The sequence below is a fragment of the Mixophyes fleayi genome, chromosome 6 (genome assembly GCF_038048845.1).
Source record: "Mixophyes fleayi isolate aMixFle1 chromosome 6, aMixFle1.hap1, whole genome shotgun sequence".
Taxonomy (NCBI): Eukaryota; Metazoa; Chordata; class Amphibia; order Anura; family Limnodynastidae; genus Mixophyes; species Mixophyes fleayi.
The window spans coordinates 85,127,277-85,384,582 of NC_134407.1; the positions used below are offsets into that span (position 1 = coordinate 85,127,277).

Genomic DNA, 257,306 nt, shown 5'->3' on the forward strand with positions numbered 1-257,306 from the left:
TTTACAGGAAAAAGTTGCCTGTTTAACGAATATCGGCGACTTGCAGAATGCGCAGGTTGATCCGTTTACCCCATGGACTACTCTGCTGCTATCAACACAGTTGATCACATTTTGTTTTTCCAGAACTTTCACTCCACTTGCTTTCATGACACAGTTCTTTGCTGGTTCACATCCTACTTATTAAAATGTTTCTTTAGTGTCTATCTATGGCACATCCTCCCCTTCACTCTATCTATTGAGGTCCCACAAGGCTCTGTTCTCGGACCTTTATATTTCTCATTGTACACCTCTGCTCTTGGTGAACCAATTTGGTCTCCAGTACCCCTTTTCGATGATGACACAAATCTACCTCTTCCCTATGTCACCTCATACTTCTGTACTCTCTCATGTAATTAACTGTTTTTCTGCTACCTTCACAAGGAACAATTTTCTCACTATCACATACAAAGCCCTCTTATCTTCTTAGATCTAACTCTGACCAGCATCTTGTCTCGTCTCCGGTAACCACCTGTCATTCCCTGCTCCTCCTCTTCTCAGCTGTCACTTCTTCCAATTAGATTGCAAGCTCTCTCATGAGCAGGGCCCGACCTATCCTTTGTTTTCATGTCTACATTTATTTTGTCTACCTTGTATGTCCCTGTTTTATGCAAGTCCTGTTTTACCCACTGCACGTAACTGCAAAGCACCAAGGCATCATACAAATCGACAACAAAATTTATAATAATAACAACAACAACAACAAACAACAATAGGCACAGATGTTTATTTTGTTACCATTTGCTCATGTATTTTGGGATGCTCCTCTCAGCCATCTTTTATTTAGTGGTCTCATTTCATCACCTCAGTCCTGGCCTCTGATACTCTCCATTCTATACTTCTTTTGGTGGCTACATTGCTTGTAAAACCTTTCTGTGGGGTTTCAGAATTTGTTCTCTTACATTTTCCCAGATATGTCAGTAGACCTCTACTAGCAACAAATTGGACAAATGAAACTAAGCCAGGACTTTAACTGTTATACAGAAAGTGAATTGCATCAAGCGTATGAGGAGCATCTGATGCTACCCAGGCAGGCCCTCTAAGTTTAACACTGAATGGCTGCCTTAGTTTGAATATGGGGGAATACCTGCCTGATGTGTGTTAAATCATTAGTCTCTCTCTTCTGTACTCCTTCCCTTGCACTTTTATCATCCCTATGTCTCCCCTCTTATGTCTGCTAATCTCGGTATAACTCTTGAGCCTGTATCTGATCACATTGTGGGCACTGGCTTTATCTAGGTACTTGAGGGTATAATTCTGTTATCTTCTGTAATCTGCTGATATAAATTATGGATAAGAGTTCTCTGATTGTGGTAAACAAATAGCATTAAAATAGCTACTTTCATGTTAGAAGTGATATTTAATTTTAAACCTCAAAAATCCTTATCGAATCTGTCTTCTATCTTTAATAAACTGTACATATATTATCAGGAGTTGCCAGTGAAAACAAAAAGCCAGAAGATGTAGAAGCAGCTTTTGGTTTACTATTAAGTCAGAAAAAAGTAAACTAAGTTTCATAGGCTATTTCAAGTACTTTCCAAACAGGTATAACAAAGATATTAGCAAAACGTTGTTTTGCAAACAATTTTAAAATAAGTTTTGGTATAATTCGTGTTTATAGAGCCTCATATACAATGATATGTTACTTACTGAATGCCAACTTGTAAAAAATGCAAGATAAAGATGTTGCTGCTGAGAACATAACCCATCTGCACTAATTAGAACTCTTTAATTTATATATGCAGCACAGCACTGCCAAAATATCCATTTTCATAGTTTATTTCTATTAAACAATTTTCTGGCAATGTTTTCAATTTCTCTGAAACGATGTGCCTAAAATAATAAAATGACACATATTCATTATGATAAAAAATAGCGACTACCACAGTAGAGCAAAAAATGTATTTGATTTCATTAACTAAAGGTGCCAAGTCAGGGATCAGGTAAGTGCGAATGAATTTATTTCTTTTAGGATAAACTGATGTTAAGTAACCATGTCTCCTTGTTCAAGGACATTTAGAAATGCCAGGAAATGTATATTGTAGGAACACTTTGCATTCAAACTCTCGACAGCATGGCATGCAACCAAATGAATAAATCAAATATATCGTTAAAATATTGCAGGACTAGGTACTTAAGCTAATTCATCTTTTGAGCCACACAGACTTACTTAAAACATAGTTTTAGAACAGACTACCTGGGATGTGCCATGAAAGCCTGTCTACCAAAAAACTAAAATAAAATGCTCCCTCCAATAATTGCTCCAGCATAACCATAGGATCTGAAAGTAACTTATTCAGGTTTGTGTATTGTACCAGAATTAAACGTAGATATAAGCCGACCCCTACAAAGAAATGTAACAACCACCTCATATACATAAAAAAAAGACTGCATTACCAGTCAACTAAAATGGTGGCAGTTATACAAGCAAAATCAGCAGTGGCACAAAAAAAATGGTCCACACACATCTAAAATGTTTTCTGTCTACCGGTGACCAGACAAACAGTACATGAAGAAAGAAAGGAGGTGTGTATGTAAGGATAAGGCAGAGAGACTGTCTGAATAACCAAAGGTTAGCAGGCCCTCTAATTAATGAACTGAATTCACAGGTAAAGCTCACACTTTCACCAGAAAAGACTGAAGAACTTTGATGCACAGCGCTTGTTTTCCTACAAGTCAGACTTCTGAAGCATCCGGAGTCACAATAATAGTCTACATAGGTTCCTATAACTGGTTTAATGCACTTGACACCTCTATAATAAATAAAATCAATGTTTATTTATAGGGTGCAACAAAACTCAACAACGCCGTACAGAGTGGTAGTACAATCAAGTAGACACAATTCAAGTAACATCACATAGCACGAGTGACAGAGAACAAACAAGGATTAACATTACCCAAGTAGTATTACAAAAGGCAAATGACATAAATAACAATGTGCAGGTAGCATCGTTGGCTACAGAAATAACGGAGGACATGAAAGAGACATTGTACAGCAAGGCTGGATGACAGTAGGGAGAGCTAAACTGCGATGATGCTGCATTAAGAAACAAGAAGGGAGGGAGGAGACATGGGGAAGATGAGTGATTACATTCCAAATGGGAGTAGTTGAAAAAGAACTTGGTAAGGGTGACACGTATGGAAGAAAGTCTGATAGAATGAGGGAGAATGTTCCAAACACGTGGAGCAGCAAAGGAAAAGTCTTAGAGGTGGGAGTGAGATACGATTACCACATGGGAGATGAGGTGGTGGTCGTTGGCTTAATGGAGAGGGTGAAAGGAAGGATGAGGTTAGAGATGTAGGGGAGAGAAAAGGGTAAAAGCTTTGTAGGGGGGTGAAGAGTTTGTATTGGATTGTAAAGGGAGCCAGTGTAAGGATTGGCAGATGGGAAGGCAGTAACAGAGCGGCGAGAGAATAAGACAGGAGGAGGTTACAATAGTTCAGGTGAGAGATGTTTAGTGGAATCATATTTTGGTGGTGTCGAGGGAGAACAAGAGCCTAATCCAATCTAATGTTCATAAAATGGAAATGAGACAGTGACTGGATGTAGGAAATGAAGGAGAAGGAAGAGTCGAGGAAAATGCCCAACAGGGAGATTGTGTTCAGCTTTGAGGACTTTCCCGATATATATAATTATGCAGCCTATGCACCATTTTAGGAGCCCTTCTCTGAATATTGTTCTATTTTATTCATGTATTTTTGGGGTGAGACATTGCTTGCATACCTGCATATCATCTGAAAAACTAAAACTCCAAGATCCCTTTTCTCTGCTGTTAACATGACATCACGATTCTGTACTCTGCTTTTGGAATTTTTGTCCCACATACATTATTTAACATTTGAATGTATATATTCTGTAATATTCTACACTTTAGTACATTTCTCTATTTTCTAAACGCACTGTACTTTTAAATTACACATTCTCAGTAAGTCATCCTATTCTAACTCTTTGCAACATCTGCAGAAAAACCAACCTTACAGCCCTATCTTCTGCCTTTATCCATTCAAATGTATAAATAATCTGGCTAAATCTGCAAACATAATCTGTATGGAAGATCAGAGGATGTCTTATGTCCAAGAAATCCACCTCAGCGACAGCCAGTAATGGTCAGTTCCCCAGGGCCAAGATCATGAAGAAGTTATGAATATACCACTGCAAATGTGAGTTACCACAGATTTAAGATTACAATTTTCTACAGGATCTAACACAAAGTACATCTAACAAAAAGCATCCAGTTTTTACAACTGTTAATGTTATGTTTTTAAAAATAACAGAGAATCTATATCCGTGATGGGCATCGGGCGTCCCTCTGATCCTTCACCTGCGGCCCCCTGCTTTGTCAGATTTGATACACTTGTTTAAAATGCCTGCTGATATGTTATTGCAAATAGGTTCCTGTTTCTTTGATTACATATAATGTTTTAACTTATTCCTGAGAATAAGGGTAATGTGCAGCTCTTTTGAAGGTCAGACAACCATCCTTGTGCCCGTGAAGATTGCCCATCACTGATCTTTAGGTACAACTTGCAGTATGGAAAGTAGGTTTATTTATTTTTTACAAGAGTATGTAATCCTTAAATTCAATAGATTTTGGCATTTGAATACAGTGACGGGCAACAAGTGGCCTTAAGGCTGCATGCGGCCATCCAAGCCTTCACCTATAGTCCCCAGCTGCTTCCTGCTTTAATATCAGAAGTGTTTGCTATAGCTGGCAACACTTGTTCCATCTTACATTAAAATACCTCCCGATGTCATTACAGATGTGTCCCTTTGATTAAATGTAATGTTTTAACTTATTACTAAGATTAAGAGTAATGTGCAGCCCTTTTGAAGGTTAAAGGGTCATGCATGTGAATCCTGAAATGTATCAGATCGCCCATCACCATTCTAATTGCTACTGTGACATACAAATAATGACATGTAAATCTGCTACCCCCCCCCCCCCCCCCCCCAAAATAGCATGGTCATATTTAGCCCAAAATTAGATTCACTTTGTACAAATGCCAAAAAGCCAGCCATAATCTCAATTCCAATCTCAAAGAGGGAGAGACATCATGATTGGATAATTATTATTATTATCATCATCATTTATTTGTTAGGCGCCACAAGGTTTCCGCAGCGCCGCACATAGTACAAACAGTAGACTATACAAGGTATAACAGTACAAAGCAATAAACAAAAGTACCAATACTTCAGAAACTCCAGGCAGGCAGATGCAATAGACACGGAGCAGAAGAACGGGTAAGGAGACAGGAGGGAAGAGGGCCCTGCTCAAGCGAGCTTACATCCTAAGGGAGGGTTAAACAGACCAGGCACAAGAGGAGCCAGTTGAGGGAATGGGAGAGAGGAGAGAATGAGTGGAGGAGATGGGGGTTAAGTGGATGGTTGGTAGGCTTTGAGAAAGAGGTGAGTTAATAATAAATGATAATAAAGTTATATCAATTTCTGTTATATTCTGTACTCTCTGGATTGTATCAGTGCATGTCTGCTAATATGCATCTGGTAATCACATTGACCCTGTATCTAATATTCCAAACTTTCTTTTCAGAATATTAATGCATATTTATTCCAAGAAAGTATGTTTGCATTCCATTTATAGAAGACAGCTATAATTTACAAATTAGATTCCATTGCAAATATTGATTAGAGGTTAAGCATGGATATGGTTAAACATGTCACACACATTCCAACAACACTCTCCAGTAATGCTGAGTCGTCACAGCCTAGCAATCATTTACCTTTGCACAGAAAACCAAATATTAGAAGCGCCCATTTTGGCATTATCAGTGTAGTAACATTAACTGTCAAGTTTCGAAACATAAACCTGCGTAGTCTTTACAAACGCGCATAAAGAGACTTATAGGCGTAACGATGCTACTGTCAGGGTCATTCGGTCGTTTCCAACCCTTTCTGACACCGTTTACATAGTTAAAGCTATAACAAGGGTGCATAAAACGCACATCCTCAGCGCTCGTATCCTGTAATATATTTCACGGGGACATGTTTACCTGCGGTTGGCTCATGTGCTACTGATGCCGCAGGAACGTTCCGTATAGAAGCTTTGTGACGTAACAAAGACGAACGTCTGGCGTAGAGGACTAGAAGGAGGAGTGAGGTGTGGGAGGATCGTAGCTCGATTACATATTGGATAGGTACGGTGCTATCCTTGGTGCTGAAACATTTAGCTATGTGCTGGTGGTGGACGACTATTTAATAGAAACACTAGTAGTAGTAGCTTGAATCCTAACAAAAGTAACATATGGTACACAGCATATACAAGATTCTTAAAACGATCTTAAACTTTGTTGTGTATATACATTGTTTATGTACTAGTTAAAATTGTACATAAATGTATACAGGGGGCAGACTGGCAAATTTTAGCCTGCTGAGGGTGAGTCTCTGCTCAGCAGCCAATTTGGAATATTTTTAAAGGAAAAAAAATGGAGGTAGCTCATTTTTCCAGCCCAAGGTAAGCTACAATATAATCAGTCCGGGGACAGATGCCACCTTGCCCCCCAGCCCAGCCCCAGCCAGCCCCTGAAAGTTTCTCTGTGATGGTGCTTGCTTTAGACACCGTTAGAACATTTTCCTTTTCTCTTATCTGGTGTTATTAAGGCTGATGTGTACCACTTTTCCCAGTACAGTCCTATTTTTTTCCACTGGAATCTACAACAAGTCATGCTTATTTTCTCTGTTGTGAAAAGGTTGCTTTAACAATTTTACTACATTTGGCGTTCAAAAAGTAAGGGTGGCTTTCATGGACTGACTAAACTTCATTTCATGTTAGGTGCCCATTTATAGGTTGCAAACTTATGGCACACTTAGATATTGCATATTTGTAATTTGTCATATTGACTTGATAAGATTTTGAAAATATTTACAGTATTCTTCCACCAGAAACAGAGATTCCTTTCAGTGGCCTCGGTTCCAGACACTTCTACATGCTAGATTGAAGGTTGCACATATGTTAAGACACATGCAAATCAAAATGCTGATGTGGAAATGCGAGTGTGCAGGTGCATCTTTGTTTATCAACAAAGGGCCTGATTCATCTTCTTGCGTGAAATTGCTTTGGACATGCTCAGAAATGGACTTTACGCCTGGAACGCAATTTCATGCAATTCATATCCAAATGCAAGTTACACCTCCGACTGCATATGATGTGAAGGATTCAAGATCTAGGAATCTCTGAGGTACGTTTTTGGGGGTTTTTTGCTGTATAATTTGCACCAGCTACAGGGCAGGTGTAAGTGCTGATTGGCGCATATACATGTCAGAACATGTGTTTGCAAGTAAGAGAAACTGTAAAAATACATTTTATGTACAGTATCCATTAAGAACATCCTGAATTCCTGTAAAAAATAAAATGTTAATGTATTTAACATTTTTTTTCCCATGCCTTCTGATAGGACTATTTTGCACATATGTATTGTGTATATCATGCAGTGTGTTCTGTCTATCTGCATACAGCAAGTTAAGTATAGCCAGAACATACTTGTACCCATATTTAAATGGAAACGTTTCTGAGGTGGACTTGTACTTGAATATGGGTGTACATTACTGCAATTTACATCCGATTTTTAAAAATGCAAATTGCATTTACATTGGGTTCCAAGATGAATCAGGCCCAAACTGAGTATTTTAGACCCTTACTGTACAAACTAACATGCAGTGAATTGATAGCTATGTGTTCCCATATAAAAACAATACAAGCTGAGAGTGAGTGGTCAAATGTAGTTCTAATAACCATTCCATATCAAGACAGAATATTAGCTTGTTGGCTTTCGGTCACTGATTTATCCACATTTATTTGTGGGATAACATAAGTTATAAGAAAGCCTATGCAAGATCTGTAGGCAAACCTATGGTAATTGCAGTGTTTGGCAACTGATATACCAGCAAGTAGGCTTGGCACATTTTCATGACACAGGTAGGCATATGAAATTGCTGCCCTAACCCAATGTCAGAACTGAAGATAATTTTGATATAGCTGTAGTATGAGGAATGCTTTTTCTATACATAGGTTACTGTTTTAGGGAACATAATAAACTTATTTTGCTACTAAAACCTGCTGAATCTGTCTGCTCTCTCACTCAGATACCAGTGGCAACGGAGTTTGAACAGATGGATAAAAATGTAGATGTTGGAGTACAGTACTTTTGAAATGTGCAATCTTGCAGGGCATGACTGAGAGTAAACGAAAGGTCTGAGAATTTAAACTCATGACAACAGTTAAAACACAACAAGTAGAACTCAATCTTGCCCTGGTATACATGGCAAATTAGCAAACATAAAAACTGCACAGCCTGTGATATTTTTAGGCTAAATATCTTCAAGTATGCACCACCTCTCCTATCAGTAACAGCAGACAATCTGACACCTAACACCTTATCTGTTTGTACTACACCATAAAAATCTCTGTTCCTATCACATATGTTCATTCATCAGTATTCTTCTCCTATGTTTGTATTTTTTGTGTTTTATATGGTGTATGCCATAGACTCTGGAGCTTATGTAGGAGTTCCTCATCATCAGCAGCTATTTATATAGCTCCACTAATTCTGCAGCGCTGTACAGAGAACTCACATCAGTTCCTACCCCATTGGAGCTTACAGTCTAAATTTTCTAACTTACTGAGAGACTAAGGTCAATTTATTAGCAGCCAATTAACCTACTAGTATGTTTTTGGTGTGTGGGAGGAAACCGGAGCACCCAGAGGAAACCCACGCAAATACTAGGAGGACATACAAACTCCACACAGATAAGGCCATGGTCAAGAATTGAATCCATGACCCCAGTGCTGTGAGACTGAAGTGTTAACCACTAAGTCACCGTGCTGCCCAGGAGTTAGTCACAAGTCCAAAACAGAGGCACAAAATGTGCTTTTCAGTACTGCTAATGCACAATAAAAAGGAACATATCTGAGTCTTTATGCAGTTCAACTGGCAATAAAACCTCTTTTTCAGACATATCTGCCACTACGTCACAGTCTGAATCCATACGTAATTACTCAAACATGCCCTTACTGTACATTGCCTAAGTTAGAACACCTCTTCCCTTCCGTGACATGACACTTCAGATGTATGTAAGAGCTAAAAATTTGCAGGACTGAGTTAGGATTTGCATGTAATTTGCATGTGATTGCTTTCATCCTTTTCCCAGTTTGATACTTTCATATGCATTTTGCAACAGTGTTCTAATTCACCCTTTCTTGACATCTTGGGGCGATCAGCGTATCAGTCTCTGTTGGATATATGCGCCCTCCCTAATGCTACTGAGGGGCTCTCTGAGGTAGTGTCAGGAATCACACAGAAACTACAGGATTCATACAGTCAAATTGATTTGACTCTGCCTGCAATGGAGGGGCAGAGTTTAAAGAAAGGTAGGTTTTCTCCAGGGACACCTGCAAGGCGATATGAACTTGGCTACTATCCCTCTGCAGGTTTCAGTCCTCTGTGCAGGTATTGGACATGATTGGCAGGTAGACATACTAGGCATGAATGCAGGATAGTGAATAACCCAGAACTCTACTGGTACAATTTTCCTGAAAATTGTGTCTTAAATAGATAAACAGGAACACACTGGAAATGATTAAATTAACCAGGGACCCACTTGAATGGAATATACAGTAGAACACTGGAGTGGAATATCCAGGAGCACATGAAGGAGTCAGGAGCCAACTAAGTAAACCAGAGACTACAATCAACTTACACCATCTTCCTAAAAATGGTGCCTTAAATAGATTGGAGACAATAGGGAGTGGGGAGGAAGGGTCCATTAGAACAGAAGCTGATTTTATGAATGGAACGGGCATGTGAGCTACTATGCATACCCAGGAAATATAAGATGGCGCCCGTCATCTCATCACACCATCGGTGTCACTGGAGGAGATAGCCAGTGCTGCCTGAAGAAAGAAGTTGAGCATGCCGGACACTGGTACCTGCATCAGAGGGTCCGGCGCATGACAGGTAGGTCCTCACCTGTCCAGATTTATATTGCTGTGATAGCATTTACATGCTGGCCTCCTGGTCCTGTACCTTCTGCTCCTGTTTTTTCCTGGCTCCTGATCCCGGCTCTGCGTTACAGTAACTTCTGACTCCTGACCCCTCCCTCTGCATTATGGTAACTTCTAGCTCATGAACCCTGGCTCCTCACTATGGTAACTTCTGACTTACGATTTCAATTGGTACTGGTGCCTGACTCTGGCTTCTGGTGGATTCTGGCACATACTACTCGGATTGGTTTTCGAACACCTCCTTCTGAAGCACGCTACTCTAAGGTAGCTCTACTACAGTTGTAGAGTGAGTACATACTCATGGTACAGCATTTGTTTCAACCACACTGCGGGGCTCTGGGCCTGTCTCAATAGTGCCGTTGTTCTTTCTGAGTTCTCAACTGTTTGTGCCTTTCCACTATGTTACCAACAACCTGTCTTCATACCTGCCTCAAGTGAACATCACTTATACCAGAGACAGTTTGCTATTGTGAATTAGTATCAGAGATACTTCTACATTATGACTTTGTCAGGAACACTTCTGCATTACCAGTGACTGTCTGCTGCCAGAGATTTTCTGCTACACTGTGTATCTCCATATTTGTCTGCTTATTACGGTTTCTTGTTCATCGCTGTGTTACTGTTATGTTCAGCTATTATCCTGTGTATCATTATTGTCAGTGTATTCCTAACCGTCTTAATAGCCTCAGTTGTGTACATTCACTTTCTGAGCATGCACAATGTAAAAAAATGCAAATGGGCATAGATCTCACTCTGATTCAGTCCTGTTATGTCTAGCAAGACTATCACTCTCCTACCCAGCAAACATTATAATACCTAGAAAATATCAAACATTAAAAAATGACAGCATTACCATATTATTATTATTATTATTGTGTTTTGTTTATAAGATGCCACAAAAAATCTGTAGTGCCATATGTGAAAGTAAGAGTAGTATACCATGCACAGACAGCAATGATTGGTAATACATTACATAATGCATTATTAAACTAAAGATAATTGTAGAAAGACCAGACATCAAGTAATAAACAGATTACACACAGATAACTTGGTTATGCATATCAAGTTATTTATGGGACAAAGAGTAAGAGTTATGCTAATGTACAATGTTTACCCATAGGCTCAAGAAAACAGGGCTAGGGAAGCAGGCCTAGAGGTACTGAGGTCGTGCAATAGTAGAAAAAGAATACAAGGAAAGAGAGCCTTACTTGTGAGAACTAGCATCCGAAAGGGAAGGAGAAGACACATATAGGATGACACCGAGTGGGGGAGTAGGACTGATATTGTCACAAATCGGGATCTTAGCCGCACTTACCTCATCCGCCGCTGTCATATCACGGCTACCTGGGTCCCTTCTGGTCATCTGCAGCATTCCCGTTCTCCACACCTTCATTTGTAAACAAACACATACTGTCTGTCCTGCTGCATGGGCGCGGCCATCTTGGATGCAGTCAGGTGATCAGTCCAAACCAACCAGATTCAGAAGCTGTGATCACATGAACTGATCAGCCAATAGTTGTTTGGGACATCCTATTTAAACCTGCTGCTGTGATCTGTTCATTGCCAGAACAACACACTTCTCTCCAGAGGATAGTTCTTGGCTCCAGTGTTCCTGACTGCATTACAAGTGCAGTAATCCTGTCTGCACTCCTGAGTGCAGTGTTCCTGACTGCATTACAAGTGCAGTGTTCCTGACTGCATTACAAGTGCAGTGTTCCTGTCTACATTTCCAGACTGCTAATTCCCCTGCTATATTCTACAATCAGCACGAACATGAGCAAGAAGTTCATCCAGGCTGCTAAGTTCTGTTTCACTCCTGCTCCAGCTAGTCCCAAGGGTCCCGAATCGGATCAAGAAATTCAGACGACCGTGACAGTTTGTTCTGGCCTAATGGATCCGCTAGGGGAACATACCCCGAGGGAGGACTTTGTCCAAATATTAGCTGAACGTATTGAGAGACAAGAAACTAACCAGGGGCAAATTTTGAGATTGCTGCAGGATGTTTCTACACGTATGGATACCTTGCAGTTATTCCGCAGTCAACCATCCCATACTCCGCCTGAGCCAGTAATACCTGCTTCACTACTTACTTCATCCAGACTCCATCTTCCCACGCCAGCTAAATACAATGGCGATCCGAAGAATTGCCGCGGGTTTCTCAACCAGTGTAGTATACACTTTGAATTACAACCCGGAAATTTCCCCACTGCACGTACCAAAACTGCTTATATTGTTTCGCTACTATCAGGGCAAGCTCTGGCATGGGCATCACCGCTCTGGGAAAAATCTGACCCAATTTTATTTGACATTGATAGCTTCCTGTCTACCTTCCGCAGAATATTCGACGAGCCTGGAAGAACAACGTCAGCCGCTTTAGATATTCTGCGCCTTCGGCAAGGGCAGCAGTCTGTGGGCCAATATGCCGTTCAATTTCAAACACTTTCCTCTGAACTATCTTGGAATAACGATGCTCTTGTTGCGGTTTTCTGGCAGGGCCTGTCTGACCACATTAAGGATGTATTAGCGTCTCGGGACTTACCTACAACGCTAGACCAATTGATTACCACCTGCAATCGGGTTGATCTTCGGTTCAGAGAAAGAGCTCTAGAAAAGAGGAAGCTGAAACACCCCAAGTTCCACCCTATTCAACGGGTCCGTGTACCGTCTCCTTTCCCTGAAGGACCCATGCAATTAGGCAAAGCACGTCTTTTACCCACCGAGCGAGAACGGCGAGTTAGAGAGAAACTTTGCTTATACTGTGCCAGTTCCGGACATCTGTTACATCATTGTCCTCGTAAGCCGGGTAAACACAACCTCCTAGCTGACGATGAGGAAGTGAGCCTAGGAGTGGCTCTTCGCTCCCCACAAGGCAAGGACTGTATTATCCCAGTCACTCTGAAACACGCTCAAGGCTCCCAATACATTTCAGCCCTGCTGGATTCTGGAGCAGCTGGGAATTTCATGTCTGCCAGATTAGCTGCTGAACTAGCCATTCCACTAGAGAAAATTCCAGTGACCATCTTTCTCTCTGCGGTTGACGGTAGCCGTATTCCAGGGGGTACCATTACGCATCAGACTTCTCCAGTGACGCTCCAAATAGGAGTTCTGCATTCCGAGTCTCTTACCTTTTTGGTCATCCCAGAAGCCACTAGCCCTGTGGTTCTCGGGTTTCCATGGCTTCAAACGCATAACCCCCATATTGACTGGTCGACTCCACAAATCCTGGCGTGGGCTCCAACTTGTTTCGGGTCCTGTTTACAACGTGTTCTTCCACATTGCTCCACCTCTGATAAGGAAGTTTTGCCAGTTCCTTCTGCCTACCAAGAGTTCACAGACGTTTTCAGTAAGCAGGCCGCTGAAACTCTACCACCTCATCGGGATTGGGACTGTCCCATTGATCTTGTTCCGGGTAAAACCCCACCGCGTGGCAGAGTCTACCCTCTTTCTATCCCTGAGACAAAATCTATGTCCGAATATGTAAAAGAGAACTTGGAAAGGGGCTTTATTCGCCCATCCTCTTCACCGGCAGGAGCCGGGTTCTTTTTTGTAAAAAAAAAAGATGGTGGATTACGTCCCTGCATCGATTACCGAGGTCTCAACGACATTACCATCAAGAACCGGTATCCTCTGCCCCTCATCACAGAGTTATTTGACAGAGTCAAAGGTGCGCAAATATTTACGAAGTTGGATCTCCGCGGGGCCTACAATTTGATCCGTATCAGGCGTGGCGATGAATGGAAAACCGCCTTTAACACCAGGGATGGGCACTACGAATATCTTGTCATGCCATTCGGTCTGAGCAATGCCCCAGCGGTTTTTCAGAATTTCATAAACTAAATCTTTCGGGACTTACTGTACCATACTATTGTTGTATATTTGGACGATATCCTCGTTTTCTCCTCTGATATCCAGTCCCATCGCAGACATGTTAAAGAGGTCCTCAGCCATCTCAGAAGGAATAAACTGTATTGCAAGCTTGAAAAATGCACCTTCGAAGTTGAATCCATTCCATTCTTGGGGTATATCATCTCGGGCCCTGGTCTCCGTATGGACCCAGAGAAGGTGCAAGCTATTCTTAACTGGCCTCAACCATCTACACTAAAGGCAGTACAGCGATTTCTGGGATTTGCTAACTACTATCGAAAATTTATTCGTGGCTACTCTACTGTAGTAGCACCACTCACCGCCCTCAACAAAAAAGGAGCTAATCCTGGCAAGTGGTCGGAAGAAGCCCAATCTGCTCTTCAACTTCTGAAACAAGCATTTATTTCTGCTCCCATACTGAGGCAACCAGATTTAACCTGTCCATTCTACTTGGAAGTTGATGCCTCATCTGTCGGAGTAGGGGCAGTTCTCTCCCAAAAACCAGCTGATGAGCAATGGCATCCCTGCGGGTTCTTCTCCCGAAAATTTTTACCAGCTGAACGAAATTATGCCATAGGGGACAAAGAGCTGCTTGCCATCAAATTGGCGCTTGAAGAGTGGAGACATTTACTTGTTATCCTGTCACAATATACACAGATCACAAGAATCTGCTCTACCTTAAAACTGCACAGTGCATGAATCCACGTCAGGCCCGATGGGCACTATTCTTTTCTCGATTTGATATCCATGTCACCTTCCGTCCCGGTTCCAAAAATCGCAAGGCCGATGCTCTGTCACGTTCTATGGTAAAAGAAGAAGATTCCATCATTGTGGATCCACGGCCTATTATCAGCCCACTCAGCATCGCAGTCAGTAGACCCGACAATACACCTCCCCAGGGGAAAACTTTTGTTCCTGAGAATCTGCGTAAAAAATTGCTCCAATGGGCACATTGTTCCAGATTTGCCGGTCATGCTGGCATCCGCAAAACTCAATCTTTCATATTGAGAAGCTACTGGTGGCCTACGCTTCATCAGGATGTTCAGCAATTTGTTTCCGCATGTGGCAGCTGTGCCCAACATAAAAGTTCAAGACAATCTTCAGCTGGTCAACTTTTGCCTCTGCCTATTCCCACCAAACCCTGGACCCATATTTCTATGGACTTTGTTTCCGATTTGCCCAATTCTAATAATTTCAATACCATCTGGGTCATCGTTGACCGATTCTCTAAAATGGCGCATTTTGTTCCTCTCCGTGGACTCCCATCAGCACCTATCCTGGCTCAGCAATTTATAAAGGAGATCTTCCGTTTGCATGGGTGTCCTGAAGAAATCGTCTCAGATAGAGGAGTTCAGTTTGTGGCGAAATTCTGGAGATCCTTGTGCCAAGCACTACAGATCAAACTAAACTTCTCTTTGGCCTATCATCCCCAATCCAACGGGCAAACGGAAAGAGTTAATCAAGACCTAGAAACATTTCTCCGTTTGTACATATCCTCTTCTCAAGACGACTGGGTAGATCTGCTTCCTTGGTCAGAATTTGCTCATAATAATCATTATCACGAATCCTCTGCTTCCACTCCATTTCATACGGTCTATGGCCTACACCCCAGGGTACCCTTGTTTACTCCACTTCCTACAGCCTCAGTACCTGCCTCTGAAGTTTTCCTAAAGAATTTTTCAGGCCACTGGCGCCAGGTACGGGAATCTCTACTTAAAGCGTCCCAACACTACAAAATTCAGGCCGACAAAAAGCGACGAGCCATTCCAAGCTTGAAACCCGGAGACAGAGTCTGGCTGTCTACTCGCAATCTACGCCTCAGAGTTCCATCTATGAAATTCGCTCCTCGCTTTATTGGACCGTTTAACATCTCCCGAGTCATCAATCCAGTGTCCTACAAATTACATCTACCATCTTACCTCAGGGTACCCAACACCTTCCATATCTCTCTCTTGAAACCACTGGTGCTAAATCGGTTTTATACACCCAAACTGGTTTCTCCTGAAATGCAGACTGAACATGGTGACGAATATGAAATTAAAGAGATCTTGGACTCTCGGTTTCGACATAAAACCTTACAATATCTAGTCGACTGGAAAGGCTATGGTCCAGAAGAGAGGGCCTGGATCAAAGCTTCTGATGTTCACGCTCCATCTCTCATCAAAAAATTTCACCGCAAGTTTCCAACTAAGCCCCAATCTAAGTGTCCAGTGGCCACTCGTAAGGGAGGGGGTACTGTCACAAATCGGGATCTTAGCCGCACTTACCTCATCCGCCGCTGTCATATCACGGCTACCTGGGTCCCTTCTGGTCATCTGCAGCATTCCCGTTCTCCACACCTTCATTTGTAAACAAACACATACTGTCTGTCCTGCTGCATGGGCGCGGCCATCTTGGATGCAGTCAGGTGATTAGTCCAAACCAACCAGATTCAGAAGCTGTGATCACATGAACTGATCAGCCAATAGTTGTTTGGGACATCCTATTTAAACCTGCTGCTGTGATCTGTTCATTGCCAGAACAACACACTTCTCTCCAGAGGATAGTTCTTGGCTCCAGTGTTCCTGACTGCATTACAAGTGCAGTAATCCTGTCTGCACTCCTGAGTGCAGTGTTCCTGACTGCATTACAAGTGCAGTGTTCCTGACTGCATTACAAGTGCAGTGTTCCTGTCTACATTTCCAGACTGCTAATTCCCCTGCTATATTCTACAATCAGCACGAACATGAGCAAGAAGTTCATCCAGGCTGCTAAGTTCTGTTTCACTCCTGCTCCAGCTAGTCCCAAGGGTCCCGAATCGGATCAAGAAATTCAGACGACCGTGACAGATATGCTTGAATAAATAAAGAAATTTCAAGGGCATGCTTAAAGCCTTGGAGAGTAAAGCAGCCTAGTGCAATCTTGGAGGCGTGAGTAGGAAGAGGCAATCAGTATGATAGTGAGGCCACAGTCATTAGCAAAGTGTAGGGGGTTGGAAGGTGTGTGGGTGGAGATGAGGCTGGAAATGGAGGGGGTCTTTGGATGTGAGGATTCAAATTTAATTCTGTAGGCCACATGGATCCAGTGTAGGGACTGGCAGAGTAGGACAGCAGAGGTAGAGAGGCAGGAGATAAAAATAAGGCAGACAGTGGCATTGAGGTTAGACTGAAGTGGAGCAAGATGGTAGTTGGCTAGGCCAGATAGGAGGAGTTTACAGAAATCAAGGCAAGAGACTACAAGGGAGTCAATAAGAGTTTTGGTAGCTTCCATGGTGAGAAAGGGCCAATCATGGATATATTCTGGTGGTGAAAGCAACAGGATTTGGACAGGGAATGAATGTGAAATTTTAAGGAGAGGGAAGAGTTGAGAATGACCCCTAGGCAATGCATTTGAGGGAGAGAGTAGAAGGTAATGTAACATGCAGAAAGAGAGAGGGCAGAGGTGAGGAAGCACCCGAAGAGAGGAAGCCAATGATTTCAGTATTAGAAATGTTAGGTTTCAGAAACCACTGGAACATCCAATATGAGATGGCCAAGAGACAGCAGGAGACCCAAGAGCTGAGAGAAGGGGAAAGGTCTAGGGAGGAAAGATAGATTTGGGGGTCATCAACATACAGGTAGTACTGGAGGCCAAAGGATGAGGTGTAGAGGGAGAAGAGCAGGGGCCAAGAACTGATCCTTGGGGAACTCTTGGGGGGGCGGAGTCATTTGGGGAGACTGAAAAGGAGTAGTGGTTAGGTAAGAAGAAAGTCATGAGAGGGCAGTGTTACAGAGGTCTATAGATTGGAGAGTTTGCAAAAGGAGGGGGTGGTCAATGTTATCAAAGGCAGCAGAGAGGTCAAGGGCTTTATTATATTACCTTACAATTAAAAAAGCACATTATATAGCCTTTTGGATTTGGTTTTGGGAGCTAGTGAGAACGTAATAGAATAACACATTATTTTAAAGACAACATTAAAAAGTAATATAGGGTGTCGCCTTCTTTGACTTATTTTCAAGTATAAAAAAAACGTAATAATTTGCTAAATTATGCCTCCTAATCTTCTTACACAGGCAAGCTAGGATGATGTAAGATTTTAGTTTGGATTGTGTCTATAACCTGTAAATTTTAAAAGAAAGAAAAGAAATTTGGTAGTTTAACCATTCTGGTTGTGACTTCCAATCCAAACTATGTTTTACTTAGAAATATGTGTTACAAACAATTATATTTTGTATGTAAATTACAGGTTAAGAAATGTTCGATAAATACACCAAACAATTCTGCAGGCAGTAAGTATTCTCTGAGATTGTACACATAAATGAGCACATTCCAAACAAAAAACAAAAATATTAAATGGATTCATTTAACGTCTGTTAGATGTTTTATTCACAACTTGCACTATAAATTGCAGACATTGTATTTGTCAATATGTATTTCAAGGTTGCATTTATGGCCAAAATATTGTTGGATAACCTCATCACAAAACAGCTGGCTTTCAGACAGAGGTGAAGGCTCCAGAACAGGGGAAAGAGGGGCAGGGATAGGGGCATTATTTCAAATATTAAAGCAGAATTGTGAACACTGGGACATTGTGGCATTGTGCTCTATGTACATTCATACATACATGAAACGAGTCCTTGTAAAAGATGTATGTTTAAAAAAAGAAAAACTTACCCAATAGCATCCTTGTTCATCTTCCTTCCTCTTTGATGATCTATGCATATCAGGTCAGGTTTTGTGGACAGAACACCAGCTAAGACTGACACAGCCAGAGAGTGGTGGTAAAGAGTTTAAGTTACTACCGGTATTCACCAGACCATGCCACAAGGAGGGATGGATTTAGTTGTGTACAATAACCAGGTTGAAGGTCCACCAAACTGGCCCTTAGGGTGGTGGGCAGAGCACTACAAGTGATAGCACAGAATGCCAAGTGGTCACGTTAGCTAAGGCCTACAAGAACACCAATTCTTTCTATTTTATCTTCCTCCATCTTATTTACAAAAGTATTTATTGCTTTATCAGTTACATTGTTGGAAGATTCAATTTACTACACTTTCAGCGCTCCCTTGATCTCTTTTTGCTTAATTTCATAAACAGGTCATTTTCGAGTTAAGAATCATACAAGAACAACTGCAAACTTTTTTAATTACTATCCAGTATTAACTTTGGTGACAGGAGCACAGTATTTAGGACTTAGGTATGGTGATATCCGTTCTGTAGTGTTTTGCCCGTCAAGGAGAACCTAGAAAATGATTTTGACATTGCCAAAATCATTCTCTATATAACTCATTTGCACATTCTTTAAATTTTCACTTTTTTCCTAGCAGTGCTGAATAATTTGTGTGTTTAATACATTGGCCACAGCAATTGCAATGCATTCATTGTGGTGATTCATTGTAAGTTAAGTACAGCCTTCAAGTCAGCACAGCTATTAAATTCTTTTATATTTTTCATATTAATGTTAAGAATGTGAAACAAATTTGCTTGTCAAAAACACTCAGTAATAATTAGCAGACTTTTATAATGTTATAAATGTTGAGGGTATAAATAAAACCATTTGCTTTCAGTACATGTACATTGTCTAGACAGATAAAGTTTATGAAATGTTTTGTTGATGTGAAATTACATGAAATGTGTAGCAGATATTACCAAAACACTAAGGAAACAAGTAAAAAAAATATTCTAGAATGTCTAGCACCTGACATACCAATAGCTGGAAGTCCAGCTAAGAAAAGCTGTGGGAAGTCTAGTACATTGGTGGAATTGCACTGGGATGCAACTACTACAGAACCTTAGAGAGAAGGGGAGTCTGGCAAAGACGAGTCACACATCCTTTGGGGCCCTGCTGCCTCTGAGGCTCCAGTTTTGCTTTCAGAAGAACAGTATGGAAGCTCCTCTGTAGCCCTGATCACACATGCTCAAAATTGCCCCCCACTCTGCTCTTTTGAGAGCAGAGTGGATGGCATTGGAGGGTAGAGCAGCATCGCCGATCCCCTACCCAAATTTCGCTATGAGGCCCATTAATGCATTATGCATTGCTCAGCCTCTGATGCCTTATCTACCTCTATTAGATAAGCCTCTGATGCCTTATCTAATAGAGGTGGAATCCACATTAAATCATTAAATTTACAAGTATTAGTGGTTTGTGGCACGCTTCAAAAGTAAATTAAAATGTTCCAAGCTATATTTAGCAGGTCCAAGAATAAACAAAATGTAAACAAAAGTCCTAGCCTGTTCGACTTCTAACTAATACAATAAGGAATACCCACTCTAAGGAGGAAGAACCAAATGTCACACACACACACAAAATAACAGAAGTTACTGGTAACAAATTGCAGTGTCTCTCAGCAGGCATCTGACATGTTTCCCAGGTAGTGAGAGATTGAGGGATGTGCCTCACAGTTTTTTAAAAGCACCTTACAGGTACAACTCCTGATTAGCCAGCAACTGGCTAGCAGTTTGGAAGACCAGAAACGGGCCTTATGAATGAAACCTGTCCTTCTCTCTTCATTCATACCCCAGAGACCCCTACCCTTGCTTTTCCTACAGATGACAATAATTTTGGGAAGATTAACGGCAACAGTTTGTATACTGTTCTGCGCCTCCTCTACCGCATGAATGAATAGGCTTTTAATCAAGGTTTCTGGGATACAGGCTGTCATGAACATAGAGAGCTTGCTGTTATTTATAAGGGATAATTCATAACTGCAGTGTAAATAGGTTGTATCAAATGAATCCATTGATAAGTTAGTGTAACAGTTAAAGACGCAGAGTCTGATGTAAATGTGTTTGATGGCTTTGCACACCCCAGTGTGAACAGATAGAAGTGTCACCTGGGGGCAGTTCAAAGGACTCCCGGGGTGAGATCTAGACTATTTGTGACACGTGAATAGACTTTAAAGTACCGCTCAGCATGTGGTCTGGCTCAATGAGGCCATGGGCTAATATAGCCTATATGTAATACTGTATAGACAAAAGGAATTCAGTTTTAAAATATGCCACCCTCTTGAACGGAGAGGTGTCATGTGCAAACTAATTCTTAGGCATAAATCTGCAAATATATGTCTGTGAATTACTTCCTGGAAATAGTGTGACACGGTTCTCTTCAAAGCTGTTAGATCAATGGGTTTTGTGTATGTTAAGCTACCCAGAGGGGGCTGGTAGATAAGGGTAGCACCTTATACCATTTATGGCAGGACGCAAATGTGAAAGCCTTTGAGGATATCTCTTGCAAGACAATGAAATCTAACACATGTTTGGGAGGCCCCAGACATGCCGACTGCAGAGACTGGGTTGTATGTTAATGACAGATTCAAGCTGAATAGGGTCACAGGAAAGGGGGCTGGAGGAAGCCCTGTAGCTTGGTTTTAAAACTGTATTGAAAATGTAACTCGTGGTTCACTCTGAGGGAGTCATTTGATTGAAGAGGTTCCATTTTTTCTGCTTCTCCCAGCACCAGAAACTTGATTCTAAGTGAGGTATCAATTCTGTGTTTTATCCTTGTTATTTTATAAGAAACAATTGCACTATATTTGTATGTCTTTTATTATCTTTTTATCTTAAGCATTGTGGATGTATTTTCCATATTAAATTACACTTAATAAGTGCTAGTCTCTGTGTTCTTACGAATTCACGCGACAGTTTGGTCAAGACGCTACATAATTGAAACAAGGAGAACATTGAGGTTTTATGTGAACACTGATAAAAAGTAAATTGTGTTAGATTAATGTTAGGGAGAACCGAAGGCTTCCTAAATAAGAGTGTCAGGTCTTGTCAGAAAAAACCTTGGTGGTGGTATAATTAGTATCGCAAAGCTAGTGTGTGGCATAGATAGGGAAGAATTTAATCATTTTAAACAGACCAGGTGGTTGTGATTTGGTTAACCCTGTGTCACACCTGCAACACGTAGACTCAGGTGAGTGCTGTTCGTGACACAGGCGTTGATAAGTAATTAATTATTTGGGATTTTCGGTGCCAAAACAGACTGTGTAAGTGTTGTTTGTAACTGTGGCAGCCCTTGATGAAGGTGACTTCCGAGCACAAAAACATCAGTTTGGTATACTGAAGACTACTGCTTAAATAGATCAAATAAATCTTTTTTTTCTGTTTTACTGGGCAGTGAAAGGGTTGTTAAATTAAGTTATTATTAAAAACCAGTTATATAGTAGGTCTCTGGATTTAGTTATGAAAAGGATCCCTGATCCACAGCTCAGTTTGAGCTTCAGGCTAATCAATGCAGATAACAGTCCACAGCTGTGGTAATATACTAAATCGGTGTGGCAGACATTCATCTCACGATGCCTGGGAAGAATCACAATACACTGCCTTATGTATGGGTTTGGAGAAAACTGATGCAGTAATATAGTTGCTGTAGCCATTCTCTATAAATATGTGCTAAATGGATCATATAACAATATTTTAAAAATATTTTTTATTTCAAGTTCCCAGAGAGCGTTACAAGATCTTACATCTCAACCTGTTACCAATAAAGATGAGCGGGCTCGGATTTCGGTAATCCGAGCCCACCCGAACAGTGCGGATCCGACGGGATCCGAGCACTGTTCGGGTACTTCCGGCCGCCAAATCAATCCAAAACGAGGCTATGACATCCAAGTCTCGCGTCAGATCTCGCGAGACCCGGATGTCATAAATTCCCCGCTCACGGCCGCCATCTTCATTCTGCCTGCGATCACTGAAGAGGGAGGTTGTTTGGGAGCCCCTGTCCTGCTTAGTTATTTTCAGTGGTTATTTGGGAGATCCTGTGCTCTGTCCTGCTGATCAGTTTAGTGGTACTTTGTCCAGTGCTCTGTCCTGCTGAGTCCAGTGGTGCTTTGTCCAGTGCTCTGTCCTGCTGAGTCCAGTGGTTCTGTGTCCTGTGCTCTGTCCTGCTGAGTCCAGTGGTGCTGTGTCCTGTGCTCTGTTCTGCTAAGACCATTGTTATTTAAAAATTATTAAAATGTTAAAAAAAATAAAAAATAAATTATAAAAAAAATATACAAAAATAATTTCACATAATGTTCACTGTTGCTGCTGTACCAAAAATTAGGTACTGCTATTTCAAACTACATTCACTGTTGCTGCTGTACCAAAAAATAGGTACTGCTATTTCAAACTACGTTCACTGTTGCTGCTGTACCAAAAAATAGGTACTACTATTTCAAACTACATTCACTGTTGCTGCTGTACCAAAAAATAGGTACTGCAATTTCAAACTACGTTCACTGTTGCTGCTGTACCAAAAAATAGGTACTGCAATTTCAAACTACGTTCACTATTGCTGCTGTACCAAAAAATAGGTACTGCTATTTCAAGCTACGTTCACTGTTGCTGCTGTACCAAAAAATAGGTACTGCTGTTTGAAACTACGTTCACTGTTGCTGCTGTACCAAAAAATAGGTACTGCTATTTCAAACTACGTTGACTGTTGCTGCTGTACCAAAAAATAGGTACCGCTATTTCAAACTACGTTCACTGTTGCTGCTGTACCAAAAATTAGGTACTGCTATTTCAAACTACGTTCACTGTTGCTGCTGTACCAAATAATAGTTACTGCTATTTCAAACTACGTTCACTGTTGCTGCTGTACCAAAAATTAGGTACTGCTATTTCAAACTACGTTCACTGTTGCTGCTGTACCAAAAAATAGGTACTACTATTTCAAACTACATTCACTGTTGCTGCTGTACCAAAAAATAGGTACTGCAATTTCAAACTACGTTCACTGTTGCTGCTGTACCAAAAAATAGGTACTGCAATTTCAAACTACGTTCACTATTGCTGCTGTACCAAAAAATAGGTACTGCTATTTCAAGCTACGTTCACTGTTGCTGCTGTACCAAAAAATAGGTACTGCTATTTGAAACTACGTTCACTGTTGCTGCTGTACCAAAAAATAGGTACTGCTATTTCAAACTACGTTGACTGTTGCTGCTGTACTAAAAAATAGGTACTGCTATTTCAAACTACGTTCACTGTTGCTGCTGTACCAAAAATTAGGTAATGCTATTTCAAACTACGTTCACTGTTGCTGCTGTACCAAAAAATAGGTACTGCTATTTCAAACTACATTCACTGTTGCTGCTGTACCAAAAAATAGGTACTGCTGTATAACTCCAGTCCAGTGGTACTCTCCTGTGCCGCAGATAATTTGGAAAGGCTTTGCCGAGTGTGTGTGGTTTAGGGGTACACTCTCTTGTGCTGCATATAATGGAGTACCAAAATTTGGAGGATAAAGTAGGGAAAGATCAAGAACCACTTCCTCCTAATGCTGAAGCTGGTGCCACTAGTCATGACATAGACAATGAAATGCCATCAACATCGTCTGCCAAGGGCGATGCCCAATCTCCTAGTAGAGGGCATGTAAAATCCAAAAAGCCAAAGTTCACTAAAATTAGCAAAAAAAGAAAATTTAAATCATCTGAGGAGAAATGTAAACTTGCCAATATGCCATTTACGACACGGAGTGGCAAGGAACGACTTAGGCCCTGGCCCGTGTTAATGACTAGTGGTTCAGCTTCACCTAAGGATCTAAGCCCTCCTCCTCCCCCCCTCTAAAAAATTTAAGAGACTTAAGCTGTCATCAACAACACAGCAAAAAACTCTGCCTTCCAAAGAGATGGCATCACAAATCCCCAAGGCGAGACCAAGGGTGTTGGTGTTTGCGAAGCCTGACGTTCCCATCACTGTACGGGAAGAGGTGGCTCCTTCCACCATTTGCAGCATGCCCTCTGCATATGCTGGAAGGATCACCCACAGTCCAGTTACAGATTTGGCTAATGAAGGTGTCAATGTTGTACACCGGGAGGAGGATATTGATGTAGCTGGCGCTGAGGAGGAACTTGACGAGGAGGATGCTGATGTGGTTATCTTAAAGGAGGCACCAGGGGGGGAAACAGTTGTTGTCCACGGGATGAAAAAGCCCATCGTCATACCTGGTCAGAAGACCAAAAAATCCACGTCTTCGGTCTGGAGTTATTTTTATCCCAATCCGGACAACAAATATATGGCCATATGTACCTTGTGTAAAGCTCAAATAAGCAGGGGTAAGGATCTTGGCCACCTAGGGACATCCTCCTTTATACGTCACCTGAAAAACCTTCATAATTCAGTGTTTAGTTCAGGACCTGTGGCTAGGACCGTCAGCAGTCCAGGGACACCTAAATCCCTTGGTCCTGTTGTATACACACCACCAACACCCTCCTCGTCAACTTCCTCCACGATCTCCATCAGAGATAGTCCTGCAGGCCATGTCACCGGCATGACTTGAGTCCTCTTCAATCTGGGATTCTTCTGGAGGATCCTGCAGCGGTACGCCTACTACTGCCGCTGCTGCTGTTGCTGCTGGTTGTCGGTCATCTTCCCAGAGGGGAAGTCATAAGAACGGTACGTCTTTCACCAAACAGTTGACCGTACAACAGTCGTTTGCCATGAGCACAAAGTACGACAGTAGTCACCCTATTGCAAAGTGGATAACTGCAGCTGTAACAGCAATGTTGGTGTTAGACGTGTGTCCGGTGTCCGTCATCAGTGGAGTGGGATTTAGAAGGTTGATGGAGGTATTGTGTCCCCGGTACCAAATCCCGTCGAGATTCCACTTCACTAGGCAGGCGATACCCGGGATGTACAGAGAAGTACGAAAAAGTGTCCTCCGTGCTCTGAATAATGTGGGTGTACCCACTGTCCACTTAACCACGGACATGTGGACAAGTGGTTGAGGGCAAACTAAGGACTAAATGACTGTGACAGCCCACTGGGTAGATGCATCGCCTTCCGCAGCAACAGCAGCAGTTGCATCAGTAGCAGCATTTCCACAACGGCTGCTCGTTCCAAGGCAGGCAACGTTGTGTATCACCGGTTTTAATAAGAGGCACAACGCTGACAACCTCTTAGAGAAACTGAGGGAAATAATCTCGCAGTGGCTTACCCCACTTAGACTGTCCTGGGGATTTGTGGTGTCAGACAACGCCAGTAACATTGTGCTGGCATTACATATGGGCAATTTCCAGCACGTCCCATGTTTTGCCCACACCATAAATTTGGTGGTGCAGCATTACCTGAAGAGTGACAGGGGTGTGCAGGAGATGCTTGCAGTGGCACGCAAAATTGCTGGACACTTTCGGCATTCTGCCAGTGCCTAACGCAGACTTGAGCAACATCATAAAAGGCTGAACCTGCCCTGCCATCACCTCAAACAAGAGGTTGTGACGCACTGGAACTCCACCCTCTCTATGCTGCAGAGGATGGAGGAGCAGCAAAAGGCCATTCAAGCCTACACAGCCACCTACGACATAGGCAAAGCAGTGGGGATGCGCCTGAGTCAAGCGCAGTGGAGACTGATTTCCGTGTTGTTCAGGGTTCTCCAGCCGTTTGAACTTGCCACACGAGAAGTCAGTTCCGACACTGCCAGCTTGAGTCAGGTGATTCCCCTGATCAGGCTGTTGCAGAAGCAGCTGGCGAAGGTGAGGAAGGAGCTGGTAAAGCATTGCGATTCAACAAAGCATGTAGCTCTTGTGGATGAAGCCCTTCGAACGCTTTGCCAGGATCCGAGGGTGGTCACTCTTTTAAAGTCAGAGGAATACATTCTGGCCACCGTGCTGGATCCTCGGTTTAAAGCGTATGTTGTGTCTCTGTTTCCGGTGGACACAAGTCTACAGCGGTGCAAAGACCTGCTGGTCAGGAGATTGTCCTCTGAAGAGGGCCGTGACATGCCAACAGCTCCTCCTTCATTTTCTTCAACACCTGTGGCTGCGAGGAAAAAGCTCAGTTTTCCTAAAAGACCCGCTGGTGGGGATGCTGAGAACATCTGGTCCGGACTGAAGGACCTGCCAACCATTGCAGACATGTCTACTCTCGCTGCATTGGATGCTGTCACTATTGAAAAAATGGTGGAGGATTACTTTGCTGACACCATCCAAGTAGACATGTCAGACAGTCCTTATTTTTACTGGCAGGAAAAAAAGGCAGTTTGGAAGCCCCTGTGTATATTTTACCTAAGTTGTCCCCCCTCCAGTGTGTACTCGGAAAGAGTTTTTAGTGCAGCGGGGAACCTGATCAGTGAGCGGCGAAGGAGGTTGCTTCCGCAAAACGTTGAAAAAATGATGTTCATAAAAATGAATTATCAATTCTTCAATCAAGAACAGCACTGGCCTCCAGAGACTACAGAGGGACCTGTGGTTGTGGAGTCCAGCGGGGACAAATTGATAATGTGTGAGGATGAGGAAGTACACACTGAAGGGGGCGAGGAATCGGAGGATGTGGATGAGGACGACATCTTGCCTCAGTAGAGCCAGTTTAGTTAGTACAGGGAGAGATGAATAGCTTTTTTTGTGTGGGGGCCCAAACAAACCAATCATTTCAGCCACAGTTTTGTAGGCCCTGTCGCTGAAATGATTGGTTTGTTAAAGTGTGCATGTCCTATTTCAACAACATAAAGGTGGGTGGGAGGGCCCAAGGACATTTCCATCTTGCACCTCTTTTTTTTCTTTGCCAGCTTGTTTTGGGGGGTCCAAATAAACCAATCATTTCAGCCACAGTTTGGTAGGCCCTGTCGCTGAAATGATTGGTTTGTTAAAGTGCGCATTTCCTATTTCAATAACATCAGGGTGGGTGGGAGGGCCCAATGACAATTCCATCTTGCAACTCTTTTTTTTGGCATTATGTGCTCTTTGGGGCCTAGTTTTTCAAACTGCCATCCTGTCTGCCACTGCAGTGCCACTCCTAGATGGGACACCTAAATCCCTTGGTCCTGTTGTATCCACACCAGCAACACCCTCCTTGTCAATTTCCTCCACAAACTCGATCAGAGATAGTCCTGAAGTCCAGAAATATTTCGACCAGAGATTAAACTACGTTCACTGTTCCTGCAGTCCAGAAATATTAGTACCAGAGATTAAACTATGTTCACTGTTCCTGCAGTCCAGAAATATTAGTACCAGAGATTAAACTACGTTCACTGTTCCTGATTGGTTTGTTAAAGTGCGAATGTCCTATTTCCTATTTCAACAACATCAGGGTGGGTGCGAGGGCCCAAGGACAATTCCATCTTGCACCTCTAGCAAACTCTTGCAAACTGCCATCCTGTCTGCCACTGCAGTGCCACTCCTAGATGGGCCTCGTGTTTGTGCTGCCCACTTGTGTCGCTTAGCTTAGACATCCAGCTACCTCGGTCCAACCTTTTGGACTAAAAACAATATTGTGAGGTGTGAGGTGTTCAGAATAGACTGGAAATTAGTGGAAATTAATGTTATTGAGGTTAATAATAGTGTAGGAGGGGAAAAAAAAATAATTATATGGATTTTAGCACTTTTTATGCTTTTTTAAAAAAAAATCAGAACCCAAAACCCAAAATCAGAACCAAAACCTTTCGTGGGGTGTTTCGGCAAAACAAATCAGAACCCAAAACCTCAAGCTAATCAGAACCCAAAACCCAAAACACCAAAAGTGGCCGGTGCACACCCCTAGTTACCAAAATTAATTGGGGTTCATTTAGGAAATGTGGAGCTGAAAAAAAGTTGCTGTAACCCATAGTAACCAGACAGACATGTGTGCTCATTTTCTAACCTCTACTACAAAAGTTACAGAATGTAATTGGTTGCATGTTTTAGCAGTGTAGTTACCTGTATACCAAGTTTTATAAATGTTCTCCATGTAAAGTTGCAGTAGCAGATTATATCTCAGTACTGTAGCCTCACAGCTTAAAGGCTGATCCCATCACTAAACACAAACTTGTTTTCTTTAAAAGGAGAGTTACCAGATTATCTATTTAAATTTACACACTAATTAGTATCTCCCAGTATTTAAAATGGAAAAATTAACTTTGTGTTGCATTCAGAGACATACATATGTGCATCTATATACATAGATTTTAGTTCTACCTTTATATAACTACCAAAACTATATCTACATCAGCCCCAAATTTTATAGGATTGTGCTGATTTTTGGTATCTAAAAAGCACATGGTCTGTACCAAAATCGCTATGGTTTGAAACAACTGGTCATGGTTTGGGTGAATCTAAGCTGTGGTTTACTGTGCGGTAATATTTGTAAAAAGGCCACACAGGAGTGACTGAAGTCAAGACAATAATTATGAGACAAATGCAGTTGTTTGCCAATACAGACATATATTTTAGACCCCTAAAAACTAAATTTGAAAGGAAAAGTATATGACATACAAATATGGCTGCTTCAATTACAATATTTAGCATCTGAACTCAATTCAGTACTGCATGTATTTTTAGAAATGTCCTGTTTTAATTGGTTGTTCTGGCAATCATATGTGGTTGTGAGTGAAGAGGGTCACAGAGAGGAATAGATACAAGTACAATAAATAAATACAAATAAATAATTTGGTAGTGCATTGGAAATGGGATGCTTTTTCATTATGTTTTATGCTTCAGTGATTAAACTAGTTCATAGTGAATTGATAGGTTGCAGCCTTATGAAAATTGTCTCAACTAGAAAATCGGCTGCCTTAAATTTGTGTAAACTATGGGTACTCTTTAAAATCTTTTGCTGAGAAGAGAATAGTTTGGAGGTCTATCATCTGAAAAACAAAGTTTTGTTAAGATTTTCTATTAGATTCAGTAACCAACTATGCTGTATGCATAATTTCCTTCCAGAAAAGGATTAACCTGAATATTATCATTTATGCTCTTGGTCCAATTTAAAGTAAAAATAAAAATGATTCAGTGTGGAAAAACAAACACACGTCAAATTGGCTTATTTGCAATTGGAGTATTTCAGAAGGGCTCTTTGGGGGCTCTTATTAGTGAAGCTTTTGAAGTTCTTTCAGTGTCTGATTATAATTACTCAAAGGTAGGCTTTATTCACATGATTCCATCACTAATCAACATCATGCAGTGATTAAAAGCTGATTTTCTCTCCCAGGAAATCCCCCTGACCGGGATGTCTACAATGACTAAGGTTCCACATTTGTTTACTTTCATGTAGTGCGGTATTTATTTTTATACAGTCTTTTAAATATTTTCTATTTCCCCCAAGTACTGTAGTCTAATTATTTGAAAATTGACTAGAAAACTAGAGCAGTCTGAAAAACTATTGGCAAACAATCTGTTTTATGACTTTTCCAGTTATGCTTTACAAGTGTTATAGCTCATTACAAGCACCACTTTGTAAATGTATAACAGAGTTCAAAGATGTGTTAGTTATTTGTGTGATCTGTGATCTCCACAGTGCACGTTTGATCTATGATATTCAATGTGAAACTGACAGACTGCTTTTCTTGCTATAAATATTTAGATTTCTATGTATAATATATAGAATACTAGCTGAAGTACCTGACGTTGCCTGTGTTTAGATCTTCAAGTTGTTAAGTTATCAATGAATTGGATGTAACTGACAACCTTTTAAAAATAATTAGCAGCTTAGCAGCTCTTCCAACAAACCCATGAGGTGGCTGCCCAGTGTAATTTTTTGTTTTTATATTACATGTCATCCAAATCCATCCAGTGGAAGGCGCAAAACAGGCTCTTGGGTCAAAGTTCTGCCCAGCGTACACCAATGGGAGGTCCAACTAGGACCTTAACCCTCCTAAAACCTGTCCAGACCCCAACTGGACCACCTCACATTGGTTTTATCCTAATTGGTGCAAGGGTGTCCGAGTGCATAACCAAGACAGTCAAACAGACCAATGATTTTTATATATAAGAGAGACTATTATTATTAATACTATTATTATCATCATAATAGCATGAACATTTTCCATGGCACTGTGCAATCAGCGAGATAAATAACAATTGTAAACCTGGGACATTTAGTGAAACAGAAGGGGATACAGCTCTATTTGTAAGAGCTTACAATCTCTCACAGTATAGTGAATGAAACCAGCCTCAATTGTTTGTAGAATGGACCAGCCATATCTACAAGGGTGTATTTTATCAAGTAGTCAATAATCCTGTATGGATGGGCAACCTAGCAGGTTTCTGTGCTAACAAATAAAGTACAGTGAGGAACCGAAGCAGTGTTACAAACAGAGAGTAGATATTGTGTCTAGAGAGGCTACTTATGGCATTTTCCAAGTCTCCCTGAGGAGGGACATTTTAAGTGAATGCTTAAATGTTTAAAGGGCAGAGCCTAACTGAGTGTGATTTATGATCAAAGGCTTTCTGTAGCCCAAAATGTAGAATCTGTTACTTGTTATTAATCTCTGTTTTCAAGGAAAATGAAAAATATTTTCTAGAATTGGATTGAAGTGGTGCAAGACTTTGGTTAAGCCTTAATTGTTTTGATGCACAAGTCAGGAAAGGACCGACAGCTATCTGTTTCACATATACCCATTTTACTCACAGAGCTTCCCACTAGCATTTTGGCAATGTATATTCTCCAGTTTATCACCAAATGAATTCACCCAGATCAAACAAGCTTTATACCCCATATAGTAACCTCAGACGGCTGTACACTAAACTGAATATTGTCCATGATAATACTGGATATTATTATATCAGCATTCAATACTGATGGAGTAGTCATATCTCTGTGAAGACCTTGCTGGACTTAGATTCCACAAAAGTATTTGCAATGGGAAAAACAGGTATACAAGACCAGAGCAGCTAGTACATACCAATTTACACATATTGTAACAGGTTTCATTGGCTGTAAACCCAGTATGCTGCTAGAGATTTATGCTGTGAAGATTTGAGGTGTGGAAATGAGTGAGAACTTGCAAGGGGGTGATGAACTTCATCTGGGGAACTCACCACCCATCAGTTGAGGGCTAGAGATCAAGTCCTAGTAGGCAGCAACTGACTATACAGAAATGTGAAGCAGCATTTTTAGTCAATATATAGAGTAAGGTCAGGGCAATCAAAAAAGTTTCAGGTATATCAGGCTTGGGCCAGGGTCACAAGCAATGAATCAGGATCAAGAACTAACCGGGTAAATATCAGAAGGTTAGACAGAAAAATGCACAAGCAAAACAAGTGCTAATATAACCTGTTTCTCATGCATCAGAGAACAGCCAGAGAAACTTTTGACATAACAGATATGTTACTAAATGGGTGCAAATATATAAAATGTGCCTATCCGTGTGTGTGTTGACACATGGAGGAAGACAATAAAGGACACAATACCTAAGGCATTGTGAATTGAGAACAGATTTCTAATAGATATCTGCCCAGTTTCAGCTATGTAAGTGTACATGGATTGGGTGCCCTCGTGCTCCAGGCCTCTTTGCCTTGTCATTGGCAATACTTCTCTTTTTATGTGGGGAGCTTAATATCAATAGGTTGGAAGAGATGGTATTGGTATGCTAACAGCATGTTATATGTTGCTGTTCTTGGAGAATTGTAGTGCTGGAGTAGATTGACAGGTGTGGGCAGTTTTCCAGTTTGCACATAAATAAAATAAATCTTTACTGTTTGCATCCCTATTTGTCTTTGATACCTTCCCCAACTGCCAGTTGCAGTGGATACATCTAGATATCTGGTGAAGATTTATTGTGATATGTCCAAATTTCCTTCTCTAAATCTACAACCCGTTTTATGTCTGACAAGTAGAGATGAGCGGGCTCGGATATCTGAAATCCGAGCTCACCCAAACGTTGCCGATCCGAGCCGGATCCGAGACAGATCCGGGTATTCCCGCCAATTACAAAACTGAAACCGAGGCTCTGAGTCATAATCCCGCTGTCGGATCTCGCGATACTCGTATTCTATAAATTCCCCGCTAGCCGCCGCCATCTTCACTCGGGCATTGATCAAGGTAGAGGGAGGGTGTGTTAGGTGGTCCTCTGTCCTGCTATATCTCGTGCTGTGCTGTGCTGTGCTGTGCTTTATTTTTCAAAATAAATCCAAACCCTTAAATCCGAACCAAAACCTTTCGTCAGGTATTTTGCCAAACAAATCCGAACCCAAAACCTCAAGCAAATCCGAATCCAAAACACGAGACACCAAAAGTGGCCGGTGCACATCCCTACTGACAAGTTAGTTGTTAACCTAATGTGGCAGGATCAACCACCAGATGAAAATGGGAATAAATAATTTATTGTTTTAGTTTATTTCTTTTATCAGCATGGCTTCCTGGTGTATATTATTGTAAATGCAAAAAGGGTATTGATTTATATGCTAGTATGCCAACAGCATGGTTGTCTAAAACAAAGACAGGAAATCACACATTAATTAGCATCTGGTGGAAGACCATATAAAGGGAGTGTGTTAGACACTATATTCCTAATGCACACAAGGACATCTATCATGATACTGGACATCCTATGGGAGTAAGAGTAAGCTCTTACTGGGCTTCCTTCAGCCCTTCACCCACCCTCAGTGGACGTGGGAATATAACTCATAAAAGGGCAAATATACAGTAATATAATATTTAAGGTTTATTGGTAAAAAGGATGCCAACAACGAATAAAGCACTATTAGGGATAGGGGTAAGTACAGCAGTTGTAGCACCTTTAGATAAGGGGTAATAAAATCCTACTGCAGTGAATATAACAGTAACATATCGGAAATGCATATAGAGTATTGTATCGCTCTATCAGAGGCCATCCCTGAGTACCCGATCTAGGCTTGTGTCAGTACTGCAGTGGTTATTCCCATGGTGCTGCCAGCAAAGCAGCAGTCCTGCTTTACTGTTACTCTGCTTTCGGCAGACACAAAAATCCACAAGACTGACAAGAGACCATAACAAAGGAAGAAGACTGGCCACAGTCCTTCAGTAGTCCTCCGATAGTCAGTCCAGCGAAGCCATAACCACCTGAGAACTCTGACATCAAGCTCACGAATATCCAGGAATAAACAATTTAAATGGAAATTATGGAATTTTCAGTTTTATATAAACTCACTGTATTATGTGTGTACCATCTTGTTAGTCTAGATCAGGGGTCAGGGTACTTTTTTACCTTTTACCCCAAAATATATTTAGAAATGCAGACGTTACCCCCTTGATTAGAAATTAAGAAAATAATAATAATAATAATAATAATAATAATAATAATAATTAAGGTAATCAGATATTATTATTTGAATTCAAACCTGTATGGAATCAGCTTCAGCTTCAAAACTTCAGGCTTTGGAGAAATGATGATGCTTCATTGTTGATACGAGAGCATCAATATTGGGGCATTTTGATGTCAGAGCAATTTGGATACAGTCTTCAGCGTCCAGTCGATTTCTCTGCTTTGTTTTTATGTTAGTTAAAGTTGAAAATCCTTGTTCGCAAAGGTAGACTTGATGATGATGATGATACTTGCTGAAAGCTGTACAAAATGAACACATGGAAATTGATTGAAGCACCAATGTAAAACCATCCAAAGAGAGAAAAAGACACCAAAGCACCTCTAATTGAGCACCAGGTGGGGCCTGATTGTTGCGCAAGGCTCTAGTTAAGCATCTAATAATAATGCAATTGACTATATATATATATATATATATATATATATATATATATATACCTCCATACTTTTGTTCCCCCTTCTCTTTTCTCCCTCACCTTATATGCCTGCATAGTTTTGTTTCCCCCCTTCTCTTTCCTCCCTCACCTTATGTTCCTGCATAGTTTTGTTTCCCCCTTCTCTTTCCTCCCTCACCTTATGTGCCTCCATAGTTTTGTTTCCCCCTCTCTTTCCTCCCTCACCTTATGTGCCTCCATAGTTTTGTTCCCCCCTCTCTTACTTCCCTCACCCTATATGCCTCTGTTATTTTACTTACTTTTCTATTGACTTTCTCTTTTTTTTCTTCTTTTCTGTTCTTCTACTCTTGTTTTCTTCTGCCTCTTCTGCCGCTGCTCGTCTCTGCTCCTCACTGAAATTGGCGTCGGGCGTGATAACGTCACGCCCAACATTCAGTGGGAGAGAGCAGGAGAGGGGACTGCTGGGAGCCATCGCGCCGCGCAGTCATGTGATTTATTGGAAAATAAAAAAAAAAACGTTTTGGAGCCACGGTGGTTACCCCCGGAAAAGTCATTTTTACCCCATTTGGGGTAATTTACCCCTGTTCGCCGACCACTGGTCTAGATGAATGATTAGTATCACATACTAAAGTGTAAAAATCCTTGTAAGGACTACTTATGAGCAATAAACAACATTCTGCTTATAAGATCCTGCATGACGCCTTTTACCTGATGTAATCCTGTAACCTACAGATACGAGCTAATGCTTTTATCCATTCCTGGATGCTCTGTGTTGAACCCCAGAGTCAACACTCCTGCTATCCTGATTCAAAGTAAGCGGTCAGGAGGAACCAGCTACAGTCACCAGAAAAGAGGGGCTGCAGTAGCAGTTATACACAACACCCAGAAGTAGTCCCAGGGGCTGAAGAAGAGATGAAGAAGGCTGGTGGTGGCAGCAACTAGTCTCCTATTGTCACGGAATCTGAGTTTGGAATAGGCCTCGAAGTCCCGCTCTAGATAGACTTACCCCCAGAGAGGTGCAGAGTCTAGCAGTAGAGAGGTATTCAACAGGGATCCCCGCAAAGGAATATGGACTTAGCTGCTCTCTAAATGCAGGTTGTGGTCCTCTAAGGGGGATTAGAGCAGGGTGAGATGAAACCGTGGTGTGAAGCAGGACTGCTGGACGATAAATGCAGAGATTCAGGTGAATGGCAGTAAACTGAAGCATTGAGGTTTTTAGAAAGCGAATAACTGAGAACAGAACTGATTATGAGGCACGAGGTTCCTGCAACAGTACTGCAGGTCTTGATCGTGGAACAGGTAACACAGAATACCAACTGAGAGGTGGTGAACTGCAGAGAACTGATGCGCTGAGATCCCTGGAAAGCGAATAGCTTGAGGACGGGACCGATGATGATGCACGAGGTTCTTGCAAAAATACCAAAGGTCTTGATCGTGGAACAGGTAACACAGGATACCAGAGAGAACAGGGTCCTAACAGCTAAGGAGAGCTGAAGATCTGGCAACTTAGTAGAGAAGCTGGTGCTTTAAATAAAGCTGACCGGCAATTAGCCAATCAAGAGAATGCAGGAAGTTTTGAAAAGACCAGATTTACTAAGCTGCGGGTTTGAAAAAGTGGGGATGTTGCCTATAGCAACCAATCAGATTCTAGCTTTCATTTATTTCGTACTTTCTACAAAATGACAGCAAGAATCTGATTGGTTGCTATAGGCAACATCCCCACTTTTTCAAACCCGCAGTTTAGTAAATCTAGCCCCAGGTGTGTGCATGCTAGGTTCAGACCAGCAAGTGAATGCAGGGAGTGAGAACCAAGGGAACAGGTAAAAACAGTGACCAAAATGCAGGTTAGTTGGTGCAATGTGTGACACCTACAACTTAACACTTACAGTCAGTTAAAGTGTAGTGTCTGGGTAACACCAATAAGAGTAGTCAGTTACAGCAGGTTACAGATAGTAAAAGCGAACCCCAAGACAAAGCATTGAAATCACAGATAAATTCATGAGAGAAGGACAGGGTTGCAGACTAAGCCCATCCTATCAGTTTATAATTGGTGGTAGCCGTTGGCTTTTTGAAGAGCTGAGATATTTAGGAGAGGAGGAACTGCATCACAGGGGTACATACTGGATAGCTAAATACAGCTGGGAGGAACAGTAAAAGTCAGAGGTGGAAGAATGGCGACAGTGAGGACAGCCCAGCTGAAACGCCAGAGGGACTTCCTTGAGCCAGCGCCCGACCACAGCAGCTGCCCTTCTACATGGCATGAACCAAGAGCACTGGCTCCTCAAGTCCCTAATGATAACAGGGCTGCTTTGCAAAAAGACAAAAAATTGCAGCATGCACTCTGACCCACAAAAAATAGTGTACTGTGGACAATTCACAAATAGATTTATTTAAGATGTAATCAATATAACATGTAAAAATACATAAAAAATATATATACAGCGATCGGATCATGCTGATGCGTTTCATTGCATAAATCGATTTCAACTTCGGTAAGCAACTCCCATGTGGAGCCCAAAATGATTGTGTGATATACTCCCTACAACATACCTATATATTTGATTGGTACCATTTTGTATGTTCTGAGGACCACTTGTTTTTGGAAATCTACCCAAAGCGGACCAGTGCATTGGTATAGTAACGATATGGTTTAGATTAAGTATTTGTCAATTCCGGATCATTTTTTTTGCGATATGTTCCTATCATTAATAACATCATGAGGCTTTAGTTGTTGGAACATTTGTTCTCTGGGTAAGAGAATTTATTACATCATTATTTTTATGGGAATCTCATTCTTTTCTACAAAGATTAACGCAATCATATCCAGGTTATATTTTAATAGGGTTTCAATCTGAATATTATATATTCTTATGTATTTTTACATGTTATATTGATTACATCTAAAATAAATCTATTTGTGAATTATCCGCAGTACACTATTTTTTGTGGGTTCAGAGTGCATGCTGCAATTTTTTTGTCTTTTGGCATCTTTTCTAGGGGGATTGCAGATCCCTGGCAGCTGTTCTTTGTTCCATAGCCTGTTAAGCGCCTTTAGGTGGTTGTTTTTGTTATATTTCATTTGCTAAAGATGCAGCTGCTGGCCCTAAGGGACAAGACCACTCTGAAGAGTACCACTCTGATTTCAATACCCCTGAAATCATCCTTAAGTACTTGTTATCAAAATATGGACCAATAAGGGGGTGCCACATTCTGCAGCATCTATTGAGCAGTCATGGCTAAATACCAAGATTTTTTTTTCCCTCCATGAACACTCAGCCATGTTTAGCTGGAAGTGTCAATCAGCTGGATAGCCACTTTTGCCCAAAACGTCACTCATGGGTTAAATCAGGGATGGGATTTGGACTTAAGTGAGTTGGTTTTAATGGGTCAACAAATGGGCGTCTATTGTTCTTCTCCAGCGTTAGCCAGTCTTCCCATAGCCTCTCTCTGCAGGGTGTCTGCTGCAACCTAAGGACTTGGCGTGACACAGTGGCAGCTTCCATGATGAAGGTATTCAATCCAGTTAGGAATTGTTATCTCGAACCAGCCTCACAGAGGCATCACCACCATGGGAATTGGACCAGGTTTAAAGGAAGGAGCTCGCCAGTGTGTTCTACCCTCTATTTTAGACAGACTGTCTAAGGATTATGGCTCCTGTTGGTCTGGTCCAGGACTGTGACGAAGACTGGAACTGCTAAACCTTGTGGATTTTCCTACATCGTGGACCTGCTAAAAGCAGGAGGAAATTTGGCTTGGCCCTGCCTTGTGGCAGGAGTGAATGGTATGGCTCAGTGGCCAGGACAGCGATTCAGGGGAACAGTGACTATAGCCCCTGCAGGCAGGAACACAGCACTTGGTCATGCTAGTAGAAGATACTGCAGACAGGAACTAGATAGGAGCCAGGAGATATTCATCTAAAGAGTGAGAGTTGTTCTGACAATGTGCAACCAGCTGTTCCTGGTTTAAATAGGGCATCCTGTGCACTGATAGGCTGGTTGAATAATGTCACTAGAGGTACTGTTGACTGATTTGTCAGAATGGAACATGTGATGCAATCCAAGATGGCCACAACCATGAAGCAAAACAGCTTCAGTGTTTGTTTACAGATAGTGACAGAGGTCTCAGGAGTGCCATAGGCGGCAAGGAGGGGCACGGGTGGCCGTGAGGTAACACCGCCAGACCAGGCAAGTGGGATTAAGTCTCCGATGTGTCACTATCAGGTCTCACCAGAGGTGATTGAGAACATATTCTGGGATGTGCAGGAGATTATTGCTCTAGATGTGATCCAGCCATTGTGCAGTCCATTACATCCTCCACTGTATTGCTCACCAAGAAGGACAAGACAATGCATTTTCCCATACACTACCACTGGCTGAATGATGTGACCATGTCCAACACCTATCCCTTGCCCCATATTAATACTTTGTTAGATGAATTGGCTGGAGCAAAGTATATTTCCACTCTTGATTTGGGTAAGGTTATTGGCAGATAGCACTGACCCTAGAAGCTCAACAACGGTTGGCGTTTATCACCCTAATCACCCTGTTTGAGTTGATGATGAACAGTCCCACCACCTTTAAGTACCTGGTCAATAACCTACTAGAAGGATTTGAAGTCTTTGCTCATGCTTTCTTGGATGATCATTTTTAGCAAGACCTGGGAAGATTATAAAGCACATATAGACCTGGTGTTAGGGGAGATTCTGTGGGCAGATCTTACAATTAGGGCAGACAAGTGCCAGATGGGGATGTCAGTGGTGCAGTATCTGGGGCATCATGTGGGGAAAGGAACGATTAGGCCTGAACCAGCGATGGTATAGGCAATCTAAGACAGAAGGTCAAGAGACAAGTTCTGGCATTCTTAGGAACTGCAGGATACTACAGATGATTTGTCCCTGACTTTAGTGCTGTAGTGAAGACCTTGATGGACTTCATTGAGCAACAAAATAGTAGATTGGACATCCGCTTGTGAACTGTCATACTGTCACTCACCGGACTGTGAGTGCTTCTTCCCGGACTATTAGGAACCGTGGACGTCCTCCATCCTGAGGGTCTGCGCATGCGCAACCCTTTCAAACCCTTCAGTACCTGTTCCTTTAACTTAATTGGCAGATCAGGCAACACTCCCTATATTAAGCACCTGTGGTCAATACCACGTTGCCTGATCTTGGAGTCTCATTCCCCATGAGCCTCTGAAGGTGTTCCTGTGTTTCCTTGTTTATTCAGCCCTGCTGATTCCTGTGGTTTCCAAACCACTTCTACCTCTGTGGTTTCCAAACCACTTCTACTACTGTGGTTCCCATACCACTTCTACCATCTACTGTATCATCGTGACTGTGAGCTGATTCCTATCCGCTGCCTCCGTGCACTACAGTCTTCTAATCACTTCAACTCTACCATTTATCATTGGGACTGTTAGCTGATGCCTATCCGCTGCCTCCGTGCACTACAGGCTTCAACCACATCCACTCACCTGTTCATGATTGTGACTGCCAGCTGATTCCTATCCGCTGCCTCCGTGCACTACAGGCTTCAACCTGCAACTCGTCTGTGTTTCATCATCGTGACTGTTTGGCTGATTCCTATCCGCTGCCTCCGTGCACTACAGTCTTCAACCTGCAACTCGTCTGTGTTTCATCATCGTGACTGCTAGCTGATTCCTATCCGCTGCCTCTGTGCGCTTCAGTCTTCAGTCCTCGTCAACTCTACCGTGTTTCCTTGAGTCTGCTGCCACTATTGCTACCCGCTACTCTCCGTGATCATCTGTTCCAGTTCAACTCTGCTCCGGGGTCCCATCGTTACTGCACCTGCTGGTTGCTATTGGTTACCTCCGTGTTCCCGCAGAGACCCGCTGCTGTGACTTCTCAGCGCTACTCATCCATCTACTGCTGATCCGCTCTCCACGCCTTCCTGTGTTCCCTGCTGGTCTACCTACCTGTGCGCTGCACCTGCTAGACCCCCGCTTCACCCATCCAGGGACTTGTATCCTGCTGGCCTCCTGCCCTTCAGGTATCTCTGCACTCCTGTCTGACTGCCTTCTCCTGAACCACGGTATGCATACTTCCCATTGACTGTGCTGTGTATTGCATACCTTGCTGGACTGTGTTGGTTCTCCTCTGGAGTGTACTATCCGCTGAGTCTATTGCCATCATTGACTGTGTTGGTTCTCCTCTGGAGTGTACTATCTGCTGACTCTACTGCCATCATTGACTGTGTTATCTCATGCTGGATTACTTCAAGAGACTTTCTATATTGGCAGTGTTGTTCAGTCATTTATACATTTATATTGTGCATATTACTGTGGATCAAAGTCAAGGTGCCCGTGTATATATTGTGTTGCAGTCTCTCCCCGTGCACCTCCTCACATATATATTCAGTGGTACGACTTGCTAGTGGCAGACCACTGACTCCTGTTTACAGTTTCACCTGTTCCAGTATCCTCTCACATAGCAGTGGTACAACTTGCTAACGCAGACCACTGACTCCCCGGATACCTCCACTTGGATTCCATTCCTTCACTCAGACAGCGGTACAACTTGCTATCCGCAGACCGCTGACTCTCATCACCTCCTCGTTTCTGTTGGACATTCCTCCTCACTATAGCAGTGGTACAACTTGCTACCGCAGACCACTGACTACCTTCACGTGTCCTTTGTCCATACAGTTCCTCGTGTATTACTACCTCCATATTGCCAGTGCTGCTAGTCATAGACTTTCCTGAGCATCTCATCATCTGCTATTTCCTGTTCCGTGATCACCCTGCTACCAGAGTACCATATTACCACCTATACTGCTCTGGTAAGCCTATCACCTGGTGATCCCTGGGTAAAGACTCCTAGTGCCCGTGACAGTAAGATCAGGCCATGACAGACCCAGATACGGAACCTACTGCTAAAGAGATGCTGCAGCATCTGGTCAGCCGTGTGGAGCAACAGGATGCTCGCCAACAGCTGTTACTTCAATGTTACCAATCGTTAACCTCCCAAGGAACATCTGGACAGACTGTTACAGCTAGTATTGAAGCTCCTGTGCTTTCCTCCGTTTCCCCAGTGCCATCCCAGGTGTCTACAGCTCCTACGCTTCACCTGCCTACTCCGTCAAAATATGACGGGGACCCCAAAACTTGTAGAGGTTTCCTTAACCAATGTTCAGTCCATTTTGAACTCCAACCTCAAAATTTTTCTACCCATCGTTCCAGAGTGGCCTATCTTATCTCATTGTTTTCTGGACAAGCCCTGGCTTGGGCCTCCCCTCTGTGGGAAAGAAACGATCCAATTCTACAAGATAGTGCCAAATTCATTTCCACGTTCCGAAGTGTGTTCGATGAACCAGGTCGTGTGACCTCCGCTGCTTCCAGCATTCTTCGTTTGCGACAAGGCTCCCATACAGTAGGACAGTATGTCATTCAATTTAGGATCTTAGCCTCTGAACTTCAGTGGAACACTGAAGCATTAGTTGCCGCCTTCTGGCAGGGGCTCTCCGATAAAATTAAAGATGCACTGACTACCCAAGAGCTCCCTTCGTCACTAGAAGATTTGATCTCTCTTTGCCATCGTGTAGACATGAGATTTCGTGAAAGAGAATCTGAGAAAACAACTTCTGCTAAAGCACCTCTTCGTTTAAACCCTCAATTTCGTCCAGTTTCACCTTCTGTGATTCCCATGGAGATAGGACGTTCCAAATTATCTTTAGAAGAGAGGAAACGAAGAGTAAAGAATAGACTCTGTATCTATTGTGCTGATTCCACACATATGCTCAGTTCTTGCCCTAAGAAATCGGGAAATGCCAGGCCCTAACTAGTTCTGGAGAGGTGAAGTTAGGGTCCCTGGAGTCCTCTCCATTGTCTATGAAATCTAAAGTCTGCGCTTTCGATGTTACGATTTCCTTTGCTACCAAATCCTTTGAGTCACAGGCATTGATTGATTCCGGAGCAGCAGGAAATTTCATTTCTAAATCACTAGTGAATCAATGGTCCCTACCAGTGATCACTTTAAAAACACCCATTACTGTGACGGCTATAGATGGATCACGTCTCATCAATGGTCTCATCACCCAGAGTACGTCTCCAGTAACCCTTCAGATTGGTGTACTACACCATGAAGAAATTTCGTTTTTAATTCTTCCTGTTACGACAAGTCCGATTGTCTTAGGCCTTCCATGGCTTCAATGTCACTCTCCCCAGATTGACTGGCGCACCCCTCAAGTTACGTCTTGGGGGTCTGAATGTCACCATCGTTGTCTCTCTCAAGTTATTCCTCTTAAAGTACAGCAATCTTCCATCTCATCTTCCTCCCCGGGACTCCCTCCTCAGTATGCTTCATTTGCCGATGTGTTTGATAAAGCTCAGTCTGAACGTCTTCCTCCTCATCGTTCTTGGGATTGTCCGATCGACCTTCTACCTGGCAAGACTCCTCCCAGGGGTCGGGTCTATCCTCTCTCGTTACCTGAAACTCAAGCCACATCTGAGTACATACAGGAGAATCTCCAGCGTGGGTTCATTCGACCTTCCACCTCTCCCGCTGGAGCTGGGTTCTTCTTCGTCAAAAAGAAGGATGGATCATTACGCCCTTGTATAGATTTTCGTGGACTCAACGCCATTACTATCAAGAATCGGTATCCCATTCCGCTGATCACTGAGCTATTTGATCGCATCAAGGGAGCTCGGATATTTACTAAGTTGGATCTTCGTGGTGCCTACAATTTAATTAGAATCCGTTCCGGTGACGAATGGAAGACCGCGTTTAACACCAGAGATGGGCATTATGAATATTTAGTAATGCCCTTCGGGCTGTGTAATGCCCCCGCGGTTTTCCAGGGTTTCATCAATGAGATCTTTCGGGACTTATTATATGTATGTGTCGTTGTCTACCTGGACGACATATTGATCTTCTCACAGGACCTGCCTTCTCATCACCAACATGTGGCAGAGGTCCTCTCCAGACTACGGAAAAACTCGTTGTTCTGCAAATTGGAAAAATGTTCATTCGAGTTACCCCAGATTCCATTCTTGGGGTATATAGTTTCCGGAGTTGGCCTGAAGATGGATCCAGACAAAGTAAATGCTGTACTACATTGGCCTCAGCCAACTACTCTTCGTGCCATCCAGCGTTTTTTAGGTTTTGCCAATTACTATAGACGCTTCATTCAAGACTTCTCATCCATTGCATCTCCCATTGTGGCCTTAACTCGGAAAGGGGCTAATACTAAGCAATGGTCATCTGAGGCTCTCCAAGCCTTTCAAATCCTCAAAGAGTCCTTCTCGTCTGCTCCCATTCTGCGACAACCTGATGTGACACTCCCCTTCTTCCTAGAAGTAGATGCCTCTAATGTGGGCTTAGGAGCTATTCTCTCCCAACGCTCGGAGCAACAAAAATTACATCCTTGTGCCTTCTACTCTCGGGGTCTTCTGCCCGCAGAGAAAAACTATACTATCGGGGACAAGGAGTTGCTGGCCATCAAAGCTGCATTAGAGGAATGGAGATACTTGTTGGAAGGAGCTCGCCATCCGGTGACGATCTTCACGGATCATAAGAACTTGTCATATTTGCAATCTGCTCAATGCTTGAACCCTCGTCAAGCAAGATGGTCTCTTTTCTTTTCCCGTTTTGAATTAATTATAACCTTCAAACCAGCTGCTAAGAACAAGAAAGCTGACGCTCTATCTCGAGCTTTTGTGACGTCCTCTGATGTAGAAGAGGTTCCCAACCATGCTATTCTAGATCCCAAATGTATTTCTCTGGCTGCTTCATCCACCAAAATGCTACCATTTGGGAAGACCCTCGTGCCTCCTACTCTGAGGAGGAAAATCCTTTCGTGGTTCCATGCCTCTCGTTTTTCTGGACACGCCGGTGAACATAAGACCTTTGAGATTCTCTCTCGTAGTTACTGGTGGCCTTCAATGAGGAGAGACGTCAAAGAGTTTATTGCTTCCTGTGATTTATGTTCTCAGTTCAAATCCTCCCGCAGAACTCCAGCAGGGTTGCTGCGACCACTACCCATTCCGTCCAAGCCTTGGACCCATATTAGTATGGATTTCGTTACTGATTTGCCACCAAGTAAGAATCACAATACTATTTGGGTAGTGGTAGACAGATTTTCGAAGATGGCTCATTTCGTCCCTCTGTCCGGTTTACCTTCCTCGTCTACTCTGGCTGAACATTTCATTAAAGAAATCTTCCGCATCCATGGATGTCCGTCTGAGATTGTGTCAGATAGAGGAGTACAATTCGTTTCCAGATTCTGGCGGGCCCTTTGTAAAACCTTGGGCATACGATTAGCACTCTCATCGTCTTACCATCCGCAATCTAACGGACAAACGGAACGAGTCAATCAAGATCTTGAGACTTTTATTAGGATGTTCTCTTCAGCCAACCAAGACAACTGGGTAGAATTGCTCCCTTGGGCTGAATTCGCCCATAACAACATGTACCATGAGTCATCATCCAAAACTCCATTCTTTGTGGTCTACGGTCACCATCCGTCTTTTCCGGAATTTCCTGCCCTCCCGCCCACCCAAGTTCCTGCTGTGGAGACTGCTTGTCAGACCTTCAAAAATATCTGGTCTCAGGTCAAAACCTGTCTAAAGAAGACATCTAACAAATATAAGTCTTTCGCAGATAAGAAGAGGCGGGCTATTCCACCACTAAAAATTGGAGATCGTGTCTGGTTATCTACCAAAAATATTCGTTTGAAGGTCCCATCTATGAAATTCGCCCCTCGTTTTATTGGTCCATATAGGATCATTCAAGTTATCAATCCAGTATGTGTTAAACTTCTTCTTCCTAAGAATCTTCGGATTTCCAATGCCTTCCATGTGTCCTTGCTCAAACCTCTCATTATCAATCGTTTCTCGACTCCTCCCTCAGCACCGCAGCCAGTTCAAGTTCATCAGGAGGAGGATTTCGAGATTACTGAGGTATTGGATGCAAAAATTTCGCGAGGAGTCCTCCGTTTCCTCGTTCATTGGAAGGGCTTTGGTCCTGAAGAGCGTTCATGGATCAAAGCTGAAGATCTTAATGCTCCTGCCCTTCTGAAGAAGTTTTATTCCAAAAATCCGGACAAGCCCGGTTCCAGGCGTTCTGTGCCCACCTTTAAAAGGGGGGGTACTGTCACTCACCGGACTGTGAGTGCTTCTTCCCGGACTATTAGGAACCGTGGACGTCCTCCATCCTGAGGGTCTGCGCATGCGCAACCCTTTCAAACCCTTCAGTACCTGTTCCTTTAACTTAATTGGCAGATCAGGCAACACTCCCTATATTAAGCACCTGTGGTCAATACCACGTTGCCTGATCTTGGAGTCTCATTCCCCATGAGCCTCTGAAGGTGTTCCTGTGTTTCCTTGTTTATTCAGCCCTGCTGATTCCTGTGGTTTCCAAACCACTTCTACCTCTGTGGTTTCCAAACCACTTCTACTACTGTGGTTCCCATACCACTTCTACCATCTACTGTATCATCGTGACTGTGAGCTGATTCCTATCCGCTGCCTCCGTGCACTACAGTCTTCTAATCACTTCAACTCTACCATTTATCATTGGGACTGTTAGCTGATGCCTATCCGCTGCCTCCGTGCACTACAGGCTTCAACCACATCCACTCACCTGTTCATGATTGTGACTGCCAGCTGATTCCTATCCGCTGCCTCCGTGCACTACAGGCTTCAACCTGCAACTCGTCTGTGTTTCATCATCGTGACTGTTTGGCTGATTCCTATCCGCTGCCTCCGTGCACTACAGTCTTCAACCTGCAACTCGTCTGTGTTTCATCATCGTGACTGCTAGCTGATTCCTATCCGCTGCCTCTGTGCGCTTCAGTCTTCAGTCCTCGTCAACTCTACCGTGTTTCCTTGAGTCTGCTGCCACTATTGCTACCCGCTACTCTCCGTGATCATCTGTTCCAGTTCAACTCTGCTCCGGGGTCCCATCGTTACTGCACCTGCTGGTTGCTATTGGTTACCTCCGTGTTCCCGCAGAGACCCGCTGCTGTGACTTCTCAGCGCTACTCATCCATCTACTGCTGATCCGCTCTCCACGCCTTCCTGTGTTCCCTGCTGGTCTACCTACCTGTGCGCTGCACCTGCTAGACCCCCGCTTCACCCATCCAGGGACTTGTATCCTGCTGGCCTCCTGCCCTTCAGGTATCTCTGCACTCCTGTCTGACTGCCTTCTCCTGAACCACGGTATGCATACTTCCCATTGACTGTGCTGTGTATTGCATACCTTGCTGGACTGTGTTGGTTCTCCTCTGGAGTGTACTATCCGCTGAGTCTATTGCCATCATTGACTGTGTTGGTTCTCCTCTGGAGTGTACTATCTGCTGACTCTACTGCCATCATTGACTGTGTTATCTCATGCTGGATTACTTCAAGAGACTTTCTATATTGGCAGTGTTGTTCAGTCATTTATACATTTATATTGTGCATATTACTGTGGATCAAAGTCAAGGTGCCCGTGTATATATTGTGTTGCAGTCTCTCCCCGTGCACCTCCTCACATATATATTCAGTGGTACGACTTGCTAGTGGCAGACCACTGACTCCTGTTTACAGTTTCACCTGTTCCAGTATCCTCTCACATAGCAGTGGTACAACTTGCTAACGCAGACCACTGACTCCCCGGATACCTCCACTTGGATTCCATTCCTTCACTCAGACAGCGGTACAACTTGCTATCCGCAGACCGCTGACTCTCATCACCTCCTCGTTTCTGTTGGACATTCCTCCTCACTATAGCAGTGGTACAACTTGCTACCGCAGACCACTGACTACCTTCACGTGTCCTTTGTCCATACAGTTCCTCGTGTATTACTACCTCCATATTGCCAGTGCTGCTAGTCATAGACTTTCCTGAGCATCTCATCATCTGCTATTTCCTGTTCCGTGATCACCCTGCTACCAGAGTACCATATTACCACCTATACTGCTCTGGTAAGCCTATCACCTGGTGATCCCTGGGTAAAGACTCCTAGTGCCCGTGACACATACCCTAGTTCCTACACAAGGAGAAGACATAAACAGTAGACAGCGCAATAAAAGATGAAAATACAGTCAACTATCTTGTGAAATTCCTCAACTCTCTCAGCCCTCCAGGTATACTGGTCAAATGTAGAGATGTAATAGCAGTCCAGGCTGCAATAAACTCTAAAAGTGATAAAATAAGGCTTTGCAAAAATATGATTGGCCTTACACAATATTTCCCAATAAACATGTTGGACCTGATTCATTAACAAATGCAAAACAAACGTAATGTGCATTTTTTTTTTTTTTTTTTTAAAACATGCAGATACATCAGTTATGCACATGTCCATGTTCAACAAGGAGCGGATCTGAAGATACGACTGTTGGTGAATACGGGTCTAGGTCCATTCTGCTCTAACAGATAATACATTGCAGGATATGTCCAATAAATATGTGTAATAGAAAGTCACAAAAGAATGCACGGAAAAAAACTATTCAATTAATGTCACCTATTAATAATATAGTCATTAATGATAAAACATTAAAAAATAAAAAAAGTTTTTTTTCCATTTACATTTATAGGATGTTCTTTTGGTCTACTGTACATAAAATACATTTGTTTCTGATTACACACACATGCTCTAGCATGCATACGCAGTCGTCACCACTAGTAATCGGCACTTTCACCAGACCTGTAGCTGGTATAAGTGTTGCGACTGAAAATCAAGAGCCTTTGAGGTGCCCAAAGCATGAGTCGGAGGCTGCTGCATGCGCTCAAGCTTGGCGTGCCCTTACTCTACATTGATTGCATGTATACAACATTCCCCTACCTGCTCTACCCCTGAAATCGTAAGCTATTCTAAGGGCCCTTTGCGCTTAAAGATAAATTGGAAGTTGCTGCATTCTATGGCTCATCGTCTGTGTAAAAGGACCTGTGGTTACACATTAAATGTGCACGCTATCCTCTTATTCTGTTCTCAGATACACTCATTATAAAGCTCGATTTTGATGCCCTTTTCCTTAAACAATGTTGCCTTACTCATTCTTTTGACCACACTAAATAATACGTAAGCTTTACAGAATTATTTATCCAATAACCACTGTATCTCAGCAGTACTTCACAGTATATATTCGTTATAAATAACCAATACTCACAACATATGTATGTATTCAAATCAAAGTATTTTACTGTTAACACAGAGAACCCTGCATTAAAAGTTCACACATATATCATAATATTAATATTAATATGATAGTATATCAATATAAAATTAACCCTAGGTTCACCACCTTTATTCCTGACACTATCCTTGCACTATTTTCTTTACTTATGTATCTTTAGTAAGAATTAGTATTTAGAATATTGATTTAACTATCACATATATCAAACAATAGCTACATAGCTATATGTATATAAATAGTTAAATCAACATTACAAACACATATAGCTTTATAGATATATAATTATCAATCATACTTATCAAATCCTTGTATCTTAGATCCAATTGTTTGCAATATAAGGTATGTTCCTGTAGTCCTTTTCTGTAGTGTAGTGTATCCCTATAGAATAGTGTATTCCTAAAGTATATTGCCTTTTCTGTAGTGTAATATATATTTTCTGTAGTGTAGTGTATATTTTCTGTAGTGTAGTGTAGTGCTTGTTGTCCAAGGGCAGGCAGCAGAGAGAACGAGGGGGAGTCCCAGGTGTGGCTTTTATTGTTCGGACCCGGAAACACCCAGCCTCCCCAGCGGCAATGTGGACGCTGTGTGTGTGTTTCCACGGGTGATGATGTCATCACCCCTGTCGTCTTTCTCCACTGTGTGCATGCCGACTTGAGTCAGCACACACAGTGGGACTCTGTTATGTAACTGCGAACAGGGGGACTGTGAAGGGGACCGCATGCGCGAGTCCTTCACAGTCCCCCTGTTGTCGGAAGCCCGACAATACAAGTAAAAATGATCTGTCCCTAGATTTGGTGGTGACCTAAAAACAAAATAAAGAGAGAGGGAGAGAGAGAGAGACCCTGATAATTTTCAACTCTCTCTTTCTCTCTCTACCAACTATGGAGGAAATAAAAAAAAAACTCTTGTGTTATTGGCACACAACAGGAAAAAACCTCCTAGAGGGGAAACCATAGTGGAAAAGCACCCTTTCCTTGACGGTGTGAAGAGCAGGAGAGAAGAAAGAAAATAAGGAGAGATAAGAGAGACAAGAATGGAGAAGAAAAAAAGGAAAGGAACTAAGGAATAAAAAAAAAAAAAGACATTCACGTAAAGCAATTCCTGTTCCCGCTAAGTCTGTGAAGCCCGCCAAGTCCATATAGCCCACAAAGTTCATAAAGTACATACCCTTTCCTTCCCTTAATAGTCAATTTGTTGTCTTCTAGTCTTCATATGTTGTTCTTCAGTATGCCATTTCACCGTCTTGTTTAGCCAGTGTTTTGTTAAAACAAACTGCATGACTAATACCAACATGATGAGAACGATTACGGGATGAATGAGAAGAGGATACTTTGGCATCATGTTCCAGCTTGATTGTAGGTTAATTCCCAGAGAGTTTCTGCAACATGTCTTCTTCCTTCCTGAAGTCGAGCAGCCAAAATCAAGCGGAATTTTCTGAAGCCTCACAGGAGTATCTAGATGGGTACATAGTCACTTCTCGGCTCGCTGGTGTTCTTCCCATTTCCTCCGCTACATCAACACCTAGGGCTAGATTTACTAAGCTGCGGGTTTGAAAAACTGGGGATGTTGCCTATAGCAACCAATCAGATTCTAGCTATCATTTTGTAGAAGGTACTAAATAAATGAAAGCTAGAATCTGATTGGTTGCTATAGGCAACATCCCCACTTTTTCAAACCCGCAGCTTAGTAAATCTAGCCCCTTGAGTGGAAGAAAGAACAATAAGCTCCTCGGAGGAGTGTTCCTTTTTGAGCGCAGTTAGTTGCACATACGGTACAAGATGTAATCAGGATAGGGCTCTAGGATTTTCCTTTCCTTACATTATGGTTCTCAATGATCAGTTAAAACCTCTTTCTTTTATAATATTATTATTTGGAAGGGGTATGATTTCTTAATCACTTGAACAATGTACATGTGTGCGCTTCCTCATCACGCACGTGCACACCGCGGCCCTCCTTCACAGTCCAGTTCTGGGCATGCACAGAACTGGACCCTAATCGTAATTGTGCGCATTATATGGAACGTATCGCCATTTACACTCCTTAATTAATCAGGTCTGTTGTGTTTTATGCTATCAGAGCAAATCAGTCTTCAATATTAGCTGTATCTTGTGAATTATCATTTTCTTAGAACCAAATTCAAAATTGCATTTGAACACAGTGGTGGACTAAAAAGGTGTTTGGGACTTTAGTCTGACCTTTCACATTCAAACTCTGTACTTCAAATATGATATGATATTTTTTCCTAAGAAATAATTCAAGAATGAGTCTTGTTACATATTAACAGACATGGGGTTACTATGCACTAGTAAAAAAGTACATTCAAAGTTGGAGTAGACTGGATAACAATAAATCATGAGTGGTGATTGGGCTTCAACAATTTAAATAGAGTGGGAGCTTAATTTTGCCCTAGTTACAGTATTCTGTGGTTAGTTCCACATAAAGTAAAATTAACAAAAGGCTAAATGTATCTCTAACTAAGTGTTGCATGGAAGCTTATTGCTTGAATACTGCCAGTGTCCCATACTATTTTTAATCTGCCACAGGTTTAATAGCCTTGAAAAAAATAAAACTTGCCAACATATTAGAGATTCTTTAGAAGGGTTTGTATTAAAGTGGAACAAAATAACACTAGAATTTGTAAAAATAAGACCATGGAACCCACACATATGGTTAGATAATAATTTGCAGATTTCAGTTTGCTAATGCTAGAATCTAAGGATTGGGGGGCATATAACTACTGTTGTGGTAGATATTGAAAGGCAGAATGCTACGAGCTAACCATACTGAGATAGTTAGGGATTTCTTCAAAACAATGAAAACTGATCCAGATCTGTATACACAACATAATCATTTAGAAATTGCATTATTAAATCCCTTGCGATTATATGTGTATGTATTGTGGGTAAAAGTGATGTTTCAGCCTAAATGTATGTATCTTGCCCCTGTCTTATCCTGTGTAGGGTTAATTGAAATTTTTGTTTTCACTTTAACAAAATTGAGCCTCACCTATCAATCAGATGTCTGGGAGAAGTGATTGTGCATCAGCATCAAAACCATTAATGCATCAAGTTGATTGGATTAGAGAATCATTTATGGTGACATGCTCAATAAATCACCTCCCATTTCCTACGCACTTGCAGTTTTTCTTCTCCATCGTGTTTCAGAAAAGGAATGCTACAGATCCTTACTCAGTAACTAAAACACTCACTAGGTACCTATGGGAGAAAACCAAATCATTTATAACCTTATAATTATCTTAAGTAACAGGTCTTGGAAGAGTTTTTTTGTAGATCACTTAGGACCCATATAATGGAGATAAGGTGTGACACGTCTTGTAAATCATTCAAATTAATACAGCTATTCCCAGATTATTCTGAAGATGTTTTATATTACAATTCAGTAGCAGAAGAGCAGGTTTTAAGTCACCACACTCTACAAATGCAGCTTATAGTCCTGATATATAATTTTATTTATTGAACACAGACACTGTACAGAGCATTTTTTTTTTGCCCTAGTTACAGTATTCTGTGGTTAGTTCCACATAAAGTAAAATTAACACTGAGGCTAATCAAGAGGCTAAATGTATCTCAACTAAGTGTTGCATGGAAGCTGAGAAGCCATACATGTACACATCATTAAGGTTGTGTATTGACATTGTTCATATTGTGCACCAAACCATGTGAACTCTTCTTCTTCTTCTTCATATTATTATTATTATTATTATTATTATTATTATTAACAATTATTTATATAGCACCAGCTTTGCAATTGGGGACAAACTCAGTAATAAAACTAGCTCAGTATTAACAAACAATGTGGCAAGAGGGTCCTAATCGCAAGCTTACAATCTATAGGGAAATAGGAGTTTGATGCATAAGGTTAAGGGCTACTTAATGCATACTGGTGTCACCAGAGAGCAAGGGAAGGAGTGCTTAATGGGGTATATGATCTAGTCAGGTATCAGAGGGTTTTTGAACACAGAAGGAGAATAAATGTAATTGTTGTAATGGTAATCATGTAGAAGAGAGGGGGGAGGTTAAGGAGATGGCCTAGGAATCTGGTATCCTAGATTACTGTTAGGATTTTGGGACTACGAGTTTCTGACTGTGTATGTTAACATTACCTTTTCAGCTGTTGTGAGCATGAGTCATTGCACACCTATCTCATTAAAGTAGGGTGTGCGTCTCTCCTGACCTGATTGGACCTTTAAACACCCCCTCCCCCTTGTGCATCTTTGTCAGTGATAGAAAATACTCTGGACTCCTGCACATCCTGCTCTCTATGGTCCTTCAGTTTACTATTTACTGTTTTAACTCAGACTCTACACCCTTGATAAACAGTGTACAAAGACTCCAGACATTGTACCTTGGCAAAATAACATTACCACTCTGCATTCTGGCATTCAGCTTACCTTTAATTTCCCTTTGTGAGTACCGCAGCTTGAACATAGAACTGCACATATAGAACAATTGTCTGCTGGCTAGGAAGAATATCATTCTAAATCTCTCTACCTGCTGATACCACATTGAGGGGCTCTGGGCTTCTCTAAGTTATACTTGGAGTTTTACTGCTTTCAGGTGATCTGGGATATTGGATACTCTCCATTACTAGGATTGCAGCATTACTAGAGACTTTGTTCTGTGCTTTTCAATCAGTAGCAAACTGTGTTCTCTCTGTATATAATTATCAGTTACTCTGAATGTAAAAAAGATGTTGGATTAATATATAGTATTGTCTTCCCTTAAATAATAAATGTAATTTGAAACAATTAGAAAGATGTTTGTAACACACCATGTCTGTGATATGTTTTCTTTAGATAAAGTCACTAATGGAGCAATTAAATGGTTTAGGTCTTTAATGCTGACAGTGTTCTTTTATTAATGCTACAAGACATCGATATACCACATTTGCACTCCAAAGACTTCAATTCATGACAGCGCATCACTGCAGACGTTGTGGACTGGATACTGCATCCTAAAAATCAAGAGCAGGACTCTTGCTAAGCCTGGCTCTGGTATAGACAACTATTTGGTCTTTTGGAAGCAATCCACTATCGATTTATGTATGAGACTTTCGCTTCCAGAGGACATATCTTTCCTGAGACATTACCGAGGCCTTTACGTTTACCATTATTCTAAACATCCTTACGATCTTTTTTGCTTCAAAAGGATACGCCTTTATTGGAGACCATAATCTATCTAGAGAATTAGTTTTTTTCATAGGATGTCATTAACAATTTAAGAACAACATTGCAGTGCTTACTTTTAATATTATTTATATGACTGAATATTATTTTTAGAAATAAAGGTAGATTGAAATGCACACATCACAGACATGAGTGTTTATTTAATTTTACTTTCAACCTATATTGAGCGCAGTCCTAAATTGTTTATGGTGATTTGTTTTTACATTAAAGAGGTTTTAAGTTTCCTTAGGAAAGCTGCCTATATAATTATAATCAATTGCAAGCACCATTAGGACATTTTTCTTAGACAGATTTGGGTATTATCTGCATAGAGATGATAATGAAATCCAAAAGAGCTTATTAGTTTTCCACATGGGGTGGTATAGAGATCAGTAGAAGGCTTAGCACCGAGCCTTCTGCTAATCCAACTGATAGGAGATGGAGCCAGAGAAACAAACACTAAAGTAGTAATAATTAATTAGTAATAGTTAATTAGTACTATGATTAATTAATTACTAATAGTAATACTTAAAGGGGTTCTCCAGCCTCCCAGCAATACACTTGATTGGTGAAGACTTCAGTGAGGGAAGGATGTCTTGGGAAAGTGCACACGTGATTGGACAAAAGCTACAGCTAGCCTATCATGCAGGGCCGGACTGGGCCACAGGGGGGCCGGGCTTACCCCCGGTAGGCCTCGACCCTGATCGCTTCTCTCTTCGTTGGTGGGGGGAGTGAGTAACTTTAAAAAAAAAAATACTCACGTGACTGTGGCGCTCCCCGGCTCCTCTCTGTTCCGTTCGCACTGAATGTCATCACACAAGTTCAGTGAGGAGTGTCGCAGAAAGGAGCCGGCAAGAAGAGGGAAGACAAAAGACAGAAGAAGAAGAGAAGAAAGAAGCCAGTAGAAAAGGTAAGTGCAGGAACGGAAGCAAGGGGAAGTAAAGGCAACATGGCAGAGAGTGAAGGGGGAGCACAGACAGCATGGCAGCGAGTGAAGGGGCAAAAGCAGCATGGCAGAGAGTCAGAAGGGGCAAAGGCAGCATGGCAGAGAGTGAGATGGGGCAAAGGCAGCATGGCAGAGAGTGAGAAGGGGCAAAGGCAGCATGGCAGAGAGTGAGAAGGGGCAAAGGCAGCATGGCAGAGAGTGAAAAGGGGCCAAAGCAGCATGGTAGAGAGTGAAGGGTGGCCAAAGCACTATGGCAGAGTGTGAAGGGGGGCCAAATCAGCATGGCAGAGTGTGAAGGGGGGCCAAAGCAGCATGGCAGAGTGTGAAAGGGAGCCAATGCAGCATGGCAGAATGTGAAGGGGGGCCAAAGCAGCATGGCAGAGTGTGAAGGGGGACCAAAGCAGCATGGCACAAGGTGGCTAAGGGGTGTCCGGAGTAGGGGGGAGCAAAAGCAGCATGGCACAGTGTGATAAAGATAAAGGGGGGGCCAGGAGAAGGGGGAAGCAAAAGCAACATGGAGGGTGCAGTGTGATCATAATGAGGCACAACATGGTGATGAAAGGACACAATAATGTGTCTGTGATGGCACAGCAGGCTTGTGGCAATGTAATGTGTGTGAGGTAGGTGGTGGCTAACTAATGAGTGCTATTTTGTTTGTGGGGTGATGGTGGGGCAATTTAATTTTATAGTGGGGACTATTAATTTAAGATGGGGTGGTTTGGGCATTATTAATTGAATGTGGGGCTGTGTTTGAGGAGCATGAGGTCTATTTATTAAATGTGAATATGAATTATTTAATGGCAGTGATGGTTGCAGGAAATAGGTATAATTATTATACGTAAATGCTATTAATTTATTGCTGTGGCTGTCTGGAGGGAGGCAAATAGGTTTATTTATTAAATGGGAATACTATTCCTTTAATTTTGGGGCTGGAGGAAGGCCTATGTAATAATTGTGTGTCCTATTGATTTAATGCCGGGGCTGGTTGGAATTTTCTAAATGTACCCATTTTTTTTTCCAAATAGGGCCCCAACATTCCAGGATCCAGACAAGCTGCAACTAAAGAAACCAGCAGCTACAGGTGGTGAAAGTGACAAGAACAGGTAGGACAGTCTGTCAAATGTTCTGAGTCTAGTGGGACAATCCAGATTTTTGGTGACTGTTCTGCCCAATCTTAGGGGCAGGTCAAGACTGTGTATACTTTATATACTACAGTATGGTGCTAGCTGTCCATCGTTGGCTGACCCTCTAGTGTCTGGTCTCGACTCTTTGATGGCTGGCCACACCCCCTCTGGTGGGACACTAGCATTGCAGTCCCCCGGTGGGCCCTTCATGCCCCAGCCGACACTGCTATCATATGTCACCTTCCCCCCTAAACTATATGCGCCTCTTTTCAAATTTTCAGCAATTCAATTGTTGCCAATTACAGTAACGTGACATTACATATGGAGGGTGGACAAATCCTTCAAAGCTTGTTACAAAATAACTGTTAATATTTTACATTGTCAAGGGGGGGCATAAGGATACTGTCGACACATGCACTGATGATATATACTTATACCTATGTATGGTGTGTCACCATATTTTGTTAAATATTGTATGCCAAAACATTGGATTAAATACTGATTTGGGGTGTGGTATGAATTAACGGCACTGACAATGCCGACAGAGTTTAGAACTACAATATAACACTGAAAACAATAATAGCGGCAAGGTGACAATATGGATTTACCATATAGCAGGCACTTATTATGTACGGCAAGTTTAATGATGTACAAATGGAAAATGCGACTGTTATCCATATCTACATAAATATATCATGTAATTTCTAATAGGCAGAATGCAAATGGCGCTCTTAAAGCGCCAATGGGCTGCTTCACCGCCTGTATAATGTAATCCAGGCAGTGGGGCCACCCATTGCCGCTTTAAAAGCACCATTTGCACTATGTCTATTAGAAATGACGTGATTTCTTTATGTAGATATGAATGACATTCGCATTTTCCATTTGAACATCATTAAACCTGCCAGACATAATAAGTGCCTGCTATATTGTAAGTCTGTGATCATGCTTGGAATCCTAGTGTAATCTCTATGGGTCCTTGGATAAGTCAGTTTGTCCCTTGCATACAGACATAAGAATAGACACTGTGAAAAATTGTATGTTCTGTAAAAATAATAATACATTAATGATAGATAACGAAATAATTTTTGAACACTGAAAATGTGGATTCTGATGCTACCAGGCTTGGATTAATGTATCTCCTTTGAACAATTAATTCAAAATCAGCAATTATTCGTAATAACGTTTTCTCACACTTAAATTCACATGGATCAGAGATACCCAGAGCGGTAAAATCAAAGTTTGGATTTAGTTGTCTAAACACACACTGACTTGTATATAACTGTTCTATACAGCCCATATGCTACATTTGTGAGTGAGCTGATAACTTTACACTATAGCATAGATTAGTATCACCACTCATTCTATTGTAACTCTTAATACTGAGTAAAGATTTTAAAAGATTACTTGTTGACCTCAGAATGAGGCAGGTCAAGCAATTATGAAAGAAAATGTCATTTTGTTTGTGTGACTCTTGTTTTATGACAAAGATGAAGTTAAGAACCTCCTGTTTCTGGCATCTTATTAATTCTATTCTTTTTGAAGGCCCCTCAGGCAACTGCAAGAGAAATGGCACAAAACTTCTGCAGAATAATTACCTTAGTGCATAAGCAGATTTTGTTCTGCTACTGGAGTGTTTGGTTGGTTTGTTTGCCGTCATGAACTAGTATGTGGGTTGTAAAATTACCTTCATTTAATTACATGACATGTTACTTATGTCCAGTCATTTAAAAGTAAGCTTTACAGCTTCTTATACCACTTGCCATAGAGAAACATTATAAGTTTAACTATATTTTATTATTCTCATAGTATTTGATGGTATTTAATGGTTAACTGCATTGGCATCTACAATGTTTGTGAAATAAAGCTAAATTATTGACAAGAGGTTAAAATAAAATAATTTTCATAAACTTGCTATATCCCAAAGTATAAACGACAAGTTGTAGCACAGGTACAAAGGCAATTTGACCAGTACTGTCAAGATGTCCAATTAAACTTGGTCCATATTCTTTCATTATATATATATTTATATATATATATATATATATATATATATATACACACAAGTTAACCCGTGCATGATACTCATGCATTCTAGTCAAATCAAGCTACTTAAGGTGTTAAAAAGGTTCTTGTCATGCATTTGGGCCATAGCCCAGGCCTCCTCAGGGGAAGAGCGTTACTTCCCGACGTAAGCACCCTTTTTTAACGTGGTTTTGTCCACATGTCACCACCTTATCATTCTTCTCCATCACCTCATCCTTCATTTTCATCGCCACATCTATCCAGATGTCTATTCAGACACAGGGATCTCTCTCAGCGGTCCTGAGTATCGCACTCCTCTCACTCTGTCACCCCCGGCAACCACCAACCACTCCCCACTGTCACCCCCGGCAACCACCAATCACTCCCAACTGTCACTTCTCCTTCAAGAAATATATATATTTTTTTTAAATTTTTATAAACACTTTTAACAATTAACAAATTAAATTAACAAATTAAAAACATCTTAGTATACCAAATTTCAGCCCTTTCTGAATTTGTTTTTCCACACACACTAAGAATTTAGTAGGTCAGTGTATAACTCTGCCCAGCAGGTGGCGCTGCAGCTTGGTTTTATTTTTTCCACACACACAGACAGACTAACACACGCCACTAAGCATTTATATATTAGAGATATATATATATATATATATATATATATATATATATATATATATATAAATTAACTAACTTTATTCTGCTTGGGAGATGATATAAAGACACCTCTCCTGTTCTCCTGAATAATAATTTCATACATTTTAAGTATAGATCATGTTTATTGAAAATAGGGTTCTGGATTTTGATTTGTTCATTACAAAACCTTAGTTCTTTTCATTTGCAGGCATACAGCTGTAGATTTTCTAGTGTATTTAGGATCATTGTCCTGTTGTAAGATCGAAAGCCTCAGTTGTCGAATAAATGGCTGCACGTCCAGGGAAGTTTATGGTGAACTCAATAATTGCAAGGAGTTTAGGTCCTATGGCTGCAAAACAACCCCAAATCATTACCATTCTTAAAGGCTTATATAAAGTTTGGATGGTGATATCCTCTGTTTGGTTTTCACCAAGATGGCGTTGTGCATTAAGACTACTTGGAGCACGACAAGTATCAGCATATCGTGACACCCAGTGCCAGCTGAACCATGAAGTTCTACAAAGTAATATTTAAATAAATCACACCCCTCGTTGTCATCCCATTATTTTAATAAGAATAATAAACCCTAACTAAAATGTCAATAAATCACACATCTCATTGTAACCACATATTTTTATTAAAAATAATAAATCCCCATATAGTTACCATCTGTCATCTTCATCTGTAAGCGATCCAATCTTGTAAACTTTTAATCCAGATTACTTGAAACCATAAAAATGAAAACATAATATTCCACAGGTCCTGTAGGTGTCCACAAAAAAATCACATCCAAGGCTCTGGAGTAGCCCCAAAAATATTCCAAACGTAGTTGAAAATAATCTTCTTTCTTCTTTCTTGTAGCCAAAATAATCCACAGGATTCTGTTTGGCAAAAAAATAAAGCCATATACAAGACAACACTAAATTTTGATCTTCTATGGAAGATCACCCTCCGCAAAATGAAATATGAACAGATGTATAGTCTATTTATATGCTAAGGAGATTTCCCACGTTGTCATGGGAAAGCCCCTAGCATATAAAAAGACCTCACTGAACATCAGTTTTGTTGATAAGTGATATAACATTTGCTATATGAACAGGGCTGGTGCCATCATTAGGTGCCATCATTAGGCAGCTGTCTAGGGTCTATCTCAGAATGATACATTATTATTTAAATTAATTAAAAATCGCCCGTCCACAATATAGCTTACCTGTGTGCATTGTGGTGCTGCTACAGTGAAGCACTGCATTTTCAAACCTGCCCGCCTCCTGGCAGCATATTGAAATCACGACGCTGTCAGTGTAGAAGAGCCTACAAAAGTCAGGCAGATGCAAGAAACGAGAAGCATTCAAAAAAGAGAAAAGAAGAAAAAGAAGAGAATTTGAGTACACTAACACAGAGAAAATGGGGGTAGAGGATGCACTAAAAAATGGAAGGGGGGCAATGGATGTTACATAAACCGGGGTGGGTGGGGCATGGATGCTACAGAAAATAGGGGGGACAGAGGGTTGCTACAGAAAACGGGGGGGGGGGGTTTGGAAATACTGGGGAAGATATGGCTGGAGAAAATGTGAAGGAGGACAGGAGGGATTACACTCAGAAATCCCCAATGAGTTACAGGCTATGGGGTCTATGTATTAAAATAGGGCAGTGACAAACCTTCTCCTACTCGCGGCTAAGTCCTCTCCTGCCATAAACCATTCATATATTGTGCGATGGCCATTTTACAGAAAACAGTTCTTTTCTCTGTTTTAATGGCTGATCGCACTTTAATAAAAAGTCCCTATTGATTTAAAGGAACTACAGAGTTGAGGAACCATTTATGTTTTTAGTATTTGCCCTCTATTAGGCTCTCCTCTCTTGCTTTCTATCAGTATAATTAATTTTACATCTACAGAATACATTAACAAATGCAAATGAATATAGACTTTAAATAAATTCTATTAGGAATATTTAATATTACAGCAACAAAGGAGAGCCAAGTAGTGGGCAAATACTAAAAAAAAAAATGGTTGTTCAACCATTAAACATTAAGCTATTTATTTATAAAAAAAAATTGTGGGCACGATGGTATGTGAGAAAAAATCTGGTAGGGAAGGGGGCATGCTAGAGGAAAGCAGTTTGGCAGGGGAGCATGTTTGAGAAAAGCAAGTGGACAGGGGAGCATTTTAAATAAAAGATGGTGGGCAAAAAGCTGACTAGGGCACTTAGGGAAGCGGTGTATGTAAGAGATAAGCTGATGGGCAGGAGGGCATGTGAGTAAAGCTGGTGTTATGCGGCTAGCATATGTGACAAAAGCTGATGGACAAGGGGTGGCATATGTGAGAATAGCTAGTGGGCAGATGGGCATGTGTGAGAAAAGTTTTTGGGCATTGGGGACATGTCAATGTGTAACAGGTGAGTGATGTCATGTTTTTTGTTTTTTTGTTGTGAAATGTAACATTTGGAGCCTCCTCTGTGTTTGCTCCTGGGCAGCAGTGAAGCCTGGGCAGCATTCTGCATCAGAGACATCTGGACTGCAGCCTAGCCAACCTGCCAGTAGAGATAAGAGTTATAATTTTTATTTTAGAAATACCAAGTGCAGTGCCGTAACTAGCCATTTTAGTGCCCTGGGCGAGACAGGGAACCGGCGCCCCCCATCTAAGTGGGAGTGTCAATTGTCAGGTGGGTGTGGTCAACCTACTGTGGGGGCGTGGCTAGCACTTTACAAGTTCTAGACCGCACTGAAACCCCCTCCCTCTCCATTATTCTTGGTCTGGCTTTGTAAGGATCTTTATGTAATAAGCCTCCATAGAATCAATATGCAGCTATCACATGCTAGCTGTATAAAAAAATTAATTGGTTATTGAAATAAAACTCACTGAAACAAATTAAAACATAAATGTAATGGTACCATCTGTATCACACTGCCCCTTCATCCCACTGTGCTCTCCATAACAGTTTCTCCTTTATCACACCGTGCCATGGAGCCATCTCTATCATTGTGCCCCCTTGTCACCATCACACTAAATATAATATATATATATATATAACACAAAACAAATGGGAGGGGGCGCCAAATAGTAAAATACTGTATATAAAAATACAGAAAGGTGTATCAAAAGTCAGAATCTTAACCACTAAATAGGTATAGACACTCAGGTAATAATAGTGGATCAACAGGAAGAAGGAAATGAGGAACCACTCTAGAACACCAGCGCCGTGCCAATAAAATATGTGTACCAGATAAAAGATCTTTAAAGCTTATCTGGAGGTATAACCGGTATCTTCACCAATCAAGTTGAGCCTTAATACCCCATGGGAATAGCAGATGCTTCATACAATGTTGAAAGGTTCCGGAACTGGCACTTCATATATACTCAGTAGTATTCAGGATAATGGAGAGGAAGAAACTCACATAGTGTAATGCTGTATAGCAATACATTTATTACATAAATAATGTGGATGTGCACTTACATAAAAAATATATATATACACACACATGTACACACACACATACAATATAAAGAGCCTCCTAGTGTCCGCCATACCTTACAGAGAGCATTCCTGTGACCGCCATACCTTACAGAGAGCATTCCTGTGATCGCCATACTATACAGAGAGCATTCCTGTGACCGCCATACTATACAGAGAGCATTCCTATGACCACCATACTATACAGAGAGCATTCCTGTGACCGCCATACTATACAGAGAGGATTCCTATGATCACCATACAATACAGAGAGCATTCCTGTGACCACCATACTATACAGAGAGCATTCTTGTGACTGCAATACAGATAAATACCTCACCTGAAATTAATAGACCCCACCATTAAATTAAAAAGCCCCATCAATAAATTAAATTGACCCACCAGCACCCCACAAATAAACTAGTACCCATTAAATAATTAGCCCCGCCTAAACGTCACCATTAAATTAATAGCCTACCTCCCACCCATGTACTAAGACACCCAACCTCCCTACCCTCATATCACACATTATATTAATACATACCCCCCTTCCCTCACACATTATGGCAGCATACCCCCCCATCCCTCATAAAGCATAGCAGCATCCCCCCCCCTCCATAATAGCAAGATGCAGCACACATTCCTCCCCTCCCTAATAGCAGCACACATTCCCCCCCTCCCTAATAGCAGCACACATTCCCCCCTCCCTAATAGCAGCATACATCCCCTCCCCCCCTCCATAATTGCAGCTTACATTCCCCCCCTGCCTCCCTCCATAATTTCAGCTTACATTCCCCCCCCCTTGCCTCCATCCATAATTGCAGCTTACATTCCCCCCCCTCTTGCCTCCATCCATAATTGCAGCTTACATTCCCCCCCCTTGCCTCCATCCATAATTGCAGCTTACATTCCCCCCCCCCCTTGCCTCCATCCATAATTGCAGCTTACATTCCCCCCCCCTTGCCTCCATCCATAATTGCAGCTTACATTCCCCCCTCCCCTTGCCACCATCCATAATTGCAGCTTACATTCCCCCCCCTTGCCTCCATCCATAATTGCAGCTTACATTCCCCCCCCCCTTTGCCTCCATCCATAATTGCAGCTTACATTCCCCCCTCCCCTTGCCACCATCCATAATTGCAGCTTACATTCCCCCCCTATTGCCTCCATCCATAATTGCAGCTTACATCCCCCCCTCCATAATTGCAGCTTACATCCCCCCCTCCCCTCCATAATTGCAGCTTACATCTCCTCCATAATTGCAGCTTACATCCCCCTTCCCCTGCTTTGAAACTTACCTCCTGTCCAGCCGTCACTGCCTGGCTCCTCTCTGCTTCTCTGCTCCTCTGCTGCCTAGCAACGTCATGACATCAGACGCTGAGGCAGAGGGCAGAGTTCAGAAGGGGGTGGAGCCGGGTGCCGGCCGCCATCTTGGATGCGCCGGGCGGCCGGCAGTCTGAATCTGAGGTCTGTTTAATTTTATTTTTTTTCTTTTCACTCCTCACACAGAAGTCGGTGCGGGCGGCCACTGCGCCCCCTTGGGACTGCGCCCGGGGCGGCGGCACCGCCCGCACCGGCCTCGTTACGGCTCTGACCAAGTGTCTGAGGAGCTGGGAAGTGAGATTTTTAGGTCGAGGAGAGGCGGTAAGCTTAAGCTCTGCCTAGGGCGCCAAGCAACCTTCCACCGGCCCTGTATATGAAAATATAAAAACATGTACTTTTTGTGATTCGAGGCAAAGACAATTGTTTTATAATAAGTTATATAAAAAATTCTAATACAATATAGAGCTAAAGGCCATATAGAAATAAAACACATGCCATAGAGTGCATACTATTATACATTCAGCAGTAATATAGTTTTGGTAGTGATTGAAGATCTGAATAGTACAGTCATGGCCAAAAGTTTTCAGAATGACACAAGTATTGGTTTTCACAAAGTTTGCTGCTTCACTGTTTTTAGACATTTTTGTCAGATGTTGCTATAGTATAATAAAATAATATGCCTTTTGCCTTATGGCAAGGTGCTCCATCATGCCTTTTCCAGCATGAGGGAGCACCTTGCCATAAGGCAAAAGTGATAACTAAGTGGCTCGGGGATCAAAACACCGAAATTTTGGGTCCATGGCCAGGAAAATTCTCAGACTTTGATCCCATTGAGAACTTGTGGTCAATCGTCAAGAGGCAGGTGGACAAACAGAAACCCACAAATTCTGACAAACTCCAAGCATTAATTAGGCAAGCATGGGTATCCATCAGTCAGTATGTGGCCCTGAAGTTGATTGACAGCATGCCAGTGCAAATTGCAGAGATCTTCACAAAGAAGGGTCAACATTGCAAATATTGACTCTTTGCATAAACTTTATGTAATTGTCAATAAAAGCCTTTGACACTTATGAAATGCTTGTAATTTTACTTCAGTATACCATAGCAAAATCTGACAAAAAGGTCTAAAAACACTGAAGCAGCAAACTTTGTGAAAACCAATATTTTTGTCATTCTCAAAACTTTTGGCCATCACTGTAGACTCCAAAAAAAAAAGAGAACATGGAGCAAAAAGGACTGGGTTGAATGTATAAACTGGGATGAGCAGTTAGAACAAGATCTCGCCAAATCACAACTGGATGCAGATAATAAATGATTGGTCACTGAAATAAAACTATACTTTTACGAGCTAACATTAAGATACATGATTCCTAACCTTTAAGCATGAGGGGGAAACATGTTTCTGTAATTTTTTTTTTCATAACAGAGGCTACATGTGCAGTTTTACATTGACTGGGATGATGTCAGTTCTCATTATGGTCTAGGGACGGCCTATTTTACTGTGAATTGATGGTGCCGAAGTAATTGAGCAATCACACAGAAACATCTTTGGTATGTCTTTTAGGTCACACTCACTTAAGCCATGATATATGAACAGTAGCATAAATAAGGAGTTGAAGCCTGAAGCCTGCAAGAGGTATTTTACATTATAATACATTTTCCACTCAATAGCTAAGCATTTTATGATGAACTGGTGCTAATATGCAACTGCAGAGCTATGATGCGTAGACTATTAATTGTGCAGATCAAATTGATCATAGAAAGATGAATATTTGCACTATTGAATATATCTAAACATACTTTTTTGTTAATATACCGGAGTGGCCCATAAATCTCAGTATTGCTCAGGTGGTAGCTCCCTGTCATATTACCCTGCACAGCTGAGGGGGTTACACATTCTGCAGGCCAGTAATTATTCCTCCTTATCTCATAAAGAATCTACAGATCCCAAGGAGGGAGAGTTCAGAGGATTAATTAAACAGCAATAAAAGTAAACATACAATGTGTGATACCAGAAATGGATAAAGGTGATATTATCTGAATAATAGTAAAACTATTAAGGTAGGCTTGTACTGTATAATATAAGTGAAAAACTCCAATCATATCTTCAGGGTGAATAGAAATGCAAGATATTTGCTAACATGGCAAGTGTCAGACCAAATGGGGCAATTGTAACATTTTTATCCACTGTTTGGTTTTTAAAGGTCCAGAGGGAAAAAAGGGCATAAAGTAATGGCTCACCCCCATGGCATGAGAGTACTGCCAAGTATCCAAACAGGTCTGGATAAATTGTCTAACATTATCCCAGAAACATATACAATATTGTACTTTTTATTTTGGAAAAAGAGGAGGTCAACTGAGGATGATGTAACTGTGATGGTCAGATAGTTGCTAAAACCTGATGTCTATATCTATATTTGGCTTTCATATCCCACACATTATTTTATAGTCTACTAAAGTTTTTCCCCATCACTCTATGGGGGGTATTCAATTGACGGCGGGATCGCCGAAAATCCAGCGCTCAAAGAATATTACCGTTAATACAATAATTACTCGCTGGATATGCGAGCTGAAATCCAGCGAGTAAATTACCGTATTAACGGTATTTACGCGCAGGATTACCGTATTAACGGTAATATTCTTTGAGTGCGGGATTTTTGGCGATCCCGCCGTCAATGAGTTTCTAAAATATCTTTAATTTTTATTTTTATGTTTACACAACACCAGCAATAATTTGTTGCATATTTGTAAATAAAAAATTGTCAATAAATATGTAAACTGTACATATATTTAGCAGAGGAAATACCAGTAGACAAGCTGAGATTTACACTCTGTGTTCCTTATGGAAGGACTGGATATATTTTACGAGCAGTTATTGCCAAATGACATCAGCTATTGGAGTAAAAATGACTTATTGCAAGACAGCCTCTTTGCAACTGGAGCAGATTGATTGGAAGTGGTTTTGCTAAATGCTGCAATATCTGGACAGCAGCAATGTTAAGCTGAGACCTTGAACTGTATCTGGGAGTTGATTAAATGTGGAAATGCATCATGAATAGTCAAAGATCGTAGCAAATGGAAATACTGTCAAGAAACGAAATAAATGGATCAAAGGTCCTTCCCTTAAGGTTATTTTGAAACAACTCTTAGATATTATTGCAATCCATTGCTACTGAACACGACTACAGGAAATCAATTGGGGGATGAACAGATAACTGGAGATGTAGTTTAGCAATGGAATTACTCTGCCACATTCTTAAAGTAGGCTATGTCCTCTTTGATTAATGAATAGTACTGCACCTATGTCTAAGGTGTAACTATGTAGCGGTCAGCTGAATGTGAATATTGGTCAGGATCATGTGACCGAGTTCCTGTAGAAAGAAAGCAGATGCAAAGTCTTTGCGCACACCTATGTAACGCCCGCTGTTTTCTGCATGTCTGTAGTACCAGAAATTATCAGGCAGCATATGCCTGCGACTCTAACACACTTCCCTGTGATTGGCTTCTGGAGAAACTACAGTTCTCTTCAGCCCCAGCCGCAAGGACTGATGGGAGAAATAGATATACACAACTGCAGAACAGTCAGATCAGAGATCTCTAGTGACATACTGCTGCATAAAAGTAGAGTTAGTACAAATAATGCCATTGAGCTCCGAGGACAGTAGCAGGTGGGGAGTTTGACTGGGGCGGTACACCTGTCAAACCGTAACGCAGGTGTCCTAAGGCGAGCTCAGGGAGGACAGAAACCTCCTGTGTAGCAGAAGGGCAAAAGCATCACAGTTTAATCCAATAAAATACTATGTGAAGTTTACAAGTGACAGACTAAACCCTATACCATACAGACATAGCAGGAAGAGAGGAACCAAGCTGGATATTAATATTGAAAGTAATTGTGTCCTTAAGTGGCTGGAGCTGGGCCTTTTCTTGGTCACCAGTCTGAGACATATTATCTACAGTTTCATGCACACCACCACACCACATGTCTACAATGTTAACTATGCACACCACAAATGCAGACATATCTATATATCTATATATATACTGTATATTTACATATCATTGACTCGCATCTCCTTATGCCTGGAGAGGCAAAAAGGGGTCGGGCAAGCGTGACTCAAACACAATTGGACATAGATGCATCCTCATGAACGCCTTTTAGGATGCGTATCTCTTACAGTCACTGGAGGGTTGGTGCGATGATGATGATGACTACCAGCAGCACTATCCAGCCCCCGATTGCATATTGTCCCCTCCAGCTGATAGTATTTTAATAATTAACTTTGCAGTTATATCAAGTCGCGGCAATCTATTCACATCTTGATATTTCCATCTGTACTGCTACTAAAAAAATTTAGCTTTACACTATCATGTGGTGTAAGTATACTGTGGCAGGATGACAAACTGCTACATCCAAGGAAAGGGTTAACTTCCTGGGAGTCAGGAGGAAGTCCCACCTATTTCTAATAGGGGAGGAGTTTGGGCCTATTTAGTGTATCAAATTCAGTAGTCTTGGCTGGTGTCTGAGGAGGGTGGCAGTCTTACACCTTTTCCACTGAAGGAACCAATATTCTCTGAATGTTGCAAATAGCTCTGGTTTGCTATTCAGGTGTGTTGCTGTTTTATGCTGTGGATCCTGTCAAAGTCGTATAATTGGATGAACGAAAGTATATTGGTTTAATATTGGTTTGCCGTGCGTATTGCGAAGCGTACGCCACGTGTTGCGTGACGTGGTGCGTTTGCATGGTAAAATACGCACGCACACACTCGCATTACAACAGTTAGTTATTTATATAATTTCTTATTGGTTCTGTTACACTGTAATTCAGGAGCAGATAGTATTCGGTTTATTATTAGTCTATATGTATATATATATATAGAAATATATATATATATATATATATATATATATATATATATATATATGTTGATTATATGTACATTGTAGTGTTTTTAAAGGTTTAGGTAATAGGAAAGGTGTCATGCCTGATATCATATTGAAGCCCTAATCATCAGCAGCTGTCCGGTGCAGTCGGCGAAGAGATCGCACATTGCATACTTTAGTTATTGATATTAGAGAGTAAAACCTTTGTATGATACTGGCTATGAAAAGGAGCAGACCCCCTGGAGAGAAGACCCCCACCTTTGGATTCCTTAGATTGAATCAACCTATTACCTGTCTGGCCTGGACCCACCCAACGTCTGGACCTATAGAAACAATCTACGTCATCTCTATTGTTCACAATGAAACACTGATTGTATATATATTAGCTGCATCTCACTGGGGCCTCAGTCAACTCTGACACAATATTCTATACAGAATATTGTCCATCGGGTCCGGTGATTGCGCAGCGTGCGCAAGCGATTGCATTTGGTATGTACTTATCTTTTGGTATTGGCTGTGCTGTACTGTACTTTATCATGATATAATAATGTATTGAATTGTTGACTATTTACATCTGTAAAAAATAAATCACTTAGTGCTTTGGACACACATTCAATTGATTGGGCAATGCTTATTTTAAAACGATATAATTACTTTAATAATTTGGGGGCTCGTGAGTTAGGAATTACGTTACCGGCAGGTATGCAACGCTTACGATATTCGGTTCCTCAACAAAGGGTGGATGGACGGACGCACGCGTCGTATAAAGCAGGAAAGAACGTAATACGTCTAATACCTGTGGTTCACTGTGTGTTGCGAAACCGAATGTCCGTTGTTGCATAGACTGAAGGAACGCTAATTAGAATCTAGGGACAAGAAAGAAAAATGTTTCTTTTTATTGTCGTTTTAATGGTTTAAAGTGTATTGCATTGCTGTGCGTATGTGTACTTCCTGCTGTGCGTACGCAAACTTCCGGTAGATTTGCCACGTGGTTGAACAATTGTTTTGATAGTTATTATATGCATAGTATAATTACTTGTGAAAGCCTCTGAGACATTATTACGGTTGTTGGGAACTTTCAATTTTCTGCGCAGAAAAGGTGTATAGTGTGCGATTTTGTAACGTAGATACACTGTTTATTGTTGAGGTGCTCAGTTGCTGTCTGACGAGGCGGATTGCCCAACTGAAGGACGGTATACAGGGCAGGTATACCGAATGCGAAAACTGGGTTTTCGCAAAGCGCTACCAATAGATCGCAAGGTTTGCTAATAATTAGTATTGGTAGGCAGTGCGATCCGGTCGCACCGTTAGTGCGAATTGGTGAAGCAGCTAGGAGGAATTATACTGGAAAGGCAGGTTGATTGTATCGACTTTGCGCTCCCAGCGATAATAAACTCAGCAGATTTTTGTGGTTGAGCCAGGCTATCGAGGAGCTGATAGCCCTTGGGGCCCACAGTGATATTTCTGTATTAGGGAACCTCGCCAGGGGCGAGAAAAGCGAGTGAGCGCGGCTAAAGGAAATACGTTCACCGAGCATTATAGATCTCTAGCGGTGAGTATAGCAACAGAGTTGAAATTATTTAGTGGAAAGAACAGAGCATTGCGGTGTGTCTGTGTTTCACATTTGGCCGGAAGGAACAGAGCATTGCGGTGTGTCTGTGTTCCGGGTAGAAAGTATATTGTGCAACATGGGTGCTAGGCATACGCTAGAGATTACCAATTTACTGCCTAAGGAAGGTCTTATTGAGTCAGCAAGATTTCTCATGTGTGCAAAATATGGTGCATACGCAACTGTGTATTGTGACACGTGGGTCGAAATGACCAAAGATTGTGATAGGCCTTTCCCAACAACAGGGAGTTTTAATGCAGAGGTGCTAAATACCGTAAAAGATAAAGTACGGTTGATTAAGTTAACGAAAGTGAGAAATGCACATAATCATTGTTTAAAATCGTGGCAAATGGAAGGTAACACGTGGCAGAGCAGCGAACGCACAGCGGAAGTGAGTGTAAGGAAAAACACGTGTTCAGCGGAAGTAAGCGTACCGGAAACAAGCATTCCGGAAGTGTGCGTTGCAAAGCGTGGCGAACTGAGCGCAAACACGCCCCCGATAAATTCGGTCGGGGCGGGCAATACAGCCAATACCAAAAATGTAAAAACTGTAACTAGTAACTTGTATGTTGTTTTAAGTAACGTTAAAAGTAATGTTTCAGGACAAAGAAGAGGAACGGTCCCACCAGCAGGGGCAGCTGCTGAAAGTGGTGAGAGTAATGAAAAGGTTAACACAGGGGGAGACATCCATTTTACTGCAGCAGCAATCTCAGCAACTAGTTTCAGTGATTTGGTAGACTTACATCCTGTCTGCACAGCAGCAGTTCCCAATGGGAAAGCAGACAGGAATAGTGATGTTCCCTTAAAACATGTAGCAAAGCATGATCCATGCACTAGGTCTGAAACATTGGCGAGTATTATTGAAGACCTGTCTTCCTCTCAATACTGACATACAAAAGTTCATTAAGGATTGTATGTTGGAGGAGGATGAATCCTTAACCGAGGATGATAATCAGGACAATATTAGACATATAATCACACAGTTGGCCACATATTTCCCAGTGATAGTGGACTGGAGTAAAATTTTTAGTATCCAGCAAAAAGATAGTGAAAATACAGCAGACTATTTTTGCAGAGCTTTGATAGCAATGGGCAAATGTACTGGGGTACCAGACATAAAAGATAATCCATATTACAGAGAGGTTGCTGTTAAAGTTCTAATGGATGGCCTCAGGGAAAACTTAAAAAGAAGGGTGCAAACTTCATTACCATACTGGAAAGGAACCACTGTAAGTGCTCTCAGGGAGTCAGCTATAGAACATGATAAAAGTATAAACAAACAGAAAGAGACACTAAGTGATAGGGTAATGATGATAAGTATCCCAGCACTAGAGGGACTGCACACACGACCACCAGAATACAACCCACATAACAGGAAACCCAGAATAGTGAGATGTTACAATTGCAGAGAAGAAGGACACATTAGGAAAGATTGTAAAAAGGAAGAGAAACAACACGAGTTGAGGAAGTGTTTTCAAGGCAATAAAATAGGACACCTAGCAAAACATTGTGCAGACATGACAGGGATGTGCTTCTACTGCCATAAGAAGGGACACATGAGTAGGAACTGTGTAGAGAGAAGAATGAATACCTGGGTTGGAAATCACATAGAACATCCACAAAGGAGGCGTACACTTCTCTCAGAGGTTCCCCTTTAATTGATTGCACACTCTGTAACAACTAATATTCTGGGGGAGAAATATAGCCGACTCTAGAGTTAATCTGTGGTGAGCATTAAGGTGCAAAATGTAGAAAGAAACTTATTTTTTTTAAAAGTAATCTTTGTTGATTTTGTTTGTTCGTTTTATGTTGTCACATGTTTGTTTTCCTAAATCGCTAGCCGACGGCAAAGAATAGAAATGTTTGTTTTGTTTGCTGTTTTAAGATAACTATCTTGTTTTTCTTTTCACAGATAAAAGGGACACAAAAGAAGTATAGACAAGTGTTTAAAAGGGGTGAGATAGAGAAATAGAAGAATTACTCTTGAAAGACTAATTAACAATAGACAATTGGAACACTCTTTTGTTTTAGGCTGCAGTGACTCATGATAATTTGTTTGGCTGAGAATCATTATCCAACAATGAAGTATGTACATACTTTGCTCCAAAATATCGTTTTATGTATTTCAGAGAAAATATGAGTCACTAAGAGTACATTTTCACATTTCTCTATTATAAGTTAGAAAAGTCCGTTGAAAAGGTATGTAGTCAATGAGATACCGAGTTCTTAATGAACAAATGACGGACGACACTGGATTGCACTGTTAAGACCCCCTAGTCAAGTATGGGGAGGGGTCATAGTTAGCAAATAGCTAAGGGGAACAGTGGAATGAATACAGCCATTTCCCCATAGAGTCAGAGTCCAATCCAGCTGTCATTTCGTTGTAAAAATCTCCCTTTCTACATGTATGTTTGTATTCAAACCTTTGTATTCCCATCATTCATTGCTTTCCTATTTCTCATTCTTTACACAAACGCTAGTCTCTCCCCCTACCTCTCTCTCTCTCTACCCCCCTCTCTCTCTCTCTCTCTCTCTACCCTCTCTCTCTCTACCCTCTCTCTCTCTCTTTCTCTCTCTGCTCTGGTAGAGATAAAATCTGACAGTCTCAACAATGGGGCTAAAACATATTTTTATGTTTTTACATAAGACAAATTCAGAGATACACACACTAGATTGATATGAGTTACAGAAACAGTCAGGGGTTTTGTTTTCATGTGTATAGAAACTGCTGATTTTAAGCAGAAAGGTTCTGTTGTGGAAATACGATTCATGTGTTATAGATTGCATATCTGTTTTGTTTTTTTTGTTTTGGCTCGTGCCTCCTGTACAAAAATGTGCCTTTATATGGATGCACAAAGGGTGGGCAGGACAGGAGGACAGAAGAATGCTAGAGGATAGGCATACAGATATGCATCTCTGTATAGAACATTGGAGTAGGATTTTTACCACAAGATACGACATAATGTGAAACCCTAGAAAATGTAGAATTTTCATGTTTTATAATTTTCACTGTTAGACAGGCATGTACTGGATACTGTTATATTTGAAGAAAGTGTTATAGAAAGAGACCTCTTTGCCTTTCCCACTTAGTCAAGTAGCTGAATATGAGGTACTGAGAATGACATGTGAGTTGGCAGAGGGAAAATCGATTGATATACATTGGTCTTTAGCATTTTTCTAGTCTAGAGGGCGACGTTGAGGTGACTGAGAAATCGTTTTATAGCAATACCAGCACATGATTAGGACACTACATAGAGGACTTTATACAGTGACACAGTTACCAACTGAAGTAGCTGCTAGTAAGGTCCACACTTACACGCACAACCATACAGGGCTGTCACACCAGGGAGAACATAGCTGTCAAATAGACAACAGGGTTTTATGTGACAGCTAACAAATCTATGTTTTGTTTGTTTTTCGTTGTATTGTTTTAGTTTAAAAAGGTGAACACACACACACATGCACGCATGCACATATTGGTTAATATAGGAAGATTTGTGTTACCTGAGGGATAAACTGTCTGGAAGGTGAAGAGATGTGGTGAGGAGTCTGGTGGACTCTGGAGAGATGGACAAGGTAGACTAATAGAGCCATCCCATATCCCTCCTGCTGATGGGTTTTCCTCCAGGTAAAACAAATACACATCATCCAATTACCACCATGCAGGATCCTCAAGTATACACTGGTGTACCAATGAAATATGTCTAGGTAGAGGTGTATTGAAATGTGTCTAATGTATTACTGTTTCATACTCAAAGCTTTTGTTATTTAATGTGATAGTCCTAGAGTTATAATAGATGATAGGGGTATTCATGTTATTGATAATAGATGTATAATGTATGAGTAGTGTTAACAAATCACATACTTTCAATTAGCCATAAACCAGTGTGAACATAAAGTAGTGGTACTCGGTAGAATGAATTGAATAGAATAAGAGTTGGAACTTGATTGAAGTGCCACTAGTCCTTTCCCGCTACCAAGAGATCACCCCTGGGCAGACTCCTAACCTGTCAGTTTTTGAAATGTTCTTGACCCCTCGTGAGATGAGATTGTAACTGGGAGGCTAGGTTAGACCTTGAGAGAAGGTAAATAGTGAGACAGCAACTGAGAACGTCCAAAACACTGTTTCCTGAAAGGTCACACTAACTGTCAGGATGTTGGATCAGGAGAGTAAGTTGTGGAGCAGAAATTTCTTAAGCTTAGGTTATTTGCCAGACAGGTACCAGGTGTAGGCTACCAGCCTCACGGCTTCAAGGGTAGCAGAGACACACTGGTGCCCATACCACCCACTGCAGAGGGGCCAACACTCAGAGAAGGGTCCAAGGGCACTCATGAGTCTGTACTGGAAGGCCTCGAATGCAGTTAGTAGCACCTGAGCCAAAGGCTAAGACTGTTGTCCAGCATGAAGTTGTAGTTTTTCCTGTTTTGTGTTCTCTCATTTCACTCTCTTCTCAGGACGGTTAATTCTTTTGATTATTAGCAGGTGACAGAGACTGGGTCGGGTAATGATAAGGAGGTATTGGGGAGGAAGAAATTAGTAGCATAATCAGTCCGGCCAATTACTCTATTCAATTCAGGGGTAAAGGAAAATTTGGAAAGCTTGGAGAAAGTGCGAGGGGCTATTGTCTGAGTAGCATTACGTCCGTAAGTACGGCGACCCCATAGAAAAAAAAGAGACACACCCCTCGATGCCAGTCCAGTAATATTCGGACTTGAGCAGGCATCCTTGAGAATGATAATCATTCTTGGGAGGGTAAGGTTTTAGACCAAACAAAGTGCTGGGCGTGCTCACGCGTGCCTCAGTGATTATATCAAGTAGGATTAGTTCTCTTTCCACTAAATATTCTTGAGGTACCCGAACTATGGGTGGGAGGTCACTAGGGGAAAAAGTAGGACACCTAGGTCCCTTAGTCTGAAGTCTCCCAATGCTTTACAAGCCGATTACTGTTAAATCTGAGTATTGGGAGACTGGGAAGAACGAACAGACAATAGCCCGCCCACAAGTGTTGATGAAAAGAACTGGTGACATTATGAGATGTGTGTATATTAACGCAAGCTGAAAGAGATTGCATATGACATTATTGATAGACATAGGATGATGCTATTGATGAACATGAAGTGTTTAAATGTATTCTGAGCTTAAAGACATGCGTTGGACAGAAGAACCTGTTAAACTTGAAGAACTATAGTAGAGAATTCTGTATAGCTGATACACGTTCTACTGTACCATGTACCTTTCCAAATAATGTATTAAGTGTTTTATTGCACCCTTGAAGGGCATACAAAAAGTTATCTCCAAGCTCCAGAAGTGTACGGTTTATAGTAAAAGAAGAAGTCGTTTAGAGGATTAAGACTCTCTCTTATGATAACTTGTTTAGATCTACAAACAGCATGGACATACACCAAGGGGGATTTGTATTGCATAACAATGAAACGTGGTACTGAGATCCTGCTTATAACATCTTTAAGGTGATAGTTTATTGTACTATCAAAGGGTGGACTGTCAAAGTCGTATAATTGGATGAACGAAAGTATATTGGTTTAATATTGGTTTGCCGTGCGTATTGCGAAGCGTACGCCACGTGTTGCGTGACGTGGTGCGTTCGCATGGTAAAATACGCACGCACACACTCGCATTACAACAGTTAGTTATTTATATAATTTCTTATTGGTTCTGTTACACTGTAATTCAGGAGCAGATAGTATTCGGTTTATTATTAGTCTATATGTATATATATATATATAGAAATATATATATATATATATATATATATATGTTGATTATATGTACATTGTAGTGTTTTTAAAGGTTTAGGTAATAGGAAAGGTGTCATGCCTGATATCATATTGAAGCCCTAATCAGCAGCTGTCCGGTGCAGTCGGCGAAGAGATCGCACATTGCATACTTTAGTTATTGATATTAGAGAGTAAAACCTTTGTATGATACTGGCTATGAAAAGGAGCAGACCCCCTGGAGAGAAGACCCCCACCTTTGGATTCCTTAGATTGAATCAACCTATTACCTGTCTGGCCTGGACCCACCCAACGTCTGGACCTATAGAAACAATCTACGTCATCTCTATTGTTCACAATGAAACACTGATTGTATATATATTAGCTGCATCTCACTGGGGCCTCAGTCAACTCTGACACAATATTCTATACAGAATATTGTCCATCGGGTCCGGTGATTGCGCAGCGTGCGCAAGCGATTGCATTTGGTATGTACTTATCTTTTGGTATTGGCTGTGCTGTACTGTACTTTATCATGATATAATAATGTATTGAATTGTTGACTATTTACATCTGTAAAAAATAAATCACTTAGTGCTTTGGACACACATTCAATTGATTGGGCAATGCTTATTTTAAAACGATAAAATTACTTTAATAATCCTCACAATAAAGCTCCTGTTTGACTCAGACTCAAGACTTTGACTGGTGACTTGCTGTTAACCCACTACATATACACTCAATGTATGTCTGGTGAAAAACCTTGCTTTTGAGACAGGCAAATCTTAAAATCATACATGTAAATTAGCTGTTTTTTTGGTTTGTTTTTTAATACATGTAACTTTTCCTATGTTCGGAGTGCGACCGTGTCCACTTCTAAATAAGCCCCTACATTCCTATTTACATTAACTGAAAGTATGTGTATATATTGTACATAGCCTACTACTCCACTATCTTACAACAACAATAAAGAATAGAAAATGCTGCAACTGCCTCTGAGAAACACATTATTGTGGTTCCACTGTGGCAATGGAGGTGTAACACTGGGCTAGTATGGAGTGTTGAAGCTTGGGACATTAAATGGTTCCCCCAATACAACATGCTTTGACTACTTGAGATTCTCTAAGTGCAAGTCTTATTTTTATTAATACATTTTGACATCTTTGATTTACTGGCATTTTTATTAAGTGGTTTTTTTTTTGTTTTGTTTTTTAATACAGGACTCTGATTTCTCTCTACATTAAGGCAAGATGAAAAAGCTGTTAATTTATCTTTCCTTAATTGTTTTACCCAACTAATGCCAATCCTTGCCTTAACCCTTCTGCTCATACCAAAAAAAACAGTTTTCTTCCTTTACTGTTTACATTACTGCTTGTTAGTTGGGCGAGACTGACATTGGTTCTCCAGGGTAGACGCTTGATGGCTGAAGAACATATCCATTCACTGTAGTGACCCCATCTAACATTGATCCAGGTAAAAGCACTGAAGACATGAACAGTGAGTGAACTAGTTACCATATTACACCCCTGGGAGCTATCTGTCCAGGGTTTTCACATAGTATTGAGTTTAACTAATTCAAAATCTCTATTTTTAAATTTGTTTGATTGGGAATAATTTTGCTTTTTTTAACATCTTAGTTTATATTTAACTTCAAAATTATACTTTGAGTTGTATAGGGTGTTTTTAGTAGCATACTGGTATAATATATTTTTTTATTTCAAGACTGTTATACTGTCAACCGCACAATTACTGCAACCCAATTTACCCAAAATATAAATTAGTAAGCTCTCCTAAGATATGCAAAAATATATGCTTTTCTAAATGTATAAAGAATTATAGCACTTAAGAAAAATATAAATTTGTTTTTAAAACTTTCTTTTCAAACCATTATTTTAACCAGAGGAGACACCTATCAGTTTGACGAGTCATCTTCTTTTGTGATTGAGTGTAAAATGAATGTAACCAACTAATAGAGCTGCTTCTATTGAATCCAATTGCCATGGATTTAATGATGATGGCAGATGACAGAAAGTTTCCTGTCTTGCTCTTGTCCCAATGAGTAGTAGCATCATTCCCCTTCAATTGTTTAAGCGCCAAACACTTTTAGTATTTAAGGCACACAACATTTAATTTGAATACTGTGAACGGTCATTAAGGTACCAGAAGCTTATATATTCAGTCTGTAGACTGTCAATAAGAGCTGCAATGAGTGATGACCATTTTGCCCAAGGTGCATATTATACAGTATTGCAGGCTTCAGTGTGATCAGAAAATGGTTATATGAACCATTTTCTGATCACAAAAGGAGTCTCTCTCACCCAAATAAAATAACAATAAAAAATATCAAATCAATCCCATAGAGGAGACACTAGGTTGCAACTCTCAATACGGGACCTGGGTATTCCTTGTCATATAAGAAATAAAAAAAGAAAAAAAAGAAAGCACAAACTCCAACGACCCCTCAGCTGGAGCAGACTAAAACAAAATATCACACTGTTGCTGAGAAAAAACACAATAATATTTGATCCAGGACAACAGACTTCTATTACATACTCCGAGTGCCATCATATTTCTAATAAATAGATATCTATCCATTGACAACTTAAATAAGATAAGGGGCTAGATTTACTAATCTGCGGGTTTGAAAAAGTGGGGATGTTGCCTATAGCAACCAATCAGATTCTAGCTGTCATTTTGTAGAATGAATGAAATGAAAGCTAGAATCTGATTGGTTGCTATAGGCAACATCCCCACTTTTTCAAACCCGCAGCTTAGTAAATCTAGCCCAAGACCTTCTTGTATTAAATCTGGGACATGTCATGTTCCTAATATTGTGTTAGTTATAAACTTATTGCTTATGCAAGTTTATATTTGTGCAATATTAATTGTTCTTCTTTATTGTAGAACTTTGAGCCAATAACCCGAATTCTAAGAACACTAGATATTTGCAATAGGGGTATCAGCTTGATCTGTATACAATGGTCTATTTATCATCATCTATTTATATAGAGCTATTAATTCCGCAGCGCCGTACAGAGAACTAACTCACATCAGTCCCTGCCCCATTGGGGCTTACAGTCTAAATTCCCTAACATACACACACAGAGACAGACAGACTAGGGCCAATTTTTTTTTTGTTATCAGCCAATTAATTGGAGTGTGGGAGGAAACTGGAGCACCCGGAGGAAAACCACGCAAACACAGGGAGAACATACAAACTCCACACAGATAAGGCCATGATCGGGAATTGAACTCATGACCCCAGCGCTGAGTCAGAAGTGCTAACCACTAGGCCACCGCACTGTATCATTGTTGGACTCTTGTATTATTTTATTAAATTATTCTTAAGGTGATTATTGTGTTTCTTCTCAATGACCATGTGAAATTTTGTTTTAATATGCACCAATTTAAGGGTTATTCGAGTTCGTGTTTACTTTTGTTTTTTTTATTTGTTATATGGACTAAAATTCCTTATTTTAAAACCAGGATTAATTTCACTTTACATCATAAGTGTCAAAAAATAGTCTTGGTGACAAATGTAATGTTACTTTCCATTATAGTCTGTAAAAACTGTTTTTTAATTTTTATTTTATTTTTAAAAAGTTCTACCATAATAAAATCATTACTGACACTTCAGGATATGCTTTATAGTTTTAGTAAGCAATCAATAAAAAACTATTTTAAGCTGAGTGTTGACAATATTCTTTTAGCTAAAAAAAAAACAATTTTAAAAACCACCACACAAAATGTTAACCACTGGGGCATGCTTTATTTATTTATTTGAAGGAGAACATCCAAAATAAGGTCAGAGACAGACAAGCACATTGCCTCTTGGTGACATACAGAAACAGCAGGGAACACCCACTGTGATTACCCCTGCACTACTTATTTGAGGACAGTATGTTTTAAAGACCCCTCCCGGTTGAGCTCTCAGATAGAATGATTTATTCATTCATTCAAAGCAGGAGATGCCAAACGTACTGATCAAGAGAGGAACTTTTAACTGCATAATCAATTAGAGATCTTATGTAAAACTTGAATGCAAACAACCAGCAAGTAACATTTTTAATATGCACTTAAAGGAACCTAAAATCTCCCCCCCTAACTTCTAATGTCTACATCAGAGGTGTCCAAACCCAGTCCTCAAGAGGTACCAACAGTTCATGTTTTCAGGATTTCTTTAATCAAGCATAGGTGAGTTAATAATCTATTTGGCGGAGTCACTACTTACCCCACCTGTTTCTACAGACAGAAATCCTGGAAACATGACCTGTTGGTAGCTCCTGAGGACTGGGTTTGGACACCTCTGGTCTACATGGTTGCAACAAGATTTGCATCAGAACAGTGGCTCCTGGGCAAGGATCATTTTAGCAGATGACTGTTACTTTATGTCAATACTAAATTGTGCCGTGTTTTCACACAATCTTAGTATGAGACACAAAATAGGTTTCTTTCACTGCTACAAATTAAAATGTGTGAAATGGTTTCTTTTTAGGATCTGCTGGAAGAGTGAGATCAGGGGGTAAATGTATCAAGCTGAGAGTTTTCCGGCGGGTTTGAAAAGTGGAGATGTTGCCTATAGCAACCAATTAGATTCTAGTTGTCATTTTATAGAATGTGCTAAATAAATGACAGCTAGAATCTGATTGGTTTTTCAAACCCGCCGGAAAACTCTCAGCTTGATACATTTACCCCCAGGACTCCTCAAGAAAAGGATAGTTTGGCTAGCTGTGATTAGATTGTAGAACAAACAACTAGTCCTAGAGGTCCAACTAAATGACAGGCTTATAATTATTAATAGAATTTTTTAAAGACACACTAACCCAAATTTTAGTTTCTATTGGCCTACTGTTGTAAATATTGAGATTTGATGGCCACCATAATCCCTCCTCTAAACCATATCGAAATGAGATAATCTGCTCATAATATAACAGCCAGTGGTCATTAACTGAAAATACTGGTGGTAGGAATAGGTTAGAGATATTAATAACACGTTACACAACTAAATGGGATATAGTCACGAACACTACATTTGCTAACAAGGGATATAAAACGCATCCTCTAGCATATGCATCCTCCTTACTAAGCCCACTTAAACAATTTTTTGAGGCAAGTGGCTTCATGCTTGAGAGGCAACTATGCATGTATGTATATATATCCCTGAGGATTCTTGGTGATCTAGTGAAGGAATTACCGGAGCTTTAATATTTTATTGTGTTACTATACAATTGACCAGGAGATCATTAATAGATCATATTAATAGAGAATTCCAGCTGGGTGGTAGGGGACTAACTCACTGCACTCACTAATGCTGGCCATGCACAGAAAGAGTCTGCCACTCTGCTTGAATGCAGAACTACAGGATCAGAGTGTGATTTAGCCACATAGAAAATAACCAAACTTTATTAGATCTGGCTGTTTGATAGTTGAAAAGAGCACCAGGGTAACTTCTGGTGTTACAGAGCCTTGATGGTAACATCGGAGATGACCATACATATATATCACTAGAGGTAATCAATCTGCTGTCAACTTCTGACCACATTTATCAACATTACCAATCAATTCTTAGTAATTGAGCATGGAAGTCATTTTGAACCACACAAGCTCCAATATTCACCCATCTGCCTAATACTACATTGTGTGTTGTCTGCATAATAGTTTGTTTCCTCTTTAGTGTACTGTGTAAGGGGCTTATGGAAAGAGACTGTTGTAATTGTACTTTGAGGAGAACAAAAATGTATGCAATATAAAAAACTATAAAGATTTTATATAATATACACACACACACATATATATGTGTAACTAAAATCACATTGATCTGAGCTGGATGGATCTTTTGAACAAGGGCTAGAATTCAGGGTCCTACTATGTAAACATATATTATTTTTCATAGCAACTACACTATGCAGAACGTTAGAATAATGTGGACAAACAAAACACACCATAACATTACAGAAACAGAACAGTGAAACCGTAGATATCCATTTTATAGCACTTGTCTGATTGGGCTCATGTACTGATTGATGTACAGTAAAATCTACACCTCAATTTGTGTGCCTTGTTATTCTGAATACTGTATAACTTAATAAAGTGAAGACATTTCTAAAATCTTAATGTCAAGTCCTATACTGTTTGAGTTTTGGATATTGCAGTTGTTTGAGGAAGATAATCATTGACAGTTTCACATAAAGACTAAACATGATTCTTTATAGTAATTTATAAAACTGGACCTTCCATTTCCCTTAAGAGGAGGCTAAGTCACTCTGAATAGTATGACCGTGAAAGGATTGCTGGAAGCACAAAGTGGCTTCTCAATTACTCTATCTGAAATGAATGGTCTTAAGACTGCTGAAATTGTGCAATCAAACAAAAGTAGTACATGGACCAAACTCCCTCATATTAAAATTGCAATCCCACCACAATCAGTGAATTACTGCCTGATATTCTAATTGGTTATTCTGCATTAAAAGCTTTGCATTATGTTGCTAGAAATCAGCAGTTATCTGTAAAACAGATTCCATGTTTAAATTCTTGCCTAATATCTACAAAGATATTAAGTGTGTAGTACGCATTTCTATACAAAACCAAACAAGTTGGAGTACTCAATGAAATTCACAGACTTGACTTTCCTGTTCAAGGTTTGAGCTAAAAGGGTGGTAAATGGAGGCCAGAGAAATCCTGAAGTTAATTGAATAAAAGTGCTAAATTCCCATATACAGAATACATTTACAATTAAGTTATGTTTCTAGATGTTCGCTGTAAAACTGGTCGTCAATTTTGTTTTGTGAACTTGTATTTGGTATGCAATATACTATGGCCATTTTGTACACAATGCTTAATGGTTATTAGATAGTATGTATCCATAAATACAGTGCATAATACCTATTTTTATGAATTCATAGAAAATAAAATGGCAAATGCTTCTATTTACTCAACAAACAACATTGAAAGCCAAAATGAATTGGGTGTTTGTCAGACTCCCGTCCCCTAAACAAATAAAATAAAAATAAAGCACACACTTTTTTATTACTATACAGAAGTTTTATTATTCATCAAGGCAGATTATTGAGAACCGTCATATTCTGCACCCTAAATTTTCATAAACTCAGCAGCATACCAAGTGAATGTTGTAAGTGCTTGCATTAGAGAGGTAAACCACTTATATTGTAGAACACCACCGCTATATCCACTGGCAAGATTGTACAGAGGGATGGGATACCATAGGCACAGCTGCTTTTGCTGGATGAAATCTCCCATGATGGTCAGCTAGCTGTTCGCTAAGAATTGTGGGAGATGTTATTAGTCACAGCGTGCTTTCTGAAAGTTGACCCCCCTCTTGTGGTACCCAACCCTAATCTTGATCTACTGCTGGATTATAAATTGATGGCGCAGCGGCTACAAACACACATATTATGGACATTCAGTGGTTGGTGTGGCACAGTTATGCTTTTGTCCCTGTAAAGAATCTAATAAAATAATTATGAACTCTGAAATTTAAGAAAAATCAAAATGATAGAAACACAGCCCTCAAACTAAATGCACTGGTATATACACTGGTTATACTAGTCCATGTGTTACATCCAGCAGTTTCAACAGGTTATTGTAGTGGAAGAGAGCAAAGTAAGATTTTTGCTTGATTGATACAGTCTTTTGCCAGAATGCTTTCAGGATTGCAAAGTGTTGTATATAAAGGTATACAGTTTTGTTTCTGGTTTAGAAGATTTCTTGCATACATCAAAATAATAATTCAACAGCAACTTGTAAACTTTACCTGAAAGTAAAAGAAACAGTTACCAGCATGGTTAAATTATAAATAGACAGTACTTGTGATATTTGCAAAAGTGGTTATTATACAATACAGAAGTGGTATACAATTATTACAAAGTACTCACCAACTGTCATGTTCTTCTTAATAAGGAAGTCGTGCATTTTGTGGACATCATGCATTAACTCCTTGTCCCCAAAGGTGAAATACACAACATCTCGTCCAGCTTCTGCAGCTGCCAGAAGCTGTAATAAGGCTGCAAAGTGACAGAACAACAGAAAATTAGCCCGTAGTTGAGATTTCCATGAGATTATCAAAGAAACAATATGGGATATTTCTGGAAACTGGTACACCTGAAAAAGGTGCTTTAAAACACTGCAACCAACCAAACGTTTAGGAGAAAGACACAAGCTGTATAGATGCTATTGGTTATACATTTTTCTGATTTAGAAATATGGACATTTTAGGTCATGCCAAGGACCCTGCACATCTATCGAAAACACACCTCCTAATACAGAAGACTTATGCCTAAAAATTCAGCTGCAGGAATTGAGACTACCCTGCAAAAATTGTGACAGTTGGATGGTGTTTTCATGTCCCCACTGCTTGCCAGTAGTACATATATTATATGCATAAATCCACATTTTTAAAAGTCAATTTCCTTTACAAAAAAAAAAAAGAAGTAAATAAAAACAAATTTCCCAACACCTTTGCTCCCCCCTTACCCAAAATAGGCCCCTTCCTTGGGACTCCTCCTGTGAGCTGAAGCAGACTATGGTGAAATTGGGCCCCTCCTGCTTCCATTAAGGTACTACTTTATGAGGAAAAGGCAATAGATATGAGATAACTATTGGCACTATGACCTTGAACATCATCTGTCTGAGACAGTGCAATCACAGGTCCAGTCCAATGGCAATAAGGAAGTCAGGCGACACTGGGATAATATAATAAGCAGCCGGGTTTGATACACAGTGAAGCAATAAGGCAAAAAGGTTCAGGCAGAGGAGTAGTTTAAGTACAATCCAAGGTAGATAACTTGAGGCAGGAAAGCTGCAACAACAAAAGGACTAGATTACTGGCAGGAGCATAATAATCTGGCAAGAAGACAGAAACAGGCAAGGCTTTTATAGGAAGTCAGGAGCTAGGGTGTGCTGGAACATCAGGAGAATAGTTCAACTGAGCTAGAACACAGAGGGAAGGCAGGGAGCTCTCCAGCAGCTCGAATAGCTGAGTCAGCAGTCTACAGAAGCAGAAACACAGGTTCGAATTCCGATACAGGGGTCGACATAGGGCTCTTCTTGCCACCAACTGACAATTAAGGGGGGATTTAATTGGCCCCAATGTCCATCTGCTCCCGTTGTGGCTATTGAGGTAAGGAACATCTGTTCATTTTTCCCCACACCTCCATGAGGTGCGAGGAAGAATGAACGGAGATTTCAGTCTCCACATCAGCACTATGTCTCTATGGACTGTTCCGGAGACACATCGTGCTGAATTGAATCTCCCTCTTCGAGCCCTTCTTATGGGGTCCCATTTTCATCATGGACCCCAACAACACAGAGGAGAGAGGCCTAGAGGAAAAAAAAAAAAAAGGAATCTGGGGGTGAAAGATTACTTTTCAAAATTTTGGATTCACAAACGTAGAATTGACTTTGAATAAGAATTAGTAGCCTAAAAACTACAAGAGTTAATCACTGTACAGCAACATTACTTTATTAACATTTTTATCCTCATGAGGAAAGAAAAAAAGGGTGCTGATCCCTAGTATGAAAAGTGGTGTAGGGGTTGATACATATAGGTAGAGAAAGGGAGGGGTTACTGATCTGTTTTGGGAGAAAACTTCTAACAGTTTTATATATTTTTATAGAGAAAAGGAGGGATAGATAAGCATGCCAGAGGAAAAAAAAGAGGGTAGGATCTACCATTAAGGGGAAAGAAAGGAACTGTGGGCTTTCCTACTTGGAGATAGTGATGGACAATTTGTTGAGTTATTATATGAATGAATTTAAAAAGCTGATGATTCATGAATCTATGTGCCTCTAAGTTTATGTACATTAACATGGTTTGCTCCAAGAAACTGATAATTTGCCTATCTCAGTGGATAGGACATATTATTGTCTGAGGCTGTTTCTACTCTGCATTGTTTCAAGTTATTCTCTGCATTGGTGATTTTAGGCTATAGTTTAATGTAGACATATTGCTACAATTGAACAGTGTGCATGGTACCTGTATTTCTAAATACATTTAACTACTCTTAAACACTGTTTAAATACAGAAATAAAAATACATGTTTTTAAAAACTACATAAAGAGGAAGCTAAATGTGAGCCTAAATTTAAAAAGAAAACAAAATGACACAATAAATGCTTGTACATATAAACATTTCAATATCCTGGGGCTTTCATTTAAGAATCGTAAGAATGTAACATTAAATCTCTGGATCAAGGTTGTATTAAAATCACGGTCTATAACCCAATTTGATCCATCTACACTTCATTAGTTTGAGCCACATTCTAGAAGATGTCACTACATTCTATAATAATCTGTATACAACTTCCCCAGGATGGCTTGTTGAACAGCTTTTTCCTGAAGGGCAAATCAATCATCAGTTTCTTCTCTCTATACAAGTGAGTGATTTACAGCCTACTTTCCTGTTTACGGTAGACAATCAATTGTGCACACTATTTTTATGTGCCATTGATATGTCAAAGAAATATCCACAAATTAGTTAATTTTTTTGTTTTCTATATTCCTTTCTGTGGATAAATGTCCTTTTAGCTGAATCTAATAAGGTCATGCCAATAAATCAGTGATTAGAGGTGGGCATTTTACTGCCAGTGATCTCAACTACCATGGTGCTATAAGTTTTAACTGCATAAACAAAATAATTATCTATTACTTTAAGCAGTAAGTTAAATATCACTTTATTGAGTATTCGGTCAGCTACATCCAGACTCTTTACCAGCCGCTACATCCAATCAGACTCTTTACCATCCTCCAAAGTTTTAAATGCTCCTTAAAAACCCATCTGTTCATTAAAGCCTACCAGTAACCTGCCTAACACCACTCTCCGTGGCCCATTCTGTGGTGCCCCCCTCTTTTCTAAGCCTCACCTCTCCGCATTAGATTGCAAGCTCTCATGAGCTGGCCCAATCTCCTCCGGTCTTCAGTCTGCTTCTACTTTGCCAACTGAGTGTCCTTGCAACATACCTCTTGCATATTTGTACAAAACTTGCTTGTTATTCACCTTACCTATTTTATGTTATGTTATATACGGTTTCATGCTGATCTTTTTGCGAATGTATGCTTCTTAAATGTTCTGTATTTTGCCTTCTGGTCCTTTATGTATTTGTAATATGCTCTACTTTCCCACTATATGGTGCTGCAGAATTTGTGGCACCAAATAAATAAAATATAATAATAAAGCTACAAATGACCTTTCTGCACCCAAATCCTGTTGCCAGAGACATCCGCATCATTACATATGTAGGAACCAAAGGCAGCTATAACAATCCATAACATAGTTAACATGCATGCCCCCCCAGTTTACAAAAGACATTACAAAAGGTTTCAATATTTCATAAAATACCATGTTACCGTCAACACAGCTGTGCACATTAGATCCTTCATTTGTCACTCATATTGTTTGGGCGTCAAAATTAAATCTGAATATTTTTCAGCAATTTGTAACTGCATATGATTAAGATAAATTGCCTCTCATCACCCCCAAGATTGATATGTAATGATCGCTTAAACAGTAGTTGAAAGACACCATTTAACCAAGCTATTAATTTAGCCAAGCTTCATCACCTTCATTTATAATCCCAATTGTAATGAACTCCATACGAATGGGCGGAAAAAAAACTTACCCACAATTTATCTTGATCATTTTAGATTGTAAATTTGTAGAGGATATTGAAATGAAACATCCACAAAATATAGTCTAATATGAACATTGACACATTACATTTATATGCTACATTTACTGTGCAAAAGTATACTGACCTCTCATAACTATTCAGGGATGGAATACGGTCACTGTATCAGTAACCAGCTGACAGGCATAAACAACAGTACACAATACCATATTGCAATGCTCTCTATTCCCACCATTATTTAGTACCATACTTCCATATTTCTAAAAAGTCTTCAATAATTAGCACGCATTCTTTATATTATAACCCCATTACATGCAGCACAGATGTATGCTGGCTTGCGTACAAAATTTAAATTGCATTGCTTTATTTAACCTTATCTCTTTAAAAAAGAAAATTGTCCAATTCCCAAGATCATCATCAGACCTACACTGGTTTCTGGACTAGCCTTATCTTTTCCTTAAAGCAGGAAAGTAATGTGATCAGGGCAAGGGACCAAATTATTGTACAGATGCATTGATTTGGGTCTTGTAAATCATGATCTTTCTACTGATTACGTATTTTGCAGTAACTTTATTGCAACTGATAATTGTAGGGTGTGTCCAAGTCATACAAAACCACAACTGCTCGTAATGTTTTTACATATGTGGGCTTACCAGATGTATTCAACTTGTAAAAAGATAAAAGAAGAAAAAAAGAGAGAAAGAAATGAAAAATAAAAAGAAAAGAAAGCTTCATAAGTCAAAAATAAAAATAAATAAAAATAAATTCTAATAAGATTGAGACAAGTGTCTAAAAACATTTTTTCTTAATAATAAAACTCATACAGTGAGGATTATGAGGCATCTGTAATGAGAAATAACCTGGTTTTCTGCGCAGTAGTGAAGTAAGCTTGGTCAAATGCAGCTGAAGGATGCTGAATGTACTTGCTTTAAGGCTATATGTTTATTGAAATGAGTATATTAGATTGGTGACTATTAACGATCTGAAAATGTTACTGCTTATTTAATAAAATATTCTAAGAAAAATACATGCACTTTAACCAATTAGGCATTGCCTTTCTTAAATCGGACTCTCAGACACCACAGTTTAATACATTTACCCCTAAAAGTGCCGGTGGTATAGCCATCCTAAAATGGATATATTTGGGAGAACAATCGGATAATGAAAAACAAATGATAAACAAACAAAACCAAAAGGGGAAGAAGGGTACAAGGACTGAGGTTTGGAAATGAAGGGAAAAAGGTAAGAAAACACTTCACGACCTATAATTGGATGTAAAAGCAGAGTCATTCCTAAGGGTAAATGTATCAAGCTGCAAGTTTCTGGTGGGTATGAAAAGTAGAGATGTTGCCTATAGCAACCAATCAGATTCTAGCTATCATTTTGTAGAATGTATTAAATAAGTGATAACTAGAATCTGATTGATTGCTATAGGCAACACCTCCCCTTTTCAAACCCGTCGGAAACTCACAGCTTGACACATTTACTCCTAGTCTCTTCATTTCGGCGGCCTGGATAAAGAAAAGGAAAGAAAGACATATTCAACAATGAATAGAGGTGGAATATGTTGTAAAGGATAAACCTGGCTTCTTCCATTAAGCTACTTGGAAAAGCCTCAATAACAAAGACAGGCTTCCAATTTAGACAGAGAGAAGTGGAACTTATAATGATCTGGTAATATTACATCCACCAGAGTCAAGTGCAAGCAAATTCTGAGTATTGTCCCCTAGATGACATTGTGATGTCATCTATGTCCTTGTTAAAGTCTAGCCTATTGAACCATTCCTTCAGGGTTGGGGAAGAAGATTACTTCCAATGCATAGTTAAAACCGAAGAAATGTCGAAAGAAAGATTTCTTGTATCTCAAAAATCGGGATGTTTATCAGATTGAGGAGCCAGAACTCTAGGTCCTCCCCACCGGTAATTTCAGATGATATTTTTTATAATGCTGCGCCAATATGTGGTAATCCCAGGTGACTCCAACTAAATGTGCAGTGGGGGGAAAGGGGGGTACCCAGCAGTGTTACATCTCCAGCATGTGCCTGGGACACCTGGGAGTCTTCTGCATAGTTAGTTTGGGCATCTACATCATGTGGCAGCAACTTTTTAAATATTTATAGATGGTGTATAGTTTAAAGCAGTATATTGTGCTTTCTGGCAGACTGTTTTTAACAATTAAATTTAAAAAAAAATCTCACCTATTCATAGCTAAATTAATTAGAGCACAGATCCTCTACTAAATTCTTAGCCACAGTGAGCTGCATTAAATAAATACATATTATTCACTTTGAACTTCGCAAACACATTTCATATATTCACTATCTTTATGGATTGCACGCATTTTCACTTCCAGTCATTTTGTTATTTAACATACAGCACATTACATTCATTTGCATAGAACAGTCTCTCTCTGGTACTATGCTGGGTTGCCTATAGGGATTTGTATTGGTCACTGTTATACTTTATTGTTTGTATAAATTGTCTTAGGAGTTTATATGATGATGATATACATATTTACAATTATCCGCAGTAGTGATTATTTAGGAAGCTTCCTAGCCCAGCTTTCCAGGTGTTTTGACTATCATTTTCTCAGAAGAAAATTGCATATATTTTTGTTTATTTGTTGTAGGCCTTTGCATATTTTTTTGTGTGCATAGATTATAGGGCATTTTTTTATTACTTTGGTTTTATTTGCCCTATTGTGCACTATTCAATCCATATAAATAGACGGTATACATTTTTTGTTCTCAAATGTACTGTTTGGCTGGACTGACAAAAAAAAACAAAACAAAAAAACAAAATAACCGAATTGCAAAGCAGATATGGATTCACACACACACACACACACACACACACACACACACACACACACACACACACACGCGCACGCACACACACACACGTTGAAGAATTATCATTCGGCCCATTTTTCTTCTACACCCATCAAATCTAACAGGCTCAGATTTTGATGACCCCACCCACAGTACAACAATTGGTCAATTTGGATAAATTATCCAACCAAGATAACACATTGGGGTCTACTTATCAAACAGTATCCCCCTGTTAAAACATTAAACATAACTGAAAAGTTTCCCTGCTGTTAGCTGTGCTCCAAAGAGCAGAGCTGGACTGTGCATGTTTGGGGGGACTATATGATCCCTCCCAGTCACCTGAATCCACTTCATTTACTGCACTTTGGGAGGTTTCTCTGCGCGCATGCCGAGCTTTCTGGTCGGCGCATGCGCACAGGGATTTAAAGCACCAGGAATCCACATCGCAAAAGCACCACAAGTGAAGAGTCTGTGAAAAGTAAGTATTACACTTCATAGGAACAGCCGTTTTTCGGAACGGCTATTCCAGTGGATGTTTTTTGATAAATATGAAAAATCTGTCAATCCTTATCTATACGATAAGGACTGAAAAGTATCTTTCGTATTATGCGGTGCTTCTTAAATAGACCCCATTGTGCGGTCAGCATTACCGATGAGGTTCCCTATTAAAGACAAAGAGCAAACAATGCGAATCTTAAATGTTTCACCTGTATTGTTAATATTTTTACATTTGATTAAAATTGTTAAGTAACTGACATCAGAATATTATGGAATTTTTTCAAACCAAGTGAATGAAAAATAATAATACTAATGTGGGTTGGAGGCCAGGAAACAGCCTTTCTACAACTTCATAAATAGTCCTGCTTTAAAAGATGAACAATTTATTACTATGAATGACAAACCTGCCACCCAGTGGAACCAGTGAAATTGCCAGTTTAATACTTTCATATGACTGGATATCAAACTCAATCTCACATGCTGGACTATTTACACCAGTGATGGGCAACAGGTGGCCCTCAGAGTCTTCATCTGCGGTCCCCAGCTCCTTCCTGCTTTATTGTCAGATGTTTGTTATACTTGTAACACTTATTTAAAATGCCTGCTGATAAGTTATGACAAATAGGTGTCTCCTACTATGATTAAATATATTGTTTTAACTTATTACTGAGATTGAGGGTAATGTGTGGCCCTCAGCATCATAAGGCCCCAGAAGTATATCAGGTTGTCCCTCACTGATGTACACCTTTATGTAGGCAGAGAGATGGTTTATCATTTGCATAATACAAATTGCTAGAAACTATACAGCACAAGTGGAATTTAATTAGCAAAAATAAAAATTAAGGTATTGCGCTTTTACTTAATGTTCTCCCTATTTCATATCTCTGCATACCAATGCCAAGATCATTAACATATTGATGGCTATAATCCCAATGCTTTGTCAATACCATTCTGGAATTAAAATTCTGTATTCCCTCTAGAGACTGAAATCATCCCTGTGGCATCTGTTTATGACCCTTTCTGTTTTTAGCCCATGACCTTATTGAATATTCTTACCTATAGCACAGCTTTCAGTCTACTGACTCATAAATATATCTTCACTTTAAATTTATTTCCAACCCTTAAAAAGTAAATTGCATTACAAAAACACACACACACAAAATTAAATTACACTCTCTTTCAGGCAATATATTATATTTTGAGGTCAGCCCTCCCGTAATACAGTCATTGCCTAATCAATGACGAAGTCCATCACCATCATCACACAATTTGCATCTATGAGATGGCTATGTCTGTGCATACACAAGGTGTCCCAAAAACATTGTACAATCATTGTACAAGGATTTTTTTATTTTCTTTTTACAGATGTACTTCCTGTTTTGTCAGGTGACAGTAAGCTTACATTTGCATGACATGTAAATGAGCTGTTGATTAAAACAGTTCAGCTTGTGTGCAGAAGGATGTTCATATTATAAGGAATTTAAAAGTCACAGTCAACACGATGAAAACCACAGGCAACACGCTACCTTTTTCTTACAAAACACCAAAGAAAAAGCATTTCCACAGTATAATACCAGTCTGTCCATCACCAGCTTCATCAGATACCATCAAAAATCAGGAGTAAAGCAACTCAATGAAAATGGAGGGTAAATATAGACACAACATAGAACTCATTCTATTGGGAAAATTATATATACTCACATCCATACTGCTGATATGCAACATCACCACAGAGCCATGCAAATATCTCCACCACATGGCATAAGCACTTCAGATGTCACTATTATTTTCAAAAAATATACTGCAAGACTGCTAATATCTGAATCTTCAATAGTACCATTACATAAACCTCGAAAAATCAAGTTACATTATAAAGAAACTGTGTAGCGGACAAATAAACACACTGTTTAATAGAATATAGAAACAAAGTCGATAATATAATGAATTAAGGGAACAGCCACATATAGAAATAAACAAGTGATAGTCACTTGTCCATAGTCACAGAACAGATGTAGTTCAAAAGGGCATGCTGACAATAAACGTGCAGAAATATACCAACACAACGAGCAAACTGAAGGAAAACACCCCCTCAAAATACACATAATTAGCTAATGAGAATTTGGATTTTCAGATGGGTGATGGTGTTTACCCATCTCTCCACTTGCTAGTGATGCTGCAAATCTTCTTGGTGGAATATTTTGAGGATGATCTCTTTGGTGTATTTGTTTTATTAAAATAACCCTTCCATTTTCCCTTCCATATTCCCTCAAAAGATGTGCCTGAAATTCTGACCAATTATTTTTATCAGGGATTAATTCATTAAGGTTTGAACATGTTATTATTATCTAGTTACACAGAATTACAAGCTCGATGTGTAGCTTCAGAACAGAATGGAAAGGACCACCAGCAACCTAACATCTTAAAACACATTTTAGATTTGGATTCTATTGGCTAGTTATTTAACGGATGTAGTTTTATACACATAGAATTTCACACATGTTTAGAACATATCTCATTCTGACCATTTTATACATTTTTCAGGCCCTGAACATGCTAAAGTGCTAAAAGGATTACAGATTAGCTACAGCAATATTAGTTTTACTTGATACTCTTTATTTGCTGGGTTGCTAAAGTAATTGAGAAGAATAATGTAGATAAACATTTTAAGTAATTATCAACCATGGCTCCCAGGTTTCTCAAACTCCAAAAAACCCAAATACCATTAACATCAAAATTGAAAGTACAAATTTAAAACACAAAATAAGGGTAGATTGGAGAGCAGATAGTTTTCTGTGTATGACAATACAGTAAGTACTGCAGTTACACCTGTGACAATTTTGAAAAAAAATCCTAAATCCAGCAAATTTCAGTTTGGCCAAATGAATCTGATGTGAATGAGTTCTCTGTACAGCGCTGCGGAATCAGTGGTGCTATATAAATAAATGGTGATGATACTGATGAATCAGGCACTTCAAGAATAAGGAAAAAGTATGATTGTAAAGGACAATATTTGCAGGTCGCTGTCAGTACAAAGAATAGAAGTGATGTTTCAAAAATAAAGGGAAACCTTTTTTTTTTTTTTTTTACAGCTATTTTAAAATTTTATCTTTTTAATATTTTATTACTCACATTTTAACCTAGAATCGCCCTTGAAAGCACCACAACCCCAGTTGCCAGTTGCGATTGCCGACAGATTCTCTGGCTGGATTCCTTCACGGAAAAATCCACAGTAGGCCTAAAGCAAGAAATAAAAAAAATACAATTCTTATGAAGTCTGCTTGTTTAATGCTTTAACAGCACTCCAAAAACATACTGATAGGTTAATTAGCTGCTATTAAATTGTCCTTAGTCTCTCATGGTCTGTATGTGTGTATGTTAGGGGATTTAGATTTGTAAGCTCTAATGGGGCAGGGACTGATGTGAATGAGTTCTCTGTACAGCGCTACGGAATTAGTGGCGCTATATAAATAAATAGATGATGATGACAATACACAAGTTAGGAAGGTGCTATCTTTTCATGGATATCATTGAAGTACGAGGTGATAAACTGACAAGGTCAAACTGTGAATGTCCTGCAGCAAAATTAATATTTCATGCAAAATGTTAACATTTATTGAAATGAAATAGCAGGCAATAAAAATGTAGTCACAGTAGAAAAACATCTATACATCCACTGGTTCTTTAAGAAAAATCAGATGTTGCTAAATTATTTTAAATCCCACCTCTGCTTCCCCACTCAGTTTCACCCTGTGTCCGCCCATCCCCTCTAGAATGTAAGCTCTCATGAGCAGGGCTCTCTGTCCTAGTGTTTTCCTTATGTAATTAGACAATTTACCGGGTTATAATTATTTAGATTTGTTGTTTGTATTTATTTAATTTTGCCATTTTGTTGTATGTTCTAACCCCCTATATACAGCTCTGCGGAACCTTTGATGTGCCTTATAAAAGACAATAAGAATACTATTCACAAGAGTAAGCTGAGCTTATGGCTCACGCACACCTGCTTTAGCAAACTTAAGTCAATTGTATTGTCTACATTGCTTTTCATGTAACGTGTTGAAAATATTATGAAACAAATAAAGCAAATGGTGATTACTCAGAGACTAATAGCCTGTGTTCCATGAAATAACAGCAGGCATTGGTTAAGTCTTTTCCCAAAACCATTTAGCAATACTGAACTACTCAACTTAAGATCAATGTTCGATACTCAATTTTGAAATCACCACACCGGTCTCTATGTCAGGTAGCTGATCTCAGTGATGTTAAGCAAATCCTCCACAGAGATTAGCATCAGCAGCTTTCTGACAACTCCTAATGAACCTATAGGACTCCCTTATTGACCGACTTCATTACAAAAATGTGGAGTCAGTCCTGACACCTAACCTGCAGTAATAATTCTAAAATTTCTTCTTATGTGGAGTCACATAAAGACACTGAATTTAAAAATTAGTAAGAAAAAAAAATGAAATATTCAGTCTCTGTATTTGTAAAATACATCACACAGATTGACACATCAGTCCTCTGAGCAAAACAAAGAAGAATTTTTTTATACCGATAAAATAGTTCAGGCAATGGTTTCTGTTCTCTAGAAAAATTGCTCATTTAAACAAAAATATGTATTTCACAATGTGCAAGCCTTATAAACACAGTGCTGAGAAACCCATCCACTCTCTAACCAGTCCTGGTCGGAATAAGGAGCCTGGTGCAGTTGTTCAGATGACTGAGCTCTGCTGGTCTGACTTGAAATGTAGTTACTGTTAGTGAAACTGCTATGCCAATTAAGCTGTCACAAGCACTCTTAAAATGGATAAGTTGCCTGTGTAGCTATTATTTTTGCCATTTCTTTTTAGGACTACTTTTGGATGATTGATATGTTGTTATTAAAGGCAAGCAAGATCTCAAAACAAAATTTATCTTAACCAAAGCAAAAGCTGGGAAATGGAAATGTACTTCTCATGCGGAGTTGCTGACTGATTAGAAGGGGCTTTCTACATTTTACATGGACTAATATTTTACCTGCGGAAAGGCGTAATGAAAATCAATGTTTCACACAAGAAAGCTAGATGACTGATTAAAAGGAATCTTTGCAACACATAAAAGTGGTTGCAGAGGAATGCCCTGGGGCGCAGCAATGCATATTTCAAGCCTTGAAGTTATTTAAATAGTAATTAAGGACCATAAGATGTGGGCAAAATCATTTACTTCCTTGATCTGAACCATGGGTACAATAGCAAATTTAGAATACACTTCAAACTAAATATATGTCGTACTAGGCATGCTCCAGGGATATAACTGCAGCATGAAGTACAATAACTTCGCTGAGTGTAGCAATTTTTCTAAATCTGAATGTATATCTGTATACAAAAACAATTTATTTTCCCTCAGGTAAGCAATGAAACACAGGGATGCATACAGTTTACGTAGGATTGGACCACCTACTGTATTTCATCTCCCATAAGGCCACAGAAACATGAACTGTAGCGCCATATCTGTGGTCCATTATGGGAGGGAAATATCTGTAATATTTTGTTTGTTCGGTATCATGTTAGATTAAGATTAGGCAGAAGAGAAAGGAAATACAGGAATATGCTGTGGAGACGGAGGGGAGGGGGGGGGGGGGGGGGGATTAGAAGAGGAGAAACCAAAAGTTCAGTTTATGTATAGAAAAAAACCAAAACCAAAACACAACAGTTTTGAAGTTCCTGCCACAGAAGCCAACTTCTCGTCATTGCTCACAAACAATTAGCCATAATCCCTTCTACTCTGTCGGTGTTGTGAACAAAAGTGTTTCAGGCCTTTTAAAATCTTTTCAGGGTATCATTTTCTGAAAATAAATAAAAATGTATACATGGCGTCTGGAGCATACAGCTGCATGAAGACTTGAGTAATGCATATATCTATATATACCTGGTATCAGTAAAAAAAAGTTATTCTCTGTGAAACCAATACATGACAAAATATATAATAACTAGTCCAGTCAATCTGGTATGAAACACAACTGGATATTACGGAGTTAGGGAGAGAATATTACTGTGTATCTGTTCACTGTTATGTGTGGTAGAAGTAAAAATAAAATACGGAAACTAATTACAGTCTCTGTGGCACAAAAAGATTACATTACTAATATACTGTAAATCATTACTGCTTGAGGCAGAGTTCATCTCTATAATTATATGCAGTGTTAAATATCTTTCTGTAATGCACAGTAAGACCTGATCTAATATAATATTAAACGAATATAATAACATGCATCTTAACACTTGCATTGCCAGATAATACTTGTATTTCATCAAAATGGCTCTTAATCCTTAAAGAATAGGGAATTGTCATATATACAATAAAAAACATATTTCATATAAGAAAAGTGCGCACACACAGTAAAGGAACTGGTGTGGTGTTGTAAAGTCACATAGGCATTTGCTGCTCTCTTCTTAAAAGCAAGCTCAGCAGTTTTTCCCTGGAAGTGACAAACGTTGCTCAGCGTTCGGTACAACATTAAAAAGGGAGGTGCACTGGAAATCAAAAATTAGTTTGCCCAGAGGTTGCTGGCTGTGACATATCAGTGACCAAAGCTACCATGTGGTTTTATTGGAAAAAAAATGCACAAACCAATTAAAATTTTTCTCTTCTATGTCAAACATTATGTTTCAATTCATACAAACATTTTCTCTAGTAGTCAGTATTTAGATTAACGAGACACTTGAAGAGACACTACACAAATGCCAAAATGTCATGCCTTGTTTAGCTCTCTTTTAATCTTGTCCGGGATAAATTGATCAAGATGATGTCGGAAGTGAAAAGCATCAATTGCAACGATTTCTGTAGTTCGCCTCTGCCAATGGTCTCTGCGTAAGAGAAGAAGAGTTAAAAATTGGCCCGGACGACAGTATAAAACAACAGTTTTGCAAGGAACAAACTTTACCATCTACATACGCTACATACATTTTTTTTCTATTCATTCAGTTGGGATAATATAAACCACTTCAAACTCTCAAACACAATGTTTATTATTTTTATGTCTGAATCATCGCAGGTGATATTTGTAAAAACAGAATTCTGCACTAAATTTTTTTTTTGAATTAAACAATACCCTATGTTGTCATATTTCATGAAAACTGCTGTTTGCATGGAATTGCCAACCAATATATTTTCATCTCTTATAAAAAGGAGTACACATGTTTTAGTTATTTAAGTCTAATTGAAATGTTTAAGGTTGTGGGGTTCCAATTCTGCTCTGAAGACGAAACATTGTAAATTATAGTCAGCAAGATTTGCTCCAGAAAGAGACATATGGGTATATTTACTAAAATGCGGGTATAAAAAAGTAGAGATGTTACCTATAGCAACCAGATTCTAGCTGTCATTTTATAGAATGTTCTAAACAAATGATAACTAGAATCTGACTGGTTGCTATAGGCAACATCTCCACTTTTTCAAACACGCAGTTTAGTAAATATACACCATAGAGTCATGACCAAAAGGTTTGACAATGACACAAATATTATTTTTCACAAAGTCTGATGTCTCACTTTATATGATGGCAATTTGCATATACAACAGAATGTCAAAGAGAGCTCAGATGAATTGCAATTAATTTCCCTCTTTGCCATGATAATGAACTTTATCCCAAAAACAACATTTCCACTGCATTTCAGTCCTTCCACCAAAGGACCAGCTGACATCAGGTCAGTGATTCTCTCATTAATACCGGTGAGAGTGTTGACGAGGACAAGGCTGGAGATAACTGTCACTTCCTAAAAGTTAGGGACCTGCTACAAGTTGTACACCTCTCATTGTAAGTTGCCTAACTATTAGTGACTGAACACTGCAAATAAAACAGATTATTTACTTTACAGGATTAAATGGCTTTAAGGATCACTTTACACTGTACAATGACTAGTTAGCTTCTGCTACTTAACTAGCATGTAGCATGTTTTTATGGTTTAAAAGTTAAATAAAAAAAACACAGAGGACCAGGTAATACCTTAATATCAAAACTGTGAGGTAGAGTTCAATCATTTGGTTAGTATCTCCTTTTATTTAGTATATGTATCACTACCTTTTCTTGACAGTTACCTATGGAATAGCTTTCCCTCACAATGTTTCAGAGGTAATGCACTACATGTACTAGGATGTTCAATGGGAAGTCATTCGTCATCAAGAGACACAAACACATAAAGAAAATATTCAACATACCGTGGAGCTTCATCTTCATGAACACGATTCCATTTGTAGGTTTCAGCATAGCCTTTATATTCACTATACTGCTCTGCACCTACACATAAATATAGTCAAGCAATAAAACTTAATACCCTTTAAACACAAAACAAACACAAAAATAAGATCAAAACAACATAATAGCAAAATTGTCTAACATAAAATATATTCAATTCCTGCTTAATGAGACTTTGTAGTTCCTTGGAAATAGATTAGGAGTGTGTTGTAGCAAATATATAAAAATTATTATTATTTTTTTGTACATGTCGGGAAGTTGTTCCTGCTATACTAGCTAGGTGGTTCAAGTTTAAGTGATGATTCATAGCAATTATGTTTGTAAAACAAAATAAAAGGTTTTTGTACATGTTTGTAAGATGGACATAAGTGTCTGAGGGGTGTGTCTGTTGTCAAGCAGGTGCATCTGCTAATCATTCAGACCTGAAAGCATCTTCAACTCTGAATATGGCGTACATATGAATATGCATTTTTTTCAATCACAAGTTACGCTTACGTTCCACTCTGAATCAGGTTTACATGGTAGAAACATTTTTATGAAACTGGGTATTTCTTTTACAGTGACTGAAACCAAATCAAATCACACAAGGGTAAAAGCATACCTCTCATTGTCCCAATTGAGGCAGGACAATCCTGATTTGAGGGGACTGTTCTGCGGATCAGGACTTTTGGTCCGATTTCAGTACAGTTTGGAAATAACAGGCGTTCATTCAATGTCACAAGTACAAGTGGCAGTTCCGGGTGGCATTGAAGGGGTGTTTTTAGGGGGACGGGAATGGATGTGCTTGGTGATTTACATTTTTTTTAATCTGGTAGCTTCTATTACAGAGTCCCAATTCTGAAATATAGAAGTTGTCGGTATACCTTTTTAGCCTAGATGTTCCCTACACCTAATATGAAATAAGTTCTCCAATTTTCTGTACAGCCTATAGCCACTTGTGAGACAAACCTACTCTGCAATCTATCTAGAATATGAGAACTTTAGGGAAGCGATTCCAACTTGCTTAAGTAGAGGTCACAACAATTTACAGTTAAAAGACATACAACATATATGTACGTAGGTCTTAGTTACAGCTGAACTGTCACTTATTAAATGATGACTATTTCACTGCTAAACCGTAAATATCTGGAATGGACAACCTGAAAAAAAACAAAAAACTGTTTTGTGTTGGTTTTTTTTGCAAACGCTATATAATTGCCATTACCAAAAACAGAGCTGAATTGTATAGCCAATCAACAATAGATGTGTATAAAGTAAACTAATTAGCTTGGTACCCAAGTCCTTGAATGCACAAGAGATCTTCCAGAGCTCCTGCTCAGACCTCTTAAGGCTGGGAAATGTTAAAGACTGACTACTGCAATAACCATTACCAATCTCATAGTAAGCAGATGCAGCAAAAATCACAGTAAATTTAATTTATTTCTAATTTCTCAAGCTCTTGTGCAAATTAAAGATGCATAGTTACATCCATTAGACTCAAGTCACGAAGCCTCTGTCGTAAGGAATGTAATTTATCGGGAAGAGAAAGTGTGGCAGAAGGAGAGGACTGGCCAGAGAAGGGAGATGGAAGCCAGCCAGCCACATAACAAGGATGATGAAATGGCCATTTCCATTAATGGGACAGAACATTGCATCATTGTAATTCATTAACAAAACACTAATAAACTAAAGTGAATTGGGAAAAAAGTACTTTAAGTAAGCACAAAAAATCCATTAAAAAATATTAGTAATTCATATTACAGCAGAGGGTACAATGTCACCTAAAAGAAATCATGGGATTCAATGTTAAATGTAAACAATTTTATTATTTGAGAATTAGAATCTCAAAAAACCACTTGCCAACTTACTTATTACTTGTCTTTTACAAAACTGGTGTTAATCAGGTGAAAAGTAAATATAATAGTACCTGGAGGATCATGTGTTTATTATAGAAACCTCTGTCTCTACATAGCACACGTCCCAACTATCCCGATTTTGGCGGTAAAGGCCCGTTTTTTGTGTGCACAACGCTGTTGTCATGCTTTGAGCCGGTCTGTTCGGTATATAGTAGTCTGCACTAATTTGCATTTCCTTGTTATGGTGGCAATGATCCCAAGTTTCTCAATTGCATTAAGAACTTGGAACATGATCATGGTACCTAGACAGTACCATGATATAATGTCCACAGAGTGCGCTTCAGTAGACTGTATGCAGGGACAAGTCAGTGATTCATCCCTATGAGGGATATGTTTATTGATACAGGCAGGTAACTATTAAGCTACAATTTCTCCAGGAAAAGACTAAAGGTGTGCAGTGTCTTCCTTGCTATTCAGCAGTGCATCTGCTTCTACAAGGAGGGAGAAGTTGGGGAACTGCTAGGCACATCGGGAAATGGGTCACCATCGTTTGCTAGTTCTTGAACCACATCCTGAACCCCACTCACAAGGCACTGATTTCAAATCAAAACAGTCAATGGAAAGCATACTTCTAAGTAAATTGTTCTTCAAAATGCATATATTAAACAACAGGTAGTTTGACAGAACATATGCATTTATATTGCATTGTAGACATCCATTGTAAAATACTCAAAAACAAACACTGTTCTAAGCTATGCAAACCAACCATGCAGCTACACTACATCACAAATCTTGTTATGTAATTATATTGTTAAAACTCTGTGATGCAGGTATAATACTGTTCGAAAAGCAATGGAATTTGGATGAATTCATGATGTATATACACATACATACACACACACATATATATATATATATATATATATATATATATATATATGTATATACACATACATACATAAATACATACACACACACACACACGCATATATACATACATACATACATACACACACGCATATGTACATACATACACACACACATATATATACATACATACACACACACACACTTATGCTTTAAATGTTTAATATAAGTTATTATCCTGCAGAGAAAGATAACTAAGATCAACTATGCTAACAAAGAAAAGTATAAAGCACATTCTTTGTGTTTAACTGTACAATTTATGAGAAAACCACATGTATTGTGGACCCCTGCAATGTCAAAACTCTGTAGGGGGGTCCTAAAACAGGGTGTATTACTGAAATATGCCCAGTGACAAGAAATGTGTACAAGTGTGAAAATGCTTTGTTGATGTTCAGACTCTTGTTAGAGTGCTGTCCACATGCTAGCATGCCTGAATAAAGAGCTCACATTTATATCTTTGGCTTATGAGTTTAACTTCAAACTGATTGGCAAAAACTTAGCTATAACAATACCCACTTAAACCATTATCAATAATAGTGATTGTCACTCTAATGGATTCTCTTTTTTTTTTTTTTTTCTTTGTACAAAAAGCGAATTTCCTATGGATTGCAATGAAGCAGACTGACCTGTTATAATAAGACACTCATTGGGATCCAACTCTTCTGTAAAGAGGCGCGATACTATCAGTTCAGGATTGATGATGAAGCGAATCTCTTCCTGCACAAGACCTGCGCCGGTCACACCACCACCAACAAAGCGATTGGCAAAATCCACCTGTCCAGAAAAAAGTTATTAGGGTCAAGCTACATGTGATAAGTAAAAGCATCTACTGTGGAAATACAGCTAACTAAAATATTTTTGTTTACTTAATTCAAGAAAATTGGCCTGCTTTTAGCCATTAATTTTGAAAAGTATTTTATCAACATTTCTGTTTCAATTGGAATTTTGCACAACATTGTGCAATAATATTTTATAATCTGTATCCAAACAGAATTGTTATCTTAGTAACAGTACATTTCAATATGTCTCATTTTGGCCAGTGTCTAAAATGATTATATAACTCAGAATGAGTTTGGAAATGTGCATTGTTCATTGTTAATGGAGAGGCATGTGCTTTAATAAAGTAGAAAAGAAGGTGATACATATTGTGGACTAGAATCATTAGCTCCATACAGAATATGTTTAGAAAGAGGATTCTGTGTTTTCTTGAAGATAAAAATATTTTTGTTTGTGTGAATAGCTTTCCATTTTGGTACCACTAAATGTAAAACTGAATATGCATTTATGGCAATAGAGAGTTTTTAGGCTCTGAAGATCAGACTTCAACCTGAATTTTATGTTCTGCTTGTCCCTTTTCACTTTCAATTTATTCTGTTTTGACCAATCAGTGAGAGACAGATGTTATCAAAGTATCACGATTGGTGAGCACACGTGTTGGTGTTTGGAATTCTGACAGCAATGAGTAAGTTATAGACAAATCAGGTGAGGTGTTTATTGCTAGTAAGAATAAGGTGGTTCCTGTATTTTGCAATTAAATTCACTGGAGGCTATTTACAAAACGCAGCCAAGCATAAAATAGCATAGGTGTGGCTGAATGGTGTGGTCTCTGTATATCAAGGTGCACACCTACCACCCATCTCCCAGGAGACATTACCACAACCTAGACGTTCTGTGAATGAAAGCCCAGCTTCCAACCACTTTAGTGCTAGCCCTTCCACTAAAATATATGATTTGTCCAAATATACTGCACGGTTTAGCCTCATTTATATTTTAAATTAATCATAGAGTGAGTAGACATTCGGACTGCCTTTATTACATTTGCCAATTGTGTGTGTGAATCTTTTTATTACATTGCTCACAAGTGAATTAACGAAAGGTATCCTCCCCACCCTTATCTCATTTCAAAAGTGTTGCTCTAAAAAAGAAAAAAATATTTCTGCACTGCTCCACAAAACATATTCCCTCACTTGTGAAAATTTCTCTTTTCCTGCAAATGCATCCACCTAGCTCCATAACCCACTGCACCGCAGCAGAAATCTAGGCATAATGTTGGTCCAAAACTGCATTTGCCGTATTATGCTGACAATTTGATCCTTGATAAAGATCTTCAATGGGAGATTATTGACAGTTCAGGTTAGGGGCAATAGCATGATGATGGTAGGGCAAATTAAATGAATATGCAGTGTCCATCTGCATCTTTCCTATACAATGCAATAGAGACAGATCCATCATCACCACCTGTATTGGGGAAATTCAAGCACAAAAATTCTAGTACATATCTGCAGTGTACTCCTATACAGTAAGCACAACATGTGTGTATAATAAGCTTCAGTGTCAACTATCACACTAAAGCACATAATAAATAGGAAAAAATACCCTTTCATTTGTACTTCTCTGTACATACTTTTCTACTATTTATAGCAAAACATAACAAAAAAAATTGCAATAAAAAAAACAAAACAATAAAATCTAGGATAGAAGATCTTTTTAAAAACCTCAGCTCTTTCCACCCAGGACAGAAATAAATAAGATCTGTGCATACATTTTAGGTAAATTAGGTGGTCCTGGAAACAAAACCAAAAAAAATAATATATGAAAGACTTGCCCCCACAACTTTTTTCCATTACATCTACACAATACAAAAATGAGAATAAATTAAGCTTTAACTAATGGGACAACTGAAAGATATAACATTCCCAGTTTTACCACTAAATGCCCAAATAACATTTGCCGAGAATTGTGAAAATTTAGAAGGAAACATGCACCAAATCCATCAAGGCCCTATTTAGGTGAGTGGACATTGTACAGAATGCAAATGAGCCAGCAACCGCATTAATATTACAGCAGGATTATATGAAATTTGAGTCTCTTTTAGAAGGCCCTAAATTCAATAGCGAACTGAACAGCTAAACAATAACATTAGGGATGAAACTGGTAACACTGTATGATAATCAAAATATATGCAAAGAAAGACAGTGAGGAACAGAAAGCTCTTCATCTAACCGACAGCAAAGACTTTAAGTTTCATATCACACTTCCATGCCCTGATAAACACAGTTTGCAAAGACAGAACTATCAATCTCACATCAACAACCAAACCTATTGACCTTTAGCTGTCCATGCCATATGATTCCATGTCATTTATAAGAAAAGGATCACTGGCCTACAACATATGGTGGGAGGAAAGGTCCTAGGGACCACTTTGGCTCTGTCAAAACATTCGGAATGGGAATTTATTATTCTGTGCTGATGTACAAGGCATTACTAAATTAGAGCATCTGAGGAGAAGCGTCAAACGCACAGCTAGCTGCCATCCAAATCCAAAAGAGGAAAATCTATTGCTGAAATACAGCAGCAGTACATTATTCAAAACCTCTTTTTGGACAACTACAGATAAACCATCAGAATAATTACTGGAGTTAAGGTAGTGAAAGGGGGCGTTTAAAATGAGCACAACATTTTAGCCAATTATCACAGTTAACGTAAAACATACAAAAACAAAAAGAAAAATACGTAATAATCATAGTCAACAAACATCTTTATTGCTAGCTGGAGAGGCCCAATTCATGTTTACCCATACAACAAGTCTCTATTTGCAGACCTCCTCTATTTGTATGACTATGAAAGGAGCAGAGTGAATATCAATATGCACGAAGCATCTGAATATAAACCTTTCATCACAAATTGACATTTTTGTCATTCCAAAGTACAATAATAACAAACTATATATCATCACAGCAATTTTTATTACAATTTCTGTATCTTTTAATAGGTATTCTATTCCTTTTCCTCATAGTTCCTTCCTAGTACAAGTGGCCTATTAAGAAGGTAAGAGAGAGGAGACAAACTAAATAAGTATTCTTGTAGTGTAAACAAAAAGAGGTTCTTGGCACTAGGGAGGGAAATTATAAAATGTTCTGTTTTTAAACACAGCAAGTTGACAAATCATTACTTGAGGTTGTAAGCACTGTACACATGTCCTTATTTGAAGAACACATATGTCATTTTGTGTTGTAATTTCTTGTCTTAAATGATAGGGGCTATACACGTTCCCTTGATGACTATGCTTTTCACAACAACTGGCGTCGCTACCATAGAGGGCAGCATATGATCAGTGATGAACAACCAATCATACGCCACCCCCTAAGGCAATGAACACCTCATCCTTATTTCAAACCTAATGCAGAAGAATCAACAAGTTGCTGTACAACCTCTTGAAAAAGTATACACTACCTTCTCTTTAAAATGGCTCCATTCATTTTTAAATTAACATGTATAAAGAAAAGTTTTGCATAAAGTGACTATACAGTTCTATTGTTCTAAATAGGTATACATCACTGTCAAGGAACTCCTAATACTCACCTGCAGCATACCATGTCCATTACCTTCAATTGTTCCTTCACACGTAATGTGGAGCTTGCGCAGCTTCTTTTGTGACCTTAATAAATAAAATATAATGTAACAAACGTGTACGTGCAGTGTTCGGAGTGACAACTGGGCAAAAATAAGTTGTTACATGGGAAGGGATCTCATAATAAAGAAAGTTCTGCAAAACCAGTAAAAAGAAAAAGTAAACAGTAGCTGCTGTTAGGAGAATATCTTACACACTCAAACAATCTTCAAGTGCCATCACCTGCCTACAGTCACAGTGAGAAGTACTGTTAAATAAATGATTCAGGAGAAGACTGAGGAGCGGTCTGGGAGGGACTGATAATTGTGTACAGCAAATTGTGGAAAAAAAAAACAAAAACTTTATCCATAAAACACACTAATTCCCATGCATTTTAGAACATACCTGTATTAAGCACACCAAAATGTAATTATACTGTAGTAGGGAATGTACAATATTAGCAAAATGTAAGATAGGCATGAACAGAGATCTTACAGCTGACAGCAATTTTGGTATATTTATCTTCATTTTACATCAAGGAAAATAAAAGTATGTTCTTCTTAATAATACTGTTAATAAGTATAATTTATATGATTATTAGAATACAAGTTAACCCGTGCATGATACTCATGCATTCTAGTCAAATCAAGATACTTAGGGTCTTAAAAAGGTTCTTGTCATGCATTTGGGCCTAGCCCAGGCCTCCTCAGGGGAAGATCGTTACTTCCCGACGCAAGCGCCCTTTTTAATGTGTGTTCATGAGGTAAAATTACCTCACGAAAATGAGTTTGACCCCTCAACTCGTAAATTTAGCCTTTACTACCCCTCCCACGGGGGGAAGGGGGGATGATGGAAGTTAACTGACTTCACTATTCTAATTTTTTTGTCAAATAATGTCAGTATACCAAATTTCAGGTCAATTGGATGAGCCCTTTCTGAGAAAATAGTTTTTTCCACACACACACACTAACGCATGCCTCTACACATGTGTGTTCATGAGGTAAAATTATCTCACGAAAATGAGTTTGAGCCCTACCAAATTTCAGCCCTTTTTGGAATTTTTTTTCCCACACACACTAAGAATTTAGTAGGTCAGTGTATAACTCTGCCCAGCAGTGGCGCTGCAACTTGGTTTTTTTTTTCCACACACACACACAGACGCCACTGAGCATTTATATATTAGATGATATGTAACACTGAAGTGTTTCTAACTCGAGAAACTATCGTGGGCAATTTTGTAAAAGAAAAAACTAATAAAGTGAATCAAGGGTTCCTAATGAATACTGCATTAACGGCATCAAAACTTGAATATTTTTTACAAATACACATATTATTTCAATATATAAGGCTCCTTACAGTTTCTGCATATTTACTATAGCTGATAGCTGCACACTAAGAATGAATATAGTGCTTATTGTATTAACACTAAATATAAAGGCATGACGTATCCTGTACTGTACATTCTAAGGGAAGAATTACATTGACTGCAATGTCACACTGCAATGCTGTTTGTGTTGAAATTTCTGCTAATTTTTCTTGCACCTCATATGAGGTACAAGCAAAAATGAGCAAAGAATTCTCAACCATAATAAATCGGTGGTGTGCACTGCAGCACATTGCAAGAGGCTCCTATACTACCCAACGGTGAATTAACCGCCCCTTCCCCCAAGGATAATGAAAAGTCACCAGAGAGTTCACTGATGATATGAATGCACACCAGTTACAAACCGAATGCCTTTATACTGATTTTTTTTGCTAAGCTTCTACATTTTGGACCACTGTGTGTAGCCAAATGGCCCATAGATTCAATTATTTAGCTATCAGGTCAAAAAATCTACACCTCCAGGATGATCAATGGCCAACTAAATCTCAAAAACCTCAGAGAAATTTGTATGGCTCCAGTCTGGCCATTTCTTCATGTCAGCTGCTAGTTTTAGGGTCTACTTAACAGTACTCAATATACACTTACTCACAGATTGGAAAACCAAGTAATAACTTTAGTCAACTGAAAAAAATAAGAAACACAATAGATACTGGTTGGCATGATATCAGTCATCCATTTTTTAACTAATCGTGGTGCCCCAAATGAACACATGAAAACGGAAAGGAAACCTACTCACTTCTCCCACTCAGGAAACCGATCAATGCTCTGCCGCGTGAATGTCACCAAACCTGTAGGCACTGATAAAGAAAACAATAGCAAATCTAAATATTTGATAAAAGACTTCAAAAACTTTCCAAGGCTGGAATGTCAAACTTACCTTTTTCAGTGACTCTTCGAAAGTAACAGAATAAGGTCTTCAGCTTTTCTGCCTTCCTTGGATTTTTTCCTTCAAACAATCTATAATGAAAAGTTTCGGAGTTTTACTTGTTCCAAAAAAGTTGCAATTTCACAATAAACAATCTGTTTGTTGTTCGAATTATTGAACACAGTTACATAAGAAAATCATTCCCATGAAAACAAAAGCCATAATATCAGACTCCCAAATAAATTGTATTTTATGTGTACTGCAGAAAGCATCCAAAACACAGGCTGATTAACAGTGGACTGAACATACACAAAAGAGAGAAAAGCAATTGTGACATGAAAGCTTTTGGTACATTGTATTTTTTGTAAAGTCTGCCTTTTATGACCTGCAGCCTATTGGTAAAGTACAAACCATGCCACACAGTGTTCACCCCTTATAATAAATAACATGGAGACTGCATTATGTGTCTAAGCTTAAAGCAAGATTAAGCCAACACATTAATGATGCCTTCCTGTTAAAATAAAGATTTGCCCCAGGAGTCTAGTGGGGAACAAAAGCATCTACAAGCACAAATGCAGTAACATAAAAAGCCAATATGTCTTTACAATGGTTTCAAACAATAGAAAAGAAGAACCCTTTGGGCTACATGTTTGAAAGATTGTGATCAATTTAATTTAATGCTTAACAACAATCTTCTTGAGTCATTCAGGACACCCCATAATTTTCCATGTGCACACAGTTAGATTGTCTGGATGGTCATGTTAAATTTAAAAGTGAATATAATAATAAATAAAAGTGTATACCATAAGTGAAAAATTATTATAAGCGCAAGGGAAAAATATGTTTGTGAGACCTACATGGTAATTGCACATTTTTGGTCATGTCCAGGACAAATTTTCAGACACCAAAAAAAATCTTTGGCTTAAGAAATAATAATTATAAGTGGTTGGGAGTTATGACTAACAAAACTAAACTATTAACAAGTACAAATCAACTTTTTCTGGTGGGGGTGGGGGAGAGCAGTAGGGTTGAGTAGCCAGAGAACAAGGACCTGCTCAGGAAGCTATCAGGAAGAAAATAACTCTGTGTTAGGAGTAAGCAGAAGAAGGGAGAAAAATCAAGACAGTTGGGAAAATAATTGAGAACAGCATTAATCTTTGAACTTGGGTTACCGCACTGAAAATAGAAATGAATAGCCAAAAACAAAAAACTTATTTACCATTGTAAAACTATAAGAACTAAACAAGCAAGCCCCTGCCTCTCGCTTGCAACGTCACTGACCTGGAACAAAGATGAACTAAAAGCATTCTAGTCAACAAAGTCTTTTAGCAATTAGGTAATGGTTTTTCTACACTGATCCCCACATTTATCTACACAAATTGGACAGTTTCTATAATTTGATGCCGATTGGACCTCATTATATCAATTTAAAGCCATCACTGGAGAATGTGCTTTTTTCCTGGGTAATTGGTATCAATGTACCCATTTAACTTCTTCTAATTTTCCCCTTCAGCTTTAATAAAAAGAAACAAAAAGCTGTTTATAGTACAGACATCAGAAACCAATGGTCTTCACCTTCTGAATATATCTAAAACTTAGGCAAAACAAACAGAGCCACAAAGCGTTCGTAGTGTAATACTTTCCAACACCATACTACATAAAGCAATTTATAGGAAAACTGTGTGAAATGAAAAAGTACAAATCTAGCTTATCTGCAATGATTCCTCAACAGTTTTCTCAAGCCTGTTTGGATTTACTCCCACAACAACCTCACCAAAATGATGATCTGGGAAATAAATAATAAGCCATGCAAAAGTGGGCACACATAGATATAGCCAAAACTATGCATGAAAACCTACATTTCTGTACAAATATTTGAATATACATCTGTACAAGTTTTTTTTTTAAACTAATTAACCTGCTTCCCAGTAAGCTATTCCAACATAACGCAAAATTATACAAATTACAATATTTTGCACATGGGCGGTATAAACAAAATGTGCAAAGAAAAAGCGCAGCAGTGCAAAGCCATCATTCTAAGTGACTCACAAATGTTTAATTTTAGCAGAACAGGCCTGTAACGGTAACTAGGACTGTGCAACACATGCCACCGCTCAAGGTGCAAGGCCTGTGCTTCTGGTGACTGAACCCTCTCCTTGGACCACGCTTCCACTGTTGTTAATACAGCTCTAGATTTGATTAGAGGATATGGCTGGTGTCCATGAAAACAGAAGCCACAAAAAAAGGTAGTTTTAGGCAGATCAGGATTTATACGATTGACTGTCTTTATCCTTTCATTTCAGTTACCTTCTGCAGTTAGAATAGAGCTGTTGAGAACATATACAAGAGTAATGCATTCTGGGGTATGCAGTGTCCTGTCAAATGATTAAGAAAAAAAATAATCTTACCCAGAAGCAAACCCTTATTGCACATATTTTGGGCTCTGACTAGCTGAAACTTTAGCATATAAAACAACTTGTATTTTAGATTTAGTGATCATTTAAGCCTAGTGTTAAGGTCCAGACAGGGAATATGTCTGTCGGAAAGAAGGCTTCTCTGTATGCAACTTCTGGCAACAGATGTGACTTACTGTGAAATGGTTTCAGTTTAATAAGAAGTAGGAAATAGAGCAAATTTGACCACGGCCCAGCAAACACTAAGAAGATAAATATAACAAACATACACTCATTTCTTGTCCTGTATGCTATCCTCAGAGTATATTCTTATTCTTTATGCTGCATACATTAAAATGTAAGAGCAGCAGTTAATAGAACAAAAATGTGCTCAGTGATGCCTATTGTACACATGTTCTCCGTAAAGAGCAGGTCATACCTGGAGAGGAGCATGTTCTAATTTATGGGTATCCTGCTCTTCAGAGAGTGTAATGAATATGCTTATCATTGGGTTAAATTATCACTATAATGACAGGCATTCTATCCACTTTCACTCAGCATTGTGGGTAAAATGCAGTTGTTTCACCCAGTGTCTATGTTGCCCAAGTTATTCACAACAGCAGAGCTTGGCAGGCTGCAATTGGATACATCAATGCCACTGCTGATATAATCTAGCTAAAAAAAAAAAAGTCTCCACAGAAGCAGACTGCTTTCATTTTAATAAGTTAATTAATTAAACCAGTAATAATTTCATTTTGGGGTAGTTGGGGGAAGGAATCATAATTAATTATTGTGTTTGCTATTGATTTAATAATGTGCTGTTTGGAGAGAGGGAGGCCTAGAGTTGCTCAGCTTTCCAGAAAGTAAATAGTACATATATCTCTTTTCCAAACTGGGGCCCAACATTCAAGGTCTGTCCAAGCAGCAACTGAACTTAAGACACCAACACCAAGCAGTCAAAGCTGCAAGAACACTGCCAAATGTTCCAATTTTGGTGAGAACGTCCCTAATTTTTGGACTCCCCCACACTGTCAGGACTTCATGTCCTGCTTCATGCTGCTCTGCTTAGGAAGGGGAGCTGCCTGTTCCTAATAGTGGTGCGTGCTGTATTTCTGCTGCATTTAATAGTAAAGCGTAGGGGTCAGCTTGCATTTAGAAACCCACACCCTTTCATGCTGACAAAATGTGGAGAAAGTATGGAGCGTTCGGGGGGTGATTGGAGGGCAGTCTAGTGCTTGTAAAGGGCTAGGCATGTCCTAAGAGTAACTTAGCCACTGTTCCTATGGTGGTCAACCGCCGACTAGAGACAGCATCTACTCCCACTAGGCTCCCAATGTCATTTCCCACACAATAAACTAAAAATGTCTAGTTACAGATCTGCAATATGAATTATGATTAAAAAGAGATTATTTTCTCATGTAGTCAAATACCCTTTTTTTGTTCACCAGGTAGAGTACTTTAGTGGATCCCCGTAGGAATAGGCTACACTAGCAACTGTGACCTGCTATTGCTAGCATGCAACCGCATGTCAAATTTTGCCTTTTTCTGTGAACACAATGGAATTTTAAGCACAAACATATAGAAGAAGTTCTTGTCTGCATATACAAGAAAAATGATGGTGAGGGTGCTTCAATTTGTCTGTTTAACATGACAAAATAAAAAGAAAGTTTTTTTTTTATAATTCCAACAAATAAATCATACGAAAAGATTTCAAGAAAAAATGTGGTGGTACACGGGTGCTTTAAACGCCCTTATCAGATTTCACAAGAGTTTTTACTGCTGAAAAAGTGCTGCCGTTTTAAAGGCAACCAATTTTACGGAGTGCTCAAAGTGGTATGTATGACACACTCTACCATAACCAAATTGATACCTACTGAACAGCATTTGACATGAGCTGTTTTTTTCAATTTCCCAGAATGCTGCCAGCAACGTATTAAAAACCTGACCCAGTTCTTAACTTGCTCATAGATTTAAACTGCATTGCTGCCTATACTTTTATGGTCCTTAAACACAGTTTCAAATTCAACATAAAAAGCACCAAGTGACAACCATTGGCACTACACATAGGTTTAATGCAAACGGATGTGAAACTAGAAATCATTATACCAAGTGAGAGCATGGACATCAGGATTTTCACAAGTTTCAAAGAGGTTTAAAAGTGTACATCCATTTCTAAAACGTATGTTAAAACGCATGTCAAATGACAGTAAGAAAATAGTTTTATGGTGTTGGTTTACTGTTCATTTTATTATATTGGCAGGTTGTGCCCCCCCACCACCCCCTGACCATTAGATGTGCATACATCTGTTCAGCTGGAGTCATGAATGAAGAAATTCAAATGTTCAGAAAATTTCCAATTAAGGGACATTGATAAATAAATTGAGCAGCAAGGCAATGCTTTTTATGAAATTATGTCACTGACAAATTATTTGCAGGGAAGATTTTTCCTCTAGTGAGTCAGATCTCTTTCATATTTATTTCTCTCTTTTTGTAAGAGCTTCTGTCAAGCTGCCACGTAACCCTGCTACAATTTAACAGGGAGACAGATGCAGGCATCCCAACTGCCAGCCAAGCAAGAGGCTGTTTATCTTCTGTGTTCCATCTTTCAGGGGAATCAATGCTAATCAAATCAGAAATCTTTTAATAGATATTTAGGCATGCAGAATACTGTAGTGCATACAGAACAAAAGGTTTAGAAGCCATAAAGTTTAATTCAATATATAAAAACAAAGTGTGTTTGGATTTGAATGGAGGTATAACCCTTTCAGGGTCAGACTTGAGGAGTGAAGTGACAATATCTAAGGGAAATTAAGACTTTCTTGCAGTAGGTTAAAATGGTTCTGAAGATATATTTAATTCTATTTAGAGGGTCTAAATATTTAGAAACATCTATGGGATACTTTTTGCACATTTACAAGTCATTAATGGGTATGTTTTTTAATGAAGATTTACAAATATAAAGTGGCATATACTAAACATGCAAGACTACACCTTCAAAATATTTACAAGCAAACGCAGGTACTACTTAACTGAGAGATATGTGAAGATAATCTGTATGGTCATGGAGACAGACTTGCTTTGGCAAAGCTCTCCTTCATCACATCAGTTATAAGCATTCTGCTGACACTTTAGGGGTCTCTCAACTATTTCCTTTCCCTCAAAGTATTGGAGAAGTTAGAAAAGTATCACCTACTATCAGGGCCGCCATCAGAAGGGTAGGGGCCTGCACTGACAAGGTGGTGCACCGTCTGAGGCAAGCATTTTGTTGTATTATTAATATTATTATTTAAAAAAATAAAATAATAGTCGGTTGAGTGGGGTCCCAGGTTTAAACATTTAACGTTGGGCTGTGCGGAATTCTCGGGGTCAGCCCTGTTCTAAATAGGTCAGACCCAGGCATTGCATCCTCTCCCAGGACCAGCCACCTCCTTTCTAGTTCTGTTTTCCATCCTCCACCTCCCTTCACCCATCCCAGTCACCCCCACTCATCCTACCTGTCTGCTTAACCTTTCGCTACATGGGTGACTGCCACAATCGGCTTTGGAAGATAACTAAGTGACATGGGGTGATGTTATGTGGGCAAAGGGGTGTTTTTTTTAGAATATAGGGCAAGTATTATTGTTAAGGGTGGTGTGTTATTTAGAGGTTGTCGTGTGTCTGTTTCATTGTTAATGAGTGAACGCTTCGATGAACGAGTTCAAAAACTATGCACAAGTTAGCAAAATACAATTACAAACTTTCCTGGTGGCTCCCTGCAGCTCCTTCAAGTTATCCTTCAAACAGTAAGTGTACATAGAAATAATTATTACCCCCCTGAAAAAACAAACAAACAAACAAGCAAACGTATGACTGCCACTGCTACTAGAAGCTGTTTCATATACATACACTAGAAGACATTTAATATAAATACTCTTTCCATGTCACAAAACAGTATATGAATTTGCTGTGCAGCAAGCTTTTCCGACTGCGTCAGTTTACAAATCCCAGTTGTTTACTTAATAGTAATGTATAAAACAGCAGCAAAGCACCTAAGTAATACTAGTGCAACTTGTTTATGAATATTAATGAGGCCTTTAGGCATCACTGCATAATTTCTGACAAGTAATCAATCCCTGGCACATTAATGTTCTTTTAATCTAAAAAACAGAATAAGTATCTTGTACGTCGTTTCCTAGATCTACTCTACAATAATAATGAGGAATAAGTTAGCTAGATACTATATCTATTAGTGAAACTGATCTCTTATGCAAATATTGACAATTGTATTTAGAGCTTATAACCAGCTCAGAATGGTAAGAAGGAAACACTGGCTGCCTACTGCCATACATTCTTATCCAAGAAATAGGAGTTGGTTCAGCTGGGTATGGTCACGTTCTGGACAGCTGGGTACACACTACAGGGATTTTGTCCAATAATCGGCTCAAATCAGCCGACATACGACCGCTCGTTCGAAAATCGGGTCAGTGTGTGTAGTAACACGATGGTTGAAAGTCTGCCCAAATAGACGATTGTCGCCTCATTTGGTTGATTGTACCGTTCAATATTTTCGTTCCACGTAGATATTTGTTTATGTGACATGTGTGGATTAAAGAAATTATTGCATATTTTACAATTAGTTTTTTTTAAGGTGAGTGTCCCATGACTTGTAGCAAAACATTGTTAATGGCATAGCATATGAATGCATGGTTTGTCAATAGTCCAGATGAGAAAAACTGCCCAGCCTATGCAGTAGATTTGTGAAGCACATGTGAAAAAAAAAAATTTGGGTGGGAGGGGCCAAATACCACATGTGCAAACATAGGACCCAAAGTACTGACTCCTTTTCTTCTTTTAGTAATAGAAATACATTGTTAACAAATATTACTTGCCAAGTGAACTGTGCAGTTAATGTACTTATCCACAATTGGAATTTTCAATATACAGGTCAAACTATAGTTGAAAGAATACATTTTTTAACATCAACAGTTTGTTAAACTAAAGAACACGTCACGTTATATTTACCGCCACTTCACAGAATGCCATTATGCAAATTATATTCATCATACATTTTATGGCATAGAAACGATCCCAGTAAAATGTTCGTAATCGATTCTATGCTATAATATTTATTTATTTTTTTATCGTTAAATGCTTTGATTGAGCATGGTTTTAAACAGTTCTTTTAGTTGTCATATTTTTAGAATAACCTTATACTAATAACATATATAAATCTTTTTTTGTGGTTGAAATAGTCATGTTTTAAAAGTAGTTTTATATGCTTGATAATTATTATGCCATTTTATGGCTGTCTCTATATTTTGTTATCTGGCTTATGCATTTTATATTTTCTGTATAAGATATAAACTTTTATATGTCTATGCTAATCTTATATATGTATAATTTTAATTAGATTACTACTTTGCATAGGTCATGGCTTATTTATTTATTTAAACCAGGAACATTACCATATTGAACAATGTGTTCCAGATTGCCCATCAAAGAAGGAACACAAGACCCTGTTTAGTCTGGTTCACAAGCTTTATCCTAATTGTGACTACATTGATTTTGCTTGTTTTACTACATGGCCGATATAAGTGTATTTTACGGTTTATTTATTGGTTGTTTTTTTTTCTCTTAGCTGCACTTGTGCTTTATTATTATTTCTGTCTAGCCAAGTTAGCTATAAACAATCATCTTCAACATTTATTTATATAGTGCCAGTAAATTCCCTATTGCTTTACAATTAGACACAAAACACAGTAATAAAACAATACTGGGTAATACAACAAGAAACAGAGGTAAGAAGGCCCTGCTCGCAAGTTTACAATCTATGGGACAATGGAAGTTTGATAAATGAGGTTAAGTGCTACATATTGCATATTGGTCTAGCCAGGTTGAAAAGATTAAATGTGCTTAGTGAGCTATATGATCCACCAACATAGCTATGTTGGTCAAAGGGTTGTTGTTTTGTGTTAACTGTGTAAAGGGTGGTAATAGGATAACCTAGGGAGGATAAGAGAGTGGTTGAGGAATTGTATAAGCTTTTCTGAAGAGGTGTGTTTTTAGAGAGTAGTTTAGAGAAGATAGTCTTATTGTGCGAGGGAGGGAATTCCACAAAGTGGGTGCAGACACAAAGAAGTCCTGTATCTGGGAATGGGAGCAGGATTTATATATCCTTGCCAAAATTTTAAGTTGCCCAGAACCCTCATGTAAATCTTTTTTTTCAGGATAGCTGCTAGTTATTTAACACAGCTCTCACCTCCAAAATAAATACACAATACTTTGCTCACACTAACTGTAGCAGTGTGCGTCTCAGGCTTGTGCCATTACGTTAGCATTGTATAGAGAAAGACTTCTGCGCCACTGGCTTGTTGTTCCACTTTAGTTTTTGTTCATATCCCAGTGAGCAGCTGTATTCCCATCATTACCTATCAGGTCTTGCAGATGTTTCTGTGAGCTGGATTGAGTCCTCATCAGACTCCCCTTTGTTAAATCACAGTTCCCGAGATAAGGGGAGCTGGCTGAGACAGAAGGAAGTTCCCTTATTAACCAGAGACAGCATGCAGACCTGGGAAAACTAGAAGCATATTACTGCATTGTGACAAGCTGGGTGTCTCTGTTAAAAAAAAAAAAAAAAACTTTTGATTTGTTTAAGATAAAGCTGTATTTCTGTTCATCCTTTCTGCTGAAGAGAAGCTGTATTTAAGTTATAGTGGTGATTTGAAGCGGTTTTTCTGTTTTGTGTTCTGGCTGATGACAATAAGGAAATATACTTACATTTATTTCTACAAACTTTCTGACTCTCAAAGGCTTTAAAGCTTTAATAACTAAATGTTTCATTCTGCAGGCTGCACCAAAAAGATTTTTTAATTAAGCCGATTTCTGAATTTGTACAGCTTTTCAACTCATTTACAAACCACTCAGTTTAGAGGGAATAATGGATAAGCATGTGGACACCTTTGCCTAGGAAAGGACTTTGTTTTTGGCATATATAGCCTTTATGAACTATTAGTTCAATGTTACGCTACATGGTCAGTTATGTATGCCCACTGGAAATTATTTTATGTATACACACAAACAATATTATATTAATGACAGTTGTTTGTAGGCAGAGTGGCACTAATTTGCAAGCTGACTGCCCTGGAGTTTGGGATCATCCCCAACAGTATTGAAAGGTGTGTGACCACAACCATCTACAGTTCAGTGATGGGTTCAGCCTAGAGTTCAGTAGAGGTCCCAGGCTAAAGTGAAGGTGTGTTCTGCTGGAGAGAGGAGAGCCAAAACCTAGGACCAGTTGGAGACGGACGAGAGATCTGTCCCCTTAGTGTAGGATTCTACCATACAGGAGCTCAGGAGAGTCCTGCACTATGGACCCAAAGCTACTCCAGTGTTCAAGGGGAGGAATGAGGGGGGGCTTTCAATACCTAGAATTGTGTCATGTGACCAGTGACTGCCTGAGGAGGAAACTTCTGCAGTACGAGGACTGTATATTTGCTGTTAAACTGCACCTGCAAAAGTGGTAAGCCAAGCTATCAACTTGATTTAGGTGCAAATAAGTGAGTTAGCACTGCCTATGCTGGCTAGATTTATTATATACACACACACACACACACACACACACACACACACACACACACACACGGGTCAATTTGTTAGCAGCCATTTAACCTATTAGTATGTTTTTGGACTGTGGAAGGAAACCAGAGCACCCAGATGAAACCCACGCAAGAACGGGGAGAAGATGAAAAAAAAAAGTGGCTGCATGGAGCTTCTGGAGAGAGGAAAGAGCAAATTAACAACAATAAAATTAGGTGGCGATGTTGCTTTACCAGCGCTGATAATTAAAACTTCTTGGATGAGACTTTTTTTTTTTTGCACCAAAACACTGACCAAAAGGATGCTACAAATAAGGCACATACACACAAAAATCTGCTCCCAGCACCCAAGAGCCGTCAATGGACTTATAACTGCAATAGTCGGAGAACTACAGGTTGCCTAAATCAATAAGTATTGATTTTTAAGTACTTCAATTATCACACAAAAGTAGTTTCCTAATCAGAAATAACAAACAATTAGTCTTATGACAGAATAATACTTTTTCCCCCAGACTTTTTGGAACCATCTATCAACTTGAGCACAACTGGTTAATTATATTCAAGTAGGATGTCACTTACAATCTTTCCTCAATCTGTTAAATCTCTTCTGTCAATTGCATTTCTACAGTTCACTGGATACTGAGTGACTATGTAAATCAGCCAGCCTCTCTTATATGCATTGCAGAGCATTGCAGACGCAAAAGATTGTTGATAAAATAACACTTTCCCACCCTTGGAAAAACAAATTAACATGTACAATTTTCCAAAAATCCTTCCATAATACCTATTACTATTAATAGGACCTTAAAGAATTTACAAGTGTGTTTTAAGAAGCATTACATTAGGCTGCCTAAGCCACGCCTCCTATAAATCATTTTGACATTTTATTACTAAGTAATGCATTAAACCAGCTCCGGTAACGGTAGGTGTGTGGAGTAGTAAAATCTATAGTCTAATTACTATCCTCATGCCCAATACCTAAATACACAAGATGATATTAATTCTTTTTGCTGTTCTGAGAAAACAAAAAACAAGTTAGTATTTATTTCAATTTTCTCAGATCAACAGTGGAAGTTAATAAAAATTTGTGTATTTAGGTACTGGGCATAAGGAAAGTAATCAAGTCATGTTATGACTAATGTAAAAAAGAAACAACCCTTCCCTCCATCAACCAACTATATAAACCTTTCACCCACATTCCTGCGTGATATCAAAAACAATGCATTTTGAAATAATTTTCATCTGAAATTTTCTGCAGTTTCGTTAGGGTAACTGTAAGGTTATGGCTAGAATGGTAAGTATTACTGGAATTCGGTATCATACATAAGGCACACCAACGCTAAGGACTGTACCAGCTGGAAGTCACAAAAAGGCGACAACTATATTGAAACTGTCCTCAGGCACATTGCACAGGTCAAGAGGCTTAGTTGAAACAACAGATAGGTAAAATAAATGACTGGGAAAATAAAGTTAGGCACGAAAGGGAAGGAATTACAGATACACAACCACATTTCACCTAAGGTCAGCTCTTAATATGTAACAAATACCTGTTGAAGTTTATGTCCGGGTAAGTAAAGTACTCTGAATTTCCCATTTTGGCATTCCGCCGTGGGAATGTACAGAAGAAAGCATTGGCCAGAAGACAAGATATCTGCTCCTGTGACATGGTGATTGAATGATTCATTCTTTTCTTCAGCAATGGAATGGGCTGGAATATAGAAAAAAAAAGAAAGAAAGAATGGTCAGCAATAATTAATTTAGCAATTTGGAAAACACGAACAGGGGATTGAATTGACCAAATTTTAGCAAGAGTAATTTGGTACTTTTAGCTGGTCCTTAAATCAACAGCCCCATTAAACTGAAAAGTCATTTATCCTGGATGATTGGTTAAAGGGGTTTTGTTTGACAGATTGCAGATTTGCAATCAATAAAAATAATAAAGGACCTTGGAGTTATAGATCACAGTAGACAATCAAGATTCGTAGAAACTCAGATTATATTGGTACAAGTTATGCAGGTGTATATGGACACAGTATACATGTCAGTTATTTACTATGCTTTTAAGAAAAAAAAAAGCCAAATAAAAAAAATGTCACTAGAGTGGTGTAAATAGCTTACTATTAATACACAAACAAAAATAATTTACATGTACATTGTACAGTCTAATTTTACACTGCCCTTAAACAATTTACTTAACTAAACATGCTTCTAAATGGACAACAAAATAAGCATAGTTACGTGATGGATAGAAATTCTAATAATACAGCTGTATAATTTTTGCAATACTGTACTTTCAAAATAAACACTTTTTATTTTTATCATGAAGCCTATTCCTCACCTAAGTCTCAACTCACTTCTGCAAATGTCAAAGGTCCAGGGAGAGGACTACTCTGTGGTCCTCAAACTACACCAAAGATTTAAATCTAGTATTATTTTAGTTTTGACTAGCAGAAGGGAATTTATATACTAAACAAAGTTTTATGCTAGCCCTTTGTGTAGAATCAGGAGACTTGTCTCATACCTTTGAGTGTCCTCTAGCAAATTTTCCGATCTTTCTGAAACTGAGCACACCTACAATGATGTCACAAATACCCCTTGGTACTAGGCCATGCCCATGTTTTATATGAAGAAAGGATTATCAAACCACAATAAGGGCTCATAAACACTGGCACTGAAAATCAACAGTTTACCCCCCCCCATAAACAAACAAACAAAAATGCAACATACACACATGCATTTTGATGAATCAATTTCGGTCATGCCTGCAGTTTCCACAATTGTTAGTACTGAGTAAACTAAAAAGTGCTTCTACAAGAAAGCCTGTAAAAACACTGTGTAAAGTGATTGGTATACTCTGCCACAGCAAAGTTTTGAAACTTGCTAATGAACAAATTGCACTACTGATGCGAGGTCATGTGTATGTATCTCTGACATAAGTGAATGGCATTATGGAGAAAAGCAGAAACAAGCATCATAGAAGCAGGTAAATACCTAGAATACAGAATATTCTTTTTTATCAATGCAACCCTTAATATTACAAAATGAAAATAAAAAATACACACAGTGGGGCATATTCAATTAGCTTTTGGATTCGCGGTAACGCGCGTTACCGCGAAAAGTGCGCGTTCTTGCGGGTATTACGGTACCGCATTAATGCGGATTTTCGTTCGCAACCCTATGGGCTGCGAACGAAAATCCACGTTATTGCGGTACCGTGTATTATGTTTCGTGGCTGTTCCGGCGCGTTGCCGCGAATCCAAAAGCTAATTGAATATGCCCCAGTGTGTGAATTTAATTATTATGTAATAGCACTGTCACATCTATAATATTGTTTGTCTTACAAATTCAGTGTTACATGAATTAAAGAGTGTGTGTGTGTGTGTGTGTGTGTGTGTGTGTGTGTGTGTGTGTGTGTGTGTGTTTGTGTGTGTGACCTGTCCATTTATTTCTATTATGTCTGTCTGTATTAAGCTGGGTACACACTACAGAATTTTCCACCAACTTTTTATGCTGATCGATTTTACATACGATCGATGGTCCGATCGCTCGGTCCATGGACTGCATACACACTAGCCTTGTTTTAGACGATAAAGGGAAGAGCAGCTGACTTTTTACAGCTATGTTGTCGTGAGCAATGACTGTAATTTCGTACTCACCATTGTGGATCGGTCGGAAGTTTATACACACTGCACAGCGGAAACGAGACTGGAACGAAAATATTTAACGGCACGGCCAACCAAATGAGGCGACAATCGTCCATTTGGGCAGACTTTCGACCATCGTGTCACTACACACACTGACTCGACTTTTGAACGAGCGGTCGTATGTCGGCTGATTGAGCCGATTATTGGATGAAAACTGTGTAGTGTGTACCCAGCTTTACCCAGTATTGTTTTATTACTGTGCTTGTTCCCAATACTAAAGCGCTAAGGAAATTACTGGCGCTATATAAATGCTGTCAGATAAGTCCATATATTGGTTGCCTATGCAGGCAGTGTTTTAATCCATGTACTACTGCGTGCTTCTTTTACTAGTGTGCCAAATGGCACAAGCAAAGAGGATTAGAAGAAATATAAAGGGGAGCCTTACATCTATTTTATTGAGTCCCTCTGACTTGGCTTCTGGATGTTTCATATGTTTCTCTTCTAAAATATTTTTTTACATTTTTAGTAGACAGATATTGTAAGATGGTTAGCATTTGGCTTAGGTCCAGAAATAGTGTTCAGCTATCTCTTAGGAGGGGAATTCAATTGGCCGTTTTACTGCCGAAAGTAATACGTCCTGCGCACTATTACTGATATTACGGTAATAGTGTGTGTAATTACCGCTAACACAGTAATTTCAACGCAGGCTTTTTGCTCGTGGATCCCAGGGCCGCAAGCAGAAAGCAGGGTTAAAATTACCGTATTAACGGTAATATGTTTAGCGCAGTGTTACTCTGGGGGGAATTAAATTCTCCCCTTAGAATCTCTATGGGGGGAATTCAATTCCCCTCAGAATAGTGCAGAGAAAAAAGTACTACCGTTATTACGGTAATTTTAACCCTGCTTTCTGTTCGCGGCTCAGGGAGCCGCAAGCAAAGAGGCGCCGTTGAAATGACCGTAATAACAGTAATTAAGCACTTTATTACGGTAATAATGCGCAGGCCGCGTTACTTTTTACAGTAACGCGGCCAAATGAATCTGCCCCTGAGGGTGTTAGTACACACTATCAGTAACATATATTGTACTGGTAAAAGCTCAACTCAAAAAAGCAAATGCCAAAACACTTCTGAGGGAGGCAGGAGCATCACCGTGAGGAGGCAAGCAGTATTTCACATAGATTCACTGGCAGCATCCTCCGTTTGTTTGTATTTTGCTATTAAAGCAGTACCACCACAGCCATTTTTAAACAGGTTCATGTAGATAAAGCTTCAAATAATCTCTCATCCCAATTTATATGCTCCTATCTCCAGCAGCAACATGTAAATGAGATAAACACAGGATGGGGAACAAGATCAGACCTTGTCACTCAGGCCGAGTAGTTATCATTTGGACGTTGTCCACTGTTTAATTTAAATAGACAATTAAGGGGTGTGTGTGTGTGTTCATTATTAATAAGAAAAATGTAATGCAAGAGTACTAAGGCAGCAGCTAACTTCCGTGTCATGTGACTTCGTCTGCAGGAAGGTCCCGCAGCATACCAGAGGTGAAGGAGGAAGTGTAGTGTGTGCTCTCTAGCTCTTCTGCGGGACCAAGCTGTTAAAGTGGGGGAGAGCATGTAGGAGAGACGTGACAGTAATGAAGAGGGTAGTTTGGAGTACATGTGGGATCTGAGTGCATGTGGACGCCTTTTGTGGAAAATGGAAGGTCTGATTGGCAGGTGGTGATATTTCGGAGCAAGTGAGGTGCGTGAGCAAGTGAAATGAGTGACGTGGGTGTCCCGAGGTCATTTTCTGGCTTTTTTGTATTTTTGAAATTAAGCGCAATGTGCGGCACTTGAAGTATATCAAGCTGCTTATCACTAATATAACTGATACAGCTGTAGATATAAAGGACTAGTTGTGACTAAAAATACTCAAATAAAAATGGAATAATATAACAAAACAATCCTAATTAAATGAATTGCAAAGTTAATTAATTTATTATGGTTAAGAATCATCATGCGATTATACTTCTTCTTTAAGCTTTTTTGCGGACTGCTGACAATCTAAACCCATTTATATTGCATGCTCCATGCTCTTTCAAGTGTGACTTGAGTCACTATAATAACAACACACAGGTTTCAAACCTGATGAATATTTTCCATGTGTCAGAATGAAATAAATAACAAACTTGAAAACAAGGAAAACAGCAGACAGTATATTGACAAGGCAGTAACTCCAACAATGAAAGAGTTACCTAACTCACAAGTCTCATGCTTCATTAAGTTGTGTCAGCCATGAGAAAAAGTACTGCATTGATCTCTGAATTAGATACCGTGCCAACAAATTTTCAAACTTTCCAATTGTCTGTATTCCCCCATTTTGACAGAAGGGATTTGAATAATATAATATGTATGTATAATAACGGTGAAAAATAAGAATACATTTGCATGAATGTGGTATTGAAAAATGGAAATTAAGCTCGTAAGACAGACATTTTGTGATACATGCTTAAAGCTATCGCAACAGGGGGATGAATACATTTTGTAATTATTTACCTACTGTATAGTCAGTTTCAGGTAGGATAATGTGGAAAAAACTGGCAACAACATTTATCAAGGCAATCTATGCATAAATAATTGTGTGGTGACTAGTAGAAATAAATACATACAAAAAAATACAGAAAATTATTTAGAACAGTCCTTGTCTTGACCGATTGCATTACATTTCAAATGTGAAATACAGGGGTCTAGTTATTAATACCGTGCGGTGACTATCAATCTGCATTGCTGCATAATGAAACACAGCTGTAATTTACCATGTGAGGGCTGCTCTGGGAGCCCTGGCAAAGACCCTCCTCATCCACAAAGATTCTTTGCTATTCACCGGCAGCCTAACAGTCTATGAGGACAGCGATAAGCTCCTGTGCACCAATCCCCAGTTTTTATATGTTCCATCCATAGACTGTTAACTGGACATTAGACCTAAAGCACAAAGATCCTCCAAGGAGTTAAACACACCTGAGAAAGCATGCACATAGCCCCACTATTTTTGTACTTGCATTATGTGACTTACTGTCCCCAGGTTTCCATCCTAGTGGACTGAATTAAAGTGTCTTGTGTGAAAAGTGTGTATATTTTAGATGTTTCTTAGATAAATGTAACAAAATTGTTCTTTGTTTCCCACATCCAAACTGACTCTGAAATTTGAGTCAAGATGACACCTAGCAGCAGACTTGAAGTCTAGGATGTACTATTGTGTTAAGAGAAATAGATATTTCAGTTAAGTAGCTTCTGTTGACTGGTGGAAAAGTTATTAGCTCAGCTTTAAAAATCTTCGGTTTTAGGTGGCGAGAAGACATCAAAGATGAAATAGCAGGAAGACATTCAGTAACACAGTACAACAGAGGAGATAAATTTCTGTGTCATCTGAGGAGGACCTTATTAATTTTCAAAGAAAAGTGGTACAAACAGAGAAGACCTGAGGGCCTAGGATCGAGCGAGAGGACACAGATCGAGGGAAACTAATACTGGAGGAGTACTTTCATAAGTAGGATGACAACCAGGATAGGAGGATTTTGAACACCTAGGGAATGTAGTATCTGAATGAAAAGTGAGTGGTTGATCATGTCAAGCTCAGCAGAGTTCAAGGAGAATTAGAAGAGAGTAGCAACAGCCTTTGATCAAATGGCTCCAGCAAATCTTCATACTCCACGTCGACTTCGACGTCAGCTGTGGCACACTAAAGTAACACAACATATTCAAAAACCTCATAAAGTAGAAAGTCACTGGTGTAAATCCCGTACCTCTAATGATTTCCTCACATATATTACGGTCACAGTTTCCTAGGATGACCTAGGGATCCCCTGAATCTGCCCAATTTGACAGGACTCACTCAAGGTGGCAGAGACTGACGGGTAGATGGTTTTCACCAGGAACCCCCTCAAGGAGGTATGGTCTTAGCAGCCTCTATCCCGCAGGTCGCGGTCCCTTGAGAGAGTACCAGGCAGAGTGGTTTGGAGGAGCCAGGAACAGAGGAAGCAGGCGAGAGCTGTACACAAGGAGGTAACACAGGATAGTAGCAATGGAGTCACTGGAACAGCGGAAGTACAATATAGCCAGCGACCTGGAGATGCAGAACTATATCTGACACAATGGTAGTAATTCAGGATAGTAGCAATGGAGTCACTGGAACAGCGGGAGTTTAATATAGCCAGCAGACTGGAGCAGAGAGAGAAAGAGCCAGGTCCTTACTGCTGCAGGGAGTGAGCATAAAGAACAGGCACTTGACAAGGGAAACAGGTGCTTTAAATACCCCTCCAGGAGTCTGTGACCAATAAGGAGCGAGTGGGAGGTCTGAAAAAGGGAGAGCGGGTCTGCGCATGCGCAGACCAGATGGCAAGATGGCGCCCGCCATCAGATGGATGCGGCCGAGACGCCGGGATCACCGTCTGCAGGAAGATGGTAAGGGCGCCGATACATGCTTGCAAGGCCTGCGTATGACAGTACCCCCCTTTTAAAAAAGTGACCACTGGACACTTTGAGGTTATTTTGCGTGGAAACTTTGTCTCCAGTCCGGATGCGAATGAGATTGTAGGCCCCTCGGAGATCCAATTTAGAAAAGATCCCTTGATGCGATCAAATAACTCAGTGATGAGGGGGATAGGATAGCGGTTCTTGATGGTAATGGCATTTAGTCCACGATAATCAATACAAGGACGTAGGTATCCGTCCTTCTTTTTTACAAAAAAGAACCTAGCCCCGGGTGGAGAGACTGAGGGTCTGATGAAACCCTTCTGGAGGTTCTCCTTACCATATTCGGGCATGACCTGGGCTTCGGGTTGAGAAAGAGGGTAGACACGTCCTCTTGGAGGATTCTTCCCCGGCAGTAGGTCTATGGGGCAATCCCATGGACAGTGTGGAGGAAGACGTTCAGTTGAAGCTGCAAAGGTAGAAAGAGACTACCAGAGGTTTTACCAGAGTTAGGCAGTTGGAATGACAATAGGAGCCCCAGGCAAGGATCTCAGACGTGCTCCAGTCCACATGAGGAGAGTGTAAACGAAGCCAACGAAGCCCAGGATGATGGGCGTGGTGGTGCGAGGTAATACCGGAAATTAGATCTTCTCCACGTGGAGGGCTCCTATGCGGAGGGTGAGAGGCTTAGTCTGATGACAAATCATATCTCCGGAAAGCTGAGAGCCATCGATGGTCAAGATGACATGCGTCTCCAAAGGAGGTGTGGGTAGAAACCACTACAGAATTAAAAATTGCAAAATAAAATTCACGGCAGCACCTGAGTCTAGTAAGGCTTGCGAACGATATTCTGAAGACACATACCGCAGGGACCCTGGAATGGAGCAGACCATTTATGAGGAGGATTTAGAAGATCCCAACCTGACCTCCCCAGAGCAGATTAGGGCTCGCGTTTCCCGATCTCTTAGGACAGGAGCTCAAGAAGTGACCAAGCTCTACACAGTAGTTTGTCTCTGCTTCTTCTGTCCTGTTCTCCTTTGGAGTTAAGCAGATTCTACCAATTTGCATGGGCTCTTCAGGCATTGGTGGCTGAAAGTGAGGGGCTAGCCTGAAAGATGACCGACGGGATTGATCTTTCTCTGCAGACCTCTACCAGAAACGTAAATCCACCATATTACAAAGTGAAATGATAGCATCCAAGATAGTCGGAAGTCCGTGGGAGGCCAACACATCCTTACCACGGTCTGACAACCCTTGCCAGAAGGCTGTGACCTAGCTAATCACTCTTTCAGTATTAATTTCTCTGAATTCACCTCTGCTCCACTTCCGTTATCAGTTGAAGTACCACAGAGCCCAGTACTAAGTCCTCTGCTGTTCTCTATTTATACCACTTCTCTTGGAAAAAGCATAAGCTCCTTTGGCTTTTAGCATCATATCTAAACGGATCATACCCAAATTTATCTACTCTCTCCTGATCTCTCACCATCTGTGTTATCCCACATTACTGACCGTCTTCCTGCTATTTCCTCTGCAATGTCCTATCGCCAACTCAAACTTTCAAAACACAGTTAATAATATTCCCAACCGCCAACAGAAGACACATGGTAACATAGTAACATAGTAACATAGTTGAGGAGGTTAAAAAAAGACACCAGTCCATCAAGTTCAACCTATTTTGGATCTCCTGCGATCCTGCACTTATATTTGAAATTGATCCAGAGTAAGTAACCGCCAATCTGTTTCAATTGTGAAAATCCCCCCAGACTCAATATTGCAGTCCTATTTTTACCATATATCCACTACTATCCTACATTTTAATTAACGGTCGTATCCCTGGATACACCTTTCCGCTAAAAATTTGTCTAACCCTTTCTTAAACATATCTATTGAATCTGCCATCACAACCTTCCCTGGCAATGAATTCCATATCTTGACTGCCCTTACTGTAAAGAACCCCTTCCTTTGCTGGTTGTGAAATTTCCTCTCCTCTAACCTTAGGGGGTGACCATGTGTCCTTTGTATAGTCCTTGGGGTAAAAAGTTCCCATGAAAGTTCTCTGTATTGATCCCTAATGTACTTGTACATAGTAATCATATCTCCCCTTAGACGCCTCTTTTCTAAAGTAAACATGCCTAAACTGGTTAACCTTTCCTCATAACTTAATGACTCCATACCCTTTATCAATTTTGTCGCCCTTCTCTGAACCCTTTCTAGTTCCAAATTATCTTTTTTATAGAGTGGTGCCCAGAACTGTACTGCATATTCAAGATGAGGTCTTACCAACGATTTATACAGTGGCAAAATTACACTGTCTTCCCTTGCATCTATGCCCCTTTTTATGCATGCTAATACTTTGTTTCCCCTTGCAGCTGCTGCTTGACATTGAGCACTATTGCTAAGTCTACTGTCTACGAGCACTCCCAAATCCTTTTCCATTACAGATTCTCCTAAATTAATTCCATTTAATTTATAGATTGCGTTCTTGTTTTTGATCCCTGAATGCATAACCTTACATTTATCTGTGTTAAACCTCATATTCCATTTGGCCGCCCAATCCTCCAGTTTATTTAAGTCCCTCTGTAGAGAAGCTACATCTTGCTCTGATTTTATTACCTTACAGAGTTTAGTGTCATCTGCAAAAATAGAAACTTTACTCTCTAAACCATCACCAAGGTCATTAATAAATATATTAAAAAGGAGTGGCCCCAGCACGGAACCTTGAGGTACTCCACTTAAAACTTTTGACCAATTTAAAAATGTTCCATTTATCACAACTCTCTGTTCCCTATTCTCTAACCAGTTTTCGATCCAAGTACAAATGTTGATTCCTAGACCCAGTTCCCTAATTTTGTAAACCAACCTCTTGTGTGGCACTGTATCAAAAGCCTTTGCAAAATCTAAGTAGACCACATCTACTGTGCTAACCTGGTCTATGTTTCCACTAACTTCCTCATAGAAACTAATTAGATTAGTTTCACATGACCTATCCCTCACAAATCCATGTTGATTCCCACTAATAATTTTATGGCGTATCAAGTAATCCTGAATACTATCCCTTAAAATACCTTCCAGTAGTTTCCCCACTATTGATGTCAGGCTTACAGGTCTATAATTCCCTGGTTGTGATCTCGTCCCCTTTTTAAACAACGGCACCACATCTGCTATTCGCCAATCCCTTGGTACTCAGCCTGAGGAGATTGAATCTCTGAAAATTAAGAATAGCGGCCTAGCTATTTCCGAATTTAACTCCATAAGGACCCTTGGGTGTATGCCATCTGGATCTGGAGCTTTATTTATCTTAATATTTTTCAGTCGCCTTTGGACTTCTTCCTCTGACAACCAAGTATTAATTAATGGCATGGTTTCATTTCCATTTTTATGTATTACTTCTACCATTTGTTCCTCTCTAGTAAATACTGAAGAAAAGAAAGTGTTTAATACCTCTGCTTTCTCCTTAGTATCATTTATCAATTCACCCATCTCACTTCTTAGGGGTCCTATATTATCTTTTTTAATCCTTTTGCCATTTATATACTTAAAAAACTTTTTGGGGTTTGTCTTACTTTCTTTTGCATTGTGCCTTTCATTTTCTAATTTAGCCAATCTAATTTCCTTTTTGCATGTTTTATTACATTCCTTGTACCTACGGAAGGACTCCTCTGACCCTTCAGACAGAAACAATTTAAATGCACGCTTCTTCCTTTGCATTTCTTCCCTTACCTTTTTATTTAGCCACATTGGTTTAGACTTAATTCTTTTACATTTATTTCCCATAGGAATGAACTTATACATGTATGTTTCCAACAACATTTTAAAGACAGCCCACTTTTCTTCCGTATTTTTTCCTTCAAAGGCTTTGTCCCAGTCTATCCTCTTTATAGACTCCTTTAGCATATTAAAATTTGCCTTTCTAAAGTTTAAAGTCCTAGTTGATCCCTTATACCGTTGCTTCTGGAAACTAATTTCAAAAGAGACCATATTATGGTCACTGTCTCCCAAGTGCTCCCTTACTTGAATATTTGATATTATGTCTACATTGTTTGTTATTACTATGGTCCAGTATAGTCCAGTTCCTTGTTGGTTCCTCTACTAATTGGGACATGTAATGGTCTTTTAGCGTGCTCAGAAACCTATTTCCCCTAGCTGTACCGCAGGTCTCAGTACTCCAATCAATGTCCGGATAATTAAAATCCCCCATAATTAAAATTTGACCTAGTTGTGTAGCCTTTTCAATTTGCTGTAGAAGTTGGGCTTCCTCAATCATACTAACATCTGGCGGTTTATAGCATATCCCTATCAGCAACTTCTCTGAACTTTTTCCTCCGCTGGATATTTCCACCCACAATGCCTCTATATTATCACCAATATTCTCATATATAACTTCCTGAATACTTGGATTTAATTCTGGCTTAATATAAAGACATACTCCTCCTCCCCTTTTATTTACCCTATCCCTCCTGAAGAGAGAATAGCCTTCCAAGTTGACTGTTCAGTCATGTGTATCATCCCACCAGGTCTCTGTAATACCTATAATATCATACTGCTCATTTACCTGGCATTTCTATAAATCCCACCCTGCAAGCTCGCAGCCTAGTTGTGATCCTTGCCTCAAAATTATCCTTTGTTCCCCACATCAAGTCTATATTTAAATCATGTTGCATACATGTAAAAAACATTTCGAGAATACGTACATATCTCACACAAAAAAATGCAAAAACTTTAATTCATGCATTCATCATCTTCCGCGCAGACTATTTCAATCCCTCCTTACTGGGTCTTCCCCGAACCAGATTTTCACCCCCAAAATCTATTTTGCATGCAGCAGCTAGATTAATTTTCCTTGCAAACTGTTCTCCCTCTGCTGAGCCATTCTGTCAGTCTCTACATTGGTTGCCTGTTTTTTTTACTGAATACAAATATATATCTACTAACATACAAGGCCATCAACAAAACTGCACCAACATACATCCCTTTACTTGATCCTCGTCTTTCATACACTCCCATTACATGTCCCTATTTTCAATTACAGGACATTTTTTTTGGGTGCACCCACTTTGTGGAATTCCCTCCCTCGCACAATAAGACTTTTTTCTGGACTTTAAACATTCCCCATGAAAACCCACCTCTTCAGGCAAGCTTACAATATTCCTCAACCAACCTCTAAACCAATTATCAGCCTTTACACATTTCACACAAGATAACAACCCACTGACTCCCTGACCAACATTGCTGTGTGATTGGATCATATAGCCCACGCTGCACTTTCTACCTTTACATTCTGGCAGGACCAATGTGACATAACCTCATGTATCAAACTCCCTTTGTCCTATAGATTGTAAGCTTGCGAGGAGGGCCTACTTACCCCTCTGCCTTGTATTACCCAGTATTGTTTTATTACTGTGTTTGTTCCCAATTGTAAAGTGCCAAGGAATTTACTTGCGCTATATAATCAGCTGATGATGAGTAGTGGCCTTTGGATTAAGCAGCAGGCAACCCATTGACCACCTCCTTAATCCGTGCAGCCTGTATGGATTTTTTGGAAATGAAAGCCAGACTGAAGAGTGTCCAATAACTTGTGTGAGAAAAAGAAGTGTGTCAGGGGAGCACAGGCAAGCATCTATAACTGCCTGGAAGAGCATAGGAATTGAGAGATGGTGATCAGAATTCATGTTTTTTTCCAGAACAGGAGTTACCATCACATACTTGAATAAGGATTGAAAAGATACCAGTGGAGAGAGAGGATAGAAATGTTAGTTAAGGCTGGTATGAGCAAAAGAGAATGACTGATTTGTGAAAAGATAGTGTTGACTGTTAAAAGAAGAAGAGGGTAGACCAGTGGTTCCCAAACTTTTGCAGTTCGCGGCACCCTTAGAGTCTCCAAATTTTTTCAAGGCACCCCTTCAAAATAATTATTGAGCAGTCCTGTTTTAGAAGTAGTTGGGTCAAAAAATTGTAATAAGTATTTAGGTCAGGACAGAAATACTTATTTAGTTGTATGCAAAAATGCCCCCTCTGCATCCAGACACACTGCCCCCTCTGCATCCAGACACATTGCCCTCTCTCACACTGCCCCCTCTGCCCTCTGTCACGCTGTCCCCCTCCTCTGCCCTCTCTCACGATGCCCCCCCCTCCTCTGCCCTCTCTCACGATGTCCACCCTCCTCTGCCCTCACTCACGATGTCCCCCCTCCTCTGCCCTCTGTCACGCTGTCGTCCTCCTCTGCCCCCTCTCACGCTGTCCTCCTCCTCTGCCCTCTCTCACGCTGTCCTCCTCCTCTGCCCTCTCTCACGCTGTCCCCCTCCTCTGCCCTCTCTCACGCTGTCCTCCTCCTCTGCCCTCTCTCACGCTGTCCCCCTCCTCTGCCCTCTCTCACGCTGTCCTCCTCCTCTGCCCTCTCTCACACTGTCCTCCTCCTCTGCCCTCTCTCACGCTGTCCTCCTCCTCTGCCCTCTCTCACGCTGTCCCCTCCTACGCTGTGTCCCCCTCCACTGCCCCTCTCACGCTGTGTCCCCCTCCACTGTCCCTCTCACGCTGTGCCCCTCCTCTGCCCCGCTGTGCCCCTCCTTTGCCTCGCTGAGCCCCTCCTCTGCCCAGCTGTCGCACTCCTCTGCCCCTGTTGTGCCCTACTGTCACCCTCTTCTGTCCCCTGTTACACTCCTCTGCCCCTGTTGTGCCCTACTGTCATCCTCTTCTGTCCCGTTACACTCCTCTGTCCTGTTGTGCCCCGCTGTCACCCTCCCCTGTCCTGTTGTGCCCCGCTGTCCTGTTGTGCCCCGCTGTCACCCTCCCCTGTCCCGTTGTGCCCCGCTGTTACCCTCCCCTGTCCTGTTGTGCCCTGCTGTCACCCTCCTCTGTCCTGTTGTGCCCCGCTGTCACCCTCCTCTGTCCTGTTGTGCCCTGCTGTCACCCTCCTCTGTCCTGTTGTGCCCCACTGTCTGCCCCGCTGTCCTGTTGTGCCCCGCTGTCCTGTTGTGCCCCGCTGTCACGCTCCCTCTCACTCCTCTGCCGCGCGCCAGCCATAGAATAAAAATAAAGAACACAGAAACTTACCAATCTGTCGGGCGCCGGGACCCAGCAGACTCCCCTCTCCTCTCAGTCTGCTGGGTCCATGCGCCCGACAGATTGGTAAGTTTCTGTGTTCTTTCTTTTTTTCAATGCTTGGCACGCGGCACCCCAGTGACAGCGCCGCGGCACCCCTGGGAGCCGCGGCGCACAGTTTGGGAACCGCCGGGGTAGACTCTTCATCTTCATCTGTGGGATCATATTAAGTGAAGGTTCCAGAGGGCACAAAAAAAAGGAATTGAGCCTATTGTGGCTTAAGGAAGAAGATACCATCTCATATTTGATCTTCTCCTTCATGATCACACCAGGAAATAAAGGAAAATAGATCGGTTTCGCCACATAATGGGTGAATTTGGCCCTCCCTCGTTTGCAAATCTCTTGGCGAGACACGGCATTCCAACATCTCTGCACTTCTTGTACCTACAGAATCGTAGCTTTATATATTCACAAACACATACTAAATAACTGTGACAATTACTACCCTTTGAGTGTAATTGTATCTATTCGGTGGGGCATAGAGAAAATATTTTAATGCTATACCGCTTCCTCCTCAAGCTAAGTTCACCCCCGTTGGATCCCCACAAGGAGGTATGGGAGGCAGACCTCGGGCTAGTCCTGAATAGCGAGCAATTGTCAGCAATTCAGAAACGAGTAGCTAAGGGATCCATCAATGTGAGTGTCAGAGATATGGCTTACAAAGTATACCCAAGATGGTACCTAGTCCCAACTAAACTCCATTGCATGTTCCCAACAACACCAGAGAGGTGCTGGCGAAGTTGTGGCGGACAGGGTACTCACCTACACATCTGATGCGACTGTCCCATTATCCAATCATTGTGGAACACAGCACTGACCCTCCTTCACCAACTTACAGCTGTTCATATCCAAAGAGACCCTGCAATGTTTTTGCTCAATAAAACCTTTAAGCAAACCAGTGGACCGCCTGATACTCCAGGTCAGTCAAGCTTGTAAACTATTGATAGCCTGAACTTGGAAAAAGACACTCCCCCCCCCCCCCTTACTAGAACTGATAAATAGATTATGGCACATCTCGTCCATGGAATACATTAAAGCCCTCCTTAATGACACTCGTCCCAAATTTCACGAGACATGGATCCCCTGGTACAGATAACATGGCTGTCCAGTTCCGGGTAGTTTGTAAATGAAACCTTCTAGCCCTCCCCATCATCAACCCCCTCCTCCCCCTTGTCCATCTTCCTTTCCCTTTCTTCCAGACTCTCCATCTAGTCTCACTTCCTTCACAATATTATAGGAAAAAACGCTTTGTTATACTTAAACCCTATTGTTAAGAAATGACATGGAACCAATATTTGAGTCATACTGTTTTCTCCCATTGTACTTGTTATACAATGTTGTCCATTGAACAAAATGTGAAAAATAAAGATTAAAAAAAAAAAAAAAAAGAACCCATAAACCGAACAACGTTGGGAGAAAACAGGCAGCAATCACCATAACGAGTAGAAGAGCTATAAATTTGGAAGCAGGAGGATAATATGAATAATTGATTGGAAAACCCTACAAGATAATGACTGGGATGTCAAAAACAATGAGGGAACCCAGCAGAGAAATGTTCAAGGAATGTTTGGGGTGATCCAGGGAAACAATACATTACAGCAACATGCAGAGAGAAGGGGTGGACAATCTGGATAATGTTTGCTTTAGAATATGGTCATGTAAGTGATGGAACAGGTGGAAGAACTTTGAATATGCAGCATAGGGAAATGAGGAGTCCTTAGATTGCTTCCAGGCCTGGATGTGTGGGTAAAGTGGAGACCGCTGTTTGAAAGGCCTGTAGATGGGGCAGTGTCTGATTGTGTTCTCCATGTTTCTGTTATTTATGACTGACCTGTATTTTTGTCAGACCCTGAATAAATCACACATATTTGAGATAGATGTATTAAGGAGAACTAGTAAAACATAGGGTACGTTTGTAGAACCTTCACTACATATATTACAGTAAAAAGGGGAACAATAATGGAAATGTCATACTTTCCTCTAGGTACATTTGTACAAATTTGTTACCCTATCTGTCCTGTTAAAAATGTATGTATCATTACCTGTCGGGCCTTAGATTCTGTTTGAGGCTCCCCTTTCTATTAAGGGTTGGTCTCCCAGACTCTCAGTGCTCAACAGTCCCTATTTTCTCCTGTGCCTCTGGCGGTGTCCTCTCTTTGCGCCTCCCTGTTATACTTGCCGTTTGGGCCACCACCGTGACGCCCACATGGTCAATTGGCATCCTTTCTATTTTATTCCGGATGCCCCTGGGGAGGTGTGATGGGAGAGCGCCGGAGGCTACAATGTTGTTTAGTTCATTACGAGTTAATGTAATATAAGTCCATTCTGTATAGTTTAAATAACTGGTTGTATTACTGTGTTATGCTACATACATTCCTTTGTTCCTCACCATCTCTCCCCCTCTTATCTCCCATTACTCCCCCTTTCTACTACCCCCCTACCATAAGTTCCCCCTTCTATCTTCCCTCTCCATACTACCCGGCTGCTCCGCACATCACTTCATTATTCTTTCATTTCCAGTGCCCCATCTCAAAACCCTAGGAGGGTGCGCACTTCGCCCCCACTATTTGGACCCTCCTGATGCATCCTTTGGATGTTCTGCCACTCCCCCCGGGAGCTTTAGGCTCCCTTGCTGACCTATGTGCCTTATTGGCTCATAGCCTCCCTTCCCAATGTCGGCACCACAGGTCCCGGCCTATTCCGCCGTGTGACCACCTCCCTCCACCCTCCCTTCGTCCCCTTCTCCCCGCCCCCTTCCTTACTCAAATAGACCACAATAAGCTAAGGATCTTTTTTGCTCCATTCTCCACTATATGTGCCCCAAGAACCACTCAGATACCACGTCAGGTTTACTCAGATCTCCCACCTTACCCTTTCATCTCTTGCTCTCATTTTATCTTCCTCTCTCTCATCGCACATGGGTCTTAGGGTCCTTTCCCTTAATGTAAAAGGGTTAAATAGTCCCCAGAAACGAAGTAAACTTCACGTGACCCTTAAATATCATAGGGGAGACCTAATTTTCATACAGGAGACTCACTTTCTACATGAATCTCACCCCGAACTCCGCTCTAAATTATATCCCGACTCATACCATGCCTGTGATCACTCAGCTAAAAAACGGGGGGTCTCGATCTTACTGGCACGTCACCTCACGTTTGAGCTTAACAATTCTCTCGCTGACAAAGACGGACGTTATCTCATTCTGATAGGTAAGCTAAACAATAAGCTCTGTACACTAGTAAACGTTTATGCCCCTAACCAACACCAACACCGCTTCTTCACCAAACTAGATTCCTTATTGACTCGTTTTAGACAGGGGGATCTTATTGTAGCGGGCGACTTCAACACTGTTCTGAACACCACCATCGACCGTTCTGCCCCGGTGGCCGCTGTTCCGCTCTCAGCAGACCCACAATCCACTAAATCCCTCCTCAGTCTCATGAAATCCCAGCTTCTATATGACTCCTGGAGAGTGAAGGAGCCGACTACACGCGATTACACATTTTATTCTTCACCCCATGGCTCATACTCCCGTATAGATATGATCCTGCTCAGCCATGATTTGGCCCTAAACCTCCAGGCGGTCCAGATCCACCCATTGACTTAGTCTGACCATGCCCCTTTTACAATTGACATCTCTGACCTCCTACCCCGACCTCGCCCAATGACCTGGCGTCTTAATGACTCCCTTCTTCACAATACGAATATAGTATCTCAGATAAGAACTAGACTGGAGGACTACTTTGAGCTAAATGATATTCCAGAAGTCTCCAAAGCCACCTTATGGACTGCGCACAAAGCGGTCTTGAGGGGACACTTGATCAGCATGGCCTCCAGACACAAAAAAGAATACCTCACCCGAACCAATGAGCTCTCCATCCAACTTCAAACCCTGGAAGCCCAGCACAAAGCAACCCCTGATCCCGCAAACCTGACAGCCCTCCGGGAAACCAAAGCCAAACTAAACCTCCTTCTCTCTAAACAAGCGGCCACACGCCTTAAATGGCTCCGTCAGACTTTTTATGAAAAAGGAGACAAAGCTGACAAAATTCTTGCATCACGGCTGCGTACAGCTAGAACTCATAGAAATATTATTGCTATCCGTGATTCACATAACCAGTTAACTCACGATCCAGCAGATATCAGGTCAGCATTTCAACATTTTTACACTGCTCTTTATAACCTCCCGGCTCCCGCTTCCTCCCCAACACTGAAAACCCCCTCCGCCCTGATCACTGACTTTCTTGCCAAAGCCAGGCTACCTAAATTATCCCACCAAGCCCTTTCACTTCTCAATGAAGAGATCTCGACAGACGAGATCCATCAAGCCATCAAGGGACAAAAAAGTGGTAAATCCCCAGGCCCTGACGGCTTCACGGCCGCATACTACAAGAAATTTTCTGATTTGTTGGCCCCTCATCTCAAATCCCTTTATAACAACACTCTCCAAGGTGACCCTCTGCCATCAGAGATGCTGGAGGCCAAAATTGTAGTAATCCCTAAAGACGGTAAAGACCCGCTCCACTGTGCTAGCTACAGACCAATCTCTCTCCTCAATCTCGATTTGAAAATTTATGCCAAAATCCTAGCAAACCGTCTGAATGCCTTCCTCCCTTCTCTGATCCAGTATGACCAAGTAGGGTTTATCCCGGGACGCCAGGCGAGGGACAATACCAGACGTGCCATTGACATCATCCATATTACAAATTCCAGGAGATCCCCAACTATTCTGCTCTCTCTGGATGCTGAAAAAGCATTTGACAGGATCTCTTGGGACTTTATGAAAGCGGCTCTTGAGTCGTTCGGCTTCGCTGGTGACTTCCTCACTGGCGTCCTAGCATTATACACCACCCCTACTGCTAAAGTCCTGGTTAATGGCACTCCTTCAGAATCATTCTCCATTCGAAATGGAACACGACAGGGTTGCCCCCTTTCCCCTCTGATATTTGCTCTGATAATTGAACCTCTGGCTTCCCAAATTAGGTCTAATCCTAGCATACAGGGGGTCAAGGTGGGTAATACGAACTCCAAGATCTCACTCTTTGCAGACGATATCCTCCTATCACTTACCCAACCGGTGATCTCCTTGCCCAACCTTTATGCCATCCTTCAGAACTACAGCGATGTTTCGGGCTATAAGATAAACTACACCAAGTCAGAGGCCATGCTGCTTCACGTTTCTCCTCGGGATACCGAACTCCTCCGGGCTAACTTTAATTTCAAATGGCAGAACAGGAAGATCAAATACCTGGGGGTTTTCCTCACTTCTCGCTATGACCTCCTCTTTCATGAGAATTTCCTACCCCTTTTCTCCAAGACGCAATCAGACCTGACCTCCTGGAACCGCCTTATTATTTCGTGGCTGGGCAGGATCATAGCTGTCAAAATGAACATACTCCCCAAATGGCTGTACCTCTTCCAAACCCTTCCGGTAGCTGTCCCTGCCTCTTTCCTTGCCAACATCCAGAAGGCCCTCACCCGCTTTATTTGGAACCATAGACCTCCTAGAGTCTCATCCAATATCTTAAAACGACCAATCCCTGGAGGAGGAAGAGGCCTTCCCGACATCAAATTATACTACTTGGCATCCCACCTTTCGCAAATCGTTGCCTCCTACGCTCCCTCTGGCTCCACTGCATGGCTTGATATAGAATCGGCCCATCTAACCCTGCCCGATCTCTCCTCTCTCTGGGGCGTATCTTCCGCCCGTCGCCCCCCTGCTGTTACAGCACTGCCTTCTATCAAATTTGATGCTATGCTCTGGGACTCCAACTCCTTCAAACTAAAACTTTCAACTGCAATATCTCCTTTAACCCCCATCTGGCATAACCCGGTGTTCCCTCCCGGATCTGCCTCTACAACCCACCGTAACTGGTCTCGTGCAGGGCTTAAATTTCCAGTACATTTTTCCAAACAGGGCCGCTGGCTTTCGCTAGCGGATCTCCAACCCCAATCCCCGTCCCAAATCCTCAGCCCCTTTGAATTCTTCCAAATTAATCATTTCTTGCAATCCCTGCCACCAACCTATGTTCTTAGGGACCTTACTCCATTTGAATCTCTTTGTAGAAAACATCCCTTGGACAAGGGCATGATTTCTCAAATATATAGCATTCTTCTCACTTCTGCCCTTCCCTCTCCAAACCCTCATGAAGACGAGTGGGAAAAGGACCTTGGTCCTCCCCCGGATGAAGAGGCTTGGGAGGACATGAGACTGGGGATAGCTAAATGCTCCATATCAACTAAACTCAAGGAAACCTCTTACAAAATTTATTACCGTTGGTATTACACTCCCACAAGACTCCATAGAATGTTTCCCTCTTCCTCGCCCTGCTGTTGGCGGGACTGCGGCCAAAGGGGTACGATGTTTCATATTTGGTGGTCTTGCCCGATTATCACCACCTTCTGGGATTCAGTCCATAGTTTCCTAAATACCCTTTTTGAAGCTCCTATCCCGAAAGATCCCTGGATATTTCTTTTATGTTACACTCCCCAAGACCTGGACAAATTCTCCAAGAAATTAACTGCCCACATCCTGACAGCAGCCAAATCACTCATAGCCCTTAATTGGAAAAAGACCTCACCTCCATCCCTTTTGGCTCTCAAGAAGCAGATTTGGCACGTGGCCGCTATGGAGGAGATTACGTACTACCTCCACGATAGAGGCCACGTCTTCAGTCAAGTCTGGGCTCCATGGCTAGCCGTGGAACACACCTTCCCCCCTCAACGCTCCACGTCCTCCGACCTGACCCATGTGCGATGACCCTAACTCTTCCCGACACATATCTCCCCCTCTGCTATAGGCTCAACACACCCTAGTTATCCTCTAAATACTTACAGTGCTTATCTTTGTGGTCCTACCCCCCTCACCCCTCCCCCACAATCCATTTTGTTCCTACACCCATTTTATATTACTCTTTAAAAATGTAAAAACCGGTCATTTTTGTCTAAAGGTTTCCTAATATGCGATACACCACAATAACTGTTGTGATTTTACTGTGCATGCTACACAGTGTTATCGTTTTGCTGTCTGTATTTTCTTGATTGACCACTGAAAATAAAAAATTATAAAAAAAAAAAAAAAAAAATGTATGTATCACTTTGGATTCCATCAGTTTTAAGTTTTAATGGGAGTAAGTCTTTGGGTAGATTTATTCCAGTTCAAACTAATGCAGTCCAAAAAGTGAAATTTTGTCTGATCATGAGAGGGCAAAAACCTTCCGATTATGAAGTAGTCTAAAGTAAGGAGAAATGTGCATAAACTTTTGTGAATGTAGCACAAATATATTTTGTTCCTTTTCAATTAAACAACACTATTTTATGAAAGGGACCATTTAAATATTAAAAGTGATTATCTATTCCTATATGATTAACTTATAATTTATATTTAATAGTCCATTAAGTCAACTGAAGTAATTAAGGTACTGAACAGATTAGCAACTGGTCCAGACAAAGATCTTTATGATGTAACCAATATCATCCTGCAATGGCCGTGCACACAGGATCGAGTAGATTACTTTCTAAGCTTTATATTTTCAAATGTCATTCCGCAAGGAGGAACTGCAAAGTGACTTTTAGAATCATTAATATATGGTAAGATGATTACCAGCACACATAAATACATTATGTGCAGAACACTGCCTTCCTAACATAATGAAATACATAAAATGCTGGCCTTAATTTCTCTTTGCCTTTAAAATTCTAAGTAGTGTATAGGCTGTAAGAAGTAAAAAAAATAATAAAAAAAAAAAACACTTTGCCAAATTAAGTGAATGCTCTCAGAAGCACGTGCGTTTCTGTAGTCAATACCTGATCAGCTAATGGAGCTACAGTGCAAAAATAAAAATGGCTAAAAGATAAAACGTGAAAGATAACAGACAGCCAATCCAAAATGTCTGATGTATAGTGGAAATTGTAGTACATGGTCATTTGAAAGTGTTATTAATGGCCACTGATGACAATATCCTGCAGACTGTAAACTAGAAGATACAGGAGAGCCATAACCTTCATAATAAACCAAAAGATTAACCATGACATATGGATCTCGGGCATTAGTTATCATTTGCCTCTAATGCCTTGTTCAGGAGCAGCGATGGATGCTTAGAAGCCAAGCTTTTTACCTGTGTGCAGAGTTTAGGGAGCTTGAGAGCCAATGAAACCATGTCAGGAAGAATGGAGCTGAAGAGATGTGTACGCTCAGCCTCTTCAATCACCTGCAAAAGACCAGACATAAGTTAAGACAGAGCATTCTGAACACAATAAAAGCTTTAAACAATCTTACACAAAAAAAAAAAAATTAATCTGAGAAATAGAGAGGAATGCTTTAGTGGCTACAAAGACTATAAAAGAGCACATATTTTCTATGACAGCATAACTTGAAAGCCTCCCACACAGAGCTCTTTTGAAAAAGCAAAAGCTAGTATTAGGAACTGGCATTGTATATGACACACATGCCTTTATCATCTTCATCATCATCAAATATTTATATAGTGCCAATAATTCCTCACTCATATCAGTCCCTGCCCCGTTGGAGTTTACAATCTAAATTCCCTAACATACAAACACACACAGAGACTAGGGTAAATTCTGATAGCAGCCAATTAACTTACTAGTATGTTATTGGAGTGTGGGAGGAAACCAGGGCACCTGGAGGAAACCCACGCAAACACAGGGAGAACATACAAACGCTAAACAGATAAGGACATCGTCAGAAATCAAACTAATGACCCCAGTGCTGTGAGGGAGAAGTGCTAATCACTAAACCATCGGACTGCCACCTATATATAGGGATAGATACGGGCACTTTTGTTGGACACAAGTTAAATCGTACAAGATTATCTGCCTACCGATGGGCAAAGCAACAACCCACTGTCCTGCAGTTTAATTATATATATGGTGTATGTAAAAAAGTGCCCTATACACTAGTCCTTAATTAGGATAGGTGCAAAAGCCAGGGCAGGAAGACATGTTGGCCCTTCAAAGTATTACTCCTATAGGATCGATCAAAACACAGTTTTAAAATATACACCACCCACAAGCAGAGACTTGCTGCCTTTTGCAGTAAAAGTAATTTTCTTTAATTCTACACATAATATAGAATATCTGTTTATTCCATGCTTGTTACTGCAGTGGGTATAACCTTGGGCTTTACACATTCCTTCTCAGATAACAAAAAAAATAAAATAAATGCCAGTTATCCATAAATATCTTTGTATGTGTTGAGCTGAAATCCATGAAAATGTAAATATATTAAATCAAAAGGTGTTGTTTGCTGTCATGATTTCTGATTTCCTGTATAACTGGAGTTTGACACAAAGCCTTTATAAGTGACATATGAATAGGAGGCTGTCATGCTTTATTGCTGGTGTATAGCATTCATCAAAACATATAGTGTGACCCTGGACTTAGAACTGTCAGTTGCCTCTGGTATTCATTGGCAAAAATGTTAATGCAACTCCCAGTGAAATTGACATTACACTGAATAATTACTTCTTGGTTAAAACAGGTATGTGGCTTCTTCCACAAAAAAAAGACCACATTTTTGCAGTGTCTTGTTGATAATTCATTGCTGAGCAAACAATATGGCTGAGTCCACTCACATAAATAAATGTAGAATTCTGTCATATCTGTAGGAGGGGATCATGAACAGCTCATGTACATTATTATTATTACCATTTATTTATCTAGCGAGTCATACAGAGAATATTTGCCATTCACATCAATCTCTGTCCCATTGGCTCTTAAATTCTGAATTCCCTAACACATACACAGTTTTTATTACAACGTGAGCACCCATGGCTTGAACATGCCTCATAGGGTATTAGGAAAAAGATGTCCCTATCAAAACTGTCCTTCCTAGAAGGGTTATTAAACTTGATGCTTTGACAAAGTTCTAAGAGAACGAAACGCGTCAGAAATTGTGGTGAGAGCAGTGTTGATATCAGGATCCATCTGACCGCAGTACTCATATCATATGGAAGGAGGAATGATTTTGCCTAGGAATGTATAGTATCGAGGTGGTTTCTGCCAGGGGCGGATCTAGAAAATAGTTTTACCCGTGGCGATTTGGGGGAAAGGGGGGGCTCAATTTAGGCCCTACCCCCTTTTTGACACACTAAGGCTGCCTACGGCTGCACAATATGTGCAGGTCTGTTCGGCAGTGACAGGCAGGGACAGTGTGTTTTAAAAACAATCAGAGAAGCCCCTGATTGCAATGCATTCACATCAATGAATTGCAATTTAGTAAAAATAAACTCACACTTGCTGCAAACTAAAGAAAGTGAGCCAGCAGGTTGCTACATTTACTGTCATTTTTAATGATCATCCATAGCAAGTGCAGACATCAGTCTAACCCATTTTAACCAGTAGATATCTGGTTACTCTCCAACTCTCAGAAATGTGTGCTTTGAACAGGTAGGGTACATAATTGCGACAGATGAAATGTCGGCATTTCGAATATGCCGACAGGTTGACAATGTCTACGGTCTGACTGGCGACATGCACAACTTCAAAAATGATAATGGCAACATTAAAATCAGACTGTAGACATTGTCAACCTGTCAGCATAATAGAAGTGTTGGCATTTAGCCTGCCGATATCTTAATGTCGGTAGGTTAAGTGCCGAAATTTTCTTTGTCGCAATTATGAATGCCACCGCTTTGAACATATTCAAAGATTAGTCTAATCATGTGACGTTTCACTGTGGTCAGTTACTATGGGGGGTATTCAATTGTTCGTCTGGACCTCAGAAAAACCCGCGCTCTAAAAGTATTACCGTTCATACGGTAATATTGCACGTAAATACCGTTCATACGGTAATTTACTCGCTGAATTTCAGCTTGCAGCTCAGGGAGCTGCGAGCTGAAATTCAGCGAGTAATTACCGTATTAACGGTAATAGTTTTAGAGCGCAAGTTTTTCTGAGGTCCGGACGAACAATTGAATACCCCCTTATGAGTGAGATAGAACCAAAATGAGCCATGGCACAGTGAAACATATAAAATTCTCAGCAACCCATCACCAATAACATTTGGAAAATGATAAGCAACACCACAAAGTTACGTATATTAACAGTGCTTTCGACAGTTGTACTTTGCTCCACTTTAATATTTATGCCATAAGGACAGTCATATGGATAATTGATTAAAATTTGGAGTTATCATCTAAATACACATTCCAAAATGATCATACCGGTGTCTCATAAATGAAATACTTAATTACACTTTTAACTACATATTTTTGTTAATGTTACGTTTAGTGATCTTTTAAAAATTAAACACGTTATGAGTTCACAAAGAATAAGGTTGAATATTTTTGCTTGAAATATTTTTTTCATCAACTGCACAAAAGTCCTACATGTATTAAAAATATTTTTTTTTTTAATATTTTGATTTCTGTATTGATACGGTTCACTTTCAAAAACAAAACATTTTCTTGTGTGTGTGTGTTTTTAAATACATTAATGATGTATGTACCTTTAAGTAGGACATTTCTCCAACTGAATTAATAGAGGCTTGAATAAACATTGTCATAAGTAATGACCCTATGTCACTGTAAACTGTTCCTCTGCAGGTAATGATCCAGCTTGCTTGACAGCATAAACAAGATGTGGGAGATGGCACCGGCCACTACTTAAAAATAAAATTCTTGCCTGACAGCTCATCAAATCATACAAAACTAACACATGATACTGGACAGGCATATCCATCACAGCCCAGGAAGGAATAATCAGGCTTGAAAATGCTGTCTGCATGCAAAGAGTCAGAGTTTAGCATTTCTCTTCTGTATTGTGCAGTGTCGAGATTTTCTTTTACAGCTTAACCCTTAAGGATTGAGTGATAGAAATTGCTATCAGAAATAAATATTACCTTCATCCACCAGCTTCTAAAGCTAGGGATTGCCTTTTATTTGACATGGTCCTAGCAGTGTTGTTCTTGGCATCATTCTCAATAGAACCTGTAAGAATGTGAAGCGGTCTGTAAGGACCATGGAAAGGAGGGAAACCATCCTTCTTCACAAACAGAATGAAGCACAATCCCAGAAACAAAAACAATATTAATATAAGTAAAAAAAGCAGGAGAACAACTCATGTAAAACAAGCTCTAGATCACTTTAGGGTATCAAAAATAAAAAAATGTATCTAAAAAAAAAAAGACACAAAGTATAAATATTCAAACTTCTTGTAATTTATTAAACAGTCCCATTCTAGCTCTGTCTGCAGATATTTGTTTCAAGATGACAGTCCTTAACCTTTTGTTCACTAACCATGAGAAGATAACAATGGGATATACTGAGGTCCATTTTTGTGCTTATTTACATAGTGTTGTGCTTACAAGCTATCATAGACATTTGATATTTAATTACTGTAGTCAGTCCTTATGGTCATTTCTCGGTTTTCATAAAGGATTCATATTTTTAGCAATCTGCGCCCGTCTTGGCAACAGTCTCTGCCAGGGTAACACAAGGGATGGTGTATGCCACAGTTACACAGTTTATATTTCATATATGGCATCTTCTATTGGGGTTAACTCACTATTCTGGTCCAAAGACCGTACGTTCTGTCCTTTCCTTTCAGAACCACTCTAGTCAAAGTAAGGTTGTTTTGGGTAGAGTATGACACGCTACAATAATAAAAAAATAATAATAAAAAACGAACAAACACCACTTACTTAACTTCTACACTCCATTTGTGCAGCATGTGTATTTTATAGTGAGCAGGGTCCTCAGGAGATATGGCACATGGAAGGTACACAAACATTTTTATTTTATCTTATCAAGCTCCACCAAAAACCAAATAACTACTCCTTTACTCACTTTGATACCAGATGACTTATATCACACTGATACCTAAATTGGTTTATTATCCAACACACAGAAAAATAACTTCATTTTTCTTCTAGACCTAGATATCTAATATATAAAAGCCTAGCGGCGTGTGTTAGTGTGTGTGTGGAAAAAACTACCAGGTGACAGAGTGCTCAAGCTGCAGCGCCACCTGCTGGGCGGAGATATATACTACACTGACCTACTAAATTCTTAGCATTATCTTCTAATATACAAAAGCCTAGCGGCGTGTGTTAGTGTGTGTGTGTGGAAAAAACTATTTTCTCAGAAAGGGCTCATCCAATTGACCTGAAATTTGGTATACTGACATTATTTGACAAAAAAATGATAATAGTGAAGTCAGTTAACTTCCATCATCCCCCCTTCCCCCCGTGGGAGGGGTAGTAAAGGCTAAATTTACAAGCTGAGGGCTCAAACTTATTTTCGTGAGGTAATTTTACCTCATGAACACACATGCTGTGTTAGTGTGTGTGGAAAAAACTACCGGGTGACAGAGTGCTCAAGCTGCAGCACCACCTGCTGGGCGGAGATATATACTACACTGACCTACTGAATTCTTAGCATTATCTAATATATAAAAGCCTAGCGGCGTGTGTGTGTGGCGATGAAGATGACAAGAACCTTTTTAACATCTTAAGTAGCTTGATTTGACTAGAATGCATGAGTATCATGCACGGGTTAACTTGCAAATATATATGCCCTCAATATCTACTTTGTATGTCCCTGTTTTATGTATGTCCTGTTTCCCCACTGTCCAGAGCTATTATTATTATTATTATATTCATTTTCATTTATAGGGTGCCACAAAGTATCCGTAGCGCCATACAAGGACAAACAATAGCACAGTACAAGGTGAAACAGCACAGTACAATTAACAGTAAGCACTATAACTCTGGGAGCTCAAAACACAGCTAGAGAGAAAGGGTGATGGTGAGCGAAAATCAGTACAAGCTGGTAACCTGAGCCCAAAAGGGTGGGCACGGATGACTGGTTAAGAGCCACTTAGAGGGACAGAGAGAAGCGAGAGGAGTCAGAGAGGGCAGAAGGTCCAAGAGGAGGTGGGAGGTGGGCTGAGTAGCTGGAGAGCAAAGTTAAAAGTGGTGGGAACAGGAGGAGAGAAAGCCCTGCTCAAAGGCGCGTACAATCTAAAGGAAGGGGTAGACAGACGGAGACAAAGGTGAGACGAAGAAACGGATGAAATGGAGACAGAGTTGAGGAGGGAGAAGAAGGACAGAGAGGGAGAGGTAGCCGACAGGTGGATGGTTAAGCAGGTGACTGGAAGGCTTTTAAGAAAAGGTGGGTTTTTAATGTCCGTTTGAAACTGGACAGATTAGGGGATGTTCTAATGGAGCATGTCCTAATGAAGGGGGGCGACGCGGGAGAAGTCTTGGATACGTGCGCGAGAAGAGGTAATCAAGGGGGAAGAGAGGCGACGATCATTGGTCGATCGCAGTGGACGGGATGGAGTGTGAATAGAGATGAGGTTGGAGATGTAGGGAGCAGTGGAGTTGGCGAGGGCCTTGTAAGACAGAGTGAGGAGCTTGAAAAGGATTCTGTAAGGGAATGGGAGCCAGATCAAGGTAAGAGGTGAACCAGGAAAGGACAGTTCCGAAGAGGCCAATGGACTGGAGTGTGTGAAGCAGGAGGGGGTGGTCAACGGTGTCAAAGGCCGTTGAGAGATCTAGGAGAATCAGAAGGGAGAAGTGGCCCCTGGCTTTAGCCGAGAGGAGATCGTTAGTAATTTTAGCCAGGGCAGTTTCAGTGGAATGGAGCGGGCGGAAACCAGACTGGAGAGGATCAAGGAGGGAGTGTTCAGAAAGGTAGGTGGTGAGACTGTTGCAGACAAGCCTCTCAAGTATTTTAGAGGCAAAGGGGAGAAGGGAAATGGGGCGGTAGTTAGTTAGTGAGGTGGGGTCAAGATTGGGTTTCTTAAGAATGGGTGAGACGAGAGCATGTTTAAAAGAAGAAGGGAAGATGCCAGTGGAGAGGGACAGATTAAAGAGGTGAGCGAGGTGGGAGCAGGTGGAGGGGGGAAGGGAGCGAAGGAGGTGAGAAGGGATAGGATCCAGGTGACAGGTAGAAGTGGGGTGGGGGGGATGAAATGAGAGAGTGGACTTCTTTACTCCTTCCGCCCTACCAGGGGTGAGGGAGTTGCTGGCTGGGGGGAGAGGAGGGGTGAGTGGTGGGGTGCAGAAGAGTGAGTGAGGGGGTGGCAGAAGAGTGAGCGGAGGAGGAGATTTCAAGTCTGATGGCCTCGATTTTAAAGGAGAAAAAGGAGGAAAAGACAGTGGCAGAGAGGGAGGATAGGAGGGGGTGGGAGAGAAATGAGAGTGTTGAAGGTGGCGAAGAGGCGGCGGGGAATGGAGGACTGGGAGGAGATGAGGGATTTAAAGAAGGATTGTTTAGCGAGTGAGAGGGCAGAACTGTAAGATGAGAGGATAAACTTGAAGTGGAGGAAGCCAGGGAGCGAGATTTTCTCCAGTGGAGTTCAGCAGTACGGTTGCATTTTTGGAGGAAGCGGGTAAATTTGGACTTCCAGGGTTAAGGATTGGAGCAGCGAAGGTGGACGGACTGGGCAGGGGCACTCGCATCAAGAGCGGAGGAGAGGGTGTGGTTATATTATAGAGGGAGGCCGCCTGATTGCGGCAGGTCAGGGTGGAAAGGGGAGAGAGGACAGTTTCGAGAGAAGAGGGCAGAATAGCAGGATCAAGGGCGTCGAGGTCGCATCTGGACTGGGTAGATTTGGGCGACGGGAGGGGTGCTGGAGTATAGCAGAGTGAGAATGAGAGGAGATAGTGATCAGATAGTGGAAAGGGGGAGATAGAGAAGTCAGACAGCTATGTAGCAATGTGGCACTTTACAAATTAACAATAATAATCATAAAAAAATGTTGCTTGCTACAATTCGAGTTTAAGGACAGCTCTTCTATGCCATTTATACCAATGAAGCAAGCACAGACATTACACATTATTACAAATCTCCACATTATTCAAGAGACTGGAAAATCAGGCATATTAATACTATTACCTTAATATAACAAAAAAATGTTAACACAGAAAGATGGAATAACCTGTGAGTTGACCTGGACAGAAATGGATTAAAAGAAATTTTGTTAAGAATTCACTGTACTCCAATGAACTTCCCAAGTAATACTCTTATTTACCCACGTTGATAAAAGGCTGACATGAGGTCTCCCTTACTAAATCTTCACTCTTGCTCTACACACTTGTAATAAAACCCCTGCCACAGGCAATCTATGAAGATCCAGATGTGATGAGAAACTTTAAATATTCATCTGAACTTTGCCTAAATGCGAATTATATTTTTTAGTTCCTAAACAAGAAGATTGGCGTTTTATTCATTTTTTTTAAACCTCTACTGGTACCCATTAGTGCTGCTAGGTATAATATCATGGCTAGGACAAATCTATTGCATGAAAATTATTAAGTAGTTTTACATTCATCTTACCTGTGATAAAAGTATAAAGCTAAATTTTATCTAGTTTCTGAACTCTTCCTTCTGCAACCATTTTATAACACAGGCTTTAATTTAACATTTGAGGGAGGGGGCTCTCCTGGATGAAAGGGCAGGTATATGTAAGCATCATTTATGGAACAGCCCTTATGTCATTTTTTTCAGCTATTGTAGCTTATCAGAAGCTCTCCCACAGATATTTACAGTTAAAACACCATTACAGCCCCATGATCACCATCAGGATTAATATAGAATTCTTGCTGTAAGTTGTAACCAAATGGATAAAAGCCTGGATTTGTGGTTTATATTGACAATCACTGAAATATACATGAAAGCACTGGAAACTTCAGACTTGAAAGCACATATGTTTAGCAAGATCTTAAGAAGTGTCTCAATAAGAGACTTCCTATAAGGCTCTAGCAATATGCCTTTTACTCCAGGATACATAAAGTCCACCCCTCTTCCAATCTCTTATGTTTTCACCCATTTGTAAAGTTAAGGGACATTAGACACACCTGGTTGAGATATTTAGTTGTGGTGGTTTCATATAAAGCCTCCTCTGAAGTGGAATTAAATTGTTGATCTTACCCTGTGAGCAGCAAAAATAGATAACTGACTTGCAGTATATAGAAAGTTTTTTCTCCTGCTACTGAAACTTTCTATATAAAACTGGAAAAAAAAATACTTCTTTGTACACCTCAAAATAAAAATTGTAAAGAACATAAGTTATACCCAGGGCCGCCGAGAGGGGGGGGGAGCGGGTACATTTTACCCGGGCCGGGCCCTCTCCGCTAATTTAATTATTTTTTTTTATAATTTTCTTTTTTGCGATTTTTATTTTTTATTTTTATTTTTTTCGTTGGTGGGGGGAGATGGAAGAAAAAAAACGAAAAAAACAAAACAAACCGATACTCACGTGATCACGCGGCGCCGTGTCCCTCCTCTCCTCTTCTCCATTCACACTGACTGCCGGGCGTGACGTCATCAAGTCACACCTGTCAGTCAGTGAGGAGCGCCGCAGCCAGCATGAAGAAAGAAGACAGAAGAGGAGACAGAAGAGAAGAAAAGAAAGGAAAGAAGTTGACAAAAGGTAAGTAAAGAAACTGAGAGGCAAGGGGAGGAAAACAGAGAGGGACAGTACTATAAAGAAAGGGGAGAGAGAAACAGAGGAGGAAAAAAAGCAGAGAGCCACAGAGGAATTAAAAAAAAAGTGGGAAAGAGGAACAGAGGAATTAAAAAAAAAGTGGGAAAGAGGAACAGAGGAGGAAAAAAAAGTGGGAAAGAGGAACAGAGGAGGAAAAAAAAGTGGGAGAGAGGAACAGAGGAGGAAAAAAAAGTGGGAGAGAGGAACAGAGGAGGAAACAAAAGTGGGAGAGAGGAACAGAGGAGGAAAAAAAGTGGGAAAGAGGAACAGAGGAGGAAAAAAAAGTGGGAGAGAGGAACAGAGGAGGAAAAAAAGTGGGAGAGAGGAACAGGAGAAAAAAAAAGTGGGAAAGAGGAACAGAGGAGGAAAAAAAGTGGGAAAGAGGAACAGTGGAGGAAAAAAAGGAGAGAGGAAAAGAGGAGAAAAAAAGGTTTGGGGGGCTATTGAATGTTGGGGTGAGTTTAGGGAGAATGAGGTCTATTTATTAAATGTGACTATGAATTATTTAATGGCAGTGATGGTTGCAAGAAATAGGTATTGCTGGGGCTGTTTGCAGGAAGGGAAATAGGGTTATTTATTAAATGTGAATAGTATTATTTTAATGTTGGGGCTGGAGGAAGGCCTAATTATTAATCGTGAGTGCTATTGATTTAACGCCGGGGCTGGCTGTAATTTTCTAAATGTAGCCATTTTTTTTTCAAAATAGGTCCTTCAACATTCCTGGATCCGGACAAGCCACAACTAAAGAAACCAGCAGCCACAGGTGGAGAAAGTGAGAAGAACAGGTAGGAGAGAGCAGCACAGTGTGTGAAATGTTGTGATTCTAGTAGGGACAATGGCAATTTTTGTTGAATGTTGTGCCCAATGTAAGGTGTAGGCCAAGACTGAACTGTTTGTGTACACACTGCATTCTTTCTATACTACACTGTGGTGGTAGATGTCCTGAAAGTCAGGAGTGCTTGAACATATGTGACGCTCCGGCGAATTGAGAGTCTAGTGATTTTGATGCTAGCCACGGCCCAATGGCGCATTTGCCACGCCCCCAAATGCATGACCACACCTCAGAAAAATTGCACCGCCGTTAGGCTAGCCACGCCCCAACGGCGCTTTGCACCGCCGTTAGGCTAGCCACGCCCCAACGGCGCATTGCCACGCCCCTGAATGCATTACTACACACCCAAAAAAAATTTGGGGCTTACGCGACTATGAGGGGGGCCCCATGAATTTGTTGTACCCGGGCGCTGAATTCCTCTTGGCAGCCCTGATTATACCATACTTGTCAACTCTCCTGGAATGTCCGGGAGACTCCCGAAATTCAGGTAGGTCTCCTGGACACCTGGGAGAGCAGACAAATATCCTGCAAACGGCATCTTGCTGTCAAAATGACGCGATTTGCGGTGAATCGCGTCATTTTTGTCCCGCCCCTGCACAAAAACGCCATTTTGTCGCGGGGGCGGAGCCAAAATGACGCAATTCACAGCGCCCCTCTCTCCCTCCAACCACGCTCCCTGCCTGGGATCTCCCGGAAATAAGTTTAAAAAGGTTGGCAAGTATGAGTTATACATTGATGTAAAAACGTTTAGCCTTTGTGGCAAATATTAGTATTTCACAACACAAAATCTCAGAAACCTGGACCATGGCTGTTTAAGAACATCAGGAGCCTTTATGTTGTTGAAATTGAACACCTTATTTAGTGTTTTAAGCATGAGGCATGTTGTCATTTTATTGCTGAACTCAGCGCAAAATACTACAATACTTGAATAATAAAGGGGAAGTTCTGTCATATAAACATCTATACATTTATCAGGTTTATTTAATTGAGCAGGACATGTGTACCTGGTATACATTTTGATGAAGGATATGGGGATATAGCCTATATATACATACACCTTTGCTTACAGAACAGTTGTCGGGAACTGGAATTTGTCAAAGGTAAGTCTATTTAATTTAAAAAAAGCTGTTTTCAGTTAAGTCTAAACTGCATTTAAATTGTTTGTTTTCACTCCAGTATGTACTCTTTGAATGTATGATGGGTTTCCAACAGAAATATCAACGAATCAGAACACAAATATGCATCTAGTAAATAGAAAATCATAAAAAGAAGTTTTAAAATTTGCAAAAAAGTTCACAAATTGTAAATTGTGTTGCATGATATTGTAGTCCTACAGAATAAGCAAATCTGTACACAGTACACCAGACAACCATAAATCCCTCATGGACATTTTAAAATTCAGACATGGCAAGAATAAAATGATTGTATTTAAAGTAAGTAGTTTTTTGTAGAATGGTCCCCAATAAAATACATGAAAACTAACTTGTGCTTTAGACACATTTATTTATAAAAAATACATGTAAAAAGACTTAGGGGTATATTTACTAAACGGTGGGTTTGAAAAATTGGAGATGTTGCCTATAGCAACCAATCAGATTCTAGCTTTCATTTATTTAGTGCATCCTATAAAATGACAGCTAGAATCTGATTGGTTGCTATAGGCAACATCTCCACTTTTTCGAACCAGCAGTTTTGTAAATCTAGCCCTTAAACACACATGACAACAATCTTGTTCTGGCAAGTCATGAGACATGAGAAATAGAGCATGCCATGTTCTAAAACCTTAACAGCAACAGTAAGATTTCAAAATTCAATGGTGTGAACTACAACATTGCCTCTTATTTTGAATGAGCCTTTGCAGAGTTAATTTGGTAAAAACTAAACATAAGATCACATACATAATCAAACAGTTCATTCATTATAGCAGCATCTTCAGCACCTTCAAAGACTGAGTATCCTTCTCCTACAGTGTGTTTATACTGGCATAATTATTTCTCCCAGATTTACAGCTTCAGTTAATAACTCCATATATCAAAAAGGTAACAGCCGCAAACGATCTGTGGATCCCACAACACATTTGAAATTAAAACTCCCACCACACTGAAGACTATTTTAAGAAGTATATTGTGATTAATGGTAATCACATATACAATATCTTTTCAACATGTAGTGGAATGTGCGCAAGCACAATATATTCAGGCCCATAATGTAATCATTATTGACCCAAAAGCTTTCAAAATGATTGCTTCCCATTGATTTGTACTGCGCAAAGGAACTGCATTAGAAGGGTATGCGTGTGGGGTGGAAATTTAGCTGACATTTAAGAGAAGCATATAAAATGTGTAGAATAAACTCCATATCAAAATATTCTTAACCATACGATACCAGGTGAAGGAGTGAATTCATCATTATTACACAGATAAAATATTTTAAAGAGTTACTACATACATTGTCACAATCAGTTCCAGTACATATCCTTCATAATAAGACTGCGATGTCATAACATGACATTTGTGGGCAAAATTATGTAAAGGCCGACATATAAATGAAGCAGACAATTCTTGACCTTCCTTGGCTTATTGACACTTCCTCTACTGATCCATTCATGGCTATAGAAGAAGCCTACACTCTTAACAAATCACAGGCTTCCTTTGGGCTACGAAAGCTGTGGAGAGCAACTGCTAAAGGGCCCACACCTAGGCTGGTCTCCCCTGGCAAAGCTCCATGAAGCAACAGCGGGGGTTGCACACAATTTCTCGGCCTCCTCTGGCTCACTGAAGCTCTCTTTAGAAATCAAACCATACTTGCAGGGTGTACATTAATAATGTGTCTTATTTATGTAATGATGACATTCTTTTTTTCCTTACTTTGTCCATAATGCATAAATATAATCCTTATAAAGAACAAGTTTCAAATGAGACTCTAGTTACATTGAGCAAAATGTGTTTACTTTGTGGCTTGGCAGTAAATCTACACATGCAGGCATCCCATTGGTCACAATACCTTATTATAATGTCACAGAAATTGTCTTGGCTTACAGGAGTGGCATGGAACCCCACATGCATCACTCCTATTGTCTACACACTATCTGTATAGTCATAATTCTGGATCAAGCTGTTAAAAATCACTGCTGATCACAAGTATAAGGATACCAGGGATCCATTTTTAAAGAGATATTAATGAATTAAGGGGCCAACCACACTATAAATCTTGTTTGCTGATTAATACTAACCAGGCTGAATCAATGATCAAAATTCTATTGTCTTACTCACTAGATTGTTTTGTTCCTAAGAGGCCTGCCATATATGTATAAACACATTTATTTTCGGGAAGAAAAATGCTTATTTTAAATCATACCCGCTTACATTATAACTAATATGTATCTGACAATGATATCTAAAACTCAGCTTTTTCAACACACATACTTCTAAAAATACTATCGTGGCACTTGCCATTCCAGAACCAAAAAAATGTGAATCTCTCTTTAAATATGTGCTTTAACGCATTCAAGTGTTTTTAGTTCCACTTTCTCCAATCACAGGAGCACTAAATCCAACTAGTAGATATGTTTATTGAGAGCACAATATTTTTTCAATTCAGGTGGGCATATTCAATTATGATTCCAGTCCGCGGGATCGCGTCGGAACGGGCCGCGAAGTTAATCCACGGTACCACAATAACGTGGATTTTCGTTTGCACCCCATAGGGTTGCGTACGAAAATCTGCGTTATTGCGTTACCGTATTACCGGCAATACTGCGCACTTTCCGCGGTAACGCGCGTTACCGTGTACCGGAATCATAATTGAATATGCCCCTTTCATTCCTAGATATTTGAGCCTGGAGAAATTATTAGTCACTGTTTTTATAAATATGTGAATGAAAAGAAGGAAAAAGGAATTTGATATGAAGAAAAACGCATATAATCATCATGCAATAGTGATATCTAACAAGCTGACTGGAGTACTCTAAAGCAATTAGGAGATCACCATTCACTCTATAAGATTTATCACCGAGATGACCTTACTCTATTGACACTCATTATTTGTCACGTTTTCCACTGAGACAACGCCATTTATTCACATACAGTAAATCACAGAAAATTGTTCTGACCATGTTTTATCATGTCTCATACAGCAAAAGTAAAATTAACTTGAAGATATCAGAGAATAGTGGTTTAGCGCAGTGTTATCCAGCAGCACATATTTAGGATTATTGTTTTGTTGTGGAAAATGATTGTATACCATCCCTTGACTAACTTTTTTCCACAAGTATTGTTAGCTCAAGCTGCCGATATCCGGTAGATAGTATGGAACTGGCAGCTGGGCATGGGCAGAGGATTGCATACAACCAGCTTATTGAAGATGGAAACCCTGTAAGTGGGGTAAATGTTCAATTCAGTCTGCCAGAGAGTGTATATAACTAGTGGTTAGAAATATTATAAATATTATATATGCAAAATAGATGGTTTGGGTCTATTCTGTACATTTAAATGCCCATCCCACCTTAAGAGCTTGACTTGTTGTTAAAATATTTATACAATATGACTATGACTGCCAATGACAAATTTCTCCAAGAGCTAAGAGCCAGGGCAAAAAAAACTTAAGGGCCGGCATATAAAACAATTTAGAGAAAAATGACCGGAGGCCAACAAGGCTGCTAAAAATGATTTATTTTACACTTTTACACTTATTATTTCATGATGGGGTGCCATTTATATTGCACACGTGTAGCACTACAAGTACCAGCATGCACATTGGTGCAAGTACATGCTGGCACTTGTCTTGCCATATAAGTGTTGCACTATCATCACCCCCATTAGCAATCAAATATTATTTCTATTTAATATAAAATATATATTCAAATTGCCCCATATAATAATACAATTATATTGGCCCCTTAATAATGAAATATAAAAATTACCCCATAAGTTAATTATAAATTAATTTTGTGCGCATAGTCTAATAATGATTGCAACAATAATTCATAAGTCAATGGTGCCTCCTCTTATGTTATAAATGACAAGACCATTCAAACAACATGCAATTTGAGCAATCTTGCCTCTCACAACCACCTCTTTTGTTTTGGCTGTTTTGTTAGTGGTTTTCCAGCGGTTTGTCAAATTGCTGCATAGTAAATCTGCTGGTTTGTATTTTTATCACGTTAAAAATCAGGACAACGATTGTTAAACTGTGGCTCTTTAGCCTTTAGTAAATCACCTATAACCAGTGCTTTCATCAAAAAAAAAAACCTTTGGTAAATCTAGCTCAAAGTCTCTCTTGCAAGACTAAAGGCTCCGCAGCATAGCATACGACTGATAATCTGGCATTAAATCAGTGTAGCCTATCCAGTCTGATTCACTGCCAAACTTTGTGTCTTACCAGTGCATCCAACCCTGCAGTGAGAGATCAGGCTCGGGTGCAATGTCTGTGGCCGGGGCAGGAGCGACCAGGGAGAGCTGTGCACCCAGGTACAGGTTACCAGGGTATATTTTCAAGTCTCCATGGCAACCTGGTAAGCAGATTTTGCTGAGCCCTGATATAAGGTTGTTCGGAATAATCCTTAGAGTGGCAAGCACATGAAACTTATGGAAAAAGTTGGGTCAGAAATACAAAACATGTAAGATTGACATGCTGTGCTGCAATAACCATCAGTGACAATTTAACCCCCACAGCCTTACAAATTTATACATGTATTATTCTACTTCCTTTTTCTGTGTGAAACCCCACTCCTCCATTGGAGGAAAGGGTAGTACATAAAGCTCAGAAACAAAAAGTTAAAAAAAATGAAATACATATATACTTAAAAGTCTGTCTGCACCATTTTGAAAACAAAGGAAACTCCAGATGTCACTGTAAAATGACAAGCACCAATAGTGACCTTAGGTCTTTGTGGTAAACACATGACATCTGCCCTTTGTAACCAAAGACATCGTACTGCCTAATATAAACACTGTAAGTGGCAATTACACCATAGCTACAAAACAAACAATACTACCTATCTGAGCAACACCTATGACTCCCGTATACATGTGAACATTTTTCCATTTTGTTGAGTATAAATGTATGTATACCTATTAACAATTATGGCATGACTATGTATTCAGAGCAACGGGTGTCTTTACATTTAATATGTTGAATGGGCCCTTGTGAAGCTTGCAATAGCTACGAAATGAGTTAACCAATAGACGTTAAGATAATTGTAATATAAATGATTCTCACTAAATCTTTAACAATGGCACACAGTCGAAACAAGCAGTGTACGTGGACTCCAGCTTAAAATGACACTAGATAGGTTGAACAAATGTGTGACGGATACAATTAACACACCTTTACAAAATGAACACTCCATGACATGCAATCAACTGGTTAGAGAACTACTTTTATACATACAAAATCTATATATAGACTAATATAGCTCTATAGACACAAGTGTTCTACCTCTTTATTATGCATAGGATTAGTACACACTTAAATTGAATTTAAGATAAGATCCAGAGAAGGGAGACTGGCCAATAGTGCCTCAATATTTTATGGAGTGGTCAAAGAAAACATCCGTGCTCACCTTCAAAACTAGTATGTAATAAACATGACTGCTTAACTTAAAACTTATCTTTACATTATGTTACACAAAATTACAAAACAAAAAACCCTGATAATTCCATAAGGAAAATGTATTACCTTCACACAAAAGTCAATCAAAGCGGTGAAGTCCCATTTCTTGGAATATGAAAAATTATATGCCAGAATTGCTTCCTGTAAAAGGACAAAATATACTTAGAACCCACAATGACAAAAAAAAGCATAATATGTAGAACAACACTGCCATCTGCAGGACACTGGAAATAAACACTGTCGAAAAATGTGATACTTGCAAGATGTAAAGTAGACTATCTAGCTTCACATAATACTCCATAAATGTATTTCAAGGGTTTTTTAAAGACTCATTTGCGGTATTTGGAAAAAAATAAAGAAGAAAAATGTATCATATCAATTCTAAATACCTTTATGAATTTCTAGTACTGTCAGTAAGTTTAAAATGGATGTGTATTTTCAAAGAACTATAATGGGCAGCACAGCAGGAACAGCCCAATAAAACTACATAACAGAATGGCATGGGGCCCTGAAAACATGCAATAGCATAATGTGCGCCTGGCATTTTTACAGTATAAGCTGCATCATGTCAAGAGACGTAATTAGGCAATGTTGCCATATAAAATGGGCTATCTATACCTGGACTTCAAACTAGCGTTGGGTTGAATAGAATGTCTCTGCCTAGCAACCGAAGGATTACTAGAGAGGAGGAGTCAAGACCGCAAAAGTAAACAGCATATGAGCAGAAAAAATTGGGCGATCAGGACAGAGTATACATTTTTACCCTAACGGAAATAGAGTGGACAAACCCTGAACTCAGCAAAAATATTGCGAGATAATGGAAAATATAATTTTCAGGCTGCATGAAAAACTGCAAAGGAGAACCACCTCTTTACCAAGTAGAGAACAAACCACTGATAAATTCAAGCTAGCCCTTTAAAGCTAAAGTAGTGAACATATTTGTTCACTAATTTAAAATGTCAGCACAAGCAGGTGTAAAAGCAGAAGGACCAATTATAAACCGCAATGTCTGTGACTGTGGCTTCTTATTGGTGCTTTCGCTCACATTCCCCTCAAAAACGTCATATACAACAGTTTTAATTCGGGACTGTGGCTCTAATGTTCTGCTCCCTCACTGGGTGGTATAACTGTTTCCAACATATGTAACACACTAATTATCAGGTGCCGCCTCCGCACCCGATACGTGCCGGAGACTGACGCCTCTCTCTTCTTTAGGCAACAGGACGCTCTTCCGGGTACTCGGTGGCTCTGCTGTTCTCAGCCTGTCGGTGGTCAGCTGTGTTCTGACCGCATAAATCGCAGGCTCCAATCAGGAGCACACTCTGGCATCATTAGGGTGCTAGTATTGGTTCACCCTGCTCCAGCATTCCTGTCTTGTTCTGCTTGCTACTGGTTCCTGATTTGGCTTGTTATTGACCTTCCCTGTGGATTCTGTTTTGTACTGCTCTGCCCGTTCTGGTTTGACCACTGGCTCATATCTGACTACTCTCCTGGTTATCTCCGCTGTACTGTGCTACCGTTGGTTTGATCTGGACTGTCCGACCATTCTTCTCTCATCACTGCACTGGTGACTATCTGGGAGAACCGCAAACTGCGCACCTCACGCAGTCAAGTCCATACCTCCGTGTGGGGATCCCTGGTGAACACCGGGGGTGCGTTAGACTGCGCGCCTCCCTGTTTAGTTGCGCTAGTACCAGTCAGTGGTAATTCAAGTTTTAACTACGCGACACTAATCCTGCAACTTTAGCCCTTTTAGAAACTCAAAGCCTCGCTACTCTTTGTATTCCTTTAGGATTTTTTCCCTCTTCAAAAGTACTACTAAATCACCAAAAAACGGATATGGAGGAAAATCATATTGTTCAGTGTTAACCTGACACCCACTGCTAGGAAACTGCAGGTGTTCATAGCATACGATTTCTCCATTGATTACATTTTAAAGTGAAAGGTAACTTTTTCCCTGTTATATGTGAGCAGTTACAATCAGAAAACATAGCATGCAGGGCTGACAACACCCTTACGGTAAAAGGCACACAAGGTTACAAAATGCCAGCGTTTTACAGCTAAAGAGATATGCTGTAATCTATGTAGATGCTGGATTACTTTCATACGAGCACTTAACAATTCTACAAATAAGACGAAGAGGCAGAGGCAAAAACTAGCTGCAACAGTTTAGCATTTTGGGGCCCTGTGTGGCATTAACTTTAAACAGTAAAATATAACCTCTGAACTCCAATCGTGACAGCTAAAAACCTTCCAAAATGTTTGTAAACTGTAGCAGAAAATTGCTTAGACTACAGTCATTCCAATTGTCGTAACATTACTGGCACTGCTACTATGAAAATAAAACGGTATAATAAAAAAAAATAAAGAAAAAGTAGGCATTTATTGAAATTAATGGGTATTATGCATGGGTAATTTTGATAGCGATCAAAAAATATTAATTAATGTTGATTCTCTTTGCCTCCATTGATAGTATCAATAAATAAAAACAATGAGAATGAACATTTGGCATGCTGATCTCATCCAAACACAAAGACTCAAATCACTGGAAGGATGGACAAACCTAATGTTACAAATCAGGGCGCACCTTCAAATCATGTGGGCTTCTTATCCTGCTTTTCAGAGAGGACTCAATAACCTTCCATCGACTCCCAGACATCCTTCCTCCGTTCTGTATGAAATTTAAATGTTCAGTTTCAAAATACTAAACAGTAATTATAGTGTATATAGAATTTTAAGGTCATGTTGATTGTAGATTTCTCACCTGGTCATCTACCGGGTACAAGTTGGATAGTGAACAGGGCATTTTAACATGTGTGCTGTCCCATTTGTCAATGAATGAAACTGGGTAAGGTAAAGGCACCACATTCTCCTGTATATTGGGAACCTGCAACAAAACCAAGGAATATGAAGGAAAATAAATACATTAATATTTTATTTACAAGTCAGCAATTTTATACTTTATGCAATTAGTGCCACTCTAAATGTTTCTTTCAAGGTTATAGTTTTTTTTTGTTTTATGCTTTGCTTTTAGTGCTATTACAAACACAATGTGTCTTATTTTATCGCTTTATAAATATGGAAAGGAATATAATTTATGTTTTAAATTTTTTATAAAGAAGTCTTAAAATATTTTTTTGACAAACTTACGATTACCATAGGGAAAACTATTACAAATGGTCCTTCAATTTTAGTATCTGTGGTCTAAATGTTGCGTGGCAATGCTGGCAATTAGGTTTTTAGGTTTGAGTCTGCCTATATATGTTGATATTCAAAAACACTTTCCTGAAAGCCCAGTATGCTTCATAAAATCACTATAGCACATTTGATCCACTTAACATTATGCAGTTTCAAACAGATGTTAACTCACAGAAATCAAGTAAGTCTTAGAACTTTCATCAATCAAGCTCTTTATATCTAGTCATTTTCAAACATATTAGATAAAAGTAAGAATCAAAAATGTTAAAGCTACACAATCTGTAAAACCACTGCCATACACTAAATAACTAAAGTTTACAAGCCGGAAGTCTGGCGCTGATGTTACCAAGTATATTTATAGTTTTGACTTTTGCTCAAAATGTTTTTTTATTTGCTCTATTTTGCTTCAATGTTTTACAATTAAATAGAACATGTAATCAGTCTACTAGAGTTTTAGGAGCTGTGAGGAACAGTAGAGGAGGCTGCACTGGACAAAGCTCAGTTTTGCAACTAGTAGCCTCTTCAGGGAGAACAGTGATGGGTTGGAGAAGAACTTTTCAGGAAAGTTGCTCAATCATTTCTCTCTTTCAAATACCGTATATACTCGAGTATAAGTCGACCCGAATATAAGCCGAGGCACCTAATTTTACCACCAAAAACTGGGAAAACTTATTGACTCGAGTATAAGCCTAGGGTGGGAAATGCAGCAGCTACTGATAATGGTAAAGCAAAAATCAATGTAGGGTGCTGTCACCATAACAAGGAACCCACAGGCTCTTTATCTGGGCCAACTTTTGGAGTGTGTAACCAGGGTTAACCAGCAAACACACACTGCACCAGATCACATCTTACCAGGCTAACTGCAGCCTATCATTCACCTCCAGTACCATGGAAATGTAAAAATATTTTCACATTTAAGAAAGTAAAGAATACATAAGTTTATTAATGCAAAGCACCAAGAAAGATTTTAAGCAAGGATTAAGTTACACATGTAACATAACACATAGTACAGTACCATTCAGATGCGCTGGTAGCCAACCCTGGGGTATTCCTTTTTAATGCGTAATCCTTTGTGACAGAGGTGTCACCCCACAGATCCACAACAACATCCCCAGAGATTCAAGAAGAAGAATGAACTTACTGGTCCTCAAAGTCCTTCACTTTATGCTCTGATTCTTCAATCAGTTCAGCAGCAGCTGTATTCCCGCGTTAGTCCTGACATCTCTCTCTCTCTCAGCCCCGCAGTGGAACGCATGTGCGTTCCACATACAGGAAGTTCGGCATTTCTGTTACAAATGCAAAACTTCCTGTCAGTGGAACGCACATGCGTTCCACTGCGGGGCTGAGAGAGAGAGTTAACAGCTCAGGGACCGGACACCAGGTAAGTTCACCCGTGTATAAGCCGAGGGGCCTTTTTCAGCATACAAAAATGTGCTGAAAAACTCGGCTTATACACGAGTATATACGGTAAGTAAATAAACAAAAACCCTGTCAGATTGAAGAGGAGCTGTCATCAATTTTTTCTCCCTGCATATATGTAATGCAACAAAATCTGCACATTCATTTCTTCTAAATATTAGCTGGTCGACATTTGTAGGAGGCTAATGACTAATGATAATCACAATTAGGCTGTTATGGCTGGCCAATTTGGTTATTTGCAAGTGTTAAGAAGTGACGGCTGATTATCACATCGACTTGTGCACAATATCAGCGGCTGACCAAAATAAATGTGATGCGATTGTTGAATATTACCACCAAATGACTGAACTTGATCAACCCTGTATTTTATTATTGTTTATTTATACAGAGCTGCCATATAAGCAGCAATTTACAGAGAATATTTAAAGAGAAGATTAAAACATTCATATCAGTTCCTGCTTCATTGGAACTCATAGTCTAAATTCTCTACCACAAACACATGTGTGTCCATCTTGTCAGAAGCCAGCAGTTGTACATTTCAAACATTTTGAAGTTCGCTTTAGACATTTGAAGAATGGTCTCCAATGACTCTACCTATGTTCAAAAGCTTCAGTGACCTACAGCTAAAAATGTAATTTAAGACAAATGACCATTACTCCTGTCTTTGAGACATAGATACAAGCACTCTCCAGCACTAATACTGCCTTGCCCCCTTACCTGCACAGTGATGATGTGATTCCCTGAAGGCCTCAGTGAAGACTGATCAATGTGACATGTTGGCATTCTGTTCATGTCAGCCAGTGGAGTTCCAAGCCATGTCACGTCAGAAGGAAAATGCCTGGCAGATTGGCTCTTGTGATCTCCATGGTGATCTTTACTGTTTTTGTGACAGATTGTTACACATTTATAAATACCATAAATACAACAAGATTACATTTTAGATGTATATTTAGAACAAGACACTTAAGTCACACATATACACAAATACGGGCAGTAAGACATGAGAAAGCAGTGGTCAGAAATCAGTGATGTCATCCCCATAATTACTAATTCTGGCTGGTAGTAACATCAGGTAACAAAAACAAATAAAAGGCCACACAAAATTATTGGTAGATATTTTATAGGCTCTAGCCTATATATTTTATATAGCTGTCACACTGTGTTTTCCATGACACCAATATAGGCCACATAGATTTAAAGAGCTTAAGAAATTTGGGACAGCCAATTGCACAACAGTAAAGAAAGGGAGATGAACAATGAATGCACCAAGAAGATAGTAGAAGAGAGAGAGAGAGAGAGAGAGAGAGCTAGAACACCACATTCTTAAAGAGGACTAGAGGAGTCAGTGTAGGATTCAGCTTATGGCTCTATAATTAAATTCCTGACTGCTTAATATTTTTTTTTTTTTAACACAGTGGTGCGATTCAGCAAGTCTTCTCAGGAATTTATTTATAAATCATTTTACAATAAAAATAACTGCTGAAACCAAAGCTGATTACCTGTCAGGCATTGAATATTTTATTATACATATACTGAATATAATTCTGACACCACCAAAGGAATTATAATTAAAGGCATTGGTTGTCAACCAGCACTACAACTGATCAAGTGAACCTTAGCTTATGCAAGTCACTGCTTAGTGGAGTGTAGAGAGCATGTCATATACGCTTTACAAACCAAAGTACTTTATCCTACAGAACATGCCGTACCGCACCCGAAACCAGATTTTCGCAGATAGCCCTCCAGCAAGATGTGGTGATGTATCTAATCAGGCAACAGTAAAGGAAACACTACACTTTGTGTTCTAAACATGCTCTAGCGTATGGTGTCAGAAATTTTGGTGCGGATATAGTGCTATGTACGGTTGTTTGCAGAAATAGGTTTTATTTCAAACATGTGGGGGTAAATGTATCAAGCTGAGAGTTTTCCGGTGGGTTTGAAAAGTGGAGATGTTGCCTATAGCAACCAATCAGATTCTAGCTATCATTTTGTAGAATGTACTAAATAAATCATCTGATTGGTTTTTCAAACCCGCCGGAAAACTCTCAGCTTGATACATTTACCTCGTGAAGTACAGTAAATGGGCATGACAAAGCAACAAGCGCTTGCGGTGCAGGTGGAATCTGGTAACTGTAAACATGAACAAAGTTCTGGCAAAATTTTATGCAAATCTAGTTTCACAGCAGAACAGGCCATTTCACAAATGTAATTTGTACATTCAAATTTTGCTGTTTCTGTCTTAAAACAGAGCTGGGACAACGACGGTCTGGTCTGGGAACACTTAACCCTACATTCCGCTGACAACATTCTTCTGTCAAATATTTCATAGAACAGTTTTGAAAATTCCCTCATCCCGAGATATCTGGAAGTATGGCTTCAAAATATACATCAAAATTGAGCACATTAGATTTCACAAGTCATCCGCTATGTAGGATAGTTGTGTTTGATAGATTTTACATTTTTTTATTAAAACTACATAAAAGTGCCTACAGATGAATTCGAAATTATGTCGGGCTCTGTCTTAATCATTTCCTTATTTGTGCACCACTATATGGTATCCGTTTATTGTGTAAGGTGGATTCTCTATTGACTATTATTACATTCATAGCACCCTTTGCGCATCTGGACAGACAAATCCAAGACCTGTTTCGGCTACTGTTCTGGCTTAGTCCTCCAAGCAAGAAATAAATAAAATTAGCTTAAGGCATGGGTTTAATTCTTTATATTATAAGGAATTCAAGGTGGTACAGTGTTTAGCATTGCTGTCTCTCAGCACTAGTGCCATGTGTCCTATTCTTCCCTACTTTGTGTGGGTTTCTTCCTACAGTCCACAGTAATGTGACTGTATGCGTTTGGGTGGTTGAGAATTTAAACTTTGGGGCATATTCAATTAGGATTCCAGTCCGCGGTAACACTTGCGCAGTATTGGCGGTAATACGGTACCGCAATAACGTGGATTTTCATACGCAATCCTATGGGGTGCGAACGAAAATCCACATTATTGCGGTACCGTGATTTAACTTCGCGGCCCGTTCCGGCGCGATCCCGCGGACCGGAAACGTAATTAAATATGCCCCAGAGCATCACTGGGGCAGGGACTAATTGAAATGATTATGATTATACATTCTCTGTAAATTGAAGCATATGTTGGTGTTTTATAAAGAAAAAGTTCATAAGAAATGTTATTTGAACTAGATTACAGTACTCGTGTTAAGCTTGCCTCACATGAAGTGACTGTCAGCTAATTTGGTCTATTTATCAAATCATGATCGGATTTCTTCAGATTTGCTTATCTAGGTGAAAAAAGGGGGATGATAAAATTGTAGAGGGAAATTAAAGCTTCATCCCCAGCACAATATCATGTGACACAAGGACGCAAAAATGTGTCACTCAAGCAGAATGATGGTAGCCTTACAGTCAGAAATGGCATCAGCCCAATCCTATTCATTAAACTAAACTGCACTTATTTTGATATGGCTGTCAGAAAAAAACACAGATGCTAGGAATTGCTATACTCATCAGTGGTAGATAAGTATATTTAAGTATTTCTGCGGATGTGCTAATTGCATTTAGCATGGGCAAAAATATTGAAAAAAAAAAAAAAAAAAAAAGAGTTTTTCCCATGTATAATTTTCTCTTTATATTGCTCATAAGGGTCAAAACAAAGGAACAATTTAAACCAAAAACTAAAATAGCTGGGAGTCAGTTTAACAAGAACAGTACCATTCCTCAAAAAAAAGATTTGTCACAGATTTGCCACAAAAAGACAGAAAATATGACAACATATTAGAAGCAAGGGAAATGTTAAAAGTGGTCTTTCCAAAGTCAAGGCAAAGATTATAGTTTCCAAATTTAGTTCCAAGTTGAGCAAGTTTATCTTTACAAACTAACTGTGGAGATGTCCACCTGGCCCATTTGATCCGGGGGATATTTGTCTGCTCCAGAAATTAGAATTCACCTTTTCTTTTCCGCGTTAACCTGGGTTCGATTAATTAACAGCTATAAAGCAAGCCTTTTTTCTCAATTAATTGAGCCTGGGTTAATTCAGGAAAGTCTATGCTAAACGTTAGAGCAGACAAAAACAGTTCAAATGATTTATTCAGTATTAAAGGTGATTTAATGAAATAAATATCTTTATTGAGCTGTTCTAACCACTGAAAAATGTAGGGAAATGCACATATTGCTTTAGTTTCTTTGAACTTTTGTCTTCCTCCTGGCATACTTTATTTTCTTAGTTTCAATTCTGCTGCTATAGACAAATCTAAATTTACAGAATGGTTGAAAAAGAGGGATAGGCTGCGCTTCCTCCAAATATATGAAGCAGCCAAATGCGAACCTGAGAGTGTATGGGGGACCCCTAAACTCCCAACAATGTTAGATACGTATAAAAATAGTCAGGTTCTGGGCGCTTGTAAAGGAAAGATATATCAATTTAATATGGATAGGTCCACAATACGCTCCGGCCGGAACGAGACAGCTTAGATGTGTTAAACAATTAACATGCATCAATTGACACTGCCGAAAACAATGATAATGGTAAAAAACACTACAAACTCAGTGTGATTGCAAATATGGTTAGAGTACACTTGCAAGCTACTAAAATATGAAATGACAATTGATATGAACCGCAAAAAGAAAATGTAAGGAAATATAATGTCCAGAGTTGTAAAATAAAAATGTTGGTGATGATGAAAAATGCAAGCAAAAATGAAATTGGTAGCCGTTACTCACATGAAGCAGGGATGTCTGGCTGTCTATAATGCAGACAGGCACTTAGTAGCGGTCCCAGAGTCTGTGCTGATGAGGTTAGATATAACGTTGATTTCAATGATAAAAAGCACCCAGCAGAATGGATGGGCAAGGAAAAACTTCTTTAGTGTGAGATTTTTGATGAATTTATGCAAGTCTATATAAGTCTCAAACTTGTTGAGTGGTCTATTGGGGGCAAATTTAAGGCCTTTACTTAGTAGATCCATTTGAGGTTTGGTTAGTGTTTGACTACTCAGATTAAATATACCTCTAGCTCCTATATTGGGCTCTGTATTGCATTCCGTGGATTTTTCTGTATTTTGGTTTTGGGCCTTGCTCCTTCTCTCTCTACTGACCTTAGATCCTCCTCGTTTTCCTCTCGTGATGATGATCTTTCCTTTCTCTTTCTGATGCTTTTTGGACTTGGAGGTGTATCCTGGATTCCTTGGGCTAGTTCTAAAAAATGCTCAATGAAATCATCTGCATCAGGTTCTTCAGGTTCAATTTCTCCCTGATGTGGATCGATGTGTTTAAGTTTGTCTAACAATGTTGACTGGTCCTTGGATAAAAGGTGCCGCGCTTCCTTAATGCCACTCTTGAAGCCTTCCTTGGCAGCTATATCCTGTCTATCCTGTTTGGTCCTAGGAGTGCCTAGAGGTGGTCCTAAATTCCGTTGGTCTAATGGTTTATAGACCCTATTGTAGGCTCTATATTTAGGTGGATTCCTAATAAGAGGAGATCTAGATACATTCAATCGGTGAGATCTCTTCTTTGGTGTATGATTGGATCTGCCATGTATATAATCTCAACACGGAGATATCCCGCAGCGTGCACACGCTATTTGAGCGGGATCATTTTTTCTTTCAACAAGAAGGAGAGGATTTCCTTTTAGGAACTAGAAGAACTTTCTTCCTCATTCTTGTTTTAATAATTGGCATTCTGCTGGGTGCTTTTTATCATTGAAATCAACGTTATATCTAACCTCATCAGCACAGACTCTGGGACCGCTACTAAGTGCCTGTCTGCATTATAGACAGCCAGACATCCCTGCTTCATGTGAGTAACGGCTACCAATTTCATTTTTGCTTGCATTTTTCATCATCACCAACATTTTTATTTTACAACTCTGGACATTATATTTCCTTACATTTTCTTTTTGCGGTTCATATCAATTGTCATTTCATATTTTAGTAGCTTGCAAGTGCACTCTAACCATATTTGCAATCACACTGAGTTTGTAGTGTTTTTTACCATTATCATTGTTTTCGGCAGTGTCAATTGATGCATGTTAATTGTTTAACACATCTAAGCTGTCTCGTTCCGGCCGGAGCGTATTGTGGACCTATCCATATTAAATTGATATATCTTTCCTTTACAAGCGCCCAGAACCTGACTATTTTTATACAAATCTAAATTTACCTTTAAAGAATTCCACCCAAAATGAAAAAAAAAGCATTTTATTTCTCGTAAAAAAATATTTAACTCCCTTTCCACCAAAAGTATGCTTGGCTTGCAGATGACGTCTGCTGGATTCTGTTTCATCAGGTGTCACAATTAATTAGTTAAAGGGAAGTGTGTTTTAGGGATGGACTATTAGAATATAGAGATTGCCTCTTTAGCGGAGGCGAGCATGGCTCATTGTACACCTGTCTCAATAAATTAAGGTGTGCTTCTCCCCAGACCCGGCTGGGTCTCTGGAGGTAAATGTATCAAATAGTGATTTTTGCAAATCGCCAATATCCAGCGACTTTGTATGGTAAATTTAAAGCAGCAATAGTTTTAAATGCAAGTTTTGCCTTTAAAGTCATTGCTGCTTCAAATTTACCATGCAAAGTCAGCAGATATTGGCGATTTGCAAAAATCGCTATGTGATACATTTACCCCCTGGAGTTTAAAAGTCCCTCGTGTTCTATGCAACATTGTGAGAGGTAGCGTTTCACTCTGGACTCCTGTCTGGGATTCTTCAGTTTACAAATTTCTCTTTCCTTGGCTAATGGTATACAAAGACTTCTGACTCTGTACCGTGGCAAACAGCATTATTACTCTGCATTCCAGCATCCTGCTTACTGTGATCTTTCTCTACAAGTCTGGTAGCTAGCATAGTGCTGAATGTAATCTGGTAGGTAATATTACACAGTGTACTCAACATTTCATCACTCTTTAGAGTGACACACTGTGTCCCAGAGGATCTCCCAGCCTGTGCAGCTATAGGCTGACTTTTCTGCACTGATCTCTGGCAGCCAATCAGGCTGCACTACAGGACAGGAAATAGTGTTACTAGCCTTTAATAAACATATACTAAGAGATGCTCTGGGACATAGGCAGCAGAATGTGAATGATCCTGCTGTGATTGTCACACTGTTCATAAAATTTACAGCCCATTGCATTGCTGGGGAAGGTTTAAGAGACAGAGGAGGTGAAGGGTTCATGATGTCCACTAGCAATTCTTCAGGACTCAGTTGGTCCATTCCGATCCTACTCATAAAGCATTCTTTAGCATATTGCAAACATTTATTTTGCAGCCAAAAACAAAACAAAATAAGTAGGGATGTGCACCGGCCACTTTTGGTGTCTCGTGTTTTGGGTTCGGATTTGTTTTGCAAAACATCTGACGAAAGGTTTTGGTTCGGATTTAAGGTTTTGGATTCGGATTTATTTTGGAAAAAACATAAAAAGTGCTAAAAACCAGTTTTGTGGGTTTTTTTTTCACTCCTACGCTATTATTAACCTCAATAACATTCAATAACAATCATTTCCACTAATTTCCAGTCTATTCTGAACACCTCACAATATTGTTTTTAGGCCAAAAGGTTGCACCGAGGTAGCTTGAGCACATAATGCCAAAAAAAGAGGTACAAGATGGAATTGTTCTGGGCCCTCCCTCCCACCCCTCGCGAGATTCGACGCGAGACTTGGAAGACAGAGCCTCGTTTTCATTTTTTTGCCCGCCGGAAATATCCGAACAGTGCTCGGATCCCGTTCGGATCCGCACTGTTCGGGTGGGCTCGGATTAGCGGAATCCGAGCCCGCTCATCTCTAAAAATAAGTATAGGAGAGGAAAAAAAATTCGCTCATTTTTAGGGGCATATTCAATTCAGTGCAACATCCCATAAAAGCCCTGTGCATTGAAATTCTATGCCGTAGTTCAGGATGAAATCTCGCACAAGGCTCCTACAGGACCTCCTGCTGAACTGAATCATTAGAATAATCATGACAAATATAATACACAAAATATATTAGTCTTGTTCTCAACCATGGAGTTAACAGAAGTTAGAGGACCCAGTTGTTGCGAATAGTAAAGGGTTTGTGTATCATGCAGTCAAATTTTTTTGCCACAATTTCTGCATGGCAGCACACTTGTGTATTTATATGGTGGCCAGGTGTGAAATGATCAAAAAGACTCAACCTGTCTAAAAACGTTTATCTTTTTTCTTATTGTTTACAAGTAAATCTAGATAGGAAACAATTGCTTTATTTGTGTAAATTAGCTTTATGCCAATAGGCTACAGCGGCGGTTCCCAAAGTGTGCGCCGCGGCTCCCAGGGGTGCCGCGGCGCTGTCACTGGGGTGCCGCAGGCCAGCTAAAAAAATAAAAATAAAAAACAGAAACTTACCAATCCGCGCGGCGCCGGGACCCAGCAGACTCCTCACTCCCGCAGCTGTCACTGACGTCGATATTCAGTGACAGCTGCAGGAGAGAGGAGTCTGCTGGGTCCCGGCCCCGCGCGGATTGGTAAGTTTCTGTTATTTTATTTTTTTTTTATGGCTGGCGCGGGGCAGAGTGAGAGGATCGCGGCAGCAGAGGGGGACAGAGTGGCAGCAGAGGGGGACAGCGTGGCAGCAGAGGGGGACAGCGTGGCAGCAGAGGGGGACAGCGTGGCAGCGTGACAGAGGGCTGCAGAGGGGGGCAGCGTGACAGGGGGCTGCAGAGGGGGGGGCAGCTTGACAGAGGGCTGCAGAGGGGGGGCAGCTTGACAGAGGGCTGCGGAGGGGGGGGCAGCTTGACAGAGGGCTGCGGAGGGGGGGGGCAGCTTGACAGAGGGCTGCAGAGGGGGGGGGGCAGCTTGACAGAGGGCTGCAGAGGGGGGGGGCAGCTTGACAGAGGGCTGCAGAGGGGGGGGGCAGCTTGACAGAGGGCTACAGAGGGGGGGCAGCTTGACAGAGGGCTGCAGAGGGGGGGCAGCTTGACAGAGGGCTGCAGAGGGGGGGGGGGCAGCTTGACAGAGGGCTGCAGAGGGGGGGGGCAGCTTGACAGAGGGCTGCAGAGGGGGGGGGGCAGCTTGACAGAGGGCTGCAGAGGGGGGGGGGCAGCTTGACAGAGGGCTGCAGAGGGGGGGGCAGCTTGACAGAGGGCTGCAGAGGGGGGGGGCAGCTTGGCAGAGGGGGGGGCAGCTTGACAGAGGGCTGCAGAGGGGGGGGGGCAGCTTGACAGAGGGCTGCAGAGGGGGAAGCGTGACAGAGGGCTGCAGAGGGGGTAGCGTGACAGAGGGCTGCAGAGGGGGTAGCGTGACAGCAGAGGGGGACAGCAGGCAGCAGAGGGGGACAGCGTGACAGAGGCCAGCAGAGGGGGGCAGCGTGACAGAGGGCTGCAGAGGGGGGCAGCGTGACAGAGGGCTGCAGAGGGGGGCAGTGTGACAGAGGGCTGCAGAGTGTCTGGATGCAGAGGGGGCATTTTTGCATACAACTAAATAAGTATTTCTGTCCTGACCTAAATACTTATTACAATTTTTTGACCCAACTACTTCTAAAACAGGACTGCTCAATAATTATTTTGGAGGGGTGCCTTGAAAAAATTTGGAGACGCTAAGGGTGCCGCGAACTGCAAAAGTTTGGGAACCACTGGGCTACAGTATTAACTTAACCACTGTAGAACGAAACAGAGGAACCCAGATTTTGATTCCCCTTTCAACAGCACTAAAGGATTCAGGGTAAACTGGACCTAATAGAGCTACGTTTATTAAAGCTTACATGGAGGAAACAGTGCTAGCAAGCAGACACCAGCAGTGCTAGCAAGCAGAGACGTGCATGTCTCTCCCGCACTATATTGGGATGGCTCTTGTGATGTCACTGGGTTTCTACTACAAATAAGATAGCCCACATCGTTCACTTTGAACACGGTGTGCTGCAATCTGGATGTCACTCAGCTGTCAAAATAACTGTACAAGTTTAAAACAAGCTCTCTGTCGTTTTAATGTAGTGATTAGTCGACAAGTGGTTAGGAGTACTTTCTTATATTAAAAATTACATTTTAAAATATATATATATATATTATATATTCATACATTTATATAGCTACATCTACATTTGCAATAAAGGCCGGTAACCCAACAAAAGGCCAGGCATATTAAACTATCTGAGACATTACGCATTCTGTCTGAAACAGATGAAAAACAAATCAACCTCGACAGCTGTAACTTACACATCTCTGAAGGAACATTCAGCTGTGTGAAAATCAAAATGCCTCTTCCAAATTCCACGTTTAACTTCCAGGACGGCAAAAAACGCTAATCCACATGGTGCAATGTACCTAATCATCTGGTGAGGACACAACGCATACAAGTCACTGCAGTGAACAGTTCTCATGGCAAACACCTCTGCATTCTTGAGGAAACACCAATAAATAAGGTAGAGATATCCACAAAAGTGTGACCTAGCCTAAGAAAAGATGTAACATGTCTCCATTGCTTTAGTAGATGATCTGAGAGTATGTGTGGGTAGGTTTTTATTATATTATACAGTGGACTAAGTGGAAATTTAGAAGTGGTAGTATGAAAAATGCAAGTGAAGAAATTTCTATCCTATGGTCAGGCGTGGGCTGGCAGATTTCAGCCCGGGGGGCACACAGGCGGCCGCATCACGACACGCGATGCGGCCGCTTATATTCAGGCAGTAGAGCATCCGGGGGGCGGCCAGCCGCTGAGACAGAGCCCAGCCTGCCCCTGCTTATGGTCCATATAGACTTATATGAGAAGCCTGTGCAGTTATAGTACCACAACCAGCTTCTTCTTGACCTTGCTTTCACCACATGCTCTTATTTCTCAATCTCTTCTGCTGTCTACCTAAACCACTGTGGCACACAAGGAAGCAGATCTTTAACAGTGGTAGCCGTTTCACATGTAAATATACACGGCTCCCCATCTGCAACTTGTGTGCCTGGCAGTGACAGCACAGCAGTAAGGTGCAGTAACACTGCTATCACTACTAAGAGTTTGAAAAACAGCATTCTGTAGAACAAGACATGAGATCTGGTGTACCTAGCAGTCCAAAAAAACTGTCTGCACCTGGACAAGTTCTGTTACGATGCATGTGTAAATGCAATTATTTTTGCATTGTGGGAAAATACTGGCTGCTTTTATAGTAACTAACACACAAATAAATACCAGGCAGCTTTATTTTAAACACTGCAATTCAGAGTTAAGCTAGGACCCGTTTCCCTTTCAACTAGAAATCTACCTGAACATTTTAAATTTGCCTCCTGCAGTGAAAAATTTTCCACTTGCACTTTGCTACATCCAGCAAAAACTAATGTGAAGCCATGACATGGGTAGAAAGTTTTTCACAACATTATTTGTTCTTGATCCATACATTTCAATGTTTAAACGCATCATAAAGCCAAAGAGTGCTTGTAAAAAGATTTAAAATAAAAAAGGGCATACCAAATGCTCATTAAATCCATCTGCATTCGATATGCCTTTTAACTAATGTAAAAAATAAAATAAAAAAGACGCACGTGAAATATCAATATGCATGTGGTTTAGACCTCTTTTACAGAAGGGGATTACACCTACCTACCTAATAGGCTCTCTCCTGTATTGTATATGTTTTATATTTATTTATATTACACTCACCTATACCGTATATTTAAAGACAGCCAAAATGTAACACAAATAGATAAAATATATCAAAATCATTTCAGTGGTAACTGTCAAAAACCAGATTCTCTGAAGAAAGCATACAAAGTACAGATCTTGAATATAAACAACGTTATTATTCAGAGTTTCAGCACTGAAACAGACAAGGTGCAAACTGATGAACAGCCAATGCACAGATCCTCCGTGTAAGTCAGCTTTGCTAATCGTATAGGTCTGAGTATCAGTTCAGGTAGTCACAACACTTTTTTGCACAACAAAATGAGTACGAAAAATAAATAAATTACAAATAAAAAAATCGGCCTGGACACACACTAAACTTACAGTATATTTAAAAAACAATAGAGTGCAAAAATTAAAATATTACAAAATATAGCACAAAAACACTAGTCAATTTCTCAACAGAATTTTCAATAAACAAGGAATTTTATATATTCCATCAGCTTTCTTTATGCAACAAGTGACGTTATAAGATGCAAATTTTTTCAAATCTTTGAAGTAGTTATCAAGTCTTTTAAATGAAGAGACTTACTACTTCAAAGATATCAGTGTGGACACACCTATTCCAACGAGAGCAATAGGTGTTCTACAGAAAAGCATTTATATAGCTTTAGCAAACTGTGTGGTAACCTTTACTCAACTTTTACAGTGTTACCTACATAGTAATATCAGTTATACAAGTCTTTACTTCTAATCCTCACTGATTAACTGAGGATAAGAATTAACACATACAACATCTACTAGGATACCACATTCCATTAGCAAACTACACATTTACCAAGGTATTGCCTCTGAAACACAGATCAGGAGGGAAGGGAGGGATTCAAATACTAGCAAAGTGCCGCAGCGGCATCACTTGGTAACACCGTGTAGTAATTTGGTAATGATCTTCGCTCTTCTTTTGCTTGCGTAATTGATGGCAATATGCGCATAACCATAACCTTCAGGTTACTACAGAACATCGTAGCTAATTGAATCTTCCCAGGGAGTATGTTCCATTATCACTAAATTATTTTTCTTCAGATAATCAGAACTTATAGCATCTTACTTCTTAAGATGACTTCTTAAAGAGAGATATTTAAACACAATTTATTTATGTCTACAATAACTGCAGTGCACTAAATTGATGCAATACTAACCATAAGCAAACAATATTGTGTCAGACAGGTTTCCTTCTTCATCAATAGCAAGGAATATGGGGCACATCTGACAAAGTATTGCTAGGTTATATCCACTTTTAATAGAATACATACATACAATAACAAAAAACTCTGTAGACCATGTGCTCAGCCAAATTTGACTAGATTTACACTGCACTACATTGTCTCTAAGGTCAATTTCCCCCATATGCCATGTCTTCCCTGCCTCAAACGTGAGTGTGATATAAGAAAGAGCCAGTCTCATACTTACATGAGTGTCAAGCTCTACCAGCCCTTCTACTGTTTAAGCTTAGTCCTTCCTCACTTCCACACTCTCTTCTAGAGCTCCATGCTACACTGATCTGTCTGTTGAGTCTTATATCACAGTGGTCTCAGTGTATCCTGTTTCCAGCACGGAGCCTCTGTGCTTTTTTTTCTTTGCTACATTCGGTAAATTTAATATTATTTTACATGAACAACAGGGCTCTTGATTAATAAAAATACATTTGTTTTTAATAGGAGAGACCCTGAACCATGGGAGAAAACTAACTGTGCTCTTTAGGCAGGACTTTCACATTCAGATTAATGAGGATCAAATACAACAATAAAAACTGTTGTTCCAGGGTCTACTATTAGATCAGCTTGGTGAAAGGTTTCAGACCGGACTTTCATCATCATCAGTTATTTATGTAGCGCCACTAATTCCGCAGCACTGTACAGAGAACTCACTCAGATCAGGAGAGAGAGAGAGAGAGAGAGAAGAGAGAGAGAAGAGAGAGAAGAGAAGAGAAGAGAAGAGAAGAGAAGAGAAGAGAAGAGAAGAGAAGAGAAGAGAAGAGAAGAGAGAAGAAGAGAGAGAAGAGAGAGAGAGAGAGAGAGAGAGAGAGAGAGAGAGAGAGAGAGAGAGAGAGAGAGAGAGAGAGAGAGAGAGAGAGAGAGAGAGAGAGAGAGAGAGAGAGAGAGAGAGAGAGAGAGAGAGAGAGAGAGAGAGAGAGAGAGAGAGAGAGAGAGAGAGAGAGAGAGAGAGAGAGAGAGAGAGACTATGGCGAATTTGATATCAGCCAATTAACCTACTAGTATGTTTTTGGAGTGTGGGAGGAAACCGGAGCACCCGGAAGAAACCCACTTTGCTGAGGAGTCTCATTGCGCAAGGATCTTGTGGCGATTTGCATAGAATACAATCTCCCCTTTGAATTGCAAAGGTTGGCAGGTAACAGCATAGATGTGCAGATTGTGGTACTCTTCAAGCTGGATTTTCAATTTTTCATTACTAAATCCAATCAAATTGTGATCGTGATACAGTTACCAGGAATCCCTTAGCACAATATCAGGTCAGTTTAGCTGAATGTGACAAAATTGGTCAAGCCAATCACAATGTGTTAAGCAAGCTTTAGTCAAGACTGCAGCTAAACAGCTAGAGATACAAAAGCAAAAAAATAATAATAATTTAGCATTATATGCCCCAACAATATGTTTATGTTTATTTTAGTTATATTTGTTCTGTCTATTGCTACAATGCTTTGTGCTGTAAATTAATAATTAATCCTCAGGATGCATTTTCTTTTGCACATGAAAAGTATAGCAAACAGAGTATCATGCATATTAGCTGGACCTTTTAGATGCTTTTGGTTGTATTGTTGTAGAATATCACTAACACACACACATGCAGTCATTTTAATAAGCAAACATGCAAAACTTTACCTGGCTTCTTCTGTCTTATTTCCTGGCAAAAGGTGAAGAGTTAGCGTTGATAATCTCTGGCTTGCACTAGATTTTCCTGTTGCACCAGCTTCACTATGATCATTAGATGTTTCTTCATCCTTCACCCTGCAGCTCTCTTGCTCTTTTTCTCTAAACCAACAATCGGACTTTTTTTCAAGCTTCAATTTATCATTCATCTTCGTTTTCTCCATCTCATGCAGCTGCTCAATGTCAACTTCCATGGGTGACTCAGAATCACTTTCCCTGTCTTTTGGATGTTCACATGCAAAGTTTTCTTCATCTTCTAGGGTTGTTCCTAAATCCACACCTCCTTGATCTGAAAGTGGACCTTTTGACACACAGATCTCTAAACTCTTTTCTGGGCTTCCAGAATTAGGAGAAGGGGAGTCGCTAGTGAAAGGATCACTGGGTGGCGAATTTGTCGCTGAAAAGTTCCTTTCTACATCACTGCATGCCAAAGTATTGTCATCTAATGAAGACGTATGCGTTTTGTCATTTTCTGGATTGTTTAGATTGTGATCTTTAGTCTGAGTTCCTGTGCCTGAGGAGGCATCTACCTCCACACAATTCCTGTCTCCATCACATACGCTGGTCTTTCCGTCTGAGCTCATCTTGGTGGCTATATGGCTGTGATTGTGTTTACTATGACACCTGCATGACAACAAAAATTTGGATAACTTAACCCTACAGTGCTGAGAAACCTTTAACACTGTGGGATTTTCTCCAACACTTATCAATGTATTCTCCAAGGACACGTGATCAGTAAACACAAGGACAAGTAAAAGAGGAATGAGTAAAACAATGCTACTGTAAAAGCAATATAACATGGACATTTTGAGTTCCAGAAAACCTGATTTTAACCAATTGTTCCTATTATTGGCTTGCAATTTCAGTTTTATAAAAAAACACACACGTTATTTTTTATATATATATATGTGTGTGTATATATACATACATATACACACAGAATAATGTTCCTATGTAATCAATGAATGACAATAGTACAAACACAAGGCATAGTGAAATGCTTTGCAAGTCACATTATATAAATATGCTGCAGAACCAACATTAGTGCAATAATGCTTGTTTGCATATAAAATGAAGGAGAGTGTTCCAACCTGCGTTCATTATATTCCATTTACTGCATTAGGTTAGTCAGCAAACCCAATACTGAATGTGGCTGGGAATGAATGCAGAGAATATGTTTATCACTCTGAATTGTTCATTCTCCTAAAATGATTACAATTGCTATAATGATCCTATGAACAGAAATTTTATTACACCAACATTTCTTTTGCTTAAGTACATTTTAGGCTTTGCTTATTCACTGTAAAGTTGTAATATTTATTATTAATGTACACGAAAAATAATAATAACTAATGGACTACTTTAATGTAATAAAACATATAACCTGTACATCAGAATAACTTAATTGTAAAAAACAATGCTCAGTGTAGAGTTCCACTGCCAAACAACAAGTCCTCAGCCACCTTTACATTGGCCAACAACTTTAGACAGAGGGCAACTAATACTTCAAAAGAAAGGACAGAGAACTCGATCAGTTGATATAAAGCAAATCCTTACGTAATCCTTGACATATGTGCGCCAACGCAGACTTGTATCTGGCAGAACGGGGGAAGTAAGGGCCGTGCAAACGGAGCAGACTACAGTAAGTGTGTTCACGCAGATGCGGCTCATGCAGACCTGTAGAAGAAAATGTGGAGCCGGACGCATCTCGACATTTATATGGCTCTGCATATGGGCAGAAATGCACTATTCTGGCGTGTACTTCTTGTTTGAGTAATTTGTACCCAGTATGCGACCAACTCTGCATCTGGCCGTATAACTCCAATCAGACTTAAGCTGACAATTAGGAAGTGACGCTTCTTCAATAATTGACTAGGTTCTGAGTATTGTAGAGTAAATCAAAGGATCTAGCCCAGCTGTAGAACTAAATGCACCTTTCAGTGCAAATAAATTTGTTTTATATTTTTGAAAAGTATACAAGATATTTCATTTTATTTTACATATATGCTTTCAACAGTGAATCTGACTTTTTAAAAAAAGAAATAACTACAAAAAAATAAAAGTTAAACTGGTTCATGTAATATAAACTTTGAAGAAAACTAATCATCTATAAATAAAAGACTTGTAAAATTAATAAAATAAAAATAATTATATATTAATTCTGCCATGCTCCCATTCTAGTACAGCCAATATGGAGAGAATATCAGTCTGTGATGCTCCACATGTTATCATTTGCAATAACATTTTCAGCGTTCAGCCGATCACAAGACATTTTACTGACCACACTGTTAAAAAGCACATATTACTTTGTTTTGTATGGCTGCCATGAGCGACAGCATGTAGAGTATTAGGGAGAGTATTAGGGAGCTGTCTTAACTCTCTAATGGCTGGAAAAAGGCTGGGCTAGGATGGGGGTGTGGCTTTAATAAATATAACATGTTTTTCATAGTGTGATACATGTAACAAACAATATATATATATATATATATATATATATATATATATATATATATATATATATATATATATATATATATATATATTTCAATTTAGGTTGGTTGGTAGTTATAAAACCAAACCCTACATTATATAAACAGATTACTTTTACTTTCACTTGTTAGATAATGTGATTCATCAAGGTCAAACTTTGTGTTGCAAATAAGTTTTCTGAACTGTACTGATCAAGTTAAAAATTTGCTTAGATTGGCGAAAGAGTTTGTGAACAGTCAACAACATAAAATATAACACAAACAAACAACAAAAAAACAGATAAACAGATGAAATCTAGAGTATACCTGTTTGCATGTTAGGCTATTTTAATGGAAATACATAATGCTACCAGAAACTAAACAAACTGACATTCGCTAATCTAATAATGCAAAACGTGCAACATTTTACACCTTGCAGTCAGTGATTTCTACAACAGCCCTACACAAAAACTTGTTGGCAACATCTTCAGTGAAGGTTACAAAGTATACCTTACTGTAATTAACACCTTGACAAAGCTAGTTAATGTAGATATCATTAAATAACAAGTGTATGGGGAAGATAGCATTAGAAAATGGTTTCAACACAGATGAGAAAATACTTTACCTTTTAAGCTCTTCTGCTCTTCTGCTTTTATGTCCCAACCAAGAGTGGAGGGTCCTCTGTTTGAAAACTGTGAGATATGGTAAATTAGTCATTTCAAACAGACCCACCTTGGGCTACAGTTCTTTTCTCAAAGTAAATCACAAAAAATATATATTTTCAAGTTACTCTAACAGCAACAATACTGGTATTACAAAAGAATTACAAAAGAATTACTGCAAGAGTATGGAAAGTAACTGCACTAGAAAGACTACATGGGTCAGTGAAAGAAACAAAAACAGATAGGAAGAGACAGGTTCTGAACCAACAAGAACTTGCAAATGTAGCGATAAAATTCAGAAATGCCAGGAAACTTTGGGAGGCACTATATTTTGTAGGTTTTTATTTAAAACAGAAAAAAAAGAGAGTAATTCTGGGTACACACTACAGGTTTTTCACCAAATTACCGTGCCAATCACTTGATAAACGACTTACAGGTACGATATTGCATTAGTGTGTAAGTTCCCGCAATTATGTTTTATCGTACCAAAACACAATGTATCATTTGATTTGATTTTATAACCTGACTAAAAATCACAAGCAAATTCTGCAGTGTGTATGCACTCACGACCAGCAGTGTAGGCAGATCTCCATAGAGTTTACAGAGTCAAAATCTTTTCCGCAAATGGTAACGACAGATGAAGAGCACAGATCTGAAGGTAAATCGTGTATGTGCGTACACATAAATGGGCATGCTCATCGGGAATTTCAATCATTAGTAAAATCGTAACAGATATCTTGTTTTCATTTTCTGTAGTGTGTACCCAGCTTAAGTAAAGAAAAAAAAACAAGTATTTGTGTGCTATATGGAAAAAAAATAAAAAAAAAAAAATCGGACAGTAGTTTCCTTTAGTTTCCAACTAAATTTCCTTCAAATTATAAACTAATCTGCACACCTTGCATTGTAAAATGGTTTGCCCAAAAGGAAAAACTACTTCACAGAAAAGGTAGTGAATAAGTGGAATAGCCTCCCATCAAAGGTGGTGGATTCTAATACAGTACTCTAAATTGCTCTACTTACGGTAATTTAAACATGCTAGGGATAGACATAAGAATATCCTTATCCAAAGCACTAAGGATCAAATAGGGCTTGATGTTAGCATAGGTTAAAAAAAATGGTAAGACTAGATGGGCCAAGTGATTCTTATCTGCTGTCAAATTATATGCAGCAAATTTATTCCTGCTTTGCTTTCCTTAATGAATGAGGCCCATTGTGTTTTAAAGTACACTACATTTTCCCAAGCTCTTTTTTAGGTTAGCATCCTGACTGGTCAACTTAAAAGTATAGCAGTTACCAGTGTTATATTATTAATAGTTGTTTTTTTTGTTCTGTTTTTTAAGATCCAGCAAAAGTAACTACAATAGTAAATGAAGTATGCATTTCGCGAGCAGGGCATTTTGTACTAGGCAGAAGCAGTCACTGTGGTGGGTTTGAGCATCTTCTGAAATGGATAAACAGTCCCAATGTTACATAGAATATGTGGTCTGGTGCGCACTGTTACTGGTATAAGTCAGGAAGGTATACCGAAGTATGGGTACAGCCACCAACCCATCACACACGGAGAGTTAATAACTCAGTCAGTCCTGGGAAAAGGGAATTCAGAACAGAGTACCTGAGCAGCACACTAGGAGCCATGAATAGTGTGTATGTTAGAGAATTTAGACTGTAAGCTCCAATGGGGCAGGGACTGATGTGAATGAGTTCTCTGTACAGCGCTGCGGAATTAGTGGCACTATATAAATAACTGATGATGATGAGTAGCGGCTTATCATCATCATTTATATAGCACCACTAATTCTGCAGCGCTGTACAGAGAACTCATTCACATCAGTCCCTGCCCCATCGGATCTTACAATCTAAATTCCCTAAAAAAAACACAGACAGGGAGACTAGGGTCAATTTGATAGCAGCCAATTAACCTACCAGTATGTTTTTGGAGTGTGGGAGGAAACTGGAGCACCCGGAGGAAACCCACGCAAACATGGGGAAAACATACAAACTTCACACAGATAAGGCCATAGTCGGGAATTGAACTTATGATCCCAGTGCTGTGAGGCAGAAGTGTTAACCACTTAGCCACCGTGCTGCCCAGAAACAATAGTGTGCTGTCACAATGAGTGAAAGGGAATAAAGCCATGTCACAATGACTGACACAAGCTGCGCGGGTGCTGTGATGCACGTAATTACGGCTATGAACGTGGAAGTGATTGGACACAGTAAAATAGGTTCACCTCTGTTCCCCACTGTGCTGTTGGGGCCCCGGCTTCCCGGGAAGACCCTCTCTAACTCAGGCCCTTCGGTGACTCGCTCCGATCCCTGGATGCGGATTCTCTTGCTGAGGGGTTCTTCCACTGCGTCCACCCCAGATCCCGCACTCATTGCTCCGCACACGGCACCGAGGAGTGTCTGGTCATCCTAAACCGGCACGTCATTCTCCCCAAGAACACAAACTACCAAGCGACTCTTTCTTCGCTTCCTGGAAATACAAAACTTTTGCTCCACTCCCTACGCCTTACGCATGCTCAGTACATGACATACGCCTGCGTAAATGGCAGCTCAGCGGCCATTGGTTGAAGACAAGCAGGAAACAAAGTGAACCTCTCTAGGTCGTAAAAAGGAAACAGTAGAAAAGAGTGTCGTAAAACAGGAAGTGGTCTCTTTTACTGCTTCTGCTCCGGGGAGGTCAGAGAGGGGATTCGCAGACACGAGGCCGAGTGCTTTGGGCGATGGACACCAACAGCCACCCCGGAGGTCGGGGCGGCCTAGGGAGCATCTTCGGTGGTTCTCCTGGGTACTCTCAGTCAGACCTGGCTGGGGTTCCGTGTAAGTATATTGGGCCTGGGTGAGCGAGAGAGCGCGCAGGGCGATGTAGCCTCATCTCTTTGTATTATCCCCAGTCGCCTGGTTCATGCAGTGATGACGTCACATCACTAAACCCCTTCACCCAGACCACATGTAGTGTGGGGAAAGCTGTATGACCGTGTGGGACGGGTGATCATACCGTGGTAGTACAGACCAATCGTAGGCCCATGGCAGGTTTACCAGCGGTCATTTCATTTACACACGTCAGATTTTCACCCAGCAGTAAGAAGAAAGTAGACATTAGTAATAATAAAAATAGCTCCTCATCATACTAAAGTAATATACACCTTCACACGGTATCCAACCAATGATTTTGGGATTATGTAGAGATGTGGATTCATTATTTATAATCCCTCATTCTCAATTTAGTGTAAATGTTGGTTTTGTTTAGTACTGGACTTATTATATTATAATAATCTATCAGTAAAAATGCTAGCTCTTATTGTGTTATATATATATATATATATATATTATATATAATATATATTTTCTCATCCACTGTTTCCGCATCGCTATACAGAGAACTCATGCACATCAGTCCCTGCCTCATTGGAGCTTACAGTCTAAATTCCCTAACATACAGACAGACTAGGGTCAATTTTGATAGCAGCCAATTAACCTACTAGCACATTTTTGGAGAGTGGGAGGAAACCGGAGTACCCGGAGGAAACCCACGCAAACATGGGGAGAACATACATATAAGGCCATGGCTGGGAATTGAACTCATGACCCCAGCACTGTGAGGCAGAAGTGCTAACCACTTAGCCACAGTGCTGCCCATCATTGTCTGATGCACTGTTACCTACTGTATTAAATAAAGGTAGGTAGTGTAAATTACAAATATTAGTCTCCTGTATGCTGTGCTAATCTCTACCCTTCAGGTACTTTGGCGGGTGGGTAACTATTTAAATTTTAAAAAGTAGAATTTTACTTTAAGTTGCCAACTCTTTGCATAGTAATATCTCATTGGATTTAATCTGAATACCTGATGACCTTCATACATGTGTGAGACCTAGGAGTGGAGGGAATCACAGGGTAGCCAGATTGTCATCTGGTCACTCTGCATACTAACTGAATATGTATTTTGACCTCCATATGTGTGGACAGTTTTAGTCCTGTGGTCTTTCTAGATGCAGACAGTTTTTACTTAAGTAGCAAGCACTTTCAGCTACCTTTCCTTCTCCAGTTTCACCTTGGGGCATGACCTTGTTCTGATCAACAGAGCATACATATTGAGCCCCTTAGTTCAGTTACCCCTGTACTCCCTCATTTGAAAGGTAATCTTTCTTCTGGCCATATTCTGAGGTAGTTGTGTAGTTGTGTATCCATGCTGGGCGCCACTTCTCATTGGTTTCGGTGCTTTTTCAGGAACTACGGCCATCCATTGCAGATGCCATATTTTCAGTCGCATGAAAGGTTATAGGGGGAAAGAAGTCAATCCTTATTTCTGCGCCCAGCCTCATAGGGGCACTGTCTTTATAGCTCCAGAAAAAGGCTTTGGGGACTTCCTTAGAATAGGGCGTAAAGCATTAAAAAAAAAAATCGAAGTATAATACAGATTTTAAAGATGGAGAACAGTCTAAAGCTGAAGACTTGGTCAATGTCGAATAAAATAAAAAGTTAGAAACTCACAGCTGGGGTTCTGAATGATGCTTGCTCAAAAGTAATGGTCCCCCAGAATTGAACATTATAAAAAAGATACATAGTTGCTAGAAAGATTTGTCCTTGGGAAAAGACAATGATATGGAGGGTTTATGTTAATATGTAACAATTGGATAGTAATGTTGCTTTAAAACCTAAATGTTACAAACCTGCTTCTTCTCCTTTCTTTGGGGGCTGCTCCATGGTTCACATCGCAGGCTTGGCCAGGCGGTGTGAATATTTGGAGAGGATGTGACCTGTAAGACCAATCAGAAGCTCTATGAATAGAACTTGAGGCTTCTGATTGGTCCTCTAGCACACACTCCCTCCACAACAATCTTAGAGGCAAGCCTAAATGTTTTGCCAGCTTTATATTACAAAATAGAGGACCACCAGGGAAAAGAGAATGCAAGAAGCAGCCTCTGTGGCGTGTGATGGATCAGGTTAGTATCATTTAACAGTTATATGATAATGCAGCTTTAAGTACTCTCAAAGTTCATGCTGTGGCCTTAAGTGCTATGATAATGATGTAAAAGAAATAAAAAAAATTGCATGGTCATTAGTTAATGACCATGCAATTTTTTCTTATTTCTTTTTTTGTTAAATGCAATCTGATTAAACAAAGTTATTGATCTCGTTCTGCTGCAAAGTGCAGTACTTCCAGGAGGGATAGGAAATGTCCAGCTTTGCTGCATACATCAATCACCTAATCAAATTGTTTGAGTGGCATACAGCTAGTGATGATTTAAGAAATGTCTATCCTGTAGATATCGACAAGGTTTGGTTGGGTACAAGAAAAATGAGTGACAGGGAAGTAGTTTATGGGAATGCACAGATTAGCATAGCCAACTAGTGCCAAAGTCTTCCCCCATCTGGCAAGTCTAAACAACTCTTAGCATGGTTTCAATCAGAAAGTTAACCTAGCTATTTCAATGCTGCTTACAAATGGTTTGAGTCTTGCATACAGTCAACTTTTTCACAGCAAGTACCCTCCAAGAAATGGCATTTATTGGATACCAAAGGAAATGTATGAAACTCCATATTAGGCAAAATAGGCATATATTGTTATCACAAACATAAAATCAAAATTAGAGTGCAATAAGGTCTTGACCACACTACAAATAGAATAAATTGATTTCCTGCAGTCCATTAGCGCAATAAATCGCAATGACTATAATTGCTAGACCAAGATCCATTGATGTTTATTGGGCTGGTGAGAGCATTGCTGTCCCGTATACACAGCAATTACCTGTTTTATGTCCCATTATTGTGCCGGAAATGTTTAATCTCTGGGTAGCATGTTTTTAAGTTTCAATGTTAAACAGCATGTGCCTTTTGAGTCATGTTTTATTACAAATACCTGCACAATCCTTTTTGGTGGTAGTTATTTTGAATTTACAATCATCACTGAGATGTGTACATCAGTTTCATACAAACAGATACTAAGAATTAATGTAACTTTTCTGTTTTTCTTTTTCTCTTGTTGCAGTAACGGGCATGAATCCTCTTTCCCCATATTTAAATGTGGATCCAAGGTATTTAGTACAGGTAAGTTTCGCCACCATTGCACTTGCATTATACAGTAAAGCTGGCCATACACTTCACTTTCCAGCCACTTAACTAAACTACCAAGAGGCTGGATCTCTGTTATGTTTGGCTGTGCACATGTGTGACCAAAAATGAGTGCAAACAGCTGAATCCTACAGGTCACCACTAGTCCAGTCAAATGCGATAAGTTTGAGCTCCTTTATCGACCCATATTTATCAACTAGTCAATGTTGGTCAGGGATTTTGTTTTGTATGTTTTATTGATTGCCTATATTTCAAGCTATTTAATAATTAATTTAATTGGTGGAAGTATTTCTTAAATCTGTCTGATATACACTAAAGGTTGAGAAATCCTCGTTTAAAGGTAATATAGCCACAAATATAATTTTTGATCAATAGTTCCTAGCACATCGAGATGTGTATGCTATACATGTTTTTATAGTATACATCTTCCTTTGTCTGCTTTGTCATAAGTTTGCTTTCTGGACCAGGCAGTTCCCTGATGACCTATGACCATGTTCTCAGCCCCAATGATGCTAAATACATTCCTTTGCCACAAGTTCTATCAAGCTATTCTATTGGGAGAGAATTATAGCATTTGAAAAGGACAAGGGGCTATGGAGATAAAGGAATTATGGGAAAAGGAAAGATTTGGCAGCTGTAATAAATAAGTTAACATCATAGTGTTTTTGTATGTCCCTCCATTGATATTTGTTAGAAAAATGTAATGAAATTGTGGGGTGATTACTACTTGAGTTGTTGGATATCTTGATTTGAATATAGGTGTTTGAAAAACCATTTCACTGGTCTCTAGCAGTAAGCGCCTCCTCTGCTCGATCGAGATACTAATTAAAAAGAAAAAATCAAATATATATAGATATATATTATGTATTTCTTTTCCATTTATTTCCATGTTACTAAATTAGCCCGGCCTCTTGCCCCCCATTTAATATCTAGAGAGTGACTGCATTAAGCTGTTTTCCTCCACCCAATATAACGGTCATAATGATAGGTATTTCTAGCTTGCAGTACTTGTTCTGACCTGTTCTGTACCTGTGAGAGCAGCAATGATATATTCAACCAGAAATGATGTATTCAAAAATGGTGGTTTATTAACTTTGAAAATAGGCAGAATATGCTGTTTTGTTTTGGGGGGTATTTTTTTTTTATTTGCTAAGTTTGGTTTGCGATATTGACATATGCCCTTTTAAGCCAAAAAAAGGTCTTGTGTAGTTGTTGGCAGAATGAGGTAGAGCCTCTGCAGTCCCAAGTTTGTGATGAAACAAAAACAATACAACATTATTAAAGTTGTATTATGATAATCTTGGCTTGTTGGAAGGTTCAGGTTCTTGTATCCTTGAACGCATTGCATGTTCAAGTTGAAAATGAAGACTGCATGAAATAATTCTTTTTGTAAATTGCTTTCCAAAAGTAAACAAATTGTTAAAATATATGTTTGTCGTCATCTTGTAGGATACAGATGAATTTATTTTACCTACTGGCGCAAATAAGACTCGTGGCAGGTTTGAGCTGGCGTTTTTCACTATTGGAGGATGCTGTATGACAGGTTTGTTGTGATTTAAGTTTGAAACATTCCAGATGCTATGACATCACTTGTTGCTATAGTGATAAATGGAACAAGCCATCCTTGGCTACTAAATCATTTAATTGGCATAAAACTTGGTTATCTACTTTACATTGTGCATAAACGTTATTAATTTTAAAATTGATTTGTGCTCATTTTGGTTAGAAATGAACAGTATAGATGTATACAGTAAAATATAAACGTTTTCTGCGATATTTGCTTATATTGATTTTCTTTAAAATGTAAACTGTTCTTTCAGAAGTCTGTTTAGAACTTCTCATTTAGACTTCTTCAGTGGGTTGCATGTGTCATGCATTAATCTGTGTACCTGGGATTGCTTTAGGCCCCCAGATTAACCATGTAAATACTGGCACACACAAATTATACATTCTTTATGGCAGAACTAAAATTAGTTAAAAGGACAGACATGCCTGCAAACTTGCAGTGTGTCCAAGAATGTGTAATTCATGTGTCCAGATTAAATGGTCGATCTGTTAACCCTTTTACCTTTTTAGTTAGTGCTTGTGCCGTCTAGGGCCATTGTTTAGGAATATCCATTGGTCCTGTTTACACCCCTGCTTGGCTGCCATTTTTTAAAATGGTGATTGAAATATATTTGCCGATTCTGTATAACAGAACCGGCAGAGACTCGGGAGAAACTGTTGCATGGAGTACCCCTGGGGCTTCTGCTACAGGAGTCGCCAAATTAGTAAATTGTACATACTAGGAGGTAGAGCAGCTTTGAATAGTGCTAAAGTGCATCATATTATGTGATACTGCTGTCCCTGTGGTTGGTGTAGAGGACTGTTTCCAGTGGTAGTCAGCTGTCCAGTGCTCACCATGCCTGTGATTGCGTTACACTACTGGGAGAGTAAGACACTACTGCCTTGTGCTGTGGAAGTCATTGTTGCCGTTCTGGTGATATGTCACACTAGCATTTAGTAGTGTTGTGATTCCTCGAGAGTGCGCCATACAAGCCTTTGCTGTCTGGTGCTAGTCTGGAATTACACAGTTATTACCAGACCTCTAGAAGTGAGCTTTTCTATTCCATAACAACCTCTTTATTCATGCATGGATTTGGCTTCAGCAGAGTTACTGATCAACAGTAAGAATGTTAGAATGGTCAAGACTCTACCATATTTTTTGTGCCATATCTATGTTTCCTACATTACTTGTTCTTGGAGAGTCACTTCTGTCTGTCTTTTTTTTTTTTTTTTTTTTTTTTTTTTTTTTTTTTCTCTCCCATCTTAGGAGCCTCTTTTGGTGCATTAAATGGTCTGCGTCTCAGCTTAAAGGAAACTCAACACATGGTCTGGTCCAAACCAAAGAATGTTCAGTAAGTACGTTTATGTTTTTGGTTATTGGCTGTGTTTCTTGATCTGGTGAACTAACTTGTAATTGTAAAACTAAGTAGTACTGCTGTGGCAAATTTATACTTCTAATTTTATTCACTTTATTTGGTTAAATAACTTTATACTAAGAGAAACTGATTTAATGAAATGTTTCTGATGTAGATAACTTTTAAAAGCCAGGGTAAAAAGTCTTATCAAGTGTACAATTATCTATTTTAATGCATGTCCTCAAAATGGATGGACAGTGATCTTTTAATTCAGATTCTGCCAGCAGGTGGCAGTAGGTACACTTTCTTAGAAGAGATTGCCCTTCAGTGAAGGTTGGTTGAGAATGTTTTGTCACTAGTTTTATTATTCTGCTTACGTGGGAATATAGTCTGATAAATTTACAAGCATAGCATTTTGTCTATTTCAAACATTTATTAAAGTAGCTATATAACTTTGTAGGTTTGCATGCCATGTAGTTCAGGGGTGATATAAATGGCTAGGCATTTTTTCACTCTTGTAGTTTTTTGTTGTCATGTAACTTGCCCAAATGATCTGCTTTAAGTTGCAGATTGCCATGTGTTGTAGCTTGGATTCCCAGCGGTAGTCAGCTGTCTAGTGCCATCTCATGCCTGTGACAGTGTTACACTGCTGGGAGATAAAGGCACTGCTGTTCTATACTGTGTGCCACAGTTGCTGTCCTGGTGACGTGGCACTAGTATCAGGCAGTGTTGTGTTTCCTCGAGAGTGCGCCGAACTCTACTCAATGCTGTTTGGTGCTAGTCTGGAAGCATACATTTATTTTCATGTTAACATATTTAACATTAAACCCAGAAATATTCTTGGAATGTTTACATTGCCATAGCAACTTGTTCACCTTGTGTTTAAAGGTTATTGTACTTTTATTCAATCATTTTTAAACTTTTGAAAAGTATTAAAAGGGCCCATGGCTTTGTGACGGTAAGTGGGGAATGTTTGTAAACTACATTGCTAGTGCCTTACAATTGGTGTGGATCTATTTGTATGTGTATATTTGTTCTATTTAGAAGTCCTACTTTATTTTCCTTTGCAATCTCTGCAATTCTACATACTAATAGGGACCATTTCAGTAACAGTAATGTATTTACTCCTACGTGTGCTAATTTATTTTCTTTAGGATTTTGAACATGGTTACAAGGCAGGGTGCACTCTGGGCAAACACATTGGGATCTTTAGGTAAGTGAATCTGGTTTCATATATTTTTCTTTGCCCCAGTGGTAGTCAGCTGTCCTGTGCTATGTCATGCCTGTGACTGTGTTACACTGCTGGAAGATAAAGGCATTGCCAATATGTACTTAAAGCCATTGTCACTGTTTTAGTGGCACATGGCCCTTAGTATAAGGCCATGCTGTGCTTCCTCGAGAGTATGCTAAACAGTTGACTGTTTAGTGCTAGTATGGAAGCCTACAAGATATAAACACACTTTACCAAAAAGTTTTAGTTGCATTCATGGTCTTTGTCAGAACAATGAAAGTATTTTGTACAGAGCTGCCGTGTGACCCACCCCCTTCACCTCTGATGGTCAGCAACCTTTTGGCTAACAGTGATTTAAACCAGGGCTGTAATGTGTGTTACAGCTGATCCACCAGCTGTATTTGTTTTAGAGTTTCATTACAGCAATGTTCTCAGTTTGTTCATTGTCAAAGATCATTTTGCGAAATCCAAGTCATCCGCACATGGTTTAAGTTCGTCATCCATGTTTGTTTAGTATGGAGCAAATCAATAAAATATGTTCTGTTTAGAATCTTGTTACTTTGTTGTATTGTACGTTTAATAACAGATTGTAATGTCCATTTATCTCCTTCAGCATTATTGTACAGTGCTTTTGGGGTGATAATAGAAAAGACCCGAGGAGCAGAAGATGACCTCAACACCATAGCTGCTGGCACAATGACCGGAATGATGTACAAATCCACAGGTGCCGTTCTGTTCCCTGACTTTATAAAATCTGTCCACATTATAATAAACAAACTATGATGCTGACAGAGTATAGTGTATGTGTATCACAGGCATATATATTGTTAAGGGCTATAGTCCTTGCTTAGTCTGTTGGACACACTTTCTAGCAAAGGGTCTGTAATGGCACCAGTTCTCGAGACTCTCTTCTACAGTGGGAAGTGGGTCATATGTACGCCTGCGAAAAGCTGCTCACGCTGCTTATTTTGAACCAGCTGATGGATAAATGACACAGGACTATATGTGATGCACATTGTAATAGCTAAAGCAGCCTTTTGCATAGCTGCTTCTGACACACTAAATAGCTTATGTTTTGGTTGAGATATCCTTTACTAGGTCACCTTCAACACATTCAAAAATATTTCTGTATTTTAGCAGAACTATTGACATTGTTTGCACTTTCTATGTAGCAGAGATCAAGCTATTCTGTAGTCGGCCATTCCAGCTTCGGAGAAGCGATAGAAATGTGTGTGTATTTTCCTTTCTGCTAAACTGACTGCTGGCCATTTATCATGCATAAGTCAAGTGATCATTCCTGTGGTATATGTTCCGTCTGACCCAGCAGGTTGTCATGTGACTTTTCGGTACTGGATGAGCTTTGTTGTCCTATATTCATTCCCAGCGGTAGTCAGCTGTCCAAGTTTTCTCCATACCTGTGATAGTGTTACACTGCTGGAAGATAAATGTGCTGCTGCTTTACGCTGGTCATCACTATCACTGTACTGGTGACTTGTGACCCCAGTCTCAGACTGCACTGTTCTTCTCTGAAACTGCTGATGGCTTGTCTTGGCTATCTTGCATTAGTCTGGAAGTTCACAGCTATGTACTTGGCTTACATGACAATATCCAGTTCTACAAAGAATGTGACTGAAACGGTCTCCACCCTATGGTTTATTTTACCAGGTTTAAGGTTTGTTTTGTTTTTTTTATACATTATTCAAAAATTGGCTGCCCTCAGAACACTTATTCTTGTGATCTTTTGTTTGTCTGCTGAGTCTACACTTATTAGTCAATGAAAGTGATTTGTTATATTGAACAGCATGACATCCCAATAAAATGTTACAAGTTCCTCCAGCAATATTGCCATTAATTTCTAATTTTAGACCATAGTAGACTCAATAGGTTTTGTTTTGACTTAATCTCCATTCCGGCTTTCTTCAGTTCATGTGGAGTTAAAAATTAGATGAAGCAAGACTTTCTGACTTCTAGAAAAACTGTATAGAAATAAAGGGAACTGAGACATGTTACTTAGTTTTGCAATTTCCCGTGGAATAATAGTCTCCTTTTGTACACTTTTAGTGGAGGTCTATAAATACAGGGACTTGGAGTACTATTACTGGTTACAGTTTCAAGAGTTGAATGCTTTTTTTATGAACCACTTCATAACGAGCTATTTTATAACTTCATGGCCAGACCACGGATTTTTTGCGTTGGTAAAACGGACATTTGTTAACTTTTTTTGTTTCTTATGTATTCTCTCAAATCTTACATTTTTATGTAGTTCAGTCAGGGCTTTGTTTTGGTAGAATATTAAAGAAAATCTAACTTTAATTTAAAAATCAAAACGATATATAGAATTCCATATTTAAATTTTGTGAAGCACAAAATAGCGCCCTATAAAATTAGTCCATAAATGTCCCCGAGTGTTGCAATACCAATCTATATACTTTATTTTAGTTATGATACAGGTTTAGAAAGGGAAGTTTGTTTGTTCTTTTTTGTTTGTTTTTATTGCAGAGATAATCCTTAGTACCAGATCTAATAAATAAACTAAATATGTCTAGTGTTATCGTGAGTAAAGCCTTGTTGTCCTTTCTGGTACTTGGGAACAGATGGTTGGGGTCTTATGACCTCTCTAAGGCTAGACATGTCACTTTGTGTTACGTGAAAAGTCTCTCTAGAAAGTGGGGATATTCACCTGCAACTCCATGTGTTTAGAAGTATAAAGGAAAAACATAAGCAGCATAGTTTTATTCAGTTCAGTAGGAATGTGGTGTTAAAAATGTTGTGGTTTTGCCCAGAACTTATTTTTGAACCATACAAGGTTGTTTACGCCAAGCCCTGGTTATCACCTGTTAAATGTGCAAAATCCATTTTCCATGGTGCTCTGGACTTAAAGAGAAAAGATTCATCATACCAACAGTAATGATGTTAATTTTAATTACATCAGTATGTGTTGAATCAGTAACTTTTTAGTGGTAGATGGCTTTTCTATTGCTTTAAACTGGTTACTAAACAATGTGGTGCATTGTAGTCATTCTTTTATGCCTTCATAATAAAGCCATAAACTTTTCACCTGTGTAGGCAAAAGGTTTATGCTGTCACAGCAGGAATTAGGATTGTATCCTGGGTGTTGTATAAGCAAGCAGAATCTGTATATTGATAAGTAAATGGAGCCACATTGAGGAGTATAAAGAGAAATATTGAAACTTGCCAAAACCCTGACTGACAAGTGCTGAGGGGGCAGTGCATTTCTAGCAAGGTGCTTGCATCACGTTGCATTAGAATATATTAGCAGTGTAGCATTGACTGGGCTGTCCAATTTGCACTTCATTTTAATGTCTGCTCTCCAGATGGGCTTTATCTTTGAACTTTAACTTATTATTGCGCTATTTGTTTTATATTTTTAGCCGTGTTACAGGTTTTTCTGCTAACTGGTGATATTTTCCACATATTACTTGTAATGTGTGTGTATAAAATTACACTTTATTTTTTGTGTATAAGTGCACTGACCTAACCATAATAGAGGTATATTTTATATAATATATGTGTAAGTATCATGCAAAAGCCGTATGCACCTCCTGGAGAGGTTCCACAATACATGGCTTCATCTAGTGATCGCTTTTAGGGAAGGAGGATTGCTGTGTCATAGAGCACTCAGACAGGCAGGCTTTGGTTGCCTCTTGTCTGCTTGTGGATGCCCAACGGTCTTTACAAAGTGTGACATGCTGGACAATTTCTATTCCGGAATATACTGTTCTTAAAAGAGGTGCTGTTTTTGTTGAAGACTGAATGAGTAGTAATGATTTATTAGTCTGTATATCTGTGCTGAAAATATTTTGGAATCTGGTTGAAGTCTCCTCATAAGCTGCTGAAGAGGTTTATTTAATACTGGCCTGAACCCTCTAGAAAGGATGTAAGTGGGCTTGCCATATAGTCTCATTAAATGTAAGCTACAATTCTTTCTACATAAAACATTGTTATGTATTTATGTGCTCCGAATATAAATTTATTAGCTGTAGTATGTTCTGAATAAGACTGCTAACAGGAATTATTTTGGTTAATGTCTGCACAAGTCTCCTGGTTTAGACTTTTTTTTCTTTTTATTATCCATATAGCAAAATACTTGATGCTTGCGTCTTTGTAAACTATTCTTTCCAGGACTTTATACATTCTCTCCAGCTGCAGCCTACTCATTAAACTCTTAAAGTGCAGTGGATAGATTGATTTCTTTAGCACCATAAGCCGGTGTACGAGCCAGCTCTTGGTTTTGGATTATGATTTTGAGGGCATGGGGTTACTTACTGGTGGATGTTATTTTGGAGAGGTGTTGTCTAGGAGAGGACAATTTCTTAAGAACTGAAATGTGGAGTATTTGCTTTTGATCCACAGGCTGGCCACCTCTGTTCTCTATCAGCAACCTCTTGGTACAAGTGGTTGTCTGTGCCCCCTGCCTTAGTGCGTACATTACTGGGTGGGCTTACGGATGTAGAAAAGCGCGAGTAATTAATATATGCCATAGATTTATCCATATGCATACTCTGACAATGGAGATATCTTATGTAGTACTATGTCAATGATTGCAATGCAAATTGAACTTAATTATTCTGAAAACTTTAGAGTCTACATTGCATTACATAAAGTTTATAGATTTTTCACTGAAAAAAAGTTTGACTAACACACCGGTGCTGAATATCATGGGTGCCTTCTCCAGACTGTTACTTTAGAATACTATGTAGGTGCTTCTCAGTTAAATAACTGCCTCTGGCATATGAGTGAGGGGTCATATTTATTCTACTTGTCTCAAGATGCTTACTCAGCACTATGAAAGATGAACTATGACCACACTGACTGGGCTCTGTATTGCATTCACTGGTGTTCATTGGTGATAAGAAGTGGAAATAGCTGCCTAGACATACACATATCTCGATAAGCAGGTGGGGCCAGTTTCAGCCCATGATATCATGTACAGGCAGGGAGTTGCCTTCAGAGGAGAGACGCTATACTGGAACAGTAAACCCAGAGTTCCAATTCACCTAATATGGAAAGACATAAAAACCAATTATACGTGTGTTTTAGTTTCCATGCATTGCAATGAAGAAATGAGATTTCAAGTTATGGCAGTGTACGTTTTTCAGCCATTTAGCCAAATATCTGTTCTACCATTTACATGTGCTTTTGACTTTGGCTTGATAAATGAGAATATATAAATAAAATAACCTATACATTTCCTGGTATGTTTTGCTCTCAATTTCTACAATCCTCCAGACAGGTAATACATTCCATAGGGGGCTTAAAGGTGATTTCCGTTGGCTCCTGACCTCCGATGGACATCTCCCCAAACAGCAATACCAAAATTAAGGCACATTTCTCAATATACTTATAACCATTAAAATGTGCAAATAACAGGTGGAACAGTTGCAGAAATTCAAATATTGTCTCATTGCAACATTTTGATAGTTATGTTTCCTGTCCAACTTGCAAAATACTTGATAAATATGTAGTTTTGCTTAAACATATGTACAAACATATTGGTGACCAACACAAAGCAGTAAATAATTAGCAGGGACATCCCGATTTGCCTTGACTGATGGTCTTCCCAGTTTGGATTGACTTGTATGTTTTCAAGAAATAGGCAATTTAGAATAATGCATCAAGAAATCTGTGTAAAGATCAACCCTCATACGGCATTTGACATGGTAGCTATTCTTTGATAAAGATAATTTAGTCATGTGCTGGATTGTGCACTGCATTTAAACTATACATACATATTTTTTTTTTTCTAAAGCTTGGTTGATGTGTTTGAGAACATAGGATTTCAAGTTCTGCGGAAGGCCCCAAGCAAGTGTGTGTGTGTGTGTGTATAGCACATTTTTTTTAATTTTGCTTCATAAATCTAGAATTGTACTAACAATCAAAATGGAAAGAGGTTTAAAAGCCTGAAATCTGACTAACATTTGGGAAGGGCTGTAAAGCTAATTTTTTTTTTTTTTCTGAATTTTAGTGTAAAGTAACCTTTCTTCAATTCTTCTCCCTTAGCTGGATTACGTGGAATCGCCCGTGGTGGACTTGCCGGCCTAGCACTTACAAGTATCTATGCTATATATAACAACTGGGAGCATATTAAGGGGTCTTCAACACATCTGTCATTATAAAAAAAAAACATTTTGAACAACACAAGCAATTTACACCCTTTGGAATGAACTGAATTTTCAGTCTTTTTGGACATCCAGTTCTGTGAATCTTTGCACTTGGACCCCTGAATTGGACAATCTTTAAGGTGGAAGATTGGAAAATTTTACTGACGCTGAACTGATTTTGTGGCTGTGGTTACAAAGGCACCATAGTCCACAGCCGTTCCTGAAAGACTATGATGTCCATATCCAGAAACAGCTGACAGCTATAGGCTTGCTCAAGATGGGTCGCTTGTCAGTTTTAACGCAAGACAAAATTACTCTTATTTAATTGTTTTGCCAAATCAATGATTTACTGTATTGTAATGCTAGGTTTCCTGTACTTGTAGTTAAATTAAAACAAACCTGTTACGTCAAAATATGTATTTACCGGTATGTATATTTCACTTAGAAAATGCAAATTTAAAAATCACCTTCAACTCTAGTATAGCTGTGATTCTGGATGTGGAGCTAAACACAAAGGTCCATGTAATGACCCTCCAATATATGCTTTTGGGAGATGAGCGTCGCTTACATTAGCACTGCTGTCTGAGCTTGTTCTTGCCTGATTGAGAGCATGTGCTATAAATGTTCACCACTGTCTTCAAATGCATTATATTTGCAGTAAATGTAGGGCGGCAGTATAAAGATGAACAGAGAAAATGTATATAGGTGAATGTAACTTTATTTATTCTAGTGTTTTAATATTGCTCTTAGACAGAGGATGATCTATATCCTGTTTGGCTTCACTGTAGAACAGGCTTCCCAGTGAGATTGCACCATTGTTGCCCCTCCGTTCCAGGCCAATTTGCTGAAGCCATACGCTGCAACGATTTGATTTAGTTCCCATTTTTTGTCCACTGTAATGTATGGCTGGAGAATACCCAAGTAGAGGTTTTTTTTTGTTTTTTTTTTAATAAGAGCAGATGAGACCTGATCAGTGCTAGATTTGCAATTGTGATCTAATATTTAGCTTATATAGTGGAAAATTGTAGTTCACATATGTAGCTTTTGCCTCATCTTGTCATGTGGCTGCAAAATAACACATTACATAGGGATCTACAACATAATCTGAGCTATATACGGAGTGTGGGAGGTGAAAAAAGATCAACTGGTGTGTGACAACTGTTCAAAGCTTTGTCAGAAACTATCCTCTTGCAAAAGCAGGGGTTCAAAATAGATGTTTACAGTACACAGCATTGTGTCCCTTTAACCCCTCCCTGCAAACTGAAGTTCAAAAAAAAAACAAAAACTTTGACGATCTATAGCATGGCACTCGCTCAGTTATGAATGACAAAATCCAATTTGCATTACTCTCCTACAAAGCACTTGCCCTTTCCCCTGGATTTATTCTGCTGTCTTAATCTCCACTCCTACTTCCTCCACATGTTGCAACATTTGCCCAAGACTAGATAGTAAGCTCTTATACTAGAGCTCTCCCTACTTATTGTTCCCTTTTTACTTTTGTCCACCTTGACTGTCCTTGTCCCCTTGTATATTGCCTTCCATGTGCTGTGTATATTTGTGGCATCCTATAAATAAATTATGATGGATGTAGTTTCACTCTGTAAATATTGAGTTTGATAGGGGCTTTGCGTCCTACTCAAAGAAGAGCACTAATAAATTTTGTATGGGCAGGTACTGAATTAAAAGATGGCACTAGTTGTAATAACGGCATATGTTTGTAAGTTAATATTACTCCTCTGGGTATATGTTAGAAATGTACAAGAATATAGTACCATGAGATAAATAAGTGTGATTAGCAAGAATCGGAGAAACAGAAGGAAGACATCCCTGCAGTCCAATTTGGTTTACTGGAAAACAAGCAGTATGTGACTACTTTATATATTAAACAAGATGACAGGGAGTAGATGCTTATGGGATTTTTTTCCTTGGTAAGTGGTTTTTGAGTAGACTGTTGAATCTCCTTTTAAACCCTTCATATGTAGTTATGGAACCTAACAGTATCTTCCTAAATGGTTGTAAAGTCCATACTCACATAGGCAGTTTGATTTAAGTTTTTCCCCAAGGATAACATGAAAAAAAAAAAAGTTATATTGTGTTTACACAGTGTATTGGGTTTAAACTTGTTTATTGTTAAAAGATTCAATAACTTGCCTTACTCAATGCATTACAGAAGTTGTATCAACTCCTAGCTAGTGGGAGATGTAGTCAGATATGTGAGTGTTCAAGAAGTGGAAATTTTATAGATTGCCAGCTAAGAGATTGGAAAAACTTACTAATTATGAAACAGACATTTAAAAGATGCTAAGAACAAAATTTGGAGATAGCGGCTAATAAGAAACAAGAGTTATCAGAGAGTGTACAATAGCCTAAATGAGCATTTAGGGTCAAAAAAAAGTGTGCCAATAAGTGTAGTGAGGTAGAAAACAAACACACAGTAATGTTACAGTCCCTTTCATCTGATTTCCTAGCTGTGAGCAGCTTATGCCAGACTTGTAGCAAAAGCTCTCTAGGTAAGTAATCTGCCTCTCCTGGTCTTGAGCAGTGCTCCTCAACCAGTGTGCCGTGCGATGCCTCCAATAGAAGAAAAGCACTAGGTTTATGGCAGTTCATGCGTCATACTATGGTTAACTGGAAGACCTGCCGGAAGGAAATTTCACTATTTGTTCCGTATGTTTTCTTTGTAAAATATTTTAGTGAAGGCTCATTATTTTACGTGGGTGACACTTTTGAATGTGACATTCCCACAAGCATGTTCCTTATCTCTCCACTGCTGTGCTGCCAATTCTGCTTATAACAAGCTGTGAAGAAAAGTGTGATAACACTAACCATCCTGTTTCTCGCACAATGTGTATTATGGCAAGTACTTTTTATAGCCCTTGCTTTTGTTCCCCCAGCTCAACAGACTACAAATGCAGTGTCTAATTACATGTGGATAAGGGGACATTGTAGCTCATTGTAAATAAGCGTCATTCAATGGCGCAGTTGTACAGAGTGGCAGCGTCTGTTTCTGCTGCATATTGTTTCTTTGTTGCATGCCTTTGCATTCACAAATGGAGGGTTTTGAACACAAAACATTGCCCACAGCCGTTCCAGAGCATTCCCGCCCTTGGACACAGCTTTGGTAGCTCCCCAAGGTAACGCAGTGTCCCCCAGTGGTAGGACAGCGAAAAGAGGATTTTTACTCACCGTAAAATCAGTTTCTCTTACTACACTGGGGGACACTGTGTTACCTTGGGGGGTATAGTAGGTGGGTCTGGAGTTAGGCACTGATAAACTTGTTTGTCTCCCTGACTCATCCCCCACTATGCCCCTCCTCTGTAGCTGACTTCAGTTTTGTATAACCAAGCCAGGAAGAGAGAAGAAGCAATCTAAAAAAGCAACACCAAAGATAGCACTACTTTCAGAGCAAGGGAGGGCGCGCAGTGTCCCCCAGTGTAGTAAGAGAAACTGATTTTACGGTGAGTAAAAAGCCTCTTTTCGCTGTCCTACCACTGGGGGACACTGCGTTACCTTGGGGAACTACCAAAGCTGTGTCCAAGGGCGGGAATGCTCTGGAACGGCTGTGGGCAATGTTTTGTGTTCAAAACCCTCCATTTGTGAATGCAAAGGCATGCAACAAAGAAACAATATGCAGCAGAAACAGACGCTGCCACTCTGTACAACTGCGCCATTGAATGACGCTTTTGTGGTGTACAAAAAGCTGCAACTCTCCTGGAAAGTGCACTGGAACCTGCAGAGGGGTACAGACAGAATGTTGGTCATGATGCAGTGGCAAGAGACCACCTAGACCCTGTCCCCCCTACGCTCTTTAGTGTTAGAGAGGCTAAATGGGCATTAAATTCCTAACAGGAACTGTGCGAACAAGAGCACAAACTATCTCCCGTCGGAGAAACGTTACACAAATAGAAGAGGCGCAAGAATGATGAACTACAATCTCTGTGTAAGTGGAATGCAGGCACTAATTGTCATAACCAATTATGTCTCGAACCGCCACTAAGTTTCTGATAAAGGAAATGAGGAAGAGCCATACACACTCTTGCCCCAGATCCCCTACGAGATGTGACATCCAAGAGAACAGCCTGCATTGAGCTAACAACTCAATGATATACAAAGGACCACCATATACACTGATGCAACAGCTTAAGTCACTCAGTGATATCTAAGGGAGCACTGATACAGTGCTTAAACCATTCAGAGATAAACAAGGGAGCACTCATTTCATGAGCTAACGGCTTAACTAACTCAGCGATATCTGAGGGCGCACTCATATAGAGAGCTAACAACGTAAGCCCGACATATATACCAGGAAGCACTCATACCATGAGCTAACAGCTTAACTAATTCAGAGTCACCGGAGGCCAAAGAAAGCCTCCTGATGACGAGAACTAGACTCCCTGGAAATCTACAACCAACCAAAGGTGGGCTGAGCATAAAGAAACCACTTAAGCAAAACAACCTTCCGCTGAGCTAGACAGAGCCACGGAAGCTGCACGCTGAAAGAAGAAGGGCGTAGACCCCATAGAAGCCAGCTGGTAAAGAAAACTCTTTAAAAGATTCCTGAGTGGGACGTGTGAAATTTCAGAAATTTAAACCAAATATAATTTCTAGCCCAACGAAAACAGCTGAGGAAGAATCTCTACCGCTGAATTGAAGGTAGCAACCATCTCCCTGCAAGGATTCTCTGGCCGAAAAGGTTAGCCATCCGATGCCACAACGTCAAACCAGATGATGAAAACAAAAAGAGCCGAACTACGAGATGAGGCCGCTCTGAAAACGGGAAAAGAGGGACGACAACACAAGTCCCCTAAAACAGTAGAACACTGCTCTGCGAGACATACGGCGGACCACCAGACTAGCTGGGATGCGCCCACTCCTAGAAACTCTTGAACTCCCACGAGTAAATAGGAGCTGTGTATCACCTCCTAAGTTCTAGGGAGACCCGACTTGGCTATGGACAAATCCACCTGAGGGTCATTAGATTGAGAGCCGATAGAGAAAACAGGTTAACATGTGAAAAGAACCTGGGCTCCCTCTTAGAGAGCCCTATGACCTAACCAGGAGAGCACAAACGTATTACCCTGAGGTGACCCACTCTACCTGTTAAAGGATTGATTGCTAAGGCATTCGGCCCTCAATAACAATAATAATAATAAGTTGGTCTAGCTTGGCCCATAGGATGGCACAAGGAACACCCCTCTGACCATACACAGGTCGACCCCTATTCTGCATTAGGATACGGGAATTGCATGAGTGCTACAAATATGCAACAGCACTGCATTCTGAGACCGAATCTCTACAGGTTTTCTGACCCTCTGTCCAAGAAGAACAACTGACTGACTAATAAAAAACAATGTGACTAAGCACCACCCGAAAGGTAAATTAGTGAATTAAGGCAAAGGGGTGCTATGCACGTCCAAAGCCATGAAATCAGCCTTCCTTGATAAGAATCTCCCTGTTGAGACATGGGAGATGTTACGAACAAGGAGAACCAAAGATACCAGTAGAAACTTGGTATCCTATTTTGCAAAACAGAAACTCCTGTAACCGAAAAGAAATTCTGCCAGGAGCAATTTGGAACTGTGTAGAAAAGAAATGAGCGTGTTCTTTGGTAGGAAGCTACTGAAAACCCCGAACTAGAATACAAGGCATAAGCCAACGCTTCTAGCGTGGTAGAACAATCGAAAAGCTGGGTAGGCTCAAAGTGATCACCTGTGAACCCAATGCAGTCCTGCTTCTTGCTGAGAGGCTGCAAGTATAATGTTCTGGCTGAAAAACGTCTAGCTGTAAGCTAAGCGTTGGGTGTAATAAATAACTTCCACCTTCGGGGAATGTCCACAAATCTATGGATGTTTACCTGATTTCCACAGCACATAAACTATAACCACCCCTGTAAGGCTAAGCCTGACTCGGAATGTGGCGCCCTGACCTCAGATCAACAGAGAGGATCAACGGATGGAACACGTAAACATCATGGCCTGGTGTCGCTGACATAAAACAAAGAAAGCACACCTACCGCCAGAAGCCTTTGGATACTCATTTTGTAATAGAGCAAATTGAGAATTCCGATATTGGAACGTAGTCCTGTGAGCATGTGGCTAACTATAGGCATCATAGCTGAATAGCTGTATGCCTACCAGCTATGATGCTGCTGGGTGAATACAAACCACCCCATTAACCCATAATGTGAATAAAGGCTAGAGCACTTCTTCTGTTTGAAAGCCACTAGATAAAATCCTTTACCAGCCCCTGCTGTGTGTAGGAGGACTTCTTTGTCTGCTCCCGCCGGGGACAGCAGAATAAGCGAACTGAAAAGCCACAGGATTGTCACCAACAGGGTTTACTTCCCTTGTATTGACTCTGGAGAGTTAGGGAAGGTGAAAACCTAGCCAGCCTATTACTGTTTACCTGGTCTTTGAGAAAAGACAGACACTGAGTTTAAGATATGAGGATAAACATTTTCCCAACTAGGGTGTCACTAAAACTTAGGTTGAAAACCAAGTATAGACTGTTTGTCTTGCAAATGCGAAAACTGTGTACAGTTTAAGCTGGGATTATCCACCTCGTAAGTGTAATCAGCAAGAATATTCCTCTTGATAGTAAAAACAAAATGGAAATAGACATCCTCTGGTGAGGAATAAACTACATCCTTATTTTGACTGTAGCAACAGTCAAAGATAAAATCCTCTCCATCTGTGAAAGATGGTGAACAACAGCATCTTTGTCGGGATGGTTTTATACCTGAACAGCGTAATGCCGCTTCTGTGTTAGCGGACAGATATAAGCTGTGTGGGAGCTTAACCAGCACAGTGTAAACATGTGTAGAAGCATGAAAAAGGGTATACTCATGTACCATTTCAAACTTAAAAATCACCTTAATGTGTTCGGCCACCAGACGTGACAGTGATTTAGACCAGACCTGTTTCTGCACAACAGCTGACACCGAAAGGAGAGCACCCTGTTTGTAGACCTTAGCCCCGCAGTCTGTGCCGAGGCATTCGGGCTAGGCTGTGGAAAAGATAATTCAAAAATTACATTTCGCACATATATAATGTCACTCCTATTTCCCAGTTGATCCGTCAGAAAACATAAGGAAACGGTAGGCAAAGTAACAGGAAATAATATTGTCTAACAATAGACTTTGAAGACACATATTCACATAAATATATAACAATTTCAGAGTGTGCCAACCAGCGAGTAATCTACTCCTGGAGGAGTCACCGATTGTAGGCTGATATAACAGCAATAAATAAAGACACAGAATAAATCTGTTCTATATTTTAAACAGGTAATATATATATATATGCTATTATGGAAATAGAAACCACAACACCATGTAATCAAAACCGTGTATATATCAGATGAGCCACAGCTCCTGATGTACACATATATATACATATATAGATATTGCAATACAGACCAACCAGCCTACCACGGGATAACACTGTATATTCATTTTGTGTCACATAAATAATGTAGAGCATATAAAACAGCGTGTTTATTACCCCCTAGGTAATTCCTGAGACATACCGCATATCTGAAAAACTGTATAAAAGTTACCCAGCCACAATACTTGGGAACTGAGGCTATACATAACAAAAGGGATTTTATATATATATATATATATAGAACTCCCTTTACCAGAGTTATGGAAACATTCCATTCACAGTCACCATATGGAATATCATACAGCTATGTATTCCCATATCAATGTATATCTGCCTTAAAAGAAAAAGATGTCACAGGAGGATAGGAACTACCAATATTGTCAAAAAGGTAATCCTATAATATATACAGCAGTCACAGGATTCTGAAATAAAAGTCCTGACTGTGTGGCAAGTAGGCTGACAATCGTTTACAAATATGATTAAAAACGATCCAACATTACCAGGTGAAGAGAGGCAGTCAGGAACACCATGCACTGATGTGTGCGCGCTCCGGATCCAAGATGGCCACCGTTCGCGCCATTAGGGAGAGAGAGAGGGGGAGGTGCACTCCCCTCTCCTAACATGTCCGCCCCTGCTCACCACTGCTCAGCCCATATACAGAATATGGCTGCAGCCGTGCCCAGGGTGCGCGCGGCCTCACTGACAGTTTCATCGCCTCCACAGAGCGCGATGCCTGTCCTTCTCCCCCACTGCTCGTTGTCTAGGGGCAGAGGAGGGGGGGGAGGCTGCCGGCAAGTCTGCGAGCGGAGAGGAGAGGTGGAGACACCTTCACTCCCGCCCGCATATCTGATTGTGGCCGCAGCCGTTTATAAGGCCAAATATATAATAAAAAATGGCCCAAATGAAAAGTTTGCCTTTAAAGGCATAATTAAAACAAATTAAACATGGCCCCTTTGCTCGTTCTCTCTAGGGGATGACTGCCGGCAGAGGTGCGAGGGAAGCGTGCTGAAGAGCTGCTTACCTGCGCTGGAACTCAGAGTGAATTAATCCCCGGGACTATTCACTCCTCTGGGTCTTTTCAGTCCAGCGCTGCACCTGAAAAGGAAAGAAAAATAAAAACAAGAAAACCTACTGCTAAACTAAGAATAAGCAGGACCCTATACAGAAGTGACCTTTCTCCAGAAGGCACTTACAACAACTGGAGTCAGCTACAGAGGAGGGGCATAGTGGGGGATGAGTCAGGGAGACAAACAAGTTTATAAGTGCCTAACTCCAGACCCACCTACTATACCCCCCAAGGTAACGCAGTGTCCCCCAGTGGTAGGACAGAGAAATGTATATTGGTGATGTAGCAGCTGGGTGGCGGTTCATTGTCCTTAAAGTGAAGCCAGGGGGTTATGGGTAGGGATCAAGTTGCAAGATACTGCTGGGGCTAAACTAATTAGTGTCAATTGTTCTCAGAAGACTATTCCAGACAGGCCATCTAGCACGGGAGGTTCTGTAGAAGGACAATTCTCCAAACCCCCCCCTTGTCCAGCACTGACCCATGTTTAACAAGGAGAGTTTTGGCCAGAGAGGAAAGCACTGGGGAAATTTGACCCAAGATATAAGGAGCCATTCCAGGGGGGGAGGTGGTGGTCAATCTGGAATTTCATTCATGGAAGGTGCAAGGTATAGCTTTTGAGTTGTCATTCTCTACCAGTCTACATATGCAGCTGAGGGAGATCCATGGGTTGTCAAGTCTGGACAGCCAGGTGACTAACTTCTTAAGCTAGTGGGGTAAGGGACAGATGATGTGGTAAACCTGCCTGCCATTTATTTACTGTGTGTACATAATAATCTCGGGCCTGATTCATTAAGGATCTTTAACTTGAGAATCTTCTTATTTCATTCTCCTGGACAAAACCAAATTACAATGCAAGGGGTGCAAATAAGTGTTCTGTTTTGCACATAAGTTAAATACTGACTGTTTTTTCATGTAGCACACAAATATCAAGTTTAAATTTAAGTGTACAAATAAGCTATCAAGTATTTGTGTGCTACATGAAAAAACAGTCAGTATTTAACTTATGTGCAAAACAGAATACTAATCAGGCCCCTAGTGATTGTTTTTATTTCAATAAATGTATTGTTTTACTTTCTAACTGCATTTGCCTGAGTGATTGTACGAATCCTAGAAGGTACTGGGTAGACTTCCCTGGCATAGTGAGGCATCTGTGGGTGGCCAGCCAGCGTGAAGTGGGTAGCCTTGGGCCAGAAAACCCGGTATCTTCACACAAGCAGAATTGGCTTTTTTTTTTTTTTTTTTTTTTTCTTTGCAGACAGCAGGTTACATGTGTGTTAAGCTCAGGTCTCTCACCCTTGCTTTAGGTACTGCCTTAGAGTCTGAGACGCTCCTAAATTTCTGCTCCTCCTCTCTCCCATGTATGTTCCTTTCCTAACTTCCCCTTCCACTATCCTACCCTCCTCCCTACTTAACCTTTCCCTGGGTATGGAGCTGGCACTGCCCTTTTCCTGTTGCTTGCTGTTTAGTGAGTTTATGTTCATATAACTTTCTTTTAACCTCTGAAATCTGCTGTCTTTTTCCTTTCCCATATTAACTGTAAACTGACAGCACAACAATGTCGGCAAGCAGTGGCACTCTGTCCCTGGGCTTAAAGTGCTAGCTCTTTCGGAACAGGGACGTCTGCAGTCACTTCCTATAGAAGGTTTCATATTGTGCAATAATACTGGTGTACTTATCAGAGTTCACGTAAACAGCGCTCAGCCTGAAATAACTTGCGAACAAAATTATCATTTACACGGTTCCCAACAACAATATTCTATATTGATTTTAACAATTTCTTTTACTTTATACTGCACATATCAGCTGTCCAGCTAATTAGAATGTACTGTATTTATGCTAGGTGTAGAATATCATTAAATCATTTGTGTAATTAGTGGTATCACAGACAAGGAACTTATGTCTGAAGACATAGCAACCACTGGGGCATTCATGTCTTACCTGTCAGACAGGTATCACATTAGTTGCAGTTAAAAGATATTAATTATAGTTATAAGCCAACATAGTTAATCGTTATAATAAAAAAAAAAAAGTTATAGGCTGCGATGTTAAATTTATCACATAAAAAAATAACACGTAATTCCTGCTTTATATATTTGCTTTTGATGTGTTGCGGAATTCTGAGAAGGGCTGTGGTGTGCCGAGGGTGAGAAAAGGTTGCAGAGCACTGGTCTAGAGCATAGTGTCCTTTGGCACTTGTGTGTGTGAGGGTTATCCAACTTGGCAGCGCATAGCAAAAGTAAAAACAGGTTAACCTGTATTAAACTGGAATATAACGGCACAGGCAGTTATTGTTTGGCTATCTGCTGACAATGCATGCTGGGGCTTGTAGTTTCATATCATCTGGAGAGCTCCAGGTTGACCAGGCCTGCTATAGGATGACATTTGGATAATATTTGCATACATGCAGTTGGTAAATAATTAAATACTGTAGGGTGTATATAATTTTATTTACTTATTTTTACTTTCAAAGGTGCTTTGACCTCAGTGTAAAAACACCATAATATCATATATCACAAAATTACAGCACCATACATGTTAATGTATTTCATTGTACAATTTCCAGGGTGCAAAGTTATTGTGGCTGCTAAAAACTACAAATCTATTGTGAAAGACAAAAATAATACATTTACTGGCAACTGAACCATACTCAAGAAATGTGTCTAAACCCCATTACCGATGATTAGATTTAAAAACAAAACACATTTTATTTAAAAATAAATAAATAAAAAAAATAGAAAGGGTAATCACAGCCTATATCTATGGTACCCAAACTTTCTGAGCCACCCTTAGGCTCTCCATAATTTTTTTAAGGCACTCCTATATCCAAATAGTTATGGGGTAGTCCAGATTTTTAAGTAGTTGGGTCAAAATAACGTGATAAGTATTTAGGTCAGGACAGAAATACTTATACTCATTTTCTTCACTAGAATGCTTCTTTCCAATGTTCAAAAATGTTTCCATTTTCTTTTGCAAGAAAATAATTCTGTCCTGAAGCAATCAGAAAAAATAATTTATTATTCGTTCACATCAAATCCTCTGTAGCTACTATACGAGAAGTAAAATTGCACTTCTAAGAAGCAACACCACACAAATAGCAGAAACAATGCAGGATGACACCCCACAATAGTGTTGCTACAGTATTGCTGTATATGTACAAAGTATATCCCCTACTGATGACTCTTCTCTGTCAACAATTACTGGTCAACTAAATCAATGCGTGCCTATAGATACCTACATTAACCAGCACTTATCTCACGCCATACATAAAGTTAGTGGTCTTATGTGTTAAAATGTATCTCATTCGTAAGCACCTCACTTAAAGGAGTGATAAGTTGTTCATAAAGCACCATAAAAAGATATAGGAGTGTTCAGGAAACAAGAATTATTATTTTTTTTTAATTCAATAACTTTTGAAACATTTAAAAAGCTATGAAACATTTCATAAAAAATATGCACATACAATCATATTGTGATCTATAAGTGTGAAGGGGGGCGGGCTGCTGTGGTGTGCACATGTACAATATTCAACTGTGCATGCACCAATCTCTGCATGTGTATGGACACTCCTGTGCATGCGCTGTGACACTAAGGAACCCCACTGTGAGCGACATAGTGGGGGAAAGACGCCAGGGGTAGTGACATCATCACCCCTGGCCCACACACAGCGTCCACATGTGTGTGGTGAATCAGCACTCACACATTGCTGCTGGGGAGGCTGGGAGTTTCTGGGTTTGGACTATAAAAGCCAGAGGGATCAGAGATTTCTACTACATGCTTATTTCCATCTTTAATGGGGTAAGGGTCCAACTTCATAGGTGGTGCCTGCTTTTCTCCGTGAAAAAAACAGAATTTTTGTGTTTTATATATTTTATTGTTTGAACATTAAATGCTTTTTATGGGGACAATGCACTATTGCTAGCATTTGTGTTTTGGTATATGCTGCAAGGATCAGTGCACAAGAAAGACAGGATTCATCTGTAGAGAAGAAGTTCCTTAGTGTGTCTGTGGAAACCACGATAAATTGAGATTATTCGCATGTAAGTTTGGAATCCAAAGTGATATTGTTTTATTCACGTGGTGCTGTAATTTTAAGGCCCTACACAGTGGTACACACAGGTATAGGAATTTATTATCCCAATCAAAGACAGAAAATCACTGTTTTATGTCCAATAGTTCACAAAGCGTTTTCATGACCTTTGCAGTAAAGTGTGTTCCCCGATCAGATTCATTGATCCTGCAAACGCCCCAATGTGACAGGATCTGTTCCCATAAGACCCTTACTGTGGTAGTAGCAGAGTCATTTATAGTTGGGATGTCCTCAACCCATTTTGAAAATATATACACAACTACCAAGGCATACCGACAATTGTGACTGCCGGCTGGTAGTGGTCCTATAAAATCTGTCTGTAGGGCAGCCCATGGTCCTTCACACGCTGTAGAACCGGCTTGAGAGCTGGAGCTATGGGGTTCACTTGTGCACACACAAGACACTGTTGTGTGACAATTTCCACTGTCTTCGACATCCCTGACCAGTATAATTTGTCCTTTAATCGGGACATGAGTTTATCTCAGCCAGTGTGTCCGAGGAGCTGATGGTTGAGTCTTGTCAGCTCTCCCTGAAGATGTGCAGGAACAAGTGGCAAGGGTTCTGAACCCTCATTGTTCGTGTGACACAGAATGCCCTGTTTATTTGACCAGGGACCTTGTGGTGTAGTAATGTGGGGTATAAGAAGAGGATCCTTTACTTGTTCCTCTTCAAAGGACACTGGACCCAGAGTCTTGTTTCGTATCACTTTAAAAAATTATACTTCTTTGTAATCTGGGTCTCAGAAAATCCCAGATAAACCAGCCAGTTTGGCCGCTTCATCTGCAGAGTTATTACCCATAACAATGAGATCATTCCCTTTCTGGTGGGCAGGAACTTTGCAGCGCTATATAAATAGATGATGACGATCCTTTGTCTCTTTTAGAGAGGACTAATTATGAAGTTGCACATAAATCCAAGGAAATGACAAAGATCTGCATTTTAAATTTTAGATGGCAGTTTTTACCATGTTCATATGCTTCAAAGCGCATATTGTTACAGGGAGAAATGTGCCGGGTATCTGTTCCATAATCCTGAAATCTAACAGGACCAAATGAAAAATACAATTTTTGTTACATTTCCATCACGTTGTTGCATTAAAGTGTGCTACATATCTCTAGGAAAATCTAATCATCATCTTCCAGTCTAATATTAACCATTGTTGTAATAGCCTTAAACTGCCACTCTATGGAGTTTATCAGAAATTATGTTATTGTATTTTTACTTTATCATGTATCACAACAGTTTAATTATAATGTTAAATCAGATTTATAATTTACATAATCTATATGGTTAAAGTGAATTTGTATTGGAAATATGCAAATACCCAAAAATATTGTTTCCTGAATAATATGCAGTAAAAACAAAATATGCAAGCATATTGCAACAGCTGCGAGAGTATGTGATCCAATCTCCATCTCTTAATGTGATTGTGGCAGTGAACTGCATATTTTGTGGTGACTGCCCAACTGTCTGTGTAAAGTTTGGACGGGAATAGCATTGGTTACTTAATTTTGCCCTCTAAGCTGAAGTGAATGTATCTATTTTTCTGGGTGTTAATAACTGACATTTACACAGCTGCCTTACCTCTCTATTACGAATGTTGTCCAAGTTTACCCCAATAGGATAAAATGTATTAAATTGATTGAAGTGCAAGCAAGTCTGTTCTTTGAGGCTTTGATATTTATTGATGCTGGACAGGGTGTGTCCTTGCTCTGAGTTCTTATGATGTAGAAAATGTGTTCTACTTTTCTGGCAAATTTTAGACATTAAAAACACAATACGTGACAAACACTTATACACACATTTACACACACAAATACACTTGTAATTAGCTCACATGTAAAAGTAGTTGCAACACATAGTCATTTAGGTAGAAAGTAGCAGAGTTTATGGTTAAATATTATAATGTTATATACATGTTAGTGAGATCTAGGGTTCAGGTCACAGAAAACATATCATGTCTGGTATCATTCTAATCCCCTATTTATTCGCAGACGTCCGGTTCTATCACCGAACTGATCGCACCTTGCGTATGCTAGATATGAATTGTAGGGAATAAATGGTTAAGAATGATATTGTCTGTGTAATGCAAATAGACCAGTTTAAACAGGTTGTTGGCGGGACGATTAGGAGTACATTTCCAGGAGAATTGGCCAATGACCTGCATTGCACTGGACCCTCTTTAAGCCTGAATCAATGTAGAGCAAGCCAACTCGTCTGTATTGTTTTCACTGTACCACTAACTGTATATAAGCAGGGGTCCTGGGACCAGTGTTCAGTCTTTTTGACCACAAACTTCTGGATTGAAGGCTGTATACTGGATCCAGGGCGCCTGCTAAGTAACGGCTGTACTTATTTTATTCTTGTTACTTGTTATTCTGCTACTTTTGGCTATTAAATCACATTGTGTGTTGGAACCACATCACTGGAAGTGGACAATCGTTATTCGATAGCAACTAGACGGTCATAACACGTGGTTTTCGGCCCATGCAAAAAATCTGTTTCGTCACCTCCATCGCACCTGCACTCCTAGTGCCTCCCTGTCTGTTTACGTACAACACTGCCGTAGCATTTACGGACTGCAGACGGACCAGTAATCCCTGAAGGATAAACTGCGCTCCCTTCAGGACTTTAACATGGCTTTTAGTTCTAAAATATTTATGGGGAGAGAGGTCTCTTGAGCTGACCAGAGCCCCTGAAGTCTCAGATGAAAAGCCACAGCTTCCCACCCCCGAAGGCTTGCGTCTGTGGATACTAGGATCCAAGGCCAAGGGGCAAAGGACCTGCCAAATAACAAGTTGTTCTGGGCTAACCACGATCTCAGAGAATGTTTCGCTTCCGGAGACAAGAGAATCAGCTGACACTGTAATTTGTGATGGGATCCTGACCACTTGCTGAGGAGGTCCCATTGAAAACACAGAGTGGATTCGACCATAAGGGAGAGTCTGGAAGGCCGATACCATCTTCCCTAGTAAGCGCATGCACAGAAGGACCGATGGTCTCCGGCAGGACAGAACTCGGGTTGTCGAGTCCCGCAGGGACCGTATCGTGTCCTCTGGAAGAAACACTTTCTGACTGTTTATCCATTATCAGTCCCAAAAAAGTAATTCTCTGACAAGTAATTAACTGGGACTTGGGGCGGTTTAGGAGCCCAACCATGTCTCTCCAGAATACTGATGGTAAGTCAAAGGTGTTCCTCGAGCAAAAGAGGCGAAGCAGCCTTGATTAGTAGGTCGTCCAGATAGGGCACTAATTGCACCCCTCTGGAATGAAGATAAGCTGCCATCACCACCATAATTTTTTTAAACACCCGAGGCACTGCTGCAAGGCGAGTGGAAGAACCCTGAACTGATAGTGGGCTGACCCAGACGTGAATCTGAGGAGAGCCCGATATGCTTTCTAGATGGGAATGTAGAGGTAGGCGTCCTTGATATCTATTGACACCATGAACTGACCTGCCTCCAGTCTGTTGATAATCGATCTCAGGGATTCCATTCGAAATGTGACCAACCTCGGGTGAAGTTTCAACTGCTTTAGATTTAAGACTGACTGGTAAGAGGCTTTGGGAGTAAAACCCTTGTCTCCTTTGTTCTTCTGGGACTTTTATGATAACTCCCTGCGAAAGAAGAGAAGCAACCATAGTCTTTTCTGTGGATGGTGGGGCAAGCTGGTTGCAAAGAACCTCCGAAGGGCTGGGCCCGCAAAGTCTATTATGTAACCACTTGTCATGATCCTGCAAATCCAACTGTCCTCCGAGGACTCTGCCCACCGATACCTGAACAGTAGCAGACGTCCCCCCACTCCACTGGTGGCATGACGCCCACCCCCCAGACGTCCCCCCACCGCCACCAATATGGGGGGTGGGCGTCATGCCACCAGTTTATCTGGAAGCTTGGAAGAGGGACGGCTTGTGGAGGAGGAGGAAGACCTACCTCGGAGTGAGTGTCTCCTGGCACCCGATGATCTGGACCTAAAAGTCTGACCTCTGCCAGATGGGCCCTCACGAAAGGGCTGTCTAAATGAACCAAACCTAGGAGTCCTAGGCCTTGGAGCATTGACTGGCAAAAGGTACTCTTGCCTCCCGTAGCCTGGCAAATCATGGAATTTAATTCCAGCCCGAATAACACTACGCTGGTATAAGGGAGAGATTCAAGACTTTTTGGACCCAAAGTTCGCCTCCCAGGACCTCAGCCACAAGTCGCCGCTGGGGGTCGCCGCAGGGGGGGGGGGTCGCTGCGGGGGGATGGAGGGCTTGACGATCAAAAGCATTGGTGGTCAGTGGTTAGCAACACACAGCCAATCGCCAGGCTGCCTGTTGCTGTGCAGCAGACAGGAAGCAGGACGTCTTCACTTCCTATCTGCTGATCTGAGGAGAGGAGCGACGCTGGCACAACGACAGGTAAGTGAAGGGGGGAACTGCCCTGCATATCTATAGGGAGGGGGGGAACTGCCCTGCATATCTATAGGGAGGGGGGAACTGCCCTGCATATCTATAGGGAGGGGGGGGAAACTGCCCTGCATATCTATAGGGAGGGGGGGAACTGCCCTGCATATCTATAGGGAGGGGGGGAGAACTGCCCTGCATATCTATAGGGAGGGGGGGGGAACTGCCCTGCATATCTATAGGGAGGGGGGGGGGAACTGCCCTGCATATCTATAGGGGGGGGGAAACTGCCCTGCATATCTATAGGGAGGGGGGGGGGAACTGCCCTGCATATCTATAGGGAGGGGGGGGGAACTGCCCTGCATATCTATAGGGAGGGGGGGGAACTGCCCTACATATCTATAGGGAGGGGGGGGAACTGCCCTGCATATCTATAGGGAGGGGGGGGAACTGCCCTGCATATCTATAGGGAGGGGGAGGAAACTGCCCTGCAAATCTATAGGGAGGGGGGGAACTGCCCTGCATATCTATAGGGAAGGGGGAACTGCCCTGCATATCTATAGGGAGGGGGGAACTGCCCTGCATATCTATAGGGAGGGGGAGAACTGCCCTGCATATCTATAGGGAGGGGGAACTGCCCTGCATATCTATAGGAAGGGGGGGGAACTACCCTGCATATCTATAGGGAGGGGGGGAACTACCCTGCATATCTATAGGGAGGGGGGGGACTACCCTGCATATCTATAGGGAGGGAGAGGGGGGACTGTCATGCATATGTATAGGGAGGGAGAGGAGGACTGTCATACAAATCTATAGGGTGGGATGGGGGGGCTGCCATGAAAATCTATAGGGATGTAGAGAGGTTGATATGTATGAAGGAGGGCAGAGGAGGGGGGCTGATATATGTGACTTGGGGAGTTTTGATGTGACGGGGGGGGGGGGATAGCTAGCTAGCAGAGTGGAGGTAAGGAAAATAGCTGCAAGGGGGATGGATGCAGGGTGGGAGGTAAAGAAAATGGCTGCAGCAGGGGTTAAGGAAAATGGCTGTGGGGGGGGGGGGGTTGTGGTTAAGGAAAATGGCTGCAGGGGGTATTTAAAAAATAGAGCAGCTTTGGGGGGCAGAATCTCATGATTGTGTGGTGTTCACATGGGTGGTCTCAGCAATCACTAGAATACTAAATATTAGTGAGATGGGGCTGGTAGAGGTTTGTATTTGATTGACAACAAATATTCAGATATTGCTTATATATGCCTGTCCAATGGGGTACTTTTAGCTGGCCATAATGGAGTGTTTTGTTTTAACTAAAGGGCCTAATCATTCAGGGTTTGCATTATAATACATTTTTGCATTTTCAAAAAAGGACGCCAACTTTCCAGAAGCCAGCGAGAGGATAACAAAGTTGCAAGAGAGAAGAGCAAGGACAGGTAAGAGACAATGGCACAATCTGTCTAAATTTGAATGCTGGAGAATACACCTGAACATTCATATCCAGGAGTGTTGCTATACACCTATATATTCGGAGGGGGGGGGGGGGGGGGGGCGCTGCGGCCGTATTAGCCTAGGGCGGCCAGAACCCTTAATCAGGCCCTGGCAACCGCCCACGTTGGTGTTTCTGTCATAGCTAGGGCGATAGTCTGTGGCTGCGCCGCCACAGAAGCCCCCGCGCAGACAGCACAGAGCGCCCCTGGGTCCTGGTGTTCACTAGGCAATTTAGTGTTACACTTCGAACAAGTATAATATTTGGCCTGAGGTGCTTTACCCTTATCAGACATTTTAAGGTAATACAGTACAGTCAACAAGAAAACAGGCAAACACACAAGAGATAAGAAGAAGATACTAACTGATCTATGACAAGGTCAAAAGATAGTATCCCTGTATGACTGTTATATGTGAGAGCAAAAGTATACATGTAATATACTATGCCCCAAAAATGTATATGCATATCACAGTGTTCTAATACAACACTATTTAAAAATAGGGAGTATATAGACAAAAGTTTGGGTACTTAGCCTTCCTGGACTAAGCAACAGAAGAGGGAGAAGCCTGTCAGCAGCTCTGCTAGCCTCAGAAGCTGATTCTTTTCCTTTCCCGGGCAAATTTGGCGCCAGACGAGTCCACTGTGTAGTACAGACGGGGGAGTTCTATTCACTTAACTCTCCCCATCATTGTCTGCTCCTTTGCAGCCAAAATATTGCCCAAGCAATTTACTGCTTCTTTTATAAGCAGTAATTGCCACTGTGTCTTTTATCCAGCTATCTGCAGTGCCTCTGAACTCTGTCAGTCCGGGAAGCGCACTACCAAGTTCCCCCCCTCCTTTTCTGAGAAGGTGACTTGTTCTGTTCCAAGATGGCAGCCTCACTGTGGAGATTATCGGCACTCTCTGCCTTCGTGGCAGTGCCGGTCAATCTAACCATCCTCAGTGTGACAGTGGCTTGTATAAGCCACTTGTCACACTGTATAGGAGCCCAGTAAAAAAAAAAATCTATCCTGTCAGCGCAAGCCGTTAGGCTCTCCTGAGAGCTGCTCCTTTTAACGAGTGTGCTCTGTATTAACAAAGCACACTCGCACCTAAGGAAAATAAAAAACAAAAACAAAAAAAAAAAAAACCCCAGGAAAATAAAACAAAAACCAGATACACAGTGAAATAAAATTCGCTGTCCACCGAAAAATAAGCCCAACTCCTTTGGGCACCTAACAAACTGGAAGTACATAGGAGTTGCAGGGGGAGGGGTCTGTCGGCAGCTCATTGAATTAACTAGTTAAGTGCCAACTCCTCCTCCCCCTCACACAACCCCATGGTGAGCAGTGTCCCCCAGATGGATGAAAGAGAAAGTATTTTACCGTCAACACAGAAAGCCTAATTCACAGTTCATATATACACTATATGGACAAAAGTATTTGGACACTTGACTATTACACCAACAGGTACTGTAATGACATTGTATTCAAATACATTTATTTTAATATGAAGTTGGTCCCCTTTTGCAGAGATAACAGCTTCCATTCTTCTTAGGCAGCTTTCCACAAGATGTTGAAGTGTTTTTGTGGGAATTTGCGCCCACATTCATTCTGTAGAGCATTTATGAGGTCAGGCACTGATGTTGGACGAGAATTCCTGGCTAGCAATCTCCGTTCCAGTTCATCCCAATGGTGTTCGATGGGGTTGAGGTCAGGGCTCTGTGCAGGTCAGTCAAGTTCGTACACACCAAACTCATCAAACCATGTCTTTGTAATCCTTGCTTTGTACATTGGGGCACAGTAATGTTGGAATAGAAATGGGCCTTCCCCAAACTGTTGCCACAAAGGTGGAAGCATAGCATTGTCCAAAATGACTCGGTATTCTGAAGCATTAAGATTACCCTTCACTGGAGATAAAGGATCTAACCCAAACCCTGAAAACCCGCCCCATACCATTATTAATCCTCCACCAAACTTCACAGTTGGCATAATGCAGTCAGGCAGGCAACACTCTCCCGGATCTTCGCCAAACCAAGACTCGCCCATCTGACTGCCAAACAAAGAAGTGGGATTAGTCACTCCAGAAAACATGTCTCCATTGCTCCACACTCCGACGCTTGGCATTTGTCTTGGTGATGTGAGGCTTGCATGCAGCTGCTTGGCCATGGAAACCCATTCCATTACGCTCCCGCCGCAGTTTTTGTGCTTACATTAATGCCAGTGGAAGCTCGAAACTCTTCAGCTATGGAATCAACAGAGCATTGGCAACTTTTACTCACCATGCATTTTAGCAGTCATTGACTTCACGCAGATTTTACGTGGTCTTCCGCTTCATGGCCGAGTTGTTTTTGTTGTTCCTAAACACTTCCACTTTCTAATATCACTTACAGTTGACCATGGGATATCCAGCCAGGATGAAATTTCACAAACAGTCTTATTGCAAAAGAGGCATCTCCTCACAGTCCCACACTTGGAAGTCACTGAGCTCTTCAGAACGATCCATTTTGTATTACAAATGTTTGCAAAGGGAGACTGCATAGTTAGGTGCTTGATTTTATACACCTCTGGCAACAGGTCTGATTAAAACACCTCAATTCAATAATTAACAGGTGTGGCCAAATACATTTGTCCATTTAGTGTATATATTTCAAATTCCTTTCAGTTTTTTAGGGGAATTCCTATTACATATATATTTACATAAACAAAAAAAGGCAGACATATATAAACAGATATGATGCTTATCAAATCCTTGTACCCTGGATACAAATCTTTTTCTGTTATGTAGGTAACATTTCTGTAATAGAGTTCTTTTCTGTAGTGTAGTGAAATGCCTTGTCCAATCCTTTTCTGTAGTGTATTCTCGTTGTCCAGGGAAAGTCAGGCGGCAAAGAGAGTGAGGGAGTAGTGCCGTGTCTGGCACTTACAGTTCAGACCTGGATATAGTTCAGCCTCCCTAGCGGCCAGGTATGTGTGGTGCGTTTTCACTGTGTACATGCCAACTTGAGCTGACACGCACCGTGGGGTGTTTTGATTGACTGCATGCAGTCAATCAATACGTCCGTGCCCGCGACGGCAACAGTTAGTGCATTGTGTCCATGTGCGCGCCAGATCGGCACATACACTAGCCACACACATGGCCAATCGACGCACATCCCAGCCGTGCTCCCCCTTAACAATTATCAAAGTGTGCACTTTGGTTATATCATTTCCCTGAGGAAAGTTATACATCTAACTGAAACATCAGAATCTCACAAAACACCTATTGCTGGAAAGATTGTGTAAGAAAATCCTTGAGTGCCACCTTATTTATTTATATATATATATATATATATATATATATATATATATATATATATATATATATATATATATATATATAATTATTTTATTTTTTTATTAAATAAAATTGTTTTGTTATTCTCTTTGATTGGCTTGTAGTTCTTGGGTGTAGGTTAAAAAACTGTTTGTGCTTGTGGACAGGACAACAGACACCAGCTAGTTGGCAAGTGACTAGGCAGTGAATGGTGTCTAGCCAGAGCGAAGGTTGCCTGGTGTGATCCTGACAAGAGTTAGCTGTGCCATGTGTAACGTGACCAATAAAAAGCAGTTTTTCCAAGCAAGAAGATGTTTGTGTCTGTCATCTGCCAGGTGTATCACAAATACAAATATATTAAATATAATACCTGCTGTCGTTTATTGATCTAGCAATGTCCCCAATTCACACATTCCCTCGCTCTGATGCACTGACACAGGAATAGGTCAGGGATGCTTTTTAAAGGCACAACAAATCATGGGACAGAGACCAAACCAATTGTTCAGAAGAGTTTACCTTACCTACAGGTGGTTTCTACAAGAGTGCTACTATGTAAAGTGTTAGAACAGGATATAATTATACATTCCTAACTTTTTTTTAAATGCACAATACCCAAATGTAAGGTTTTTTTTTGTTTTTTTTAGAAAGGTCACTGTGCCTTTAAGTGTGTATATAGACATGTTACATATGTAACACAGGACAGAGGGGTAAATGACTTTTAAAGTCAGCATTCGGTTTTAACATTTTATTCTAAAAGGGAACAGGAAAGTTTGTTGACAGAAGGGGACAGCAGAGAATGAATGGCATGAATGAGCCCAGCTGCAGCTTTCAAGATAGCCGCCTCAAAAGTTAAGCCACACAAAGTAAGTGATGGTTTAAATATGTTACAAAGATGGAAGGAACAGGACTAATTTCTGAACTGGCTATGTGGGGATAGGGCGATCGAGAGGATAATATCTAAACAATGAAAAGAGGGGCCATTGTCCACAATCCGTTTCTCATCACCCAATTGTAGCCCACTCGTTATCTCTTTGGGATCGAGCAAACATGAAATTTAACCTTGCTCCTACTCCCAGCCCGATCATTCCAATCTTTGATAACCCCAAATTTTCACCAGGGTGTATAACTTCATCTTTTGAACACTGGAAACGAAAAGACATACGCTACCTCAACGATATCACCAAACACATCTCATTTCCCTCATTTGATGAGTTAAAAACAAAACTTAAATACCCCAAACACATTTTTTCCAATACCTGCAATTAAGAAATTTTCACTCTACCAATAAATTAACTCTAGGTTGTAGTCCATTGACCTTTTTCGAAGCGCTTTCGCTACGGCGATCTTCTACCAAAGGTCTAATTTCCTTACTATACTGGGAACTCAAAGTCCCTGATTCGGACGACCGAGATTCTCATGAGAGGGCTTGGGAGAGAGACCTGGGGGAAACACTAGACAATGGAGACTGGGAGGAAATTAGAACTAACACAGCCTCCAGTTCAATTTGTGTTAAACTGACAGAAAATGCTTATAAACTACTTTATCGTTGGTATTTGGTTCCAACCAAACTACAAAAAAATCTTCCCAGATTCATCTAGCACATGTTGGAGAGATTGTGGCGCATAAGGGTCCTTCCTCCATATCTGGTGGCAATGTCCTAAACTTGCCCCATTTTGGACGGAACTTCGGGACTTTGCCTCACAGCTACTGCAGCTTGACATCCCGTTTTCTCCCAGGTTTTTCCTTCTCCCTCTCGGGATCCCATCGGCCACCAAGCATCAAATGAAAATGTTTCGCCATGTAGTCTCTGCTGCCCTATGCCAAATTGCTACGGACTGGAAGCAGCCCAATGCTCCAACCCTACAGACGATTATTGGCAAGATTTGGTATGTTTATCAAATGGAATACATGACATGCAAAATCCGTAACACCTCTAAGTCATTCATTAAGGTTTGGCCGCCGTGGACCTCATACTTCCAAATCCAAACCCCTTTTGTCATTTGATTCTACAGCATCACTCCATCTGGATCCTTTCTTACCTTCCCTATTCCATCCCTCCCATCTCTTCATTTTCTTTTTTCCATATTCTACTACACTCCTTCCTCTCTCTTATTCTTAGGCGGCCCGCCACGCTCCCCCTCCCCCTCCTTACTCTCCTCAGTCTTACTTCTCTTTCTAAAATTATTGCTTCCCTTGAAAAATTGGGTCAACATCCTTACTAATGCTCTTTTCTAATAAGACGCTGTATGTTTTATTGCATATGTATTCTTCAGATGTTTATAACAGTGCTGTACAGAATGTGACTTTTGGTTGACCCTTGCAAAAATAAAATCTTTAAAAAAAGAAAAAGAAAAAAAAAAAGAAGAGAGGGGCCATTATCTGGCAGTAGTAACAGAGGTAGGATATTCCTTAAGACTTGAGTCGCATTTTCTTGCAGTATTCTATTACAACATCACCTTTGAGTAATATATGTAAGTGAAAGTAACTTTTTAAGTACCACTATTATAGGATCTCTTCTAAACAACTGGGATAGTCACAATATCCTGCAATACAAAATGATAAATTAAGGAGTAAACTACAGGTGTCGTTAAAACCTCTAACATAACAGATTTATATAATAAAGCAAAGTAGCAAACTGTTAGGGACAGAATGTCCATGGACATAGACATGTGAATTTACCCAACCCCTTCCCTGACCACGCCTCAAACCACCACCTACAACAAATCACAAAACACACCTCCACATACACATATTCTATGGAATCTCGGAGCTTGCCAAGCCATGCAGCAGATTACACTTTCTCTCCTTCACAACAGTACTCCATACATAGCATTGCCCTCTCTCTCCAGTGTATGTAAAGGAAGTTGCTACTGGCAGCCTGTAGATCAACCGCCCACGGCACATGAATAGATTACAAAATATTTTCAGTGTCTGACAATATAGACTATAGTTGTGTGTGTATATATATATATATATATATATATATATATATATATATATATAAATATTAAATGTAAAAGACTCCCCTTTCACTTACTAAATGTATTGATATGTTCTTGCTTGTCAAATTGTTTTTTGTTCCTTTAAACTTAATAAGCTCCACTTCAACCACCATCAATCACGTTTCAGTCAGGATCAAAGATGCAATGTTATCAATTTTACAAATACCACACAGTCATGTGTATTGCTCTAACTCTTTAATGGAACACTTCAAATTAAAAATAAAATGAAGGAATTAACAAGTTAGGTAAAATAAAAGGTTTACAACGTTTGGTGAAAAACAAATTATGGCACCTGCACATGCTAAGTAATAAAATCATGTCAGCATGACACATTCTAGCACTCCAGCTAATTAACTACAAACTCCTGATTGGGTATCCTGGGAGTTGTATTCTCCAAGCATACCCAATCAGTAGAGGCCACGTTGCCCACCTCTGAAAGATAGCATTGCAATAAAATTCTGTTCATGTTGTTGCTGATGAAAATAGATAACAATATGATAAGGCTAACTAGGCTAAATTAGACATAAAACGGTTAACTCTAAAGAAGAAATGCTTCCAAATAGTTAAACAGTCATTAAAAATATATAGGCTACTTATTAAGAGGACAGGACAGATTTCTGGAAGCAAGAAAAACAAAAACAAAAAAACAACCAAACTTATATTTTAAGTGTTAATGTCATCAGCTTTTAATATAAATTGCCTTTTTCCCATTGTTGTGTGCAAACTGCTAAAATTGAAAAGGACTAGATGTTTTCTGCTCATTTCATTACGTGTAAAAGAAATGTAATTAAAGAACCTCGCCTTCAAAATAAGAACAGGATCTCGGATTGGGTACTAGAGAAAGCCCACCATGTAGCTAAGCCTGTGTTTGATTTAGCTGAAACAAAAGGTTTCAGATATTTATGTTTTCAGCATTACCTTAAAATGTCACATTTCAATACATCTTAATGATCGGCCGGTCAACAATTTGGATGACAAAATAAACATACAGAACAACTGACAAACAGTTTGAAGGTTTGCGTGTGCACGTCTTCAGCATGAAAGTTGAGGAGTGGTTCAAAAATCACAAGGTGCTTCACATCTATAAAAAAAACAAAAAAAAACAGTTACGGAAAGGCAAACACATCCCTGTCTCTTTAAAACACTTACAAAAATCACGTTGATTGAAGAGCTGGCAAACAGACAAAAAGGGGTCAATACAAAAAGGATTTTGCACGCAGTCATAACATGGAAAAATTCTGATTGTTTAAGCTTGTTACAGACAATTTTAAAATGTACCTGCATGGATATTCAGTGTTTTAAGTTTTAAACCAACATGATCATCAATTTCTGGGCTGCATACACTCATCTTTAATCTACTGTATATTATGCAGTTTATTTTTCCCAGTTAAAGGAGTTTATGGAAGACATTACCTGCAGAGGTGTACGGAATAACCACTTGTCTTTGTCAGCTGCTAGTTTCATACAGGCAAACAGGTCACAAACACTGGGAAGGCCGTAATATTCCTGAAGATCAAAAATGTTGATAGTAAGACTCTTATGGTAACCCTGCAATAACTTTATTGTACTGCTTCTGATCATGCTAGTGTTATGGTTAACCCAAAGATCATGCTGCATTTTTTGACTGCATTTAAGCAGATATGGTTTATATATATTTTTTTCTGTGTCTTGTACATATATTGTAAGAATGAAATTTTTGATTCAAAATATTGTTTTCTTTTTTTAAAATGGTATTATAATATAACATTGGTACTTTGTGAGAATGTCCACAACATAATGAAATTCACCATTTCAAAAATATATATATTTTGGCTGGTTTCTCTTTCACTGGTTGCACTATTCTGCAAAGCCCGTTATCAAGACACTTACATGTGCTTTTTTACGCAGTAACCACTTATCCTCCAGTCCAGCTTGTTCTGGCTTTTCCACGTTATCTGTGTTCATTGAGGACAACACCCAGTTTTCTGCATTTAGAGGCAAGTGGAATGGAGAGAGAGTTTCTGCTGTGGGAAGTTTCCATTTACTGTCCGTTGTATCTTTCTCTGCTTTTTCAGTTGTATTGGACTTGACAACCCAATTATTCAATGGTGTTTCAAGCAGAGATTTGAAATGCCTAAGGGAGTGGTGGTCACATTCTTCTGTATTCTTGGTACAACTTTGGTCTTCCGAGTCTCTTCTGCAAGGATGTAGCCACATGGTAATGGAAGGCTTTGACTTTTCAGATTCATCACTTTTGGCCATGTGCTCCTGATTTATGGGAATTCCATTCTTATCTTTTCCTTCTTTTTTTAACAGCCACTTTCTAAGGGCTTCTTTCTCACAGCTTTCATCACAAACACACTCAGAAAAGGTAGAGCATGGCTCATTAGCTTTGCAGATTTCTTCCATCTTAAAATGAGGCTGAGATTGCTTCAAGAGCCACAAATCATTAGTAGAACCTGGTGTCTTCTTCCCTCCAAACTGCTCATTGAGACACTTGAGGTTGCCAAGATTTTCTATCTCCAAAGCAGATGTTTGACCACCACAACAGTTACTACAGGACTCTACTTTCTGAAGCCAATCACTAATACTGTAGTCATCCACAAAAGGTTGGAAAACCAGCCTCATCTTCTCCATAACATCACTCTTCTGTTCAGTTTCAGCTGGGGAGATTAACCACTCAGAGAGATCCATCGCTTCATCATCTTGGAGGTCAAAATCTTCATTGTCCACTTTTTCAAAAGAGAAAGAAGAGCTGGAAAAGGAGTTGTCACGTGTGCGAACGTTAATTTTCTCTGGACAATCTTCCTTACTCTGGGACTGAAGCAGCCAATTGTGCAAATCCCAGAGCTGACCCCAAATATGCTCAATATTAAATGTAGGTTTGGGCGTTTCTGAACACTGTTAAGTAAAAAGTAAAGAATTAGCTACTGGAAAAAAAAATTAAATATACACACACACGGAAAAAAAATAAATCTAGACAATCTGTATATTGTGCAGCAACAAATACACTTCATATTCAACAGATGCCCACTAAATTGTAACTTCAAAAGAACATTCAAATAATTTCCAAGAGTCCTTATAACACAATGCACATAATAAATGAAAGCAATAAAAAAAAAAAAAAAAAAAAAAAAATTGATGGCTACAGATGTTGCCAGGGTAGGGCAGTTATTCTAAATGATTGATTTTTAAAACGTGATTTCTATCAAAAGTCATATTAAATGTATCGGAAACATTCTAGGAAGTTGTAGCTCCCTGCAAAGTTATTTTTGAGCAGAGTTACCAGTGACAGCAGTGAATTGAGGGAGGAAGAATGTTCATGAGACAAAAAGAATGAACTGTCCTGAAATGTTTGAGTAATTAAAAACATTTAATGATATAATTACATATTATACCATTCATTATATCAATGCAAAATATAGAAAGCCATCAAGCACCATGTTCCAAAACATACCTTGATAGGTTCTGCGAGTTCAGTTTTCAAAAGCCAATCTTGGGGAGAAGAGTTTGGTACGTACAGAGCAGGACACTGATAAAGATTGGTAGCTTTAGTTTCCAACAGCCAGTCAGACAGGGGGGTGTTCAAAGTCCCAGAAAGGGGTTTCTACACAAAAATAATATATTCAAATCAATAGAAATATAAACAGAACAGTAAATGTTATGAAGTTATTTACAAATTGTAATAAAACTAGTTCAAATGCAATGCCCAGCTCAATCTAACATGGTGTGCACTTAGCTAAACAACAAGTGTATAACATGATGTAAGCAATTTGATGAAAGTTTCATATTAGAGCTATTATTTTAAGGCCCATTACAGATTTAACTTTTTTTTTTTTTTTAAATAATACAGGTCTTAGATTTAGCACTAACAACTAAAAGAATCTTCTGGCTGCATTTTTTCATAGCTTACTTATGGAGAAATAATAATCTTTAAGTGAATTGAAGAGCATGCAAAGAGTATTTGCACATTAAAATATATTAAAACCCATGCACTACGAACCTGGTTTAACCACATGAAATCAATTACTGAATTAAATGTTATGTTTCACTCCTTTGCAGCAGGTTACCATGTTGGGACACATGGGAGGTTATTCTCTCACTCTGCAGAAATGCACTGTGTGAATTGGTGGATACAAGGGCAAGGCCAGTGATGACAGCAGCTCAACTAACTACAGTATCAATCTGATTTCATATAGAATGGGTGGGGGGGCTTTACTATGTTGCCTTCTTTGAGGGTGGTCTGCTTACTCAGAAATCAGAATTTGCTCCCTATATGCTATCATTAGTTGTGATACAACTTTCTTTTCTCAGTAAATACAGTACACTAGGATCATCATTGTGGCTCCCAGTCAACTAGAGCACATAATGTAAAGCAGTTGTAAGGCAGTACACAACATTCTGTTCAAGCAAAATTTGTGCTTGCAACATTCAAGACGTGTTTATTAAAAAAAACACAACAGTAACACAAAAAAAAAAAAAAAACCTACATAAGAAAAACATTTTCTTCAAGGAACATGCATCACTCCCTGTATATACCAAGTTGAATACATCTTTTCAACATTCATATCGTCTCCATTAACAGCAAACTAAAATCCTTTAAGGAAGAGATATCAGACAAGACAGAGTTAAGTATACCTGTTCAATTGGCCGAACATAACAATTGTTGAGAAGCCAGGGATTCTGTGTGACAAAACTATGCGGAGCAGTGCTAACAGTCTCTGGTATTTCATCACAGTTCTTAGAAAAACACATAAGAAAAGTCAAGAGTTAAAATAAAAAAATAAAAAAAAAAACCAGAAGCAAAAACACAAAGCTATTAATGGCAAGTGAGCTACATAAGTAGTGATGTTTTATTAAAATCTACTAAAAGGTGATGCTAGTCAAAAGAATACAAAAACTATGAGGCTCCTAATAGGTACAACATGTAATTTCTTAATGAGCAAATAGTAAAGAAAACAATGCTGAAACTTGGGTGGTATGCTGGCTTCAAGTTATCAGATATAGAAAGGGATAATACTAATCATCTTCGCAATGCCTTGTAAATGACATGTTTCGGGGAAGAGTACTCGATGCTTATTTTAAAGTTGAGAGTTTACTAGACATGCCCCTACCACAGTTTTGATTGATCCAAACATAGTAATCGCTTTTCTGAGAGAAGGGACATCTGCTTCAAAATTCATGGTGGAAGATTCTTCAGGTTTCAGAGCAAGGCTGCCCAGTCTGGTGGAGGAAAACAAAAACTTCCATGTAAAAAACAATAAAACCAACCTCCCCCTCTCCCCCCCAAAAAACAACCCAACATTATGTGCAACATCAGCATTTACCCATGTCACAGGTACTAATTTTGCTATAATCCATGCAGGGACAGATTAGTATATGCAAGAAATACTACAGCAGGTACCAGACATCTTACAAAAATATCTGTAGTCAGTGCCCTATCCATCTCCACTCCAGAGTCATTTATTATAGAAGACAATGAAAGCTGCCAACTTGTCATACTTAAACACAGCCGTATAAGGAACTCAAATACCAAAATTATATATAAATTATGCACAAAATCTTCAATTTTGGAATAAATGCTATAAGTCACAGTTGATCTTTCTGTAGCTTCTCTCAAATCGGTCTCAATGGCTTGTTACTTTTTATTGTGAAGCTAGTAAGAGCTTTGTTCTCACAGACTGGCTGAGACTCTTTATAGTTTATGGAGTCCATATATTGGCAGTCCTGATTTATGTCCAAACTGGCCACACAACTTGGTGTTTGGGCACTAACTGATATTCAAAAGTATACAAGATACAAAAACAAAACAAAAAACAGGAAAATAAATAAATAAAATTCCCCATTAAATTTTTGAAAATTTGATATAATTTAATTATATATTTTAGCCATTAAGAAGAAGAAACATAATTAAGTCATCTCATTATAAATTGGTGATATGGAGTTTAATAAAACAAACAAAAAACATATTTTGGACTGTGTGTCTTGAGGAGTTGGCAATGTTCCTCCATATAGTAAACATTGCTATCATGCTGTATCTACTGCAATTTAAGCAAAAACTCCAAGCAACTAATAATTCACAGCTCTTTAAACATTTAGGGGCATATGCATTTATCTTCCGGGATCGCAGCTACGCGTATCCGCCTCTTTCCTGATACCACTACACTGCAGATTACCTTTCACACCCCATAGGGTTGAGAAGGGAAATCTGCGATGTGCTGGTACCGTAATTGCACTTTATGTGCGTAGCCGCGATCCCGGAAAGTAATTAAATACGACCCTTGGGGTTCGTTTATACATATGCATTGGGAAAAAACAAAACTAATGCACACTTCAATCATGTATTTTCAATGCGTTGTCTTAAAAATAGGTTGTGAATAAGCCGTTCTCTGAAAAACTAAAAGTAATACACATTTTTCCTAATCAAATCATTTCTGTAAAATTTTTCATTTATTTAAAAAAACCAAAAAAAAAACCCCCAACAACTTACTTTTCCAAGCAAACAGTGATCTGATTGGCAAGATCGTTACTGTGGGGAGTCTCCAGTTGGTGAATCAGGCAATTGAACTGTCCTAACAACTAAAACAAAAATTACTGTGTTAGAAGAACTAAAAATGTGTTATGAAAACAAATGTTTACCATATTTCAAAGCATATAGTTTAGAAGACTGAAGAAAAAAAAACAAAACACAAGCAGAGCTGATGGAGAATTGCAGAGTCCCTACAATCACCATCCTGCAGTAACTTCTGGCCTGGGAGTGGTTCTAATTCCAGGTTCTTGCCAACTCACATATGCAATCCCATATCTAACACTAACACAAATCAGTAAGAGAAGAGATGCAGAGGCTAGCAGATGGTCATCAGCCACCCAATTCTACAGACCCAAGCACGGAGACCTTTTCCACCCCTGAATAAATATTAATGAATGGACACTGCACAATAAATATATAAACACCAAGTATAGAATTTTATGTTTGACTCGCGCTAATTTGTCTGTGAAGTGTTATGCACTTTTTACAAAACAGTTGTTATAGTGCTCTGGTTGTGACTGAAAAAATTGAGGTTAAACGTATTCATAAGCCAGTTCCAACATATGCTATCATGAATAAGTAGTCTCCAGTAGTCAGGAACCAATGTGAGATGCAATGTAAGTCTTACCCAGTACAGCTGCTGAGCTTGTTGCTGCAGAGCCTCTTCCTTTAGCTGCTGTATCAGCTCTGCCTGTTCCATAAGCCAGATCTCACGGCTGCGCAGACACTCCAAGTTACGACTAATGCAAGAATGGATCTTAGCCTTGACCTGCATGGAAAGGAATATTTATGTGCCATTATGCCACCATTCCTTCACAGAATATGTTTGAGTGAAATATGAAATAGCAAACAGACTTTAAATACCTAAATGAGCATGTTGGTTATTAAGTGCTCCTCATATGAAGGATGAATTGAGTTGTTTTATACATCACACACAAAGCAATGCAACACAAATGTAAGGTGTTTGTTATGGAGTACATACAAATAGATGAATCAGGCATGTAGAATAAGGTTTTAATGATGACAAATATATACCCCTATACTTCATGCTATGGACATCCATATTATCTAGCATACAGGTTTTTTTTTTATGAAAAAAGTCACAATTAGTTAAACCAAGATTTAATATTAGAATTTGTCTAGCTAATTCAAGAACCACAAAAACATTAATATAAAAGTTGCCTTCTAAGACAGAATGAACAACATTAACACATGTATGTGAATGTATCTGAAGCTTATAAAAACTGAAAGGATTTGAGAGAAGGTTGTTATCATGGAGGAAGAGGTTTCTTCCTACACACAAAACAGATCTCCAATCAGTAATTCAATTATAGGACTTTACAGTAGAACTGATAATGATTCAGAACAGCGACTAACAGCACGTTACCTGCAAGCTTCAATAATTAGCTTTGCCAATGTACTGTATTTACATTTTCTCCCACCAAAATTCATCAATCACGAGTCAGGCTTGGAGTGTGAAGTTGTATGTACCAATGTTTCGGCCAGCTTGAGAACTCCTTTAGGTAGTGGAGTGAAGAATGCCACAACTGTAGATGGTAATCTTGTGTCCTTTTTACCTCCAAGTATTTATTTACTTACACTAACCCCCATCTTCCATTATAGAATTTCCACATAATAAAGATAAGTGTTTTAATAAACAGCTATGCTGCTACAGGCCACAACAACCCAACTAAAACATGGAGGATTGTGTCTTTTCAGAGATCCCAATAATTGATGTTTGGGAAGTTGATGAATCATATGAAGAAAAACAGGATAAAATAATTAGGTTGCGGATTAAGACAATCCTTGTGGAATCCCACATTGCATCAAAACAAAAAACAAACAGAAAAGCAGATGCCTCCACAACATCATATGATAGAACGGGGGGGGGGGGGGGGGGGGCTGTCCGGTTTACACATGGAATATTTTTTCAGCACTGTATGAATATGCCATTGACAAATCTAAATTTACTATAGTTGCTACAGACCTGATCCACTACAGATAACACATTAACCCTTAGAACTGTAATACTGACCACAAATGACTGGAGCTTCAAGCCACAAGATCAAATATGGGGCCACACATGTCAGTGGACAGAGATTGTCATTTTCTATTGACCACTGTGGTAGCTCCTGTTGCTGTTCCACAATGTGAACACTAACTGACATTCATTACTTAAAAATAATAATAATAATTTAAAAAAAAAAAAGTTGCTTTAAGGTGCTAACTTGCATGATGCATGAAAATTGTATTGCTGTGAACAAGCCTTACCCCTATATAAAAGTTTGTGAAAATTCAGATACATGAAATTTAAATTACTGTATGGATTTTGCCTTTATCACTTTAACAGAATAAAGAGTAGACTATTACAGTTCATGTCCAGCTCTGCACCAATTAAAACAATGACAGCGATATTTAGGTTTTCAAGTATGCAGGACACAGGCATTTGTTCCCTGTGTGTTATCTATATCAATACTGCAAATAACAACAACTATACATAGTTCCTAGAATATTTATAAAAAAACAAATCTGGAAATTTTTACATAAGGTTTCACTACTTGACAGATCTTTAGACTTCTGCAACTCAATGTGGTCTATGTGACCTATATAGTTGTAAGGTGGTGTAACACTGTCACTTTTGACTCCACGTTTAAAGTACAGTGCCGACAGCTTTTTTCCTTTTTTTTTTTACTAAATGTCTAAAAGGGCTGAATACTAATGCTCTGCAACTGAAACTACATTATATATATTATCACACTGTTTAAGCCCTTATGAAATGAGTTGTAAAAGCACTGGACTTTTTCAACTATCTTGAGCCGGAAAAAGCACAACTGTTATACCCTCATATTTAGTGAAAGCAGTTTAATTGTGCAGTTTTAGCATTATGAACTCAGATTGGCTACATCCAATTCCTTACAATCGGGAGCTAAGGGAACACAGAAGAATAATGCCCATCAGTGAGAACACAACGCATCACAAACCCCCCATCTAAGTAGGAAACAAAGAGCAATGTTCTGGAAACTATGTAATTAGTGTAAACTATGTAATTAGTGAATGTAAACAGATCATATTTCATGAAAGAACATGCATTTCTCTGCATTACTGATCAGTTAATATGACAAATACTGTACCTCTCTACTGTTCTCTTTCACTTGTTGCTCCGTTTTTAATAGTGCTTGAATTGCAGCTTCCAGTTCCTTCCTGGCTTGGAGACATTTATACAGCGGATCTCGGCCACAGGAAGGGAGGTCTTGGTCCAAATCCATTTCTGTTGGCACGTCTAAAAAGACAATGAAAATGAAGGCATACGTTCACCAGGCAGTACAACACAAAATACTGCTCTCTCCATGAACTGCAAGCTCAGCAACATTACACATGTGAAATTTATGCAATCAGGAAAAGTTGTTACAAACAGATCTTGCTCAGTAAATTGACATCTGAAAACAAACTACAAAGATACTGGGCACAACAAAACCAAGCAAACCAGCTGGTTAGAATACTCAGAAATGCCATTGCAGTAACAAGAATAAATGTTTTTTAAATAAGCAAATTTGGTTTTCTTTTAGCAGCAGCATTGCAAACAACAAGAAAAAAATCTTGCTTTTACATTTTATTTAATTACTATTCATAAGCAGGCATTGTAGTCAAACTGTAGTGTACTCTGTAGCATATTACTGAGATGTAAAACAAAAATATTATTAGAATTGGAAAGGATCACAATATTATCAAATAGGTTTCCAAATGCAGAAGAGAAGCTTCACAGAAAAAAAGATGAAAGTAAAATGTTATTTTTCAAGAATACTAAATATTTTTGCAGCAAACATTTACCACAATGAAATTTTAATTTTTACAACTACAGTTAAAAACATATGTTAGGGATTTCAGAAAAAAAACCAGTGATCACACCTAACATTTTGCACTTCCAAAATAAGGGGAGTTCTACAAATTTCCACATAGGCTTCTAAGACTAGTAGTAAGCTACTAATTTCCAACTGTGCTTACTGAGGCCAGAACAAGGAACACATTCCAGGCTGTTTATAGAAACAAACTACTTTTAACTTGAATTTTCTGAACATGCAGCACTTTCTGGATCATAGTTTGACTCATCCTGCCTAAATTTAATACTAAACTATTTAAGATTTTATTCAACCCCTTACATGATTTGACAGAGGTGAACATAGAGCAGTCAGGCTGTTCAAAATGCAATTTAACATAGTGGTATTGGTTTACAAGGATTGAGGTGGGTATTATGATCATAATAGAATCAGATATACCAAGCATTGAAACATCATACCAGGTGCACAATAACTTCTACAAAAGCCGAGTGAAAGACAGTAACGCAAATAAACTTGAACACATATGCAAGTACCAGTAAATATCAAGGGTACAGTGCTCAATGTCAATCTCGTGGGGAGGAACATACATCTGCAACCTCTAAAAATCAATATCACTATGGCCACAAAAAGTAATCTGATTAGTACAAGGGAAAGTGCATCCTCAAAAATAACCTGCATAAATAAAACCAATTTCAAGGTACACTTACATGGTAATACCCTACTCTGCAGTCGTGAGACTTTTTGTATTAAAATGTAACTGTAAAAATACCCAAAAGGCAATGCACTATAAATTGTATCCACACATACGGCTACGCAGTAACACAGCAATAGAGTTAATACCTGGCTCCCCGCACAGCCTCGTTGCCCGTTACCGGCCGAATCCGGAAAAAGCCTCGAACGGCCTAGTAGTAGTTTAAAGCGCTCTCGCTGACGTCAAAGAAAAGGGGCGGATCATAGGGAACAGCAGACGCCACAAGCAGGGAGCAGCTCTACACGTACACAGCCAGCAGCAACAGGAGGAGGAGGGGGGCTGTAAGGGACGGCCAATATCAGTCACGTTATCATCAGACCAGGTTAAATAACAGCTTAGCGAAGCAAAAGAGAGTGGAAATAACAACTATTTGTGAACACAAAACATATTGTATTGTTTAAATTGTAGCAAGTGTAGATAAGTAAATGATTACCATGCATTACCCTGATGCTGAAAACGTTCTCCTAGAACCATGCACACATTGGATTCATTTTGTACAGTCAGAGAGGCCTACAACCTCTATGAAAATTATACTTGCAAGGTGACCTCAACTGTTGAGAACTATAACTCTATATACTTTACCTACTTTTAATGTTTTATGTTATTTTAAAAGGGCCCTCCATACCCTTTGTTTTCATATCTAGTCTTCCCAAAGTCAGACTTGAACCCCTACAATATATTTTGCATGCAGCGGCTAGATTGATTTTCCTTACTAACCGTTATTCCTCTGCTGAGCCACTCTGTCAGTCTCTACATTGGCTGCCTGTATATCAACGAATCCAATATAAAATTCTTCTAACATATAAGGCCTTCAACAAAATTGCACCGACATACATCTCACTTATTTCAAAATATCTCCCTACTCGACACCTCCGTTCTGCACAAGGTCTACGTCTCTCCTCCACTCTCATCACATCCTCCCATTCTCGGTTATAGGATTTTTTCCGGGCTGCACCCAATTTGTGGAATTCCCTCCCACGCACAATAAGACTTTCCTCTAGTCTTCAAACCTTCAAGCGTTCACTGAAAATCCACCTCTTCAGACAAGGTTATGATATTCCTCAACCACCATCTTAATTTCCCTAGATTACCCTATTACCATCCTCTCCACTGCTAACGCAAGACAACAACCCTCTGACCAACATTGCAACACACACAGCCCACTCAATACTTTTACCTTTGCGTTCTAGCTTGTCCATTGTGCAATATGATGTAGCACATGCCCTTGTGTTTCTAACTCCCATTGTCCTATAGATTGTAAGCTTTCGAGCAGGGTTCTCTTACCTCTCTGTATGTATTACCCAGTATTGTCTTATCAGTGTTTGTTCCCAATTGTAAAGCGCTACGGAATTTGCTTGCGCTATATAAATAAATGATGATGATATCTAATTTGTCTACTTTGTATGTCACTGTTTATGTAAGTCCTGTTTTCCCTACTGTACGGCGCTGCAGAACACTGGCGCCTAACAAATCTACGATAATAATAATAAATGTTACATAAATACAATTGAACAAAAGTTTACTTCAATAGAAAAATAGAAAAAACTTGTGATTGCGCGTAACGGTTTGATTCTGATTGATTCTAACTGTATTGCATTTAGTCTTCTACTAATTGTTCACTGTACATGCTGTAATGTTTGGCTAATTAGATCTAAACTGCTTAATTGTCAAATGTGCAGCGTGTATGGGCAGTGTTCACTCATTGGAGGCAAGGTACATAGAACAGAAAGCATCCTGACCGATCTATATACCCAAGTACCTTAAGACTATAAGTTAGATAGCATCTTAGGAGTGTTGCTAGTTCATAATAAACTGATAGGCCATGCAGACCACTGAGCTTTGTACACTGCTTTATTAGTTCTGGAATTGACAGCGGGATAAGTATAACTAAACATTTTATTGTTTACCACCAAACTAGCTATTCTCTTTCAAATAACTCTTAAAGGTAACATTTATATTTATTTTGAGCATTTTAAAAAGCAATCTCTCATCAACTTACCTGAATTATGATATTCCCTGCACTGTTGTGGTCCTTTATTAAATGGCCATTATGTATATTTTTTGTGGTTCTAAAAATAATTAAATGGCCATTATGTATTTATTTAGGTGGTTTTAAAAATATTGGTGAAATGCACATCCGATCCATGATGATGCTGTAATTCTATCTACCCCTGGACAGATTGTAGTCACAACATGACCCTGCAGGAAAACAATATGAGAAGTGCCTGCAGGAAAAGCTAAAAAAAACTTTCATGGAGTAATGGGCTGGTGTGTAGAGGATGAGTTTGAACTTGCATTATGGATAATGAAAAAAGGCTTCAGCCTTGAGACTGTTTAAGAATATTATATTTAATTTGGTTTGGGAAAGTTTGAGGGACACCAACATCAATATTATGCAGGATAGCTTTCTTCATGCACATAAACTTTTCATTTTGTATGGATAACAATTTGCAGAAAAAGTATTTTTTTATTGCTGGATCTGCAACTGTTTTTTGCTGATACGTATCTTCTCCAATCTCAATGGCTTGTCACTATGATGCAAACAATAGCTATGATCACTAACGGCCAGTGTTTATAGCCCAGGTAGCTTGAGTCCGGCTGTACCATAAAGTTAATCTTAGCTGCTGTGCCAATCTATTATAAAAACAATGATTCTACATTAGTTAAACAGAGAAAATATTGATAAAAACACCTATAGTTAAGTATAAAGAAAAGCACATTCCTTCACACAGACACTTGTTTTAGTCGTAATAAACTGCAGTAAGTCAGCTACTGTTTAGCATTGGCAAGTTTTATTTTATTTTTGAGGAAGCAACACAAGTAGCAATGTTTAAGGACTGAAATAGAGTTGTCCACACAGTCACAAATGCCTTACAGTATTGAACTATATTATACAACACTACAGAATATGCCTTTATTATAGAAATGGCCTCACATACATGATGCAGCTTGTATCTTAATAGCCATCTACATGTCTCTTGCTGCAGAATTAGGTCTGTCACATAGGCTCCTTTATAGCTGATAAAATATGTATTATTTTACATCAAGCCTATCAAATTAGCTATTCTATATCAAATGACTCATAAAGGATCATTTTACCGTTATATTGATCATTTTAAAAAGAAACCTCCCTTCCCTTTGCTTGAATTACTGGGGTCCATTCCCTGTATGTTTCCTTGATTAAATCTGGCAGCAAAATGTCGGCTCCACTTCCTGGTTACCTATATATTATATTGGTCATGGTCCACAAAAATTCCTTTTCCAAGTGATGTGAAAACTATATTTAAAAACCATCTGAATGCCACTACGGGTGGATAGACCAAGGACTAAAGTAAAATTAATGCTTTAATTAAAAGGACATCAACCTCTAGTAGAATGTCCTCGAGACCTCTTGGATCATTTACATACACCAAAATATTGTAGAAAGGTGAAGATAGTATGAATGGTCATCAGAAAAGTCATATGATCAACATGTGGAACAGACTGCTAGTATTCAAAGTATCTTCAAATGCCAGACAAACCCTGAATGCAGATTGCTGCATTTTTGGTTCAAAGTCTGTACTAGAATCAACACTGTGTTTACCATATATCTATTTAGATATATTCATTGCTTTAAAGCAACTTATTTTGACTTACAGTCTCTTTATCAAACCAGTGAATACATACCCTGTTAATGATTGTTAACATAAGTCGGAACTTAACATTTAAAAATTTGAAAAGCATTTTACTAGAACAAGTCAAATTCACTACTTCTCAAGCTGCTGTCACTGAAGAATGTAGAATCAGGGACTTACATTTCACATGAAACATCAAGACATCAGCCATAAACTCCATCAATACCTAACTGCTATAATACATACTTTGCAGGTTTTTTATTTGTTGTTTTAAACACTGAATTGATTTTAAACTTTAAACAGCTCATTTTATGTTCAGTGGAAGTGTAGGAGAGATACGCAGAGAACAGGCCGTTATTGAGCAAAGGGGAAAAATGGAAGCAGTCAAACAGGTTTGCATGTCAAAACCTTAAAATAAGACCTCAAAACACAGTTTTACACAAAACTGCAGATCTACAGTATATTAATAAAATTGTTTAGGAGTGAATGTGCCACAAAAAACAAACTTGCTCCCTGAAAAAAACACTTCTGTAGAGGTTCGAAAGTGCAAAAAAGAAAATGCAAGCTTCCTCCTGAAAGCAAAAGATGTCAAATGTTTAAACCACACACCAAAGGATTGCACAATCACATTTTATTTGACCTTCTGACTGAATAATGTTTTTCATAATCTCCCACAACTGTATTTTAAGAATAGAGAAAGATTGAGTTATGCTGCTTCAAGTCACCAAAGCAGTTTTTGTATGTCTGGTTATCTCACAGTTCTTTGTAGGTAGCATGAACCATTTTGATTGGTTGCTATATGGCTTGCCAAGCTTTTAAAACATCAACATCCAATTATAGACTATAACAAGGTCAGGAATTCTGTTCAGTCGTTCTGTGGCATTATCTTCACTGGTAAGGGGAATGACTAGGGCAAATTATCCTGTAAAATAGTGCTGAATTTGCCATTATTTGAGAGCTGTATGTGATCCCAGTTGCCCAATACTTGACTCAACAATGCTCAAGAAAATTATGCAGTAAAATGTACTTGTGTAGACAATATTTTGATACAACACATACAAAAAAATACTTTGTGTCCATCATATGTTACTTAGGATGGTATGGCTGCTTAGCTAGGCTGTGTAGTTCTAAGTTTGTAGTTACAAGTGTATTAAGATTTAAATAGCATAATTCGGAGTTATACCGGAGTTAAACAGGAGAAGAACATTCTACCCATTATCACAGCAACACAAGGACAACAGTCAGTATTCACCTGAAACTCCATATTCTACTCTTGATGTTTCCATCTCTCCTTGGCTGCAAGCTTCACAACACAAGAAGTCTGTTTTGGACTCTGATCTTATTTCGTTCTCCACTCATGAGGTTTTTTTTTTGCCCTCCCCCCTGCAACATCCCCTCTGTTTAATCTGCCTGCTGTACTACTTGCTCACCCACTGCCTCCCCTGCATTAACTGTTTCATTATGAAGAGTTGAAACTGACTTTTGAACTGGACTTTAGCCCACTCTCCTATTTCATGACTCAGCTACTATATTTCCTATGCCTCATTACTCTCTATCCAACACTTCCACTCACTCCCCCACATGGCTCCTCACATCATTACTCCATACTACAAGCCCAAAGCCTATCCCCTCTATCCTCTGTCGCCCCCTCTCTCCACCACATATCACCTTGTCCCCCCAAGACATCCAATCTCGCCAATATTATTCCCATCCTGCAAGATCTGTTGCAATAAGCTCACTCCCATTTATGATCTCTTCCTCTCTTATTCATTTGGTCTCCTGGCCCTAACAGAAACATGGATTTCCCTTTCTGTACTCTCCAACGTGGGTCCCTCTCCCCACACTCTCCATCCTGGGGACCGCCAAGGAGGTGGTGTAGATGTGCTACTGTCTCCTGGCTACACCTTCAGCGTTATCCCCAATTCGCTCCTTACTGGTCTTCCCCAAAACAGACTCAAACCCCTACAATCTATTTTGCATGCAGCGGCAAGATTGATTTTCCTTGCAAATCGTTATTCCTCTGCTGAATCACTCTGTATGTCTCTACACTGATTGCTTTTTTTCTCCCATTCCAAGTGACATGACTTTTTTCGGGCTGCACCCACTCTATGGAGTTCTCTCCCTGGCACAATAAGACTCTTCTCTGGTCTACAAACTTTCAAGCATTCTCTGAAAACCAAACTCTTCACACAAGCTTATAATATTCCTCAACCACCCTCTTAACCTCACTACATTACCCTATTACCACCTGTTACACAATTTCACACAAGACAACTACCCCCTGACGAACAGTGTTATGTGACAGGATCATTTAGCTTATGAGTCACTTTTACCTTTGCAGTCTGGCTGAGCCGAAATTCAAAATGTAGACTGTATCAAACTCCCATTGTACCATAGATTATAAGCTTGCGAGCAGGGCCTTTTCACCTCTTTGTCTGTTTTACCCAGTTTGTTTATTAGTTTACTGTGTTTGTCCTCAATTGTAAAACGCTACGGAATATGTTGGCGCTATATAAATAAATTATGATGATAATCCCCCCCCCCCCCTAAACCCTCCCTCTCCTCCTCCTTTGAAGTTCACTCTATCTATCTCTTCTTACCTCTCCACCTTTGTGTTGCTGTCATCTGGTTTCCCCCTGGCCCCTGCTCACAATTTCTTGATAACTTCGCCGTCTGGCTTTCCTATTTTCTTTCTTCTGATCTTCCCACAATTATTATGGGTGATTTAAACATCCCTACCATTTATCCTATTACTACAGCTGCCTCTAAACTCCTAACACTCACTTCTCTCTATGGCCTCTCCTAATGGACAACTTCTGCTACCTACCATATGGTCAGTCCCTGGATCTAATGTTCTCCCATCTCTGTGACATCTCCAATTCTGTCTTCCCACTCTCTGACCACAATCTTCTTTCCTTCACCCTCGATTGGCACCCATCCCCCACCTAAAGTTGTTTGCACACAGTATCCCTTCAACAACATCATCTTTACGTCCTTCCTCAAACCCCTCCTCATTCCCATTTCTATCCTATCATGTCCCAATACTGCTGTCACTCTTTATAACTCCTCACTCTCTGTTCTTGACACTGCAGCCCCAACAATCCCACTCGTCTCCGCCAATCTAAATGCCAGCCCTGGCACTCCCCTCATACTCGTCTCCTCCAAAAGTGTTCCCGCTCCTCTGAACGCCAATGGAGGAAATCCTGCTCCATCGCTGACTACATCCACTTTACATTCATCCTTTCAACCTACTATTCTGCCCTCTCTCTTGCCAAGCAAACCTATTCCACATCCTTCATCTTCTCCCTGTCCAATAAACCCTGCTGCTTCTTCGCTACCATTAGGTTTTTATTGTGTCCTCCCCCACCTCCTCCACTTTTGTCCATCACCACTCTTGATTTTTGCCACCTACTTTAAAGACAAGATTGACTCTATCCACAATGATATCTGTTCTCGACAGACTCGCCTCCCCAACCTGTCCTCTCTGTCGCTCACTTTGCCACCCTTGGATCCTACCCTCCTGTAACTATGTTTGAGATCCTCACACTTCTCTCCTCTTCTTCTACAACCTGTCCTCTTGAGCCTGTTCCTTCCAAGTTCTTCCACTCCCTCTCTCTCAATACCTTTTGTCACCTTGCTCACTCTTTAACCTCTCTCTCTCCACTGGTATCTTCCCCTTCAAGCATGCTCGCATCTCCCCTATTCTCAAGAAACCCTCTCTTGACCCATCCTCTCTCTCCAACTATCGCCCAGGATCTCTGCTTCCCTTTGCTTTTAAAATTCTCAAACAACTTGTCTTCAATCATCTGACTCACTTTCTCTCTTCCCACTCTCTTCTTGACCCTCTTCAGTCTGGCTTTCATCAGCTTCACTCAACTGAAACTGCCATTGCTAAAGTAACAATTGACTTACTCTCAGCTAAGTCCAAAGGTCACTTCTCCTGTACACCTCGACTTCTGTGCTGCTTTTGACACCATTGATCACTCTTCTCCTCACCACCATACACTCCTTAAGTCTTCGCGAAACAGCTCTCTCCTGGTTTGCTTCCAACCTCTCTTGACGCTGTTTTAGAGTGCCTGCTTCTGACTCTTTCTCCCCCCTCTTTCTATTGGAGTCCCCCAAGGCTCTGTCCTTGGCCCTCTGATCTTCTCTCTCTACACCACCTCTCTCTGAACTTATTCAATCATTTGGCCTCCAATACCACCTCTATGCTGATGACACACAAATCTATCTTTCCTCCCCTGACTTACCTAACACAAGTATCCAGCTGTCTCTCGGCTTTAACTACCTAGATGTCACAGCACTTTCTCAAACTCAACATCTCCAAATCTGAGCTCATCATTTTTCCTCCCACCAATGTTGCTGTCCCTTCCAATATCTCCCTGTTAGTTGACAATATAACTCTCGCCTGTCACCCAAGCCTGCTGCCTTAGAGTTACCCTCAACTCTGCCATCAGCTTTAGCCAATCCCTCACCAAATCCTGCCACTTCCTTCTCCGTAACATAACGAAAATCCATCCCTTCCTCTCTCAGGAAGCAACCAAAATCCTGGTTCATTCACTCATCATATTTCGTCTCGATTATTGCAACCGCCTTCTCACTGGAATCTCTCACATTTCTGGCCTTCAATCCATACAGAATGCGGCAGCTAGGCCAATCTTCCTCTTCCTTCACAACTCTTCTGCTACTCCTCTGCGTAGATCCCTTCATTTGCTCCCTATCTGTTTCAGAATTCAGTTCAAGCTTCTTACCCTCACTTACAAAGCCCTTAACAACACTTCTCCTTCTTACATCTTTGACTACTCTTTCTCGAGGTGCATACCTACTCGACCACTCTGCTCCGCCTCTGACCTCTGCCTCAATTCACCTCTCATTACCTCCTCCGATGCTCGCCTCCAAGACCTCTGCCCATTCTTTGGAACTCCCTACCCCGCCTCCCTCGACTCTCCCCCAAACTTCAGTCCTTCAAATGCTCACTCAAAACTCATCTTTTCAAGCTCGCCTATCCTACCACCTCCTGACCATCTTATCGTTTACCTCCTTTTCCTTTGCCTGCCATTTCCGTGTTTTCCCGGTTGGTCTTACTGTCTCTCACCACCCCTCCCTCTCAAATGTAAGCTTTAGCGGGCAGGGTCCTCTCTACCTTTTGTTCCATGTCTGTCCACTGTCTGACTTCCTTGTATGTCTTAAAAGGAACAAACACACAAAGAGATCCCCCAGCACACTGCTATAGCCAGCAACAGATCTGCCATTTCTACTGTAGATAAAAATGCAAAAGTCTTAGTTGCACACATTTGCAAATGTATGTTAAAGCCACCCGCCACTACACGGAGCTTTTGCTAATAGGGTTGTTCTAACTCTAAACAATGAGAGTCCCATATATTTGGGCCATACATATGTGTTTTTAAATTGAGAGCTAACTTACCAAAGAGGTACCCCAGAAGCCTCCAAATAGCAATCCAATGTCACCACTCCCCCTCAGCTACTGACACCAACATGCCTCTCAGACAAATAAAGAACTGGAAGTTGCTCAATCAATTTATAGGCTATAGCAGGTGCTTGAAAGGGTGGAGTTATCCTAAAACGATGGCTCTCAATTTAAACAGCCAACTTTAAGATCCAATTGCATGGTGTGAAAATATGGAAGGGGTGGGGTCTGTCACGGCCTCGCCTGTCGCCATCCTTGTCTCTCCTCGCTTATCCTTAAGAAGCCCGCTCATTGTCTTCTACCTTTACCATGGGAATACGCCAAGATTAAAACCTCACTACATTTTTCTTTTATGATTTATTTTTACATTGGAGAACTATTCTCTTATATTTTAAAATTAATTTCAGTTGATACATCTCCCTGTGACGATTTTGCTCCTGAAAAATTTTGCATCCCTAGACATAGTTCAAGTGGTATAAATTCCTCAATCAGTAACAGAGGGTTCAGTAATGAAAGTCTAGGCCAATGTTAGCAGTGCTACTATGTTTTATTAAACCACTGGATCAGTTATTTTCACTTTAATAATACTTACACATGGACATATTGTAATATTCAATTTGTTGGAATGTCACATTTGTGTATAACATAATATTGTAATACACTGTACTATGACTTTCCTCTAGACCAATGTCTAACTCCAAGGGCTGGCAACCTACAAGATTTAAGCCCCCTTCCCCCTTAAATCCTCCAAAGGGTTGAATATTTGCAAAAATAATATGTTGGTAATCTCTCAGGTACAATGGTACTTTAATACTATTACTGTGAACAACCTGGGCTAAAGATCCTCACAATGGTGTGTGTGACTTGCCAGACATCTATCACCAGCAGCTTCAAGTATTTACTCCTTCTGCTCTCATTTGGTAACAGTCAGCGTGTACTGCTGCCGCCATATCACAATGTCTGTACATACATGTGGACTAAATGTACTCTTAGCCAGGGGTAATGCTAAGTTACCAAGAGACCTGGGGCACAGGCCTACTATCAGGTTTAACACTACAGGCCACCATTATTCAGAACTGTCTTAAACGTGGTTAGGTAGCTGTTGTCATGGTAACTAACAAGGTTCACTTACTTCAGCAGTGCTATTATAGGCAGTAATATGCCAACAGAAGGAATGGTGCACATGAACGTTACCAGTAATAACCAATTTTGCCACCAGTAGTGGTAAAATGCCCAATAATGTCAGTAGCAGTAATCAGGTCTTATTGAGTGCAACAGTGTTTCTTTTTCTTTGTATATCTTGTTTTTTATATTACTCTATATAAAAGTTGTTGCTACAATTATTACATTCAATTAGGCTCTAGATTCCCAAACTGTGCTCTGCAGCTCCCAGGGGTGCCGCGGTGCTGTCACAGGGGTGCCGTGGACAGGAAGAGGGAAAAAACAAAAAAATCTTACCAATCCAGCGGCGCTCGGGACTCAGCATCCTCCTTCCTCCTTGCTTCTCACTGAACGTCATCACGCCCGACATTCAGTGACAAGTGGCAGGATAGAGGATGCTGGGTCCTGGGCGCTGCCGAATTGGTAACTTTTTTTTGTTTGTTTTCTTTTCTCTCTTCTTGGCCATGGAGGGATACAGAGGGGGCAGACCGAGGATGCAGAGGGGGAAGAGTGTGTGTATGCAGAGGGGACACAGAGTGTGTGTGTATGCAGAGGGGGCACAGAGTGTGTTGATGCATAGGGGGCACAGAGTGTGTGGAGATGATGCAGGGGCACAGAGTGAGTTAGCTGTAAATTATTCTTTGACAGAAATATAATTGAAAAAAATTATATAAAATTATTATTTTACCTTGGATTTATGTGTATTTTTGCATACAACTAAATAAGTATTTCTGTTCTGACCTAAATACTTATTACGTTTTTTGACCCAGCTACTTATAAAATGGGACTGCTCTGTAATTATTTTGGAGGGGTGCCTTGAAAAAATTATGGATACTCTAAGGGTGCCGCGAACTGCAAAAGTTTGGGAACCACTGAATTAGGCAATAGATCTGTGATATGTGTTTTTTGTAAATGTGTGTGCAGTAGACTTTTACTTGTATATTGTATATTAAACATTCTTCAAACAGGCTGTGTGCACACCTTAATGCCTTGCTCAATTAAAAGAAAAAAAAAGCAGACACCTTAAATAAGAAGTAAACAGAGCTGCAACAAATAGAGAAATCAGTTTATGAAATTCTGATGACTAATACCAAACTTCGGTTAAACCTGAAGATAAAGGGAATTAACTTCAAAGACAGAATAAGGATTATTTGCAGACATCATAGTTCTTCCACAGACTTGTGACTAAACAACCCTGGAGACATTCCTCTAAAATGTATTTTACTTATTTAAGGTGTCTTTTAGTTGGATTTAAGTCTCAGCACAATGCAAATGCAGAGTTGAGTTAAGGTGATTAGATGAAGTAACACTTGATCTAATTTCTACTAAAATAATTGTCTGCAGTAATGTAATGTGACCTAAAAACAACAGTAATGTCAATATCAATACTTTGATCAATGCGAATAGGATAGTTATTGGACATGGTGGTAACGGTGCAGTAGCACAATGGTTAGCATTGGTACCCCACAGCACTTGGACCATGGGTTCGATCCAACCAGTGTCAGACTGGGCCATGAAGGGCCCACTGGGGGACTGCAACGCTAGGGACCCACCAGGGGGGGTGTGGCCAGCCATCATAGAGGCGAGACCAGATACTAGAGGGGGAGTGGTCAGCCCACAAAGGACAGCTAGCACCATAGTGTAGTATATAAAGATTGCAGTTTGTATATAAAGAGTAGACAGTCTTGACCTGCCCCTTAGATTGGGCAGAACAGTCACCAAAAATCGGGATTGTCCCACTAGACCAGGCTTTGCTAACCTGTGGCACTCCAGGTGTTGTGAAACTACAAGCCCCAGCATGCTTTGCCAATATATAGCAGCTTATTGCTGGAAGGATGTGTTGGGACTTATAGTTTCACAACACCTGGAGTGCCACAGGTTAGCCAAGCCTGCACTAGACTCAGAACATTTGACAGACTGTCCTACCTGTTCTTGTCACTTTTACCTCCTGTGGCTGCTGGTTTCTTTAGTTGCAGCTTGTCTGGATCCTGGAATGTTGGGGGCCCTATTTAGAAAAAACAATGGGTACATTTAGAAAATTCCAACCAGCCCCAACATTAAAATAATAGTATTCCCATTTAATAAACCTATTTTCCTCTCTCCAGACAGCCCCTGCAATAAATTAATTGCATTTACGTATAATAAATATACCTATTTCCCACAACCGTCACTGCCATTAAAAAATTCATATTCAAATTTAATGAATAGACCTCATGCTCCTCAAACTCAGCCCCACATTCACCCTGTGCCATGCTGCTTTTGCTCTCCCCTTCTCCTGGTCCCCCTTCATAACACTCTGCCATGCTGCTTTGGCCCCCCCTGCACACTCTGCCATGCTGCTTTGGCCCCCCTTTCACACTCTGCCATGCTGTCTGTGCTCCCCCTTTTCACTCTATGCCATGCTGTCTGTGCTCTCCCTTTTCACTATCTGCCATGCTGTCTGTGCCCCCCCTCTTCACTCTCTGTCATGCTCCCCCTCTTCACTCTCTGCCGTGCTCCCCCTCTTCACTCTCTGGCGTGCTCCCCCCCTTCACTCTCTGCCGTGCTCCCCCCCTTCACTCTCTGCCGTGCTCCCCCCCTTCACTCTCTGCCGTGCTCCCCCCTTCACTCTCTGCCGTGCTCCACCTTCACTCTGCCGTGCTCCCCCCTCACTCTGCCATGCTCCCTCCTTGCTTCAGTTCCTTCACTAATCTTTTCTACCGGTTTCTTAATTCTCTTCTTCTCTTCTGTCTTCTTCCGAACTCCTCTCTGCAGCGCTCCTAACTGAATGTCGGGCGTGATGATGTCACGCCCGACATTCAGTGCGGACGGAGCAGAGAGGAGTCGGTGAGCGGCCCGGTCACGTGAGTATTTTGTAACGTTTCCCGCTCCTCCCACCAACGAAGAGGGGAGCAATCGGGGTCGGGGCCTACTGGGGAATAACCCGGTCCCCTGGTGGCCCAGTCCGACCCTGGATCCAACTATCTGTGTAGAGTTTGTATGTTCCTCCTACAGTTCAAAAAACATACTAGGAAGTTACAGGTTTTCTGAGAAAGAATAACTTGTGCGTGGTAGAGAATTTATATTGTAAGCTACAATGGGGCGGGATTAATGTGAATGAGTAATATGTAGGGGCTGTACAGCTAAAATTCAATAATAACAAATGCGGTCAGAAGACAACCCTAATTGACCACTTTTGGTTTGTGTGCCGCAGTCATGATCCACATTGCATAGTTCAGACTTGTTTTCGTGCGTTTTGATCAAGCTAAAAACAGTAAATGCATTTAAAAAGCACCAGTGGGTATGAGACCAAATGAACATCAATAACATATTATATATGTGTCCCAAACCAAGCAGGTCTTATTCTTGTTGTTTACATAAACATCTGGATATATGAAAATATTTTTTTAGATATATTAAAAATTACAAAATGCTCTTTATAACCAAACCTGGATGTTAACGGCTGTTACGGAATCTGCTGGAGCTATATAAATAGATGATGATGTTACCAAACACTGTTACCAATTAATACAAGAACAGAATGCCAGATAATGTGAGGCATTTGTATGCCGGATAGCAAATAAAGTGGCATTGATGCAAAAGCTGCAAATTTAAAACAATTTTTTTTTTTTTTATTTAGCTTGTTAACATTAAAGGCATAAGCAACACAAAAAGTGAACTATTAAAGAATTGTAGGGTCATTGCTAGGATCATACATGAGAAAAGTCCTAACTATTAGGCCACTTCACCTTGGGATAAATTTGCAAATGTCAAGTAATTAAATGTCATCTAAAGCCTTTTTTTTTTTTAAAGCATGTTTCTGGGGATGTACTAAACGGATGATCACAAATATCGATGATCAGGATGATTGCATGCAGTTCATTTTTCTGCCTTTAGATGGCACTAACTTTTTTTCTTTCAGTCATTGCTTTCAATATGGAAAAGCAACTCATACATTACACAAGCTTTTTTTTTAAATAATGTTTTATGTCTACAACATGTTTCATACTCAATAAGTAATTTCATTTTTGGGGGGGAGAGGGGGGGGAGGTTAAGAACTTTATTTAAAATATCCCTCACAAAATATACAGAAGTGAAGTAAGAGCCTTGAAGGCCAAAGTAAGTGACATAGTAAAAGTCAGACAAAAAATAAACCAGAAAAAGTATAAATATGCAGTTTAAGGAAGCGGGCAGGTTATACATACAGTCACCTGGCCAAATTAAGGCGTAGATAAACCAATACTGCCATGAGATGTACAGGAGTGTGACTTTTTTATATTTTAAAATGAGGGAAATGGGAGGGGCATGGAGACAAATAACTGAGACCTATCATGGGACTCCTGGTGGCCAATGGGCTATTTGTGGTGGGGACCAAAATCAATGTTAGCCAATGTTCTGATCAAGCTACTGGGTGAATTTATAAGAAGTGGGTTGAGACATCCTGGGAATAAGCATTGAAAGTATTGGAATCTGAGGGGCCTTTGTAGGTAAACCAATCATACTAGGTTTGGAAAAAATTGTGGGATTTATTATTTAAATATGCAGTATTTTTTCCATAGATGCCAGGAATCAAATCTTATTTAACAATTGTTGTCTGGATGGGCAGTCTGGGTTCTTCCAGTTCTTGACCATCAAGCATCTGGCCGCATAAACTATCTGTACAGATAATTTCTCAGAATGCTTGTCAAGGACATCTAGTGGAGAACCCAGGAAAAAGGACCAGGGACATTTAGAGATCTGAACCTGACTAAAATGACAGATTAGAGAGGTAGCAACATCCCAAAACAGCAATTTGTGGGCAAGTCCAGTAGATATGAAGGAAGGAACCTCACTCCTCACAGCCCCTCCAGCACAGGCCAGTGGTGGTTTCGTATATCCTTTTCAGCCTAGTTGGAACCAAATACCACCAGAAGTATATTTTATAAGCATTTTCTTTCAGGAAAGAGATAGAGGTCTTGGAGATCATTTCTCTAATTGTTGTCCAGGTGTCCTCATCTGGTGGCCTACCCAAGTCAGCCTCCCATTTAAGCTCATGAGCAGGAGTGATGGTCTGTTCAGAGGTGGTGAGAAGGTTGTATAGAATGGAATTAATACCTTTTAGAAGAGGGTTTGGAATGCAAAGAGACTCTAATGAAGTTAGCTTCAGCAGGCTTGGGAAGGAAATTGACATAGTGTCTCTCCTGTAGGTAAGCAAAAGGGCTGACAGACGAGAAGTCATATTTTTCCCTCAGGGTGTCATTGCTATGCATTGGCCAGAACCAAGTACATCTCTGACCATCCTGATACCTCTAGTCTACCAGGATGGAAAGCAAGAGATATATTGCCCAGGGGAGAAGTCAGGTTATCCCAGAGAGGTGTTATAGGATAATCTGACTCCCTACATCTCCAACCTCATCTCTATTCACACTCCATCCCACCTACTGCGATGGACGAATGATCGTCACCTCTCTTCCCCTCTGATTACCTCTTCTCCAACACGTATCCAAGACTTCTCCTGCGCCGCCCCGCTTCATTGGAACAAGCGCCCTCGCTCCATCAGAAAATCTCCTAATCTGTCCAGTTTCCAGTTGCAAACAGACATTAAAAACCCACCTTTTCCTAAAAGCCTTACAGTCAGGGGGGGCTGTGCCGGGCGGGGCAGGGGGGCCGCTCAGACTCACCACTGTTAGGGCCGCTGTTTCTCCTGATTTTTACCGGCGGCCGCATCTCGTGACACGGGATGCGGCCGCATCATCAATGACGCGGCCGCATCCCTGTGCGCCCCCCCGGGCTGAAATCTGCCAGCCCGCGCCTGTTTACAGTCACCTGCTTAATCACCCACCTGTTGGCTACCTCTCCCTCTCTCCCCCCCTCCTCGACTCTGTCTCCGTTTCACTCATTTCTCCGTTTCACCCTTGTGTCTCTGTCTGTCTACCCCTCCCTTTAGATTGTATGCTCATTTAAGCAGGGCTTTCTCTCCTCCTGTTCTCACCACTTTTAACTTTGCTCTCCAGCTACTTAGCCCACCTCCTCTTTGACCTTCTGCCCTCCGACTCCTCTCACTTCTCTCTGTTCTTCTCAGTGACTCTTAACCTGTCATCCATGCCCACCCTTTTGGGCTCAGATTACCAGCTTGTACTGATTATCCCTCACCCTTTCTCTCTAGCTGTGCTTTGAGTTCCCAGAGTTATAGTGCTTACTGTTAATTGTACTGTGCTGTTTCACCTTGTACTGTGCTATTGTTTGTCCTTGTACGGCGCTACGGACATATTGTGGAGCCCTATAAATAAAAATTAATAATAATAATGGGGGATGGGACAGAAGTGGTCTCTAAATGGAATTTGCAGTGATCCCAGATCTGTGATGTTAAAGAAGTGATTGGGGAGATCTTATTTTAGGATACCTTTCACCCGCTAAAATCCGCAATGCTGAGCCCATAAACCCCACCCTGCAATAGGAGGATCCTGGGTCTATCCATCTCGGACCGTGTCCTTTAGAAAACCATGCCACGGCCTGGCTCAGATGGGTAGCAATAAAATAGAGGCCAATGTCCATAAAGCCTTTGCCCCCATTAAATACATCTATATAATGTGGTAAGGCTAATGTGTGGGGTTTATGTTGCCAAATAAATTGGGAGAACCAGCAGTGTAACTGAATTAAAATAGATCTGGGTACTGTCACTGGGAGCATCTGGAAAAGGTAAAGGAGTCGAGGCAGTAAATTCATCCTGAGAGCAACAAATTTGCCTAACCAGGAGACAATTTATTTTTGTCATCTAAGCAGATCGATCCAACTTGACTAGTTGATGATTTTAGGAAAATTCTCTGAATACAAAGTAATATATATATATGTGTTATGTACACCCCAAAATACTTTATTTTAGAATGCTGCCAAGAAAAGTTGAAATTACATTTAAGTAGACACAGGGTGGGAGGCGGCAAATGGAGTGCAAGGATTCAGTTTTAGAGAAAATGTTATAACCCGAAAGGGAACCATTGGAAGCAAGGATACTAAACAAGTTCGAGAGGGAATTGTGGAGTGAACTTAATGTAAGGAGGATATCATCCGCAAATAAATTGAGCTTGTATTTTCAAAACCCGACCACAAACCCCTTAATATCGGCGGATAGTAGAATCCTCAGCGCCAAGGGTTCAATCACAAGAGCAAAAATTAATGGTGATAGGGGACACCACTGTCAGGTGCCATTAGAGATTGGGAGTGGGGAGAGCACTCAATTTAGCGAGACCCTAGCTGAGGGGTCTAAATATATGGCCTGGAACCACTGCAGAACGTTACCATCAAAATCAAATCTCTTTGAGAGTTTCTAACATAAATGGCCACCAAATCATCATCAGTAACGCTACTAATTCCGCAGTGTTGTATATAGAGAACTCACATCAGTCCCTGCCCCATTGGAGCTTACAGTCTAATTCCCTAACACACACAGACTAAGGTCAATTTAATAGTAGCCAATTAACCTACTAATATGTTTGTGGAGTCAAAGGGTATCTCTGCGTCCAGAGAAAGTACAATGACCAGTGTCTTGGTGGTATCGACAAATGATGCATAAGATTGATGACTTGTCTGGTGTCGCGTGCTGTCCTTCCCGGTATAAAGCCAACTTGATGTTTGTGGATCAAATGAGTCATTACTGTATTACTCTGCGAGTGCTTTTGCATATGTTTAAACATCTGTGTTCATGTAACAATTGTCTCGTTGTCTGAACGCAGAGATCCCTAGGGAGAGGAATACACATGTTAGCCTGGTTTAGCACTGGCCGAACAGAGGCGTGGAGTCTAACGGGTTACCCGGTTTTCACCAGAACTTCCGCTAGGCAGAATGGACTTTAGCGGCCAGGAATGAAAATCCGTATCGCTGTCCTGTCTGATGGTCCATGACATCCACCATGGCCATGGTTGGACGAGGTGCTGAGAAATATGTCAACATTGAGTATATGTTGGGCTAGATCAACATACTGGAAGACCATGTCCAGGTGTGTGTGCACATCGTAAACTGGAGAATAAAAGGTGCAGTGTTTAGCTGTGGGTTCTTTAACCTGTCAGGCATCGAACAAGAGGTGCTGGGAGAGAAGGGACCACAAAGCCTTGGAGTTGGCAACAATACTCTAGAGCAGTGCTTCCCAAACTGTGCACCTAGGCTCCCTGGGGTGCCTTGGCAATTTCACAGAGGTGCCTTGGCCAGGATCAGTGTTAAGCAAGGCGGGGGAGTACTAGGTAATAATTCTGGCTTAGGGGTGCCTTGAAAAAATTATGGAGACCCTAAGGGTACCTTGAACTGAAAAAGTTTGGAATCCACTGCTCAAGAGCGTTGATTTGGGGGCGTGGGTTGGATCCGTCCAGATGATTGTCCAGCGTGGCATTAAAAACCCCTGCCAGAACCACTCTAGCTCTGCAGTGCAAAGACATGGGGTCACCTATAAATTGAAAGAATTGAGCCTGATTCTAATTAGGAGCATAAGCATTAAGGAAAGTGTAGGGAATGTTATTAAAGTCACCTGCCAAAAGTAAATAGTACCCCTCTGGGTCCCAGATCTCCTTAGAGGGTTTAAATGTTTGATGTACAGGGCTAATGATGGCAGACAATAAAACTCCCAGAAGAGTAGAAGTAAAGTATGTTGGATATAAGTCTGTGATGTGTAGACACAGTGTGGGCCCCTCTGACCAGCCAACTGCAAAGTCCCCGTGAGATCAGGTAATGGGAGATAGTTCAAATAGCGCATAATGATGGATTGTAGCCTTATATTAGTGAAAGCCATGGGATCATTGGTCTTATCCTGTGGGGCCTGCTGAGAGATGAAGATATCCTGGTCTCTATCTCAGTCCTGCGTCCATTCCAAAGTGGAATGGAGCAGATTGGAGGGTTCTTCAGAAGGAATGTTGAAGACACTGACTCGTAGTTTCTTCAGTGTGGCAGGGCACCACTGTGCCACACAGCTGCAACTTCCTGCAGGAGAGGTCAGCGCCGAGATCGAGTTATCCAGACCACCACTCCAGGCTGGTCTGCACCTGTGTAGTAGGCAGTGGTTAATAATGGTGCCAGCAGCCAGAGCACTAGTAGTGCGGGAGTGCAGACTGAGCGCTTCACCGGCCTTCTCCCCTCCTCCTCTGCTGGGACAAACCGAGGGACAGTCAGTGCACAGAGAAATCCTACAGAATGTCGGCACTGACAAAGCAGCAGATAAAGTCCAGTGACATGACACCTAGGTGAGCAAAACTAGAGTATGTACACCAGTGTCTTTCACGCAGCATGCACTTCTGATGGAAATTGCAAGCCTTTGGTTCCAATTCAAGCGTAAATGCCACCAGGTAAGTGCACCAGGCATACGCCAACTAAATTAGCACAGTGTACCGGCAAACAAGGCTTGGATGGATCAAGTTGTACAGTAGTGCCTGATAGAGCCTTCAGGAAACCTATACGGCAATCTTGGCTGTCAAGCTATGCCCCAGTAAATTACATTGTAAAACATATACCTGTAGATTAAAGTAACAAAATAAAATATGATAATTACAAATAAGTTTATATGCATTAGTTTATCCCAGCAAAACAGCTCTATCATTTTGATTTATGTGGGGTGATGGTGTTTTAAGCATATGCACACTATGGATTGTTTTCTATGCATTTCCAGTGGGAAGATATATATATATATATATATATATATGTATATAATGTGTAACAAAAGGAGACATTTGGCTGGCAATATGCAGAGAAAGCAGGGAAGTAGAGTAAAACATTGGCACAGTTATGTGCCTAGGTGGAGATTAAACCAGGTAAAAACATATGTGTAGTTTAAAATTGGTTTACTTACATGATTTAAAAGCTGCTTCCTCTCAGCAAACAGACAGTGTGGGTCTGATAGTCTAAACAGAGCCAGGGATGGGCGTTTCCTTTTAAAGAGAAGGTGGGTGTGTCACCTGTCCATCAAGCTAGGCCTGTGGGAGGAGTGTCAGGTATAAAACCCTGCTTGTTTCATTGTTCAGGGAGATCAACGCTGGGCTAGCTGGCTGATCTGGACAGAGAGCTGGACTATGTATAGTAAGCGTTGAGGGTCTCCATAATTGCTGTGCAAGTATACGGTGTCAAAACATTATTACCATCCTGACAATAAAGAACCATAAAAAGGAAGAAGTTGTACGCGTGTGCTTCTGCAGTAGCGGGCTCTTGCCACAATATATATATATATATATATATATATATATATATATATATAATTGTTATTTATGTGGGATGATAGTAAGCATAGATATATATATATGGGACTGTTTTCTATGCATTTTCACTGGGAAGATGGCTATATCGTTATTATTTGCATGGGATGATGGCATTTTAAGCATAGATATGTACACATGGGAATGTTTTATATGCGTTTCCAGTGGAAAAATGGCTATAGCTTTTATATTTATGTTGGATTATGGCATTTTATGCATAGATATGCACACTATGGACTGTTTTCTATGCATTTGCAGTGGGAAGATGACTGGATTAGGAAGGCAGAGAGGATGAGAGAAAGGGAGACATATACACTCTTCACTCTTCACCATACATAGTATTGGTTTTCACAAAGTTTGCTGCTTCAGTGTTTTAGACCTTTTTTTATCAGATGTTACTATGGTATACTGAAGTAAAATTACAAGCATTTCATAAGTGTCAAAGGCTTTTATTGACAATTACATTAAGTTTATGCAAAGAGTCAATATTTGCAGTGTTGACCCTTCTTTTTGAAGACCTCTGCAATTCACCCTGGCATGCTGTCGATCAACTTCTGGGCCACATACTGACTGATGGCCGCCCATTCTTGCCTAATCAATGCTTGGAGTTTGTCAGAATTTGTGGGTTTTGTTTGTCCACCCGACTTTTGAGGATTGACCACAAGTTCTCAATGGGATTAAGGTCTGGGGAGTTTCCTGGCCATTAGGGTGATTCCATCTCCAATGGCCATCATTCCGTTTCTCTTGGTATACTGACGTTGAATCATAAATATTTTTTATTCAGTGCATATTTTCAACTTGCACAAGATGGTCATTGTTTGATGTTATACAATTTTCCACAATATCAGACCTAGTGACTTTTCCAATACACAATTTATGTTAAGAATATGCATTATAAATATTTATATTAATGCAGGAACAAATAGAAGTAAAGACTAATAACCTAATGCACTGCAGTCATGTCAATGAGTGATAATATGGGAGATATTCATTGTTATTACCGTGTTTCCCTGAAAACGGGTTGACGGCCTCCCTATTCTGGTTTCAGGACAGAATGTAATAAAGCTGCTCTCCGTTCCGAAACTTCAGGATGGAACCGCAAATACTATGGCTAAGACAATGGTGGAAACCATAGATGAGTGGGGATTGCTAGACAACATCCAAGGGCTGATGGTAGCACTCACATTTCCTTTTCCGGACAAGCATTTTTCCAGATGCCTAAACAATCTGAAAGGGGTTTGTCAGGGAAAATGACTTTAACCCAGTCCTCCGCAGTCCCCTCAGCAGTCCAATCCCTGTACCTTTTGCAGAATATCAGTCTGTTTGCGGGAACTTTCTTTCTTCAATATGGCATCCAAGAGCAAGAGACAGAGTACCTTAGATGCGTTCACCTTCTCTACAAAAAAGCGGGAAAAGCATTCTGGTCCTAAATCATCTTCCTCTTACCGTGTGTTTCAGATTCTGTTCGAGCCCGGATCTCACTGATGAAGAAGATGTTCCTGCAGGTGTTCATAACCTCACAACCCACCTAGTTCAAGACATCAAAGCTACTTTTCAAGCTGAACTATGCCAGGTTGTGCCAGAATTCTGCTTTGAGCTCCCTGAGCTTGGCGCTGGGACGGACGCTTTAGAGACTAAAACAGATGGTCTCTTCAGATCTTTACTTCCTGATTACTCAGATGAATTGCTATAAGCCCGCCTCTGGTCAACCCCCCTCCGACTACAATATTACCATGTAAAGAAAATGTGCATCCCATGATACTGCTTCTTTTGAATACAACCAAGCTGATGTTCAGATGTTCCATGATCTAGCACCAGTTATGAATCAGAAGCAAATATCCCTTCAGGCCACTGCAAGATCTCTTCACTCATGAATATAAGTACAAATGGTGTTTCCTGTTAAGATTGCAAGGTTTCACAGAATCCAGACCCCTTTTTGCTAAGACTCCAGAAGATCAGGTCCTACCTACTCTTAGAGAAACTTGGTATTGAAGACATCCCTACGTCTTCTTCTCGTTATATGATGGCTGTACCAGTTGAGAGAAGGCATTCTCCCCTTAGGATTTACACTCAGGTTGATGGGGAAGGGGGGTTCCATTCATTTACTGTTATTTGAGATGCTTTCACGTATTTGATGTCTCTACGCCTCTTCCACAGCTGACTAGCTCTCTTTTCATTATCTGTTGTGGCCGTTTTAATATTTCAGTATATTTCTAGATATTTTCTCATGCTATATATTTTATACATATTTCTACTGTTCTTGTTATTTACTTGCTCTTTCTGAAATTTATCTACTGTTATTTTTAGATGTTTTCACTTATTTGTTGTTCATAGTCATCGATGTAGCCAACTATCTCCCTTAGTAATTCTCATTATCTGATAGTATCAAAAACAAAGGATCCCAAACTTGGTAGGTGTATATTAGTTCCGTCATACGTGTTTCATCACTCCAAGTGATTTCATCAGAGACAGCAGAGGACAGCTATTTACAAGAGTTCCCCTGTCATAGGGGCCTGAGATGAAGGGAACGATGGAAACCACTGAGTGAGTTGTCAGCATGTCTTCATAGCCCCGGTTTTACTGGGTAATGCAGTTTCAATCCATCGCTCATTCCAGTAATCTGGTGAGAATAATAAGCTGTTTATTAAACCTCTATGGAAATATTGAAATGTTTCTTCTGTCTTAGCTGTAAGTCTAACACTATTATTTTGACAGCTGGTGTACACCATTATAGCCCGACGGGAGTGTCATTACACTCGGAACGAACTGTAAGTCTTCATTATATACCCTTATATCATCAGAAGGGCATTCATTATGTCCATACGAGGAGAACATATACTATTGGCTCAGATCGAGTTTGTAGTCTATCACAGTTTCACCCGGTGGCAAGGAACTCCATGGATCTTGTTTTCAAACAATAGCATAATTTTGTTTACTAATTTAAGAATAAGGTGCATGCCAAAGACAGCAATTTCAGTGATGACTGTATGTTGTATGGACATCTAACAGGATCATATATATTTCTACTAACCAACTAGGAAGTTGAAAATGTTTTTTGATATAGCTTTTTATACTAAAATAATTATTGCATGTACCATCTTTTAGAAACAGTATATTTTTTAAGAATACATTGTAATTATATGGATTTTTTTTATATTAATAAAAGGTTAATGAATAGCTGCAGTTGACATTTTTCTTGTATGTGGTTTTAGCATGCTATTGCACCTTTCACTATACGTTTAGTCTAGAGGGTGAATATCTGTCCAGTGTCTCTGCTCTATATAGGAATCCCTCAGCTTTAGTTTTGGTGAATGGTACTCTTTCCACCCTGTTCACTATTGCTTAGGGCACCCATCAGGGTTGTCCTCTCTCTCCCTTTATTTCTGCTTTGGTCATGGAATCCTTAGCCGCTATTTCTGGTATTGAAATTCGTAGTCATGATTTTAAAATTGCATTGTATGCAGAGGACATCTTGCTATCTATCTCTCCCTGACCTCTCTCCAACCTCTTTCATGAACTTCAACAATTTGGGTCCTTATCTAACTTTAATATTAGCCATAATATTATAACAAACAAAACCGAAAGACTGAATTTCTTTCTTCCCTCTCCCATTAAAAAGTTGTTGAAAATTAATTTCCAATTCCAATGGTAACCCGTAAATTCCGTTATTTAGGTATATTTGTCACCAGACATTTGAACTGTCTCTTCACTGAAAATTACTCCCTAAAATGAGTTCAGTATAGGGAACTATGTGATGTATTAAAACACAATTTTCATCATGGGAGAAACGGATATTTCTCCCTCCCTTGGTCTTCCTTCCATCTCCTGTCTCCTCTAACCCTTCCGGTGCTTTCTCTGCCCCATCCTGCTCAATCTCCCTCTCCTCCTCCACAACCTCTGCCCCCCTTGTATCTCTCTCCATGGCTCTAACAATATACACTAAACAACACAAAAGTTCAGACAAACACAAAATAATAACTAGACTAAGGCTAGGTACACACTGAAGCTTTTTTGTCCAATAATCATGTCAATCAGCCAACATATGACCGTTCAGTCGGATGTCGCATCAGTGTGTAGAATCACACGATGGTCGAAAATCGTCCCAAAATGCCAATTGTCCGCTCATTAAGTGGGTTGTACCGTTTAATTAATTTTATTCCAATCACCTTCCGATTATGTAGTGTGTATAAATTCACGACCGATTCCATGACCAACTGCTGTTAATTCCTCAAACTGTGATTCCTTTCGGGGGCATGTGTACGTAAATTTCTTATGTCTGTAGCTGTCCCACATTATGCGCTGTCTGCACATCAGTCAATTGTCAATTAGGTGCTTGTAACGGAAAAGCAATAGAAGCTGTCTATTGCATTTATGTGTATAGCATATGTTGGCTTGCCTAATTATACACCGTTATCTGCACAGTCTACAAGAAAAACACATAACTCTGCAGATTTAGTGGCGTTATTTAAATAGCTGATAATGATAATATGTATTGGATCTGACTGCTTGCATAATTATACACCTGTGTATATGTACTATATAAATTTGTATATAGATGTGTATTGTATATGTCTACA

At 40.1% G+C, this 257,306-nt stretch overlaps 4 protein-coding genes and 4 non-coding genes across 9 annotated transcripts in view; 5 read left to right on the top strand and 3 right to left on the bottom strand.

Annotated features, from left to right (window-relative positions):
- OGDHL (oxoglutarate dehydrogenase L) overlaps positions 1–6,133 on the bottom strand; it is a 118,372-nt gene extending 112,239 nt beyond the window's left edge. For both annotated transcript variants that reach the window (XM_075216997.1, XM_075216998.1), the window contains exon 1: positions 6,046–6,133. The gene's annotated coding sequence lies outside the window, so the exon portion shown is untranslated. The remainder of the gene's footprint in view (positions 1–6,045) is intronic.
- Positions 6,134–82,324: 76,191 nt separating this feature from the next.
- PARG (poly(ADP-ribose) glycohydrolase) lies at positions 82,325–182,764 on the bottom strand. Its single transcript, XM_075217000.1, has 18 exons — positions 182,455–182,764; positions 180,187–180,253; positions 177,046–177,717; positions 163,305–163,464; positions 160,735–160,857; positions 160,558–160,641; positions 158,037–158,111; positions 141,187–141,279; positions 119,425–119,585; positions 107,923–108,002; positions 107,782–107,842; positions 105,634–105,709; positions 101,898–102,045; positions 98,473–98,551; positions 97,013–97,121; positions 93,406–93,511; positions 83,198–83,326; positions 82,325–83,076 (listed from the first exon to the last, which is right to left on the bottom strand). Exons 1-18 carry the CDS (start codon positions 182,600–182,602, stop codon positions 82,970–82,972), a joined length of 2,478 nt encoding a protein of 825 aa, XP_075073101.1. The 5' UTR covers positions 182,603–182,764; the 3' UTR covers positions 82,325–82,969.
- An 87-nt stretch (positions 182,765–182,851) lies between these two features.
- On the top strand, positions 182,852–198,147 carry LOC142161413 (mitochondrial import inner membrane translocase subunit Tim23). The gene is made up of 7 exons (XM_075217001.1): positions 182,852–183,046; positions 186,216–186,274; positions 187,748–187,841; positions 189,111–189,195; positions 190,353–190,411; positions 191,043–191,153; positions 196,451–198,147. Exons 1-7 carry the CDS (start codon positions 182,950–182,952, stop codon positions 196,564–196,566), a joined length of 621 nt encoding a protein of 206 aa, XP_075073102.1. The 5' UTR covers positions 182,852–182,949; the 3' UTR covers positions 196,567–198,147.
- Positions 188,669–188,872, top strand: LOC142095984 (small nucleolar RNA SNORA74). Its single transcript, XR_012678050.1, has one exon. It is a non-coding gene; the product is annotated as a small nucleolar RNA SNORA74 (small nucleolar RNA).
- Positions 189,793–189,995, top strand: LOC142095983 (small nucleolar RNA SNORA74). Its single transcript, XR_012678049.1, has one exon. It is a non-coding gene; the product is annotated as a small nucleolar RNA SNORA74 (small nucleolar RNA).
- Positions 190,446–190,646, top strand: LOC142095515 (small nucleolar RNA SNORA74). Its single transcript, XR_012677782.1, has one exon. It is a non-coding gene; the product is annotated as a small nucleolar RNA SNORA74 (small nucleolar RNA).
- On the top strand, positions 191,809–192,011 carry LOC142095516 (small nucleolar RNA SNORA74). Its single transcript, XR_012677783.1, has one exon. It is a non-coding gene; the product is annotated as a small nucleolar RNA SNORA74 (small nucleolar RNA).
- Positions 198,148–221,427: 23,280 nt separating the features above from the next.
- Positions 221,428–232,556, bottom strand: NCOA4 (nuclear receptor coactivator 4). The gene is made up of 10 exons (XM_075217002.1): positions 232,432–232,556; positions 230,887–231,035; positions 228,384–228,524; positions 227,717–227,805; positions 226,341–226,449; positions 225,865–225,966; positions 224,684–224,833; positions 223,117–224,127; positions 222,661–222,753; positions 221,428–222,328 (listed from the first exon to the last, which is right to left on the bottom strand). The coding sequence occupies exons 2-10, from the start codon at positions 231,019–231,021 to the stop codon at positions 222,323–222,325; spliced, it is 1,836 nt and encodes a 611-aa protein (XP_075073103.1). The 5' UTR covers positions 231,022–231,035; positions 232,432–232,556; the 3' UTR covers positions 221,428–222,322.
- Between the last annotated feature and the right edge of the window lie 24,750 nt (positions 232,557–257,306).

Coding starts and splice junctions, on each gene's coding strand:
- LOC142161413 (XM_075217001.1), top strand. CDS start 182,950: ATGGACACCAACAGCCACCCCGGAGGTCGGGGCGGCCTAGGGAGCATC. Junction 187,842..189,110: donor TGGAGGATGCTGTATGACAG/GTTTGTTGTGAT, acceptor CTCCCATCTTAG/GAGCCTCTTTTGGTGCATTA. Junction 189,196..190,352: donor TCCAAACCAAAGAATGTTCA/GTAAGTACGTTT, acceptor TATTTTCTTTAG/GATTTTGAACATGGTTACAA.
- NCOA4 (XM_075217002.1), bottom strand. CDS start 231,021: ATGGATTTGGACCAAGACCTCCCTTCCTGTGGCCGAGATCCGCTGTAT. Junction 224,128..224,683: donor AACTCGCAGAACCTATCAAG/GTATGTTTTGGA, acceptor TTTACTTAACAG/TGTTCAGAAACGCCCAAACC. Junction 222,754..223,116: donor TACTGCGTAAAAAAGCACAT/GTAAGTGTCTTG, acceptor TTTGATCTTCAG/GAATATTACGGCCTTCCCAG.
- PARG (XM_075217000.1), bottom strand. CDS start 182,602: ATGAGTGCGGGATCTGGGGTGGACGCAGTGGAAGAACCCCTCAGCAAG. Junction 102,046..105,633: donor ATGGACATGGTATGCTGCAG/GTGAGTATTAGG, acceptor TTTTCTGGACAG/GTGGATTTTGCCAATCGCTT. Junction 97,122..98,472: donor CATGAAGATGAAGCTCCACG/GTATGTTGAATA, acceptor TCTCTTACGCAG/AGACCATTGGCAGAGGCGAA.